Genomic DNA, 222,755 nt, shown 5'->3' with positions numbered 1-222,755 from the left:
CAGTTAATATAGCCGTTAAATTCCTACTGACAGTATTAACTTGGACAGAGTGATTAACATAGTTACTGCACAATTAGGCTCAATATAATACATATGCAAATCCTTCTGCTCTAATTGGTTAGTGCCTTAAGAAATATTTTAAAATATGCATGTTATTCCATAAATTGTTGTGCTTCTACACATAATAGAAGTGCACAGTGTGCGCCCTGCCTCTATCCATCAGTCTAGGGCACACTATTTGCTTGTCTTTTGGGTTCCATCTCTTGGATTTCAGATAGGGACTAAACTTACATGGGGCCTCATTGAATGAGGATTTATGCTATTGATGTGTTGACTGGGGCATTACATGGAAATTCATAAAATAGTCATCAAAGAAAAGAACAAGAAGATTTGAGAAGGCCATGAAAAGAGAAAAAATGTGAAATTTAAAAGATATGATGTTTTTATAAGTAGCATAGATCAAGAGAAAAAAATAGCAGGCAAGGCCTCTGCCTCTATCAGCTTGATAACAGTCCGTGAAATAGTTGTAAATGTCTTAAAATATGATCCATTTGCAGAGTCCTGGTCCTGCTGATCACAAATATAGCAGTGTGATTTCCTTGCTCTAGAGAGGGATCGGGCAGAGTGCACCTATATCCTTGAAAGAAATACAGTTGGACCAATTCAAGGTCTATGCATGTATTAGCAATATGTGTTAATAAATACAGTAATTACCTTTTTTGGGGGGTGTCTCTTTATTTAAGAGTATATATTATAAATTAGGAATGTTTCATTTTTTACCTGTTTTTAAGGTGAGTATCTCAAACCAGAAGGCTCTGCAGATGATAGACTATAAAAAGTCAAGATTAATTTGAGGTGACTATATATAAAAAAGAAGTATTAATGTTTGTAATGGGTATATTGAAGAAGACAAGAAAGAAGATAAGAAATAGAAAAGTATCCAGAGTTTGGAAGAGAAAAAATACAGACTTCAATATCTTGCAGTTCAGAAGCATTGCAATAAAATGTCATTTGTAATATTCACAGAAACTATTTCCAGGACTAAGAGCCTGGAAGTGCTTAGCAGCAGACTAGATGTACAAAGCGGTTTAAGGATTTAAGTAAAATGCTTTTTCCAAGGGGAATGGTAACCTAGAATTGATTATCTTAGTTATTCCTCTTCACTGAATGCAGAGAACTAGCAATCTGTGGAACGGGATTCACAAAAGCAACATGCTCTAAATATCCTTAGCACACTGGAGCCTCAAATGAGAAAAGACAAGGGAGCATCTGCCTGCTGGAATGTATGATAGAGTACCAAGAAGATAAGTGTTGATAAGATTCAGGTTCTGCTCATGCCGAAACATCGAAAGTTTATGCAGTGGGGGACTGAACTTGTGGAAATTCAATGTGACAGGATTAGGCAACAAGTAGGTAGGTGTATGCCAAATGCCTGTTTGGAATTTGGCTTCAGAAGCATCAGTGCATTTTAATCCAGGGCACAAATGATAGTAGAATCCAAGTAGATAAGATGGAGGAAGTATACTTTCAAATGATTTAATTAGAAGAGGAAAATCAAATTTATTGCTCTCATATTTTGGATTTTTCCCAATTATCTTTCCATTTTGCACAAATTCAGTTCTTAATACTGGTATGTTTGTTTTTCAGGAAATAAAAAACCCTGAGGAGAGTGGCTTGTCCCACTCAGTCCACCCTGCGTTTTATAAGCAGCAAGTTCTATACTGACCTCTCTCCCTCTCATCAATATTAGTAATGGATAGTATTTCCAAATGGAAAAGCTGCTGGGCCACAGCAAGTTATCTGGCACTTTTGACTGCGTGCCTACTTATCAAGTCCAGTGCTCCTTCCTCTTAGACAGAAGCATCATGTAACAAACTATTTACAGTTTGTGATTTTCTATCCCTTAAAGGATGTTTTCTTGAAGGAGGAAAAATGTTTTTTTCTCTGCCCAGTAGTTTTCATCTTAGGCTTGTGTTACTTAAATACCATTCTGTACTTAAGTTGCCATTGGGACAAGAAACAAGGATAATGGTTTAACTTTTTTTTTTTATGTGCAGATTGGACAAATTTATTTTATTTTCATATTATACTCCAGTAATAGGACTTAAAGCGAGACAGAATAAAATTTAATTAAAGGACAGTTTGAGAAACATATTTGAATTCAGCTAGGTGAAGAAGTCCCTGAATTTCTCATTAACCTATGGCATGTTCTAGTCAAAATTACTTTGAAAAAAATTGCAGGTATTTCTTTTGCAAGCTGAATTGGGTTAGGTCAGACATACACATAGAGCTATACATAGAAGGGAAATGGAAAACAGCTGCAGTCCCTATCTGTCAAGGCCTTTGAAGAAGTGATGAAGTGATGAAGAAGTGATTCTTGGATCTGAGAAGAACTGGAAGTATCTTCATCAGCCAAGGAGACTGTAGCCTACATTTTATTATATGGGATCATTTCAATGATTATCTTAGCTCAGAACCTTTCGGTAACATTTTACACCCTTGTTGTTCTAAGGGTAAGGCTGCCAAGACTGTTTATGTTGATATACATAACACTGTTCAAATAAGTTTATTGATCCATTTTCCACTTTTGAAGCAAAGCAACTGGCAGCAAAAGCTATCCAATATTCTACTAGGACATTTTCTCCCCAGTGAGACACATATATATAATATAGTTAAATCAAAATATTTTCCTCTAAATGTTCTGCTTTGGATTTCAGTGTACTTGTCTTCCAAGCATTGTCCTTAAGTTACTTTTGTGTGAAACTGGACCAAATATAGGATGGAAATTCCCATCCATTTCTTTTACTTTAGTGTTTTTAATATGACAAGTCAGAAATATTCAACAGAACAAGCTGAACAACAACTATGCTTGATTCCCTACCCAAAGAATTCTTTGTCCACAATATCTTTAAGTGTTCATACTTTTTAATTTAAATAGGATAAAAAGATAAATACTAGAGAAGCATTCACATTTGTGAGCAAGTGGGACATACCTGGATTTGAGTTACATAAAATATAAGTCAGAAGAGCAGAAAAATGACTTTAAAATCTTGGACTATTGAATCATAAGACACACGTGGAGTTTCTCCTCTTCAGCCTTTTCTCTGGCATCAGACGTTTTGTGAGGTTTACACTGATTTTTTTCTGAAGACAAAAAAATAGATGACAAGGAAAAACAGTCATATCGAGGCTTCTTTTATTTAACCTTTATTTAGCACGTACATCAGAACAATAAGAAAAATAAAATATGCAAGCCTTCTTTGTCTTTTTCTCATTATCAAATCTAGTTATTACTGAATTAACATCTGTCTCTCGGGCATTAGTGAATACGTAATGATGCTTAATTTATATTGAGTAATTGTATCAGTGCAGTCACTGCTATGAGCTTGCCTGATATGAAAGAAATGTACTCCATTATTCTGTACAGCTAACTAGGCACTATTTTCTTTCAATTTCCATGAATTTTCTGTGCAGCATTGAAAGTATTGTTCAAGTACACTGCATTGCCTTCATCCGCTTTGACTGTGTCAGAAAAGATGGATAAAGTTAGTTTCACGTTCTTTGCTTGATAAACCTCTTAGCTTTTTCCCTTTGATATTTGCTTAGTTCCCATCAGTAAAGAAGAAAAACATTTAAAAATATTAATAACAGACAAGTTCTTCAGTGCTTCCTTTTCTCAGTTGGCAGTTCTACCAGATTTTCCTTTAGAGATTTTGTTCAGTTGATTTCAATCACAATCAGTTCTCATCCATTTTAGACAATGGCACTGTGCCCACTTTCATGAGGAAGCCAAAATCCTTGTTATTGCTAATAAGAATTGTTGTACAACACCTTCAATAGCTAGAAACAGTCCAAGTTTCCTACTAGATACATTTATGACTGTTTTATAACCATTTTGTTTTCTGTCGGCATTATCCATGGCTTTTTTTTTTTTTTCCCCCTCTGGATTATTATTGATTGCTTAAAAAAAAGAGGAGTTTTATCCTCTTAGCTTTCCTGTTGCTAGGCCAAGCAAGCCAATCTCTTCTAGACATCTCTTCTAACACAGAGTTTTCATTCCCTTTATCATTCTAACGGGCTTCTTCTGCACCTGTTCCTGCAGCTTTGCTTAAATTCACTGTATGTACTATCCTGATATTAAATTTATATTTCTGACTTGATTTTAACATTCACTGAAATTAAAAGGTACACAATATTATCATGGTAGTGTATTTAAGAAGGAAATGTCAGATTCGAGTATGAAAAGAAAAAAAAGTAGTTTATTAAAGAAAAAAGATACTATTTTGAAATGTGAGAATCTGAGGTTCTTATTAAAAGACACAGAGAAGACTTCAACTGACCCATAAAAATTGAATTGGGAAGGAAGAGTGTTGGATGAAGAGGAGGGATAAAGGAGAAAAAAGCAGTTTCTTTCAATCTTCGTCCATCTCCCTCAGTTTTTGCATCAAAGGAAAACAAAATACAGGATTCCTGTAAAAAGCTGGCAGTGTCTTTAACAGACTGGCTGTTCAAACAAAATCTGTTGGCTGAATTCCTTTATCTAAGGCACTCTGTCGTATGAAAAGATGAAAAATGAACCTAAGTTAGACAGCAGTTTCTACAGGAGCATTTTCCTCACAAAAGGGGAACTCAATTTTCGTTTTTGTCTCGCCTTTTAGTGGCAAAAGAAAGAAGAAAGGTGGATGTATGGAGGATGGCTGCGGGGGCAGAAGGTCCAAGAACCACAGCAGCTGATCTGCAGGCATGGGCTGCACTGAAATTCCGGAGTAGATTTCCTACTCTTATTTCAAAGGCCTGGTGGCTGTTATTTCAGGTAATGTCTGTGCCCTCCCTATCCCTCCAAGTACATCTTCAACATACCTGAAAATTCAACTTCCCTCTTATCTGGACAGATTATTTTATATGTTTAACTAAAGTTCACAAAAGCAAAGAAAAAAAAGAAAGAAAAGACTCTCTCTCCTGTTCCTTCATCACACTTTTCATCTTATTTATGTCTTCATACCAGACACTGGTGAATACCCTTTGAAGGGGCGTAGTGAGTGGCAGAAAGGTAGCATAACCAACTAAGCACAAAAGAAGGAAGGCAGGCTCTGTGCCCTGAAGTCTCCCCTATCTGTTAGTAGCCACTCTGGAGTAGATCCCTCTTTCTCATTTTTGTTTCAAAATCACTTTTGAGGTGAAACAGAGAGGACAGAGGAATTTGCATACGATTTAAGTTCAAATTTAAAAGGAAGTATATAAGCACCTGGCAGAAAGAAAGGAAGCTCCACAAATCTGTCAAATTGGCAAAATATATTGTCAAGCAGGTGGTAAATAATAGTGTGATTTTAAAGAAAAGAGTATTATTCCCTTTTTGCCAGTATATTAATTTACAAATTTAAGGTACTCCATTAGAAGGATGTTTGCTTCTAGAAAGCACCTAGGGCCAGAATAAGTAGGACAACTAAGTGAGCATTCAACTGGCACTGCAGAAGTTCAAATCTCAGACCGGGGACTGTAACCTAAGACATAAGTTACTGTAATTTCTATTTTGCTTCTGTCTGCCCTCAAGAATGTTTACAATTAACAGAATCCAAGTTTTCTCCAGGGAAGTTGCGTAGATCTTGGGTATTCTTGTGGCCAAATTAAGGAACCAGTTTAAAGAGGATCTCAGATCGCAGATAAACAACTCCAAAATAGAGATTTATACAAAATCCTGTTAAAGGACATCTGAAATCACAGGGACTTTAAAAGTCCTCAGGCACCAAAAAACCTTGGTATTATATGCTTTGAGAATTATCTTCACCTAGATTCAAAATATCTTTGAGCTCCAGAGTCCTGTCCAAAATGTCTTTGGACTCATTGCATTTGACATATATATTTGAAACAGAACAGATCCTAACAGAGTTATGTTTAACATGGCCACAGCACTTTTACTAAGCAAAAACCTCCACAGCACTGGAGATTTTTTTTTTTTTCTGTCTTCTTCACGTGAAAGCCCTCAAGAATAAGATCTATAAACTCAGTTTCTACTTCAGGCCAAATCTATACATCACATCTCTCAAGAGCATGTTCCCGCACTAGGTTCTGTGTAAAGGTCAGAATGGAAAGATGCAGCACCTGAGTCGACCTATTAAAGTTGCTCTGTTGCACTGTAAGGAATGCAGGATTCCTAGCTGCAGGACTAAAATTATGAATTACACCACCTTATTTATGACAGTGGGTCTGCTGTTAAGAAGCAAGATGCTTCAGACTGGTCACAGCACCAAAACAGCGTGTCTGTGTTCTGGCACCTTGACACCTTGGCTATCTGGAGAGCATGAGCATGATTTGATGTTGTGAATCCCAAAGCATCAAAATCTTCAACTCGCTTTCTGGATCTAGCTTCCTACAGTGCACATCCTTTGGAAAAGTATAGAACTGCAGTTTGCAGTGCAGAATTTTCCCAAAGGGTGGTGATCAGCGGTCCAGAGTCTAGCTGGAGGCCTGTAGCTAGCAGTGTTCCCCAGAGGTCAGTCCTCAGTCCAGTCCTGTTCAATTTATTCATCAATGACCTGGATGAAGGCACAGAGTGCTCCCTCAGCAAGTTTGCTGATGATACCAAACTGGGAGGAGTAGCCGATACCCCAGAGGGCTGCGCTGCCATCCAGAGGGACCTGGACAGACTGGACAACTGGGCAGTGAAAAACCTCATGAAATTCAACGAGACCAAGTGCAAGGTTCTGCACCTGGAGAGGAATAACCCCAGACACCAGGACAGGCTGGGGACCGACCTTCTGGAGAGCAGCTCTGCAGGGAGGGACCTGGGCGTCATGGTGGATGACAAGTTGACCATGAGGCAGCAGTGTGCCCTCGTGGCCAAGAAGGCCAATGGGATCCTGGGGTGCATTAAGAAGAGCGTCTCCAGCAGGTCGAGGGAGGGGATCCTGCCCCTCTACTCAGCCCTGGTGAGGCCACATCTGGAGTATTGTGTCCAGTTCTGGGCTCCACAGCACAAGAGGGATGTGGAGCTTCTGGAGAGAGTCCAGCGCAGGGCTACAAGGATGAACAGGGGCCTGGAACATCTGCCCTATGAGGAGAGGCTGAGGGAGCTGGGCCTGTTCAGCCTGGAGAAGAGAAGGCTGAGAGGGGAGAATCAGTGTCTATAAGTACCTCAAGGGAGGCAGTGAGGAGGATGGTGCTGGCCTCTTTTCAGTGGTGGCCACTGACAGAACTAGAGGAAACAGCCAGAAACTGAAACACCAAAAGTTCCACAGGAACTTAAGGAAAAAATTTCTTACCAGTGAGGGTGACAGAGCACTGGAACAGGCTGCCCAGAGAGGTTGTGGAGTCTCCTTCTCTGGAGATCTTCAAAACCCGCTTGGACGCAGTCCTGTGCCACGTGCTTTAGGTGACCCTGCGTGTGCAGGGGGGTTGGACTAGATGACCTCTAGAGGTCCCTGCCAACCTTAAGCATTCTATGATTCTATGAAAGATGATTTACCTTACTACAAAAGATTCATACAAGGACCTCTGTGTTGCTTACACCCTAATAAGCAGCCTAAGTGTTTTCAAAAGAGATAAATGTTTTCAGTGCAAGATGAGATTCACCCATTTCTCACTAGCTTCCAAGTTTATTTTCAAACACTAAAAATATCATGAAGTCTATCTCCCCTAAGCAAAGCCTTCCTTGTGTTCCATCTCTCTAGTTAATTATTCTCTACAGAAATAGTTAGACTGTCCTCTGAATTGCTCCTCACCTTGCTCGTTTCCTGACTGTAAAAGATAGGTAGAGTGCCAAGACCAGTGTTGGATTAATAGACTGCTAACAGCTAAGCATAGACTCAGAGCTGCACTGTTTTTACATGATGATAGTCAGCAGGAAGCTGTTATTCATGCATATCTTCCATACTAATTACATAATCTGCCTAATATTTCTGAGACTAAAATTCAAACAAAACACTTTGAAGCACACATTCAAATGCTACAGAAGTCAAGCATGCACTTAAGTATTTCACTGAACTAACATAGCCTTGATTTGTTATACTGTGTCACAAAGATCAGTATTTAGTTAAACAGAATTGTTTGAATTGTTTAGTGTTGATAACACAATACTTCAAAGTTACTATTTCAGAGAAACTTGACAGTATTTGAAATAGAACTACGGTTTCTTATAATACGAAATAGATTGTTTAAAGCTATTTTTAAATATTTTTTAAAATAAGTGATTATCCAGGTTCATGCATTTAGCAAGAGACATGCAGTTTCTGTATCTTTTAACTTACCTGATCAGGCTGAGTAACCTGGGAAACCTGGGAAAACATAGGGAAATTTGAAGATACTGTTTGATAAGCTATACCTAATTTCATAAAAATATACATTTAGATGGAGAAGAGAGATGCTGTTAACACTGGCTTTCAGAGAAAGCATCCAAGCAGATTTCACACCATAGATTTCCCATTAGAGGGAGTTGATGAATACTGCAGCAATGGGAAGGATTTGATTGCACTTTTCTCCTTTTCTGCTACTCAACACTGGAGAATCCATGACACAGACAGATCTATGTGAAACTATACATAATTTGTTACTTGTGGAATTCGTTGTTCATATATGAAGTTTTCTGTTTCCTCTACATTTTATATGAATCATGCTATAAAAATGGTATGGTGTAACTTTTTATTATGCCTTTTTTCCTAGCAGAATCAGTGAGAACTGCTTTTAAATTTGAGCAGGTGATGTTAAGGAACCAATTTCTTCTCAGTTTTACCAGCCAAATTAGCAGTCTTCCTTCACTCATTTCCTAGCTGCTTCTCAGGAGTTGGAAAGTGATTTAGAACTTTAACCTAATTTCTTCATTGGAGTAAAATGTATATTATCAATATGGTATGAGGTTTTTTTTTTTCACTTTCCAGTTTGAAACAATAGCAAAATATCCTTAACCAGCTGCTTTTCTAATGAAGTGACCAAGATAACTTAATATTTATGGCAAACTTCTCATTTATATTAATTCACTTGAATATTTTCTATCTAGCGCCAGTGGAGGTAAACAAAAAGTAGAAGAGTATAATTGGTGCTTCTGAAACATTTTGGTCTCTTACATGGGAAAAAAAAGCAGAAGCTCATTTTTAACACTGTGATGAAGATTAAAATTATACAGAAAGATTATCAAATATGAAAACAAAAGACATTTCACAAATAGGTTTGGGACCCCCTTCATCTATGCTTTGTATGAGTTTTTAGTGAATGTAAACCTCTCTTGACAAGCTTCAAACGTAACTCAGTCATGCAGACCTCTTCCTCCTCCAGTCCCAAGAGCAAGCACACTCCTTTGAACTGTCCTATCTGTGACATAGAAACATACATATCTTAAAAGTTGCTATAAACACGGGACATTTCATCGCACATTCATCATCGCTAGAGAAAAGATGGGAATCTTGAACGTATCTTTTTCTATATGGCTGGAACATGTTCTGCTATTACAGTGAAACGCATATGTGCAAGATAAATATGTGATATATTTGCTCAACTGGATGGGAATCCATAGAAGGTTTTTCATTCCAAAATTTTCCTCTGATTTTTTTTCCCTCTGACTCTGTTTTAATAAGTTATATAGAAAAAAAGTTAATTAACATTTTTGCATGCTATCTAGATATAATTTTGGAGGCTCAAGAATTAAATCAGATGAATAAAATGTTTAAATTAAAATTACTGCACCTAGTCTTTATCACATCTATGTGAATTAAAATTGTTATCAGCAAAACAGCAGAAGAAAGCTCCTCAGTAGAAAAGAAGTGACTGCTTACAAACAAATCTCACTTTAAAAATCATATAGCAAAACAGTAATTTCACATACTAGATACAAATCTGTTAAGCTGAGAATATAGATGGTCTTACAGATCCCTTTGGGCAAAATCCTGGATTTAAAATGTAAACTAGCTATCCATTACTATTCTGTCAATTTTTTCACTATCAATTAACTTGAATTCTAGAAATAGCAGTACTGTCAATAATCTACCAGATTAGAAAACCTTTAAGGTTTGGTGATATTCCTTCATGACATTTCAGGTTTAGCAGGAGGTTAATTAGACACAGTTTCAGCACTGCTGTGTTGCCCTAGGGCGTAGAACAACAGGTCAGTTTTTAGCTGCTTAGAAGCTCTGGGAGATACCAGCTTGAGACTTGTGGCAGGTTTGACTTTTGTTTTTTCCCCGCACAATTGGAAAATGTACTGCAGTTTTGTTCCACAGCACGAACCAAGTGAACAAACTTCGTCGGTGATGTGCTGCTTAGGGCCACAGTGGAAACATAGTCTTTACCTCTTTGATGCAATGGCTTTTAGGCACAGTGCAAATTATAACATCCAGATGTCCCTAACCTCCAGAGCTTAGAGTCTCACATTGATGAGGTTCATCTTGTTCATTACAAGCCCGTCACTGCTTTTATACTTGGACAAACACAAAACAGAGAATGAGATATTTTGCTATGGTATTTTCCCATAAAGTACTGAAGATTAGCACTTTATAAAAAAGAGTGAAAGAGATTGCATAAAAATGGAAATCATTAGCTTGCCCATGAAATAATAGCCAAGTATGACATTAGTAAAAAACAATGAGACTGGGGGGAAGTTTATGTGCATAGTAAAGAGGTAGTAACCTCTTTTAGATAGTAAAATTTTGTTTGGGTCCTGTAAGAATTGTGGATATATATATATTTTTTTTTAGGTGATAGAAAAAAAAAAGATTGTTTGTCATAACTGGTCCTAACCATTTAGCTAGTACTTTTGAAGTATGGGTGAAGTAGGTATACTACATATAAGACAGCTGTGGAAAAAGTGTTCGATGTGATATTACTCTGTCAGACTCTGAAATTAAATCTAATCAGGTCTTTGTACCAGTTAAAATTCTATTAGCTCATATTTTATTATGTCAGACCACCTATAGATATTATTTAAGGCATGGAAATAAGGATGGTAAGATGTGAGATGACATCATGGGATAGAGACAGTTCTGACCAGCTGTACAAAGAGATTAGCTATCTTTTAAATAATTTTTCCTTTGGAAGCCTCCTACCTCCTACCTATCAAATATTTATATGGTCCAATTTTGTTTAATTAAAGGAAACAAAGTTTGGAAACAGAATGGCTCTTAAATGATTCTATTTCTCTTTTTTTCGCTTTATTTACAATATTGGCATTGCATAACCTCTTTTTTTTCTTTGTGAGACCCTTTGTGTGGCAGCAGTTTTATTGAAAAAAAAGAAAGATGCCAAGTTGCATGAATTTGAAACACTTCTTATAACCCGTCTTCACTTCTTGAAAGACTTCTCAGTCATAACTGAGAAATATGTGGGATGCAAAATTCAGTTCAGTATAACTATGGTGTCCATGTACCATAGACCATAAAGTAAAGAGCAATATCCACTTCAACAGCCTTAGATACATTAAGAAAAAGTTTTTCCATCCTTGTTCATCCTCTTAGTACAAGATCAAAGCTTTCTGGTTCCCATGGTGGAGCACTGACCAGCTAGAAATGACACGTGGTACTGGTAGCACAGAAACCTCAATTTGGGCGTTACGATTTCGTGCATGTGGAAATTTGCCAGGATGATTGTTGTGGTTACACATAAGAGGATAAAACCAGCAAGACTACAAAGCAGTTTAGGCTCTCTCCTTATTGAATCTCTTTCACAGAAAGGGTGTTCAGTGTTTTAAAAGCAAGATTTTGACACAGCTCGAAATACAGGTGTCCCAAGGTGAAGGTATTTCATCCGAAGGGCCTTGTTTAATCAATCACTGCAGCACCCAGACTTCCCTAGGAGAAGAAGAAACTGCTCTGTGTTGGTGCTAGTCTTTTTGGAGAGGCTTCGGAGGGCTTTCTGCAAAGCATGTGAAGCGTTACCTTCTCTCAGGCATTTGCTTTCCTTTTTAAAAGGAATTTGCTCATTCAGACTGTCCTTACCCAGCCTCCTCTATTCTCTGTCATACCTCTATTACCACATGTATGTAAAAATATGTATTGTTTAAAACATTACAATATAGCAAAACAAATGAGCTATATCCCTGAGTCCTTACTAAATAATGCATATTTGTTCAGGCTGAAAGATTAATTCTTTTTGTTTGGTTCAAAGATACGGAATCAGCTAATACTTTCTAAAATATTTATACAGTTTTTAAAAGAGTTTCATCATTTTATATTCATGGGGGGAAAACCCTACCATTTCTGAATATGATGAATTGCTTAATTATTTTTCATTTACAATATTGAAAGTAGAAACATATAAAAATAGATGCTTAAAAAAAAGTTTACAAAATAATTGTGCAAAAAAGCCCTATGTCTATGTGTTTATTAAATAATTTGCCAATACCAGTTTATAAAAGCTCAGTAATTGGAAATCTCTATTGATTTTTTTAATAAGAAATGCTGTTATGAATAATATTCAGAATCACCTCTGTTGCAGAACTTCCTTCACTGCAGTGAAGTCAGATATATCAGGATAGTGCAAGAGAGTCTGAACAGCCCTGATATTTTTGTGGACCTATTTGTATTCTCTGATTATAGGGGCAGAGTAGAGCAGACATCTGTGCTGTTTCCTCTCTGGCAGTAGACTTTCTCATCATACCAACATTAGGTTAGGGGGAACAACCTAATCAGTGTCAACACAGGCGACAATTTGCTTATCTTTCTAATTCATTATGGCAGATCCCCATTCCTTTCTCAGCATACTACGCAGGACTCTGTGCCGACAGTAAAGAACAGGTCGAATGGTCTTTACTGTCCTTCAGAAATGGGATCACAGCAAGGAGAAGTCTGTGGGTGCCAATCTTCAAAGCCAGTACTGCTCTTGTCACCAATCTGATAGTCACCACAGCCAGAAGTGATTGCTCAAAGAGGAGAGTAAGGAAGATGGAACTGTAGTCACCATTCTTTGGTTTGGAAATGTCATGCTAGCCACATTTCAGACATTGTATGACATTAATACTAATCAGCATATATTAACAGCCAGTCATGTTCACAACTGTTCTAACAGCTGAGTGCCTCTAAGCTAAATTGATTTCATCCCTTAGACACCCATTACCACCTCTCCTTCCCATTTAGATAATGGAACGCAGTTGTTCAGGGATGTTTATGAAATGACATTCATTTGATTGATAAGTGACCTTGACTGAATTAGAATATATGCTTGCTGGAATTGAAAGGATCACCTCCCTTTTCAGTAACAAAGTCAAAAGTTGCAGACCTTCAAAGGCTTAGTGAATTCAGACTTCCACAATAAATGTTTTTTTCCACAAGTGCATTTGAGGGGATTAATTTTTAAATAATGTCTTACACACACATACTGATATTCTAATTGCAAAAAGAGCTGAAGAAATCTGAGAAGGATGATTTGATTTGAAAATAAACCAGAATTAAATTATTTGGTTTTGTAGCGTAATATATTTTGAAAAGCTCCCTTAATCTGGCTCCAATTGAACATTTTTATTAAGACCAAATGAAATATTGAAGCTTCATATATTGTTAATTTTATAGGGCATATAACCTAGGCATGATTAATTAAAAATATTGGAAACTTCTGATATAATGCCAGAAAAAAAACAGTTTATTATAAAAAAAAAGCATTTCTAGAGCTGGATTATGGAAGTTTTTCAATAATAGATTAAACAGAGTAAATTATTAAAATGTCATTTTGTTGAAATCAGAGCATTTTCCTAGTATATCAGCATTGCATCCAAGACTATCTTTTCAGCTCCAAATATTGTGGCAACCCTTACTATTCCTTTCTGCTCTTTACTTCATGAAAAGGATAAATCAGAATTTAGAAGCAAACTACAAATGCTGACTTAAATATTTATGTAACAGTTTAAATAAAAAACTATGTTTGCAGTTTTCAGGGATTCTTGAGTATGCTTGTATTCAGATTATTTGGGGGAAAATACTGAAACCCACTTTCTCTAGAAGGTACTTAGGATGCAAAATGCTCCCGGTGATGACTGACTTGACCAGTCCCAGTCACATACACTTGAAGGCTGGATCTCCGCTCCTTCTCTTTGGGCAGCTGTGGCTGTTTCTGCTTCTGGCAGGGCAGAGGGATGCCTGAGCAGTGGCATTGAGTGTTTACTCCTCTCCGTAGTGTTTGTCCCAGCTGCAGCATTTCCTGATGTCTCTGTGTCAGGGCAGACAGGTGGGCAGATCCCCAGCAGCCCTGGATGTGAAGCGGGATACAAGTGCCTGCAGGCCAGATGTGGTTTGCAGATCACTAGTTGGACCATACTGAGTAGCTGTTCTGGTGTCATTGACTGTTTTGTGGGCCTTCCTGCTAAAGCTATTTTGCTTTTTGACAAATCCTTAAGTATCTGTAAATAAACACTGATATAAAAATTCTGCTATTGCAAAAGCTCCTAGTGCAGGAGCTTTCATGTGTGGTTGGACAGCATTTGCAGGTGGGACTGTGGGAAATCCAACCCAGGACACTCCACAGACCTGGTGACTGCAAGAGGCTAACATAAAATCAAACACATTAATCAAATGATTCTGAACAGACATTGGAATCGAAGTCTTCCCCTTTCCAAGACAGCACCTCCATGACTAAAGCAGTTGTTTCTCCTTTAATTTTTTTAAGTATAAAGCTTAATTTAGACACACATTTTTGGCCCAAATCTGCTGGCAACTGTAGCAAGCTATTTCCATTGTACGAAACAGCTGTTGATACTCAGTCTCATTTAAGCGAGACACAAACGGAGACAAAGGCATTCCAGAGTAGGATCATAGTTATTTGTGTAAGTTAATTTCCCATTTTAGAGGTATGATTTCGCCGTTCCACCACTATGTCTTTTTCTGTATTATTCCTTTTTATCTCTGTTGCTAGTAGCGAACAGCGCAGTTGAGCATGATCCTCGTGATATGCGGATCACTCAAGTGTGTCCTTTTTCAAGATATGCTTTACATTAACCAATGGTCCCATATAGTTTACAGCTCAGCAAACACAGTATATAATAAACTATTAATCCTCTCCTAGTGAGCAATAAGCAATGCTCTGTAATCTGAATCTGCAAAAATAGGCTACTGCCACAAGGGCCTTCATAGCCTGGCGCCTTGAGCTTGGGTCCCATGGAGTGACGCATCCCTGGCAGCACGGTGTCATGGAGGGGTGGTGCTGCAGACGGTGCGAGCACCGGGTGCAGGGGTGCCTCAGCACCATGCTGTAAAAGCACGAGATGCCAGCGCTGTTGGTTAGAAACCAAATGCATCTTATGTTGACAGTATCAAACTTGATAAGCCTGAGATAAAACCGAAGACTTCAATGAAGACTGAGATTTAACCCTGGAAACACACAAGAGAGTGGGGTTTTGAACTGTGGATGATTGATACAACATAGGATAATAAATAAGCAATTGTTCTTGGTCAGTTCTCCCAGTGTTCAGGAAAACGGGAATTAGTATGCACAACCAAAAAATGCAAGGCTGTTTTGAAATAAAACGGAGTAATTAAAAGGCATCATCACTTTTACACCTAATTAAAAGAACTGGTACTTGCCCAAGCATTTGTCTAGCTGCTTTGGTCAAAAGTGCAACAATTATTTGAATGCAATATAAAATAAACATCAGAGTGGATATTACACTGCCTGTAATAATATTTTTACATGTAATCCTTCATTATTTCTCACATTAATCTTGAACTGTCATGGTACAGAAATCACAGATCCTTCTCATTGGGTTTAAGCACAGCCTTCTGTTGAGTTCACAGAATTTTTCACTAAATCTTTAATAACGGATTCTTGCATTGTGATGTTTATGCTCTTGTTATTTTTGATATAGGAATGGACTTTGTAAAGCACTGGCAGAGAAGAGAGAAGGAAAATCTGAATTATAACTCCATATACGAGAATAGAATAAATGTAAAATAGTTTGTTCGCATGTATTATTTGTGGATATTATTCCCATTGACCATAAGGATCCCTGGCTACTTTTTAGTTGCCAGAGGCATACTCCTGTTTCATTATATGTCTGAAAAGTTTAAAAAGGATGAAAGCTTAACTTGTAATTATAAGATGTTTTAAGTTACTAAATGATAACCGAGTACTATTAAATGATTGCCAATACATGATATGAGCATTCAGGATACCCTACTTAGATTTGCTGTGAACTATTCAGATTGGTCGCCCAGATAAATGAATTGGCATCTGTATCTAATCCAACAACAGATGGCATCCTTCTATATTTTAGCCAGCGCTAGTGTTCTATCACACAGTAACAGAGCAAAGCGTCTAAATTAGAGGTATTCCGAGGCAAGAGTGTTAGCGCCCTGAGAAATTAGTCATTTTTTGTCCTGAATGATGTGTGAGATGCGGGTGGAAAAAAAAAAAAAAAGTTGTAAGCTTACAAGTTCAATGTAGGCATGTGAGCCACTGGTATATGGTTGCTATTCTGTGGCCTATGAGAATTTTGCAGTAATGTTTCCTTTTGGAAAGTAAAGTTTTATACTCAGCAGTGATAAGATTCTACACCTGACAGTTATTGCCGCTTTCCTGATTTATTCCGACCTCTGCATTACAGAATCCCTCTCTATCACCACCCTTCATGCTTCCAGCAAATCTGTTTCTGGGGACATTATATTGAGAAAATCAGAGAACTAATCTGACCAAAAAAAAATCCCTGGGAAAAATGGGAGTTTCAGAGTTCAGATCTACCGATCCTTACCTACCGCTCCTTCTCCTGGGTAGCTGTGGGGTTAACGCAGACTAGAGAGAAAACAGTGAGTGGGAATAAGCAGCATGGAAACACATAGTTCACACAGACAGGCATTTTTAATCCTCCCTTGATTAATAAACCAAAAACAAACAAACAAACAAACAAAAACCTTACACCTAGGTTTCTGTAGTGCTGTCTACTTCACAGAATATCTTTTGAAGACAAAATTGCAAACATTTTTTTCTAAGGTTATTTGTACCTGAATTTATTCTCCTCCTAGCTTCGTCACCTGCTTCAAGTTTTCAAAGAAAAAGTAATAAAAGGATGGCTTATGTCATTTTTTGGTGTAATTTTGCTTTCTCAAGTATCGTTTCCTGATTAATTTATTTTAATATTTTCTGTATAAATAAGAGGTGCACCAAAGACCTGTTCATTCAGATCTAAGGTCCTCTAACTCAATGCTCTGTGTGCAACAACAGCTAAAAGCAGATGCTAGTGAAGAGTGTAAATATGATAATGTATTTAAAAGCTCTTGAAGAACAGTGTTAGCTTTATTTTGCCAAACCCATTAAGGCAAAAAAAAAAAAAAAAAAAAAAAAAAAAGTAAACTCCACTGGGTATTCCAAAGTGTTTTATCCCCAGCAGCTGAGAGAAAAAGAATATATACTTTCCGAGACAACAATTGCTCTACATCTGTTTTTTGCTATATTATTCTGTGAAGATGATCAGAATCTTTAAAAGTCCTTTCTACTGCAGGATGATTCACCACAGGATAGTGATAAAAATAAGCAGGAAGAGTGAGTTGGTACCTGGTAAAATCTTTACATGGCTTTTAAAGTGCAAGGGACAATTGATTGACTGTTCTGACTGAGACTGAAGAACTGTTGCTGGTGAAGGATGAAGACAAGAAGGCTTATGGTGCTAATATGACAACAGGGCAGAGTGAAAACAAAGTAAGACTCATAGCTTATAGAAAGGTGGAAAAGTATGCCAGAAAGGAGAACAAATAATGCAGTGAGGATGGTTAATACTATCCTGCACAAGATAGGCCTATTTGACGTGGTGGCATGGTAAAGAAGATTGCATGACTCCATATGAATTAACTCCATATCAGAATTTCATTGTGTATGATAAAAGACCATCATAGAAAGACGTAAATACAAGACTTTGTAAGAGCTATTAAGGAATAATGGAAGACAGAAGAAGAAAAGAAAAGAATTGAGTACTACATGTGTCACATAGGACACATGACTAAGAGATCACATTACTAAAATGATTTACCTATCTTCTTTCCTGCTAAAATAACAATACTCTCAGTTCTATACACCACATCAGTGTTAGCACTGCTCAGCTTTACAAATGCTGCTCAGCAGAGGCCAAATAATTACAGGAGAGGACATATGTGCTCTACAGCCAAACATATTGGAGGACACTGCCTAGCAGACAAAAACTGAATCTGTCATAAAAACAGCATTTGGAACTCAAAATGGGCCAAACTAAGTGTTATTTACAAACATCACAGCCCAAAAAACCTTCAAACCCAGAAAGCATCAGGATATTGACCTGATAGGAAGGACTGCCTAGAACGGGAGGCCACCAGGCAGAGCAGTGCTGAAACTAATGAATTCAACATAGATCATTCTACTTATGACTTATTTTCCCTTTGGACATCTTCCATGATCTGTGAGATCACAAGAGTTAACACCATGCACACTCTGCAAGCAGACAGACCATCACAAACTATTAAAGTAGATGTAGATCTTTCTCTCCATTACGTTCCTCAGATTATAAACAAGCAATAAAATGGAGGATATCATCCAGGCCTTAAACGGGGGTGTAAAGTCCCATCTTGGGCCATTAAAAAATCTCAGGGTTGAGGTTAGGGTTAGGGTTAGGAGAACAAGAAAGACTAGAGGGGTCATTGCTTTGAGTTCACAAAGCAACTGCCAAAGGAAGGGCTGTGCTGCCTGTGAGTGCCTTCTTGTCTGCCCCAGCAGTGGGGGCTTATGCCAGTCCCAGATGGCAGCAAAAAATCTAGGGTTAGGATAAGAGTTAGGAATAGGAAAACGAGAAGGACAAGAAGTGCTGTTGCAGTGGATTTGTGAAGGGGCTGCCAAAGAAAGTGCTGTGCTGCCAACAGACCTGGCCTGTGATCAGCGTTTTGTTTGTGCCAGCAAGAGGACCTTATTCTCATGAGTCTCATGTCCAGAAATCCCAAGATAAGGGTTAGGACTGGGAGAATGAGAAAGCCAAGAGGGACCATTGCAGTGATTCTGCAGAGCAGCTGACAAGGAAAGGGCTGTGCTCTCCAAAATAAATTGGCCTCTAAACACCTTCTTGGGTGCACCATGATGGGGGCGGTGCTTAGTTCCACCAGAGGCTAGAAAAATAAAAAGCCTAGGATTAGGGTTAGGGTTATGGGTAGAAGAAAAAGAAAGACAAGAGCGGCCGTTGCTTTGGGGTTTGCAAAGAGAGCATCAAAGGAAGGGCTGCCAAGAGACCTGGCGTTTGAGTAGTTTCTCATATTCACCAGTAATGGGGCCTTAGTCCCACCAGGGGCCAGAGGAAAATTAGAGGAGGTAGAAGGAGGGTTAGGAAAATGAGAAGGCCAAGAGGTGCTGCTGCAGTGGGTTTGCGAAGGGACTGCCAAAGGTAGGGTTGTGCTTTCAAGCGACCTGATACCTGAGCACATTTTTATCTGTGTCAGCAGATAAGGCAGAGTTACTGAATACCTTCTTTACTCCAGTCTTCACTAAGGTCATACCTCTGAAAGACCAGACTCTGCAGACAAGAGAGGAAGTCTGGAAAAATGACTTGACAAAGGCTTGCCTAGGGGAGGCTTGACAATGGGCAAGGGAGGCTTGCCCTTGCTTGAGTAATATCAGATTAGAGATCACTTAGGCAAACTTGACACCCACAAATCCAGAGGCCCTGATGGGAGGCACCCAAATGTGCTGTGGGAGTTGGCAGATATTAGTGCTAGGGCACTCTTCATCATCTTTGAAAGGTCACAGAGAATACAAGAGGTCTTTGAGGACTGGAAAGGAAGTCACACCAATCTTCAAAAAGGACAAGAAGAACTCAACCAACTACAAGCCTCAACCCTTGGAAAGGTGATGGAAAAACTCATCCTGGATGCCCTTTCTAAGCATGTGGAGGACAAGAAGATGGTCGGCAGTAGTCAGCATGGATTCACCGATCTTAACCAATCTGAAAGCCTTCTATGGTGGAATGACTGGCTAGGTAGATGGGAAAAGAGCAGGGATGTTGCCTACCTCGACTTGAGCAAGACTTTTGACACTGTCTCCCACAGCCTCCTCATAGACAATTCAGGAAGTGTGGGAGGGATAAAAGGATAGTGAAGTGGATTGAGAGCTGGCAGGATGGCAGATCTCAAAGGGTTGTGATCAGTGGTGCAGTGTCTAGTTGGAGCCTTGTAGTTAGCGGTGTCCCCCTGGGATCCGTATTGGGTCCAGTCCTGTTCAGGGTATTCATCAGTGACCTGGATGAAGGGACAGAGCGCACACTCTACAAGTTGGCTGATGATACAAACCTGGGAGGAGTTGCTGTTACACCAGGGGGCTGCACTGCCCTTCTGAGGGACCTGGCGAGGCTGGAGGGATGGGTGGAGAGGAGCCTCATGAAGTTCAACATAGGCAAGTGCACCTGGGGAGCAATAACCAGTACATGTGGGTGGTGACCAACCATACAGCAGCTCTGTCGAGAAGGACATGGGCATCCTGGTGGATGCCAAGTTAATCATAAGCCAGCAATATGCTCCTGTGACCACGAAGGCTATTGGTATCCTGTGGTGCATTAGGAAGAGCATGGGCAACATGGCAAGAAGTGATCTCTCCACCCCAGTCTCGCACCTCAGCCCTGGTGAGGCTGCACCTGGGCACTGTGTCCAGTTCTGGGATCCCCAGTTCAAGAGAGACATAGAAATCCTGGAGAGAGTCCAGTGGGGTTAGCAGGGGACTTGAGCATCCCTGCTGTGTGGAGAGGCTGAGAGAGCTGAGCCTAAAGAAGAGAAGAGAAGGCTGAGAAATCTTATCAGGATGTACAAATATCTCAAGGGAGAGTATCAGAACATGAAGGCAGGTTTGGAATAAAAAGAAAGCTGAGGGAGTGATAGTTGTGGGTCTGTGCAGGGACTGACTGCCAGAGGAAGGGGTATGCTGCCAAGAAGCCTCACCCTAGAACCTTCCAGCAATGGGGAGCTTAGGCGCACTAGTGACCAGAAAAGATTCTAGAGTTAGGGTTAGAAGAACAAAAAAAAAAAAAAAAATGTTGTTTTAGGTTTGCAAAGGAACTGCCAAAGGAAGGGGTGCATTGCTAGAACACCTAGTTTCTTATTGTCTAATTAATGGAGGACCTAGTCCCACTGGGAACCAGAAAACAGTTCCTGTAGTTAGGGTTAGGTTTGGGAAATCAAGAAAGACAAGAGGTGCCATTGCACTGAAGGGACTGCCAAAGGAAGGGTTATAATGCCAAGAAACCTGGCCTCCCAGCACCTTCTTGTCAGTAAGAACAATCATGAAGTTAATCCCATGAGGGGCCAGAAAAAAAATCCTGGTGTTAGGTTTAGGTTAGGATTTTGATCGAGATATCTGACAGGTGCCATTGCAGTGCTCCTGTGGAAGGGATGCCGGGTTAAGGGCTGCGCTGACAAGAGAGCTGGTCTGTGAGCACCTTCCTGTCTGCGAGAACAACGGGAGCCTTGCTCCCCCAGGGGACAGAAACAAAGCCTCGACATAGGGTTAGGTGTAAGTTTGGAGTTAAGTTCAGGAGAACAAGAAGGCTGAGAGGTGCAGGTCTGTGCAGGCACTGCCAAGGGAAGGACTGTGATGCCAGGGCATGTGGCCTGTGAGCGGCTTCTCATTTGTAGCAGAAATGGGGCAACCAACATTTGGAAATAAATCCTGTGGTTAGGCTTAGATTTGGGAAAACAAGAACGCCAAGACAGGAAGTTAAAGCCCTAAACAGGCTTTAGGAGATTAAGTAATCTTTTATATTTGGGATTTCATGGGTTGGTGTGCTGGCTTAAGTGCTGGATTATTTTCTGAAAAGAGATTTGGGCTGCCACATTTTGAGATTTTGAAAATTCACTTACAGTAAATAACCACTGATAAATTCACAGACAGTAACTTCCAACCTCTTTTATTTGTAACAAAGATTAATCAAAGAATGAAAAACTTGAGTAAGATTGTCTTAGAGAGTCAATGATGTGCTAAAAATTATTGGTCTTTTCAATAGTTAATCTTGCTTGGCTTTAGTATCAGAGCCAAAGGAAGTGAGAAGCAGCCAGATGGCCAGAACACAGAATCTTAAAAGAAAAAAAATCAATGTGAGATTGTATAATAGAACAAAGTATTCCTTCTTCATTCGGAGGACCTTTTTAAAGGATGGAAAACTGCCAGACTGGGTCATTTTGCATTACGAATGTTGTAATTTGCAGTAAATGAGAAATTTAGCCACTTTTAATCAGTCAATGTTACCTGATCTTTGGTTTATAAAGCTAATCATCTTTGGTGTATGACTGCACAGTAGTACTAAACAGTACTAAACAGTTTAAAGAAGATCATATTGTCCTGGAACCCCTTTTTCTCCTTAGTGAACTGTCCTGACATCTGACTTTTTCCAAGAGTGCTCTTTCCTTAAGATTTATCACATAAAACAGCAATCTCTGCTCACACCCAGCTGAACATTTTCATATTATCTAACTTAACAAGTCAATCCCATCCACCTAGTACAAGTCCACCTAACAGCCACAATAAAATGTTCAATATTTGAAAGACAGGACTACTGACTTACCTTTCTCTCAGCAGACTGCCTTGTATGTTCATTTTGAGAACTGCAAAGTAATGTGAAACATCTAATAATATGCACTAGTCTCTGCTACAAGAAATACAGAATTAAAATATGTCTAATCTGGTGTAAAGAAAGGCTTCAGGAGCATGGAAGCAATGGAGTACAAAATAAGTATATGCCGTAAAAAGTAATCACGAATTTCAATGTAATCTGTTCTTTAACAGGCAATCACTTAAAGATTGAGGTACTTGCTTCCAGGGATGGGAAAGAAAGTATGATCAGCATTTTCAGTGCTACTGATACAGTGATTTCTTTTTCCTTTCTAGGGTAATGAGTTTGAAATGAAAATGCTTTATTTCTTTTTAAGAGAGGGTTTAGTGGTTCTAATATATTAAACACATTTTACCTCTGTGTATTTGTTCTGACTAATTGCTTAAAAATATTAACTTATACGAATGAGATTTAAAAATCTATCAGTAAACTTTGTAAACATTAAGAAGTTTCCTTCTGACTCCATGGAGAAGTATAAATACTTCCAGTTAGTAGGAATGTTAGTAAGACTATAGTTATTTTAGACTAAAAGTAGCCTCCTACTTTTTTTTTTTCCCCCCCGTAGAGGTACCAGCATTTCTGCAGCCATATGGGGAGCAAGAACAAGGAATTGATGTAACTGAAAACACATCCAGGAAGTAAAGAAACATTTTCACCCAGATTTATCCCTTGCTACTGCTCACTGTGTAGCCACACATACTACTAATGCTTGGACAAGGACTAGTTTGGGAACATTACAGCTCCAGAACTAAAAGCAGATGCCCCAAATTAAATGCCCCAAAATTTTGTTTAACGTGTTGCAATATATTCAGATTGTTTCCCTATCCTATCAGCATCATAAAATTGATACACATTCTGACCCTTCATCAGTATGCTCTCAAGAGTGCCACAATATCTACAGAAGACCTCCTCAAGAGCTTGTTGTTCCCTACTCCCCTCCCCAAAAAGACCTAGTGTAGATGTAGGAGAAGCTTGAATGTTATTGCTAAATCATACAATCAAGTGGCTCCACAAAAAATACTGTTATGACAACTTCTTTGTTTATAATGAAATCAAATCCAGAAAATTCCTATTACCTTACATTTAAAGATTTTAAAGTTGTTTAAGATTATCACAGTGAGTAACATTATTACCATCTTATACACTGGTAAATAAGTTATAGAAGTAGGTGGCTTGTCTTGTGCCTGGAGTACATCCCAATCTACATACTTTTTTTTTTTTTTTCTGTAAGTGAGAGAAAGAATTTGGTTAAAATGGAATATCAATTACAACTAACTCCACAAAATGTCAGATCCACTGCTATTCTAGCTTTAGAGCTCCATAGACTCAGCTCTAATGAGCACCTGCCCAAATCTAACAGAAAATGAGAACAAAACTTGCAGTAAGCTTAACTGTGCATCAGTTTACAGTTCTGAGTGGTAGCATTCATTAGAATACCCACTCCAGGTTCAAAAACAGGTAAATTGCTACCCAGATCTTCACAAGTACATCATGACTGGAAAACAGTAGGAAATCTAGTATGATGAGCTCTAACCAGAAAGGCTGTCAAAGTCACAGCTGATGTCTGTACATCTTCAACCAAAGAGCTGATCCAGTCTCTTCTCTATCCTCTGGTTGCTGGTCTCATCATCTTAGTGTCAATATCTGAACTGAACTTTAATCTAACTGAGCTTTAATCAATTTACTCTCAACCATGTCACCATCTGAAGCAAGTTCTTATTGAGATGCTTGAGCACACTGCGTGTGTAGGATGAGATGCAAACACAAGATGCATGCATGCTCTCTTCCTGGAAATTTTTCTACCCGCATCTTCTCAGAGATTCCTTTAACTGCAACTGCCTGACATGCGCATAGAGCAGGAATATGTCATAAAATCCCATAAAATAGCCTTCAGAGTAGAATAATTACAAATCATTTAATGATTATTCACTTATTTAGTAATAAAAATCTTATTCACTTCTCTAGTAACAAAAAAGGAAACCCAAGACTCTGTGTAAAGCAGATTTTTAAATGATGTCTCAAAATATATTTAATTTATTTTTGGCTTTCTTTCTGCTTTGAAAGATTCTTGCATCCTATTTCATTATTCTAATAGGATTATTGAGTTTAACTACATCCATGCAGAAAGTGATGATAAGACAGAATTACTGTAGCCTAAGGAGGTTTTCAGAAGCATCTTCCACATCTTATTTCTTACTCCATATGGATTGATGTAATCAGCTCCCATCCTCCAGCAAAAGTAAAATCAACAGCCGACTCCAATAAGTAGTAAAAAGGAAATATTTTTGTGTGCTGCTTTTTACCGTATTCTTTAATTTCCTGCCAGGTTTTCCTATACTGTCTTCTTCTAAATGATTTACAGTGTTTTACCATACTGCTATCATTATTTATATGTCCACTGCCACCTGAAAACAGTCAGTTTTTGAAACTGAAATACACCAGGATTACATGGGTGACTGTGATTTCTCAGTAAGTGTTATTTAAGATATCAGTAATAATAAAAAAGTAATGAAAATCTGCAATACCTGGTGGCAACATATACAAAATACCTATCCTAACTCTTAAATTCCTTTCACTAAACATTTTCTTTTCTTCAACATAAAACGAAAGTCTTTATAGTTTCAGTGAATCTCCTCTTTGTTTTTTTCCTTCTACACATTATTCCTAATCTGCTTGCTTCCTTTGCACAAAATTTTAGTTTTCATTTGCTTTCAAAGTTGTATTTTTCCACGAGTTCTGGTGGCTTATATAGTACTGTGACGTAGTCAGAATTGATATCAGTTTTGTTCTTCTTCTAAAATAAATACAATATTCTCCTTCTAAAATAAATGCAATAAATTCTTAAAATATGCTTACATCATGACTTAGTTATCAAACAGGTTTTGAGTGTATTGTCCTATGCAGGAAGGAAAGGCAATTTTGCTATATGATGCTATTATTTTGAATATGTTTAATGTGCTTTCATTATTACTGCCCTACTGCTGTTTTTTACTGGAATTATGATAATGTTTAAGTGCTTCAGCATCCCGTTATACCATTTCTTTAAAGGGAAAAAAACATATGATTTCTGTATCTCATCCTGAAAATCAGTGGAATTAAGCACAGTAATAAAGTTAAGCATGTACATGTTAGACATGGGCAAGGAAAATGATAGATAAAACAATATCTGCTATACCTATTTTGTCCATGGGATAGAAAGTCACAGAATACCCACCTAATTTTCCCAGGCCACAAGAGGAATTCATGGCAGAGCCAGAAGCATTTTTTTCACTATCCTCCACATGTTCCTGTTTTGTAAATTATCACTAGAAGGAATTAGGTTTACACAACATAGAAAGAATAGTATTTTGAATTAGAATTGGTCAACTAGGACTAGAGCAGGTGGATATGTGAACATATACAAACACTTTAAAGTGCAACACTATGATAAAATTGTACTGCAGCATTATTTTGCAAGCCATGTGTTATAATGAAGTTTTCCTGTAAAACCAGAGATTTGATTACAAAGCGTAGAGGTGAGAACAAATTGAATAAAATAGCTAGAACCATGATGAATAAGGAAAAAAGGAGCACCTACAGGAAGCAAAGACTACATTAAGGACTCAAAAAGGAAACAAACCAGTAACACCAAATCTGACAAAGAGCAGAAGCTCATAGTAGCACTTTCTCCTTTAGATTTAGATTAAAACTTAAAATTCTCAAATTTCATAGTGCCTGAGCCATCAGCAAACTCCTTCGAATCCTCTTCATTGTCATTCAATATGACAAGAACTACTCTTCCAGCTCAAGTGACAGATCTGAGCTGTCTGAAGGTTCTGCATGAACAAGCTGACTATCTATATGGTGACAAACAATTCATTGCTTTCATTTGTTTTTTAAAACCAGTAGATCACATGCAAAAATACAGTATAAATCATTACTGGATTTCCTACGCAAACTCAATACTTTTGACTTTGCATTGCAATTCAATTTTTTTTTTGACATTAATTCTTTCTTCACTTTTCTCATTCAATGCCTTTTAAATAGTCTTGCTCCAAGGAAAAATCAGAATTATAGAGAATGAGAGGCTATATAATACTTACATTATCATTGCAGAAGCTGGAACATGTGCAGCAGTGGATAGACCATCCTTTTTAGATGAAAAGAAAGGATGGTCTAAACATTCAGAGAAAGCAAGTGGTGCACTGAATAAGTAAATTATACCCCTCTCTCTAACAGAGATTGCCTGTGTGAGGCTCAATAAATCACTTAGAACTTTTTACAGGTGGTTCCTGTATGTTCCTAATTGTTGCCCTTATGATTTGAAAATATTAAGTACTTACATCTGCAACATAGTCAACAGGAACTGAGCACTGAATATGTACTATGTTATATAATACAAAAAAATCTGAAAAATCAGCTGCTAAACATCTTTAATTGACTGTCAAAAATAGCGAATATTTTCTAATTTATTCTGTCTCCGTTCTCTCTGTCAAATTAGAGTAATAATTCCTCTTCAAAACACAGAAGTACTGTGAAGATAAATTCATTAAGATTTGTAAAGCACTCAGACACTATAGTGATGAGCACCATAGAAAAGCCCATGAGGAAATTAGAAATTCTGTCTTCAGAGCAGAACTTAAAAATGTGGCATGGGACCATGCACTGAACAATAACAAAAGAAACAAAATGATGAACAGTTACTCATTCAGTGAGCATTATCTATGTATTGTGCACAGTAGGAGACAAGAGTCCTAAGGGGGAAAAACAGTATGTGATCAGTTAATTAAAATCAGAATCATGAGAAATACAAGAAAAAGATGGGGACAGAAGAGTATGTGGACAATCAAAACTCTGGTATTTCCAACATTTGAGTACTTGGCTTTAAATACATAGCATGTTTTTTTCAATATACTTTTTTAAGCTTATACAGAGAAATCCAAGAGAGGTCTGTCTACCTTAACTCTTTGCAGTGAGATATGTCAGTCACTATCATTTCCTCTAATGTTCCAGCTGATCCCTTATTCGGAAGATTTGTGGTACTCTCCCACTGACTCTCTAAAGTCAGTTCGGTATCTTTTTTGGAATATGTGGCATTCTTCCAGAGACAATTAAAAGATTTTGAGACCACGATCCATAAAATCAGCTGTTGTTAAGGGAATCCTGGGAAAAGCTAATTGTGTCAATGTAATCCACATTATATGAATGGAATATAAACTCCAACGGCTGAATTATATGAAATACATAAATTCTACCCAAGATTGATCTATGCGAAACTACATTAGAGCTTCATTACATTAAAAACCTCTTAGCTAAACAAGTAAAAGATTATTTATAACATTTATAAGTATAGCATAGAAAAAAAAATCACATTGACAGTTTTGTTTTGCCTTCTAAAAGTTACTTTTCTAATTCTATTTACATTGCTCTGACTTTCTTAAATCTCTGTTGCTGCCTCATCCCTTAGTAAGTCAGTCACCAAATTTTCTAGTATTTTCTTTGTCCTCTAGACAACATCCTCTTGCTTCACAGAAAGTTTTTAAGCAAAAAATGGGCTGATAATACTTCTCATACATTTGGGACTATGTGTCACAGGAAATATATTTCTGCTTTTTTACTAAAAACATCTCTAGAAGGAGGGAGAGCTAAACTCAAGAATTCTGCAAAACAAACATACAGAAAAGCATTTTAATTATTTCTTTCCTGTATCTTTTTGATTTTTTTTTATTTTACTGAAGAGTTTTACAGAATGCTGGCTGTATAAACCTGAAACTCTATTTTCCACATACAGTATTTAACAATGTTAAAATTCTTTAACTTCTTATACTTGTGAAACAAAGAGCATAGTCAAAGGATGTTAAAATTCTGGTGTTTTAAAATATAAGGGTCTTTATGGAATGTATCTTAGTAATGTTAACAATTTTGTAATTTCATATAACAGGTGGATAACGTATTAAGTAGATAAAGTTTATCAGTGGTATCATACTGTAACCCATTTATTTGAGTCTTTTAGGCTTTCTAATATTTAAAATACAGTTGTGGGGAAAAGGAATTTAAGATTTCAGCACAGTAACTATTTAGGGTTCATAAATATCAAGTTATTAATTATAATGAACTAACACTTCTGCAGCTGGCAGATTTTGGTTCCCGGATTTATTGGTCTTCCATCTGCATGCTTTTCCCATGTTGACAGAACTCATGTGAACAAAAAATGGGACTGTAACCTTGGAAGAATAAAATTATATATATTGAAACTCTTTCATATATTACAAGATAAGGGTAAAGTAAGTCTGCCTCACTTTATCAAAGAAACATTCAGTGAAACATACTAGTAGAACAATATTCTTAATTTAGGACAGCATATTACCTTTCATTGAATCACTGAACATCTTTTCATGAGGGAACTCAGAATCAGACAGAATGACACCATCAGTAAACATAAGATGAGCAATATTTGGAAAGCTTGAGAAAAGAGTCTGAGCGGAACCAAATGATCAGCTGTGTGAATGTATCATCCAGGACAAGCACAAACAGATGGGTCTAAGAAGAAACCATGCATACTATTGAGTTTTGAAAGCACGATTACCATATTAGTGTTGAGAGTTCTCCTAAGTTATTTTTATTTCCCTGACAATGGGTTTTAGATTCTAAAGTATTTTAAAATCCTCTGCTTTAAATAAGTGTCAATACTTTAAAGAAATAGACAAAAATTTCAGCCACTGCCAGACGTTTGCCAAGAAGATTCAAGAAGTTGTCATACACAGTAGATGAGCTCCAGCATGCCTGAGTACTTCAGAAATCCCTCTTGGTCAATTAAGCACAACAAAAGGTTTAGTCCTTCTTAGCATAATTTTGTGGCAGCTATTCAGATTTGATTGTTGTCAAAAAAGTTTTTTAACTTTGGGCAAAAGTGAATAGGAGGTTTAAGAAACCTCAGTAGAAACCCTGTTCTTTAGTATATTGTCAACTTCTACAGTCCTTGTAAGTAGTAGACATCTAGTAATACCTGCTATACTTACTGCAACTGTTCTATATATTCTGTATTTGGGAAGCAAAGAACAGAATGTCTAAAAAAAAATTCTATTGATATCTTCAATGTCCTTCTCACTTAGATCTTATGGGGCTGATGGTAGAAATTATCTGTCTTTCAAAAACTTATGATCCAGCTCATCAGCTGAATGTAAAAGCTTCAACGATGAGATTTAAATGTGGGAAGACAGGCTTCAAGACAAAGGAATGGAATACTGGAAATTAAGCTTCTCATCTCAAGCACAGTAATGCAGTATTTGCTACTTTCCTTCACACCATCTTTCATGGATGTATAAGTATAAAGGGATCACATTTTGTTGAAATGTCACTATTTCTAAATAAGGCAATTGATCACATTCCAGATGAGAAATAGATAAATGACCGTATATGAATCAGTTATCAATTCTTGTTTTGTTGCAGTTTTAATCAAGAGCCAATCTTATTACGAGTAAACATTGTATTTTAAATATTAAAATATAACGTAAGTTTATTAGGCCTTGGTGAACTCTTTGGTATCTTAGCCTGCTTTAGAACCAGTGCAGAACTGACATGAAAGAAAGTAACCTCACTTTGTCTTCTACAGTCTACATTACTCAACTAAATAGACAAAGTAGCTTAGCTGGCCTCAGCAGAGGGAGCAAGCATCAAGCAGGCATAAAGACTGTCCCCTCATCTCAAAAGACCCTAATCTAAGGTCAAATGAAACAGACTGGGGAAGCTCAGAGTTTTAAGCACATAACTCTGTTCTCTTGTCTACCAGTTAGTCTGAGCAGTCACTCAAGAAATGCAATGGTGTACAAAAGCAGCATTCAAGTTCTTTCACTCCTTCTTCCCAGATCCACCTCTGTGATTTCATTTTCTCTGCTGTGTATCTTTATTTGCACACTCCTGCAGAATTTTATCTGTATTCCACATTGAGAATGTTTCTCCTAGTTTCTTACTGGGTGTTATTAAATATTTTTGTATGCTTATATGCATCTCTTTCTAAAGGTTTTAATATTTATTTTGTGATTTCAAAGTCTACTGGAGAAAGTAAAAAGTCTGTCTTAAGCCACTAAAATAATGTGTCACAAATATGAATGTAGTATTATATCAACTGGTGGATCATCATGTCTGGCTTTAACATCTAGAATAATCTTTTCCTGTGATTAAGTGGTACTTATGTTCCTTCAGTCCCTAACTTCTTAATCAGCCAGAAAAAAAACATTTCCTGTCATGTGGACATCTGTATAGAGCATCAGAATGAGACAAAAAAGTCATTTAAAATTTGAATCATTAAAGTTATCTGTGTGAGTTGAACAGGAAAACTATATTTTTTGAGGAATCTGTTACCAATGTTCTGGAATCCCTACTCCACACACAATACAAAAAACTTTACTGTTTTTAATAAAGTATCTCAGGAACTTCGTGTAAACAAGCCTTCTATCAAGATACATATAACTGCATTATTTATTCTGAGTCGACATTTTATACATAAAATAAGATGTGGTCTTTTATTGTGCATTTTAGCATACCATATCTAATCTCATTGGGTTTTCTCTTTGAAACCAGACAAATGTTCGCTAAGATAGTAAAAAAAATCAATATATTAGATTTTATTTTAATGAAACCAAAAACTGTACAATTAGGCAATTTAGCTGTAGCAAATCTTTCTTAGAAATTTATTTGAATTGAATTGTTTTGGGATTTTATGCAATAAAGATAGAAAGATATAAATAAATGCTAAAAAAAAAAGCACATAATTTAAGTTTTATGAAGAGTTGAGTCATAGATTATGTGCTTCCTACACAGGATCATCATGATAAAGAAAATGTAGCCAATCACATCCTCTTTCCTGACAGTGCTTCTGCAGAACATTTGCGTGTTCTTATTGTATAGAGTTATGGAGAGTTAGTGGTCAGAAGAAGACCAAATGTCTTCTTCTGTATCAAACTTAGAGATATTTTTCTTCATCTAATTTTCCTTGCTTTTTTAAAGACTTGGACTACCTTGGACACCTTGGGCATGCGTAAAGCAGATTTCCATGGCATTACTGAGGGTCTTCATAAATCAAGATTCAAAGACTGGATTCTTTCTTTATAAAGCAATGACCTTATTAAAAGCCGCAGAAACAAATAAATAAATAAATGACAGATTTTCTAACATGTCCTGGGCATTGATATAAAATGCATAATACATTTTCAAACTATCCAGTAATATAATGATTTCAAAACAGCTTTTGTGCTGCCAGTTCATTCTAAAATATCCTATGTTGTAGATTACTACTGTGAAACGCAATGATACTGCACTTGCTGTTCTAAAATACACCATTCAGAGATGGATAGAAAATTGTTCAGTCAGAACTTCCCTGTGTAAGGTTTTTGTGCAGCAGGTTACAAGCCTGGTATCATTGTAATACCATGAAGGAGAACATACGTAACATGTTTTGCAGCAGAATTTCTTGCTGATATTTTGAATGTCTACAAAGTGTCACAAGATAGTGCATTTCATTCATATGATGATTCTGTGGAACAGCATTCAGATTATATATTAACTGCAGTAGGATGCATTAATTCTAAGAGATCAGCAATAGCATCCACTTAAATTTGCCAGATTGCAGATAGAAGAATTTTCTGACTTTTTTCCTGAAATGTGGGGCAAGAAACACTGTCCAGAAACTCAATCAAAGGAATAAAAATTTTGCAATTGCATCAACATCTCTTAAAAAAAAATAGAAATTGTGAGGCCACACATGGTGTATTGGGTGCAGTTCTGGGCTCCCCAGTACAAGAGGGATGTGGAGCTTCTAGAGAGGGTCCAGTGTAGGGCCACTAAGATGATTAAAGGACTGGAGCTTTTGTCATAGGAGGAAAGACTAAGTGAGCTGGGCCTGTTTAGCCTGGAGAAGATTGAGAGGGGATCCGATCTAATGTACAAATACCTGAGGGGAGAATGTAAAGAAGATGGGGCCAATCTCTTCTTGCTGGTGGCCAGTGACAGGACAAGTGGTAGTGGGTAGAAACTAAAACACAGCAAGTTCCATCTCCATGTGAGGAAGAACCTCTTCACTGTGAAGGTGACAGAGCCCTGGCACAGGCTGCCCAGGGAGGATGTGGAGTCTCCTTCTCTGGAGATCTTCCAAACCCGCCTGGATGCCACCCTGTGCCACGTGCTCTAGGTGTCCCTGCTGGAGCAGAGGGATTGGACTAGATCCTCTCTAGAGGTCCCTTCCGACTCCAACCGTTCTGAGATTCTGTGATTCTGTGATAACAACAGATGAAAAATACTTTTCTTTTAAAAATTCTGTGATTGGCAGCATCTAGAAATCCTCAAGCAATTGGACAGCACTGTTAGTTACAGAAAGACAAAACTAAACTAACAATTTCATAAGAGGTCAAACAAAATCAGTTGGAATTTAGTACAAATATTATGTTTGGAAGAAGTAAAGCAAAAAGTAAAAAAAAAAAAAATCCAATGAATTAGCAAACTAATCAAAAAAACCCCACGTATTTTGATAAGAGCATTCAATCCAAACAATGAATGGAGTGGTATATTCATGATATGTTGGGAGTTGGAAATTTATAGAAGCAAAAAGCAACAGAAGTAGCTCTGTGATATGTTGAACTGTAAGTCTGCAAGAGAAAAACAGAAAATGAATTACAGTAGAAAAATATTCCATCATCATCGACTACAAGTAATTCTCTGGTCTTCATGATTTCATTTTAAAGATTTTTCTTTTATATCAGAATGTAATATCCCTGCTGAAAGCATCTGTGTGAGAAAAAAAAAAGAAAAAGAAAAAAAAAGTTCTTCTCTTCTGGGATAAATGGAATAAAATGAGCATGAAATGAAACAGTTTCAGAGATTTTGTAAATGACATCTTTATCTGATATATTACTGCTCATTTAAAAAATAGAAAGATTAGTTGTTATAGACCTCAATTCTTCAGATAAAACTTCTAGAAACAAATCTAGAAACAAATCCTACTCAGTGTTAAGATGACCTTGGCTAATCTGGTGGGAAAAAGAAGCTCTAAATTTGTTCTAATGAGGTATTTCAAGTGTCGTGACATCCTTCTTAACAGTGCGAGTAAATAGCCACTGTAAAAGGGACTTGGCAAGAACACTTCCGTACTTGAGGCACTGGCTGCAGGAGCAGTCCTTTGGGACTGTGACCCATAAGCCTCGCTAGCAGATGGGGGTGGAGTGGAAACTCTGCTGGCTCAGCTACATCCAGACAAAGCAGCTTATGATCATCTGTCATCTCTATTAATATTATGTGCCTTCAGTAGAGAACATATTAGGGATCCTGAGCATTATACAATTAGTGTAAAAATAATGTTTTACGCAGTGTTTAATATAGGTTAAACATTGGGCAATATAATTTCTGTTACCTGAGTAACACTGACATGCTTATGTTTTTCAGCTGCTGTGGCAGCATCAAGTAATAATACATGGGGTTAAGGACAACGACCTGGGACATACTTAGGGAATCAGTTGTTGGTAAGTGTTTTTTGATGGCTTGCACTAATTACTGCGAGAAGGACTAAGTCCCAGGTCTTTTTAGCACGTACAAATCAGTCCCTCTTTTACAAGAAATATGTGAATGGGAATCCTTCTTTTTCCTGCCCTACAGATTTGAATGTACTCTGAAGTACTGTGGGGGCTATTGTATCTGATGTTACATATGGTGAGAGATTTCATCTATATCAGAAAATGAAATGCTCCAGGGAAATGTTCCTGATAATTAAGGACTACTGGCACTGAATGACTGCAGCTATTCTAGTAGTCAGTCCTTAGGTCTCCAAAGAGGCTGCAAGCAAACTTTCTGTTAGAAGATGGAAAGGTCTTCAAATGGGGCCTTTCAACTCAGTCCCAAGGGTAATTTGGGGCAATACTGGGCTTGTTTCAAAAATATAGGGGAAAGAAATCATTTCAGCAGTTAAACAATATACAGTCACATTCCAGGGCCAGAGAATATTCCTTCAGCATTGTTTAAATTACTAGCATAGGTATAGCCTGAGAGTTTAGTCGCTGTAGGATTCAGGAGCTATAAAAGTAACCTTTGAGACTGATTGCTAGTGAGTTGACCCGCAGATATGGACTGCATTACTATTACTGTGAGTCTGGAGTGGAAGACTGAGTGCGCAGTATTTTTTTACGACATTTTTGTTTCTGGGGGATGATCAGCACTATATATAAATTTAAGAGATTTTATTACTAGGCATTCCAATCTTAAAAGTATTCTAGAAAGTTCTTCGTGATTTATGTAGTCTTAATCATAGATTTATGCCAAAAGTCACGGCTATTACCCAGGCGCTTGCAAAGAAAGGTAGAAAATTTAATGCACAGCTGGAATATGGGACATTTATCCTGCTAAAATAAAAGGGAGATTCTAAGTTAAATGTCATCTAAGATAACTTTCGTCTTCTGCGTCTTTTTTTTTCAATAAAACTGCAGATGGTTTTATGTGAAAATTAAAAGAATGACTACCAATTAAATCAAAAGTAATTTAGGAGGCGAACAGTCAGACTTTGAAAGAAGTCTAGGCTGGTGACCATTTAAATTTTTTATGATCTTATTACCCATTAAATCTACACTCACACTCAGTTTGTTATGGTTACAGTTAGGAAGAACACTTATGAGTCTGATTATTTTTAGCCTAGCTCAACAGATAATATTTTTCAGTTATAGCTGTCTGCCATTTTCTACAAGAAACAGTAGGAAAGAAAAAGAAACAGGAAAACATAAAAATACACTACAAAACTTTGCAGGAATTCTGCAGAAATGTTATGGATTTTCCAAACAGATAATATTTTCAAGATGTTTAGTCATTGTTTCAAATTTTCTGCTTGTTTGTTAATGAAACTTAATATCTATAGAAACTAGACAGCACCTAGTAAATGATGTGGTTCAAGATAAAAGCAACAAAGGATTTATTCACGGATCTCGTAATAACTACATCTCTTATAAATAATCAAGTGAATTTATATTTAGGGATGGACATGACTGCAGCATGCACCAAAGTTATACTGGTTTCCCTGTAGCGCCCTCATGGCCATATACAAATTTGAAACCTATTAAACCCGACTGTTAAATATTTCCATAGAATTTCTAGATCAATCGAATCATGAGAAACATTTCCTTGATGATTTTAAAAAGCTGAAGAAAAAAAAAGACTTAAATTTAACTGCTTTGTATTTCAAGTTGTACACATGATTTCTGTACTTCAGGGAAAAATAGAATTGCAGGGAGGAATTCAGTGCAAATTGTGTGGAATTGCATATGAAGACCTATCTTTAGGACAAGAGGAGATGGCCACAAACTGAAGCACCAAAAGTTCCACAGGAACTTAAGGAAAAATTTCTTGACAGTGAGGGTGACAGAGCACTGGAACAGGCTGCCCAGGGAGGTTGTGGAGTCTCCTTCTCTGGAGATCTTCCAAACCCGCCTTGGACGCAGTCCTGTGCCATGTGCTCTAGGTGACCCTGCGTGTGCAGGGCGGTTGGACTAGAGGATCTCTAGAGGTCCCTTCCAACCTCAGTGATTCTATGATTCTATGATCTTAAACCCACTAATGTTGCAACATCAAGTAATCCATGACAATGAAATATCAAGATCAGGATTCTCAAAGTTGTGACTGAAATACTTGTCTAACACTATGTAAGATTTCCAAAACAAAGGCAGGGACTCTCCAACTCTCCGGTTCTCTCGATCAACATTCATTTATCTTAAACTTTGAACTTTTGAATTGCCCTTTTTTCCTCTACAGTTTTCAGCTTCATTAGCTGGATATATTTCAACTATGTCAACAGATGAATTATGAATATACAAATTAAAGATTATATAACAATGTTACACTTAACTTGCTGTGATAATGCAATATAAGACAGATTCTCTGCCATATAATGGGTTGAGGCCCATCATATATGGTTAATGAGAATAAATCCAATAAATAATTGCATCTTTTAACACAATATAGGCTCTAAATGCATACTTAATCCTTAGAAACCTGAAGTCTCTGTGGCTGCAGGTCTTCAACAATTCCGTTTTCAATATGGTTTAGATACTGACTGTATCGATCTGGCACAGGCCCTAAAATAATGTCTTTCAGTAAGCTTGAGTGACTCAACAGAAATTCAGGTAAATAGGCATTTCTTCTGCCTAATTATCCTGAGTATTTTCAATTTATAGGAACCTTTGCCATCAGTTGCAGGACAAAGGGAAAATAATGCCCAACTATCCTGATTGCCTTATGTCACAAAATGACGGGATTTGTAGATTAAGGGAGAGAGGTGGGTGTCATTTACCTCAACTTTAGCAGGAGTTTGAACATAGTCTCCTGCAATATTCATGTATGCAGGTTAGAATGTTGAGCTGGACAACTAGTGGGGTGAAAAAATGGTTGAGTGACCAAGCTCAGAGTGTAGCGGTTAATGGGTCATGCTCTACCTGGAAGTTTATGACAAGTGGAGTACTTGGGTAGGAAGATGAGGAAGGAGAGAGGAGAGAAGAAAAGGAGAGGGTTGGACTTCAGGAAGATCTAATAGCAGCTTTCCAGCCTCTGAAAGGAGGTAATGGATAAGATGGAGTCAGGCTGAGTCAGGCTCAGCAGGGTATGGCGAGAGGGCAACAGACAATGGATATAAGTTGAGATGCAGACTACATATAAGGAAAAACTCCCAGTCAAGTGGAAGAAAAGGTTGCTCAAAGTTGATATGTTTCAGGACTTGTCTGGACACACCCCCATGCAACCTGCTCTTAACTCAATGCACTATCAATCTCCTGAGGTTTCATCCAACCTGAATTATTCAGTTATGTAATGACAGATATCTGTATTAAAAAATACCTCAACTTCAGTTCACAGAATTATAGAATCATAGAATGCTTAAGGTTGGAATGGACCTCTAGAGGTCATCTAGTCCAACCGCCCTGCACACGCAGGGTCACCTAGAGCACGTGGCACAGGACTGTGTCCAAGAAGGTTTGGAAGATCTCCAGAGAAGGAGACTCCACAACCTCTCTGGGCAGCCTGTTCCAGTGCTCTGTCACCCTCACTGTCAAGAATTTTTTCCTTAAGTTCCTGTGGAACATTTGATGCTTCAGTTTGTGGCCACTACCTCTCGTTCTGTCAGTGGCCACCGGTGAAAAGAGGCCAGCACCATCCTCCTCACTGCCTCCCTTGAGGTACTTATAGACACTGATTCTCCCCTCTCAGCCTTCTCTTCTCCAGGCTGAACAGGCCCAGCTCTATCAGCCTCTCCTCACAGGGCAGATGTTCCAGGCCCCTGATCATCCTTGTAGCCCTGCGCTGGACTCTCTCCAGCAGCTCCACATCCCTCTTGTACTGTGGGGCCCAGAACTGGACACAATACTCCAGATGTGGCCTCACCAGGGCTGAGTAGAGGGGCAGAATCACCTCCCTCAACCTGCTGGAGACGCTCTTCTTAATGGACCCCAGGATCCCATTGGCCTTCCTGACCACGAGGGCACACTGCTGCCTCATGGTCAACTTGTCATCCACCATGACACCCAGGTCTTTCTCGGCAGAGCTGCTCTCCAGAAGGTCGGTCCCCAGCCTGTACTGGTGTCTGGGGTTATTCCTCCCCAGGTGCAGGACCTTGCACTTGGCCTTGTTGAATTGCATGAGGTTTTTTACCGCCCAGTTGTCCAGTCTGTCCAGGTCCCTCTGGATGGCAGCGCAGCCCTCTGGGGTATCAGCTACTCCTCCCAGTTTGGTATCATCAGCAAACTTGCTGAGGGAGCACTCTGTGCCTTCATCCAGGTCACTGATAAATAAATTGAACAGGACTGGACCAAGGACTGACCCCTGGGGGACACCGCTAGCTACAGGCCTCCAACTAGACTCTGCACCGCTGATCACCACTCTCTGAGCTCTGCCATCCAGCCAGTTCCTAATCCACCTCACTGTGCACTCACCTATCCCACACTTCCGGAGCTTGCCCAGGAGGATGTTGTGAGGGACGGTGTCAAAAGCCTTGGTGAAGTTGAGATAGACGACATCCACTGCTTTCCCCTCATCCAGCCAGCTGGTCAAGTCAGTTAAAAAAGATATAGCAAGCATGAACCCCTACTTCTTTCTCTAGCAATATCCAAGTGTTCATTATATAGCTGGACAACTGGTTGCATTACTGCAATAATGGGAGACCCAGATCAGTTTTCCTGTCATTTTCACTCCCTAGACCACTTACCCTGATCAATGTTATGGAAGAATTGCTTGAAAGGGGGAACTTAGAGAAAGACTAGAGAAAGACTAGGGCCTAGCAGAAGTTTTGGCATTACAGAGGCTTGCTTGGGAAGATACACAGTTGCCACTTTCAGGATTGTTGGTACACAGGGACTCAGCTCCTCCACGGTTCCCTGGGCAGCACAGCCTACCCTCCCTGCAGCTGCAAAGGGGAGTAACGGAGGATGGAGCGGGGTGAGGGCACCGCGGCCAAACTCTGTTGCACTCCCTGTGCTGGGCCGCACAGCAGCTGCCCGATGGGAGGCATATGGGAAGATGCCTGGTGCTGAGCCAGCAAGGGTGGCAAATCACTCCCTTTTCATGAACTTTGCTTGAACTTTGCTCATTATAATGCCAAAACACACCTCCATCCCAAAAGGTACCCACCTCCGAGGTACGACCACCCCTCACTGAGCATGCGCTCTAGATTTTCGGTTGACTGTACCTTTAAATGAAAGCGAGAAACTTTTTCATCAGTCTATAACAATATTAAGTATGACTCTAGTCACTCAAGCTCCGCCTCAATGTAAAGAAAAGTATGAAAGGTGAACTAAGGAGGAAAAGGAGGAGGAGGAGGGAAGAATTCATTGTAATTCCTGAGTCAGTCGATGGGTTCATCCTCCTTTCCTTCCCTCTGGCTGGGATGCTGCCTGAGGAGACTCGAGACTGAGACACCTCCCCCATTTTCTGAGGTGAGTGATGATTGCACATTTGTATATCAGGGCTAGCTAAAACCCCCATGCTGTAGTAGAGAACTTCCTGTACTGACAAGTGAAATGAAACCTGCTTTGTAAATGTTGCACTTGAATAAATCATACTGTTTGTGAACTCGACTACTTGTCTGGGGGGAGGCGATTGGACCTACAGTTGACAGACTGTTGGTGAATGCAATACTGCCAGAGTTGGGCTTATAGTTGATCACACTATCTGGGAACTCGATTTGCTCCTAGGAAGGCGATCGGACCAATGGACGACAGATGGTTTGTGAATCCAGTACTGCCAAGAGTCATGTGTAGGGCTAACAGTGTTTGATATCTCTTTTCCCCCGTCCTTGCCCCCGCCACAGCTTTCAAACTGCAACAAATGGACCTTTTTTTTTTTAAAAAAAATGTCTTGAAGGCACTCTCCATCGCTCCTTTGATGCTCGAAAACAACAACAAAAACACTCTTTTGGCCCACAGAGAGATGGATGTAGTTGAGTAAGCCTATGTTTGTCAAGGACCATTATCAAACGGAGAAAGGCCTGTACCTGTCTGCAAAATGGACAGCACGGGAAGTAAACTGCAGGGTTTATGAATATTTTTAACTACAATTAGAGACCTATACCTCTGGCGGCTGGATTGTAAACTTCTGTTTAACATTTCCTGGAGTTCCTATCTCCACTTTGCTTGAGCATGCCTTCTTGGCAACTTGGTGTCCAGGCCTGAAGGCACCAGCTGACCTCCCTGTCCCAGCCCACAACCCTGGGTCTACCCAGCCCCAGGACCCCATTTCAGCCTGTTCAGGGCCACCAGTCTGTGACCTGCAAGGCCACAGTGGTGCTGAGCTCCAGCCCCACCATGGCCTTCCTGGCCCCCCTGACCTTTGAGACCCAATCCCAACACATGGGTGACTCTCCAGCCTGGCCTTGGTCCATGCCCAAGCCCACAGCGGAGCCCAATGGCTGGGACTGGCGCTACCCTAGGCTGCCCTGCTCTCTTGGGGGCCGCAGGACCGGGATGGTGGCCAGGCTCGGTCCTGATGTCATCGGGAGCCGCTGTCCGTACTGTCCTCTGGGGAGCTGCTGGCCTCATGGTGCTCTGGCACCTGGCTACTGTGTTTTGCAGGGACTATCTCTCCTTGTTCATTTACTGTGATGATTAAATATACAGGGGCCTAACTTGGTACTCTGGTTTCAGTCTGAGAAGCAGTCATTTAGAATTTAAACATGGTGACAAACAGCTGTGTTGTTCGTAGCTCTCCTCATTGTTATAGCTAAGGTCCAAGATAATAATGCTGTCCTGTCTTGTACTAAGAGAGAATAATAATGTGAGACTTTGGTGCTTGCAAATGTTTACCTGGATGACCGATACAGAAAATGACAATCAAATTCTTGGATTACATTGAAGCTCCACTTGCATTCTTCAGCAATAAATAAGTAACTTCTCCATAGTGTAACAAGAACTATTGTTACTGGTTCAGTCTTCTTATTTAGGCATGCCTTGCATTCACACATTGTATAAAAAGAGACAAAGATGAAACAAACAGAATGTGCCTTTAAACATGCTAGCCTGATTATCTAAAAGAACCATAATAAAGTATAGGTGTATATAAAGGTGAATCATAATCAAGTATATCAATCACAGAATTTCCATTTAGGCTAAGTACAAACATTGTTCCAGATAGTTAATATAAGATAGCCAAGCAATTTCTGTAATTTCATATTTAAGAGTAGATGAAGAATGCTGATAAATGACAGGCATTTTATTCTGTGTACATACATTAAAAATTTTAGTACATTTTCTATTAAAATTATATCAACATAATCCAAAAAAAAAAAAAACACAGAAAAAAGCCCACATATTTTACAAGAAACCCTGTTTGCAATTGTATGCAATAGGAACAGAAATAGAGATGGGTTGATATTTATAAAACATAGCAAATAAGATTTTTGATAAACATTTCTTTTGAAATATCTTTTGATGGTTTTCTTGTTTAAATAATGAAGTAGAAGTAACTCAGAAGCTTGCCTTATCCTTTGGATTCTAGAGGGCACAATTGATTTACTATAGCTGATTAGACAAGGGCAAAAAGAAAAAGCTACTCACTAATCAGTTTGTCACAGCTTCCCTTGCAGGTGTTCAAAGCAGAAGGGTGGATATCTGCCTCTTTCTTATTGGGACCTATTACTGCAAGCTGTGGAATTCGTGGACATGATCCCACTCCATTCATGTCAAAACACAGTTTCAATCTACAGGGATCAGTATCTTATAGGAAAAGCTTCCCACTGTGTGCCAAGTGATCACTGCTGCATCAGACTCTTGTTCATAGATCGCATTGCCACTTTCACTGTGATTCACTGACTTAAAAGACTCGTGAAAAAAAATATATGCTTGTCTGTGTATGTGTGTGAGTACTCACTTCTCCTTAAAACATTGTGCAGACCTGTCAGGGCCTAGGTAACCTGCATAAAAGCTGTACATCCTGCTGTATAATCATTGAATGTCCTATGACACCATTATGTTAGGTACCCCAGGAAGCACCACCTTAACTTTCAGGGTTACGAGCTAATCATCTTCTTATAATTTCTCCAATAACATGCAATAGTAGCAGAGTTTGCATTAGAGTCTGAGATACCTATGGAGTCCCTCTCTTTCTCTCTTTTTTTTTTTCTTAATTCATTTTCTGAAGGAGTTGATTTGTTAATGTACATTTATATTTATTTACAGAACTCTGATTAGCTGGCTTTACTATGCAGCCATTTGTGAGCTGCTGTAGAGTTGGAAGACTTTGGGGAAAGACTGTGGGAGCAAAGAAGCTCTGTCTGGCAAGTAGCTCTTCATACCTAGTTATTTTTGCTGTGCTGTGTAACATTCAAAAGATAATTTTAGTTGTGAGATATACACCATGTTTTTGGAAGACTAACAACTGGCAAAGCATCTCAGGGGATTGAGGCCCCAAAATCAAAAGCAGTTTCCGATGTGAAGGAATTCCATTTTACAGACCTTCTACGACAAGTTCCTGTGTTTCTCTGTAAAAACTTCTAAGTAAACAAAGATAAAAATGTCATTTTTGCCTTGGGAGCTCCACAGTGTTGTCTCTTCATAAGTTTTACAGTTCTGTGGTTTGAAAAGACATGATGTCCCTCCATATTCTCTGACTAATAAGAACTGAAAAGAAAAGAAAAAAAAAAACAAGAAAACCAAACCAAAACAAAAAAAACAAACAAATTGCCAGAGTAGACAGTTCTCTGAAAAGCATAGGATTTTAATAAGATGTTTCTGGCCTCTGTAATATTTTCACTCTTTCGTTGATTTGTATCAAAAGAGGAAAGTAAAAACTTTAAAGTATGGGACATTTCCTAAGCAGGGAACTCTAAACTAAGCAAAGTATTCATAGTCTTTATACTGAAATTATTATTGATATCAAAGGTTAATATAAAAGTGAAGAAATATTTTATTCCAAAGGCCAAATATGTGCAACTTAGAGAGAGATTTAGAGAAATAAAGTTTTATATCTATTGCCGTGTTAACTCTAAGAGAGACCTCCCTGTAACATTTGCCTATGAAGACTTGAAATCACTTATCCAGACATTTCAATGTGAATACTAGCTTATACAAACACTTCATCTTCTAGGCCTTTGCCTAAAGGAAGACCATCCAAGAAATTTATAATATTTATACACAACCCCTTCTGTTTCCTATTTTCTTTCTCATGGACTGTTAAGGTAAGTAAGTAAGATATAGAGCTTTTCCTGAAGAATTGTCTCCTGCTCCTGCCTTTATTTTAGAAATACTAATGCCCTTCACAAAAGCACGTATAATTATAACCATAACCAGTCCAGATGGACTAGATAATTAACTTGTTCTGTGAGTAATGCTGCTGTCTCATGGTGAGGGCTCAACTTCTAGATCACAGATTACTAAGTGCTACTCTAAACATATTATTTGTTTACAGGTTTTTATTTACACTTACAAATTTATTCACAGCATAATCCTGCAAACAAGGGTGTCAAGACAACCCAGGGCAGCAGCAGCATACGGCAGCAGGAGAGAAAAATATGTGCACTGGGGCAGAGAGACACGAATACCTTAAACTGCTGCTTGGATAAAGGTAGTGGGTATGATGACTTGGGTGTGTAGGTTTTTTTATACACTGGCACTCTACTTCATACAAGTGTAGTTATAGTGATGGCCATGCTTTATTTAAGCACATGAACTAGTTTAGTTTGTGCATTACACTTATCTCCACCTCAGAGTAGATAAGGCCATCACCAAATACGCTGAAAAAGGAGAACCCAGGTTTGGAAAGTCACTGTGACTCCACCAAAGAGATAACCTCTGGTTGCTTTTGAAAAACTGAGGTCTTTGGTGTCTTAAGGTATTGCCATGCTCATCTCTTTTACCTGCTTGCTCAATTCTTAGCCTTATCTTGCTAAGTTGTACTGGGCCAACCATTTGTGGGGCTGACAGGGAGACAACCCTCTGTTAACCAGACAGGGAGACTACATGTCATCTAAAAAAAAACCCTAGCAAGACATATATAAAAATTATGTATGTAGAATATATTTAAAATTAACCACAGCAAGACTATTTTTAAGATAAGATCTTTTCCTTTATCTATTTCACAGACCAACTGTGTAAACACTTGTGCTGGAAAGCATGAAGGAACAGCACACTGAAGAGGGGGAGATAACTGAGAGATAGTGGACATAGTACCAGGTAGAGGCAATAATACTGAATTAAGGTATAACCAAGGACTTCATATCGTGACGCTCCCATCTGAGAGAGAGCATCAACAAAACTTTGGAGTGCTTTTGAACAGACAGATGAACATCACACGATCTTGCAGTTAGAAAATTAATTTGCCCCAACTGTGCTGAACAGTTTTAAGGTGGTTTCTTTGCTGTGTGAATCATATACATTCACATCTTACTCTGTCTCGCTAACTAAACAGCAAGACAGCAATGCCCTGTTTCTCAAGGACAGACTAACAGCTGAGATTCTTACTCCTCTATGTTTTAGTGTAATAGCTCGCTCTTCAAACAACACTAGGGGGGAACCTGAAACACACTTTCACAGTAGACTGCTCGAATTTTAGTAGTCAGGACCAGAATATTAAGGATTAGAAATTTTGCTCCAAAGACCTAGAAATGGGAAACTCAAAACCAAACAGGTCATCCTGGAATGCATCCTTTCATGCATGGGGTAAAACTGATGCTTGTCATGCTACGAACCAGAGCCCAGTGTTTGTAATAAGCTTCATAACTGATTTCAAATTGATGTAAGTGCTTAGGAATATATCTGTGGGGCTGCTGAAAACCTCTGTCCTCCTCATTATCACTAGCTGATGTAGTGCATTATTTAACTCCCACACTTAGATTACAGTTGTGTCTGTTCATGAAACTGAGCAACATATCCATGATTATCTTTTAGGTTGCAGTTTATGACTCTAATTGGTGATAAAAGCAGTAAATTTGCCAGGAATTTAAATCTCAGGAAGACAGAGATTTTAATGTTTACGTTTAAATATGCTTGAGTAACTGCTTCCAGTTATTACTGGTTCCTCCATTACGTATTTGTTTTCTGTTCTGGTGTTAGCATACATTGCTAGCTCCTTTTAAGAATGAAACCATACTTTCAATTTCTTTCATAAGATTCCTTGCATCTGTTGAGTTTCCCTTTGTGACTCTGTGATTAAAGAGAACTTACTGGCTCATTTTCTTTTTCTGGTGTTGATATGGCTAAGTTTCCAAGTGTGGATTCTCTCCAGAAAATTCTGTGGTGAATTCCAGCCTTACCTGTGAATGATAAATAAATTGTGCATGTGTGTTCACACATGTCTACAAGCATATGTGTATGGATGTATACATGTGTAAATATATAGGTGTTACACACATATAAATCTATGTATACATGTATATTCATACGGAAGAACTGACTAATATATTTCCCACTGCTAACAATACCATCTTATATTTAGCACCCATGCTTCAGAGAGGAAGTTATTCAAAGTAATGTAGATAAGAAATGGTAATCATTAGTAGGTATAAAGATTTGGGAATGCACAGCTGCACTGTTGCTTCTGGTAGGGAAAACCCTGTCAGGATGTTCTGAGGAAATCTCCAGGCACCTTAAACACAAAATGGGTAGGTTTAAATAGGACAGCATAGACTTGAAAAGGGCTTGAAATGAGCGATAGTTAGAACGTGGTGTTGTCATAGCAACAGAGATTGAATTCAAAATACGAAGAACAAAATGGGGATGGGAGAAAAAAAGATCAAAACCAGAAAATATCCAATAATCAGGAAAATCTGTGAAAAGAATATGAAAATTAGATTTCAAGATCAATGATGTAAATTACTTAAACACACTTATTCTGCATGTTATTTGCATTTATTTAACATTTTTTATACAGAAATTTGAAAATGTTTTATAAATATTAATAATCTTCTCTTTTTGACATCAATCAAAGAAAATATTAGCACTACCTTTTATAGCCAGAGGTACCATGGCATGAGGAGCTTTGCTTAAGTACAGTGGGATTTCTCTGGCAGAGGTGAAATGAAAAGCTTGTCTGTTTGCTGTACACTGTGTATGTCTTTCTTAATTTATTGCTTTAGCATGCCTGGTTTTACTCTCTAGATATATAATAAAAGAATAAGATTAATTTTCTTATGTATTAATATGCATTATATTTATATAATATATGTATTTATACCTATCATATGTATTAATAATAGTAGTAATGGTATTCTCTATCTGTCACAAAAGTTCTACTGGTTTTATACATGGTTTATGTAGTTATTTAAGCCTTTTTACTGTTTTGCTTTGTAATAACAACGTTTTTTTTAGCAATAGAAGACATGGTGGAAGAGGAAAGAATGGATAAAACAGTAAAATATATGTTTTTTCTGAGACATGCAATAGTTTAGAAATGTATTATTTATTCATGCCAGCTCACCAAGGAACTGCAGCAAGTTTAATTCAGCAAAAGAAGAACTGATATAGCATTACTGGAGATCAAGGAGTCTTGCTCTTGGCCAAAAGTCTGAGATTATTTGGGAAATTATCTGTCCAATCCAATAGGATACATGTTTGAGCACAGCTGAAACATGACTGAATGAGGGGTCTGTCTGTATCTACATTTCTATAAAACCCTGTCATTGATAATTTCTTACACTAAGTTCAGTATTTGCATCCAAATGAAGACTTTAATTCCAAACCAACATTGTAGAAAAGTAACTAATGTCATAACATTTTAGAAAACACTTTCTACTGAAAAGTAAAAATAGCTTTTAGTTACTTTGCTCTCTTGTATATTTGTTGTTTAAAAACTGCCTTCTAATTTATGTCCCTATCTTACAATAAAGTCGATATCATAAAATATGACAGAAAGCTTAGAGATTCTTTGATAAGTAGTCAGCTTACTATAGGAGAATGTACGAAAAGAAGCTTTATATATATATAAGCATGTGTATATTCTATATATATATATACATATAAAAACAGAGCCTCTTTATATATGTACACACACCATATATAAAAATAAATAATGTATTATATAATAATATACAACACATAAAATGCATTTAAATAATATATAATGTAAATTATATATAATTTAATATTTATATATCTATATATTCAATAAATATATTTATATTTATTTCCATATGGGTTTATAAGCCCATAAGCCCATAAATAGATAAGTCCATAAACAGAAAAAAATAATTTCCATAAAATATTGTGGAAGGAAAAAAAGCACAAATTAAATGCCTTAAACTGACCAGACAAGTTCACACAGGATAGTTTCACTAATGTTTTTAAATGTAGTGGGCAGATGACAAATTCAAGAGCAAGGGGTCTTGGTTTGGAAAAGTTTGTGCTGGTCCTATGTGGTTTCTTAGACCCCATCCCAAACACCAGCTATTGTCCAGTGCTTGAGACAGGACAAGTCTGTTTCAGTGGATCTTATGGTCCTCAAGTATGAAATGCATTGCAAAAGCAGACCCTATTACTACTTCTTAATTAAATTGAATTAATTTCCTTAAAATGAAATATGTTAAAAACAGAATACAGAATATTCATGCAATGTGTTCCCAAACTTTTAAGTCAGTGCCATGATAACAACCCAGCTTTTTGCTGTCTTTAATATATGTTCCTGATGCTAAATCCCCTGAGTAACAAGACATCAAAGATTTTTTTTTTTTAAATCTGCCCCTAAGGTGGAATATTCATGAGCTTTTTTATTAGGCTTTGACATATTTTCTATCCTTGTGTTTCTTTTAACTTCCCACCTTCCCATGATCAAATACTAAATAGCAGGAAAGCTATACAAACATGAGATACATTGTATCTCACTTGTTGTTACCTAAGTCTTCCTCACTAGTTATTAAAGTCTGAATCAAATCTTCTGTTTCCATTCTCCAGTAACTTTTGAAGGGGGTAACATCTGCTTGTAAATCCTTGGTGCTAAAAAGAAAATACAAAATGCTTCTAGGAACTTTTGGAAATGTCAAATGTGATTAAAGAAGTTGTAAAGATCAATTACCTTTAGTAAAAACCAAGTAGTGCATTCAGTTTCAGCAGTGATAGACTCTAGGAGAATTTTTCATTGCACAAATAACATTTTAATATATATTCAGCACTATTTTTCACACATTTTTTTTCACCAAGAGGTTTTGTGGCTGTTTGTCCATATGAATCTGGCCCAGTGACTGCAGGAAGCATGCCAGCCTTTTGAATTTTCATCGTGTGTGGCTATTAAGCGGACAATCACCCTCTGGCATAATGGCAGGTGCTGGAAATTTTGAATTTTGTCTCTGGAAAGAAGCCATTCAGCAGTGGCTGCTGAGGTAGACATGCAGCTACAGATCCATCCCCACCCGTTGGCGCCTTGGCGCTGGCAGCTGCTGTCCTCTGAGTGGCTTTAGGAGTTTCTGCCACTTGCAATGTCTGGCACATGTGGTGCGTTTTGCGGTGCTGGGCCATTTGAAGGATTTTATGTGGCTTAGAAGGTCCAGGGAGGATGGTCTATCAGGATACAGAAGATCGCAAGCCAATTTTATTTTACTGGGAAATGAAGTTTTCCGTTCACAATCTCCCTGTGATTTTAGTCACTGTACCAGTGCTCAAGATATACCACTTATGATGCTTATTTTATTTGGTAAACAAGATGAGTTAAGCATTAATCTTTCCCAAGCTGCTGTAATACACTTGTATTGCACAGCTGGACTCTCATCAGGACCAGCTGCTGAGCATAAAAGAAAACAGGCTGTGATTGCCCAGTAGATAAAATATATGGTGCAAGGGAGGAGGGAAAGATACTCTTAAGCATCACTTTAAAGCTAAAAAGGGTTGAGAAAACAGCATTGGGAAGGGAAGGCACCGGGGTTTTATTACACCTTTTTAAAAGGTGACTTTTATGTGTGTGTTTGGCGGGGAACACACTGTATACTCCTCCTTGGGCAGGTCTGGTACCCCCTCCTGCCAGAGGCGCTGGACCGCCTCTAGAGCGGCCGCGCCGGGGTAACCGCGACCCCTCAGGGCCAACGGCCTCCCCACGCCCAACGGCCGCGCCAACGGCCGCGCCCCCACGCGCCAAGGGGGCGGTACCGCCCCGCCCTGCCCCACCCCTGCCAATCGCGCCGCGACCTCGGCGCCGCGGGGGCGGGCGCAGCGCCGCCTGGCCCCACGCTCACTGGCTGTGGGGCGCGGCGCGTCACGAAGGGGCGGGGCGCGCCCGCATTGGCTGGCGGGCGGGAGGGCGGCTGGAGCCGATTGGCCGCCGCGGCGCACGTGACGCTGGCGGGGCCGTGACGCCCGCCGTGGCGAGGGGCTCGCCTTGTCAGGTAGGTGGGTGCCGCGCGCGCCGCCGCCGCCGTGTCCTCGCGTCCCCGCGTCCCGCTGGCGCCGCCGCGCCCGGGCCGCTGCCCGCGAGCCTCCTCGCTCCGCGCCCTGCGCCCCGCGGCGAGGCGGCCGCGGCGGGCGGGTAGGCCCCGCGCGGCGCTCGTCCTGCGCCGGGGCGGCGCGCAGCCGGCGCCGCCAGGGCGGCCGCAGCAGCCGGTGGCCTGCGGAGGCGGCGCGGGGAGCGGCCGCGGCTCGGGGCTTACCCGGCAGCTCCGCCCTGGCGAGGGAGGTAGCGCGGCTAGAGCCGGTCCCCGCCCCCGGGGCTGCCGCGGGCGCGGGGTCGGGGCGGGCCCCGCGCGGGACGTCCGGGCGCGGCGGCCCCGCCGGCCTCTCTGTTTATCGTTTGAATCCGGGCACCAGTAAATACGCCGTGCCTGTGCGCTGCTCGGTGTCTAAGGGTGTGGGCTGCGCGTGCATGTGTGTGCAGAGGCATTAAAGATCCCTTTCCATATTGGGCTATGTAGTAGATTTGTTTGTACGTGCACAAACATTCCCTCCTGCGCAAGACACGTCCTGTGCCCCGTGCACATCTGGGTTTTGGTTATCCTCTGAAACGAGGCAAGCTGTTGCCATTTCCTCTAGGTAGGACCAGAAATAAGGACTGGTACCTCTGAAGTACTTGACATAAGTTTCTCCACTTGGTAGCAAACTTGCACAAAGTGACCCACATGTTCTCTGGGTATGTATCCTAATGCAGGTCCTTCTAGTAACTAGCAATGTAAAGAAAATCTTGGCAACATCTGGAACTTTGTGATTTGAGACCAAAGAAATTTAGTGAATATTCTTCTATCCTTAATACTGTGCATACTGAGCCACTTAAAATGAAGGCATATTTTCCAGAAAAGATGACTGATACACTTTGCCAGTTGTTGGAACACTCAAGGAGGTGGAAAATTCATACTTCTGAGGTGCTTGCAATCAAATCAAACAGCAGCTAGTGGATATCATAGGTTGGTTTGCCATAATGACTCTTTTTAGTAAGATGAATACATGTTGTATGTTTTTCCTCTTGTAAATTTGTTCTTAACTTATTCTAGCAGTTTATCAGTATTATTATGCATTTGGAGTAGGCTTTTATGGGATGTTAGCTCCCAAAGAGTTGAGCTTTAGGAATACTTCCCTGAAGTAAAAGATCAAGCCTTATATGTACACGCTCTCTTTTTCATTGTGCAAAAGCTGTGTTAATTATCACCAAGATCCTTTCCTGCATTTCTACAGCTATAATTTCTTGTAACAGTTGAATCATTCAAAGGAAGATGGTTCTTCAGTTGATACTTCACTTCTCAATGTATAAAATGATCATAAAAAGCGCTTTAATGAGACACTTCAAAGTAGAGAAAGACTGAGGAAGGGGTGGGAGGATTTGAAAGCAGGATGATATAAAGGTAAATTAGAACAGGTCTCCTGTAAGAGAGGGAAGAAGTAATATTTGCTTCACTGGGATAAGGAGCTTTAATATGGATAGCAAGAGTAAGCTGCTGAGGTATACTTAATTAACGTAGGATTTACTGTTTTTGTGCTTAAAAATGTTCTGCATCCAGCGCTTTATAGACCACAGAGGAGGGGCGTTCTGCTAAATTGAAGCAAGTTTATCCCAGACCGTTGCCTGGGCAGGTTTAGGTAGCGGTGCGTGTTTCACCCATGTTGAGAGGCTCCTTCCGCATGCGCGTTGCCGTGTCCGCGGCTGCCCCCGCGGGATGCGCCGGGGCTGGGAGCCGCTGTGGGAGGAAGGTGTGCTCTCTGCTTGGTGCGTGCAGGCAGGGGAAGCTGGCAGCGGGCCGGAGCTGCTCCTGCGGGGAGATGGGCTGAGCTGCATGAGGTCATCGCCGCGCAGGGAGGAGAGCCCAGTGTGTGGGAAGTGGGTCTAGGAAGGGAAAGGGGATTCTTTGCGCTGGGAGGGGGAGGAGGGGCAGTAGGAAGGAGTAGAGCTGAGGTTCATTCCAGCAGAAAGTCAGAAAGTAAACTGCATATGTGCTTTTATCTGGCAATTAAAAAAAAAAAGTTCCCCTTAATACTTCTGTAATTACAGTGCTGATGTTTTTGCATTGTGAAAAATGGATTCAGAAGACTTAAGCTGGGAGGGTTATTAGGCAGGAAAAGTAGACTTGGGATTTGCTGAGTGTTTGACACTCTATTAAGGAGTAAAAGTATTTAACATAATATGTATGTAAATATGCTGCAAGTTTCTGCTGTATAACATTTACATTAGGTCACCTTAGCATTTCTGCAGAAAGTGTTATTTTGGAAACTTTGTTAATAAGAAAAGGAATTCTTAACTTTGAGAGAAGATAGTTAACTTTTGCTTTAAAAGCTAAATGTGTGTGCACTGTATAGAAAGTTTTGGAAGTAATGCTTAGAAATCAGTAAGGGTGCTTCTGTTTTTTTATTATTACTTGAATCATATCATGTTTGAAATCATATTGGAGAGGCCAACTACAAAACAATTTTAAATTTGTAGAGATTTAAATGTGAATTTCAGATTTGCTGTAAATGCAGCGTATCTGAAGTAGCAAGAATTTTTTTCAGTCTTTTGCATCTTTGATGATGATAAAATATATTCCCAGTAAATTAAGACTTAAGGTTGTTACTTACCTGAGTGCTGGAATTGTGCTTTATAAGGTCATGGTTCTACTTTGGGTCTCCGATCACCACGTGGGCTGCGGTCACCAGTTTCCTTTGCGTTGCCAGGGAACTATTTAACTGCAGACCTTTTCTAACTCACTTTCTCGCACTTGGTCTTGTTACTAATCTTCTCATTGCCTCCTCACATGTACCAGTGATACAGTGGTGCATGGGCACAACTCTTCATACCTATACCTTGTGATTCAAGGTTGTCAGCATTCCCGGTGCCTGAAATATATTAATCGCTCTTGCTATATCTTGTTTGCATTATTGACTTGAGTCTTGAGCAGCAAAGATCTTTATTAGGCTTGCTGATAGGATTGCTCTTCCTTTCTGTTTTGAGGAGAGTTACTTCTTGAATGAGGTCTTGCTTTTGTTTTTCTGTTTGGGTAAATGTGCAGTAATAGCTGTAGTAGTCTGCTCTGAAATATTTTCATGACACATTTCTGCATTGAGATTATACCATGAGACTTAAAACATTGAAGGAAAAGAAAAAAAAAAAAAAAAGGCCTGTACAATCAAGCCTTTTGAGGTAGTTTATGACAGTGCTTGCACAATAACACAGTCCACCGGTCCACAATCATAAATGCTAATAATGAAAATAATTTAAAAGAATAATAAATATTTATGTTGTATGCTACACATTTTTCTGGGAGGTATTCAAATTTTGATCTTAATACAGTGCTCTCATAAACTCTGTTGCTTTCATCATTCAATGGTGAAAGCCTGAATGCTTCCCAGCATTTTTTTCCCCATTACAGATCATTTATATTAATATGAGGAGCTAAAACAATAAGAAATTATGTATCAAAATAAATCACCATGAAGACCTAATGAAAAAACAAGTACCCTTTAAGAAGTGACCGACTGTGAAAAGTTTGTGACTTGTTTGATACTGTGCAAGAACTCTTCTGCATAAGCAGAGATAAATTCCAAAATAGTATTGAACAGCATTGATTATGAGGTCTTTGTTCCCCAAAATTGTCTGCTTAGCAACTAGAAGACAAACAATTATAGCAATGAGTGTGATGAATTCTGAAGATGAGCCCTGTTGAATCATCCCAGAGTTCTCCATCCTCTAATAAATGAGTCAGGCGTTTATTGAGAAAAGTAGTATGGAAGTAATTACATGATCACGTCATGTGTATTCCATAGAGTGAGTAGAATTTAACGTTTTGTCCTCAGTTTGTGAATCTTTTAATTTCACTGTTTAATCTGCCAGCTTTGTTGTTATTATTTTTTTCCCCATCTCTATATATGGTGAACTTTTTCTTTAGAAAAACTGGAAAGTCTTATTCTGTATGTTAACAGTATGACTGTGTGTATTATAGTGCTTGCTGCTTCAACAAAGATTGGCAGTAACAAGTTACTTTTTTTCTGAAACCCACCTGTGAGGTGGGACGTAGATTTTTATGGGTATCGTATGCTGTCAATTTGTCTGTTAAAATACAGCTTTTGTGCATTATCCAAAAGTTTTTTTCGCTCTCTCTTTCTCTCTCTCTTTCTCTCTCTCCTCTTTCTCTCTCTCCTCTTTCTCTCTCTCCTCTTTCTCTCTCTCCTCTTTCTCTCTCTCCTCTTTCTCTCTCTCCTCTTTCTCTCTCTCCTCTTTCTCTCTCTCCTCTTTCTCTCTCTCCTCTTTCTCTCTCTCCTCTTTCTCTCTCTCCTCTTTCTCTCTCTCCTCTTTCTCTCTCTCCTCTTTCTCTCTCTCCTCTTTCTCTCTCTCCTCTTTCTCTCTCTCCTCTTTCTCTCTCTCCTCTTTCTCTCTCTCCTCTTTCTCTCTCTCCTCTTTCTCTCTCTCCTCTTTCTCTCTCTCCTCTTTCTCTCTCTCCTCTTTCTCTCTCTCCTCTTTCTCTCTCTCCTCTTTCTCTCTCTCCTCTTTCTCTCTCTCCTCTTTCTCTCTCTCCTCTTTCTCTCTCTCCTCTTTCTCTCTCTCCTCTTTCTCTCTCTCCTCTTTCTCTCTCTCCTCTTTCTCTCTCTCCTCTTTCTCTCTCTCCTCTTTCTCTCTCTCCTCTTTCTCTCTCTCCTCTTTCTCTCTCTCCTCTTTCTCTCTCTCCTCTTTCTCTCTCTCCTCTTTCTCTCTCTCCTCTTTCTCTCTCTCCTCTTTCTCTCTCTCCTCTTTCTCTCTCTCCTCTTTCTCTCTCTCCTCTTTCTCTCTCTCCTCTTTCTCTCTCTCCTCTTTCTCTCTCTCCTCTTTCTCTCTCTCCTCTTTCTCTCTCTCCTCTTTCTCTCTCTCCTCTTTCTCTCTCTCCTCTTTCTCTCTCTCCTCTTTCTCTCTCTCCTCTTTCTCTCTCTCCTCTTTCTCTCTCTCCTCTTTCTCTCTCTCCTCTTTCTCTCTCTCCTCTTTCTCTCTCTCCTCTTTCTCTCTCTCCTCTTTCTCTCTCTCCTCTTTCTCTCTCTCCTCTTTCTCTCTCTCCTCTTTCTCTCTCTCCTCTTTCTCTCTCTCCTCTTTCTCTCTCTCCTCTTTCTCTCTCTCCTCTTTCTCTCTCTCCTCTTTCTCTCTCTCCTCTTTCTCTCTCTCCTCTTTCTCTCTCTCCTCTTTCTCTCTCTCCTCTTTCTCTCTCTCCTCTTTCTCTCTCTCCTCTTTCTCTCTCTCCTCTTTCTCTCTCTCCTCTTTCTCTCTCTCCTCTTTCTCTCTCTCCTCTTTCTCTCTCTCCTCTTTCTCTCTCTCCTCTTTCTCTCTCTCCTCTTTCTCTCTCTCCTCTTTCTCTCTCTCCTCTTTCTCTCTCTCCTCTTTCTCTCTCTCCTCTTTCTCTCTCTCCTCTTTCTCTCTCTCCTCTTTCTCTCTCTCCTCTTTCTCTCTCTCCTCTTTCTCTCTCTCCTCTTTCTCTCTCTCCTCTTTCTCTCTCTCCTCTTTCTCTCTCTCCTCTTTCTCTCTCTCCTCTTTCTCTCTCTCCTCTTTCTCTCTCTCCTCTTTCTCTCTCTCCTCTTTCTCTCTCTCCTCTTTCTCTCTCTCCTCTTTCTCTCTCTCCTCTTTCTCTCTCTCCTCTTTCTCTCTCTCCTCTTTCTCTCTCTCCTCTTTCTCTCTCTCCTCTTTCTCTCTCTCCTCTTTCTCTCTCTCCTCTTTCTCTCTCTCCTCTTTCTCTCTCTCCTCTTTCTCTCTCTCCTCTTTCTCTCTCTCCTCTTTCTCTCTCTCCTCTTTCTCTCTCTCCTCTTTCTCTCTCTCCTCTTTCTCTCTCTCCTCTTTCTCTCTCTCCTCTTTCTCTCTCTCCTCTTTCTCTCTCTCCTCTTTCTCTCTCTCCTCTTTCTCTCTCTCCTCTTTCTCTCTCTCCTCTTTCTCTCTCTCCTCTTTCTCTCTCTCCTCTTTCTCTCTCTCCTCTTTCTCTCTCTCCTCTTTCTCTCTCTCTTTTTCTTTTCTTTGTTAGTGTTTCAGTTTTCCTTCAGATAGCACTTCACTTCCAAGCAGTGGTTTCTGTATATAAATGTATGATGGTATCCTGCAGTTTTAGTATCCCAGAGAAGTCTCAAGAGTTCCAGATACGGGGTGTGGTGAAATTAAGTGGCCAAGTTTTAAAGTGTGACAGCTTGAACAATGATAGCAAGCACTGTGAATACATAGCAGCATTTAAAAATATTTGTTCTATCCCTTCAGCAAGATGTTGTGAGAAATAGTTTCTCACAGTAGACAATTTTAAGGAAAACCATACAACTTTGTATCACTCTTCGTGCATTGTTTTATTTTGAAATTCTACTGATTAAAAGATATGAAGCATGAAAGCAGAGAAACATAAACTCGTTAGTTGTTGGTGTGTGTTGTTTGTACATTGAATGGCATGTTTTGTCCAAGCAGATTTTTTTTCCTTCATTTCTGTAGGACATTTCCTCCTTTCCATACCAGTTCAGGAGATAATGAGCTTCAGTTCACCAAATAAATAGAAGTGTCTGTTTTTGGGGAAGAAAGTTAACTGCGAAGTGCACAATTGCAAAAGCTTCAGGATCCATCCCACCTATTATATGGAGACATACTGCCACAGATCAGTATTCTGTGCAGGACAATCCTTGTGGAGCATAGAGCTTCGTGTTTCCATGTGGCTTGCCTTGCATACTGTGTGTATCATGTTGGTAAGACATTATCCTGGTAGGCTATGACTCAGTGATCCCTTGTGTTTTAGTAATTTGAGCTTAAAACATCACTAAAATCCTCCTGGTCAGATTTGGAGAGCCTGAAGGTGGTCTAGTGTTTGACAGTGTGGATGTGATCAGTTGGCTTTCAGAGGGTGCGAGCTGGGCAGTGTCTTGAAGTAAGAGCATCTTCATCAGTTGTTCTGGAATGTTTGCAGTGTGGTCCACAATACAGATTTAGCCATTTAAAAGCAGAAATACCTGCTTAGTAGATGTCTCTTAATACTTGTTTTTTAAAACTGGAAGACTTTTTTTCTCCCTACATTCTTTTTTTTCAAATTAAGTGGTGATTTTAGGGTTAAAGATGCAATTACTCATATTCCCTTCAAGTGTCTCAGGGTACAGTAAAGCAAGAATTCCCAGAGGAGTTTAAATAACTCTTGCCTACAATACAAACATTCTTATCATTCAAAAACATTTTTTTCCCAAGAGTATCTATGAATGGTGTTATGTCTTAAAGAACATTGGTCCCATAAATAAAAAGTTAGCTGTTTGCATCGTTTCTGGGAAGAATACCTTTGATATGATGCTGAATGAAGTACTTTAATAGAAAAAATAATATTGCCTGTTGTGATCCAGTTAAATTGCGCTCAATCTTACATATGTAAATAAGCTTCTCTGTGAAGAATTCATTCTCTCATTTTCATTTGAACACCACTTTAACAGAACTAATTGAATCTAAAAAGAGGGGTAGGTTTTCTCAAGTATCTTGAAAAGTCACTAGTGTATTAAAATCTGTTGTGCACCTGATTTTACTTTTTTTAATTTTTATTTTTTTGAGAAGGTGCAAGTCCTGTTTCTCTTTTGCTGGCACTCCTCGCGTTAGGCGGAAATAACTATATCCCATTTAAAATAAAGTAATCACAATTAATATATCTTTTAGGTTGAGGAGCATGCTGAGGACAAGTCTTCAGCTCAGGAAAGACAAACATGAACTTCAGGCAACACCAAAATCACATTATATATTTCCTGCAGTGGACCACTTTGGAACATCAGCTAATAGGGAGGGGTCAGGATTCTTCCTTACAGGGAAACAGTCACTAGTTTTCTGCGTAGACCTACAATGTGATAGAATTACATTAAATATGACATAGTGATGTTAAGGAAGTAAGTGACCTCAGGAAGACTGAATGAACCATGAGTTAGCTGAGCAGAGAATTTAATGAACTAGAAGGAGGTAATTAGTTTAGTGAAGGAAGAAAGAAAAAGCAGCAATCTGATTGCTCTCTGAGTTTCTTTTTAGAGTGACAAATACTTGGATCTACACTCTGTTCTTTTTCTCTTAAAGGGACCAATATGATCTTATATTATATAGGAATGGCTGGTTTTTTAATCCAATTTGAAGTAAAGTCTGGCTGATGTTGGGTCATTAGAAAATTGAAAATGCTTCCAGCCCTTTCAAAGTATTTAACACATCGTGTGGATTGCTGGTGCTCTATAGCTGTTCTTAAACCTCAAAATTCAATACAGAGATTCTGGAAGAACCTTCTTGTAGTATTCAGATTTTTCCCGGTTGAAACAGACTGAATCTGAACTGTAAGGAAGGGTCTTCCATTCTGCTGTCTCATGATAAAACCTCCTTAAAACAGGCTCAGTATTGTTACCTCTTCTATCTTCCCCTGAAAGAGGTTCTTCCCTGGACAGGTCTCTGGACTAAGAGTTTCAGTTCAGGAGTTTTGTTGTTGTTATCACTTTTTTGTTTGTTTTTGTTTGTTTGGGGTGTGTGTGTGCAATGTTTGGAGACTTACACTGTGTTCATTCTCTTTTGCAATTATTTTTTACTCAAAAAAAATGGAAATCAAGATGTTAAATATTATTTTCAGATTTTCCTTTTCAGATAAGGAGACTGCCCTTACAGAGCTAGAGAAGTCATCATCTATTTGAATGACAGAAATAAGCAAAGGAATGTTAATTACATGTGAGCTAAATCTTCAGTGGGCAGTTTTTAATTTCAGTGCTGATTCTTGTCTCCACTTTTCCTAGAAATATCTGTTTTGTATATGTCCCTATGCATCTAAGGCAACAAAGTTACTGAAAGGCATAAACCTTTAGCTATTTTTTGTTGTTATTTGATTAGAAGTTTTTTTTTAACTGATGTATAAGGTACATTTTAAAATGAGCTTAATTTCCCTCACCTCAGCACCATTACTCTGGCCTAAAAATTACTATGTTTTAATGACTTTGTGGAAGTTGGGCTCTGTGTTGTACTTTTTCCTGATTGCCTTGTTAAGCTCTGAAAAAAAATAATGTATTGTATTTACCACTCTCCATTCATCTTTGCTTAGGTCACCTTAACTGTAAGTTTGTACTGAATTAGTAGAGAGGCAATTTCAGCCTTGGACCTTTAACACTTCTGCTGAATGGTGTCTGCTCTGGTGAATCCTCATTATTCAACTGATACTTCTATGTGCTCTGCTGGTACTTCAACTTGAGCTATATATATATCCCCTGTATAATCAGAATGAGGTTGCCTTTTCTTACTTTTTTTTTTTTTTTTGATGTTCATTATCGACCATGGTTACATTGAGGTAACAAGCTGTCTGTTAAGTGTTAAATTTTACCACATTCAAGCCCAGAAATCAACATCAGGAATTTTGTTTTAATTATTTCATTGCTTTCTTACAGGTAGCTGTAAGATTGCCAGCAGAGGTTCCTTATATTTTCTTTTAGCTAATATACCCTAGTAGTTGCGGTAGTATGAGAAAGAGTTTGTATTACCAAGAAGTCTGTTTTTTTAATTTGATGACTTCTATGCAGATGAAAATACACACATGTCTATAGAAAGTCAGTTGTAGTTGGACTGATTCTAAATGGAAGTTAGCCTTGTGTTTTGTTTTTAAATTGGCGGGCAAAAACTGTCTTTTCTTGTGGTCGGAAAGATAACAGAAAGTGTTGTGATTTCCTTCTCCAGGCAGCAGAAGATGTAGTTGCCTGAATTTGTTTGAATCAGTAATTTGTCTTAATAAATGGAGTTTTCAGATTAACCGCATGCAGTTCTTTGACAACTGCTTAAAATCTTCAGGTGTTGTTGGTAATATGCCTTCCACTTTAATGAGTCCCACTAGAATCAGAAACGTGGGGAGGAGGGTTCTGGTCTGGTGGTCTTCTGCTGTTTCTGCCTGGTCTGTATTTGTGGTGGGAGGACTAGAACCAAATTTGACATCATATTTCGTTCTCGTTTGTAATTTTGTGGTGGTCTTACATAATTTAATATTGTGTTTCTTTTTGGGGGGGCAGGGGAGGAAAGGGGGGAACTTAACATAAAAATTTGTGTAGCTGCTGTTAAAAATGTGGAGAATTTTGTGATCTCTTTAGTCTGATGCATTTTTCTTTCCGTCTCTTTTTGCATCTGCTTGTGTCCTGCTGTTGCCTTGCAATAACTGAATATAATCATTACTTTTTCTTTGCTTTTTTTGGTAATGGAGAAGTAGAGGTTTTGTATTTTTATTAGGCAGCACTTAGTTTCTAGCATGTCACTAAGTAACCAGAAAGGAATACTAAGTAATCATTGAATGTAAACTAAAACTAACCCTTAATGCTTTGTTTTAAATAATGGAATTCTGCAAAATAGTTGTTTTCTTTACTCGCACTGAGTCTCTCTTTAATGTGCTTAATTTCTTAAAAGGCATGACTAAACAAATATATGATGCCTCAGCTAAAGATTTAAACAGGAACAAGATTGTTTGTGAACACAGGTGTGATTTATGCAGATTAGCTGGTAGCTACAAGCAGTATGCAAAACTTTTATAACTATATATATATATAAATAAAGTTTCAGGTTCATTTAATAGTTTGCTTCACAAAATTTGCATTCCAGAGTTGCAGTTTGAGTTTAAAGTGCCTCAGTGTTTTTAACTATCTGACCTCTTACTATTCAAAGTACTGGAGTAAGCAGAGGATTAGTAAAGAAATTTCAGTGTCTTGGTCACTTTCCCAGCTTACTTGTTTCCTTACTGTCTTTTGAAAATACTGTTATCGACATTGCCCTTTCCTTGTGATATCTTTTGGTCTCCTCTGCTTCTCCTTTCCTTATTAACTGACTTCTTTTTCATTTCATCATTGGCAAAGTTCCTACTTTCACAAACAAACAAATTTATCTAATTTTCCAGGTTTTCCAGGTTTAAGAACCTTAAGAAACAAAGAATTTTAAGAAACGATTATCTTGAGCTCCATATAGAGGTTTTGGATAGACAAAATTAATTCTTGCCTCTAAATTGTGTGTTTAAAGTGATAACATAATATTGCTTGTAATCATTTGGCAAATCTTTACTTTTCCTATTTATTTACAATGTTTTGTTTTGTTTTATCTTCTGGTAATCTGAAAATGCAAAATTTATTTCTTTTATCAGTGTGATTGCAAAATGTAAGTAAAAATATGATCCTTTTGCTGTACAACTTTTACTTATACAAGTAAAAATCGTATTTCATCTGTTTTTCTCTCATAGATTTCCTCAAAAATAAAAGTATATATTGGAAAGTGAAAGTCAGAAGAAGCACCTTCGGGTGTAAAGAAAAATCTACTAAGGATCATTTTTTAGAGAAAAGCTTTTAAGGTATGTGAGCTGTGTTTTGCAGGAAAGCTTTCCTGAAAATAAGCTGCTTATTTTCCCTTAGGTAAACTAATATTTCAGACACATTTTGAAGTGATCAGGACACCTTTAGATTTTCACTTCGCATGTTTATTTATGGCAATATCTTTATGGAAGCATTAAGTAAGTGAAGGCTGGCTTTTCATATGATTAGTGTCAAATGCTTATATAGACAATAATTGGAATAAATGATTATTTGAAAAAAATGGTAAGTAATGTATATTTTATGTTTCATGGCCTTTCTTGTATGTTCCAGGAGAGGATCATTTAGGTTTCATATTTTAAATCATTCGTATTTCAATCATTTAATGTTCTAATTCTTATTTGGGCTATAGGAGGAGGGCTAAGAATGATTTCTTGTTTTAGCGAAATATAATCAGTGTAAAAACCTCAGTCTTTAAATTGGGTGTAGATGTGAGAAGTGCTTTCTTCAGAGTTGTTGCTGGATTCCAGGAAGATGGCCAATAGTGCAATATTGATTCTGTTTGTTTCAGTGATGAAGTGACTGTCACTGAAGCTACATATGCCACAGTGCCATACTGACAAAACTGAACACTGCGTAGTTTTGAGTCTTACTCCTGGTGATAATGATTGAGATCACTTAGAGACCGTATTTGGTAATTTAAATTCTGAACTGTTCAAGGAATTGTGACTTTTTCACAGTATATTATTAAATATATATTGGTCATGTAGTACTTTTCACATAATTAGGTTATTTTGGAAGTGATTCAAAAAAAAATGTATGTCCTACTTTCTTATAATTGGCTGTGGGATGTATTCTGGCTGTTAACCCAATATTGATGTCTGGTTTACATGTCCAGTACATTTATATTTTTATTACGTCTTATTTCAAAATAAAGATTAAACTAGCTGAAACTTGCCTTGGAGAGCGGGGGAGGTGCCTGAGGACTGGAAGAAACCAGTGTCACTCCAGTCTTCAAAAAGGCAAGGGGGAGGAGCCGGGAAGCTACAGGCTGGTCAACCTCACCACCATCCCTGGAAAGGTGATGGAGCAGCTCATCCTGGAGACCATCTCTAGCTATGTCAAGGAAAAGAAGGTGATCATGAGTAGTCAGCACGGATTCACCAAGGGGAAGTTGTGTCTGATGAACCTGATAGCCTTCTATGATGAGGAGACCGACTGGATAGACGATGGGAGAGCCATGGATGTTGTCTACCTTGACTTCAGCGAGGCTTTTGACACAGTCTCCTGTAACATTCCCATAGGAAAGATCCAGAAGCGTGGACTGGTTGAGTGGATAGTGAAGTGGATTGAGGATTGAGTGCCAGAGGGTGGTGATAAATGGGGTCGAGTCTTGTTGGAGGCCTGTGGCCAGTGGTGTCCCCCAGGGGTCAGTACTGGACCTGGTGCTCTTCAACTTGTTCATCAATGATCTGGACGAGGGCACAGAGGGCACCCTCAGCAAGTTTGCAGATGACACCAAACTAGGAGGAGTGGCCGACACTCCTGAGGGCTGCGCTGCCATTCACAGGGACCTGGACAGGTTGGAGAGCTGGGCAGAGAGGAACCTCAAGAGATTCAACAAGGACAAGTGAAGGGTCCTGCACCTGGACAGGAATAACCCCAGGCACCAGGACAGATCAGGGGTTGACCTGCTGGAAAGCAACTGCGTGGAGAGGGATTTGGGAGTCCTGGTTGAGAAGAAGTTAACCATGAGTCAGCAATGTGCCCTCATGGCCAAGAAGGCCAATGGGATCCTGGCCTGCATCAGGAGGAGCGTTGCCAGCAGGTGGAGGGAGGGGATCCTGCCCCTCTGCTCAGCTCTGGTGAGGCCGCACCTGGAGTATTGGGGGCAGTTCTGGGCTCCCTAGGACAAGAGGGATGTGGAGCTTCTAGAGAGGGTCCAGTGCAGCGACCAAGATGATTAAGGGACTGGAGCATTTATCGTGGGAGGAAAGACTAAGCGAGCTGGGCCTGTTTATCCTGGAGAAGAGAAGACTGAGAGGAGATCTGATCAACATGTTCAAGTACCTGAGAGGTGACTGTAGGGAGGACGGGGCCAGGCTCTTCTCTGTGGTGGCCGGTGACAGGACAAGGGGTAGTGGGTGTAAGCTGAAACACAGGAAGTTCCACCTCCATGTGAGGAAGAACTTCTTTCCTGTTAGGGTGACAGAGCCTTGGAACAGGCTGCCCAGAGAGGCTGTGGAGTCTCCTCTGGAGATCTTCCAAACCTGCCTGGATGTCACCCTGTGCCCCGTGCTCTGGGTGTCCCTGCTGGAGCAGGGAGGGTTGGACTAGATGATCTCTAGAGGTCCCTTCCAATCTCAACCATTCTGTGGTTCTGTCATATTGGGAAGACCTTATGCAGGAAAGCTTGCCTGTGTCATGACTGTTTTTCATTTTCTGATAATCAATTTTGTTTTTCATAATCAACTTGTAGGTTCTGATTTGCAGAAATTTTGGTGGTAACTGAAGCCAGTTCCATCTTTGGCCTAAATGTTTAATATGCTAAAAGTGCTAGGCACTCTGAAAAGTCAGTCTTTAAGCCTTGCAAATTAGGCATCCAGTATTAGTGGTACAGTGCTGACGTTAATTTGTGCCTCTTGGTTCTCTGTATAGTATTAGTATTAGTCTTGCTTCATGTAATGAGCTGTTAGGTGAGTGCCTTACAAACACTAATAGATTTGTCTTCCTAACTGAAGCACCAGCTAAATGCCTATGAGGAAATTCGTCCTTATGTGTTCAACACAACTCAGGCTTGGCTGGAGCATGGGGATGGTGAACAAGCATGGGGCAGGTCTGTGCTGTGGTCTAGGCTCATAGAAGTTTATGCCACATAATTTGAAGATGATTAGTATAGGAACAGGTTTTTGATGAATACATAGAAAATGGGTGTTAGGCCACAGTACAAAAGCTATGCAAGTCTGTAGAAATTACCCGTGTGTGGGCTGACCTGTTTTGTGGTGTGGTTACAGGTTTATTGGAATGAGGCAGGTGTTTTAAGGCAAGCTCATATATGTGTCTTTGACCTTGACCTGAGGTTGTGCTATTGTATTTCATAAGGTTTCAATATTTATTCTGTATTTATCTGGTCATCAAACATCCATTTTGTGCAATGAGACTAGGCTGCCTTGGGTGAAAATAGTATGAAATTAAGAACTCAGTCATGATCTGAGCGGACAATAACATAAGATCGATTGGGGAATCTGATTTGAGTTCTTTTCTCATATTCAGTGTAGTTTTAGTAGTAAGGAATCAACTAGTCTTACTGCAGTTATTGATTTCCCAGGCAGACCCTGAGTGTCTTATAGCTGATGGCTTACAAGAGCAATAAACACAGGAATCACTGGGGTCACTGGGAGTGAAGCAAAGCAGCTGGGGTTCTTGTCTGGAGATGCTGTTACCTGTATTTTTTTGTTTTGATTAAATAAATGGTTTGGTCACATTTGTTCTATGGGCTTCCACGTCTTCCCTCATAACTCTACTTCATAGAGTTAGGAAGATACTGTTACAATGCTACACTACAGATAGGCAGCTAAGGACACAAACTGAGATTAAGCTGTCAATCCAAAGCAGCATGTAGGACTAATACCTTAGTAAGTCCTAGACTGCTGTTCTAGCCAACGTGCTGACCTTCCTTTCAATTTGGGCACAGAGGGTATATGTGCAGGTTTGCTCAATCTGATGGTTGTGTTACTTACAGAGCTTAGACATTCATAGGTGTTCTTTGCAACACATCAGATTTTCCTTTCTAAATGTTTCTCATGAATCTTGCTCTACTTTCAGATGTGGTAAAGAGGCCATCTTGTCACCTGCACAGTATATAGTGCCTTAAAAAATGGGGTTTGGAAGTGACCTGAAGTATTCTCATGATGCTTTATTAAAACTGCAAGATTGGGAACTACGCCTGCTCGAAACAGTGAAGAAATTTATGGCCATGCGAGTAAAAAGTGATAAAGAGTATGCCTCCACTTTACAGAATCTTTGTAATCAAGTAGATAAAGAGAGTACTTGCCAACTGGATTATATCAGCAATGTGTCCAAGGTAAGAAGAAAATACTCTCAATTTGGAATATCCTTAGAAATCAATACTATTTGTTTTTTTAGTAAATAGCAAAGTACAGTTACTTTTATATTTTAAAATGAGCTACTGAAATGTGTCATAAAATACAACACATAATCATGTGGCAAAGCATCCAGGAGAGAAAAATTTCTTGTCTACTTTATTTAAAGGGAAATGGTAACTAGCCCAGTTCAAAATAGTTTGTGTATTGGATTCCTGTTGGTTCAGCTTCTTGAAACTTACTGTTGACAATACTTAAGATGAGCTCCTTTTATTTAGTCCCTCAGGGAAATATGCAGAAGTCAGGGTCCGTTCTAACTTTCAGAGTAATAAAATATCAAAAATTCCCAACTTCGGTATTTTAGGTTTCTTGGTTGAGCCAGCTGTGTTTTTTTTTTTTTTTTAAACAGTCAAGTAAGAACTATTGTTTATGTTATATACAATTTTTAACAGAAATAGAAAGTTTCCAGGAAACCAGGACAGAGCTTAGCATTCCGACTCGTATTCACACTACAGTCTGTGTTGTGAAAACAAAACATTAATTCAGGGTATTTCTCATAATTGTAAATTGTTTAAGCATAGTTTTATATCCAGTGTAAAATCACTGGTTAAGAAGGTAAGGCTGTTCTTCCCCCAAGTTATTAATCATTACATTTACATCCAAACTATAGCAAAGGTAATGATGAAGAAAGCTTCCCTGTTTGACTTGTTGGTTAGTTTCTCTCCAGACTCAGGTTCCCTGCTGACTAAAGAAAACAATTCAGTTCTAATGTATCACTCAATTCATGTCGCTCTTGCTGTAGCAGTGGTTATAAACCGCTTCAATCTGACATTATTCCCGACCTCCTACTTTGCAGGACAACACACTTTTTTGGTAAGGTTAACTTTTAGATAGAGCAGTTTTTTTTTTTTTTCCCCTCACACATCTTGGGCTTATGGAGTTGCTGCTTGAGTGCCAGCCATAGATTAGGAGCAGGAACACATCTGGGCCTTTAGCAGCTGTCTAGCTCTACACTGGGTTGAAGTGGCAGTGCGTATGAACTGAAAGCTGCGTTATAACAGCTAACCCGTTTCCTGTGCCCCAGACATTGCACCATGCAGTGTTTAGCCCTGCCACCAGTAATTCTTCCCTTTTGACTGGACATACTGTTTTTCTTCACTGCTTTCTGTGGTTCGATGGTGTATTTGGAATTTCAACCAGTTACGTTTCTCTTAAAGAATTTGGTATAGGTCTTGTTAGCTAAGTTGTTACAATTTTGGTAAACTGAGATGCAAACATTTTCATTAGTGTAGGAATGGCAAAACTCAAAGTATTTTAAAGCTTTCTACAGCGCATCTGCTATACTTTTAGATCCCAAAGTTTAGAATAGATTTATTGATGATATAGTTAATAATTCTTGCCAGTGCTGTACCCATAGAATTGCTCTTTTATACTAGGTGTCCTGCAGTTCTTTTAGGCAGTGTAACTGAATATGGGTAAGAGCTAGAACAATTAAGGAAAATAAGCATGAGAGTATCTACATTGCAGCCCTTACCTTTGAAGCAGCCAAACTGGTCTAACACAGTTTATGTTAGTGTTGTGGTCATCTGTGTTGTGCGAGCAAATGAAGAAACATGAGGATGTGCCTTCAGCCTTTTTCTTCTCAGGCTGCAGAGGGGTATCCATGTCACGTCTTAAAATCTTGTTTTGGACATGGGTTTTGTTTGGGCAAAGCTATTATTTCAGGAGTTGCTTTGCTCCTTTGCTAATTTCATTTTAAGCTGGTGACATTTTTCTCTCAAACCCCACCTCTGAGCTATGTACATCTTTACATAACAGCAAAAGTATTCAGATGCTACTGGCAAGTCTTTTATATGGCTGGCCCTGAAATTTTATCGTTAAACATGTGTAGCAATTCATTGTTATCTTACTGATTTTGGCAGTTAAATTATCTGACTTATTGTGCATGTCATTCTAATTTACTTTGCTATTTCATGATACCTTTTCTCTTATTCTGGCATAGCATTTTACAGAACCAAAATATGACCAGATATTTTGGGCATAAATCTTACGTCTGTTATTTAAAACACAGTGCACGTGTGTGTGTGTGTGTGTGTGTATATATATACATATATATATATATATAGTGTGTTATATATGACCAGAAAATAAATATAAGAGAGTATCCTTAATCTTTAATGCATTTATTTTCTTAAGTATACTCCAAGAGTGAACACTGAGAGAGATGGTGTTTGAGGAAATGTGTCGTATTTTTTTAATGAATAAGCAGTAAACTTACTGTGAGGCACAGGGCAGTGACCAGTTATGTCAGAAAAGCAGAATTTAAAGTGCTTCCCATAAGCATTATTTTGTACTAGTATGTCTAAAAAAAATACAGTGAAAACAAACAATATTTTATTCCATTGCTTTTGATATATTGTTTTTTTTTTCTGTGAAAGGAAATTCTTTGCCTTTTCTTCAGTCTGCCACCACCCAGCTGCTTTTCTATACCCTGTGTAAATCTCACTTTTTGAACATTTTCCCAGATTTTATAGCTTTTCATTTTAACTTTTGATATTTTAAAATGAAAGTACATACAAAACACTGAAATCATTTTTAATCAATGTTTTTTAAGTGTAGAAAGGGAGATGCCAGAAATGGTGAACACACTTTTCTTTCTTTCTTTTTTTCCTTTTTTTTTTTTTTAATGTAAAGGTGATTTCCTGCAAACTACAAGAATTATCTGGCTTCACTTTGTAAATTGTAAACTAAGTATTTCATTAGAATATCTGTTTTGTCAAAGAATGCTTTTGGTGTGGTTTTCAGGGTTGACTTAATCAATATTTACCTTGCCAGTATAAATCAGTCTGAAGTGAAATGGAGAACTCTTACAATCTCACTTCTGTGAGCTCTGTCATGAACCCATCTCCAACCGCAAGACCAGCTTCTGCAACAGAGGTGTTTGACATTGTTTTTCTCATGTACGACTTTGCAATATGTGGTCTGATGTGGTCTGGAAAGTGTTCTGTAATGGAGAGATTAAATGTTTTTCAGAAATAGCCAGGAAGCTTCAGGGTATAACCTTTCAGAAGGTCACTTTTCAAGCAATCTAAGATAGCTCTGTGACAATCCATGGACCATTTATGAACTAAAAGAAGTGTTAATGATAGTTTCGTAGGTATGCAAGAATTAACTCTCTTTTACTTCATTCTGTAAAATCTAAACCAACTTTTATCATAGTAATGTAGTGATGGAAATATGTATGTAAGTTTAAAATGAGATATAAAAAGACCCCAAACCTACAAAACAAATGGGATTTCTCAGGTTTGATGATTTAAGGTGGATTTCTATCTTGAGTAAGGGCAAGATTATGAAAATCAGTGTACTAGCTACCTTCCCTAACTGATAAATTGTATTGCAAATAGTCATTCTGAATTTCCAGACATAGTATGGCAGTCTGATAGTGGATTATCTCTTAAGGAATCCAATAATTTCCCTGTCAACCAAATGTGACAGGATTCTGCAGGGTATCAGATACTTTTATTTGATCCGAACTTTAATTTCAGGTCTATATCTGTTGTACATTGGAAATCTCTGTTCACACTGCAGTTCACTCCTCAGGCAAGGTTCAAAGCCAGAATATATTTTGCTGTCCTGAAAAGTGACTGACAGAATGGCCAGGATGTTAATAAAACCAGGTATAGAAAGCGCAGTTACTGTGACAGCTGAGTTACTGCTTTTGTCTTTTAGCCTATTGGCTCCTTATGCTTTGCCAGTGGTGGCTTGAAGACTTATGTTGTCAGAGTAGCTGACAAATGGTATCCCTTTAAACAACAAAAATTCAAATGAATATTATTATCAAAAGTGTAAATAAGCCGTGATTGGGAAAAGGAACAAAGAGCACAGGGATATTATTGTTAAAGGTACTGAGAACGTAATCTACACAGATGTAATTTATACAGATTTCAAGGGTGTTCAGCTGTACAGGAACAATGCAGAAATATCACCATACTATATTATATTTTTGTTTCTGATACATTTTTGTGAATAAGTTCAAGGGATGATTTTGCTGTGTAATAGGTAAAACTTTATCTTAGATGATCTCAGTTGAATTCAGGTAAATGTATTATATTTTTTTAAACAGTGATGAATTTTCCGCACTCTTTCTGTTCATCATTTGGTTATTTGTAAGCCAGAATAAGTAACTGTTGTTCTGTACCCTCTCTCTTTTGTTGTTGTTGTGGTTGTTTTTGTGTGTGTGTGTGTGTGTGTTTGTTTTCCAGTCTTGGTTGCTCATGGTACAGCAAACAGAACAATTGAGCAAAATAATGAAGACGCATGCAGAGGATCTTAATTCTGGTCCTTTGCATAGGCTTACAATGATGATCAAAGATAAGCAACAAGTGAAGAAGAGTTATGTTGGTGTTCATCAACAAATCGAAGCAGAGATGTACAAGGTATTTATTCAGCTGTGCTTTATACATTTATTATAGTTTTGCATGTTTACAAAGTAATATATTTAGGGTGGTGCTTTTTAGTTCTTCTGCCTCTGCCTGTGTTTTTGCTGTGACCAGGTGGTGATTTGTGGTGTGTTGATTTTGTCTAGTTTTAATTTTAGTTATTTTCTTCACATTTCCTTCCCTGCTACCTGACAAGGTAGAGAGGCAAAACTTTTCTCTGTGTGAATTTGTTTGGACAGATAACACTGGAAATGCTCCTGTTCTAGTAGAGGATGATTCCATGTGACACTTCTGTATTCCGTGCCTCCCGTTTTTCTCATGCCCCTCTAGGCATGCTTGTGGCTATATCTTTGAAAACTTTTCTTAATGAGTGCTCTTGACAGTCCAGGCTGTTTTGGGTGGGGTTAGGATTCTGGTCTCTATTCTAAAATATAAATCAAGTGAAAATCCAATATTAAGTTTGCAGATGGAGCTCTTCAGGGCCTTTTCTGTTATTTCCCGAGCTAGTGGTGGAATTGAAAATGATGTCAGTTGTCCTGCTGATACTGAGTGCTGTGTCTAGGGAATGAAGCTGACAGAATTCAGTTTCATTTAGGTGCTCTGGAAGAAGGTTGGCTGCAGCTGTCAAAAATAAGGTTGGTAGTCTGAAAGCTTTACTGAGAGAAGGAAAGCAGTGTTTCTTCTTTATTTCAGTAGCATAGCTGGTGTTAAGGGGGAAAATGTAATTTGATTCAACAGTAACAGCTCAGAACTATAAGACAAATATTGATGACTAACTCTTGCTCAGATTAGGAGGAGAACATTAGACCAGTACTAAATATATTAAGTTAAACACTATGTAGTAGAACTGCTAACATAATCTGCTGGAATCTTGGCCTCTTCCCCCAGATTTTGACTGGAGAGTGCATCCTTTCTAGTGCCTGGTCAGTAGGTTGCCTTATCTGATAAAATTTCCAGTCCCAAATGATCATCTACAGCTACTCAAAGATTGGTGGATCTGGATACATTCAAGACAGGAGAAGGAGAGAAAATGGTGGCATAAGTTAGAAATAGTGAAGATTAAATCTATAGAAAACAAGAGAAATGAATTTAAAAAAAAACAAGCAGGAAAGTAGCAGAAACAGGACTGATGGGAATTGAGTCATGTTTTTGAAAGAAACTGTTTGAAACACTTTCTCTGCTAATCAGTTATTTCCAGTAAATTGTCATTTTTTTACATGACCATTCCAATAAAATATAATGCATATGAAACATTCCCCAGATGTCTCATTGCGTGCCATATTGATTTTAATTAATCACAGCCATATGGCCATGCAAAATATTTTGTTCCGCCTCTAATAAATCAGTGTAATTTTTTTTTCCTTTCCTGTTTTTTCTAAGAAGCTCTTGAATAGCATTTTGATTAGTTTTGTTGTATTCCCTCATTGCTAGCTGCCTCTGTTCAGAGGCTTTGTGTCACTGGAGCACAGAACGATCACAGAAATACACAATTCTTTTCATGTTATGTTGTATTTTGACTGCTTTTGTTATATGCAGTAGCAAAACATTACTTTCCAGGGCCTTATTTAAAACTTGAAAAGATGAGTATCTTTGTGGTTCATAATCGTAAGGATTCTCTGGCAGAAACTGTATTTTTTTTTTTTTTTGCAGCAAAATGCATGTATATGATCATTTTTTTTATTCTAGAGAACTCGTGGCTGATGAATCATCTGATAAAACTCTCCAGTACAATAAGCTACCATGCTTTTGACACAGATGTATAGTAAAACCTGTATTCTCAGGTTTATTCCCGTTCCCATTCAGATTTCAGAAGTTTTTTCTCATTAAAAAGGGGTGGAATGTGAACAACAGTCTTGCATGTCAAGTTGGATTTCCTTTGTAATACCAAAAGATTGTCCAAAGAGCATTCTTTTACTTTTTTTTTTCTGTAGATTCTTCTCTTTTCTACAGATTCAGTGAGCTGAGCATTTCCATTTAAGCTCCTACTTCTATGATTTTCTGTTGCGAATGTGCAATACCTTTGCTCAAGCTTTTAAGTTTTTTTAATCTGTATTCCAATTCTTAGGCACTGTAGAGGTCGAAGTTGTTATGGGAGTTTCTTAGAAATTTAATGATCTGTGAACATTTATTTCTGCACAGTGCTCTAGTTTCCTCAAGTGGTGAGGATGGGAGATAATTTTTCTTTATGAAAAATGACATGTGGAGCTCCCTCCGTTGGATCCTTCAGTGCTGTGTTCCACAGCTGTTTTTATTTTTCTTCTTTCTTTTCAGGAATTAAAGTTTTATGACAGGTAGACTGGCCCATACACATATGCTATTTTTATATTATTCGTATTTGTAGATTGTTTGAAGTGTTAAATCTAAAAATTCTTTTTCTTTAGACTCTAAAAGACTTCCTTCTAGTGTTCAGCAGTTTTTCATCTGCACTGATTTAATATCTCTTTGTCCTTTCTTATTGAAATGCAGTGGTGTTTAAGATAAGCTGAATTTTCTAAACATATTTGTCATTATACTGTACTGCTCTAAAGCAAATGAGGATCTGTGTTCCATGTCATTTATTTATTGATTTTGCTTTTGTTACAGCATGTAACAACCTCTTAAGATAATTTCAAGTCAGTGAAAAAAGATAACATGCTTCTTATGGAAAACAAATCTGGTAGTTTTCTTTCACTAATGCTGGGATATTTTTAAATGTTGAAGACAAGTATTTTTAATATGCTTTATGTTTTTGCCTTCTTAAAGGTCACAAAGACAGAACTGGAGAAACTAAAATCTAGCTATAGGCAACTAATAAAAGAAGTAAATTCTGCCAAAGAAAAATATAAAGAAGCTGTGGCTAAAGGTATGACTAACTTGTGTAAATATTATCTATTTATAAATGCCCTTTTAAAATGTTTCCAGTGGAATAAGATAATGTTTTTATTTTAAGCAACTCAATTGATTATAACATGAAAAAAAGATAATAAACTACTTTAAGTAAGGTGGGCTAATTGTTGTCATGTGTACTTGGTGGTACTGTTCCATAAAATAAATGATAGCCCTGCTTTTGAGATAAATGGAGCCTTCTTCTTTAAGCTTTTCAATGATTCTTTTAGTGGATGCATTTGAAATGTAAAGTTACTTAAATCAACTATAAAAATGTAAGCAGGTTAAAATACAGATGAGACAGTTGCAGCAGCAGCCTGATTGCATCCTGTGGTCTTCTATGGTTGTTACTGTGCCGTTCCTACGCTTCCACCACCAGCGTTGCAGTGACATCAACATCACTTCTTGGCACTTAGTGGGAAAAGGGGAAAAGAATTAATTTATTAGTTTTTAAAGGAATGAAGAGTTCCATTTTGATTCCTATTGAATTGTACTAGGTAAAGGAGAGCATTTGTTCTTTCAGCTCTTGAAATAGCATGTTAAAATTCGTTACATGTTACTCTTTTTAAACTTGAAAGAAAATGAGGTTAGTGAAAGTGTGTAAATAAAATTCCAAGATCCATATTTACTTTCTGTATAACTGCCTGAAATAATACTTATTGTCCTCAGTTCTGTCATAACATAATTCACAAGTGCAGAACAGTAGCTATCAATGCTGAGAGAAAGATTATTTTCCTTCCAAATTTGTCTAAAATTCGGGGTGATAACTGGCAAGTGAAGGCAAAAAAAAAAAAAAAAACCAGTGTGGAATGAGGAAAGCACAATTTAGCTTCAGGTTTTGACTTGCTATCTGTTCAATTAAAAGTGTAAAGACATGCCAGTTCTTAATTTCATGTAATCCTCTTCCTCTTTTTTATGTGTTGCTTTAATTTCCAAATTAATCCCCAACTAGCTACTTAACAGGGGAACATATGGTGCCTAATATGAAAAATCTAACAGCATGTTGTGATCTCAGCTGTTCTTTTCATCTTTCTTCCTGTTTTAGCTCTGATGCTTGTTCTGCATTCCTCATGCACCAAACTTTCCCATTGAAATCAAAGAGCATTTTGGCTGTTCAGAAACTAATGTTTTTATGTGATTCAGATAATTGTATTAACATTTGTTTAGATAGATAACAAACAAAAGCTATTTTTAAGGTACTTCTATGGTTTTCCTTTCCTTTCTCTCTTTTCTGCTTATTATTCTATCTGTTTTCTGTTATTATCGTTGATACTTAGTTTTACTTTTCCTAACATCCTGTTGTAAATCTCTGTTAACAAACTGTCACTCTGCAGGTATTCTCCAAAGAACTGCAGAATTAAAAGTCCTGTGCTTCCACCAGCACCATCCGCAAAAGGCCTGTTATTGTTCACAAATTCTAGGGTAGTTACAATGGTTTAAGTGACCACACTGCAGTTGTATATCAACTGCAGGTTACCTGAGCTGCTGTAATTTTATTTTATTTTGCACAGGGTCGTGGTATTTGCACAGAGTGAAATTGTCAAACTGGTTTGTGAGGTATGAGAGTTGGAAGTATTTCAATTTTAATGCTTCTTTGTTCCAGACATTAGTTGAGTAACTAGTGCTTATTCAAACTCTGTGCTGTTAAGAGATGTACTTTTCTTAATATGTAAACCTCTCTTCATGATTTCAAGAACTGTTGAAAACAAGGAAGGAACAACGTCTGTCAGAATGGTAGAAGAACTTAACTTAGTATTGAAAATAAACTGAAAAACATTTTGTTAAACAAACAAACAGAAAAGAACCACAAAAAGAGAAGGGCATTTTTGGACATCACCTCTTAAAAATGTTTTAAAAGAGCACAGAAGAAAGACTTAATTGTTAGAGTAAACTTTTTGTTGCAGATAAGAATTCTTAAAACAGGATAACTCTGTGTTGCTAAAGAGATGTTTGAAGACTCAAAGAAGTACTAACATCTAGGGCTAAATAAACTGGGGACCAGTTTGCTACCTGTTGTCAGCTGCTCTTTAGTAGCCTAATATTACTTGCTTTTGTATTCAGAATGATGTATTTCTTGGAAAACTGAAACACCTGTCTTATTGTTTTTGATTTCTGGTATTTGGTAAAATTTTCATCTTATCTGTTCCTGTTTATTCAGTGAATTGTACCAATGAAGAGCAGTGCTAGCATAAATATTTAACATTCCATGGTATTTGGTAGACTTCTATTTTTTTGTGATGTTGTCTCGTTTTTCCCATCCATAATACTGGATAGTGTGCTATGAGAAATTGAGTCTTTTGGTCACCTACGTAAACACGTAGGATGATTAAGGTGTATTTATGTGATATATCATTAGACTTTTAACCTACAGCAGAAGTAATATCCCTGGATTTGAGTGGCTGATACTGAAGCTTTTAAAGGTCATCTTAACTTCAAAGCACAACTTGCATTGGCTTCATATTAGCTGAGAGCATCTAGCACTTTTGCAAGTCAGATTCCAAAAGACCTCTCAGAAATGAGGCCTGTCCTGTGCAAGAAGTGTTTTACAAAAACTTGGTTTGAATGGCTTGTTATTTAGTTCTAAGGCTATTAATGGAGATTGAATGGCAATTGGGGTAGAATTCACTTCTCCCAAGTATTGTTCAACTTGAGACTGCTGGTTTTCCTTTAATTTCCTTTTCCATGTAGGTCTAGTTTCTTCTCTAGCCAGCCCAGTTCCACTCTTTTTAAAATACTGCTCTTAACAGACTCCTTTTTATTTATGGCAAACTGAGTATCTATTACAGTGTCTGGCCCTATCTGTTTGGAGCAGAAGGGGACAACCGCTGCATAGAAAATTCTACTTGGTTTTCTGCCCTTGGGCTAGATAGAGTGTGCTCATTTACTGGTAAATTTGTGCTGTGTCTGTACAAGCTGGTCAATGTGAAATGCTGTGCAAGTGACACAAAGGAACAATTCTGATATTTTGCAAGTGTAATGATTTGTAATTCTTATGAAATTTGGCATTTTTTCCTTTTTTTCCTCTTTGTGTATGTATGTGTGTAAAACAGTAAAGCCATCTTCTGCTGAGAGGATGAATTTGCTAGAGCTGCTCACCTAAGAGGTGCAAGCATTTCTTTAATTTTGGAAAATGTGTTTTCCTGTTTCTGAATGGCTGAGCTGTTAAAACTAAAATTATACTCTGAGCTAAACACCTACCTTAGAGGATATTGACTGAAAAGGATAAAGACTGGTAAAGTTATAAATAGTTGAAAGTGTTCCCCAGTAGTAGGTTGTTCTTGCATATTTTCTTGCAAGAAGTTGCCTTGTCAGGAAAGCTTTGATTAGCACTTTCCACTAGGTATCAGGACAGTCACTTAGTGGCATCATGTTGATACCTTAGTGTGGAGTTACTCCCAAAGTGTTGCTGAAAACACTAAAAGGGCCTGTGAAGAAAGTATGAAGACTAAGCGGTGAGTAATAATACTTGACAGTTAACAATTCTTGCTTGATGTAGGGCAGCTGTTGGAGGTTTTCCACAGGAGAGTCATTTCAGTAAGGAAAAGGAGTGTTTTATGAGGGGCGGAGGCATAGGAAATTGTTGTTGTGTGCTCTGTGTAGGTAGTTAGGAAATGATAAGGAAAAAAGGGGCATCTTACACAAACCTAGATGCAGCTGGTAGTGGACTTGGAAGGAGATGTGGCGATGCTTGTGGCATGGGGAATGAATCACTGCTTTATCATGGCTGTGGGGATATGACCACTGTTGGGAGCAGAGGGGAGCCTTCACAGACTGAGGCTGCAGCAGCTTTGTTGTGGGAGGGTTTGTGCCCTTGGGGGTTTGAGGAAGATGAGAGCAAACGTGATGGTGGCTCTGGAGGACTGGGGGAAACCTTTCACCGGCGCTGCTTCTGCTGCGCTCTGTCAGGAAGCAGCGAGACAGCTGAGCTGCAGCGTAAGTCTTGGCTGCGATTTGCTTATGAGGCCAGACTGCGCTGTTGCGACCCCGCTCTGTGCGGGCTGTCGTGACGGGATGCGAGCAGCTTTGTTGCCCTGGACCTTGGGCTGGTTGGCCATGCCTTGCTGTTCTCTTTGGGCCAGGGATTAATGTGGAATAACAAAAGCGGCCTGGCTGACTGTGCTGTGAGCATGGAGCCCCGCAGTGTCTTGTGGTCTGCTTGGTGTCACTCAGTGGAATGATAGGCAATTTTTTGCCTTTTTCGGTCTTGAGGAAAAGAGGAAAGTGGGGGAAAAAAAGCAGTGGTTACAGAAAGCAAGCTAGATGAGGGTGAAGTCAGCAAGCTGATCCAGTGCCTTTCTAATGAGACATCAGTAACTGGGAATATGAACAGATTAATTCTAATAGTCTATTCTGGTTTCAAACCATGAGAGTTGGAAGGCTGTGTAAGTAGTACCTACTGGAACTGTGCGCCATGTTCCTTTGCAGAATTGGAACAGTAGTGCATGCTAGATTCATCTTGAGCTACATATAAGAGAAATACTGGCCTTAGATAGCCTTTGCATAGTGGATGGCCCTTTGAAATGCTTTGATTGTGCGATATTGAAAAAAATGTGTAAACTTCTTCCAGAGCAAGCAAAATGACAGTGTGTGAGCCTGCAGCGCTGTGCTGACATCTTGGGGTTGAGTTAACAAGGAATATTGAACGTGACATGTTGACTTACGCTGCTGTAGGGAAGAAGCATCACTTGGACGTTTTGTGGAGTGAGTTTGTGACCAGCTTAGACATACTGTTTACACTCCACACTGACATGCAGCCTTGGATTTGCTCTCAGTCCTCACGGGCAGGAATTTAATAGGAATGTTTATTTGCTGCTTTAATATGTTTGTATTAATAAGATCCACTTTTATTTTTGTTACTTTGTTTATTTTAACTGCTGATGCCTGCTAACCAGATGAGAGTTAGCTCAGTAAAGTTAACTCAGAAGTTTAGATCTTCACTATACTGTAAACTTGAAGTCTTGTAAACTTGAAACTTTGTAAATATATACAAATTTTTTCCCATTAGAAAACAATTTGTCGCTTGTCATCACGAATCTGTTAGATGAGCTCCAAGGAAGAACTTTATCGTCTTCTTAGAAATGCACTGAGTGAAGGTGTGAGTGTGAGACTTTCTTGTTTGGAAGAAGCACATTCATGTTAATCTCTTGCAAGAAAAAAAGGGAAAGAAAAAAGACCTTGGAAATTAAAATCCAATATATGAATTTATTTTCTTGGTTTTTGTGAATTTAGTTTTCTGAAACCCAGGTAAATTAAGAGTACTGCACTTGCATCTCTTTATTCACTAATTCATGTTGGTCAATAAATTTTAGAGTTTGCTTCTTAAGACAGAACTAATAACCAAAATCATCTTAGTTTAACTGAAGTAGTTTGCATAAAAAGTGCTTTGTAGATTAGTATGAATATATTAGCATTAAGTCTCTTCTGGCCTTACTGATGTCATTCACATATATAGAGAATATATTCATTAGAATAATGCAAACAAATAGTATAAGACAGCATTATTTTCTAGACTCGATGAAATAATCTTTTGGTAAAATGTATGTTACCAGAATCAAATAAATAAGGAAGTGACTATATAGGAGATTTGTTATTGATAAACAGTGTAGAGACAGCAAAATAAATAAATAAATAACAGATGTCACCTTTTTATGAGAAGTACTGAAAAAAATGTATCTGAAAAGATATACGCAGGTCTGGGAAATTATTTGAAAAACTGCTTTCTTAAAGTCAAACTACTTATGTATACATGTGTGCTTTCACGCAGCTCTATAGTTCAGTGTGGTAGAAAATAAAAGACTCTAAAGAAAACCGTGGAAAAACATAAGCTTCTTTTTGAAACATCAGCATACTTTCAAGATTTGTGTTTTTTGTCAAAGGAGCATGGTTACTCCATTAACAAAAAAAAAAAAAAAAAAAGCAAGCCTTGTTGGCCTACTGATACTATTTTCAATTTTTAACTTTCCTGAAATCAAATGCTGTGATGGCCTGGAAAGGTTTTAATAGGAGAAAAACTGGCACCAGACTCTTTGGTCTTTCCTGAGAACTAAGAACAACTATCCTAATTGATAGGAAGAATCTTGAACAGTCATTTAAACTAAAAATACTGATTACCTATATGAGACAGGTGATGATAAAATGGTAATGGATGAGATGGGCTAAAAAAGCACATATAACAATTTATTTTGTGCTTCTGTTCCATGGTCCAAAGTGTAAAAGGAAAAGAGAAAAGGTTGTGAGGGTTTTTCCTTGCAAGCTGTGACAGCTTGCAGAACTTGCAAGTGCAGTTTTGTCTGTCATGCTCTGCAGTGTGCTGTAGGATAGAAATAACAGGATTTAGTTGAAATGGTCTGAATATAGATCTAACATGAGGAATATCATGAAAGTAATTTGAGGAATATGAAGGAGACTGCAAGGTGAGACAAAGGTATGATCAACTAGCGATCAACCTGAAATCATGGCAAGTTTCAGAAAAGCTGTTCGTTGACACTGGAGGCAATGGGCACTTAAAACTTCGGAGTAACCTAAAGGAGGAGTTTCAGAGATGAACACAGAAAAAGCTAGGGTTTTTTTTTTGAGGATGTTGTAAGAGCAGTATTCCTGAATGAATCCTATTTTCCCCTCCATCTGTGCTGCCACTGGAAGGGGTTAACCAGGAGACGATAAGATGGGGCTGCTGAAGAGCGTCTAGAAGTGGAGGGGAAGCCTGTGTCCCGGCACGGGGAGCCAGTCGCTCCCTGGACCTGGACCTCTGCCCTGCCCTGTCCAACCTCGGGACCCTGGCACTGACCCCAGCCCGGGAGCGCTGCCCGGCCTGGGCCTTGTCTGCCCCCATCGCCATGGCAGCGCGGCTGCCCCATGGCCTCGGCCTCGGCGTGCGCAGCCGGGCCCTCGAGTGCTCCAAGGGGCTGGGCTGCCGAGCTGGGCTGGGGTAGCAGCCGTGCGCTGGTTCTCATTGCCTGTGGTTGCCAAACCCACGCGTGCTCAGTCTTACTTGCCCTTCGCACGAGCGCCCACAGTCGGTGCAGCGTGGTGCGGGCACAGCGTAGGTCTATCTGCCTGCCTGTGGTCTGGTCAGGCATCTGCATTAGTTATTTTAATTCATTATGAATTGCTGGGGTCCTTCAGTTTTTACTTCTAATGTCTTTACAGAGCTCTCCCTTTCAGCCTCCATGTCTTTTAGTAGTTATAGGTCTTTTGTGCCCCGTCTTGAGCATAATCTTTATATATACACACATATACACACCCAGAAATGACTCTCAGTTGCTGCTTTCCATTCAACATCTTTTGTTATTTTTCCAGTCCTTAAGAAATTCAGGAGATAGTAATATTCCCTTTGTTCTGGCTGTTGTTCCTCATTTACAGAATGCTTTGTCCCCCATATTGTATGAGTTCTTATAGTCATATATTAGTGAGGACCAACAGAGCTCTTGTGAAAGTGACCCTACAAAGAAACATGTCTTCATGTGTGTAACCACTTTTCATTATATGACTAAGAATTAAATTTAAAATTGATTAATTTCTAGGTTAGTTTCTCTATCAAAGGAACTTGCTAAGTTTAGCAAGAACATTTATATATTTGCTTAGGGCACTGCCAACTGAAAAGTCGGTAGAGGTAGTTCTTTGCTGTGACTGGTTCACTTAAATGCTTTGCTGTTTGAGAAACAAGGTATTTGCTACTTCCAGTTAGACAAAAATACTCTGTATTCTGGAAGCATCTATTTTTGATCCTGTGATATTCTGTCTTCTTTCTTCAACATCATAACAGCTAAATGTTGTGTGGTCAACTTGTGCTGTTCTAACATCTCCGCTTCCCCACCTCTATTTTTACCTTTACTCAGATTTTTTCTGTTATCTTGCTTCTGGCATTTCTTGAATTAGAGAGGCTTGTTTTTTTTTTTTTTTTTTGACATAAAGTCAATGTCTGCTAGGTTTCCATGAGATTGTTAATCAGAGTTTATTTATGTGCACAGACTTATTCCCCACTCCTCTTATGAACATATAGGCTTTCAAGGTCTTGAGATGGTCCTTCTGTCTTTCATTTGGTATGTTGTAGCATTTTTCATATTAGCTATGTCTTTGCCTTCTTTTGAACCTGTATTGGAGTCACTGTCAAAAATTGTGCTTGTGTCATAAAAGGATTTTCTCTTTTGTCAGATGGACGTTATCTTCATTAGTGTTTTTTTTATGGGACAGTGTTCTCTGCCCAGTGAAGTAAAAGGTGCTCTCTCAATGCCAGCAGCTATAAATTCTGAAAGTGAATTAATCTGTGGTGTGCTTGGTCTTTATGTCGTCTCCACTGCCTCCTCTCTGAACACTTACTTTCACTGTTGAATGACATAAGGTTGTACCTGTCAGTACTGTTAAATCTCCCATGGTGTGAGACAGGAGGTGGTCCTTGGAATATTGTAGCATTGGACTCCAGACAGACATTCTCCAGGTTTTATGAAAACTTGTGGGAAAATATACTATGGACTTTTCACTTTCTTTTTGTATCCATGTGCTGTTGCAGCAAATTTATAACTATTAATTGAAGACCTGTAAATGAATTCAGCTCATTTGGAATTTCCCATTACAGAAACAAGAGATACGAGCCCCTATCATTACTTTAACCTTCCTTATAAGGAAGCTGAATTGGGCATTTAAACAGTTATACCTTAAAGTTTTTTCTACAACCACCAGTATTGGAATGGGATTCTTGTCCAACACAGATTACTGGAGCTTTACAGTGAATTACAGTATCAGAATTTCATTATTGGATTAAATCATTATTATCATTTATAATGCAAATTCGAACCAGTCACAGTTGTTGTTAAATTTTTTTGCAGTCAATAATAGGTAAAGATTTAATGATAGGCATCTAAAGGGAATTAACATTGTTGATCAAACAAAAAAAGTTGAGAGGGAGTGTGGGTCTGGTGTCAAGGAACAGAGGCTAAACCTCACAGCTAATAGCCATTTTATTGGGTTACCACCTCATATTTATAAGCAAACAAGGCGGTACCGGTGTCTTACACGTGCCCCGATAGCCAGTCCAGCCTCGTCCGAGGCTTGCATAACTTGAGATATCCAATCACAGAAAAAGACAGCTTTAACTTGTTCTTGTGTTTACGCAGCAAGCTGCATCTGGCTTAGTTGGTTCTTCTTTTTGCCCAATTGGTACCTTTTGCCCTTTCCTCTACATCTCCCCCTTTTTTGTTTTATTCCCCAAATCATTTTTTTTATCTATATCCTATCCAGGATGCAAACTGGGGTTGGTCTCTGATCCTCCCTTCCTCTGATCCCTTTTCAGTGCATAAGACTGTATAATCATGCCCTTTCATTAGCCCCTTAGTAAAGCTTCCCAGTAAGTTCGCATTTGTCTCTGCTGTTAGCCAGCATATCTTGTCCAATCACGTTCGCAAGGTCACCCAGATGTTCCCAGCTACTGCTCTTGGTGGGATGTCTTTGGCTGCTCCAATGCACATGAGGAACATGATGCTAAGGCTGGTCAGACCCATCTTGCCAGGATCCAATGTGGTCAAGGATGACGTGCTCAGATCCCCTCCTGTGGATAGGTCCCATAGCACAACCCCCAAACCATCCCACACTTCCACCCTAAGGGCTGTATTTTCATTAAATGAGTTACAATTTCAACAGTCTGACCGAGTGCCCTTCTTGGACTTCCCTGGCACGACCTGCCTTGTGCAAAATATGCCGCAGTGCACTGATCTGCAGTGCACGTTCCTGTTCCTTTGTCATAGTATTGCCCATGATTATTCCCAGCGGCCAGGCTCAAATGTCTTTCTCACCTGAAAACACCCTAGAGCTTCAGTATTCAGTGATCGCTTATCGTGACTGTTCCTTCCCCTCTGTTCCGCTGGTGTTGGCCCACTGGTTACGAAATCACTTCGTCTCTGTCAGGCCCCTGTTCTGGGCACCATTTGTCCAACGTCAAGGAAAAGAGGCTAAAAGCTCATGGCCAATGGCAATTTTATTGGGTTACAACCTCATATTTATAAGAAAACAAGGCGGTACATGTGTCTTGCATGCGCTCCAGTAGCCAATCTAGCCTCATCTGAGGCTTGCATACGTGAGATATCCAATCACAGAAAAAGTCAGCTTTAACTTGGTCTTGTGTCTAGTCAGCAAGCCGCATCCGGCTTGAGCTGAGTTCAGTTGGTTCTTGTTTTTGCCAGTTGGTACCGTTTGCCCTTTTGCCCTTTCCCCTACAGGAAAGGAAAAGAAAATCAACCTTAAGTGTGGAAATCAACTTTAAGGTTGGAAGGGACCTCTAGAAGTTATTTGGTCCAACCCCCCTGCACACGCAGGGTCGCCTAAATCGTGGAAGTTAGGAAAACATGAAACTACTTACTGTCGTTTTCTTGTTTATCTGAAATGTATATTAAATGTTTGTCTGTTTTTGCAATGCTTATTTTGTGGAAGTTGGTTTCTTCAAGGTGCTTGCACTGTAGTTAAATGCTTATTAAAAACAAACAAAAAAAAACAAGAGAACATTATTAGCTGAAGTTGTCAGTTTCAAAGTCTCCACCTTCTGCTCTTTTTTTTCTAGGTAAATATTAGGCAATAGGAGGTTAATAAAATTTTAGAATAGCCACTTGGCTTTTTAATAGAAAATACCTTACAGAAACTTATTGGATAGCTATGTTGTACTGTATGGTGTAAAAACTTCAGAGAGTTTTTATTAAAAATTGAAATATTCAACTTCCTAGGATGGTTTAACAAGTATGCCAGCTTTTTCTTTCCAAATGTCAAACTTGCATAATTGAATTTTGCAAGCTTCATAATACTGTTTATGGCATGACATATTGTATACACAGTCTGTTTCTATAAACATTAAACAGATTTGTCAACAACTGATGGCAGTAGAATTATAATTAGATCTATTTATGAAATTCATTATACAGATAAAGAAAATTGGATGTTTTCCTCTATGTTAATTGACATGTGGAACAACGGTGCATGCTGCCTCGCTGCATTCTGCTGTTTTAAAAAACAAATTACAATATGGAAATAATTCTGTAGCTATGTTTCTTGTATTAATTATAGGACCAGAGCCTGTATTTAAAAGTTGAGTGTGTTATGATACCTTGATTTATTCTGAAATTAGTTGAGTGTTCTGCTTAGGAATAATGGATGGCAGCGGAATTTAATCTTCAAGGCAGATAGGAAAATGACGTCATTTAGCCATTTATGAAAGAGATATAATATTGATAGTCTGTAGTATTGTAGTTGTAATGATTTTTAAGGTAAATGTTAAGCTTAGCTTAACTGTTTGAAGCTGTTTGTTCTGGTTCATAGATCAGAAACCTCTACTGATGATGTACTGTTCAGTTTAGGGATGTTTGCTGATTTGTGGTAAACTGGAAGGAAATGTAGTTAAAATATAGAATCACAGACTGGTTGGAAGGGACCGCTAGAGATCATCTAATCCAACACCCCCTGCACACGCAGGGACACCTAGAGCAGGGGACACAGGGCGGCATCCAGGCGAGTTTGGAAGATCTCCAGAGAAGGAGACTCCACAGCCTCTCTGGGCAGCCTGTTCCAGGGCTCTATCACCCCCACAAAAGAGAAATATGGAGATGCACACACAAATTATAGGTTTTAAGCCTTCAAACTGAATGTGATGTTCAGAATTAATTTTAGGTAGTATATGTGAGGCCATGCTGGAAAACTACTTTGAGACGCGGTAGCCAAATAATAAAAATGAAGAAACAATCCAGCATTTCTCTGTCTGCTGTCACTTGTCCTCCTCTCCCTGTTTCCAAAGAAGTGCTCCGCGCTGGGCTTCTCCCAAGGCCCAGGGACAGGCCACACAAAACACTTTTTTGCTGTCTTCTGCTCTGTTTGTCATCCTCTCCTGTTTAATCCAGCCCCTACAGTGTAGCTACTCCCTGGACTGTTCTTCTCCATTCAGTCATCTTCCATTAACTCCTTGTCTTCCTCTGCTTTCCCTTCTTCGGGATGACTGCATAGTGCACAAGTACTAGTTTGCAAATGAAATGTCATTGCCCTACATTTCTTTTGGCATATTGTTCATGAACATGTTCAGTGGTTTGCATACTCTCATTTTTGGGGCGGGGGGAAACTCATCTCTGCATGAAGATATCATGAAGAAATACATGAAAGATAAAAGAAAGATACAAGATGATATCCTTTTTTTTTATTTTCCTCCCCCCCGCCAAGAGCTTAGGTATCTAGATGGAAAATAGGTCTTCAGTGACAGTTCTTGCTGCATAAGAGAAATGTTTTCATATAGTTAAATTATAATATGACAAATGTGTTCCACCTACAAAACTGACCTAGTAATTAGAATGTTTTCAACTAAATGAAAGGCAAAATATTCCTTTAAAATAATTTTCTTAGTGTATGGTAAGGACATAATTGACAGTGGTCAGTAGCAAATGTCTAGGGAATGTAGGAGAATGGACAAGCAGATAGTATTTTGTCTCAATTTATCTACATTTGATACGTAGGGAATTCCTAATTTGGAAGTGCTATTTTGGATCTTAATAGTCCTTCCAAGACTTTTCTTGCGTGCATTTGTGGCCTTGCTGTTAAACTATAGAAATTTTTCATGTTCCTTGGACAAAGCATACAGTTTAATAACAATACTAGGTGAAGTAGTATGTCCTTTCATTTGTTTTGAACAAAATACTACTTTCATATGATGCCTTCCAGCTGCTATATTGAAAGAGGTCAGGCACATCTGTGCACAGGCCATCTTCTCGTGTTTCTGCTCCGTGTTTTCTCTTCCAGCTTCAAGTATTCTCATCATCTTGTTGCTTCTTGAGCAGATTGCATTTTGTGCCTTTCTGATGCTTGATGCTCTTTCTCTAAGCCTTTATTATTTCAAATATGACCCTCTTGATATGAAAGAATTACATGACACTCTATGTAGGTTTACTCAAAGGCAAAGTAATGCTGTCTGCATCTTTCCTAAGAACACATCTGCTGACTATGGAGCTTACATTTCCATCTAACTACCTATGCTAACCTCAAGATCTTGTTCCTGAGACCATTAAGAAAGCTTAAAACAGGTTATTCATCTTGGATAGTTCTTTCCGGTATGTATCTCTTTACAAATATTTATATTTATTATTGTTTACTGTTTCATTATATAATCACTACATTTCATAGTCCTTTTCTTTGCATTTTGCATAGTCCTGTTCTTTGCACTCAGCTCTCATTTTCACTTTCTTCAGTGAACATCTTAATCACCTCACTTTTTTCTCATGTCTCTTCTAAAGTGTTCAAAAGAGCATGTCAGAGCTAACATAGATAAAATAAGGAGTCCTGCATAGACCAGCATATTTTGGCATTCAGGAAAATGAATGAAAACAGGAAAATGCATAAAACAAAACTGCTGAGGTTGGCAGGAACTGCTGGAGTTCATCTAATCCAACCTTCCTGCTCAGTCAGGATCATTTGAGAGCAGATTGCACAGAATCATGTCAAGTTTTCAATGTCTTTAGGCTCTACAACGTCTCTGGGCAGCCTGTGTCAGTGTTTGACTATCCTCAAAATGTTTTTTTTTAAGCTCAGGTGGAACTTCCTGTGCTGCAAGAACTTCCTGTTTTGCCTCTTGTCCTGTCACTGGGCACCTCTGAGAAGAGTCTGGCCCCATCCTCTTTGCACCTTCCTTTCAGATGTATAAACATAAGGCTCCCCCAAGCCTTATCTTCTTCAGGTTAAAGGTTTTCAAACAATAGAGAAAACCTATGCAGAAGATTATGAGGGTGAAAGAATTTGAAGAGCCAACTATTGAGCCAATTTTGGATGTTTTTTAAAAATGTAAGATGTAGAAAGCCAACAAGGAAACTAGTAGACTTTCTTGATGAGAAAGGTATAAGGCGGTAGTTGGGGATGATTAAGCCAAGGCAGTACAACTCAGTGAATTCTTTGCACCAGCCTTTGGTACTGAAGATTTTTGGGAGTCTGCCATACCTAAGGGATTCTTTGTCACAGGGAATCCGAAGGATTAGCTTAGTCTGAGGAAAATATATGCAGATACACCCAGATGCTATGTGTTTGTGTGTATGTGCGTGTATATGTATATAAAAAACAAATGTGGCGTATATATGCCATTGTACCACAGACATAGGTTTATAAGTTAGGTGGCCTTCATCTAGGATTTTGGAAGAAGCTCAAATACCAAACTGCTGAACTGCTGCCTTGGCATACCTACTACTGCCAGACCCCTGCTGGATTGCCAGGGGGCTAGAACTGATGCTGGGAACTACCAGCAGATGATTCCAACTTCCGTTCTTGATAGTATTTTAAGGTCTGCAGTAAATAAGATGGCATGAATAAGCACAGTCTATTAGAAAAGAGTCAACATGGCCTTTGTAAAGACATTTCCTATTTTCATGGAGCTCTAAGATGTCAATAAGCGTGTGCTTCCAGTGAACAAAGTGTGTTCTGTTTTCAAAGAGTCCTTCATAAGATTCTTTACAGAAGGCTGCTAGAGCAAAAACAAACAAACAAAAAAACACCTTGCCATAGGATGGGAGGAAAGGCCCTTACAACTAGAAAGATGTTTAAAAGTTAGGAAGGCCTAATCATCATTTTTTATAATGGGACAGACTCAATAACCAATGGAGTTATTGCTTGGTCTTTTTCTTACTCAACATTTTCACCAGTAGCCTAGTGGGAGAGTTGATGACTCATGGAGAGTGATGAGAGTTGAATTCGGAACTATTAATTACCCAATCTTGTGGCACAAGAACTAGGTGGCACTGGCTGAAACCATCAGGAGAATGTTTTCAAACAGATGAAAGGAAAGTGCAGTATACAGCAGGCGGAGTTACTGGTGCTTGCTACCAGAGCAAGTTGTAGGGGCAGAGAAGTATCAACACTACCAAAAATGGCTTAGAAATATTCAGGGAAAAATTCATGGCTCGGGGAATAAACTGAACCATTTGTAAGGGTTATAGCTTATAGCAATCCTTATCCAGTACAACAGTTGATGAGAAAATGGGCCAAAAGTATAATTTTGTCCACAAATGTCCAAATATCACTTTGTCCACTTCTAGAAGGGAATTCTGCTATCACTATTGGAGACAGAATAATGGTCTGGATATATCATGGCTCTGACCTAGTAGGACATTTAATTTCTTCATAAAAATTTGCTTGTATGGTTTGTGGCAAATAATAGATTAGCATTTGCAGTAGTTATTTGTTTGAGGGTATCTTTTATAACTCTTTGTGGTTATGTTGTGTTTATAACTATAGATGATACTTTTCATGTGCATTACAATAAAAGAATTCTCACCTTTTTGTTCAGAGAAAATACAGCATTTTTTTTTCTTGCTTAATCTTGAATAAGAACACCAAGATAGCTGGTCTTACAAATGGAGTAAGAATTATGAAAATTTGTTTTTTTTCTGAGATATAGCTGGAAAGGACTATTGAAGAAGCTGTGAAAACCAAATCTGTTAGATGTATGTAATCTACAAATATTGATGTGTTTACCGTATGTATTTTTACTTTCTCTCTCAGGAAGGGAGACCGAAAAAGCCAAAGATCGGTGTGATAAAGCTACTATGAAGCTTCATGTGTTGCATAATCAATATGTATTGGCACTGAAAGGTGCACAGTTGCATCAGCACCAATACTATGACACGACACTTCCGCTGTTACTTGATTCATTACAGAAGATGCAAGAAGAAATGATTAAAGCCCTGTATGTGATATTTTCTTACATTTTTCTGGTTTGTACGTTGTATAAATTCCAATTAATTTATTGTTGTTAGAAAACAGTAAACTGTGATTAATTTGCATATAAAAGGGTAATGGAAAAGCTGTTTCGATCTTTCCAGTAACAACAGTTGTCCATAAAAAGTCTATTCAGGTAAACACAGCTAGTTGTATTAAGCGGTTCATTGCAGTGAGAGCCTGTCTTTACGTGGAAGTTCAAAAATTCAGTGTCTGCAGTGTTTATAATTTTGCTCATGCTTTATCCTTTTCATTTGGGATACTATGGACAGGTTAATTGTTTATCCAGTAGCTTCACTGACAAATACTCTTGAAAGCTATCTGGGAAAGAGGATCAGATTGATTCATGGTTCCCATGTGTGTGTGCGAGTAACAAGATCATAGCAATCTAATTTCATCATAAGATATGCTGTCTTAAAAATACAATTTCCTTTTTCCGAAAAATCATTCTGCATATCACTAATGAAGATGTTCCAAGTGCTGATCTCAGAGAACTGTAAATGAGGACTTTATGTTCCCTCTTCTGATTCTTTACCCCATGCTGCTTCCTTCTCTTTTCTGAAGAGCAAGAGCAGATTTATGAGACTGTTCTGTAGGTATTTCTCTAGGTTATTCTGAGCACCGTGAGTTGAAAGTATTGCTTTTAAGTGACATGCTTAAAGCCAGGTATAGGTCTTAAAGAGGTGAAGCACTCTTCTGTAACTCCTTTCCTGGAATCTATGTCCATCTTCATTTTAGCTCATAAGGAGTAAGAGAGAGCTAGGGGTTTCATGCTCTATCTGCTTAGGTGGCAACATAATTGTCTTAGGAATTATCGTATTACTCTCTTTGATTTTGACAAATCAGAGATAGAGATGAAATATTTGCACAATCTTTTTATCCTAACCTTGTATGTAAAATTATGGTAAGAGATTCCAGTTATATTTTTGTACTTTGTCATTTCACTTTGGTTCAAAAATGAATTAAATATTGAACTAGAAACAGCAAAAAATATTTCTTGCCACTTAAGTACATAGTTATAGGGATCAAAATTTATAGGATAATTACTGCTATGTTCTATCTTTGGGCTTAGTTCCACAAAAATAGGTGGTGATTTCGCGTGTATGGGTAATCCAAAGTCTTGCAGATTAAAATTATTAATATCAATTTTGGTTTGGTGGCAATTGACAAAGCTGCTCTTGTTCTTAGATCTGTTGTTGTTGTAGCTGACACCACTCTTGTCTCTTTCCTCAGTTTGAACTGCTTTTGAAATCTTTTTCAAACTTATTCACACTTAAGGCAAGATTGAAAAGTCAGGAACAGTATTGAAAAAATCCAAACAAGTAATTTTTTGTGCTGTGAACCTAACTTGGTCTTATTCAGGAAAAGTCTAATAATATGCATATATATATATAAATTATATATATTCTTTTATTTTTTCCTATTCACCTTTCTCTGGATCAGCCGTAATTCATCACTATTTAAAAAAAGATCCCCATTCTTCAGAACTTAACAAGTCAACAAATATGTCGTGAAGAAAAACGAAATACAAAATAATTATGAGGGTTCATTTACGGAAAGCTAAAAGTTAAGGAAATAGGATGGTATTCTGGGGAAGTAATCACTGAATGACAGTAAATTAACAGCAGAATATCACTTATTTTTCCTGTACTGTTCCCTAATCATTTCTGCCCACTGCTGGGGACAGAACATTGTTTGGGACTAGATGTCACGTGAACTTCTTGCTTGATTTTGATGCTTCTTGTAAATAAATAAAGATTTGTGACTGATGTGCATTCTTCTTCTTATGACTAAATCATAAAAATTAAGATATGAAAGAGCACAGCCAAAACAATAGAGATAAACAGATCTTACAGGAAATGTATGCTAACTATTCTCTGATTCATCTTACCGTATGTCAGAGTATATTTATTTTATCAGTCAAGGAAACATGAAAGATGTTAGTGTAAGTGACAGCTAGTGAGTTAAGTCTTCTGGTTGTGGAAGAAAATGTGTCATCAATGATCTGTTTTCATTCCTTTTCCCTGGAGTTTTAATTCAGCTATGTTATATGTGGATGCAGTAAAATTAGTAGAAGCAGCACAATCATAAGAGATTTCTCCACTCATGACCTATCTGTAAAGAAGAGGGCACAACTGATCTGTTATTTATTCAAGTAATATATGATCTTATATTTTTAGGTATTTTTTTTTAAACAGTTGAAACATAAGTTTGTAGAAACAGCAAGTTGAAAGCTCAAAGCATCTTCAATGCCGTCTGCAGAGTCACGTCATATATAATGGATATATTTTTTTCCCCTCTAGGAAAGGGATCTTGGATGAGTATAGCCAAATCACTAGCCTCGTAACAGAAGAGATTGTGAACGTCCATAAGGAGATCCAGACCTCTGTTGAACAGATAGACCCTAACTCCGAATATAGTGACTTCATAGAAACTCACAGGTATTCTTCAATTTTGATGTGTGTGTTTGTATTTCCTCTTGGGAAATGCTTGCTAAAATGCAACCCTGCTAAGGCGGCCAAAGTTGAATCTGTGCGTTTGGTTTCTTTAAAATTGTTATTTGTAAAGCTTTTTCCTATTTTGAAAAGCTCTTCCACCTGATATTCAACTAAATTTCTGAACATGCAGATTTTTAACCTTGCAGTCTCTTTGACGGTCTCTTGAAAGACAAAATTCTAATTATGCTATTGCATGAGGAATCATAATTTTCGTACTGGTAGCCTACTATATGTGATAACTCAGATGCAGTGTGAGCTAAGTTACTGTGATTTTGGATGTCTTTTACATACTGGGCTAAGCTAAATTTCCATGCTAAATGCTTTTTCTTATCTAAATTGTAAATTGGTTAAAGTGAACTCCAGGTATCACTGTGTTAACTACAGTTATTGCTGAGTAAGCAGTGCCTGAAGCAGAAGAGAATATGCTGCTTATGCAAGAAAGTTTTTTATTTATAAATAAATTTGCTATTTATTGAACTGATATTTCATATTGGAATATGAGTTAATAGTCTAAGACTTCTTACATTATCTCTTGCTGTTAGTATGCAAGTTTCCACAATTGTGGCAAATTTCCACAAGCAGATATACACGTAGTTTGGCAAAGAATGGACCCCTGCAAATAGATTACTTGTTCTAGGTAGTAAATGTTAATTTTGCAAATGTAACTTTTATTTACCAAATTAGGTCATCAGAAATTGTTGAACAAGAAATAGAGTTTGATACATCTTTGCTAGAAGAAAATGAAAATCTTCAAGCTAATGAGATCATGTGGAATAATCTAACAGCAGAAAGTTTACAAGTCACGTAAGTCTGTCTTCACAAATCTTTCATGGTTTGGAAATACTGTCATACATTATGACATATATTATGAGGTTCACTCAGTTCATCCCATACTCAAGTCGTTAGTCTGTTGCAAATGTCCAGTTTATGAAATAATGTTTTCAGGCTGTAGACAAAAATACACTATTTTTCCTTTGCATTAAATATTTCCTTTATTTCTTTCTGCCCCAGCGCCCAGTTTGCCTGATCTTTCAATCCAGTCTCCCCTCCTCACCAGTTAATTTATACAATGCCCCAAATGCATCATGAATTCTCCTTAGAAACTTACTCTTCTTCTCAAATGTGTTTCCACACTCAGTACTCTAGAAAAAAAAAATACTGAAAGCTATTGTAAGCTCAGTGTTGTACACTGAGTACACTGTGCATTCAGTGATTTAAATTGTCCCCCACTATATGTTCATATTTTTATTTTTCATTTTTTATTAAAAAAATCTTGTTAATTGTTATAACTTTTAAAGTGTATCAATTTACTAATATAAATTTACTTCATATATTTCATCACACTTTTGGCTACTCTGGGTGATAAACTCCCTCTTGACATATTTTGTTAATCTGTCCTGTGATTCTTTTTTATTAATTCCCCCAACCATATCATTATTCAGTTGTTATTGGGAAACAAATCTGCTGACATTTACTACCTTTATGTCATAATTTCTTGTTACCTTGTCAGATTCACCTTTTGCCATGAAAAGGTCTGGGAGAGTCACTGGTTAGACTGCAAGTATTAAATTATATGCATTTTTAATATTGATTATAAAATGATAAATTCAGAATTTTATTAGTAAAATTTATTTTCCATCTATAATGCATTTTTATCCATTTTTATTTATTTTATCCCTTTTCTATAAAAAGCATAACTCATACAAACAAAAAATCATTGTTTTTTTTTATTTCCTTTGAGCTTTTGTTTGTCATCTTAATCAGACTGTGACCTGTGTTTCATTCAGGTTTTTTCATAAAACAATTTTTTCATAAAATGTCAGCGTGGAGCACAATACAAACAAGGCATTTCAAATGTGAAGATGCATTTGTCTTCTCTAAATTCTATTCTCTGTTTCCTGAATACTGTGGAGATTCTCTGGATTTTGTTCATTCCCTTTCATTTCTTGTGCTCTCTCCCTGTCTTTTAAACATGCTTCTGTTTGTTATATGTTCTGTATCATTACTAAATTGACCTTAGTTCCTGCATAAATCGTGTGTAATGTAGCACGTACAGAGACAAACAAACAAACAAAATCCCTTTTAAAATGCCTTATAGTTCTTTATTTTATAACAATGTACCTTTCATAGATCAAAAAAAAACTTGTTTTGCTCATCGTCAATGTCCTTGTATTTTGAAATAAATCAATAACATCTCTAGGCACAGCTGAGCTGCTGCTTTTTCTAATAAAAGATTTTGATTAAGTGAGTACTTGTGTTTGTCCAGATATGTAAATATTTACAAAGACACATTTTTAATGCAAATTTCAATGTATCAAAGCTTGTATTCATGCAATTTATTATTTTCATACATCTGAGAAAGAAATACTGTGGTATTATTTGTGGAAGGGGAATCAAAGCTCTTCTAATTGCTGCTGACTCCAAGAAATCTGCTTGCTGATGTAGATTATAGTAAGACCTCTGAGTGAAAAAGCTTAGGTGTAAGGTCAGAGCAAAGTCTAGTATTTCTTTCTGACATTAGTCAATGGGAAAAGCTGAGGGAAGAGAACAGAAAAAGATGTGCATGCAGTTTTATTTCCTCAGAATATGTTCTCAGCTCCTGTATTTTTTTTAACGTTTGTTTCTAATAAAAAGTAATATTTGTTTCTAAATAGCTTTAGCTATATATTTTTCTTATGTGCATTTGTCCAGTCATTTTTATATGTGTAAGCAGCTACAATCCACAATATTGTAGGTCAAAGATTTCCAAGATTAACTACATGTTATGTGGAATCATCTATTGTAGCCTCAAGATCTCATTTCTGAGTGGCATTTACCAGCTTAGAGCTATTTGATGCATAAGTTATAGATTATTCTCCCCACAACCACATATATTATAATATACAAGTTAATCTTTACTTTGAATTTACCATTGCTAAAGATGGGGGATTTTAAAAAGGGTGTTAATTCTAGAGAAGGATATACGGATCATTCATATGAGTTCAGGCAACACTTTTTAGTATGAGGTGAGCACTACTTTAATATTTTCAGATAAAATATATAATAATTACTGATTATTATCTGATATTTATCTAATGTTTATGGCAATATGGGGTAAGTCATATACTTTCTGGTGAATTAGCAATATGTTAGGATGATATTAATCTATATAATATGCATTCTAGAGAGAGTTTTATTGATAGGGTATTCAGGCATGTGGTTCATGGATGTATGCACAATCAAGTATGGGTACTCTAATAAGAAAAGTTAATAACGTAGCAGTGGGTACAAAAATGCTGTTAAGGAGCAGTGTTTTCAAATATGTGCAGCTGATTCCACTGAATTCTGAAATGTATTTATCACAGGTTAAAAACGGTAATAGAAGAGCTGATACAGACACAGCAGACACTTTTGAGCAAAGAGGAGCTTGTGCTGGAATTAGAGAAGAAAATAGAAGAATCTTCTAAAACTTGTGAAAAGAAGTCAGAGTAAGTATATCAAAATAAAATAATTGGAGCGAAAATTGTCTGTAATGCAATTCCTAAGACTTAAATATGAAATAACCTCCACTAATCTTTTACTTTAGCGAGAATTTTTATCAATACCAAAAAAAAGTTAGCTTCCTATTTCTTACATAACCTTTCCCAGCTCCAGATCTTAAATAATTGGAGAGTTAAGCAGCTTCCTTAATTTAATTGTTGTACAGAAGAGCCAGACCTTTCAATAGCATTGTAACTTAAGCTTGGCAGAGCAGAGCAGAATGTCTCTTCAAATTGGTTTCCAGTTCCATAAAAACAGTGGAACTCCTGATAATTGGGCTATAAGAGAGAAATAAGAGCCAAGAACAGTCTTTTTAGGTGGGGAGGGGGGTCTGCTCTGTGACCACTTGCAAGGCTCTCCTTGCCCCCACACTTCCCACATCTTGTCAAGCACTGTAGTATTGCTGAAGAATACAACCTTGAGTAGGATATGCCACAACTGTTGTTTGGGAAAGGAACACCTTGGGTTTTTTACAAGATTTTATTTATAGGATAATAGTTTGAAGACTCTTGATGGGGGACTGAAGGTGTGAAATCTCTTTCACAAAAAGATTAATCGATTTTGAAATGCTGAGCATTTTTGTTATTTTAAGTCAATGATGTGAAAGACGAATGTTCAGGTGAGATACTAGTAAACTCAGACTACATTCTGTGTGGTGATTGGCTGTGTTATATCCAAATATAAACTTACACAAATGAAAATGAGAGTTTAGAGTAGTTAAATGTGGCTTTTGCTCTGGTTTTTGAGTAACACTGGGGGTAGTAAAGGAAACGTGAAAATGCTATTGCAATGTCTCCAGTTTAAAAATGGTGAAATGTTTTACCAGAAGACTTGTCTGGGTGAGATTGCTGTTTGAATATAGGTTCCAGTTCTCATAGATGTTCAAAAATAAGACGTAGTTGAGGCAAAAAAACATAAAAATGTGTAGAAAACAGGAAAGTATTTTTTAGCCCCTTGTATACTTGAATTTGCTGAGTTGATAGAGAATATTGAAACGTACCTTGAGAGCAGTCCAGAAATACTTGCACAGTACACGACCTTTCAGTCCAGAAGACAAAGACAACAGACGCATCTAATTTGAAGCCAGACAAATTTACACATGGATTGCAGTGGATTACTCATCATCGAAAATAATAACCTAAAAGCTTTTCTTTTCTATTTCTTCTTACTCAAAGTTGGTTAGCTTAGGGAACCTAGTGGTAATAAATTCAATCAAACTAGATGAAGAGAATAGGTCTTTCCGTATTTATCACAGCGCTATTTTTGTAGCATGTTGGAAAGAAAGGGAATGAATGAATAGGTGTCTGCTTTAATGATTTTGTAGCATTGAGAATTTTCTAATATTTGTCTTATGCGTATGCTTTTGAAGTAACTTGGGTGAAGACTTTTCACATTCTTTCTGTCAAAAACTTAATAAAATTTCCTATGTAAACTGGATGGATCATGTGCAAATAAGCAAGTTCCATTATTGAATATGCTTTCTTTTGCATAGCTTTCATTAATCAATGTATTTTGAACTATGTGTGTTCTAAGTTTTGTTGTTTTTCTCTGCAGTATGGTACTTTTGCTGAGCCAAAAGCAAGCACTGGAAGAACTCAAGCAAACAGTGCAGCAATTAAGATGCTCTGAGGCAAAATTTGCAGCACAAAAAGAACTACTGGAGCAAAAGGTTCAAGAGAATGATGGGAAGGAGCCACCACCTGTAGTGAATTATGAAGAAGATGCCAGATCAGTCACTTCTATGGTAAGCTTTATATTTGTTTTACTAGACTGTGAAATCTTGCTGTTGTATTTTAGAACTGGAGTCAGAGGCCTAAATTGTTCATGTGCGTGATGACTGAAGTGAGGACACTTTACTTGAAATCTGTAGAATTTTTCTTGTTTGGATAAAACTGTTAAATTTGATCACTTGTACATTTGGTAGAATTTGCTTGGTCTGCTGTACCCTTCATACTCAGACTCTCATTAGGTGACTTTTTAAAAGAAAAGTATAAATTCTTAACTAGATTTAGTAAGTACATCAACTGTGAGAGACTATTGCTAATCACACTGGCAATTTTGAGGGAGTGCATTCACAGTTCTAGATAGAAAACCAGAAGTAAAATCTGTTGGAATCACAGCACGCAAGTAACTGAGAAATGAATTTAACACAGCGTTAGCACTGTTCAAGTAATATTTGCAAACACTGATTTCTGTGCAATTTATTTTTAAAGTATTTGCACTTTCTTGACATTCAGAATTAACTTTATGTATTATTTGATTGGATACTAATTTAAGTGCTTTACATTTCTAATACCATGTGTAACTTCCTTTCCCAACTGTATATGTTTACTAGACAGTATATGTTTACTAAAGGAATCCTTTAGTATCCTTTAGTAATCCTTTAGTATCCTTTAGTAATCCTTTATGTTTACTAAAGGAATCCTTTAATTTTAAACATATGGGCAGTAGTGTTTGCTTTTATGGATTAGTTTTCACATATATGAGATGTTAGTGACTTGTTTGCCTTGGACATTTAGCGTGCTTTTGGTCCATAGAACAAGGCAGCTGCACAGTAATACGCTAAGGAAATGGTTACATGTGAGAGAAGTGTTTCTTCCCTTTTTTTATTTGTGGAATCAAGCGCTATTTCCACCCCCCCCCCCCCACTATATTAAAAAAAAAAAAATAAGCAGATGAACTATTTATATACACATCATGTCAATTTATATAACAGACTTATGCTTTTTTTGGTAAAATACCTTAGGTTATGCAGATGTACCATGATAGTAATGGAGTATTGTTGGTGCTGGTGCTCATCCTGCTGGATAACAGCTCCGTGCAGGGAGGGATTTGGGAGTCCTGGCTGACAATAGGTTAACCATGAGTCAGCAATGTGCCCTCGTGACCAAGAAGGCCCATGGGACCCTGGCCTGCATCAGGAGGAGCGTTGCCAGCAGATTGAGGGAGGGGATCCTGCCCTTCTTCTCCACCTGGAGTATTGGGTGCACTTCTGGGCTCCCCAGTACAAGAGGGATATGTGCACAATATGTGCAAGTACCTGAGGGGTGAATGTAGGGAGGATGGGGCCAAACTCTTCTCTGTGGCGGCCAGTGACAGGATGAGGGGTAACAGGTACAAGTTGAAACACAGAAGTTCCACCTCCATATGAGAAAAACTACTTTCCTGTGAGGGTGACAGAGCCCTGGAACAGGCTGCCCAGAGAGGTTGTGGAGTCTCTTTCTCGGGAGATCTTCCAAAACCGCCTGGATGCCACCCTGTGCCCCGTGCTCTGGGTGTCCCTGCTGGAGCAGGGGGGTTGGACTAGGTGATCTCTAGAGGTCCCTTCCAACCTCAACCATGTGATCCTGGCATTCTCTCTAAGTTAATAATTCTGCAAGTTTATTATTTCTTTAGGTGTAAATACATTCATATCTTTATCTAAAGCTATGTAATCTAAGAAGCTTGAATATAGCTATTTATTATTCTTCAAAAAGTAAACAGTTGTTTTGCAGTTCTCTTTCTTAAGAATGTCAAAACTATATTGGCTTGTGTTGTGAATGTACGTACTTACTTGCCTGGGAAGTAGATTCCACATTCTGTCACAAGTCAAAGCTTATTTTGTTACTAAGAAGATGATATACAAAAAAGCTTTATGAAGCTGCATGTCTGTTTGTTGGAAGTATTTTTATGACATCATAAAAATGCAGCCAATTTGTTAGAGAAATAATTTGCAAATTGTTTTGTTTTCCATCTGTTACACTAGGTAACAGTGCCATAGGGTGCTAACAACGAACAGAGTTTTGAAGTGCTGCTTGAGGTGTTTTCATAGACAGATTATGTTACCTTAGTGCCTCTATTAACTGTAGGAAGACTTGTATTTTATTAGTGTGCCTTCAATATGATGTTGGTTTCTTCAGTATGTATTATTTTTTACAGAATGCTGGTTGTGTTTTGATGCTCATGTAAACATTATAAGGAAAAAACGAAATTGCTGGAAGGTTCTGTTTTGTTCATCATGATGGTGTAATAAGAAATAGAAAAAAAATCTATTTTGGCTAATTGTGAACTGCAGTAGTATCTAAGAATTTCCATATGTAGAAAAGTAAAATATTTTCTTACTTCTAATGTTTATAGCATTATAACTCATCAAGATAAAGATAATTTTAGTGCTAAAAGTGCCACAAGTTTAAAATAGTTCCTCTGAGCCCTTAGCATAATTATGCAATTACATTGTGTACTATGTGAGCAGAAAAATAAGATCAAACTTTCATTCTATTCTACTTACATGAAAGTTAGGAGATTGTTATTAGAAATAGTTGGAAAATTCTAGTGAAATGATATCTTTTTGCCAAAACTCTGTAGTACCCAAATTGTTATATATCATGTTACTTTGAAATTAACCAGTAACTGCAAACTTGTGTTAGGTTTTTACTAGTTAGATATATAGTTTTATGTTTGTGTACTGCATGGCTGCAGCCCACCACAATTAAAACAAATCACCACTACCACCAAACCCCTTCTTGAGGTCTAATTATCTGATTAAAAACATCAAGAAAATTTTCAATTTGCAGTGACAGCATATCATTTGCTTTAATCAAGTATATGAGACTTTAAAAGATGGTGGATTGCATTTTATAGTAAGACTTAAATTACATAATCTGTACTACCTTGCGTACTGTTACAGAATAGGAAATCTCACAGGAGCTGTGATAGCCTGGTAGTAGATTAAATATAGAATAGCAATTTATTTTGTTTAGCAATTATATGATTAAATCTCTATGCCACTTTGATATGACATCTTCTTTTTTTCTTGTATAATAAAAACAAGGACTAGATTTTTAAAAAAAGAAAAGAAAGGAATATGTGAAACTTTAAAACTTATATCTTTAAACATATGTGTTTGCTTTTTCCAAAAATATTTAGCAATCTTTTAAACAGAGTACAACACCTCAGGATACGTGAGTGGTGGGATTAAACTATTTAGGTCCTTTTAGAAAGCTTGTGGTTTTCTCAGCATAGGCATGGTTCATAGTCTCATTTTGTGTATTGCAGCATATACTGGAAGCACTGAGTATTTGTATGGAGGATGTGTAATACTGGAAAAAATTGTCAGCAGGTGGAGCTCAGTGCCAGAAGACCAGTTATGACTGAAAAATGAAAGTTGTTGTTACTACGTGTGTTCAAATAGGGCTCAAGAGAGACAGAAATGTGGAGAGAAAAAAAAATGCTCTCGTTTTTCTAACATCTCAGTTATCTAAAGTGTTTTGCCTTTTTTTTTTTTTTTCCCAAATGTTAAAACACAGCCGTAATATAGGAAGACTGTAATGCATATCTTTCAACAGAGTGTAAGCCAACAAGAGCTTTATAACTAAACTGCTTACGGGGCAAGCCCTACAAATGCACTGTTCTTTCTCTATACTAAAGGATGTTCAGTCCAGCTTGGGTGTCAGGATGGCAGGTACACATGAGTTGGTCCATAATATATCTAGGGCTATGAACTATCCTATGAAAGGTAAATATGTCAGAAGGAACATATGACCTTACTGACCTTGTGATAAAGCTGGTCAAACAGATCTGAACTTCCATTCTTCTGGAATGAAATGTTATTCTTAGAAATGTATACTGTGGAGTAACAGAAATAAATGTTAGTACGAGACTTCATATTTCTCAGCTCGTGTTTTGTCTGTAGTAGCTGAAGTAACCAAAGTTTTGTTGGCAGGCTAGTATCTATTTATATAAGTATATATATATAAATGTGTGTGTATATATATAAATGCATATACACACACACACATACAAAGTTTGATGAAATCTGCACTTCTAAATGGTTTTAATATTTGTCATTCTCTTTTGAAGGCTTCAGAGAACATAGCTTGAGTATAAACAAAGTTGCTGTAAAAAGGGTCAGATAAGTCAATTTTTGGTGAAGATCATTTATGGTAAATAAGCAAAAAAAATGGTTATGGAATAAAATTATGAAATGCATAAAACAGTGCTAAACGGTTAGATTAATTATTTAAATTATTCTAATTTTATTTTTTATTTTGCTCCTCTGTATTCCCAATTCTGCTTTCTGGAATCCATGAATCAAGGCTCCTCTAGTAGTATGATTAACAAGCCAGTACTCCTATGGCCATTTTTCTCTTAGCCTCCTCTACAAATTTGTCTTTAAGCCAAATATTTTTATATTTCTTGCTGAAATCATAATTGGCACATTTAACAAAACTGCACATTTTTCAAGTCAGTTGCACAGATATTAAAAGCAAGAGCTGACTAAGATGCTTCATTAGTTGCATATTAGATGATGCACCACACGGCCCTTAAAAACATATTCCTTTGAGACACACCTGTGCTTTTGGGGGTATCGTATTCCCACACTGTTTCTGACTGTGTGCAGTCTACGTGGCCAAAGAGATGCAGGGAGAGAGTCGCACTAACAGTGTGCGTAACGATAGTGATAGAAATTGTTCTTTTTTTTAATTTTTATTTTTTCTCCTTACTGACTCAGAAATATTGAGATGTTTTTGCACTTTGTAATGTGTTGCCAAACATCTCTCTTGCTTGTTGGTGGTTGTAAGTAATTCATTACTAATTTGTGTCTCATGGAATTTATATAAAATAATCTTCTTTAAGAGCACATAATCAGAAAAGGTACGGGAACCATTTACATTTATTTGATTTATGTTTATAAAATTTATAAAACTTATTTCTGCTAATTCAAGATTGTAATGTTCCTTGTCAGTAGAAACAGGACCAAAATCTATGTGCCTTTGTATCCTAACCCTTTCTATAATTTTTTTGTCAGCAGGAGAAACACTGCCAGTGCAGTCATGTTGTAGAAATTTTACCTATTTAATTCACAAAAGACATGGAAATAAACAGTTGTGTTTGTTGGATTCCTGGACAGCTGAAGTTCAACTAAGTGATCTTTCTTTGGGCTGCTTTCCAAGCTTGCTGGCTGGAATCTCTGTTTCTGGTTCACTGCCAGAACTTAACATTGAACAAAAATGCTCAAAATGTCAGATGCTTGTAGCAAGTGTTAAGAATGATCTCTTTCCCTCTCCATTGAAGTGGGAGTATGTTCTAGCTTTTGTTTTTTTCGCTTCCTAAATCTTGTTTGCCTGCTGGAGGTATATCAGAGGAAGAATAATCCACACAGAGATACTGAAGTAAGAGAGAGATAAATTCAATCATGTTTTACCCCAAATGGATATTACTGACTGGTCCAAAACGTGCAAGAGAACAGATCTGTAAATAGATCAATGGAGCCTTCAAGTTTCTCTCCAGTGAATGTGCCTGGCAGTTTCTGAAGTAAGATTATTCTGACAATAGGCTTCTGGCAGACTAACGCTCAGATTCTGTGTGTTTCTTAATGTCAGCGTACCATCAGGAAAAATGTCGAGCAGTGCTCCAGTCTGTCTTGGGGAAAGGGCAAATTAGAAGTGAGAACAAGCCTTGACAGTTTGGGAAGGTGCTTGGTTCAGAGTAAGCAGAGCTTGCAGAATACTTTGAGTACAGATTAGTATACCCTCTCAGCAAAAAGGGGAGTGTACGTTCTTGAGAAAGTGCAGATTTGTGAGAGAGTGCCAAAAATATTTTGAGAGCTTTCGAGATTCCTTAGGGAAGAAGCCTTTGTCATGCCAATGTTGCAGGATTGTATGCTCGCTCAAGAATCGTTACTTTGGTCAATATCTTCCCTGGACATTGGAAAAGCTTCGCTCACAAGCTTTCCTTTGAGGAGAAATCACACTGATCTCCAGCAGATGTTTCTCTGTGTGTTGGGAGCAAGGTAGTAATTTTCTGCCAGAATCATCATCAGTGACTTCTTTTTTTTTTAATAGTAATGGGACTAAATTATGATGATGATGTACTTTTTATAGTCTTTAGGTAACACGGAAACAATGTAGAGGCTGTCTGTTATGTCATCTTTTTTCACTTTTTATTTTTGAATTGGTTGCTTGAAAGCTCTTTCTTAGATCAGTGATGTTTCTGAAAGTCCTAAAATCTACTACATAATATTTCTTTGAATTACGATTATTGCTTTAATCTAGTGCCACAGGCAACTTTGTGACATATTTGAAGGGTATTATCTTGCAGTTTGTTCCATGGCTTCTGCTTTTTTCAGACATTTTTCTACAAAATTAGAAAACAGATTGATGATCTCATCCACATTTCAAAGTGCACTGTTAAGATACGGGTCAGATTGTTTTGTTTTCATTTTTATTTTCATTTTTACATTTTAATATTAATGACCTTTAATGGAGGTGAGGAAGGAAATAGTGTGTTTCAATAGTATGGCTTTTTTTGCCTCAATGTCATCATGGAACGCAAAAAATGAAATGTTGCTGGTCAAGATGGGATGCAGTTGCTTGAACATAAACATTAGTGCCATTTTTAGAATGCCTGAGGTATCCTGGCAGATCTCAAGCTGTGACTCAGTCTGCCAGCCCCCATGTAAATGTCTTGGATATCTGAAATCATGCAAAATGTTGGATACTGATATTTGGACAGATCAGTTCTGCGCTCCTACAGTCACTTATTTTCAGATTTCAAGCTGAAATAATCTTTAATGATAGGGAAAGTGGACTACTATGTGAAGTGAGATAGTCATTGTAATGCAGTCAAAAATTTGGGGGATTACTTATTTCAATTTCTTTTAGGAAAATACAGAAACAGGCCCCAAAGAAGCATATATTTCATTTGACTACTGTCATAGAATAATGTAAGAAAAACATATTGTAAGAAAGGCATAATTTGTGTTAAGATAATAGTAACTAAGATACTCAATCTGAAAAAAAAAAAAGCATCACAATCAAGAGGCATGGAAAAATGTCATTCTTGAAGAGTGATTAAAGTGTATGAATTTGGGGCAGCAGTATAACTCTCATGAATTTCTTTTGTTTTTAGTTCAATTATATTTCCTAATTATAAGACTGTGCAGCCGAAAACAGCTTTTTTTTTTTTTTTTTTGAAAGTGACTATAGGCTTTTTTTCTGAAAGTAAATTTTTTTAACCTATTTTATTCAGCGTCTTAAATGAAAATGGCAAAGGATTTCACCAAAAAAGGCAAAGAAAGAAAAAAAGGAAAAAACAAAAAACAAAAAACACAGCAACAACTGAACAAGGAGAGAAACCAGAAATCCTCTTAAGGATAGAACAGCCAAGAAAGCACCAAATGACTCAGTTTTCCTTTGCCAATTACTGCCTTTTACAAAAGAAATTTGCTAAAAAGTGGTATGCTCTCTTGCAGAATGTATTATGCTTTTCTCAGATGAATAGAAAATAGAGGAGGTTGTTCTGGTGTAAAAGTTTAAATTGAACATCTGTGAGACACTGAATTTAGGTTATCTGTTTACCAGACGCTCCTCATGGTCCTGTGGTTTCTAATCAGCACTTACATGAGCAAGTCGAATTCTTCAGTCAAATCATTTCTACCCCGTTAACCCATTTAGGAGTTAATAAAAGCAGGTATTTCATCCTGCATCTTCCTAATCTTTCACAGGTTAGGAAAGCTGCCTTATTTATTTCAAGAACTGTGATATGCATGCATCCAATTACTGGGAAGACTTCTTCCCAGTTTTCTTCCGTGAGTTTAGCAGGTGTCTGGGACCTCTGCAGTCCCCGTGCTTGGTACCAGAGCGCACGGAGGAGGAGCACGGCCCAAGCTGCCGCCCGGGAGCCGCCCGGGCCAGCGGCTCCGCGGAGCTGAGAGCCAGGCCAAGGGCAGTGCCTGGGCTTCTCCGGGGGCCAGGGCCAAGCTGCAAAATGCAAGGCAGGGCTGCAGGTGGGGGCGCCTACTGCGTAGCCGGGGCCAGGATTAGATGCCCAATGGAGCGGGCAAGGAAGGGCTGGGGCTCCTGCGAGGCTGCTGGAGCCCCTGCAGCCTGATGGTGCCCTCAGCGGCTGGCACTGATGTGCTGATAGATTCGTGCTTACCAAGTGAAACCGTTGCATTAACTTTTTGCTCTGAGGGTTAGGTGAGAGATAGGATGAGAAAATGGAATTAACATGGTAATTTCAAGATGTAGGTACTGTTTTACAGGCTGTCAGGGTTAGCAGATTTCTTAGAGAGAGAATATTTCCTTGAGACTGTGGCTTTGCCTTCTTCAATATGTGTTGCCACAGTGATTTATCAGGTGCTAAATCAAAGCACTGGTAGGATATTAAAGAAGAGTACAAGGCGTATGATATTGATTGAGAATTTAAAGAATTGGAAACTATATTTACAAATGCCTGGTTCTAATATGCCTCAGAGTTACTTGGTTTATTCCTAAATGTTGCGTTCAGGTACTAAGATAAATTCAGTTCAATATTTATGTTTAAATATAATGTAAAATTTTCTCATTCCCTTTTTAAATTATGTACTTGTTTTGGTAAACTGCTAGAATGCAAGTCTTTGCAGTGTCTAAGGTAACTAAAATTATCTCTGAAAGCATGTATTTCATGTTCATTTAGTGTCTCTGACTGATAAAAAAAAAATAAACAAAGGACAGTAGGTAGGAGAGAGCCAAATAAAAACTTAAACAGATTTTGATTATGGGAGCCTCAAAATAGATATTTGGCAGTCTTCAGAATTTCTGCATCATGGTATCTTGAAATTTTTGTTGTTCTTTTTTTGCTAGCAGCTAATATGGTTGAACTTGTTAATTATTATGCTGAATTCATTCCAGGTGAACAAAGAATGTCACAATATAGGGGAAGCTGATTTAAAGTATGTATGACTGAGCAGGCATTACATTGAGCTGACTGATAACATTCAATTACAACAGGTCATGAATTCTATATTTTTAAGTGATGGAAGATTTGCTCAGAGAGATCAACTTGGCAAGAAGAAAAAGGCAAGCTTTGAGGTACACAAGCCCTTCTTTAGTCTGAAACAGATGCACCAATCCTCAAGGAAATAAAAAGTTCAGAACTGTTGGTACAAGCTTAATTCGCCTATGTTAACTAGGTCAATGTAAAATTAATTGTTATTGCAGCATGAAGAGAAGAAGTTGTTAACTCTGTGCGGGGGGAATGGCTATTTTTTCACATGAAATCTGTGGGTGGGAGTTGTGAACATCTTGTACCTCATAGTGTCTTCTTACAGTGTAATTGTTGAATAATTGTTAGTGCAGTTTCTGGGCAATGGTAGTACATAACAGCTGAATTATCTGTGGAGGTGTGATCTGTCTTCAAGTGATTTTTCGTATGTGGGAATACAGTGACTTTCTCAGAAATACGGCAGCCTTCCTTTTAAGGGAACCATGCTGCTCTTAGTTCACTAATGCATGCACGTGTTATGAGATTTCTGTTCAGCTGTGTATCAGAGGTTTGTTGATGCATTTCATGTGCTCGCTACTTTTGGTTGAACTATTCAGTCTGTGGGACTTCTGTATATTGCTTGAAAGTTGCCATTTATCGTAGATGGGTGGTGGTGTCTAGAAGCTGATCCTTGGCATTGAAATGTATCAGGAATAGCATGGTAATGGAGTGGTGCCTTTTCAATTTTGGTGAAAATTAACAAGGAAATAAAGCTTTTCAACAAAGATAGTTAATGTATCATTCTGGGCATATTGCAGGCTTTGGGATGTATGCGTTTTCTTCAACATACTCCTAAAGAGACGGGAACACTGAATCATGCCTAGCTACAGCCTTGTGTGCCCATAATCTGGAGAAAGTATTGATTCTTTAAGGGATTAGTGAGCTGAGGAAGTCTCTTCTGCCATGGAGAGGACTGTTTTCTGATTTGACAAGAAGCTTGAGGATGTTTCATGGGAATTACTGATGAACTTTCAGAAGGGATGTCCTGGCTGGATACCGTGGGCCTTCTGCTTTTAGTGATTAAGGAATGAAGAAGTATTTCTTTTCTTAATCAAAGAGAACAACATGTCTTTTTAGAATCTACAGAAGGGTTACCTGATTTATTCTTGCTCACTGTGCTAGGTACAACATGTGAATTCTACTTTAGATAGGACTTAAATCTGTTGTGCTCTGGTAGCATTACTAAGACTTGCAAAAGAAGTCTTTTTTTCTTGATGTCTGTATTTTGAGAAAAGTCTGGTTTTGTTTATGACATGAAGCTGTATGAAGTGAGTTCATCTGTGAGTAGTAACCTAAGCTTTTACTCAGTAGATTTGGATCATCATCTAAATAGATAATTGGGTAATACTGATAACATTATTGATAATTTATTTAAAAAATAGTATTTATTTATTATGTGTGCATTATGAACAAAAATGTAATAGTTATGCTAGTATATGTTATTTATAGAAAGCTTAATTTTAAGTTGTCATCCTGCAAAGATGCCTCATTTAAGTCTAGCACAAATATCTGCTGCAAGTGTATGTTATAGCTTCCACAAAGTTGCTGTATCATATTATCTATTTAATATACAGGCTTATTTGTGCTAATACCAGTAAAATGGTGTAGGGATCTGTGAATGCCAAAAACAAATACCAAATTCTGACTATACTGTCTGTCAAAGAAGAATAGTGGAGCAGATTTTAATTTAAACATATAGCAAAATCTTAAACATATAGCAAAATCTTTAACTTTGTCTCACTGTGAAAGTGTCAGTTTTATCCTTTAATAAAACTAATGTTATATTAATAAACTTACAGACACTATCCCTGTGGTAAGTGCACATAGTTGGTGGCCAGGGAGAGACTGGATTCTTCCAGACTTCTAGGGAAGCCAACACAGCCATGGGCACTGGGATGATAACCTCCCTAAGTTCACTTTAACTTCTGCTGAAGCTGAGTTGTAGGTTTCTGTGCAGAGTCTGGGAGCCTCAAAATCTTGCCTTGACTAAGTTGGGATTTCTAGTTCTTGGTGTCCTTGGCAGTAGATATGGCCACTTGTGAATTTCAAGGTCATGCAATACAGAGAGGATGCTTTTTGTGTGTTTGCTGCTGGTCCCTAGTCCAGTTGCATCTCTTGATCCTTCAAGATACATTTGCTTCAATGTCTAATCGCCTTTAAGGGATCAGACTTCCTGGGGTTTAAATTACTAATTGGTAGGTTTGACCAGTAGATTTGTCTGCAACACTTCGGTAGCAAGCATTGCTCTGTGAATCTGTAACTAAGGAGCAACTAGATCCAAACAACAGGTCTTTTAATATCATTTTAATGAGATCCGGAAAGGCTGTCATTCATTCTCTTACTGATTAATGGATTCTAATTAAAGTGATTGACCTGTATACTAAGCATACTTATTAGCAGCACTTTATATTCAGTTCATGCTCTGCTTCTAAATACTGTGTGTGGATATCTTTTGGGCTGCATAACCCTCTGACACAGTGCTCTGCCTTTGTGGCTGAAGCATGCAGCACAAACTGCTTGTTCCTAATGCTTTAGTTTTTCACTTTATACACAAATAAAGCATCATATGAAGTTGCTTCAGTTGTCTGTCCCTTCCTTCTCTTCTGGATGCAAAATACCTAAGAGGGGAGATGCAGGATGCTTTTGGAAGGAACGTTTGCTTGAATTAAGGACAGGTGAAGCTCTGTTTAAAAAAATGCCTAGGAAGGAAAAAACAAACTGTCATTTTCATCATCCCATTACCTGGTGCACAATTTCAGACTTTTTCATCTTCAAAAATCCTTGTCTTAAATATAACTTATTGTTGTGTTTATACCAGGTACCACAGAATCCCAGAATGGTTGAGGTTGGCAGGGACCTCTAGAGATCATCTAGTCCAACCCCCCTGCTCCAGCAGGGACACTTAGAGCCCGAGGCACAGGGTGACATCCAGGCGGGTTTGGAAGATCTCCAGAGGAGACTCCACAACCCCTTCTCCAGGCTAAGCCTCTTCTCGAGGCTTGCTTAGTCTTTCCTCCCACGATAAATGCTCCAGTCCCTTAATCATCTTTGTTGCTCTATGCTGGACCCTCTTTAGAAGCTCCACGTCCCTCTTGTCCTAGGGAGCCCAGAACTGCCCCCAATACTCCAGGTGTGGCCTCATCAGAGCTGAGCAGAGGGGCAGGATCCCCTCCCTCCACCTGCTGGCAACGCTCCTCCTGATGCAGGCCAGGATCCCATTGGCCTTCTTGGCCATGAGGGCACATTGGATTCCAAATCCCTCTCTGCGGAACTGCTTTTCAGTAGGCAACCACTAATCTGTCCTGGTGCCTGGGGTTATTCCTGTCCAGGTGCAGGACCCTGCACTTGTCCTTGTTGAACCTCATGAGGTTTCTCTCTGTCCAACTCTCCATCCTGTCCAGGTCCCTGTGAATGGCAGCGCAGCCCTCAGGAGTGTCGGCCACTCCTCCCAGTTTGGTGTCACCTGCAAACTTGCTGAGGGTGCCCTCTGTGCCCTCGTCCAGATCATTGATGAACAAGTTGAAGAGCACCAGGCCCAGTGCTGACCCCTGGGGACACCACTGGCCACAGGCCTCCAACTAGACTCGGTCCCATTTATCAAAACCCTAAGGTGTATATGTATATACTCTAAGGTATATATATTGCAACAGGCAGGTCTATATGTATCGTACCTGAGTTCACTGTGAAGTGCATTGTATTCACAGTCTTGGTTCTTCAGTTGCCTGGACTGCAGTCCCATTTCTTATGCCAGACTTAGGCTAGAGATTTTTCAGCTCTGCTGGTTCTTGTTGGCTTGTATAGCTTGCTTTCACATTTTTTCTTCTGTTGCCCTATTTTTATCATTCTCTTGACCATACTTGAGCAGAGTTGACTCTTACCTATATTAATTATTTCAGTGTTTGTAATGAAGGTCTATTAACCCCTAAGTAACTCATCTTTTGAAGAGTTAGAATTTGACTTTATAAAAATTAAACTATTTTATATCAGTTGTTTAAAATTTTACCATTCAACTGAGAAACTGCAGATTGAGATAATACTTACAGAATACTGTCCTTTATCTACCTTCATGTTTCTTGTGAAAAGAGTGTGAAAACTGGAGAACATGCCACTACTTTCCTACCGTAACATTTTTCCTGCGCAGAGAAAAATTATTACCTGATATTTTATCATGATTTACTCAAATACAGATAAAATTTGCCAAATGTCACTATTGCAGTGCATCATCTGCATGTATTTAACACAAATCCATTTTTCTATTACATCATCAATATTTCTTTACTGTTTTCTTTTTAACTTCAAAGAGAGGTGACAAGATCAAATATATGTAATTCTAACAATTCTGAATAGGGTTTTAAATTGAAAACTTTGTATCTTCAAATGATAGCTGTGTTGTTGATCTTGATTGCAATTCTAGGACAGAAGTTCTAGTGTTACTGCATCTCTCTTCCTATACTGCATCTTGCACTGCACTATTACATATTGAAAAATATTTCAGCTATGTGTATACAGTAATAAACTACAAAGGAAAACTAGCCTTTTTGCATCAAAAAACTCGTAAGGACTGTAGAGTTTAAGTGATTTGTAGATGCACGTGTACTTCCAACTAATAAAGCATGTGCATTCATAGCTGCCTGACAAACTATAATGTTCAGATGATGAAAGCGTAAAACTTCCTCACAGTTGGTTTGCTTTGCATGTTTTATGATCTCTTAACATTTTCTCTAATATATTTCAAGTTTTATGATGCTTTTAAATTTATGATTATAAATTTGAAATTTCAAGTCACATTCATGAAATCGCACTGATTGCTCATTCTCAGGTTATTTAGCATGCAATTAAAATGTAGGATTTACTTTTAACTCCCAAACCATAAACTCCTTCTAGTTTCCAGGCTAAAGATTATATCTGGCTCTGGAATCCCCAGAGCCATGGGAAAATGTTTGGGGACAGGGAGAGTATTAGCAGAAGTATAATTTCTGCTGCATTTGCATTCTTTTATCTAGTATCCACTGTTGTATTCACATTGCTTTCATCACTTCTTGCTTGGAAGAGTGGCAGCAATTCTTTCACTCCTTTTGGCTTGCTTTCTCAAGCAGCAACTCAAGCAAGACTCTGTCCTGGGTAGAGGACAACTTTGTCCAATAGCTGGTTCCTCATCTTGTTGTCCTGAACGGTGAGCTGTAACGGGGGGATGCAGATTTTCTTGGTTTTGTGATGATTAGGTATGGCAGTGCAACTAGGAGCTTGAAGCAGGTGTTGCGCGTGACCTGCTGGAAGCTGCAGTCCCCTGCAAGACGCTTTGAACTCTATCTTGGTACTGGCATTGCCTCCATGCTTTCTTCAGCATGGAGGGTATGCTGATTTCTCTTAGCTACAGGAGGTGCTACTTAGGGAAAAAAAAAAAAAAAAGGTTTTATTTCAGCTGGAGACAAGATATTGAGCTAGAGGAATGATGTCGAAGCATGTCTGTTTAAATGTTTTTCTGTTATAAACTGATGTATTGCCACAAGAGCATAAAAAGAGAGGCCTGTCTTCCAGGATTCCTTGTTGTGACAGGGTAATAGTAAGCAAAGAGGAGAAGGATTGTGTTTTAGCCAGGTATTCTCCCTTTCACTCTGGTATGCTCTGTATAGAATGGAATTTGATTATTTTTACTGAGTTAAAGCTAGTAAATGATAGCATAATTTGTATATTGAATTAATAAGAATATAACTGATTATTAACAGTGCTGTTGAAATCAGTAGGACAGTTCATACCTACACATTTAGATAACCACTTGTGTTTTTGAAGGACCTATTTTTCTTTCTACCTGCTGCAGTTTCATGGGGTTCTGGATTAAGACTTTTTTTTAATACACTCATTCTAAATTCTGTAAATGTAATTTGCATCTAAGTTTGCAGAAGTCTGGATTGGTTTGTTAAATTGGCTCTATTGAAATTGATTCACTTTTATTTGGGTTTTATTATGCTTCAAGAGACCTGGGTGGAGATATGCCAGAGGTTAGTCACACAGAGATACTTGCATTCAGCAAATCAAGAATTCCTTAATTCAAGGAGGTGCTCTAGCTGCCGTCCAGATTATTTTTGTCTATCTCCTTTTTTCTTCTACAAAAAGAGTTTTGTACTGCAAGGGACAGGTTTACAGTGCTTCAGCTTAGGTAATGTACATTGAATCTCTATCTTTCCTAGAGCGCAGCTGATGTTATTGATATAAGTAGATGAAATATAAATCTCATCTTTAAAACGTCTATTTGGTATATAAGAACATATGCCATGTCTCTGAAAACATTTTTTGCCACAAGAAGAGGTACTTCTTTTCTTCCTTAAAGACCATTAATGTGTATTTTTGTGTTGGAAATGATTTACTAATCACTTCAAAGATGAAGGTGACATTTTGCTGGCATTTCATACGTAGCTTAAAAAAATTAGCCTGTTGATACTCTAATTAAAAACAGAAAATATAATGCAGTCTCTCTACAGCATCACTCTACATTCTGTCCTGGGGGTAGTCATTCAAAAAGAAGGTTAAAAGTCAGATCCTAGTACTGATGTTCTTTCTTGTAAATTTGGGTTTACCTAGGCAGTGTTTGCTAAAGCCTGAGACTTAGCTAAAAACTGCTAAGTTTTCAGGATTTTTTTGCGGAATGCTGTACCACAAAAAGACATTTCCTAGCCAGTATTTCACCTCCAAGATTCTGCTGTGGTTTGCATGGTAGTCATGATTAATATTTTTATAAATGACTGTCCTGCTCACTTTTTTGTTGTTGCTATCGTATTACCAGGAAAATGTATTTATGAGAAAAATAAATAATTTCTTCATCTTACTGGTAAAAAATGCTTGACTTGCTCTGAGTTATATGTTTTACTAATAGTCTTCTCTCTTTGATTATGCTAACATCATAACATGTTTCTGCAAAACCAGAAGTACTGAAGTTTGTACGTGGTGTGGGAACTTATCAATTTTATGTATACAGTTATTAGCTCTGAATTACTACTAAATAATGAGGTCTCAATGTTCCTAAAAAATGGCAGGGCACTTTTTAACTAAAACACTGATCAAATCAAAAACTCATGAAAACTAAAAAACACACTAGAAATTATCAAGAAAGCACAGAGAAGATAGGAGAAAACATTATGTCATTGCATAAATCTATGTGCACCTGTTTCCCAAATATGATAGGCTTGCAAAATGATTTAAACCGGAAGGTCTTGGAGCCCATCTGTTCCAGGTCCTTGTTAAAAGCAAAGCCAACTTTGATATTAGATTCAGTTTCACACGGTGTTGTTGCAGTTGAATTCTGAGCACCTCCAAGGTCATTGAACCTTGATGCTCCCTCATTGTGAAATGTTTTTCCAATAGTTAACCGGAATTTTCCATGATGCAGTTGTCTTTTGGTGCTTATACTTTTGCTGTGTGCCGTCTAGAAGAGTATAGTTCCATGTGGCTACCTATGTTTTGAGCACACTTAATTTCAGGATAGATAAAGAAGAACTGAGAAAGTCAGAAGAATGTGCAGATATGTGGAGGAGCTTCTGTAATGACTAAATAGATTGGGCTTTTCAGACTTGAAAAAGCTGTCTGAGTGGCATGTGATAAAGGTCTGTGCAATCTGGGATGACACAAAGAAAATGAATAGGGAATAATGATTGTTCACTGTCGCTTCTGTAACAAGAAGTAGGGGCTATCAGATGACCATAGTCGGCAGCTGGTTGAAAACAAGAAAACAAATGTGCTCTTCAAAGACATGTAATTAAGTTGTGCAATTGCTTGCTGTAGCAGTAGATAATAATAATTTATATGGATTCGGAAAGCAGCTGAATGACTTTATGGGATGAAAATTCATCAAGATTATTATTATATATAAAAACATCACATGTAGTTTAGTAAGTCCTTGCACTACAAGTCCTTAGAGGCCAAAGGAGTGTTCTGCAGGATTATCATTGTCTGTCAGGATATTGCATAGATGTTTTTGGTCTGAGCCAGTATTACCTCTTTTCAAGTTTCATGCCAGCACATCTTGTCTTTCAAGCTGCAATTTCACACTGCAATTCTACCTTCTAGGTGGAGCATTAATTTACATCCCATGCAAGATATGTAAATGCCAATTATGCATCATTTCTGATGGTTGTATTCAAAATAAGAAAGCAAGAACTTACTCAGAAATGTGTATTCATTGGGTATTTGAGATACTTCTAATTAGCTTTATTCTAGTTTTAATTATGTTATGGTGCAGCTTCATGGCTCTGCAGATTGCTGCCCCAATTCTAGATATCAACAATAAGAAAGCAGAAATACATGTGATTATTCCTTGGAAGCTGCTGCTGTGGTAGATGACTGCTCAGCTTGGATAAATGACTCATAATCATCCAAAAGCTGGTTCCATGTATGGATGCAATAATAATAACTTCATAGTAATTCATAATGCTTCGTATGTTGCTTGTATGTGTGATCTTTCTGAGATACTCAATTCTGTCACTGATGAAAAGGAAACCCAACCCTTGAGTTAGAGATAATTCTTTCGAAATCAGAGAGTACATTTCAGGAACAAAAATCAGATATATTCTGCTGTGTATGTTCTTAATTGTCTTAAGCTTTTTACCTCTCCTTTAGTCCTTTACTAAGCATTAGTATATGTTAATACCTTTAAAAGAGACATATGACTAAGATATTATGGTTAGTATATCCATTCATCAATAGGCAGGCCAGGGTTACTGTCGTATTCCAAGCTCATTATTTACTTTGGTGGTCTCTTCCAAACAACTTTCATCCCCTCTGCTGAAGTGACTAATGCAGAGGATTATTTCTGGAAAACTTTCTGTTTCTCCAAAGCTTCTTTGAAAAGAAGCTCTGATTTTTCTGTGGAAAATCACAGAACTTCCTTCTCATTCCAGATGTTTTTAAGCCTTCTAAGGACAAAAATCTTCCCTATTCTCCCCATTATCTGATTCTGAAGCCATTATAAAATGGATGATATTTTGACAGCTTTTTCATCAGAAGAATCTGCAAACCAGAACTGGTGCTAGCATCACTGTACATAAAGGAAAACGTCTTGGGTATTAATTGCTTTGGCAGAGACTGTCTAATTTGTCTTTTCTCATCTTCAAATTTGTTGAATGTATAACTTGCAATAATTGCCAAGATTTTCTACTTTCTAGTTTTTATTCCTGCAGCTTCTGCAGTTGGGTTTGTAACTCCTGCACTTTACTGAAAGCATTTTCATCAAAATCTGTGATGACCAGTTTCCTAGCTGTGTCTCAGAACTAGTATTTTCACACTCACCTTTTAGATGTCACTGATCTTCCCTCTGATTGTGTTCTTCCTATTGAAATCTTTTCCTCTTGATTTTAATGTGTCTTTGTGTTCTGTTGAAGGACCCTCCTCATGTTTTTTTTTCTGAATTTATTGTGGAAATTCTCTGATTTTACTTGCAAGTATACGTTCAACTACTGGACCCATGCTGATGGTCCATAGCACAACCATCACGCAGAGCTTCCTTTGAATAGAGTAATATTGAAGTATTGACCTATCTACATCATTCATATGTGCCTGCCTGGGTAGTAGTATTGTCTTTGTTTTGTTTTATAAGCAGAACAGAATATAGACTGCGTGATCCTCTGTTGCTGTTGTTGCCAAACTCAGTGAAAATGGATTTCCTGCAGCATCTTTAAAGCGGTCTACAATGACAATAAATTTCAGGAAGAAATCACCCGTGCTGCTCTTCAGGTCTATTTGAATTGCCTTGTTGCTAATCTTCTAGCGTTTGATTACTAAAAAAGGCTGCTGTTTGCCTGACCCTCAGAAGTATTAACTTTATCTTTGTTGTCTCTTCAGTTTCTTACTTCCTTGCTTCTCTGAAGAACAAAGGGGTATTCTTTTTGTTTGTTTTTTTGTTTGTTAGTTTTAATAGGCAGCCTCTTCTCTGGATTTATGTGGCTAAAGAGGTACATTGTGGAGTTCACCTTGCAAAATACCATTGTAAATATGATTCTTATGGTCTGTCATTTTGATTATGTCACACTTCTGAGTGTAGTTTATTTTTTTCATGCACTACAAGACCTGGAGAACTGTGACTTTGCCCAGCAAAAAAGCCAGTATATCTGGAAAAGGGAAGGTTGTTTTTTTTCTGTCCGTATGATAAGGGACCCTAGCAATTATAGTGGGAAGTATGTGGTCTATGTTGGGTGTCTGTCAAAATGAAGAGTACTTCATATTCCACAAAACAGCCCAAACTGACCAGGTAAAATACAGAAGCTCCACTTTCTTTACCTCGTGTATAAAGATAGACTTCAGCAAAATAATCCTCAAGCAAAATAGGGAGTGCTTTACTGGCATTTTTCAGATGTCCTGAATCTTGGACTTATTTGTGATTTATTGTGCTTCATTTTTTCTCTCTGTATCTATCCAGAAGAGAAAAAAAAACAAGCAAGAGTAATGAAGTGGTGTGTCATCTGTTTAAGATTGCTGGGGTAATACTTCAGAATATCTAGAAAGCAAAAAAGAAAACCAAAATGAGAAGCATAGCGGAGATTTGCACAATTGGGAATACAGTTTCAGAATTTCTTTCTTCTCAGTGGTAGAATGATAACACTCTTGCTTGTGTAATCAGTTGCTTTGGAAAATATGACTGAGCACTCTGATGGTTACAGTAGTTGCTGTCAATCAGTTACTCAATAAATTAGTAATTTATGGTAATAAACAGCTTCTCTTTATCGTTTGGAAATAAAAGTAACAACGTCTTGCTTTTTGCCATGTGTACCCATCCAATGGGTGGAAAATTTTGACCTAGTCTAAAGTCCCAGCTGTTGAGGAGACTCTTTTTAATTCTTGTTTTAATCTTTCTAGAGGGTGATTAGAATTATCGCTACTCCTAAAAATGAAATATTAATCAATGTATTTTTCATAATTTCTTGCATGACTCACTGTCATGTCACAGGTACATTTTAAACACTGTGCATGAAATAGCTTTAAAATGTTTTCTAGTGATAGTATATATTTTCCCTATATCTAACTTCTTAATGGTAAGCTATAATTTATTCTCTAGTAATTCAAACTTTGCATAAAATATTACAGACCTTGAATTAGTTTTCATTTTAATGAAATTGGTGTAGTATAAAATAAAGTAAGTGACAAATCATGATGCCATCTTGCTAATACCTCTGAAAGTAATTCATTTAAACTAGAATGAAACTAAATCAGTTAATATATGGTAGAAGCCGCATTTTGTATTCTGTGAAGAAAAGCTGCATTGCCAATCATAATGAAATTTGCTTCACGAGCACTGTAATTAATGAACCTTGGTTTCCTACAGATTTTTATCCTTTGTCAACACTGCAGTCGATACTGCATTGCTGATGCAGAACTCCCAACTCTCTTCCAGTTTCTTTCACAGGTTTGTGGATCTAATAGTAGTGTGTGGTGTGCTCGCTTCTGAAGCTCCGGTGCTGCCTGCCTAGCCAGGGTGGTTGTGCTGCTCGGTCAGGTGGCTCATGTTCGCTGGAGTGGGGAATGTGTGGAATTATAATTAATTTTTCATTGTGGGAACACTGTTGTCTTGCTTCAGAAATCTTATGCTAATATTCCTCTCATGATCTGTGCTAAATTTTGATGAAATCGTCTGGAAGATAACTGGAAGACAACACTAGCACGCATTTTGTTTTTCTTTGGAAAGCAGACTGAAAAAAACCACTGACTTAACTAATACAACAGTGCAAATAACAAAATTTAGATGTGCTCTTTTGGGTTGTGTTCTTATATTCACTCAGGGAATGATTTATACCTAATATGCATAGGAAAATCTCATAGTCTTGATGTATATACTGTTCAGAACTTTCAGTGAAAATGGATTTCCTGAAGAATCTTTAAGGTGGTCTACAATGACAATAAAATACAGGAAGATATCAATGATGCCACTCTTCAAGTCTTTTTGAAATGTCTTAAAAATGCTTAACAAATGTGAAGAATCTCAGTACAGGCTACAGTTGTGCATATCATATGTTTGATAATGCTTGCTGTGGAAATAAAATATTAGTCTTCATTATAAGATACAAATTATTTTGAATATTTTGGAGGGAACATGCTATAAAAATACTGCCAAGGGCTTGTGAATATATTACATGGTGAACAGAGCCAGGTTATTGTTTAGATCTGTATTTTAATACTTATTCTGTTTAAGGAGACAATAAGACTATCTCATTCCATGATCCCTATCACAAAATGGTGGTGAGGTCCAGATTGTGCATCTTAGTGGTATTCAGATGAGCTCTGAATTAGGCAGTTCCTCTATGTTTTTTCTTCTTCTATTGCAATCAAACAAGAAACAGTTTCTGTTAGAGACTTCCAAGCCTCACAAGCATGCAGCTAAAATTTGGCAAAGTGGCCCCTCATTATTAATGTTCTTTTTAAGTAGCCAATTTAATCCATCAGTATTTGAAAAAATCAAAGTCAACTTGCCAATGAACTAGGGACAGTGTGCTATGTTATCAGAAAGTTTGCTAACAAGCAAAATTACTTGATTCTGGTGAATAAAGGAATTATTATGGATAATGGGCACATGATTAACGGGTGTTAATTTTGGTAACCAATAACTATCTAACAGCCTTTTAACTATTTTGATGTGAAATTTTCTTATTCTCTTCTAATTCCATACCGATTATGGAATGTTGTAGAAATTTGGTGCTAGATACAAACATTTATTTTAATTATTTATCCTGCATCCTGCCTATGCAATGTTATATTCTGTAGACATAATGTATGTCTACAGTATGGTATTTATGTGGGCATAGTAGATTTTGTTGCTCTTTCAGAATTCCTGGAATAAGCCGAAATAGCATTTAAGACATTATTTATTTCTTCAGCCAGGAAAGAATATTCAGAATTTTGAAGCAATCTTTTTTTCTTCTTTACTTCTATCTTCAGATAGAAGTATTCTGGCTCTGTTTTCACTTTCTGCCTTTCAGTTAGCATAAATTAGCATAATCCCACAACATTTAAATTACCAGTGATCAGAAGTAAATCTATATTGATCTGTATTACTCTGTTTTACTGGAGATACTACTTTTTCTCCTAGGATAAGAAGGACAAAGTCTCAAGGTTTGACACTATTCGTCACTCTATAGCTGGCATTATAAGATCTCCAAAATCCATGCTGGGTTCATCATCGGTAAGTAGTATCAGCAATGTGGTGTTCTACTATCATCTTGTGTTTTTACACCTGAAGTAGATTTTTATTTTCTGAAATACCACACATTTCAGTCTACACAGAAAAAGTTAGGCTAAAGTGATATTATAAAAAATACTATTCTGAGTTTCAGTGGACATAATATTGTGACATAATTATTTGTCAGAAAAAATTTCATTTACTGCAGTTAAAAGAAAAAGAATTTGTATATTCTTTGCAGCTTCCAGATGTGCTTTTAAGGATATTGTTTTCTGTGAGTTAGGCTTTCTACTAATGCTATATATTATTCATATCTATACTAGATCAGATGGTCAGGCATGTTTTACCCACATTGCAGTAATCCTTATATTTACTATAGAGTCACCAGCATAAGTACATTTTTTTATTACTATTTTTATTGCCATAAGAATTGATATTATTTAAGTCATGAATGATTATACATCTAGCTTCTATTCCCAGTGAAGTCACTAAGTATCTCTTACTACTAATTGGCTCTTGTTCAGGTTCCCCAGTGGATGGAGAATTTTAATTGTAGTCCAAGTATGAAAAACAGCTTATAAAACGAAATGACAAAAAGAAAAAAATGTGTTTTGCATGACTTTCATTTACAAATTAGTTCTCAAGTATAGGCTTGAAATAGTAAAATATTCGCTTACATGCTGAGGGAGTTCACCAAGTTTTATTTACATATCTCCTCACCAAAAAAAAAAGGTGTTTTTTTGAAGTTTAAAAGGTGACTGTACCAGCCCCATGTAAAGAGCAATCCAAAGTTTATTTAATTTTATTTTTTTAAATGTCTTTTGATTTATGGTCTTGTAACCTGAAATATTGGTTTAAAATAGCATTTTTGAGAAAATTTCACTGTTGCACCTGTTACTGTTAAATTGTGGCCTGTGTATTCTAGGTCTATAATATCTAAGGTTGTATGGGAGAGATTAGTTACATGAATCTACAGACGTACACTGCATTATATAATATATATATATATATATATATGACAATTATAATGAAAAAGAAAGAGAATAATAAATATGGTAATAAGAGGAAAATTAGGACAGGAGTACTTTCTTATGAGAATTGTGTAAGTACTTAAAATGCTATAAGAAGAGCCCTGCTTAAATATTAAAACATCCCTACAAGTCTGTATCACTAGTAAGTCTACTGTAGTTTGCGTAAACTTGGGTTTAAGTATTTGGTAGGTAGGATTAAAGAGGCTTTGGAGTATGTTTGAGAGAAATGAGAGAATGAGATTGAGTTTTCTGAGGGAAAAGAAACAAGTGTAGTTTAGATTACATGCATTATTTCAATGAGCTTTGAAGTCATTATGTGTACACCAGGCTGGGGTGTGTGTTGTGATTTAGAAATTTGTTAGAAAAGGCTGCCGTGCATTTTAGAATAAAATTTCTTTCATGAATTAGCACTTTGCTGTTAAAGTGGTTAGCTGTTCATCTTTCTCCTGCTTGCAATTACTTAACTGTGCAGATTGCTAACTTCTTAAGTTGGTACTTAAAATGTATCATCTATCAACAAATACACTGATTATGGAAGGTGCATTATAAAATAATAGTAATACACATAAAACAATTTGTTAGTTCTTTTAAACAGAGCAATACAAAAGAGAATCTAAAAAGAAGAGTAGAAGAAGGACCAGTACCAATTCTCTGATAGAATATAGTCTACACAAAAACGTAATTTCAGTATTCTGGTTTCATATAATACATTTTAAACATAGTGAATCTTTAATGTGCAACCATATCTTGGGTTAAATGTGTTATTGTTGTAAAACAGTATTCCATAATAAATTGGTGATGGATTTTTAATTAAAATTTTATGTAATTGGGAAAAAAATATTGTCATTGGAAAAGTATAGAAACCCTTGCTTTCTCAAGCAATCAGGAGATGAGCAAAGATCTAGTCATCTGTTACTTATGTATTATCACTTAAATGATTTACAGTTTCTTAGAAAGTAGAAGGCAGGGTAATAAAAGAGTACAGTTATGAAGAAAATAGAGAGGTGGAAGAGAAGGAGACCACAGCAGTGTAATCCACCAAAGTTGGTAGATTTTGTGAGACAACATACAGATTAGCTGTTTGTGCTAGCAAGAGACATAAGTTTAATGGGCTGAGACAAAAAAAAAAAAAAAAAAAAGAAAAGGCACATTGTTCATGTAACTTGGACACTGCCTAAAAACTTTCTGAACTTTGCATCACTTCCTGAACTGCATAAGAAGTCTGAATGAATTGCATCTTGAATGCCAAGTTTTGTGCTTCAGATAAAATTAGTCTATTTGTTTTTCTAGTGAGGGATTTCAGTTTGTCACAGACATCTGCTACAGTTAGTAGGATAATTAGAGACATAATTTCTTTTGTCTTAAGTATATATGTTTTTTACATTTAATGAGAATGATCTTAATACACAGTGATGCTCTCTCTAAATATGAGAGATTTTTTCCAGTACATTGCTTTTCTATTATAATTTTTAAGTCTGTGTATTTTAATTTTATAGGCTTGTTTTCAAATGGAATACTCATATTTTTTCATAATAATTTTCTTTGAAGGTAGTTTAGGTTTTACACAGTCTGTGAGCATGTGCAAATAGATTTATCAGTTTTCACTAAGGCTAGTGTCAGGGATGAGAGGTAATTCTGCAGAGAGATGTCTCAAAATATCAGTGAATGTATTACTCTCTAATCTATATTTGTGCCCCTATTTGCATGGGGAGGAAAAAAATGTCTGTAAAATCCTTGATTTGTTTGAAGATGGAAAATAAAAACAAGTACAGAAAATCTGAGTTCAGAAGCTGTGTGAAAATAAAATATTAAGCAGTTATTAACATATAATATATTAGTTATTAACATACATTTTTCACAAATATTATCTTCTCATTATATTTCTTACAATGAGAATTATATTAATTTTAATTATATATTATCATATTATATATAATACATATAATTATATATTACTATATATGCTGTATATAAAAATATACATACATAAGATATATGATATGTATATAATATATAATTATATATGCATAATTATATATTATTATATTGTTAATTCTAATTAATTTTGTGTTATAATGAAAGCTTATATTTCTTAAGCTCAATATATATATTTATATATATACACAATTTCTTTTCATCTTTTTGCATGCAAGCTTTAAATGCTGCTGTTGGTTTGTGTGTAAATTATCAATGTCCGTATAAAAATGGGTAAGAAATCTTCTCATCCCAAAATTGAAACTGTAAAATATTGAGACCTAGAATGTAAATTTGTTCCAGTATCTTACTGATATTAAATAGCTTACTGTTCCATAAACTTGCTAAGAAATCAATGGAAACAGTAAACTAAATTTTGTGCTGTTCCTTTTTTTTTTCCCCCATCTTCTTTAAAGACTAACCCTTCTTATATTGAAACCGTTTAAATCTCACTATAAAATACAGTAGAAATATTGGTGTGAAGCGTAAAATTGAATTGAAATCAATAGTAAAATGATTATGATCTTGAATTTATACTGCTCTTTCTGGGCTTGTAGTCTGGGTGGCTGTACAGAAGAAAAATAGAGGCATAGGAATGTGTTCATAAAGAGAAAAAAAGCCCTACAATTTCAATAGCGTACAAAGAAATAATCCATTACGGATTGTTTCGTTAGAGAAAAGTAAAGGGATTTCTAAGTGCATTATGATTAACCCATAAAAAGGTAATATTAAGTAGGAGGCAGTTGACAGAGATTTCAGTTATATTTTTCTTTTAAAGAAATAAATATTTATTTAAGCAAATATGAAAGAATGGGAAAGACTGATGTTAGTGTCATACAGAACACCATAGAGATTTATAAAATGCTCTCTCGTTTTCTCTAACTATTTTTGTGTCATAAAGGCTTTTAAGATTTTTTTTTTCAGGGATGTGATCATGATCTAGACAGTGATTCAGACCTGACCTAGTTTAGCAGGTGCTATTGTCTGATGGCTGCCTCTTTTGAAAGCTATAAAATGAGTTGCATGGTCTTTTTTAACTTTCATATGAAGGTTGCGAACTAGTTTATTGACATTGATCTGTTGTTTTATTCTTAGAATTGTTTTCCTTGGATTAGAAATGTGTTTGTGGAAAAGGTTTTGCTATTCTGAACCTCCCCAAAATTTCTTGTCTATGTAGGTCTGGGTCTGGGCTTCCTGTTCAAACTCTACACATGTTACAGTACATGTTAAGTAATATTTTAGAACTGATTATTTTGAATGGCGTATGACCTGGATAAAGGCTTCTTAGTCTATACAAGTAAATCTAAAGCATTCACTTGAACAAAATGTAGTATTTTCAAAAGTGTTTTGTTGAAGTTAGTTAGTTTAAAAATTTAAATAGCATTCTTTTAGGTTAAATAACCTTTGTTTATTAGTAGTATACCCAATTATTGCTGTTTATCAAGTTTTTAGTGTAAAGATGAACTCAAAAATGTATTGTTATGGTAACATTCTTATTCTATATCTTTTCCAAGTTCTTTGATGTAATATCAACCACTGAAAAACCATTGGCAGAGCAAGATTGGTATCATGGTGCAATTCCAAGAATAGAAGCCCAGGAGCTGTTAAAACAGCAAGGAGACTTCTTGGTGCGAGAGAGCCACGGGAAACCTGGTGAATATGTCCTTTCTGTGTTTTCAGATGGACAACGGAGGCACTTTATCATACAATATGCTGATGTACGTCTCTGATATAGTATTAAATATTCAGTTCAATGCTAGGAAGTATATTATTTCAGCTAAACAATCTAAGATCTACATAATTTACTTTGACATTTGGATTTAGCCTTTATAAGAAATATGAAAGCTGTAGGGATATATTTTAATCAGTGCTGAAATCAGGGGAAAAGGTCATTTTAGGAATAAAAGATAAATAGGAAGATAAATATGAGATTATTCTACTACTTTTATTCTTTGCAGAAAAGCCAAAATGTTTCTGGAAGTGTTTCCCAAACCAGAACTTCTTACTGCTATCTTATTTATGTATATTTATTTTTTAAACCTATTTTTATACTTGGTGCTTATTAGGCTTCTTTTAATTCATATTAATTTCCACTGAATCTTCCTCAAAAATTAAAACATTCATCAATAATTTTTGATGTTTTCTATATAGTCAGGACTTGGGATTCCCTAGGGACTCCCTTGGGAGTCCCTAGGATTGTTGAGCTGCATGTATTCATTTTTAGGTTTTCTGGATGTTGTTTTGTTCAACGGAACATAAATACTGGTGAATATGCATTCATATGCACTTTTCTTTGCTTTTCCAAATTTCAGATTCAAATACAACAGTGGGCGTAACATTGTTAGAAATGCCTCTAACTGTTTAGAAAGTTGCAATAAAATCTGCCAAACTTCAGTCAAAGTATACAGACTAATGCACAAATTTCCCACCCTAACTGTGCTTACAGTAAGGGGAATTTTCTAAATTCCCAGATGATTCAGCATACCATATTGTTAATGTGTAGCTACATTTCATTTTAATGAGGGGTAGTGATATTGTTCCAATTTTGTGAATTTGGGAGGTTTCTATAAGATCAATGAATATGGACACTTGTCCAGATGTTTTTGTTTATTTTTCACTTGGAGTTTTACTCCAGCAATTAACTACGACCTGAAGTCAACATTTATCATAGCTTGATATTTATGACCTTAATGTATCAGAGTGTTGAATGGGCAATAGAAGCAATAAAACTACCCATGGCTAGATACAGACATTCTTAAAAAATGGTTGGTGATCTCATCCTCACACAGTAGAATTAAATGCATGCTATGTGCTTTGTATGGTTGACATCATTTTGTGCAGACGTCACATTTCAGCATGGTTCTTTTTTAAATATTTCTATTAGACTAACCTGTTAATGCATTTTAGTATGCATTTTTCCATGAAACATTTTTAAAGAGTCATAAAAACTCTTTATTCCTGTAATTTCATTGCTTTTTTTTTTTTCATAAAAAAATAATCTGAAATGTAAGACTGATGCTGTTTAATATTGCCTAGCTTGGACAGTCCAAACATCATCAGGTCACTAGAACTGTCAGCTTATTCATTTAAGAAAGAAAGAAACCTTATTAACCTGGAAAAGGAGTTAGTAAGTGGTAGGACTTTTGTGGCCAGATGGCAAGATGGGCTGAATCAATGAACCTTCCAGTAGGAAAGTTTGCTACAAGTAAAGTGTAGGAACTTGTTTTTCACACAGTGATTTCCAAAGTGTGGAATCTGCCTTCCATAAATGGCCAGATTACTCTCTTTTATCACTGACAAGTTCCATCTCTATTTGCAAGAATTTTCTTCTAAATCAAAGATTGCAGAGTGGAAGTATGACATGTACTTTTTTAACAGGAGTCCTTTAATTGCATAAGTATTGAATGGGATAAATTCTGTGGTTTTTCTAAGTGCTTCGCTCTGTAGTATTTGTGCAATTAAATTTTTCCATTCTTCAGCTTTAAGCATCAAATTTTGCTGCTATCACTCAAAGGTAATCTGTTTTTCACTACTGTTATTGGTGGATTGCTATTTTTGAGGAGCTGCTTGTTCAGTAATCTTAATCACAGCAGGAGGTCATTTAAAGGGGATGCAGCTGAGTATCACTGGCCAGGCAAAGCCGAGTTAGTAGTGAAAGAGGTTAGGGAGATGAAGGCCAAAAAGAACTCAGATTAAGAAAGCACTTTTACAATAGATAGCCAATAGGAAGATAAAAATAGGTGACATGACCAAGCTTCCATTGCTAAGAGTGTTAGCACATTACAGGAAGCTGATGCCTGTAGCTCTAATGAAGAGAAATGTGGTATGATGCGTTATATTTTTTTGTTCGTTTTTAAAAAGGCATATGCCAGTGATGGTTCTTGTTGCCCAACTGAGTATGAACCTGAATAGTTAAAACTGAAATATTTAGAGAGCCTGCAATGTTGTTATGATGTTGAATTAGATGTCTAAGATTAAATATATTGCTAAAAAGCATAGAAATGGGGGGAAAGAGGCATTTTATGTTTTCAACTTCTCTGTATGTTATGAGTGAGTTGCTCTTGTTTTCAGGCTCTGTACCACAGTAGACTTCCCTGGCATACATGGCTGATAAAGGCCAGTCATGGGTCTTGTATTCATATCAGGAATTTGCTATTTTTTTCAAATTCTAAGTACAGTAAGATCTGATGAAGTATTACTTGTTTGTTAGAATGTTTGTTGTTTTATGTTATTTTTAGTTTTATATGCTTTGGAAGAAAACACTTATAAAAATGTAGATGTATTTTTTTTTCTATTTCATAATAATTTACTCACAGATTTTCTCACCTTTTGAATTGCAAGAGCCTTTTTTATTTTTAAGTGTTTAAATCAATAGTTATTTTATTGTGTTGCCTTAAGTGAGAGATTCCATGTGTTGTGAAATATTACCTTTCTGATGACCATTCTATTTAATTCACTAAAAACTTTATTATTTTGATTAATACAAATATTTAATTCTATAAATATAAACTTTTCATTTGGTCATTAGTGATTAGTGATGAAGCTAAGCATGAAAGTGCAGCTTCTTCTTTGAATTTTTACTTGTGCAGAAATAATTATTTCATTTTATCTCCATACAGAATCAGTATCGTTTTGAAGGAACTGGCTTTCCAACTATTCCTCAGCTCATAGACCATCACTACACAACAAAGCAAGTCATTACAAAGAAATCTGGTGTTGTTCTACTGAATCCTGTGGTTAAGGTAATGCACACATTCTAATTATTCTATTAAGCTGAAAGTATTTTCAGGTTTGTATTATTATGTAAAATATGTTCCCTTTGATTCCAAATGAAAATATTAAGTATATTGTAGAATGTGTGTATATGCTATTAGGTCAACAGATTTTTTGCTCTACCCCTGTCACCTGTGCCAAGTCAGTGTTCTATTTTTCTGATTTCAGAAGAGAAATAAAATAGAGCTATTCTCCTGGCTTATTAATTTGAGTTAGTTTTAGTATTAACTAAAAGCAAATTTTAGTACTATGGGTGGTATTAGTTGACTCTTTTCTTGTAACTATCTGTTAATTGCTTGCAATTGTAGTGATGCAGTACTTTGTTCACGTTTTCCCAAGTGCTATCCATGCATTAAATTCCATTGTACTGGCTCTGTGTTTGGTGATACGATTTCCTTTGTGCTGATGTGCTGTGTTTACATTCAAGAATAATTCCATTTGGGTTCCTGAATTTTTCAACTTTCATCCTAATAGGATGCATGATGGCTACATGATGGTGTACCCTACTGGTACTGGCAACAGAGTGCTACCAAGAGTGCTAGTTGGCAGGAAATGTTGTTTTATACATGCGTATCACATACATTGTATGCTTTCAAAAATGAGATCTAAGCTACTCACATTTTGTGTAAAGTTTAAAAATATATATATATATAAAATGCACCTAAAGTGCTTCAAGACCAACATCCTGAACCTAAGTAGTAAGACAGTAGTGAAAAGTATGTTAGTTAAAAACAATTAAACAATTTAATTGTTTTAAATCAATTATTTAGAGTTCTTTTAACTGTGTTAGAGCTTCTCAACAATTTTTATGTACCATGTGCCATTTGTTCTCCCATATGATCAAAATCAGTTACAGAAAATAATGCTTTAAAATTAAAAAAAAAATAGTGCTTTGAGCTTTCCTTTTTAATTTTCATGGTTTTCATATGGGGAATTGGAAACATTTTAAGCATACTTATTTTTAGCAATGACATATGTACTGACACCTAGAGTCGATGGTATTTTATGCGTTGTACTCTGTTATCTCAGTGTGTTTTTGATCATTTTCTTAAAATTCATTTGACATCTGTAAAGACTCCTTTTTCTCTCACTGTTGTAGCTGCAAAGCAGTCTTTGACGTTTTGAGCAATCTTTAATCTTTTTATGCAAATTGGTCTCCCTGTAATAACTTATTTAGAAAGTGAAAGTTGTGTATGACAAAGAACATCAGAGAAAAGAATTATGCTATGTAGTTTGCTTCTACTTTTCATTCTTTCTGCAATCATTTATTTTCCTTTACCGTAATAGCAAAATTAGTGTTCACCTTCTGTGACGTTGTCCTTGAAAGGAACAGTCTTAATTGTGCCACAAAAGGCTTGTCCCACATCCCATTTCATGTAGACCAAATCTGCCTGCTTGGAATTTTAATGATAGAGAAATAATAGAATTTAAATTAGAAAAGCCAAGGTCATTAAAAAGATATCTGCAAGTGATTTTTTTGTAATGGAAAAGCTTCTCATTTATATTTATTTATTATCTTTGAGAAAAAATGCATCAGTTTATTACTGATGGAATGACTGGTATGTAAAAGGCCTTAGAATAACCTCACTGCATCCCCAAGGTCTTTATTAATGGAAAAAAAACCTATTCTAAACATACAAAATATATTTTTACTTTCTAGAACATTTGACCTTATATTGTGGAGTTTCTTAAATTTCATGAAATATCTTTCATACAGTTAGAAATCTATGTTAAGTTGTGGATATAGTTTAATTTAATGAGAGAAATTAAAATCATTAAGGAAATCAAACATTTTTGTTTGGATATATCTGTGTTAACAGTTTAGTTCAGATCAGAAATAAGCTTTTGAGGAGAATCTCCTGACTGTCGCAGATTAGAGTATGTTTCCATCACTGAGCGGTCTCAAAGCATGCAAAATTTGGCCGTTTTCAGCTGAAACAAGACAAGTGCTAGTGGGAGTTCAATCATCAGATACTGCCCCACCCCCCTACATGTATCAGTTCTTCGGCACCAACTGCTTCGCTCCACAGACGTCCTGATGCTTCACTAGTTGCTACTGCAAATATAACTGTTGTTTCCTCTATAGCAAATTAAAGTTCTGAGGTTATGAATTTCTGAAGCTGTATGTCGCTAGTAGCTTTCATTTACAAGAACTGATTCACAAAAGATTCACAAAAGAATCGTATGAAATGAGTTCAAACATTTTCTATAGAAGCGAAAGTGATATAGAAATGGAAAGAATGTTGATTAACCTGAGCAGAAGTGTTAAAAAAATAAATCTGCATGATTTTATAGTAATTTAAATATTGATGAATAAAAGTCTGCAAATGACATGAGAATTCCATCCAGATCTGACAATCAGCTGCAAGATAGGATATATTAATGAGTTATACCTGTGGAAAAAAAAATGAAGATGTAGAAATTTAAGTGAGAAGATGAAAGTAGACAGATTCTTTTCAGTAAAACACAGTCAAAGTTCTGACATGACCTGATTTTTTTTCAGTCTCTGAACCATTTTGAGTTGCATTTTGTATTTAGGATTCATCCTAATTTAACTTTCAGGTCAGCTTTTGAAGATTTAAAGCATATGCAATTTATCTGCTCCGTTTCTCAGCCTGTTGGAGTATTACAAAACGTGTAATCCTGATTTTTGTCTCTTTTTGATGCAGTTTGATTTTTCAGGTATTTTGTTTTGTTTCATTTTATTTTTTAAAAACAAGCTGAAATCCAGTGTTGCAGACAACATAGGATCTCATGGTGCAGGTAGCACACCTTTATCCGAGTTGTGTCTTGCTGGGCCAACAAGGGTGAACTGGAGGAATTCAAGGATGTGCTGTGAACAACTGTTGTCAGAATTTTGCCTAGGGTAGGTTTGTAGCATCTGAAGTAGTATGGTACCCACTCACGTGAAAAGCCTCACAGAAATGCTGAGGAGGACCGGTTGGTCATAGTCAGTATAAGCAGATTTTTGACCCCAAATTGTAATTCTTATGGCCATGATAAGTCCAATGTGTATGCTTTTGAATGTTAAAATGCATCTTTAATTTTCTTTAAGGAAATAAAATACATGATGAGAGGTGAGAAATTATATTACTTAAAGATAAGCTGACAGGAAATGGCCGTATTCATATGATTTGAATGCAGCTATCTTTTGCCACTCATTTACCGTTCAGTATCATTATGGTCATGCAGCAGACATATGCAAAGGAAATCAGCAGTATTAATTAATACTAGGATAGAAAAAATTAGGCAAGACTTGAACATTCATATGAGCAAGGAGAGAGCCACCTGGCTGTTTGGGCTGTAAACTGTACAAAAGGAGTCATTTTGAGCAAAGCAGAAAATAACAAATTACATTTAGATGTGTTTGAACATTTTTTTACAAAAACAACCTGAAAGTGGAAAAAAATAAGTTTATGAAGGAAGAAATGGAAGATAGAAATTTTTACTTGAAAAATAAGTATGTGGTCAAAAGGAAAAAATATTAATTGGATAATTTTGGAGTAAGAGTTTGTTTTTTGGGGTAAAACTACCTGTGAGAACAAACTACTTCAATCAAAGCATGCTTCAGCAAGGAGCCTTTTGGATCTACCAGATTTTATAAATAATGTTCCTTTCTTCTAGTTGTTCTAATTGCTTCTAATTGTTCTTGTTTTTTGATTTTACCAGTGCAGTCTGTGTGACTTAAGTAAAACTAATACTTCCATAGACTGGCTGACAAATACAAGAAATCACTGAAATGCAGGATCTGAGGTTCAACAAGCGCAACATATCTTAAGATTAAGAATTTCAGTGTGTGCTTTTAGATATCTCTGCAGAGCTGGAATTCTACAGTAGAAGTTACTGTGAAGTAACTTTTAATAGGTAGTATACAGTCCCTGAAAAACTTGAGCTCCACTAGTTGCAATGGAGTAAGATCTTAAAAAAGGTATGCTGGTGATGTGAAGGTGATATGAAGAAGAACTAGGGGGAGTGACCTCTCTTGGCTATCAGTGATGTAGAATTCAGAACTATTGTAGATTTTAAAGCAAATGATGAGGCTAGTGATCACTTATTTTCTGGAGTGGTACTGCAACAGAATTCCATAAAGGTACAAATTTTAAAAGTTTTCTTTTTTTCCTTCTCTTTCTTTACAGAAGTTGTCTTTGTTCATGTTTAAGCACTTGAAATATGTGGGCTGTCCAGAACATATTGTGCAAAATAATTATTTTGGGATAGAGAAGGGAAGTTATTCCATACAATTTGAAAGCAACATTTTATTGGAGGCTCAGAGGGTTGGCCAGGAAATGTTTTGCCTTCTGATCATGAAGACATTAATATGAACAGGTTCTTTCTATGGAACAGCTGAAGATAAGCAACATAAACTTTTTACTTTTGTTTTCCTGTTGCCAGTGTGACCAGAAGATACCAAGGAAAAAATTAATCTAACACAGTATTGTTAGCAAAGGCTGTAGTAAAGAAGGAAGTTCTGATTTGTTTTCCCGTACATTACAGAATCACAGAATGATTAAGGTTGGAAGGGACCTCTAGAGATCATCTAGTCCAACGTGCCTGCACAAGCAGGGACACCTAGAGCACATGGTACAGGATTGCATTCAGGCAGGTTTTGAAGATCTCCAGAGAAGGAGACTCTACAGCCTCTCTGGGCAACCTCTTCCAGTGCTCTGGCACCCTCAAGAAGTCAAGAAGTTCTTCCTCAAATTCAGGTGGAACTTCTTCTGTTCCAGTTCATGGACTTCCTATCACTGTCCACCAGTGAAAAGAGCTTGACCCTGTTCTCTGATACCCTCCCTCCAGATATTTATGTACATATTGGTAAGATCATCTCTTAGCCTTCTCCAAGCTGAACAGGCCCAGCTATCTCAGCTTCTCCTAATAGGATGCAACATCCAGTCCCCTAATCATCTTTGAAGCCTTCCACTGGCCTGCAGGAGCTCCATGTCTGTCTTATACTGGGGAGCCCAGAACTGGACACAGTACTCCAGATGAGGCCTCACCAGGGCTGAGTAAAAGGGGAGATCGCTCCTCTCAGCCTGTTGTCTGCACTCCTCCAATTGCCAGCCATGGATCCCATTCACCTTCTTGGCTATAAGGGCACTTTGCTGTCTCATGGTCAACTTGTCTGCCAGGATGCCCAGATTCAGCTAAGAGCAGACTTGCTCTTCAGCTGGCCAAGCCCTAACCTGCCATGGTACATGGGGTTATTTCTCCCTAGGTGCCAGACTCTGCACTTGCCTATGTTGAACTTCATAAGGCTCCTCTCCAGCCATCTCTAGAGCCTCTTCAGGTCCCTTAGAAGGGCAGTGCAGCCCCCTGGTGTAACAGCAACTCCTCCCAGGTTTGTATCATCAGCCAACTTGTAGAGTGTGCTCTCTGTCCCTTCATCCAGGTCACTGATGAATAACCTGAACAGGACTGGACCCAATACGGATCCCAGGGGGACACCGCTAACTACAAGGCTCCAACTAGACACACTGCACCACTGATCACAATGCTTTGAGATCTGCCATCCTGCCAGTTCTCAGTTCACCTCACTATCTTTTTATCCCTCCCACACTTCCTGAACTTGTCTATGAGGAGGCTGTGGGAGACAGTGTCAAAAGCCTTGCTCAGGTCAAGGTAGAAAACATCCATACTCTCCTTGTCTGCTAGTCACTCATTCCATCATAGAAGGCTTTCAGATTGGTTAAGCATGATTTCCCCCTGGTGAATCCATGCTGACTACTGCTGACCACCTTCTTGTCCTCCACATGCTTAGAAAGGGCATCTGGAATGAGTTTTTCCATTCCCTTTCCAAGCGTTGAGGTAAGGCTGACTGGCTTGTAGTTGCCTGGATTCTTTCTTGTCCTTTTTGAAGATTGGCGTGACTGACTCTTTCCAGTCCTCAAAGACCTCTCGTATTCTCTGTGACCTTTCAAAGATGATGAAGAGCGGCCTAGCACTAATACCTGGCAGCTCCCACAGCACACTTGGGTGCATCCCATCAAGGCCTCTGGATTTGTGGGTGTCAAGTTTGCCTAAGTGATCTCTAACCTGATATTCCTCAAGCAAGGACACATCTTTCCTTCTCCAGACTTCCTTCCTTGTCTGCAGGGTCTGGGCTTCCAGAGGCGTGGCCGTAGTGAAGACTGAAGCAAAGAAGGCATACGTTCAGTAACTGCCTTTTCTGTGTCCTTTGGAACCAGGGCCTCAGCCCGTTCAGAATTGGGCCTCCGTTTTCCCTATTCTTCCTTTTGCTACTGATATATTTGACGAAACACTTGTGTTATCCTTGACATTTCTTGACAGGTTAATTCCAAGCGTTTCTTAGCCTTCTTTACTGCATGCCTGTATGCCCTGACAACATCCCTATATTCCTAGGAAGGGGCCTGCCCAGTGTTTTTTCAAGCAATCTTTCTTTCTTTCTTTCTATATATTTACTTTGCTGATATATTGTTGGCTTTGTCTTTATATTGGACGTTACTATAGGTACTTAAACTTATTAAAAGAAAAAGTCTTGTTAACTTTTACAGTTTTCTGATGCAGATTTATTATGTGGAATTTATTTTTTTGTTTGTTTTGTTCTTGTTCCGGAATAATCCAGAATGTTATTTGATACAAGTTTTATTAACAAGTAAATATTTATATTGTGATAACTTACCATATGTCTAATACAAAAATGTGCCAGATGCATTAGCAATGTGTCATTGTTATGTTTCTACTTGGGTAAAGGACGGTATTAAATAGTTGTTTTCTCTGTAATGAAAGCTATTAAAATATGTTTTTCTATATATGTATATACTAAATTATTGCTTAGAGTGACATCATTAAAAATTGGAGAATTTTGGTATTAAATGCTTTTACTTGTATAAATGTGTTTATAGATTAGTTTATGTGGGATTGCAGGATCTCATATGTTTAACATGATTGCTCCTTTGGTATTCCAGAATTTTACACCAGTGTATCTCCACAGAAGCATGCGAGATTTATATTGGTATATAGTGAAACTCTAGATAACTGCAGTTACACGGCTTGCAGGATAAAAATGATGAATGCAAATTTCTCCAGCAAATCCAGTATCCATATCAATAACAGAAGTGTTACTTGAAGTATGTTTCCTGTCAGGAAGATCATCCTGACAGATCCTAAAGTGCTTTGGAGCCAAAATGTGCTCTTGTGAAGTGTTCCTCCTGTAGGAGGGTTGCATGTTCTTCTGGGAATTCTCGTCTAAATCCTTTACAAGAAACTTACATGAAGGTGATGAAATCACAGCAAACTCTTGCTGGGTAAGAGAGAACTGTAGAACTGTTTTTTCTGTAGGTGCAAACTTTGGTGTACTTGCCCCTTTTATGGGGTCATTGACTAGGGTATACTACTCCTTTTGGCTTGCTTTAACTTCTCTGGGTATAAGATGTCTTCCATATTTACATATGTGGCAGAAAAATCTCAGAAATATTTAGTTTTCAGTGTGTTGTTTGATTTTTTTTGTGTGTGTGTGTGTGTTGTCCATGTATAGCAGGGCAGTAGACTTTTTTTTTGAAGAATGGTGAAGAATCTTAGTAGTAACCATGTAAGATTTAATATACAGAACACCAAGAATGAACATTTTTAATGCTTACTAATAAAATGAGTATTATGGCAAGCAAAATATATTTAGGAGTATACAAATTGCCTCTGAAGAAGGCGTGTTTTTTCTGTAAGCCTCATTTATGTCCATTTCTTGGATCCATAATGGGCAGTCTAATGTTAACCATTTAGGTCATATAGATGTAGTTATTAAGTGTGCAAATAAGTCAAGTTGAATTTGTCTGTCAAACTGAAGAAGTGATTTCTGTTATTACCAATTCCACAATTAGGGCAAGGAATGTCCTTGGGTGACTTCACAATGAAAAGAATTAATTCTGTATTGACTTGTCACAGCAGTAATAATGTATTCATTTCAATAGTCCATTTAATTTGCGGCTTTATTTTTCAAGAGGAATTTAAAAGTAGATTAGCTAGTCTCTATGTATGTGTTCTATCTTTTTTTTTTATTATGAAAAGCCAAGTGTGTCATATGAGTTGAAATGCTGATTTTGCAATAAAATAGTAGAAGTTAAGCTCTAGGATACTAGTTACGTGTTAACCTGTGAAGTACATGTATTACACTTCAGCATAAAGGAGGTTGTTTTTGATAGAAAGGCCGTTGGAATTGGGTTCCTACTTTACCATTTGCTTAAATAGAGCAAAGTTAGAGAAGCCTCATCAAAATAAAGTATTTTTTTCTTTGTAATACCAGATTGAAAACATACGCCACTATATAGTTGAATATTTCCTGCTATTGATTTTTTTTTTCTTTCTACCTTTTTTCTTCACACAGAAAATGTGTGTGTACACAAAAAGGAAAAAATGAAGTTATTCGGAATTCTTGATGAAGTTAGTGGGAGCCACATGATAAACATTCTATTATGATGTCTGGAAGTGTCTGGTTTTGATTAGCATTCAGCAATTGTTTCTAAAAATAAAAAGTATTTGGCTTTCTTTAAAGCAAGAAGATTGTTCATGCGTCTTGGAGATATTTGGAGTAAGGAAATCTTTAGTATACCGAGCACAGTGATGTTTGTTTGACAAGAGAGAATAACCAAGTTAAAAGGAGAAGAAAAATAACAGTCTTGATTTGACTGTGTTATTAATAAACACAGAGGTTAGTCTCGCTCCGTATCCTGCATCCTGAAGGTGACTGAAATGTATGCCCAGTGAAGCGTATAATTATGGGAGTTGGATATGCACCACGATTTCCTTGGCCACGGGAGTTTACAATCATCCAAGGCTCAGGGCTCTCCTGGCCTGGGAAATCCTTGTCTGTATTTAGAAGCTTTCTGCAGATTTTGTTTCCACAAATGAACGAAGTGAAAAGAGGTGATTACTTTTGAGCTTGAATGTTTTATGGAACAACCAGCAGGGTAATATGTCACTTAACTGTGCCTCTAAAATAACCAAACTAAGCTCAATAGGATAAATGGCCAATAAAGTTATTTTGCCCTTATCTCACTGTGTTCATGTATTAAATGAAAAAGTATGAATAATACATGTGTTTGCTTATTTTCGGCCCTTTTATTGAAAAGTAGTTGAGGAACACAGAAGTGGACCAGCGTAAATAGTTAATTGGCATTTGTATTCTAGAAAAAGATACAAAAGATACCATAAATTCAACAAACAATAGATTCCCATAGACCATACGGGAAAGTTTTGTCAAGCTAAGTTCAGTTATACACATTTGCTGAACAGAGCATTCAGAAGAACGTGTTTGAGTGTATAATAATGGAAAATGTTAATATTTAACAGTGCCACTTGGTGGGTCTGTACCAGTTCTCTTTGTGTCCTTTATTAGCTGGCTTTTTTCTGCTGTCAAATGTTTCCCAGTCCTTTTGTTATCTTGAGTAAAAATTAATGGTATGTTAGAAGCCTGCAATATCTTGTTAAAGAACAATGCAGAAGCATCCGATGCAAGAAATTAATGCAAAGCTTCATGTAAACTATTGATATTTCCATAATGTTGCATGACTTGTGATATAAAGCCATCATCTGTCTGACTCGGAGTGCTGGCAGTTTACTGATACACCAAAAGAGAATATGAGTTTAGGCTGAAGGTTCATATTGCAGCTGAGTCAAAAATGAGCAGCTTGCTGCTCGCAAAGTATCCAGGGGAGTTCTTGTTCCCTTTTTCTTTCTAGTCTACTTTGCCTTTCTTCGAGTCCTTTTCCGTCACGTATTAAGCTAGTTCAACTGTTTATTTTGAGTTTTGCCCGGTTAATTCTTTTCCATTTTAGTGATCTTAACATTTGGTCTGAAGATCATGAAAACCAATGCAAGATGACTATGTGTGGCTGAGAAGAGGTAGGATGCTCACTCTCACCCTTTTGAGTTCAAAAAAATTGCCACAAGTTGTGATGTGAAATTGTCACTCCTTGGCATTATTGCCTACCAAACACTACTATTTTTAAATTATTTTTGGAAGGAGTGTTCGTTATATAAGGGAATATATTTGCAGGGAGTATAGCTTATCATGTGGATGTTGCAAAAACAGCAAGTTAAATGTTTTGTGTCAGGGAAGAGAAGCCATCGAAGAGGAAATATGCCAATAGTTTGAAGTTAAGTCAAGATGAGACCAAATGTGACCACCGAGTAGCTCATGTACTTAAAAGAGCATCTCTTGGTCACTTTAACACAAATCTGTGGTCTCCCAAGCCAAGCTGTACATGCCTGTTCATGTACTCTCCATATCTTGTGGGCTGATGGTGGCCAGAAGGTAGAAGCAATTGTGTTTGTATGAAAATATTTTAGACTGTTTAAACAACTTGAGATTTTGATTTTTTGTTTGTTTGTTTTACTTTTATAAATAATGTTATTGAGCTTTTGCTTTTCTCTCTTTAAATCATACTAGCTGAATAAATATAAATCTATGCCTATTCACAAAGTTTTATTTTGCTTTGAATGTACAGATACTGGAGCTTTTTGAATGGCATATCTAATAAAGGATATGTTGTTTATTTGAATCGTTAAACAAAAATATGCAGCATACTTCAGTTGTTATATTTGGCATAACTCTTTTTAGTTTCAGCAGGAAAAAGAGATTGGACTTGAAGAACTTCTTTACTGTGAGGGTGACAGAGCACTGCAACAGGTTGCCAAGAGAGGTTGTGGAGTCTCCTTCTCTGGAGATCTTCAAAACTTGCTTGGATGCAGTCCTGTGCCACGTGCCCTAGGTGTCCCTGCTGGAGCAGGGGGGTTGGACTAGACGATCTCTAGAGGTCCCTTCCAACCTCAACCACTCTGTGATTCTGTGATTCTGTTTAGAAGCTGAAATTACTATATTTATTAGAAAGCAATGAGTGAGAAAATACACAATGAGGGGTCAGAGGACCTTTGTTAGAAATTATAAATTTCTGTGATGTTTCCAAAATACAAGGATCAACTCCAACTTTATTCTTCTTTTCTTGTTTTTAAGGATTTTGCATCCCATATCTATTTCTTAGGTGGAGAACCATCATTATTATTTTGATACGGTGTTTATTCTTGGTCATTTTTTCCCCCCACTATATTTGAGAAGAGTTCTGTCTCTTTTCAGAGTTTTTCTAGTCTTTGGACTAAAATGAGAGAATATTATCTTACTGAAATACTACATGTCCTTCCAAAAAGGTGAAGAAAATTGGTTTTGTATGTTGACTTTTGCAGTCGTTTCATTTATCGATCTTAGAGAAAGAATGCCCCCAGAAGAGCTGTGCTGTTAATCTGAGGTCACTGCTGCAGTTTATATGCTGCATTGTAGCTTTACAAATATCAATTGTATCCCCCTAAGGGACTTATGGTCATGTACCATGCGATTTCATATAGGAAGAAGGTTGAAGTTCATAGGGTTTTCTGCAGTCGACAAGTTGGACAAAATAGGCTTACCTACTTGGAAATGAACTGTCTGCGCTATTATTCTCTTTTATGTCTCACATTAAGTTTCATCAGTGAATTATAAGTTGACTTAATTCAGTGCTGATAATAATGCAGAACGGCTTCTACAACAGTTTTTACAGCTCATGAATTCTGAAACAGTTTTAAAGAAGTTGTCAGTGGGTTTTTTTTAAAATCCTCTCATAAAACACACTTGTTATGAAAAATATTTTCCACTAGCTACCTTTATTTCTGTACTTAATCTAAAGGACTTGAAATACATAGTTTATGATTCATGAAATTCATATGCACTTTAGATGTACTGGCATAGATGGCGTCAAAAATAGAGCTTCTGTAACAAGATCATTTCTCATTTCTACCAAGACAGACCATTATCAACAGGTACACAACCATTATTCAGCCTCATTTTTTTTCTCTGCTTCAGCAAATTTTGAAAAATGATATTTGGATACCCACTCTTGATGAAAAATGATCTGTGATGGTGATTCTGTTAGCCATAAAAAGGAATTTCACTCTAATTATCTTTAATACTGAAAATGAAAGATTGACTTTCCTTTCATGTCATTGTGCAAAAATTGCTCTTAGCTGCAATAATTTGTACAGTTGATATTTTCTATTTCAGAGGGAGAAAGGAAAGCAAATACTACTTCTCAAATTGTTTTTCTAAACACATTTTATCCGGCTTACAGCATGAAGAAGCAAATGAGTACAATGTGTGAACATTTACTATACCTGAGATGCTGTCAGTAAGGTTTATACCTCTAATTCACGCTTTTGGTTTTTTTAAGCAGCGTTAATGAAAAAGTAATTGCAGAGGGTGAGATTTAGGCTTTTGATAAATGCTGTATGCTGAGTTAAAATAGATTCTTAGGTTTGCAAGTCTCGTCTTTTCATTTCTTCTACTGCCTTTTTTTTTTTTACTGTGTTTTGAGTCATTGTGTTTTGAAATTTTTATTCCAGTTGATGCCTCATTTCTTTGTAAGTCCACTCAAGTTGCCCCATTTTTATAAGTCTTTATCCTTTTGTGTTTTGGTTAAGTCCACTCATAAGGTGAAAAGCACAATTTCCTATGGATCCTGCCCTTATTGGTATGAGGATGTTTTGCAGTGTGGTTTTTATGTGATCTGAACTATGGGGTAATAATTTTACAGAAATGTGAGCCAAATTAATAGCAGCAATGATGAAATAGAAGTATTTTATTTATGCATACTAGAGTAGAGCATGATTAGGATTTTCTCCTTTCAGTAGACTTTTTACACATCTTGCTTTAGATAAGAACCAAGTTTCTGTCTGATGATGCTCTGAAAAATGAGTACACATGACACTTTTTTCTCTCTCCTACTAAAAAAATACTAAGATGTAAAAAACTTGGCATTTAACTGTAGGCTCATGAATTCAAAATTTAATTCCCCAAATGTCTGTTTTTAAAATGCTTAGTACTTAATTGCCTCACTGCTGGCTGTTAATTTGAGAAAGTACCACGTTAGACTTCTTTATGATTGAAATTGCTACTGAAATTAAAGAAAAATAATGCTAGGGGAATCTGAACACTTAAGTATTCATTCTGGGTTATGTTTCCAATTTTACTGAGAGCTGCTATAATTTACTGCAACTAATTTGTAAACCTCCTTCCTGGCAATATAATGTCTGATATCTTCATGTTTTCTGCTACAGGCAGCAGGAAAGCTGCACCTCCAACTTTGCCTTACATGTTTGGAAGAAATTGAGATTAAAGGGGATAAAATTTTGGTCTTTCAGAGACAATGAAGTGGGGGGGGGGGAAGAGAGATTGCTTTTTTTAACAGATACTATAAGCCATTCTTATTTTATACTCAGTGGCCTACACACAAATCTAATTGCATTTCTACCAAAGAAATGAACAATATGTGATTCATTTTTGCTCATTCAAGGCAAGGATCCTGACCATGATCTCTGTCCAGAGACTTTTTGAATTCAGAATGTTTTGTTTTACAAATTAAAAAAATAGCATTCTGGTTCCTTTGAGGTATTCTTTTTGATGGTTAAAGAATTTTTTTGAATAAAAAGTAGATATTCCCCAAGTTGCAGTTAACTCTTGAAATAATCTTCTCACTGAAAATACTTATATTTGAAACCAAATCAGGCTTCCTGGATAACCTCAGAAAGTCTGGAAATATACTTGCTTGTAAAAATGTTGGTTATGTAAACCTTCAGAATAATATATAGAGAGACTGTTACCTGGTCAACAGGCACCTAGGAAGGATAACTGTATCAAGACTGACCATAGTCCTCCACTGTGTGTATTGCCAAGTTGTCAATCTGTTTCTCAGTTTCTGTACTAATAATATCTTCAAAGATTGAATGTAATAATAAGTCTCCAAACACATAGACTAATACACAGTATACAATGGTTAAGGTCGGAAGTGACCTCTGGAGGAGATCATTTGGTCCAACTGCCCGACTCAGGCAGGTACACCTACAGCACAACTCTCAGGACCCCCTGTCCAAATGGTTTTTGGATATCTCCAAGGAAGGAAACTCCACAGCTTTCCTCGGCAGCCTCATCCAGTGCTCTGTTATCCTCACAAGTTTTCCCTTATGTTCAGACAGATCTTCCTGTGTTTCAGTTAGTGCCCATTTGCTCTGTCACTGGGCAGGGCCTGATCTACTGATACCTTCCTTTCAGATATTTACACACGTTGTTAAAATCATGGTTCTGTCCTCTCTCCTTTAACCTGAAGACTCCTGACTTTTTGAGCCTTTCCTCATAGGAAAGATGCTCCCATCTGTTAATCATCTTAGTAGCTCTTTGCTGGACTTGCTCCAGTAGATCTCTCTCTTCAGTAGGGGACCCCCAACTGGAGAACTAGACACAGTACTCCAGAGGTAGCCTTAGCAGGGCTGAGTAGAGGGGGAAATAACCTCGCTCACCCTGATGGTGTTGCTCTTCCTGATGCACCTGCAGATACCACTGGCCTTCTGGCTTTCAAGGGCACATTGCTGACTCATGGCCAGCTTGGTGTCCACCAGCATGCCCATGTCCTTCTCCTCAGAGCTGTTCTTCAGCAGGACAGCCCCTAACATGTACTGATACATGGGGTTATTGCTCCCTAGGTACAGGGCTCTGGTACATTTCCTGGTTGAACTTCATGAGCTTACTCTCTTCCCATCTTTCCAACTTGTTGAGGCCTCTCCAAGGGGCGGCACAGCCCTGCAGTGTACCAGCCACTCCTGCCAGGTGCTGAGAGTGTTCTCTCCCTCTATCCAGATCCCCAGTTTGCTTCTTACATGTAACTAGTAAATAGCTAGCTTTATGTCAAGTCTCTGAGAGCGCTCCTTGGTGATGATGGTTTGGCTTCCAGGGCAGAGGACCATTATGGACCAGTGCAGTTGGTGTGCTGTGGATGAGACTTTCAGCAGTGCTACAGTTCCTCTTGAGCTGGACCCAGATACAAATCAGCAGTCTGACGTCCTAGCCTTACTAATCCCTGTCAGATCACCATGCCCCTGCTCAGCCGTCACAGAGGTGTGGCTGACACAGATTGCTCTCAATGGGCATAACCTTGAGCTCTTGCCTTGGTCCAGCCCTGCAGCAGTGCCCAGGCCTAGGTCTGGCCTTGGCTGCCATGCCCTCTTGCAGGACAATGAGATAGGCCTAGGATGCAAGGCCCTGCCTTGCCACTACTGGAGACTGGCACTTGCTGCAACCAGCCCCTGAGGAGACACCTGCCATGTGGCACAGGGAGATGACACTTGGGTTGCCTTAGCAATAACATGGAAGCAAGTAGGGCTCACACCATTAAGCAAAATATGTGGGAGAAGGTGGCTTCAAAATGCAGTAGCGTCTTCTGCAGCTAGGCCCGTGCTACACGGGCCAAGGAACAAGAGACACCATTGCCTGCTTCCAAGCCATCATGTGCTAACCAGCATCTTGCTCATCTCTCACTTCCTCTCCAGCAGTGTACATGTTGAAGCAGTTCCTTTCTGTCGCTTAGATATCTTCTCATTTCACTGGTGTTCTTGAAGAACATCTCAAAATTCTGTTTTGTCCAAAAAGCCCCTTCTATCTATTTAAGAGTTGTCTCCCAAAAGATAGCAAAGCTCTACCTGAGCTATGTGTATTAGTATGCTAGACTATCGAATACAGTATTCATGTATTCATTCAATTTTGGCTTCTTTCATATTTGTCTTGAGAATAAAATAGCTGAGGATTTTGATTGCTAAAAGACAGGGTAGGATGTGATAAAGTCTCTGGTTTTCTGAAGTAATCCCTTTTGGCAATAAGATATATTATCCAATTGCAAGCAGGGGTGTCCAGGTGTTAATTTCTGCAATTAGATTTGTGTAAAGTGCTTTCACCTTTTGTGATCCAAAATTAAGAGTGGCGAAGTCCGAACAAGGACTAGATAAGGAAATGTGTGTTGTGGTATTGCCAGAAAAGGGCTACAGACTTCTTATGTGGGAGAAACAGTAGTGACATTAGTAGTCTCAAGAGTTTTGGCCCTCTCTTTCCTTCTGATTAAGTTATAATTAGATAAGTGAAGTACTAAATTTTCTGTGTTTGTGTTAGAAGCAACTCTGTCAAGTGAGAATTTTAAGGATTCAGACCAATGGTCATTATGTTGTCTACCTGCACGTATCTGCATAAAAAAATGTATTTCTCATTTTTGTGTAACTTCCGTATCCTTCTTTTGTATCTTTTTGCATATGCAATTCATTTATGGAGTGACAGTAGTCAACAAACAGAGAAATACTTTTTTCTTTACATTCTGTTTATAATCAGAAACAAATGCATGTTGAAATTATGACGTTTGTGATCAGACAGATAAAAAGACACACCTTTGTTTCTAGGTATTGTTTAACTTATTCTAATGTCAAACAAATTCTCAAATAGTTCTGAGTATAACCAAAACTGTCTTTTAAAATTTTAGACAGTAAACAAACCCCAAAACACATTACATAGTCCGTATATTTTGAAGCTACCACACTGATATGCATCCATTTCTTGTGTGCTTAACTAATGTTTTATTAGCAGTTCAGTTATGCAGAAGTACTGGTTGTTGACGATTCAATGCAATTTGAACAGGGTATTAATAAAGCAACATACTTTCAGTAAAAACATGGATATATTGTCCTTGTTACTGTTCACCTTCTGGACCTGCTTCTATTATAGTTTATTAATTAAAATAATCAATTGAACCAGAGATGCTTTGTTTTGAAACAAGGTATTTAAATGAATATTTAACACATTGCAAATTAGAAAAAGGGATTTCTTTATTTTCTAATGCCAGAATTTTACACTTTTTTGAGGTAAGTGACATTTTCTCTTTGATAGTTTTTCACTGCATTGGTGGGGGTCAGAAGAGTGCACAGGAATGAAATCCTTCTGTAATTTCCATACCAAAGATACTAAGTAGAATTTTAATGCATTTTAATTTTCTAGCCTTTTCCAATTTAATGTTTTTCTTTAATATTTTTATTTAAAATATTTTCATCTTTATTTAAAGTAGTGCTATAGGACAGAGAGACTATCTACAGTTTGAAGGTTGAGTTCACAGATGGACTTAGGGACCAAGGGTCGATGTGTTTTGCTACTGCCATAAGCCCTGAACTGGGTTTCCATCTTCTCTTCCCAGTGCATGAATAGTCACATATCTTAGGAGGAAATTACAGGTTTAGCCAGTGCAAAGGTTTATACACTTTTTCTGTGTAGAATTTACAGTGCTAAACCTGTTCTGGAATGGCTATTTTTTTTTTCTCCAGAGGAGAAATAGATTATATTAGTGAGTGTGCTTTTGGTTTGTTTTGAATTTGCTTTAATCTAGAAGCTCAGTGATAACCCTTGCAAAAGTGAAGGCTATATTAAGGAGGAAGAGGATTGCATTTTGATATATTCCTATTGAAAAAATGCTGGGTTTAGTCTTAAAGGTTTTCACAAAAGCAGAGGGAGAGAGAAGATGAGAGGGAAGAACAGCGAAGAATAGCTGATACAGAATAGTTCAAGGGGAGGGGAGTTACATAGGAGAGAGAAGTAAAAAAGTCCTGGTACAATTTCTGTTCTGTTGATTGTGTTACGCTGTGTGTCTTCTGTTGATCTCTCATGTCTGTCAAATTTTCCTGCTGTTAAAATCAGCTATGAATGCACAAAAGTTAGAGACTAAATGAACGATGAAAAGCACAGTCTGAAGGAGTATGAGATATTAAGGATTGCATCATTTTCTTTAGCTGTCTGCTTTTGAGGTTCATGCAGATGGTGCCTGGTGAGTATTAAAAGAGCAGTTTTGAAGATATTCCAACTAGAAACAGAATTGTTTGAGTGTCTTCTGGAACAGCAGCTGCCTTCTCTGCATTCTGTTGGTTCAGCCAGCTAGCTACTTGAGTGACATATGTGGCGAGTCTCTTTGAGACATAGTGTGTACACATACACAAGTAATTAAATATATCCGTTCATAGAGCAAATCACTTATAAATAGGCAACTGTGATGTACCATTTAAATCAGTATTCGTGTACTGATAGCTTATGCAACTGATTTTATGTAGTTGGCACAATTCACATATAGTTATTAATATTTTCCCTAAGCCAAAAAGAACCATAGTAACAAAACTTAGTAAACACAGAATAATCCTTTGATTGTGAAAAATCTCGCTGAACCAATATTCTGGATCAAATGAATAGGTTATACTCATTTAAGTCATTTATTGTAGATTACTTAAATGTTTTCATAAAAAGAAGAATACAGGTAGTGGTTAATGTGCTAATATAGCAAAAACTAATCTTTTGCTAGTTCATTTGTTTGCAGTTGATAGTGCCATTTTGTTTAATTATTCCTCTGAAGGTTTATGCATCAGATGTGTTCTTCATAAACAAGCCTTTGAAATGTCATGTTGTCAATATTTTCAAAAAGTCATTCACTGAAGTGTTGGATCTTGGGAATTAGGAAGTAAAAAGAAAATCCATTAACTTTCTAATTCTGAACTTTTTACTTTTACAGAATTTATTTCATTCAATGTAAAAAAAAAATATTTCTAAGTAGTCATTTTTAATTTGTTTTCCTTAGAATTTTTTCTTTACAAAAGGTAAGTGGATAGTGGATTGCAGCTATTGAGACTTTCCTTGGAAGCCCTCCCCAGGGAGGAGGGAATAGCTGTGCATCCATGAATGGATCCCATCACATAGGCATAGTGGTGTGGTAGAAGAATTTATGTGATGGAGCCTGACCAAGTGGCATTTAGCAAGTTTGGGAGAATAACTATAGGCACTCAGAGGGTCTCCAGAAGATGCACTAAGCATTGCTCATAGAAGCAATCATCTTTGTGATTCTGTGGCCTTAAACATAGGAAAGAAGTCCTAGAAATGGCTGTAAAAATAACTTTTACCCTTCTTTCCTGTCCTGATTTAATTCACCTAAAAATGTGGAAGAAGATAATGAGTAGCTACTTTCCTAGCAAAGTGTACCATGCAGCAAATTTCTTCTGTACAGCTCCCAATTTTGAAATGGGTTTCTACTTTCAAAAAGGAAAAGTCAGTCAGTATAAGGCTTCACTTTCCTGATGAGTTGATAGCAGAAGTTTCCGGGTATGTAGCCCAAAAGAAGTAGTGTGATTCAGTTCAGGATGGATAATATTCTGCCAAAGACTGAGCTCCTCTCAGCTGAAGGGATAGAAGAACATCCAGTGTTTTTTTTTTGTTTGTTTGTTTTTTGAAAAAAAAAATACATGTCACTTTCCAGCTTCTCTTAGGTGGTGTCAAGTGTTTCAAAAAGTGTTTGGTCAGGATTCGTGCTAACTAGCACTTGATACATGTTTCCTAGGGTTCAAGGTGGGGTTTCTTTTCCCTTTAAGGGTTGCTTTCCTAGAAAATCTATGTATCACTTGTTTGTTATCTCTCATTCACATCTACATCTTTTTGGGGGAAATTCTTCACCATTTTCTTTGAATTTTAAAATTCATGGGTTAAAGGCAGTGATTATGGTTTTCATGCCTATTGCTAGGATTTAGTTTTTTTATCAGAAGTAATTTTATGTAATATCTGGTGGCAGAAAGATAGTATAGCTTGACCTGACATGTTAGTTATAGACAGATTGTTCCCGTAACAAGAGAGATAATGCCCTGCATTAAGGTTTAATTACATACAAAAGAGTTTTCTCTATCTTAGAGAAGTAGAGACAAAGGCATTTTTTTCATATATGGGCTTGATAATTACAGAAAAAAAAGATGGTTTTTAAAGTGTAATTGAAATAATGGTGGAATTGTCCTGATGGAGTTTAGTCAGATGTGTAATTGGTCAGCACAAAATGTATTTGAATAAGACTATGTAGTTAAATTGAAAAGTGAAATTTCCATTTTCTTGTAAAAGGTTTTATTTTTGTGGACATAACTGTTGAAAGCCTGTGTTGTACATTAAAATTCCTAGCATTTTGGCTAATAGCAAATTCTTGAGTTTAAGTTCAGTATGAGTTCTCCAGGATGTCTTGATGTGCAACAAAATGATTTTTATGTTAATTTTTTTAGTATACCAGGACATAACCCTAGGTCAAAAATGCACTTGATAGCACCATACATTTCTCTGAAAAATAACTAAATAAAGCTAATGTAGACATTTGCTGAAGATCTCGTTGCCATTCTTGAATGTGGAAGGCCATCACAATACAGCACAGTTTCTTCAATGCAGTGAATGAGGTTGTTAAGTAGTAGTTCATACTCTTTTGCTACTGGGAATCAGAAGTGTGTTCTTATCAGCTACTTAGATATCTGCAAACAGTACAATAACTGTCTCTGCACACACTGCACAACATGCAAGTTTACTATTTGTGGAAGAGTAAATAATATATTATTGTATTAGATCAGCTCATGCACTGAATGCTCCACTCTGTATTTTGAGTTGCTTCATTTGGGGAAAAAAATCTTACAAGTATGAGGCTTAGCTCTCAGATTTACTTTGCATAGGACGTATAAGGGTATAAAATGTTGAATTTCCGTTGAGATTTTATGAAATTTTTCTTCATGGTGCAGGCTACCTAGTTTGTGTTGAAGTTGGAATTTCACAGGCAATACAGAGGTTTTCTTAGTAGAGCATGTTATGAGTCATTGAATTTAAGGTGAGGAGGTGTAAATAGTGGCTAGCTTCTTGTCTCTGTTATGGAAAACAGGAGAATTGCCTAAGTAATGACATAGGATTGTAGGCTACACTACTGATTTTGAATTATCTGTAGAGTGGAGCACTGTATCCACATATAATTTTGTACAGTACTAAAATCTGCCTGTGGAATACGAGTGACAAGATTGAAATTCTTCTTTATATCTTCTATTTTAATAATTTCTTATATTTTACAATTATATAGAGATTATTCTGGCACAAAGACCTTTTTTATCGTGGGAAATTCTGCATGCTTTCTTTCAAGATCTTTTTGAAATGATAGAATTATTAGAACTTTTTATAAAATGTCTCCATTATAATAATAATAGAATATGGATTGCAATGTGGATGTTTCTCCTTCAAAACTGCTTTTCTCGGTCTCCTTCTTTGGCATTCAGGAGAAAAAAAAAAAGTCAGTCTGTGAGGAAGAATGACTGCCAGGTCAGACAGATTTAAGTTAGGCCACACGCCTTACAAAAGCAATTTGGAAAAATTAGTGAATTCCAGTTTTTCCTTTTGTGTATGGTTCAAATGTTTTGATAGCCCCTAGTAGATTTCTTTAAAAACAGTCTTCTGTAGAACTTTTAAGGATAATAGATATTCTGTCTGCCTTTTTCTAGTGTGATCTCTACTGATTCTTTTATTTCAACTAAAGTGTTCATACACTACACTTACTTGGAAGCGTGCTCAGCATATAGAGTAGAATACTACCTACCTGCTGTAGCTGAAAATATATTTGCACATCATTTCTGTTACAAATACTTGTATTTTTATAAACTTAAGTTACTATTTAAAAAGCAATAGCAACTAGATAATACTCAGTGAATGTTGGAAGTTGTCAAATCTGGAGTAGTACTAAAATCTGGGGTCATTATTTTCTAGTCGAGTTTTGAGGCAATGTTTTCTTCTTGCATTATGAATTTTTATTTTTGAGATCTGTTGAAATGCGTACTTCTTAGACCACTCTACTATTACCTAATCCGTATTAACTGCTTTCTAATTTTATTATTTAAATTTTTCTCTTTCCAGTAGAACTTTATCATTGCAAAGGGTTACAACAACTCTGATTTAAAAAAAAAAAAAAGTAAAATGCAGAGAAGGAAGTGAAATGAATGTTTATATATTTATATATTTAAATAAATTTCTTATAATTAATACAATATTATCTTAATTTACAATCATTTTTGAGAGATGTGGCAAATTAATATATGTTACAGCTCTTTGAAGAAATATAGAGTGACTTTTTCTGATTTATAGAGGAAAGACTTCCCACTTACCAATAGCGAGCTTATATATACATGATTGAGAATGATAGAGGTGGTAAGAAAGTTTACTTGAGTATAGAGATTCTTCTCTTATCTCATGACTTTCAGTGAATGGTTTAAGTCCAGTTCTCAAATGAACTATTTTGGAGTTAAGCACAGTAAATTGTTTCACATTTTTTCCTACTCTCCTTTACCTACAGCTTTATAAATCATAACAGACATAAATGAGTCAGTGTTCCACTTACAAACAGGGAAAGACACAACTTTTTGCTCTATTCAATATACAGGTTATTAGCTATCTGAGACAAGTAAAGCAAAAGTGAAATTTAAAAGCTCCACAGCTAAAATCGATTTGGAATTCAGACGAAAATTGTTCTTTCATGCTTTCTGCTTTCTGCTTTCTACCAGCAGAGAACAGAGAAAGACTTGGAAGGTAAATATTATAATTTTGTGTGGAAAGTGTATGATGAGGGAGTTCAAAGAGTGAGAAATACAGATTTTGAAGACTGGTTTGACAGGGACAGGATGTGGAAGAGCTTGTAAAGAAAAATACAAGGCACACACTGTTCATTGAGAATCTGAGTTCTTGAAGACCAAGTCTGAAAGCTTTCTCCTCCTGTTTATCTTTCTCTTGGACAGAGAAAGACGAAGTCTTAAAAAAATTCTAGGCTAATTGATTGTGACATTATGATATAATTTATTTTTCATGCTCAATCCTAAAAATTATTATTAAGTTCTCTCTTTTACTTAGCAAATATCTAGCAGGCATGCATATTACCTTGTTAGACATGTAAGATCCTGCAAGCTTGAGAAACTACTCTAATTTGTCATTCCTAAGTTAGTGGCCTTATGGTGCACCAAAATAAAAATCAAAGGGTTAAAATACGTGCATGCATTTTGATATAGTAAATGTAGCTCTTTAGAGCTGCATCCGCAAAAGCCTTTCAGTTGCATTCAGCCTGATACCTTAATGCTGTAAAGCTATTAGCATTAGTGAGTGAAATTTTGACCTATGATAAAACGCATATATGCATAATATGTTGCTTTTTGATGTAGCGATTTTCTGTGAGAGAACCCTGGCATACTGTAGTTCACTTGGAAAGCAGACACCGTTTACAGGGTTACAAAGACTGTGAGTGACCTTAGAAGTACAGCAGATAGCTGTTAGTTTTAATATCTATGTGGAACAGTTTAATAAATGCATTAGCAGAAATGAGGATGAATCAATACTTTGTGCAGCATAGTCTTAAATATAATTGACATTTATAAAGAACGCCATGAGAAAAAGCACTTTGATAAATGTCATAATATGTGCTAAGAATGTTTGTGAATTAAATGCTGTAACAAACTCTTTCCTTTTCCAGTTTTTCAGTTGCAGAATTTGTTTTAATATGTTAAGGTCTTTGTATCTGGTAAATAAAGTGGTGGTAAAAATTCTCCAAATGTTGTTTTGGTCCTGAAAGCAAATAGAACAATATGATACAGGCCATTAGGAATACTTTTGAAAATTGTTGTTTCTTAAATTAAATGTTTCAGTCTATCCCACTATGTTTGTAAAAGTGAAATCTCTTGTATTTTACTTTGTGCTGGTACAAGAATGTTTAATAGCAGATGCTTTTAAACTACAACTGATGTATTGATTTTTGATGGCCACATAAAGATATTGTGTCTTATTTTAACTCCCAGAATAAAAATGAGGGCTTTCTTTAAAAACTTGGTTAAAAAACACATTCAGTTGTAAAAGTATTCACTCTGACTTTATTTGTATTTATTTGTTGACTTTAACAGTCAGTAGAAGATAACCATAATGCTTAATTGAAGGTAAAAGGGTGTAGGAAGCAGGTAACTTTAAAACATTGTAATTCTAATAAATTCCCTAAACTTTTCATTAACGTTCTTTAATTTCTGTTAATTAACAAAACCTTATGCTATGGAATAGACAATAATAGGTAGTAAAATTACTAGGAGAGGACTTGGTACACATTGCAACAACACAACACGTATTCCATAACACTGTATTCACTCTGTACATTTTTCTCATAATGTTCTAGCTTTAATCTGGGACTGTGCCCCCTAGATATTAATAGCGTGTTGTGATTTGGTTTTGTTTAGGTGCTGAAATTGATGCATTCTCAATATCTGTGGGCCCAAGTCCTCTATAAATGATATTGTTATATCAGGTATACTACAAAGCCAAATGTTTGATTTGGTTTTCTGTGAGTTTAAGGTGGTTAAAATGATTTGTTGAATTGGTAGGACACTTGTTCCTTTTTTTTATTTTCTGTATCGTTAGTAATATAAAATGCTTCAAATATAATTAGGATGCTGGCAGTAACATGATGGATGGTAGCAGTGTCTGCGAGGTTGTTAGCAGTTCAGATGCTAACAGACTATTAAAAATGAAAAATAATACATGTTTTTTTCATCATATGGTGTAGACTTTAATTATCCATCAATAACATTTTGTCTAAGTATCCATTTAAAATCTCCATATAGCAGGAAGCTTCAAGAATATTTGTAGTGTTGATCATCAGCACTGATGAATACTCTAATTGTCATTTGTTATGTTACCTTTTTCGGTAGTTTACAATAATATATCGAACTACCACAAAAGATTTTACTACCACAAAAGATGTCTAATTCATGTTTAGAAAAGAGGGTTCCTTTTTCAATACACGAAGAAGTGAAATGGTTTTTGGATCTAGCAGTACCTAGTTGTGTGTTCTAAAATGGAAGTATCTGGTTTTGATTTAGTGATATTGGCAAGAACTTTTGGGAGCTTTTATGAAAAGTAAATACTATGAAAAGTACATACCGTCTTCTGCAGATGCATGCTCTTATGTTGCAGACAGTCTTCTGATAGAAATTTGCCGTATAGTATATGTTAATATCATACTGTGTAGCAAGATTTCTAAAATCTGTCTTATTGGCTGTTGTATTCATGGTTGTTGTACTTCATGGTATGCTGTTTACTAAGTGAGCTGAATAAGATGATCCTTTAGGTCCTTTTCCACTGCCTGGAATGTGTGGTAAATGGTGGAGACACTGACTCAGTATGAAAATTCTTCTTTTCTTTTGTAGGATAAGAAATGGGTCCTAAATCATGAAGATGTCACACTGGGGGAATTACTGGGCAAAGTAAGTAAGCAAGAGAACCAAATAACTTTTAATTAAGCATATGTTAGTCATGAAGTCTGTACATTTTCAATTTTCCTTGTCTTTTAAATTACTCTGGTATGCAATTTTAATACCAGTTCTTTTACTTCAGTGCAACCATAGCATTGTGTTTTAAGTAAATGTAAATCACACTTACAGGTAATTGATATAATATGTTTTACTGCTGAAAGTGTTAACCGTAGCATGCATATTTTTCTCATTTGGAAGGCCTAAAGGCTAACCTGAAAGCTAGCTAGGTTTCTGAAAAGCACTAGGTGCCCATTCTACTTTGCTGAATTTTACAAAGGAAAAAAATATTGGTGCAGAATAATGAGTTTCACATAAAGGGTGATTTAATAAAGGATGGTAATAGGATGATTTAACCAACACTTGTTAAAACAAATGTTCATTGCTTCTGTATGACTTACTGAATAAAGGGTATCTTCACAGTAGGTACACCACACAAGTTACATGTATCAAATTAGTTCTTTGATATCTTCATATGAAATGTGGGCCTCATATCAAAAATTCTGCCCGGTGGCGGTAAATCTGTAAAATATTTCTACTCAGTTAATTATTACCTTGTTACTCTGCTGAAATTTAAGCAGTTTTGCACCTATCAATGAAGCTAGGGCAAATGCTCCGTTAGATACCATTTAGGACTAAATACTGTCTGACAAATCTGTTTCCTGGGATAAATACCTCTTTGTTTAAGAGGTCGACAAGAAATATAAAGTGTCTATAGACAGAATTACATCTACATAAAATGCTGTACAGGTGCAGTGGCAGTTTTACATTCTTAACAGAAACTTCTCAAAAGGAGAAAAATAAAGATGATTCCAGCATAAAAAAAAAATGATTCAGACATCAAACGGTTTGTCTTACAGAAAAGAAATATGAATTAGCTTTGATGAGTAAAGGCAGTTAAAATTATTTTATGATTTTTTTTTTTTTGGTGCAAAACATTTTTTACCCTCAATAAAGACAAGTAGGTGCTTAGAAGAAATTATGAAAGGAAACCTAGTTAAGAGTTATTTAAAAAATAATGAATTGAATAACAAGTTTCTTTGTCCTTTTATGCCTCTGTCTCTAATAAACTATATTCAAACTAGAAAAAATAAGAATAACTGGATGATCAAAGGTGTGGGATAGTTTACATGTGAGAAAATGTTAAATAAACTGCTACCATTCATCCTGGAGATGAGAAATATGAAGGATGATAAAATCTTGAGTGGCCTGCAAAAGGTGAATAGCAAAATCATTGAATGATTGATGCAGAAGATGATGCAGACTTTAATAAGGGGAAGATTTTTTTCCAGCTTGGAAATGAATGGTCCATTTAGTCTCTTCTCTGTTTGTTAATACTCTGCAAAATGAAAGTTACATAAAATAAATGTTATATTGAAGATCATGTATAAAATGGCAATGCAGTATTCTGTATCAAGAAAACATTTTTAATACTTCATATGGTTTTAAGTAGATTCTGCTTTTCTGTTAAGTACTTCTAAACAGAAACTTAGATTAAAGAATATTCAGCTGCTTACTTATGAGCATCTAGTGCTATTTTGGCTAACAGAGATAGCATCCTAAATTTTAAAAATACTGTTTTAGAAATGTCTGGGGTTGACTGCTGTAGATCATATGTTCTGTTTGCTAGCTCTGTTGCTCAGTAATCCTAGGATATACAAAATACCCCTGGAGACCTACATTTAGGAACCTGAATTTCTTCCTTTGAAAATAATAGCATTACTATTTTTTCATCTATGGGGGTTTATTTTCATCCTTTGCAATCTTCCTTCCTTTGGCACTAAAGCATTCAAGTGCATGATATAAGAAAAATTTGTCACTGAGGAAAGAAAAGAAGACATTTCCAAGAAGTTTTTTCCTGGCACTAGCACGTGGGAGGGAAACTCATGGAAATATATGTGACATAACTAAAAAAAAAAAAATCAATTTTTAGTTTTATTTATATCCCAGTATTTTTTTTTAATCTCATAATACACTTCTTCATGGTCTGTCTTAATTCATTTTCATTCTATTCCTGAGTAGCAAGTACATATGGTTATATGTTGTATTCTGCTAATTATTTCAGTCAAGTTGTATGAAAATTGAAAAAATACATAACTTACACTGAAAAGAAAAATCTGCAAAATCTGGTCATTAGAAGGACTGCATTCTAAATTCATGTCCAAAGGTGAAAGTCCGAATACTTGTCTTTATAGAACAGTGCCAAACAGCTTAGTTTATAAAAAGTATGATGTGGGCTTCATGCTCAATCATTTGGGGGAAAAAAAGCACATTTTTTTCAGTTCTTTTCATTTACAGTCAGAATTAAGGCTGAATTATTATTTTTCATAGTTTACTTTTTTCCTTCTTTTTATGTGTAAGAATATTTATGTGATTTTAAAATATTTTATCCTAGTTTCACAGATCGTGTTTTTGCATCTTACAAACATAGTTGAGAGCCATGGTTGAAGTACAACAGCTGGAAAACAAAAGAGAAAGTAAATAACAATAAGAAAGAAAATGCTACTTGCAGTATCTATTGGCTTTAGAAGTTACTAAGATGTTAAGATGTTTTACAAAACATCGTAATTACACAATTTGTTCTTTTCCCTCTTCCTAGCAAAGTCAAATTGGAATTCATATGTAATATTCACAGGGTAGAATATGCAATTGATTAGTTGTATTGGGGCAAAGATATTGGAAGAAGACTTGGTACGGCTTCCTAAAAGCACTGTAAAATGCTGTACCTATTTAGATGCTTTCTAAGATCAGATGTCTGCAGTATTTTTCTGGATGTTTGTGAAAGCTTTGTTTAATTTAATTAGAATTCTTTTTTTTTTCTCCTGATTTCAGGGTAATTTTGGTGAGGTATATAAAGGAACATTGAAGGATAAGACTCCTGTTGCTGTAAAAACTTGTAAAGAAGACCTTCCTCAGGAACTGAAAATAAAATTTCTGTCAGAAGCCAGGTATGTTCTCTAAAATTAATTAAGATATATATTTATTTTAAGTTGTTTTTTTTTCAAGGCTTATTTCTGAATGGATTTGCAAAAACTGACCCTTACAAAATTATGAAGAAGGAATTGTTAAACTTTCCTTTTCCCTTCTTCTCTCTGGCACAATACATACTTCAGATATTTCCCCGGTAGCTAAAAGTAGACATTTTTTAACTAGTGAATGTAGCGGCATCTGCACCTGTGTAAACCACCTCTATAGCAATGCAGGTTGTGCCTATAAAAACTTATTTCTCTTACTGTGATTGCTTCTGTTTAGAACTTGTGCCATAAGGCTTGGGATACGGAGACATTGTTGATTTGAATGTGATTATATCAGTCATAAAACCTGCGCTCTCACATGCATGACTAACAGATCTGGGTAACTTATAGTATGCATCCCATTGTTAAATTTCTCTTTGGAAGAAGAATTCACTTTAGAAGACTGATTTTTTGCTGTTTCAGACAGCATATGATTGCATAATGTGTTTTTCAAATGTCAGTCATGCTACATTATGCTATGTATTTTGAATATGGGCTGATCGTATGTGTATACAAATGAATACATTATTTTGCATATATATAATATACATTATTTAAATTATCTTGCTCTCTTCTTCTAATGGAACATGCTATATTTTCATTTTTACCAAAAAGAGTATGATCAATATGGAGAAGTATAAGAAATTATATGAAGAACTAATATCAGCCATTATAGCTTTGATATGATTTTTAAGTTGGCTACTGCAGGTATATTTCTAATAAAATGCATTATTTCTCACTAAGTAAGTAGGTACCAAGTAGGCTACTGTTTTACTCTTTTCATAGGAAAAAAAGCTTAAGTTAGTAAATAATATATATGTGTGTGTGTATATATATATATATATAAAGTCTCTCTAGAATTCTTTCTAGACCTTCATTTCACTCATAAATCAGAGTCTGCTGTTTTAGGCTGCAAATGTTCTTATTAAAGCATTGTGCAAGAACATGGACAGTGTTTTTGTTTAGTATTCCCGAGTTAAAATTGCTGTCTTTATTTGGTTTTAAAACCTATTGTATTAATTATGTGGATTAAAATTGGAATGAGTATGATTTGAACAGCACATGGGTTTTTTTTTGACATAACTCTGCTGCAGGTTTACCACTGAACAGCTATTTAATTGCAAGGATTCTTGAGAAATGCCAAACCTGTCAAGCAGGGGATTTTTTCTGTTTTGTTTTTTTTTGTTTTGTTTTGTTTTTAGGTATGCAAATGGTAGGATTACAGTCAAAATAATGTAGTGCTCGATCTTGATTTATAAATGAGTTGATATGCCCTCAGTTTCAAAAGAATGATGATTTGTCTCTTACTCGGTGTTTTAACGATAGCATTATTTGCATGTTCAATTAAAACTACATTAAGGGTTTAAGATATTTTCATATGACACTTAATTGGTTTGTACAGTGACATTTGTTAATATAATCAAATGTATATTTTGCAGAATACTCAAACAATATGATCATCCTAATATTGTAAAACTTATAGGAGTTTGCACACAACGGCAACCTATTTATATTGTTATGGAACTTGTTCCAGGTAATTTTTTTTTTCTTTTTCACAGCATAAGTTAATATGTAGTGTTTTGTTCATGTAAGGGTATTGTTTCCTTATTGCTTTTATTTCCATTCTAATGACTGATCTCAAAATTCACCCATAGTGCAAATCTTTGTTTCTACCAGTTTAGGAATGGAGTGATCTATTCAAATCTATTCTAAGTTTTTCTGTAGCTATCCAAAACAACAAAATTTACTAAAAAGTATCTCTGCTCCGTCTTCATTTCTTTTCTGAAGTATTAGGTAAAGTACATGATACTTTATTTAAAAATTGGGTTACGTTGTGAATGCTATCATGCTTGTGTTTAAGGAAGCTACATACTGGAGGAGTGTTTCAGTACTAATGATTCAAATTTGGATTACCTTTGGTCACCACATGCTCTAGGCGCATATGCAGGGGGGTTGGACTAGATGATCTCTAGAGGTCCCTTCCAACCTTAAGGATTCTGTGATTCTATGACATAAATAGTAATTTATAGGTTTCTATTTTTATACATAGTTTTGCCTTTATGAGAATGTATTCTTCAGCAAAACTGTTCAGTTTATCAGTTATTCTTGATTTCTTTTTGGAATATGGGGTTCATATTATATCCCAAAAGTTGCAAGGTTTCAGGTCGTTGGAATGTTATCAGCTTTGGGGAAATTTTGTTGCTCTGTTGATTCTATCAGCAGCTGGAAATATGCGGTTTTGGTAGCCTATAGTGTTGCTTGATATGCATAAGCATACTTGTTTTATATATCGCTTATTTTGTCTTCTGAATTATACTGTAAGCTGTATTGCAAGCCATTTCTCTCATGAAGACTTTGTAAATACTGTTTATAATTCTTGGGTACTGGTTTTAGTACAAGTTCACTGATTGAATCATTGACCTGCCTTTATTGAATTGTTTTATTTAAATTGTTTTATCATATTTGCCCATGTGATTAACTTTATGAAAATGGAGACTTAAAAGCATTGTCTTGAGACAGGCATACTTGGTAATCAACTTCTCCAGACCTCTCTGCTGATATATATAAATCCCCATCTTCTAACACTTTTATCATTCTGATTCAGGGCTTTCAGAGGCAGGAAAAGCTGTAGGAACAGACTACTAATACAATTATAGAAGGAATTAGGGAAAGTCTTTCACCAATTCCCATGCCAAAGCCATCCAAAAATTCTTCTCTGGGCTGGCTTTGCATTTGCAAGAATCGTGTTAATTCTAATCCTATTTTGTTGGGTTGTAAGTCCTCTGGCTAGCTGCCATGCTTGCATGCCCTCAATAGCTTTGTACTACATTCAAGCCATCACACTTTTTCAGGCTCTTTTGGGAGTAAAAGCTTGGCCAGCATTCCACAAGCCTGACCAAGTCAACTAGAAGAGATAAGGATGTCAACTCTGAAGAAGTACATGGAGAAGAGAAAGACAAAACACTAAGTTAGTTCAGAAAAGTAATAACTCTGATTTTATTAGTTTTCCATAATAGAAAGTTGGATGAGATTATCTAAAATAATAATTATTAGTACTTTGACCTGGTCCTTAATGCTGCCGTTTGAAGAAAATAATATTTGTGGACTTGCTAACTTGCACTCGTGTCGACGCGGGGGTCTCGAACACCACGGACACGATCAATGTGATCAAGCAGTGCCAGTTTATTCAGGGTTCCAATTGCGCTTATATGCAGGGCTTCCCCGAACACACGAACGCTTCTTTGCAATGGTTGGTTAGGACCCCGTGTCCACGTGTCTGGCTATACAGTGTGACAGGCTAACCAGCAGTGTCCACGCACCCTTACGTTTAACGACCGTCCCCCTCTACCTGTTTGTCTCAACTCTTTGACTCCTTATCTGACTCTCAGCCGAATTCCTTATCCCTTAGCGGTCCTTCTGCCCTTTCACCTAGACCTGGCTTGCTCACAGCATGACCACTGGCCTTCAGAAATCCCACACACTCGCCTATCAACTTTCTCAGCATATTTTTTTTGAAGGTGTTTAAGCAGTGTTCTTTAATAATAATGAAAAATTGAATATTTTAGATGATAATTGTGTTCTGTAAGTGTACAGATGTGAAAATGCATGATTCATAAAACTGTATAGCAGTTTTTAATCTGAAAAAAGGATTAGAAACAGCTCCATAAAATGTGGAATCCCCTTGCACATTTTTTTTGTCTTGTTTAATTTTTGTGTTTTTTCTGCTTTGATTTTCCCTCCCCAAAATGCCTGTCTACTGTTAGGTGCTTACGGTGTCTATTAAGATTACTTTGATGTGGGTTTCAGTTTTTCAGAAGTGGCTAAACCTGCTTTTCAATTCAGATTCATATTTCATTTCGGAGTTTTACTTTGCTTAGATGTTAAAAATTCCTTTGGAAACTTAGCACTTCATGTAGAGAGGTCATTCGGTCATTATTCTCTCTGAAGAGCAAGGTCTGGTGGTTTTTTGTTGTCAAACATAAGTGGAATTGAGGCCTGGGCATCTGGATAAATTCATCATTTAAAACAGCACAGAGAGGTGGCAAGTGTGTGCTTCAACATCTGTGCATCCCTTCTTAGGCACAAAAACATTCCAGATAGATGTTGCTAATGAGTTAGAGTAGTAAAGCGATTGTCAAAGATGATAATCTTTTATGGGCAGATCCTTTAATTTTTGTGTTTACAAAACATAACAAGTAACATGCTTCCTAAAGAAAGTTAGCATAAAAGTGAGTAACCAAAAAAACTAGGTAAGGTAGCAGAGCGTGCTGCAGCTTTTTAACCAAAGTGAAGAAAGAAATCAGGAATTATATACGTTAATGAAAGGAAATCATTGGCTTACATTTCAGTTTCCTTCAAGGTTGCTGATGGTAATTTTGAAATAACTTCGCATATCCTGCCAAATCACAGCAGATTAATAGAGAAAGGCTGTGTTATCTTTTTCCCTGCCCATCATCTATCAAAAGATGAATGAAATATCTTAATCCTGTTTGTGTGTCTGTGTGTATTAAAACTTCTCTTTACTCTGCGTGGGAAAATGGATTCCATCACTCCTCTCTTGGCAGGACTGTGAGAAACAGGGCTCATCTCCTCTCCTTTCTGCCTTGCTCTGTGGGTCTTTCTACACAAAGTGCTGCAAATGAAATTTTACGCACTAAATCAAAAACATGGGTAAGATTCTTAATTTTTTTAAAAAGTAAGCAGCAGATTATTACTGTAGCAAATTCACAGAGTCCCATAAACTGATTAAAAATAATTTCTTCTGAGGACTAAGAGATCATAACAAATACTTTAATAAGAGATATGTTATGATTGTCTAATCAAATATGCCCATTGGCAGGCAAGGTAAATGTGTAAACAAATATGCCCATTGGCAGACAAGATAAACATGTAAACATCTTACATTAAACAAAAACAGCAACCTGTATCCAGCAATACATGAGACCAAGCAATATGTTTTAATATAGAAAAAAAAAACAATTGGAATATTTTAATAGATATGTTATTCTGTTTTCTAGGTAAGCAGCTGGCACCCTTCCCCAAGTTAGGAGGACAAATAATTTTTTCTTTGAATAGAGATTATTTTGTGAGCTCTTTCTTATTTCTTCTGACACACATACCACAAATAAATATTTCAGTAGGTGATAATATTTACCTACTAACAAGAAATCCTTGGCCAGTGTCCTGCAGAGCATTAATTTGGGAGGTATGTGCTCCCTCTTTAGGAAATTAGTTATTTATTACATCATTTGAACTGCTTTCTAACAACTATTTATCTAATTGATAAAAATATTTAATTAAAATACTACGTGTCACTTACCAACAGATCCTAAGACATACGTAGCAGCAACACTGTCCTTACTGAATATTGGGAGTGATTAGATGTGACATAAAACAGATATTCTGGACTTTAAAATGAGAATTAAAATATAATATTTAAGGGATTTCAAAAACAAATCATTCTCCCTGTCTCCCCCCAAACCTCCAAAATTGCCAAGATAACCATTAAGTTCTTTGTCCTTTATCACAGCAACTTTTTGTATGTTTGTATGTTGAGATGTATAAAAAAAATTTATTGAGTTATGCTAGATAACTGCTGTGTAAAAGCAGTATAGCAAGGTGTAAATGGTTTTAAAATGTTGATTTGTGATTGTATAATGGCTAAATTAATAACCTTTAAAGCACTGTTACAAATAATTAATTTTATTATGCCTTACCTAAATAACTTTGGAATATTACCTGGAAAGAATGAGTACCAACATCCTTTAAAAGCCCCAAATCGAAATTGCTGTGTGGTTCTGAATATGTTTCCTGACTATTTGACTTAAGTAAACTAACTTAAATTTTACAATAATATAGACTTTTTAATATGAATTTTTATTTGACTAAGGAAACGCTATTGGGAAATATTGTTTGTACTGCACCATTTGAATGAAGATTTTCTCATAGCCATTTCTTCTTCCTGCCCAGTAGTTCTGTCTCTTTGCTGTTGACAGCTTTAATTATCAGTTTGAAAACAGTTTGAAGACTGTGACAAGGCAAAAAGTTTGCGGGGAAAACCGATGTATTTTGTGCCCATTGTTTCTCACTCCCTGTGTGTTTCTGGTGTAAATTTGGGTGTTTTCATTGTGTGCTTAACTGCTCACATTTTGCTGTTTTCCTATTGCTAGCTCCAACCTTTGGCATAGCCATTAGGATTCTTTTAATTAAGGATAGGCCTGGACAGTGTGTATGGCCATGCCAGCAAATCTTCCACACACATATGCTAAGTGGAAGTGCTGACTTCTGGATTATACAGGTGATGAATCAGTGAATCTCACCTCTGAGCATGTACCAGGGCGTCTGGAGCCAGAGAGCACTTGCTGTGGGATGCAGCTTGACGTGATTTTGCAGAGTTTTCTCTGCCCAGGAAGTCATAGCACTCTTGTTTGGTGGTCGTTAGCTGTGATCATTAGCATAGCATACGCACATGAAGTGGGATGCATCCAGCGGAGGAGTGCAATTCCAATGCAGGCTATTATTCAAGTAGTGAACTTGTGAGCTTGGCTGTATGACACTTCACACACTTCAACTCGCAGCAAAGCCATGGGAGAATACAGTGTGTGAGGTCTGTGCAGACTGATGCTGATCCCAGAGAGACTGCTAAACAGATGGGGGAAAAAATATTTTGATTGCCAGTTTCTTCCCCTAAGTGTCCACTGACCATGAGTAGATTTCAAATGCTGTATTAAACTAAAACTAACCCCATGCCAAACAAGACATATTGTGTTTTACAGCAAAATGAAATAAATCTTACTGTAAGAGTAGGATCATGCAGTGAATTTTAAATCCTGCGTTCAAGGAGTGGAAATGATACAGATCAGCTGCAGTAAAAGCAGAATGCAGCTCACCAGTTAGCATATACTGACCAAATTTTCATACCTTTCAAAAATTCTCATGTTCAGACTAGACTATTGGAACCTGTTAGTATTGTGGAAAAATGTGGTTGCTGTAAGGTTTCCTTTTTTCTGTGATAGTCTTCTTTTTTTCTTACCATCCCATAAAGGAAGATAAGCTGGTCTGATAAGGTTTCTTGCAAAGATGGTATCTGAGAGATTTTTCTGGTATTTTTCTAATCTAAAAAATATGAATTCTTTGTGATTATACAGTTTGATACAGTAACCTTTAGTAATCTACTGTAATGTGTTCTATATCTGTGTAATATGTTCTTTCTAGTTTATCCCCAAAAGATAAGAGGTTAAAGTGAATTGAATGTTACTAATGATTGGAGGGGGAGGGGAGAGGGAAGAAATCCCAGGGGAATCTGTATGTTGCAGTTTGCCAAATGCTTCAAGTTAGAAGAGGCTTGACTTGATTTGCAAAATAATTTGTTAAAGGTGGGATATTAGTCTTAAAATTGTTCCTTGAGCATATTTGACACCCTGTGAATGTACTCGGTACTTTTCTGGGCAAGAATGTAAATACATGTAAATAAGCCTCTGTCAGGGATGGCTTTCAAATAGGAAGATGTTTTTTAAGACATGATTTATCCTGCTTTTTAAGGAAGCACATAATTTCTCTCTGAGGCTACATCAATTGGAAAACAAATGGGCATTTTACTCATATTTTCCAGGTCACTGTATTCATTATTCCCTCTCCAAACCACCCCACCCACCGTTTTTTTGTGTGTTATTGCACATGGTTAGTCTTAAAGCTGTAGAAAGGGAAGGAAAAGAAGAAGGTGGAGTACCCTTCTGCCACATCTTGTCTTAATAGACACTGTTGCTTTGAGAAAGTGGTACTCAAAAACAGGCAAAATGTGGTTTCTTTGTTGAGTCCTAATTTAGTTTCCTCTAGCATGCATATGTATATATATATATGTAAAATGAAACAACCTCTAATAACTAGATTTTGGTTCCTTACCAGATCCTTACCCTGTGCAGTTTTGAATAGTTTTGAGGTATTTACTGTATTCTCTCAATTATCTAGTCTGAGTATGTGGTTTTTGTTTTGTTTTGTTTTTTTAAATTCTGGAGTTTTCCCTCTGCTATTAAGTGCATTATGAACTTTATTCCAGAAAACTAGCATTTCCTTTGCAGCTGTGGAGTTTTCTGTTTGATAATAGATGCATGCTCTCCGAAGAACACGCTCCCCTACCCTCCCGCTCAACTGGATACTAGTTCCTAGTATTCCTAGTTTTATTTAGGCCAATGATGACATACATTGGAATAGATTTGCTGAAGACTTGCAGCTGCAAACAGGTAGAGGTTGTGCTTGTACATATAAAGGGCTATGATAACAACACGTAATGTTGGCATAGGAAGGTTGGCTGAATTTATCCCCGAATTCAGGTTTCAGCTCTTCCTGTTCAGCTTACGTCTAGGCATATTAACTAGCTTTCAAGGTGGAATTGAGCAAGGTCATCACATCCATCTTTGCAGCTGGATAACGTAACCTGTTGTGGTTTGGACCGAATCATTTAGGATGCAAATTGTCTATGCTGTTGATGCAGAAACGTTTCAGAGGTGACAGGTTTTATTAGCTCAGGTGCAGCATTGCATGAATGAAGCTCTGCTGGTTCCCAGACACATTCAGAAACAGCAGAGCTATCCTTCCAGTGCCTGTAACAGAATCTCATAAAACCTGAATTCCTAAAACAGAGTCTTCTGGGACTACCTCTGACCCTGTTCATGATCTTCTGTCTGCAGCTGGCTTTGGTCCAGCTTGCCCAACTCAATTCAGCTCTTACTCCCTTTTAATTTGTTTCTACCCCTCTGCATCCTGCCAAACTTCTGTCTCTGCCCTCTTCGATCCTGCTGAGCCTGTCACCCCCAACTCTGAATTAGGCAGCTCTCCATGGCTATGTCCCACTTCACCCTCTCCTCCTCAGCCCTCTCGTAGCCTCCCCGACATCCCAACTCTTCTTCTTCCCCTTTTCTTAGTATTATAAATTCATGCATGACTGTCTTCCATGTGTTTGCCGCAAGGTTTGCACCTGTGAGAACATTAAAAAAGGGGAAACAGATTCCTCTGCTGGGCAATAGATGACGATGATGACGATTAAATAGCTTCTCTCTGATGGAACAAATACAACCCCTTCCTAGAGAGTCTTTTTGTTGTAATAATTGGGATTAGAGTTTGATTTTGACTTTTTCAAATATTTCAGGCTTTGCTGGTACTATGTTTTACAAAAAGGCTGCACAAAAATAAATTTTTATTTCATCCATCAACAGATAGACAAAACAAATGGATAGTGTTCAGAGGTGAAATGAAAGCAACCAAACAGAAAGAAAACAGCAAGTGTTTTGATAGCTGCAAGCATTTCTGTGTGCAGTGTTGTTTGCTTTGTTTGTAGACAGTCGTTCATCTTACTACTTTTTGCTTTACCTAAAACAACTGCTAAGTGAAAATATCTATTATTTTTAATGTGTCTGCATTTAGAGAGGACCGTTGTTTTTCTTTAGGTGAAAAGAAATCTTCTACATGTGTGTGATGTTTTACATGGATCATTGTTACTTTCTTGCCCAGAATCTCTTTCAAGGATACCGATTTTTTTTAATGTAGTCCAATTTGGTAGGAATTAGTGTGACAAATCTCAGTGGAAGGCTTCATGAACGGGGAAGGTGATTTTCGTTTTAGTTAATTTCTTAGGTAAGTTGTATCTCTCCACTCATACTCCTATGTCCTCATTGCCCCAGTACCAAGGTGCAGCACCCTGTTGTCTCAGCAGAATTATTTTGTGCAACCTGGAGGAGAAATGGTGCTGACTATTGCATTCCCACTGTGACTTATTGGCTCCTCTTGACTGGTGGTGACACCCCAGATTTTAGAGAGACCTTTGGGAATCAGTGGTGGTTGTGGCCTGATCATTGGCGAAAGAATATGGCTTACTTGACCCACCATAAATCTAAGACAAGGTTGCTGATCCTTGCCAATTTTTTACTCATTTTGAGTATATTATGGCAACAGTCTGTCTTCCTGCTGTAATAGTAGAAAGAGAATTGGGCCATATTAGTAGCTGAAAAACCTGTGGTTTGTGTACAGTTTCCATTACTACCTACGTAAAACAAAATAGTTGTTACATACATGTGTTTAATTACTTGGAAACTAAAGTTCTATTTTGAGTGAGAAGAAGAAAACTGGTTTTGAGGAAAGTTAAAATTCAGCATTTCAAAATACTTATTTTTTAATAGTGTTTGTGAAATAGCTGCTTATTTGTTTTTTAAAAAGTGTTTACCAGAATTACTGCAGATGCAATTTTAATATTTAAAATCAATAGCTTTAAGTAGTTTTGTTCAGATGTGTTCAGTTGGGATGCAGTTGGGATATGGGATTGCAGTACTAGGCAACAAATTAAACAAGTGGATTTGGAGAGGCAAAAGACTGAATCCTCACATTTATATGTACCTCCGAGTGCCAATGCAAAATATTTTAATATTATTATCATATTAATATTTATAAATCATGGAGCTCAAACAATTTGGTAACAAGTGGGATGCTATCTTAAAGCACCAGCAGAGGAGAGCACTGAAGTACGTTCTTATAGTCAAATCATACATGCGCTCAATCAGATATTAGCATAGTGAAATATTTTTTAAACTGGTGTACCATATTTCATTGCATTTTTATGTATTTTGGCTTCTCATAGGTCATAGGTATGGTTTCTCTCTTGGAAAACAGTAGTTTGCTTGTCGCACTATTGCTACATTGCTAAGAATATGACAAAGTATAGTATATGCTAAAGTATAGTATATGCTAATAGTATAAAGTATAGCCACCACTATTTTTACTCTCTTGAAATTTTTGTATATAATAAGAAATATTTCACTTTCACAGTGAGATACATTAAAGACTGTTTTGAATGTATCCAGTTTCAACAAGCTGCTCTGAATGAAGCTTCCTGCATCAGTCCTGCGCATTGTCACCTACTTAATAAAATTATTCTGTGGTATTAGGCAGCACTCCAGTCTTTTTGTAAATCTGAAATTGATAGTTGATTTATGCTTGGTAGTGATGTAATTATGGGCTGTTATTTCTGTAGCACTTAGAGCTGTTGGGACAGAACTCATTTTCTGGTGATGTTGCATGCCTTCGACTGGAATAACTGGCAGATATAGGATACTGTGGAAATATTTCTTTGCATGATGAAGTCTTACAGTTTTCTTGCGGTTGTTTCATAGTCAGTCTAATTGCTCTGCTTATTTCGTTTTTATCAACAGCTTTTATGTTGGAGATTATGTTCTGACACTATATACTGCAAATAGCAAATTGCTCCCTTTTATATTAAAACTAGTTTTAAGAAGCACGTAAAGATATCATGTAGCTGGAGTTGCATACTGAAGGGTTTAGAGTGAAATCTTCTTAGCTCAGCTTTGATGCTATTCATGTGCATGGTTTCTTGATAGCTTGAATTCTGGCTGCAGTAGATTTTAATAGTCAAAATTTACTAGCAGTGTAATTCTGTTAGCTAAAGGACAGATAGCTAAGCCCACATTTGTGTCATAATGAGGACAATCAAATTTAACCTGAAATGGTATAATATACCTTGTACAGAATATTTTTTAAAAATCACTTTGTTTCCTTATCTTTTTTTTCCCTTTTGCAATGCAGCTAACAGTGCTCTCACATCAAGGTGCCAGACAGTGTTTGAAATACATTTCCATGACCTCTACTCAATGACAGATATCAGAAGATAGAACTATGTGCAAAAACTTTCCATATCATGACTCTGAGAGAGACTAGGGTAATTTTATTATGTTTAGGTAATATATGATAAAATACACTGTATATAGCTTTAGGCTTTTAGGCCAAATATTGCATGCCAAAATCTGAAGACAGATTGGCAAGTCTCAATTACCTCCTGAAGTTATGTTTGTATTTGGAAGTTACAGGCTTATACAAAACCAGCTGGACACATTCTGATATGTGAAACTGAGTTTTCCATCCTGTTCAGAAATGAACTGTTAATAATTAGGATCCTAATCTGATTGTCTAAGCATATTAAAAAGAAGTCACCGATTTTTCTCATTTGCAACAATTTATGAAACCACGAACACTGGTGGTGGAAACCACGAAACTTACAAGGCACTATTGATGAAATATCAAAAACAACATTCTCATCTGGAGGTGTGAATGACACTTCTCAGAATTATGCAGTTAAGAGAAAAACTGTTTTGTTGCCTAAGCTCAGGTACATGACAATTATTTTGTACAATCTAGGAACCGTTGGATTCGGAAGTGGTTTATGGGGGTTGGTATATCTGTAGGTCATGAAGGCTCACATAATCTGAAGGGGCTAAGCAATTATAGCTAAATCATTATAGTGATTCTTTGTTATGATATGATAGAAATTGTGATTTGTAAAGCACAGACAGTGATTTGTAAATCACAAAGACTAAAAATCAACACTTGCATTATATTCACATTATACTTGTCTGTTTTTTTTTTTCTCCTGAGATTGCTGTTTTAATGTCTAGTTACTACTAAATTTTCTCTGTTACCATAGATTATCTCTTACATACTCATAGCTGCTTTTTTCACCTCAAAGGAGGTGACTAACAATTCATTTACCTGTAAGTCAGCTTTGGATTTGCTTAAGTGATAGCTGTCAGTGGTGGTAGCTAGCTGTTGGCTAGTGACTGCATCTCCTTGTGAAACAGGACCTGTTCCAGATTGGCGTCAGCGTCTCGGGCCTCCCGCCGCTCAGTTTTCCGTGGGTGGGTTATGCAGAAACCCTGCTGTGTGTGTGCCAGCCCGCGGCAGCACCGCGCTGCTCACTGCTCTGCCCTGGCTGCCATCCTTGCGCTTTCAGAGTGCGCTGGCAGCCCGAGTCTAAACGCTTCAGTCTGGGTCTGTGCGCTTCATAAGCAATGCTTTGTTCCTCCTGAGAGCTGAAAATTGACTGTATGCACTTTAAATAGACGGCATTTAGCTGTTATGTTAAGAATTGCCAGAAATTTGTCACTAAAGAAAGCCTGTGTTAGATAAGCTTATTCATCTGTTCTAGTCCCATCTGCTTGAACAAGTTAATTGGAAGTCTGGGTAGTAACAAAATACAGTGGCTTCCAATCTTTCTGTAGTATTTCTGTGCTTGCAAAAAGGAAACAAACAAAATGGAAACTGTTTTTTTTTTTTTTTTTATCTCGAGATTAATCAGGTGTTTATTTTCTCTGGATTTTTCTGAATGAACCACTTGTTAAGCCGTAATCTCCAGATCCTTGGTACTAAGAAAAAAAAAATGTCCTAGGCAAAATAACTACATAAGAGTGCAGCATGTGGCAATTAAGATGCTAATCCCTCTTATATTTACTCCAGCTTAATATTTGAAGGGCTTCAGAAGTTGAGTTTTATAATAGGAGGCTTTTTGCTTTCCTAAGAAGGTTTTAGCTAAAAATTTTAATGTGTAATGTCTTTTTACCTTGCTAAGAAAAATAGTAATAAAATTGTGTCACAATGTGTTCATGTGAGAAAGTAAAGCTACAGTCAACTCAGTGCAAAGTGGAAAAAAGAAAGGCTGCATCAATGACTGTCTATAAATTAAAAAGGAATGTAGCTATATCTATAAATGTCTATAAATTAGCTACTTGAAAAGCTACACAATGATCTTTTGATATTGTCTACAACAATTACATTTTTTTTAGAAATGGCATTTATTAAAACAATATCAATCAGAACATATTGCATAGTTTATATAAACCTATATTTTTCTTTTTCCAAAATCACTTTTTCTGAAACTTTTTTTTTTTTTTTTTTTGGCAAAAACAAATTCCCTTTTGGGAATCCTTCATGATGCTTGCTGCTTCTTCTAAGACAAAAGGCAGCACTCTAGTTCTTCCAACACTGAAAACTGTAAAGTGACAATACCACTTGCTTACAAAGATATATACGAGATAGGAAATAACTAACTGCCTCAATTGTAGCATCAAATAGGTAGTTAACTGTAGTTGGAAAGTGAAACACTTTGTAAACTTTCAGAAGGCTTTGGGCTTGGGTTTGAGACATATCACTGCAGTGGTCATTTACAAATCAATTACTTCAGTGTACCTGAACCTACAAATAGAAATTAATTATTTTATTCACAGTTTTAATAGACCTTTGCTGCAACTACTCCGTGATTAAAGAACTGTGTGTATCACAAAGTATTAAAATTGATTGTTTTGCTTATCAGTTTCATTATAAATGTACATTTAATGCTTATTGCGAAGATTTTTTGATGTAACGAAAACACAGATTTGTTTAACTGCATTTATGTTTTGGGCAATTTTCACTCCTAGACAACTAGTATTTCAGTGAGCCTTCAGAAAACACATCCTGGTGAGAGGCTTTCTTTTATTTTTCTTTGGCTAACCACTGACTGATGGGATGAGGGGAACAGCTGATGGCTTAACACATTTCTTCAGTCTTGTGTCCTTAATGAGAGATAAATGTGAGTATTGTATCTGTCATGTCTCATTGTCCATCTGTCTGTTTCTCTAGGAGGAGATTTCCTGTCCTTTCTAAGAAAGAAAAAAGATGATCTAAAAACTAAACAGTTAGTGAAATTTTCATTAGATGCTGCTTCTGGTATGGCATATCTGGAATCTAAAAACTGTATACATAGGTAAGTAATGTTTTAGTTTCTTTTGTTTTTTTTTCTTTTTTTTTCCCCAGTATTGTAATTCTGATACCTTGAAATGCCAGCAGGTTAAATGTATGCCCGTGTTTAGTATCATCCCTACTATTTAAAAACTACCTTTTTTCCCTCCACATTTTCTTTTTTTTTAATGAGATCATCCCTAACTTCTAATCTACTCTGTTCAATTGGGCAAAAAAAAAGTACTCATTTCCAGAAAAATTATAAACAAGCTTTTGTTTATGATAGCAATGACTTCCAGCTTGCTTTGTAGAACATTTGTCACTAAACTCTGGGCCATTTAGCTTGCATAATCAGCCTACTTCTTATGTAGCACAATGCTAATGAAACCTGTTACTAGCAACCTAAATGGCATTTCTTTTTTTTTTTTAATTCAAAAATGAATTATTCTGCTTGTTTCAAGTCAAGAAGCATTACATTTAAACACATCTTTCAAATCAGAATAAGTTCAAAAGCTATTTATAAAGTATTACAGTATTAATGTACAATTTTATATACACAACTTTTTTGTGTGTTTGCGTTGAAGAAACTTGAATAAAGTAGTTTTCAAAACTTAATAAATTATTCCGAAACACAAATTAATTGAAAAACTTTTCCCAGATCATTATATATAAGTAGTAGTGAAACAAACAAACAGAAAGGTACCACTTATTAAATATAACAGTAGAATATTCCACATGGAAAATCCCAAAAAAGTACTGTAAGCCACAAGGGGAGAAAGAGTGTTGAAATCCAAGCATTCTACTACGTGGAATGTATTTCAGCCTGGTTCTGTTTTGTGGCGTATAAATCAAAGCTATGAATAGCATTTCACTATCCTTATTAATGCTGTAGTATTTTATTACTTCTCTAGCTATTAGGTCAATGTTAGATTAGAAGTGCCTGTTATGATCTCATAAGCTTAGGATTATAAAGGGGAAAAGAAATAACTAAATAAAAACCTGTGTGTGAACCTGTACTGTATAATTCGTTATCTGGTAACTATGATTACTGAAAGAGAACACTGTATTTATTCATTAAATGATAATGTGACATATGAAAAACATAAACTGTTTTGCAAACAAATATTATTTTTGTAGAAGTGCTATTCCTTTCCCCTTTGAAACTTTGGAAAAAGCATTTCCTTGATCATCTATCTTAATTAGGATTACAGACGAGACTAAGGCCTCAGTTGGTTTTTGAGAGAGACACTGGCAGTTAACAGTGAATAGGAACAGGAATATTAATGCTGCTTTTAAGGCTCATGTACACTCACTGCATCGAGTACTTTCTTTCAAATAACTTTGTTATATCTGTAGTGGTTTGTGCATATACTGTATTATGATTGTAATAAGGCAACTTATGATAATGGATAATATCCCTCTTCAGTCTTTTTTTTCCTCCAAATTATATTTTAGTGAGGTTTTGTTATTGTTGCTTTTTTCTTAAGAATACATTTCAGAGAGAATGTCTTGTGTAGCACTGTTTTATTGGATGAGGGTTTCGTTGTAAGTGTAGAATGTCAAATTAAAATATGGGTCCAAAGGGAGGGAATGGAACAGTGATTGAATCTCTTATTTTGGTGCTGCCATTGATCTGGAAATGCATACAGCTGGAGTTGCACATGCTGGGATGTGCATGAGGGAAAACTTACAGAATCCTTAGAAAAAAACTTTATCATTATCATAGATTATTACAGAAGGTATAACAGAGATTAACCGCTTTCTTTGAAGGCATAAAAGTGTTCAGAAAACATAAATGCAAGCATGTAGTCAAATAAGAACTTCAGGAACACTGCTTGCTTTTATGAAATGTACAGGTTAAAAAAAATTGTGGTAGACATTTTCAGTATTACTTCAACAATGTTATTTTCTGAGATCCTGAAGATTTTTCAGACCTTATGGTTGGATATGATGCATCTGTATTAAATTTATGATCTGGATGTGATTTGTCAGCAACAAAAATTTTTAATCAGGAGAGCAAACAGCCAAATTTAGTGATTTCACTAATAATAATGCAGTCCCTACATAATTACTGTTTTTGACAAACCGAGGTTAGCTGTCAAACGTCCACTTTAGAAAAGTTACTCATCACATTTTAGAATGTGTTTTACTGAGTGCTGAATTGCATGATGTAAGGATTCTTGCACCAAGAAATGTTCCAGGTCGGTTCCCAGGTTGAAACAGGGGGTTTCCACGCCTGCCCAGAATTTCGGGGCGCCCTGGGGCAGCTGGAGATGGGGTAGTGTAGAAATGTGTCCAGGCCTGCCACGCCGCCACAGAAGCGCCACGCATGTGCTACCTGCTGGGTGCTTTGAGCCTGCTGCATACTATCAAGCGCAACAAGCGCTATTCTGCAAGTGTGTTAATTGAAGAGCAACAGGCTGTCAGGGAAAAGTCAAGCTGTGTGGTGGTAAGCGAGGTCGTGGGTGTCTAAAACCCGCAGTCTCCCTCCTCACCAGAGCACTGTAGGGTACCTATGTGACCACTGAGTCTGGCAAGCAGTATGAGAGCTCTCACTGCCTATTTTTTGGTCAGGTAAGACCTGGTCTTGGATATGTTTATGTTTAACACTTCGTCTTAGTAAGAAGAATTAACATTGTGGGGAAAAAAATGAGAATTTTTTTTGAAAGAACAAGAAATTCTTGTTCAGAAAAATTGTCAACCAGTTGTGGTTCTTTGAGAACAAAAAGAGGTAAGAGATTTAACTAGAGGCAAAATGGACTGAGAGGTTCCCTTCCTGCCCTTTTTTCCCTTCTTTCAAACTGTTCAAAAGGCTTTGATTACTACTTTGGATTTAAAAAGGATTTTAAATAATATATAATTAAAAATGGCTTCTGCTGTGTAGGTTGCAAAAACAGGAAAATTATTCTGCTTCCATGCTGTGCTTTTTGGTCAGTATTCTCTTTGTTGTTTCTAAGGTCTATTCAGAACCCTTGTGTGGTTTCTTGTTTGTTTGTTTTTTTGTAACTTAGGTGACTTATTTAGTAGTATGTACCTTTGACTTGCTGAAAATGTGAAACTAAAGGCTACTCAGCAGCATACTGTAACGATTTTTAATGTCACTGTTCAGTTATAGCCGGGGTAGCTATACTTAGCCCTTTTATATTTTATTTTAACGTTATTTTTAAATTTTGAGTGACTTTTTAAAATTGCCTGTTGAATCACATTTTGCTTAGTCTTTCAATGGTCGCACCAGCTGATCTGCTCTTTATTTTGTCGTGATTCATGTGTGCTGTGGTGTTTCAGTGGGTGCAGGTATAAGGAGGCTCGATGCACAGGAGTGAGCATTTCATCAGCTTTTTGGTCTTTGCCAGATCCTGGGGATCATTCTGGGGAGCTTTTTGCTCTCTCTTTGTTCCGGTTAAGGAGTAGAAATGAGTAGGCTGAAATGAAAAAGCCACATGAATAGATGTTACTAAAAGGAGGAAAAAAAAAAAGTAACTGAACAAATACAGAAGTATGTAATTATTTCATCTCTATTTAATTAAATTGAGTTTGAAGAATTGTTTCTTGCATTTCCTTTTTACCATACGCTATTGTTTAATTAGCGTTTGTTCCATTTTTCTGTTGATTAGAAACACAAGGTTAGCATGGAAATGTGATCATCTCAATTGGTTTGATAAAAAATTATGACTGATCTTCTTTTCCAATGTCTGATTGCCTGTGTTGCATTTGTACATAATTTGTTTTTAGTTTCCAAACAAATTTTGTGGTAATACAAGAGAAAAGTTGCAGCTATGTGTCTCAAATAATTTAAATACATATATATATTTCCCCTCTTCATACCCACCATCTTCTTATAATGAAATTAATTGAAATTATAATTAAAAAAATCTGTATTGATAAAAGCAGTTAGTTTTTGAATTCTCTCTTCATTCTCTTCTCCATAGTGATGACTGTGGAGAAAGGCAGAATTCATTCTGCGGAATGAATTTGCCTTTCTATCAAATAGATAGACTCATTAAGGTTTATTGTGCAAGCAGTAATTTCTTATAAAATGGTATCCACTCCTATATAATTCATAAAATTCCCTGAGGAAGTATGAAGGACTTTATAAAAGAAAGCATTAGTGGAAGAAATACTAAATTTATGATGTTATTTGTACTTCTTTTGAAAGATATTATGCAAGCCTAAGTTGTAGATCTTAAGAAGATTTATTAGTCTTTTCTATCCAGATACTGTATACAATAATTGTCATTATCAACTTTTTATGATTCATTCAGAACCACATGTGTAAAATTAAATGACAGTGCAAAATTCCATTTCAGTACCTTTTCTCACAGAGAGAAAATACTTAATTATTATTGAATCAAAATTCTGTACTGTCTGTGGTTAAGAAGTTGGCCGTGCTTCAGCAAATAAGTGTTTTGGAGAACTGTTATCAATGGTATGGTTGAAATGGTACATAAATACAAGAAATAATCATAATTTATTCATAAACTTTTCTTGTAAGGTGTCATCTCTGTTGTATAAAATGTTTCAAAGCATAATAATTTCACAGTGTGAACACTAAAAATAATTTCTAATGTATTTAAAGTTAAAATCACAAATGTGAACTTTGAAAGACCCGCTACTTTTTATTGGCCGTCTACTTAATACAGGCATGTTGTTTTTTAAAAGAAAAAAAATGAGGGACGCGGAGGGAAGGGACAGTGCCCTGAGAAATTTGTTCCCTGTCATGAAGTTTGACGAACGCGTGCTGCCGGTCCTGGGAAGTGGCTTGCAGCAAGCGTGCGGACAGGCTGTGCAAGCGCTCCGTCCCCCGCCAGCTCTCCCGGCCGCCGCCGCGGTGCCGGGACTGCGGCCGCTGCAGCACGACGCGGTGTGGAGCGCGGGGCCGCGGCGCGGAGCGCGGGGCACGGCACCCTGCCGAATGCTGCACCGCCTCGTCCTCCCTGCTGCTGCTCTCCCGAGGCGTTGAGCGTCTGCGGCCTGTCTCTGTGCCCCGACAGTGCCGTGCCGGTATTAACGTACGTCCGTTCTGCGTGAGAATCTGACTTCATCAGTGGCTAAGGAAACTACGTTTGAGACCTCACGTTTATTTTAAGCTGAGCCAGATAATGCAAATGTGAGTGCTTTGCAGTGATCCAGGATATTGATTCTGGAAGTTTTCAGACACAGGGTGTGTTTTGCAATGTGATAGTTCCAACCCTGGAATGACTAGCACAATTAGTTAGGAGGAAAGAGGCAGGGGAACCTTCTGCTTCATTCTGCTTGCAATACCACAGTAGATTGGAGGATCATATTTTAGGTTTCTTTTTTTAAAAAACAGATACAGTATCTTACCAGGAATTACTAATTTTAAGCAGATAATTTTAAATGATGCCGTCGATAAACCGTATTGCTTAAAGAACTGCTCAGTAGACCCACATTTCCTTAGGAACACTCCTTTTAGTGATTGTGTCTCTAATGGCAAAATTTATCTTTTTAATAATATTGAGTTCCAGTTTGATCATTTCCTCACTATTTCAGCTACTAAATTAGATAACTCCTACTTTTTCATTGTCATTTTAATCCTTTTGTGGAAAATTTGTCACCTTCTCACTCAGGCTTATTTTCTTCGTATAATGTGTTTTGTACAAAGAGCATGAAGAGCCAAACAATTTCCTGTGTGCTATCTGAAGCATTTTAACTTGCAGCATAACAGTGGTGTGCTGCAATCTGTGTGTAAACCAAAGAATGTGTGCTGAATTAACATCTTCGTTGAATGTTCAAGCAGTGTATTGTGACATAAATCTCTAGAAATGCACTATGTGTGATCTATTGATTATATAATTCAGGAAAATTTAAATATTTTTGCAGTTTAGCATTAAACTTCACATTTCATTTTCATAATTTATTGTATATAACTAAGTTAACTAGCTTAAATGCAGGAAGATAATTATTGGCTAAAGCCACTCTTGTAGTTTGCTTGCTTTCTGTGTAAGGCAGTCTGTACTACTCACAATACTCCATCCTTTTTCACAGCTTCCTCTCCCCACAGTCAGTTTCACAGGAAAATTCAATGATTCCCTGTAGTAACATAAAAGTAAGACTTTAAGAGGAAAAAGACTTTGCAGCAAGTATTTTCTAGGTGGAGGCTGAAGACCTATTTTTTATTTAAGAAATAATGGTATTAGATGTGTAATACATTGAAAAACCTGGTCTATCCCACTCTCTGTTTACTTGTCAATGTTTACATCATAAGCATCCTTTGATTATCACCCTGCTAAACTAATTTACTGCTGCTGCAGAAATAGTTCAGAAAGCTTATGACTAGTGTAATGGATGCATAAGTTTGAATGATTAAAACATGTTATAAGAAATGTCTGAATGCATTTTAATTTACTCTCTGCATTTCTCTCTGTGCAATTTTCTGTTATTTTACACAGATTTTTCTGAATTAAGCTCAGTGCTGCAGTCCTTTTACCAGAGATGTCAGTAATTGCAGTGTGTAGGAAATATATATTTTTGTGAGTTTTTGTTCTTATATCAATAATCAGTAGACTCTATATCTCATTATATTAAATTAATATGTGCAGCATGTTAGAAGGTTTTTTTGATTATGGCTTTTTGCTGTTACATAAGTAAAAGACTGAGTTAATAAATATGGTTATGTGGAATATGGCCATATTAAATTGATATTTGTCATATTAATGATAAAGCTCAAAGTTCTGTTATCTTCTTTTAGAAAACCACATTTTGCTCTTCAGCTGATGCTTGAGCTTGAGGTAAATAGGACAAATTCTCTTTGTCATTGGGAATTTACAGCAATTGTATTTACCATTTGTTACTCTTGTTAAATATTAAATTACCAAGTCATCTGTTGATAAAACTGCAAAGCAAAGTTGTTGTTTAACTGTGGCCACTTTGAGACTAACAAGAGTAATGAATAGTTCTTAGAGGTCAGTTTAGTGTAGAGCATTAAATTCCACTGTTTCTTGGTTTGGAACAGCAAACTGAAGTTTCTACTTAAAAATTAGTACAGGGAAATAAATTTTATCTTTCTGTGATTTCCTCTTCTTTCTAAAAGGCAATTATAAAGCTTCATCTTATTTAATTGAAATTTCCACTAGGTTTCATCGTATATCTAGTTAGTAATGCAAGCAATGTTATTACCTGATTGGCATCAGGTTATCCAATGATAGCTCTTTATACTAGTGTTTTAAAGTGTCTATTAAATGAAAGATTTTGACGAGGTTGATATTTTCACTCTACGATAAACTTTCCCTGTTGTTGATGGTGTTTGAATGTCATTCTTCATACTCTCCATAAAATGGTGAAAACAACCCAATTACTTTTGACCTCTGTGATTTTAGCATGTTGCTTTTCCTACAATTGTGATTTGAAATGCCACAAAGAGATAAATTTAGACATAATATTGCAAAATTACTATGTAGGGTTTTTTTATATATCAATGTCAATATTGACAACAAAATATTGTAATAAGAAATCTGCAGTCATAGAATAAACCAATAACTAGTAATGAGAGGGGTGCTAAAAAGCCTACTATTTTTAGTATACACTTGTGTGTGTGCTTGTACCCTCCATTCTTCAGTTGGTCATTCCACTGGAAATTAACTTATTGATTCTAATCAAATGTGACCCTGTGTGTTTTTAAGGAACTATTTCGTGTATTCATATAAAACTTTCATGTAACTTGAAACCTTGATTTTACTCTGGGGACTCAGTGGTTGCGCAGGAAACTAATACCAGCACCCTGGTGAACAAAATCCTTTGTGTGTGGATGACAGCAGACCAAGGTTCCCACTCAGACTGCTCCTGTCGGCCAACCCCAACTGTTATGTGTCAAAGATTTCCTTAGATTTAAGGCACTGTCATGGCCATTAGTGTTTTTTAGCCTCTCTGCTATGTCTGTTTCACTGTTAATCAGTGAAAGCATAATACATTGTTTGCAATGGCGGAAATGGAAGTGATGCTGACTAAAATTGTACTGGATAGAAGTTATTGTTCCTTAGCTGGGAACACTCTTTTGTCAATTTTTAAAATGTTTGCACTGAAATGAATGTTCTTCCAGAAGTAATCTCTTCAGGTCAAAGTAGCTAAATTTTTACAATAACAAGAAAAAGAAGCTTATTTTCTTGTGAAAGCTTCTGGTACTAACCCTGCTTTTGATCTTTTTGAACCATTCACAACTTGGGTTTTCACTTCTGCTACTTCATGGGGAAAATACCAGACCAAATTTTATCTAGTGTAAAACACTGTAAAATACTTCATTTTTTTTTCTTAAAGGATAACTCAGTACTCAAAATGAAAATAATAAAATTGAATTAAGAACACAAGTATTAGCATAGTATCTACATTTGTTTGTAAGTTAATATTTTGTAATATGAACTAACTTAAAATAATTATATCTAAATAATCTGTTTTCTTTTGCTAAATGAGTGAAGAATACTCTTCATCCAAGGATGAAAGATATGACTAAGAATCATTAAGACATAAACTATCAGAGGGAGCTGTAAGAGATTTTCAGATGGGAAGTGGTGCTATCTCCCCAGGTTATCCATCCACTCATTTGTAGGGGTGTGCTAAGCTGAGCAGGGAGATGGGTTCCTGGGCAGACAGGATGATTTATTGCTGCTCCCTCTGGGATCAGAAAGGAGGACATGAGAAATCCTTGCTAATGAGCATACGTGGTTTACAAATGAAACTAAATCTAATGAACTGTAACTTCACCTCGCACTGGTGATTAATGCACATCTGCTGATTGGTTCTCCCAAATCAAGTTAATGGACAAGTTGCCTGTAGGTGCTGCTGCAAGTAAAAGGCAAGACTGGAAGTTTAGGCTGGAGTAGTGAGGAAGTCTATCTTGGCCATGGTAAGGATTTAGCAGTCTTAAAGCTGGTTTCAGTAGTGTTGATAAGTGCAGTATCAGAACTAAAATAATTAGTTACTATAAAATAAACACAATTTTGAAGATAAAACTGTCAGTTATATTGACAGGTTTGTAACACAATACTATGATACTGTGTTCAAAGTAATGACATTTTAGAAGAAAGTAAACAATTTTTAGGAGGAAAATTTTACAAGAAAATAAACCTAAAACCTCATAAGTTCTGGTACTTTCCAGTGGTTCAGAACTCTTTCTGACTTTTCTTGTTATCATGTCTATTTTCCCTGTGCTTCCAGGTTTAACTGCATAGTTGAAAATATGATTTGAATGTATCAGGAAGTGTGATGTTATATGTTCTTGCTGCAGCATAGCTAAAGCAAATGTTTTAGTAGCAAACTGGCATTTCTGGTCTTATATGTTTGAGTGGTTCAGTAGGTGCTGAAAATATCAGGAAGTTGTCTGTTTTTTCTGCCATGCTGAACTTCTGTTAGGATGCTAGAGTTCAGCAGAGGGTCCACTGCAGAGAGTTCAAAAGGATCTGTGTTCAGAAAGCAGCATGATACTGTAGTACAAGTGCTTCTAGTGAATATAGGTGTGATCTGTACCTCTAGAAGAGTTTGTTATTGTTGTTGAATTTTTTTATTATTAGTAGTACAATGGCCATTCTTGTGGCATGCTCAAATCAAAAACTAGTCCTTGCACTGGAAAACCTGAACTTCTGTAGACTTCACACAGCGGTGAGGAGTGAAGTTAAACATCAAAATTTCTTACAGAAAGGGTAAGCATATAGTAAGAGATTAGAAGAAAGTCTTATGTTACAAACACGATTCATAAGACATTTCAAAGGAGATTTTTTTTTCTTATTTTTTTTTATCTTTGTATAACTAAGTTAATTTATCTTTTTCTCGTGAGATCTTCCTGATACAGAAGATTCCCACTAAAAAAAATTAGTAAGCTTTGCTAAAAATAAGACAAAATGGATTGAAAGAAGCATCAGCAAGTTTTCATAGGCTACTACATTCTTTTTACAAGGTGTAACATTGGGAGTGTTTGATATGGTATTATGTTTCAGTTGTTTTTGTTAACAGCAGTACTACTTTCTTCCTTATAAGTAGAAGGAATTTGCAAGTACTATTCAGGCAATTTCATATAAGTATCACCTTTTTTTAGAAATAATAAATCCACTCACTGCATGAAAGCAAGAAGCTCTCCCTAATTAAAAAATGAAAAATAAAAAATGGGAGTGTAGGCCATGGGAACTAATATAAAAATAAAATACACTAATGCTTGAGAAAGCTACTGTGGTGATCAGTAAAATCTTACAGCTTTCCTACGTGATGTAAATAATACTGTGTACTCTCATAGCCCTATTGCAATGGAGAGTAGTGGAGTAAAAGTAATTATCTTCTATGGTGAATGTCAAAAGTTTAGTGACATCTACTGTTTAGATAAATAACAACCTGAAGGTCATAGAATGTGAGTTTCTGTTGTATTCCACAAGAACAATAAAAACATGTACTCTGGAATGATTGCTGTACGACACTTTATCCCAAAGCAACTACAGAAGAGAAAATATTAATCTTCTGATGTACCTGAAACACAGTAAGGATGCCAGAATTATGTAGGCTATTTAGATATTTCTACCTCAGATCTTCATTTTGATTCTACAGGATTCATTTTTAACAGATCCCTGTTATCTTAGCTTTTGTCATTTTCAACAGGGATTTTAGTTTTTGTGTGTTTAGCATTGCTATTTTTAAGAGGCAGAACATAAAATTACATTTTGTTCTTAGAACTGTTCCTGCAGATTTGCACAGACTGGTTTCTTTCAGCATGAAAAGACATACTTTGCAAATTATTTTGAAATTCCATGATTTCTTCTGGCAAGAAAAATGTGTCCTAATATTCAACAATTTAAACATTTACTTACTCTTTCCGAAATAACTCCTGTAGCCACTTTGTCATCAAGTCCACTTCTATTTCTTAAACAGTGCTTCTGAGCAGACTAAAAAGTCTGGAGAACATTGTAGCTTTAATAATAATAATTGGGAGGAAATGGTTAGCTGTGAATCTAAAGGTACCAAGATGTATCTTAAAAAAAAAAAAAAAAAAAGGCGGGGGGGGAGTCATTATTCAACTGAGGGTCCTAACCTCCCACTGAAACTGAATATAAAGGAAAGACTCAGGCTTTTTACAACCAGATATGTTTCATTCCATGAAAGAGAAGTGAATTAATTGCTTTTAACACTGACTAATCTGGTCATATTTAAAACAAAATGGTAGTTTGCTTGTCGTCTTTGTAACAAGAATTTTAAATTGTAGTGAAAATGAACTCATTCTGCAGATCAAAGTCTAATTGCAGAAGACATAGCAAAATTGGTGTTGTGTGAATCTGTAAGTGTTGCTAGGAAAGGAACTGACTATTGCAGTGAAATGTAATGCAGTTCAGTATTTTAGTGGTTTCCTAATACTCTTTCTTCCGAAGTCTGAAGATGAGTGTACCCATTTGTTTCAGACAGGAAACTCCTTCAGTTTTAATTGAAAATTCTCAGGCTCTGTGTCAGTGATAATGAATGATAAATTTTCATTTTGCTTTTTTGAGGAAAATAAGTACATTTCCTTTTTCTAATTTTACACATTTGCACTTTAGCAGTTAGTATGCATTATTTTATATGCATACTAAGTTTTGTTGCTTCGACAAAAATTTCTTCACTATTTTTGCAGAGAATGCCAGTGATTGAACTTATTGTCAAGTAGATGGTCTCTGTACCAGCGGATTTTTGACAAAAGTACCTTATAGCTTTTCATTGTACTAGTTTGATCACTGAAGTGTTACATTTGGTATAACTATGCAGCTGTGTGGAAAACGGAAGAAGACTGTAAAGTGGTTTTAGTGTGCTTCATTCGTCTGAAAAACACTTAAAGCATATATTATTTCTACATAGTCATAGCTGGTGTATAGCTCTACATATCATATAACTAAGGAAATACATTCCTTCAATTATTGTTCATCTTGGAACATCAAGACATTTTTTCTCATAAACCAAAGAGAAACTTTGGTAAGGTTATGTATCTTCAGCTCAGGTCAAAGATAGCTGCAGTTACCATAGATGCTACTTATAAGATTCTGAACAAATCTGAGCAAATGCATCTTCAGAAATTGAGTTCTCTTGGATCCTAAGGAGTCCTAAAGGAGTTCTTTCATATAATATAATGAAACAATAAGCTCAGATATGTTGGATTTTTTTTTTTCACTTTTGTCATTTCACTGTAGTTTTCAGCCTCCTTCTATCCTCTCTGGCAGAATTACAGCATGAGGACATTTTTATGAAACTTTTTTTTTTTTTAATTTCTGTGAGTATTGATTGAAAGGGAAACTCGCTCTTAGTCAAAGGATATTACAAAATCCCCTATGCAAGACTTCATCGGTGAAAAAAGCCTTATTGACATGTTAACTGATTGGAAAGATTGAGAGATCATGAAGGTTCATGGTGCTGCAAGAATTGTTGAATCAATGTTACAGTATTTTATTGTTCACAGATTTGGGCAGGGTCACTCAAGCCTGACAGAGAAAGATCGGAAACCCTTACGTGGCAAAGCTGGATGTCAGATACTTCATCAAATTTCATGAGTTCTGGGAAGTACAAATAAAGCAGTGAAATAAGAGCCACGTCCCAGTTTCAAGAAACTATGTAGGGAGTAAGAGGGCAGATTAAGCAAATATACTTCATTTGAAAGGTTTGCAGCTTTTAGAGTAACTTTTGGACAGGATTTTTGAGATCAGTGTGCTGAGTTAATATATAAACTCTTAAACAGGGAGTTTTTAAACTATGCTGCTATGACGATCACTTCTTAATAGACTAGCTGGCGACAAACATCTCCATTCCCGTTGAGTAATGAGCAAACTGACTGTCCTTTTTATCTTAGCTGACATGGAGCTTCCTGACTCCTCTTTCCCTGGCCAGCCCACCGCTTCCTTGCCACTATTTCTAGTGCAGATCAGCCTCTCCCACATCAGCCTTGGGAGGGCCTGGATGGATTCAGCAACTCGACTCCCTCCTCATTTTCCTTTATCGGGACGACCTCCCATTTACATACACAGTAATTTTCATAGTGACTAAAGTAACTGCTTCTGTGAAAATTTATTAGTATCTAAGGGTTTCACATCTTTCTAGCTTGAATTAATCAGGGATTATCCTGTGCCTGAACAGAAATTGTGAGTTTTATAAACACAGATGGCAAAACTGACAACCATCAGGATGACAGGCTCTCTCATGCTGTTGCTTTCTGATTTTGGTTGAATTCAAGGGTGAAATAATATTACAATGATCACATAGTTACTTTTTGTGATTGTTTATTAATGTGTTTTACTTTACTGATGTTTAACTTCTCTGCATATATCTTTTTTTTTAATTAAACTGGGCTTTCAGTAAATTGAAATTATATATTGGTAAATAAATAACTTTATTATCACAGGAAAGTACAGTAAGCGTAAAAAGAGAGACTTATTCTCTTTAGGTAAAATATAGAGAGTCTGAGGGTGCTCTTAGAAAAAATTTAAAGTAATGGAAGTTGTTTTTATGTCAAATATACTTTTCATCATTAAACATATGGTGGTTGTTTTTTGTTTTTAAGCAGGAATTAGCCACTATGTTAATGTGCTCCAGCTTCCTTTTGAGGCGTCTTTTATAACAACTAATTTAGTGTCTGGTAATCTTTTTGATTTGACAGTGAGCCAGAATTTTTCTAAATTACAGTCTCAGTCAATTCTTCAATCCATGTAGTTCATCTCTACTGGTGCTTTGACCCTTTGCTGAAGATGTCCAACATGAGACTGGAACATAGGCCCGGTCACGGTGATGTAATTCGGAAATGAGGAGGCACAGAAATCCTGCAAGTAGTGGTGGTGGGGCACAGAGGTGCTGCTGCTGTGTGCGTGGGGTCAGGGCAAAGAAGAGAAGGTGCTCCCTAGAGAAAGCCTGCAGTGGTGTCTGTCTGATAGCTCTGCTTCAGGCAGTTCAGGACTTGTCTGGAATGCAAGACTAGACCAGATCTAAGCATGAGTAATGCGTGCTGCATTACTCATCTTGTCTCTCGCTGCATATAATGGGAATCTGAGGAGCCATAGCACCGGCTACTGCAGTCTGGTTGTCTGATTCTCATGCACTGGATTATCTCCTCATGCAGATTTAACATGCTGGAAACTTCCTGGAAAATTCAGATCACTTCAGCTATGTTACTAGTTGCAGCTACTGTCATATATTGGAAAAAAAAGGAAAAGAAAAATGCAAGTATTGTTCAGTTATTTCCCCTAAGATTCAGGTTTATATACAAAACTTTCCTTTCACCAATCAATTGTATATTTCTTATATATCCCCACATCCATATTCAAGACAAAATCATTTCCTCTCTAAAATATCGTGCTACTCATATCCTCATTTACAAAGATAGCATGAAGAGTTGCAGTTGGTATCCATGCTCTAGATATAAACACATGAAAGAAAGATTTTATCTATCTGAAGGTCACCAGAGATACACTGAGCAGAATACTACTTGAAGCACTAGATACTGATGTTATAAAGTGAGAAATAAAGTGGTAATTTAGAAAAATTCATATTCATAGCTGAATAATAAAAATTCAAAGAAGTAAAAGTACTTGTTTTCAATTACCCAGTAAATGCGACAAACTGTGTTGTGATTAAGAAAGGAAAAATAGTCTGATTAAAGGGCAATCCAATTGGAAAAAATTTGAAAATGGAAACTGAAAATTCTTTCACTTATTTGTATTTGTGTGGGTATTTATATCCATATAAACTTGTGTATATAAAGCAAACTTGAGACAAGTTATATAACACTGGCATTTAGACTTGAATGTCTTTCTCTTACGATACTAGTTGTCATGGTAGCTTTTCACAAATACTAACTATGTGTTATCAAAATAATTTGATACTTGTATTCTCTACAGGGAAAAAAGGGAATTTAATTTGTCCTGTCACCAGGTAATTGCTGTGTTTTTCCAAATCCTCTTTTCTAGCTGCTGCGTTGTGTCAGTTCATTTCCAGCACATGCTTACAGAAGGTATTTATCTCAAGAAATTATATCTTGTTTCTAGTAACACTTAATGAAGTACTTTTTCCTTTGCTGATAGGATAGGAAGTTTTACCTCACACCTTCAACTTCATTAGCTGTTTCATTATGTTGCAACCTCATCGTTTTCATACTTTTTCTTAGTGAATTGGACACTGGTTTCTACCTTGGGATTTGCTTTTATCTTTCAGTCCTACGACTACATCTAAGCAGTCTACTGTGTTTGATCTGCATTTCCAAATGGCATTTGCAGAACTTTAGTCCCACAGAATTTATGTCTGTATTGCAATGACTAATTCCATGCATCTTAAATTACAGCAGCTATAATAATGTTTCTATATATAAAATATTACATGTATTCAAGTTTAACCTTTCTCAGAGAAGAGAGATCCAGAAAAGCGAGCAAACCTATTCAGTGATTTTAAAAATGCAAACAAGTCTAGAGGGTAAAATTAAAAAGTAGAAGCAAGCACAAGAAACCCATCTTCAAATCTCTTGAGACTACATGGTTGCTGCATTGAGGAAAGGGTTTAGACATCAGTAGTAGCTGAAAGTGGTGGCAGGCCTTGCATCTGGAAAAGAAGAAAAAAAAAGTGGAATTACAGGTTTTAAATACTAGGGAAAGGGGAGGGGAGGGGTTTTCTGTAGCAAAATGAATCTATAAGAAAAGGCAAGTGCCTCATGTAAGTATATAAAACTGTACAGTCAACTGAACTCTCTAAATTTATCATTTATCAATTTATCATAAAAGCCAAATTTTACCTGGAGAGAAAAAAAAAGAAAAGCATTTTAAGTGCCATTTTCTATCTTGTTGTATGCAATAGTCCCAAATGGATCTCTAGCCTCTAGTAAACTTGTTATTTAAAAACTTGAATTTTAGTGTGTGAAATCTGTTTCGTTTGTTTGTTTGTTTGCTGTGTGTGATGAGATTCCATAAATGGCATGGAGTTCCAGGCAGCAAAGTTGCAACATCAGCTCACTCTTTTGAATGGAGAGAATGGATTTGGGCAGAGATGCCATAGATACAGACTTTGATGGAAATAATACCAACAGTGTAGGAATGATTAAAAAAAAATCCAATTTTGTAGGTTCAAAATGTCATAATAAATTCATCTATACCAATTTCTGTACATTGTTTTAATCATAAATAAACATATAGAGAAAATATATCTATATTTTGCTGTATGCTGCTGGCAGCTCATATACTAGGTAGGAAAATTAGAACCTGAGGCTTTTATGAGATGACGAGTGTGTGTGCATAGGACTAATTAAAAAGGTCATACAGTGTAAAATGAACAAATAATGCTGATTCAGAAAGCAAGTGCTTCTTGGGGTCGTTCCTGCTTTTACTGTTAGCTTGTTTTTGCTACTAGTGTAATCATACTTGAGAGTGTGGAAACACCAAAATGCTTACTTTCAATTCATAAAACATTGTGTTAGCTTATTTAGTCCATCTCTTTGAAACTGAACATTGTTTTCTGCACCTATTTTATGTTTTATGGTTTTGTTAAGTAAGTGCATTAAGAAAAGGGAATTTCTCTATTTTCCTAGGCAGCCTTCTCACAATCTAGTAGATAATCAAGTTTTGTTTTTCCATGCTCAATTTCACTCCATTACTTCTATTTATACATAGTCCCATCAGATCCATAATTATTTTGTTTCTATTTTGGATTTCTTTTTTTTTTTTTTCATTTTTTTTTTATTTCAGCATGATTGATGTGAAGTATTTGCATTTCACTGAATATCTGTATTTGGGTATACTTGTTCACAACTTCTGTTTTACAGGTTACATCTTTTTTTATTTCCGACACACATTTCTCCTCCTTTCATTCTTTTTCTTTAATTTTTTACCCTTACTGGTGTTTGCAGCAGTTCCTAATTTGATATCATCTGGAGATTTAATTAAATTGCTATTTAACTTTTCCTCCAGATCATTAGTGAAGCCGCTAAATGAAAACAGGCACCTTACACTTCAGTACATTATCATTTATTAAAATACTTTCTGTCATCTTTCAGACAGTTTTCAAATATATGACAGTTCACAAAATGATGCAGGAAGTTTAAGAGTTTAGCAAATGTTTAGCTTAACTTTGGGTAATCTGTTGAACTACCTTTGCCTACAGCAAGTGCTGTGTTAGATCGTTCAGGATCCTGTGCATCTACAGTGCAGTTTTGGAATGTTATTTTTGTGTAAATACTACGTAATATCAGCCAGATACAACAAATTCATAGTTCTGTAATAGGTATCTGGTAGTTGATGATACTCGTCTTTAAATTGCAAGTAAGAATGGGTTTTCTGCACCTCTGACAAGCATTTGAGTCCCCAGAGGTCAGGAAAGCGTTGCAAATCCACAGGCAACCAGCACAAGTGGGAATGCTTCAGAGGAGACAGGTAACATCAGAGACAGGGTGGCTTTGCCTTAAAATTGTGAAGGCTGGGTATTCCAGGTGAAGGAGAGCCTTTTAGCAGATGATTTAATGAAATTGTTTCACCTATGAAATTGGAAAAAAAAGATGGAGACTTCACTGGGTGAAAATCTTACAGTACTAATAACTCTTTAAACTCTTTAAATAACCGTTGACGCCTATGCTACAAAAACAATTGAATGTAAGCAAGTATGCTCAAAATTTACATTTACCTCAGAATATACCTTATTGTAGTTGTGTACCTGCTCATTAGTAACTGAACATTTTTCAGTCTATAAAAACATATAGTCCTGGTTCGAACGCCATACTTCATCAGAAATGACTGTACAAGGTTCCTATCTTGTTTCAAGTAGGTGTATGTGAAAGCACTTGCAATAATCAGCTACTGTAGATGAAATTTGAATTTTTTTGCACAAAAGTTCATCAAGATCTTTGTTATTAATGTGGCTGTATAGTTCAGCACAGCTGTCACTTCTTCAGAAAAAAAAATAGCAATAGGAAAGGACGTAGCATGAAAGTGTGTGGTGAGGTCACTGCACATAGCGGTTTCCTTTCACCACGCAGCACACAAAGCAGTTTGCTTTGTCCTGGTGAAACAAATGCATCCCATTCTGCACTTCTGCATGGGATGCTGTGACCTTCCATCATCCAGTTTTGTGATATCACAATCCACCACATGCTTAGCAAAGCACTTACATAAAGAAAGAAAATCAAGCAAAACAGTAAGAAATTCACCTCTTCAGCGGGTGGGGATAATAATACATGTATTGTCAGGGTCCAATACTCTCTGACCAATTCTTTTAGGTATTTAATATGTGGAGAATGCAATGGTTAATATAAAAGTGAATATAATAGTACTTTGAGGATATTTGATGTTACATTTAGCGGAGTGGTGGAGCAATATAATGAAATTAAAATACAAGGGTATACATTTAACAAAATACAGCAACTGCAATATACAGTTCAGTCACAATGCCAGTGTGATTGCCATTACCAATCACTAGAAAGGAGTATGTGAGTTGAAGCCAGCTCAGGCTGTCCTCTCTCCAAAATTTATTTGTTGTTTGTTCGGGATTTATACTCTCTTTTGGGCTGAGCCGCATGCGCACTTACCTCATGCTGGTCTGGCTCATCTCAGGTAGACTTTCTCATTCTTTTGATAAACTCGGGAAGAAGCAAGTAATGGCTATGGCTGCATATCTAAAGCAAAGGACCCTCCAGTCCATTCTGTGCTGAGATAGTCAGTTCTCTGCACTCTGTGCAGCAGGAGTTGCATGCTGCACTGTTCCTGTGGGGCACCTCACCCTCTTCGCCTTCTCCCATCACAGGGGTTATTGCTTGATCACCCATGTGTATTAGAATTTTGAATTAAGAACACAATGATGCTCAACTCTGTGTGTTTATGTCCTTAGACACTTTTCAAGTTTTTCAAATTTTAATACTTTCTTTTAGAGTGTCCAATGACCATATATCGTAGTTCTGTTGTTTTCTAGAATATGACGTTTATGACTGTTTACCAACTGATTTCTAGTCAGGCCAAGTTATAGTGCTTTTAAAAATGTCTAAGCCTGTTGATAGTTTTAATTTTCTTCTGCTTTCTTTGACCTGTATTGCATGCAAATTAAATCTTTTGGTTAATATTGTCTTAGTAACCCTAGTTCACAAGGATAGTTCACGAAGGTGCAATGTTTCATTTCGTGTGATGGCAATCTCACTATCATGAAAGTGAGAGTGAACAGTGCAATGTGGACCTTTATTGGAGTACAGGACAATGTTTTAGTCTTACAGGTGGAGAAAATAGAGGTTCTGTGTGGAAGTGTGATTTAACTTGTTCATTCACAGAAATTTTAACTGTTGAAAAACTTTAGATATAGCCTTTTAGATATAAGCCTAGTTTTCATGCTTGTGTTCAGTTACTGAAGACAGTCATTCTGAATATTTTTGTTTGTTTTGAACACTTTTTTGGTTGTTTTGGGGAAAAGAAAATCTTCAAGTCTTTCATCTGAAAATATCAAAATACTTTACAGGAGTAACTGATCCCTGTAAGCTGATCCTTTACAAGGATAACAGGGATCTGAGGTGAGGAAATTACTTACTTTATAGGTGGAAAACAAAACAGTGTTCAACAATATGGACAATAAGCAGAAGAACTTAGACCGTTCAAAAATCGCTGCTGCATCTAGCTTGGTTTGGCTCTAGTGTCATCTGTGAAAATGAGGATGGATATGAATTACGTGAGGAACTGAGACAAATGATTAGCATTACAGTTAATATTTTTCCATTATTATTCATTATGTCATAACTAGAATAATAAGAAGCAAGAAGTATAAACTATGAGACCAGCATAGATCATTAAAATTACCTGCTTTTGATTCTCTAGTATTTAGTTATCTAGTGTCCAGTTATCTATTACTATTTAGTAGTTAGGAATCTATCTACTAGAATTTAGTTAGTATTTAGTAATCTGTTATTAGACACTATTTTATATGTTCTTCACTCAGGAAAAAAAAAAGGCAGCATACGCTTAACACGAAGCTTTTGAAATAAATGTATTTTTATTTTATTAGACAACCAGCATTGGAATTTATCTAAAGTGGCTGAAAGAGTTGATATATTTGTAGACCACAAAAAAACCCAACAATTTTCATTTGTAGACTTGCCACCCTTTCTGTGATTGATTAATGCAGTATTTTGAATTAAATGTGCAAATAAAGTGTTCTGATCTTGTTCAGATTACTTGTGTTTTTCAGCTGAGTATGCTTCTTCAGTGAGACAGTCTGTCCTGGGGATTTTGTAACGTGAGGTTGTCTCTTTTTTTAAATAAATGGAATCTCATTCAAATACTGGTTGTTATTTGCTATGCAGTTCTTTCCAGGGCATTCTCAAATAAAAATTTGAGGTTTAACTCCTCACTGACATACCTTAGACTGGACAGTAGCAGCTCCAGCACAAAGAAATAGTCTCCACTACCTCTTCAATTTGCTGTTGGATTTTTAGCAGAAGTCATTAGAGCCGTCTGCTGTAGTGTCAGCAGTCCAATCTATATTAACAATATGCAACTCTTTGTGTTTGATAGAAGCTTTAGAATGGTGCATAAAAATGAGATTTCTGTTTTACATTTTAGTTTTACCTCTTTAGTAATTGGGCTAAGGGGCTTTTCCTTTTGTTTTTAATGTACTTATGAGCATCTATAAGCACGGCATCTAAAAGTAAAAATCAAAGCTTTTCTTTTACTAATGAACTTGATCTGTAAACTGCTTAGTATAATTTGTACTGTATAATAACTTATACAAGTACAAATACTTGTATAATGAGTATTTGCTGCTTTTGTGTGTTAGTGATAATATTGATTTTATGGAATTACTGCAGCAAATAGTAAATGCTATATGAAAAGAAGGGCAATGCCCCATACAGAGATAGGCAGCTAGTTCCATGCAGTTGTATCTTTGCTTCTTTAGGATGTTTACTTTAGGGAAAGTTAAGGAGAAGGCAGAGAAAGCAAACTATGTGTGACGAGTTATTACAAATATTTGTATAACTAGGATAGTTGTCGGTAATATTGACTCTTCACACGGTTTGTTCTATTCATCAGCTATATATATTTGGAAGTTCCTTTTGATTTTACTCAGTGATGTCGTGCCAGTTTTCTCTTGAACCCCATTGTGTTTCACACAGAAGGATAAGTTGCAAGGGTCTTCCCATAAGCCCTGTGACAGTTAAACCAATATTACTTTTAGGCTTTCTGCTTCTTGGTCATGCCACATGTAATAAAATATGCTTCTGCCTGAAGCTCTATGAGAGAGAAGAGAGCAAGAAATTTCACATTCTTCCTTATGTGAAGAAGGGAGGAATGTTTTTGTTTCTTAGTCCATGCAGCAGAACATCCTCCAGACCAAACGGAGCTGACAGGAGAGATATGCAGGAGACAGCAACTAAATCTTGAGGGATAGGCTAGTCCATACCAAAGGGATGGGAGAGGGAATGAGATAGTATGCAGATTTTAGGGAGTATACAGGGATATTCTGCTGTGAAATACTGACAGATTCTTTTTATCAGTAGCCAGTAGAACTTTATATTGATATATAAGGATGTTTTCAAAATGATATTAGAATCCTGCCAACTGGGATAAAATTAAAGCTGTTATTTGTTTAAAGCAAAGGAGGTGGTGTTTTTGAAACCCTTTTATCAAATGCTAGCTACCAGTTCTCTAATGAATCACAGTGGCCAAAATGTACTTTTGGCCAGTTTTCTTGTATCGAAACTTAAAAGTACCAAGATCCTCTATAAGAAAATATATCAATAGCATCAGTGTATTGCTAGATCAGAAGACAGAGATGAGAAGAAGCAGTAAATGAACTGTTTGGAAAACACTGAAAAATCAAGTAACATGCTCAAAGTAAAAAAGAAAATCATGAGAAAGATATAAATGTCAGTGTAATGTCTTTTTTTAGTTTGTTAACATATAAGTAGGGAAAAATCTGGACAATTCAACAGGAAATGCTGAGAATACGATACAGAGTTAAAATCACAGGGGAATTACTAACAAGAAACCTGACCTGCACAGCATCTGTAAGCAGCTTGAGCAATTAACATAATAAATGTTAAAAGAACAGACAATCTGGAGAAATTCCAAGTAAGAAAATAGGGAGAAAAGAAAAACCTGGAAAATTCACTTACCACAAGATGTAGTTACAACATGTGAATTGGTTGATGCTGGAAAACCACTTCACCCTCAATAGCAGGGGGCTATTAAATTTACACAGTAACAAAATTTTAGGTTGAGTTTTGGCATGATTTTAAAGGGCACTGGATTTGTTCAATGTTCCTGGTTCAAAATCCTGAAGCAGAAAACTAAGTGCACTAAGGGGAAATTCAAAAGCCAATTAAAAACTCTATGACTAAAATTAACGGAAAAGAGAAAGAAATGTTCGGACGTAAAATGTTTTCCAAATAAGCAGGAGAAAAAGTAAACTTGATGCATGAGAAAAGAAGAGTAAATCTGTTCAAATCAGAAGTGAACATAGCAAGTCCTCAATAGACTTTATTAACAGAAATGACAGATTAAAAATAATCTGTATTATTATATATTTAGAAGGGTGGATGCTTTACCTGAAAGCAAAAACAATACTTAAGATTAATGACCTGGACTACTATATTTGATATACTAATTGTATCTTTATTAGTAAATTGTGTTGTCTCTTGTCTTGCAATGCGTCCTCTTCTATCTCAGTGTTAACAGCTGTGCACTCACTATTTCTTAAATCTGTATTGATACTCCGTGATGAAAGATGGTGATAAAAGTTCTCATGTGTCTGCTAGACAGGTAACTGAGACAAAAAGAAAGAGGAAACAACTTGCCCATAAATATGGATGGTGGACCTGACTGTTGTGTCTACCTGCAGGAGAGGCAGGTTGTTACCTGGTCCCTGGCACTCCTGGTGCTTGCGTGGAGGGTGGCAGCTGGAAAAGCACAGCTCAGTGACCTGCTGCCAGCTCGTAAAGTAGCTGTAAAACACAGTTTCCTGGAGCAGAAATATTGTGTGCCTTTGGTCTTCCAAAGGACTTTGTGCTGATTCATGTGCTCCCAGAAAATAGTGTGATAATGTTAATCAGCTTTCTCAAATACTGGTTTTATTTCCATGGAATACATTTGAAGAATTTCTGGTAATGATAAAACCTGCCTCATTTAGATTACTCTGAAAGAAATAGAGAACTAGCGCAAATGTTAGATGAACTGTGCATAATCATTACATATAAGGGTCATGCTACATACTTTCTAGCATATTTTCCTTTATCAAATTGACTAGATTTGAGGAATAAATCTGTGACAGCTCAGTATGTATTTCCTTCTTAATTAGAACATTTTTAAATACTAGATAGGCTGAGGTCCATGATTTTAATTGGCTCTATAAATTTTCTTTCACAATCTACCTCTTATGACTTTTTCAATTCCCTGTGTGCACCTGGCATAACATCCAGACTGTACTGAGCAGTTGAAAATGTTTAAAATGTTACTAATTTAATATGGTTGAAACTTCAGGGTTGAATTCCAGAAAACTCCTTGGTAACACATTTTACAAACGTGGGTATAAGTGATGACATTTTGCTTTTGCTGGACAATACAACAAGTTAATGTAAAACTACATACTTTAATGTACTATTTTAAATATTTGCATATTTTTTCAGCTGGAAACTCTGATTTCAGACTTGTTTTTCTCAACCTCTTTCACAGTTAGAGGAACATACTTCTTCGATATGCATTAAATCCAATATCTTAATCTGTAAATTTACTTCTGTGACCTCAATGGGCAATAAAGCCAGAGTAAATTGTTGCCTTGCATCTGCTTATTTCAGTAGATGCTTATTTTATGTATTTAGTATGTACAAACATTTCCTACATTTTCACATAGTTGCTTTTAATGGTAAATTCAGCTATGATAGAAAAAATTTAGGAAGCTGCTTCAGACTTGCCTTCACATTTTAAATGGCTTTTAGTAATTTTGAATCTATAAAAATATGGGTGCTTATTTCTTGTTTTTACTTAGAGACCTGGCTGCAAGAAACTGTTTGGTCGGTGAAAGCAACATTTTGAAAATAAGTGATTTTGGAATGTCTCGTCAGGAAGATGATGGAGTATATTCATCTTCAGGCTTAAAGCAGATTCCTATCAAATGGACTGCTCCAGAAGCTCTCAACTATGGTAAGAATAGTCCTTTATCTTCTTGTCAAAAAACTATACAATGTAAGATGCAGGGAATTACACCGGGAACAGTACTGGAGCATATATTCTTTTTTGTGTCCTGCTCAGAACAACAAATGTTTAAAAAAACTTGAATAAGGCTGAAATACTAAACTGTATAAAGTACTATTTTCTCTTCAAACAGAACAAAGCAGCAACATCAAACCTGTTACTGATTTAACAATAAAATAATGCTTTAGTTAGGCTGCTGACCCACTGTAGTTGACTACCTAGTCAGTCACCAAAATCATAATCATTAGCAAGATGAATAGCAAGTTCTGCATACTTGTGGCAGTAATCTAGTATTTTTTTTTAAAGGGTAAAAAAAAATATTCTAGAACATTCAATTAGAGAAACCATGGCATGACAGAAAAATAAGGTCACTGATTTTTTTTAAACAGCAGCTGTTCTTAACTTGTGTTTTTCTATATTGCTCTTCTATTGTCCTGGAGGTGTGAGGGGAAAGTTCTGTTATTTTAGATTTAAGGAATTGGTCCGCACAATGTGAGTAGTGGCTTCCGAACAAAAATAGAAGCTTCCAGATTTTGCTTTTTAGTTGGTAGGTGAAACCTAAGAAATACAGTAAAGTAAGGTGTGAAGAAGGAACATAGAAGGAGCATGAATGTCATGTATTGAATACAGTTATCTCAAGCAACTCTTCATTTCTTAAAAAAGTGTTTACATCTTTGTTTTAATTTTCTTTAAATATTCCTCCCAACCTTAAATGCTTTTATTTAGAGCCATATGAAAATCATAGCATTTGACTTATGTTTAGTAGAAAAAAAGGCTTATGTTCATTAGCACTTCTGCAGCAGTTAATGCCATAATGCAATAATGCAAACGCTTCCTTTGGAAAGCTAGTAATAAATGCATCTCGAGTGACTGACCTGATATTACTCTAAGAGCTACTAATGTTGATAATATTCACATTCATATATTTTGTATGTGTTATTTTTATATATATATATATATATATATTTGATATATAATGATATATAATCCACTTTTCAACACCATATGAAGCCCAATGGAAACTGGCTTTTGTGACACCATTTTTTTTATTTATTTTGACTTTAGCTTTTTCGAATGTCTTTACAGGAGAGGGAACATTTTATTCGGTGTTTCCTAAGATGCATCCATACTCAGCCAGCTTTTAAGTGACCTTTTGCAGTGTTTAGAAAATAACCTGAAATATTTGTTAATGTGTTTAGCAGTTTAATATTTAGCTTTAACTATGTTTTGCAAGGTTTCCTGGTTATTTTTGATGGAGTATTCTGTTTTCACTACCTTGAAAAGAACAAGTAAAAATAACTGGTTTGCATTTTACCATCGTAATTATACAGTCATAAGTAATTTGTGTGGGTAAGGTTCAAAGTAGTTAAGGATACTAGAATGAGACAGATTTAAATTGCAGCATTTTAAAATCAGATGACAACCACTGTATATATCAGTTCTTAATAGCAAAATTTAAGTGTTATGGGAAAGTTAGTGATGGAGTCATTTGGCTATTACATGAATGATACAGTCTGTAAAGTCAAGGTTCCTTATTAAATCACTTTTGGATTTACTTCGTATAACAAATTAATAGCAGTATTCACACAAAAAAAAAGACAAAATATAGGTTGAGAATTACAGGAAACAGATTAAAACAAATGGTTATGGAGTTGTGTATGAAGTCAGGAATAAAACCCTGATGCTATCTGAGTTTATGGAAAACTTACACTGTAGTTCAATTCATAGTGTCCAATGCCACTTCATTGCAGTATTTTTCTTTGGAGCTATATTTGGAGCTTTGGAAGTGATTCCAATCACTCCCAGCAAATGAAGAAACTATTTTAAAAGCACCTCCTTAAATTGCATACTTATGCTAAGGTATGGGGTAGTTTTGTTTCCTCTTCTCTTTATACTAAAATACACATTTTTCAATGCATATGTTTTTCTAGTACTTTTTTTCAATTCTTTGTAGCATTAGTAAATTATTGTATTTATTTATGAAAGACCGTGCCCTTTTTTGCCTAGATATTATCATCCTGGGAAATATAATTGACTGAGCAGAACTTGTTCTTTCTTTTAAACAAAACTAATCACTTCATCTTGTATCTACTGAATAACTTTAATGAAAAATGTTAATTTACTGGATACTAAATTCTGAAGAGTTGATGTATAGACAAGAAAACTAATCTTACTGCACACGGCATAGTGAATGTCAGTAATTACTGTCTGCTAGGCATGAAAGTTAATGCAGCACAGCTGGAAATTGTATTTAGTTTAAGAGCAAACTGAACTTTCTGACGTCAGAACAGTTGTCATAGTAGCAAATGTCACAAACCTACATGTATTATTCTTTTCTCTATCCTAAGTGAAGAATACTGGTCTTTCAGTCGTTAGCTGAGAATCTGTCACAAGCAAGAGGATTATAGGGCCATTCTGGAAATGCAGGAGAAGGAGGGGCAAGTAACAGAAGCTGGCCAGTTGGTTTGTTTAATGCTCTGTGTTGAACAAACAACACATGTGAAAGAACATATGTTTATTGAAAGAACATGTACAAACACTTAAAGAATATAACAGAATGTAACAAGAAATACAACTGTGAAAAATGCTAAAAGAAATGTAGAAAATGGATTTTTAAGGTAATATTTTCACAGCCTCTGCTGCAAAAGACAACAAGCTGTCACTTCCAGATACAGTGTGCTTAATGTGAATCCAGTCGGAGATAATAGGAGTATGTCCTGCCAAGAGCTGTCCTTTCATCCTAGTAAGAGACTTTTGTTCTGCAATGAGTTTTGGAAATCAGTTATCTTCATTCTGCCATCAACCAGAAACATATCTGGATAACAGAACCATTAGACCAGGTTTTTTGTTTAAACTGATTGGTCCTGTCACTTCAAGGTACAAGTTAAACAGCAGTTGAAGCAGCTATAAAACTACCATTTTATTTTCAGAGTGTAGCTTCTCAGGATAAGATGCTGTCTTTGAAATTAACTCCATTGCTTTTGGCTGCTCTGAGAACACTAATTGCCCAGCTATATTGAGTAACTGGAAAAGGTGTTTTTTTTTAAAAAAAAGGCTCTTCAAAATTGCAGTAGCAACTGTAAACTAGAAAGCAAAAAAAAAGTTGACTTTTTTGTCCTTTTATATTAGAACAAAAATATTTTTGGACATCACCGTCAAAGAAATTCTTGTCTTGCATGGAAAATAACCAACTTGGTGAGATACTAAGCCATGTACCACTTTTCGTAACAAGTCTGTGTGCAAATTGCAGAACTGTGTAACCTTATTTTATTCCAAAGTATTAAGTTAATCTAGGTTTGTCATTTGAAATATAGGAGACTCTAATATCCAAAGAACGTTCATTAGGAGCTACAGCTTTCTTTTCTTTAAAGCCTGACAAAATAATACCTCTTCAAAAAAATTGTGTCCATAATTATCTAAAACATGAATTACTCTAAGAAAAAGATCTGTAAGTCAAATCTTTGTTTCTCTGTCTTTTCCTTAGGGAGATACACATCTGAGAGTGATGTGTGGAGCTTTGGCATCCTTTTGTGGGAGACCTTCAGTCTAGGAGTGTGCCCGTACCCTGGAATGACCAACCAACAAGCACGAGAACAAGTGGAAAAAGGTACCTATTTGCAGGAAGCAAAACAGATGCTGTACAGATCCATAGGAATGTATGTTGGTACATACAGTATAAAAATAACAAAGTAATAATATAAAGTTTATCTAGCAGCTTCAGCAAAAATGTTAGACTATTACTAGGTCTTGCTTTCTGGAAGGAGTAATGTGGTTTGTTCATTACTGGTTTTCCGAGTACACAAAAAGAAGGGGACAGAAACAAAACTTTTATGGGTAGTTACATTCTCATACTCAGAAAATAAATCTAAGCATGATGCTGCCCTTAGAGATGAGACAAGTATATGGGGAATTTATCATAGCTAACTTAAATGTTGTTGGTAGCTGAGCTTAGATTAGTCAGCTCAAATTGAAGACTTTGTTCTTATTAGAGGCATGGAGAATTTACACTCAAGTTTCTTTTTTATGCAGTGATCTTGAACTTTCCCAATTTCTTTTTAGATTTGTTAATATGTATAATTTTTCAACACTAAACATTTTTCCCTTTACCAGGATATCGAATGTCAGCACCACAAAAGTGTCCAGAAGAAATATATAAAATAATGCAGAGGTGCTGGGACTACAAACCTGAAAACCGGCCAAAATTCAGTGAGATCCAGAAAGAGCTATCTTCGGTCAAAAAGAAAGTGACATAGTGATAAATTAGTGAGAAACTCAATCTGCGGGACTTTATTTTCCAGTGAAGTAATTTTTTCCCCACAAACACTATGCGTTTATACGACATTACTTGCAATATTCTTCTAGGGTTACTTTAAAATTAACTGTTTTTTATATGCAAGTGTATCACCTTGAATGAAGTCTACACCTGCATTAAAGACATATTCTGCCAAATGCTATGTATTCAGTCACAGTAATATTGTCATTTAGGATACATGTAAATAGAAAAGCACATACTATAGAATTAAGGAACTGTGGCTTCTATCTATTTTACAGCAAGTAACTGTTAGTGACATTTTTCAGAGGTTTTCTATTTCATAATGTGTTCTTGTTCTGTCCCAGCTATCAGTGTCAATGGCACTCTGACTGTGTCATACATGATGGCCTTAAAAATGAAAACAGATTTTAACAAGTATTTTTTCTTGAAACTCTTGTATGTTTTAAATTCTTTCTGCAACTGAACAGTATTTTTAAATGATACTTGCTTTTAAGCAGTTAAGATTCTGGGTGCATGATTTGAAGTTAAGATTTCAGATACAAATGTATTTACTAAACAGTGAAATCTAGAATTTTCTCTTGTAGAAAACGGATTTACATCTGCATTTCTTACCATATTACAGTAAATACTTCTGACTTTGGATATGATTTATTTAAACTACTGCCTTTTTTTTTCCTGTGAAGCCACCAGAATTCAGTAATTTGTCTCCTTTGCAATGACCTCTGTTTATTTAAGAAACAAAAAAGCCAAAATCAAGTGTGACTCCACGTACATTGTTAGAAAATGCTGCAAATCACCTGCCCTCCAAAGAATTAGTAAAAGCAGTTGGTGCACACATGTAGAAAAAGCCAACAACAAGGAGGTTTGCTAATGTTCGCAGCATGTAGTAGATAACTGATTATACAATGTGAATTGTTGATTTCCTTTTGATGCTGTTTTTCTTTTCCTTCAGTTTATTATGGTTCTCAGTATGCAGCTGGAGTCTGTAGAAGTATAGGCAAGCCAAAATGCATTCCATGCATTGTGTCCAAAGAAAAGCTTACTTCTCTATAGCATATGAAAATTGTTCACAAAACCAAAATAAGAAAGTATGTCTTAAGCCTCTGGCCGGCTGAACAAGGCAGAATAAAAACATTAACCTTTTAACTTTCCTAAATCGTTACAATCAGATTTCAAAACACTAGGGAGAAGAGAGCTATAAATGCCACCAGGAAGGAAAAAGCTTGTACAGAATTAACATTTCTCCAGACAGAATAAAGACTCAGCAGTCAGAAGAGGAAAGGCACGATTTGTTAGTGTGGCTCATGGTCTTGTTTGCAATGGGGAGTATTTTCTAGGGCCCTGCACAGAGACAGGAACAAGTTACAGAGTTACTCTGGTCTGAGTTCCAGAGTTAAGGTGCTTAAACTTTCTCTAGGAGTTAGCTAAAAGTTATCAGGTCAAGGGAAGTCAGTTGCTGCTCGTGCAAGTATGAAACAGGAAACTGAAAGTAAAGCAGCATCTGCAGCATTTCTTAGCCCTATTTCACTGGGAAAGGGGAACTGCGATGTAGCAAAGTATGTGACTACTTTGCATTTCACCTACTGTTAAAGTGACTTTTCTATTGTCCACAGCATTGTTGCTCTTTAAAGTATGTTTGTGGTAGTGAGGGGTAATGTTTAAGGGCTATATGTGACCAAAATATGTGTAGTCTAGAAGAGTTTGTCTGTTATATTGAGGTTAGTGTCCAAATAAAGCAGCAAATAAACATGCTGGAGCACATCACCTTCATTTGAGGTGGAACTGTTCACAGCCAAGTACAGGGAATAGTGAACGCTTCTTGCCTTCTAAGTGGATTTTTTTTTTTTTTTTTTTGGAGCTAAGGAAGGAAATACATAGACATGAAAGCCTAGCACTTGAAAATTTTAGTGGCATAAATTTAGATTTCCTTTTAAGCATGTTGGACATACCTTCTACGGTACTTAGTAGCCCAAAGATAAGTTTCAGAGAGCAATGGGAAACTTTTTGTCAGATTGTATGCTTTTAAATATTGCACAAAACTTGTGCCTTAGTATGGTAACATAAATGCAAGTGTACTAAGATTCAAGGAACATGCAACAACATTTTGAAAAATCCAACTTCCAAATCCAAGAACCATCCAACTACCAGTCCTTATCTATGCACCACTAAAGTCTGTAAGGACAACAGTGTCTTCTCATGTCAACGTTCTTTGAAGAATCATTATTCTTTTTGTATGATAAGAGATTATTTATGTTAGCAAAAAGATACTGTTTATTTGTCTTAAATTATCTGGACATCCTGACTTTCACATACAGATAAAAACTGTACTAATGTTTTACTCTGAAATAGTTAATGTCTGTCATTCATATATTACATCTACTTAAAATGAAAGGCTTTTAAAACATGGGGTATCTAGAGCAACAGTAAAATATTATTATTATTCCTGAAGTACGCATCAGTTTAGTTCAAAAATAACAGCTCCCTGGGAGGTGACCAGACTAGGTTTATAGGTATAGTAAATTTAAACACAGGTACAAGTCTCCCAGAATATTTAACTTATTTTCTGATTGATTTGGCAGTCCAGGTGGCATAACTTGCTTGTCATGTCTCAGCAGTAATTACTGTAATTATACACTTTAGGAAGTGGAATCTATGCCAAGTATACCTATAGATACGCGTTTTTAAGTTTTGTAAACATAACGCAGGGAAGTTCACAAAGAAAACTGCCATATGATGAAATGTAAAAGCTATACATGCTATTCAGGAATCAGAGCTGCCATATCACCTCTTGTGGACTTTTTAATGACAGTGCAGGACTTTGTTCAAACCTGGAAACTGGTTTTGGCCTGTTTAATCTGTATTTTGTGTATTCTAAGGCAGTTGCAAAGAAAGTAGACTAGGTCTCTTTTGCAAGGTCAGTGTTTCAAGTAGATTCTTGCATCAGTGTTGTACCAGCCAGGGGAAATCCAAAGGACTGCAAAAGTCTTTAGGCTGTTAAATGACTCTGAGCACTGGAAGGGTCAGTTAGGAACGCCAAGAGATTATCTGTTAATTTCATCTTTTTCAAGAAATTTACTGTTTAAGGAAACATTAGTTTATTCCTACTTTTTTTTTGGCACATGTCTGACTGCCTTTTATGCTTGCTCAGATGTTACAGCACATCTCTAAAAATTCCTCCAAAATTACGGTTTCATTATGCCCTCTCTATTGTGAAGTCATTGTCAAAAAAAAAAAAAAAAAAAAAAAAAAAGAAAAGTTTCCTGTCCGAAACTGAAAGCTTTGAAACTGTCCTCCCTGCCCAAGAAAATTTTCTGAGATGCCTTGTTGCAAAAACACTGACAACAGTGACTAATTGCAAGGCTTGTTTCCAGTATTCTTAGTGTCACATCCTCTAAATGGCAGTGCAGTTTGCAACTATGCAGCATTTGGAGAGAAGTTAACATCTAAATAATGTCATCATATATGATGTTCAAGAGGAGCAGTTACGAAAATAAGTGGTTGTGATAAGTACTGATAACTTAATATAAAAATAAAAGAAAAGGGACAAGGCTAAATGTTTTTAGGCACATTTTTATAACAAAAGATAAAATACTTTGCTATTAAAATAAGAGTTAACTAATTAATTATTTTTCCTGAAGCACAGGAGGACATGTGGTAATGCTGGAAGCATTCTTGCTAGGGAAATCAAAATACTACAGAAGGAAGAATACCTCCTCTACCAAGGTGTATTTTCAAAAATTTTATTCACGCAGTAATTCACTTTCAACACTATAGGGATTTAATTAGTAATTAGAAGCAGCAGTGGAAGTCAACTGTTCCTTAGCTTCAAAATGACCATCACAAAGATTGAGCTAGTGAATTTGGAACATAGGCACTATTAAGAGTTGTACTTTTCATCTGCAAAGTGGCTGTAATAAATATGGAGTCCTTAAATCCTCCACTGTACAAGAAAAATAGGCCAACATCAGAAACCTGTCAAGTCTCTGTAAGAGTAATAAAAGAATACTATTTCTGATTTAGAGGTCACTTTCTTATTCTGGGAGTGCCCCACCATAGGTTTTCTTCCTAAAAGCCAAGGAAAAGTTTTAAAAGCTGAAAATTGCAAGTGAAAGCAAGGATCCTTTCTTACATCATATTTTGAACTGTGTCTTTTTCAAAGCTGGGGAGGCATTTGTGCTTTCCAGCTGTACACACTTTTCAGCACTGCATATTAATGGGTTATTAGCACCCAGCTTCACTTTCAGACCAAGGAAGAGAAGAGCCTTTCAAAAGACAGTAAGTTCTGACTAATAACTCTTACAATTCTTTGAAATCCCGAGTTCAGGAATTGCATTCATTATGTTTATTGTACTAGACATCGTATAGTGATATTAGTTACATTACTAATTGTTGGCTTTTTGAGAGCAATACAGGTTAGTGCTAAATATTAGATGATTCTCAGTCACTGCGCAGCACCAAACTTGTTAATCCTCCAGAAAACATTTCTTTCCGTGAAAAAGTAATCCATGTTTTTGACAGCACTGTTATCAGTGCGAGGCCTCTTCTGCTTTGCTGTTTTTTACATCTCATAACTAGCCTATTCTGTTCCTGTGTGGTTCCCTGATCAGATTTTATTCCCATTTGCTCGGTAGTTACCCACATAGTATTTTCTCTTTCACTCGTTATCCAGAGCAGAAAAGAACACAAGTCATGGGTTGACAAACAGAGGTCTCAATCCTCAGCTAAAAGCTGCTTTCCTGTTTACAGAGGATATCTGGAATGGCTCATAAGCTAAACAGATTCTATTACAAAAGACAACAACCCTGAGCCACCCCCGCCACACAAAAAAGACTCTAGCAGTTTCTGAGAGTGGGGGAAAAGGAAATGGGTTAAGGGCACAGAAAACAGATAACAAATGTGGAGGGGGCAAATAAATAAGGAGATTTAGTGCAAAAAGATCCCTCAGTGCAAGCATGCCTTCCATCCTCACTGGCATTTTATCCCCTATTAAGGCTACATTGTGCAATTTGAGAGTAATGAAATTTTATTGTCATTTTTAAGAATTATCAGAACATGAACTCTATTTTCTCCTGTTCTTCTCTGTATTTCTACTAACAATGCACAACTTTGATGCATACATCAAAGTAAGATAAGTCTTTAAACCAACATACCTTTGCAGAAAATTCACATTCTTTTTATCTACATAAGAAGGAATCAACAGTTCTGTAAGTTTCATTCATCTCACCATGATAATGTTAAATCTGTCAATTCAGAGTCACACTAGGGGTTTTGGTCAGGCTTCAGGAAATTCTTAATATTTTTAGGTGTTCTTCTGCAGAAATATGTATTGAGTGGATTGGGGATGGAGGTGGAGTTATTAACATAGGAGTAGAAGCTACATATTGTAGCTTAAAATCAACAGCTAATTCAAAAAAATGCACAATTTGATTCTAGAAACCAAGGTTTTTCTTTTTTTTTTTGGCTATAAGCTAGATAAGCAAGAGTGATTTTTGTATTTCCACCTAACTATTCATCTGATAATATGGGGATGCTCAGAGAAATATATTTACTGTTCTCTCTAAGGGAATGCTGTCTCTGCCAGTATGCAGAAGTTAGTTACTCTAATGCTCCTGTGACATTCTTGTACATAAAATTCTAACTGAATGTCCAAGTCTCGCATTTGCTTGTTGCTTCTGAGTTTGTTTGTTTTCAAGTTGTGTTTTAGAACAGCAGCTATTTTAGAACACCATTTTTTTTTAGGTATCATTTAAGAAGGACTTAAATTTGAATTTTTATAGGGATGCAGTGGGGATGTGAAGGACTAGACAGAGTGGTGGCTAGACCCTTTGTTATTTTGGAGCTCCCTCAGATTGTAATTATGAAGGAGTGATTCACTTGTAGATCTCAGATTATCTTGACTTCTCTAAACTGGAAACCATTGGCCATACTTGCAAAAAACGAGTAAAACTTCAATACAATTGACTCAGATCATAGAGTGAAACTAGTATCAACTTGCTTTGTGTTAATATATAAGTATGAATAAGTATGTTAATATATAAGTATATCTGTGTCAGTAGGTTAATCTAGGATACTTAATGTTAAAAAAGGGCTTGAAAAAAGTGTGCCTAAATTGCCACTATTTGGAGATGCTTAATTGTAGAACTAAAAAGTGATCGATTACCCATTCACTGAATTTCAGCTACATAGCTAATATGGCACATGCTTCTTCACTGATACTTCATCAGTTTAAGGCAATTATGCTTTTTAAAAGAAAATCAGATCAGTCAACAATCAATTCAAGATTATTAACATCAAGGCCAGTAGTTTCCAACACTAAAAAGCAAGAGATCTACACCATTGTCATTATAATGCCAGCTCAGTCATTTTAGTCCTTGTCAACAAATATTAAATGTAGTAGTAACATAAAGTCCTTGGATTACTGCTGCTAGTTTTCTGTGGTCTTGTGCTTCAATTAGAAAGTAATGGTTATGCCCTTTAAGGAGGGCTGCAGTAGCTGCCAATGTCTCCAACCCTTCGCATCTTCCAGGTATCACTGTACTCTGATGGCTGCTCTTACCTTGTATGCTACCCTTGCACATGCTTCAAGGAAGTTACCTTTGTAAGACTAATTTCTGATTCATCCTTGTTTTTTTGTGACTGCAAAATATCTTATTGATGTTTATATCTTTATACTGATGGCAATGTGTTTATATGAAAACTGAAGTAATTGCAAAGTCAAAATGAGGCACATAGTTGAGCACCCAAAATACATCGTGAGTGGAGCACAGTGTAAAAGACACCATGGCCAACACTGTTCCCCAGTGCCTGCTTTAACCCTGCACACACACACCACGTGCACCCCCTGTTCTGAGACGTGAAAAGGCAAGCAAGGTGCTAAGTCAGTAACGTCTGCAGGCACCTCATCGTTCAATAGGCAATGAAGTTGGTATAGCTTAACAAATTTTAAAATACCAATGTTTCAAATAAACCTTTTATATGTTTTGAACAGCAGTATTCCTTGCACAAACTCCTTCTGCAATGGAAATGTTTATAGTTGACTTCAGTTCTACAGAAAGGTGGAGTTGTAGCTTCATTCCAGTCCGGTTTATCAGTGAAACTACTCGATTCGAGTAGCCGGTTGAGGTGCTTTTAGCCACTCTGACTTTAGGCACAGATGTAGCAAGGATGCCACAGAAGTGTCTTGCACGCTGTGTGCCACCTTTTTATAACATGCTTATGCTTGCTGCAACATGACCAATAAATCTGCTGGAGACTGGAAGTTTGCTCTGTCCACAGAGAGGCGAATTGCATATAACACCACATGTAAGTTGTAGGGTTTAAGGAGAGATGGTGGCAACGTTTTTTTCTCTGTCACCGTGCATAAATGACAGGAGATAAATGGTGGGGACTCTGCATTAGCTTCCTTCCCTCCAGCTTTTGCTCGGTTGTGCCGCAGGTTCAGACTCTTCACAGACCGACCAGCAAGAACACATCTGTGCCCACTGTTAATTTTATCATTACCTGTTACTGACAAATAAATTTATTTTTTCCACTGAGCTTCCGACACAGTTTTTACTAAAATGCTAAAGACTTGGAGTAGGAAGAACTCAGGATCTAGACTCATCACGCAGCAGACAGCCAGATTCCTGCTAAGAAAGCTTGAGGACTGAAAACCAAAGCTCAGCAGGTTTCATTCCCTTCTATTAAAAAGGGCTGCGTAGTTGTGCGCGTATTGAAAGAAATCCAGAGATGAAGCTTGAACTAACAGTTGCAGGGCTGCTGTGTTTCCAGCTACAAAATTTTCCTTCATGTAACTGTGGGTAGTGGGAGGAAGAAGGGGGATGTTGACACGAGGGGGAAGGTTGGTTCACTGGCTCACTAGCAAACACTTTGACTCGTCTAGCCTGAAGGAGGGCATGGATAGAGTTTGCAAACATGTTTAAATTTATTTTCCAGTTTGTGCCAAAGTATGTGCACCAGCAAGTTTAGTATCAGGTAAAGCACCTTTTATACTCTTTGTTTTTTTAAAAAATAATATATTTGTGAAACAAATCAGTAAAATGTAACACTGGAAATGGGTGCTACTTCCCAAAAGTACACATGTAAAAAAAAAAAAACAAAATGACATTTGTGAATTTATCTGGCTTTTAAGCAATTCTGAAATTGTAACTATGTAATACAGTTGTCAGTTGTCTGTCCTTTATAATTTTAAATAGATCTGCATTTTAACTTTTATTTATTTGCCATTTTTTTATATACTTTAAAGTTTCACTATTGAACGTAAGCTAACTTTTTATTTTCCTAGGCTGTTACAAAACCAAATTTCAGTATTCTTGTAAACTGCAGACCATTTTTGAATAGCCCTTTGTCTTCTCTGTTGGACCAGTTACCACTAATGAGTCTGTAGTACCCTTTTTACTGTAATCTTCCAATAAATGTAAAATGTTTGTATCAAGGTGTCTTAATTTGATTTGATGTTTAGAGGACATATTTATTTACTCGCTTTGGTAGTCAAATGAAAGATCATCTCTAATAACACTGCCCTTGGAATATTCTGTATTTCACAAAGAAACAAAAAAAAATGTGTTGTAGGTTTCTGGAGTTAGCACTCTCTCAGGTCCCTGCTCGTGGTCATGTGTCACTTGTGGCTACCTTTTGTAATTCGCAAGAAATCTAAAGAGAGAATAACCCTCTGGGGACAAAGGAAAGGACTTGTCAGGACAGATTCAGAAATCGGGGGTTGGAACCTTGCAAAGTTGGGGACTTGGCACTACGTGTGTCCTTTCTTCAAGCTACGGCAGTGTTCAGAAGCCAAGCGCTGGGGAAGAAACACACCATCTGCCCCCTGGTCAGCAGAATAAAATCCTCCCCGTTTCTACAGTTATTTCCGCTTAATGTGAAGGCAGTAACCTAATGATATATCTAGCCTTTATACTGTTTCTTTTATACGTGACATAACCTATTTATATGTCTTACTAAGAAAAAGAAATCTTACTACTTAATTTCAAATACCATTTGGGTCTTAAAAGAGTTCGTTTAAAAGCACCTAATGCTTTTCTTAGAGTGAAACCTCTTTGAGTGTAAACCCAAAACTAATCCTCTGGATTTACCAGTGTGTGTTGAAACAGAAGACTCTGTAGCATGGGATTAAGTGTATCCCTCATAAATTTCTTCAGACATACTAAATTATTTGCAAGGAAAAAAAAAAAAGAAGAAGAAGAAGAAGTTCCTGCAAATACATCTGCGATGTGATGAATCTAAATAATAAAAACTTCTTGTCTGAAAAACCCTGAGCTGCATAAGGTATTCAGATCTTCTGATTCGAAGCCTTAGAGCACTTAATCAGGCATGAGGTAAAAAAAGCAGAGGAGCCTTGAAAGTGATCTGCCTTTTGCTCAATCCTACACTTTGGTACTGCTCACAAGGAGACTGCAGGGACTTCTGCATTTAAAAGATCAAACTCCTAAGGCTTCCAAGAAGATCCCGAAGGATGTTAGACATCTAAGTACTACTTTAAATAGCAAATCCCAAAATTTCAGAATTTTGGTATGTCCAATATAACCACATCCTCCCCTAAAAAAACGAAGAGCCTGCAGTGACAAAGCAATAAAGGTGTTCCTGCACGTTACCACAATACCAACGATACCAACATCTCAGTAAAACCTCTCTCAACATTTCATTTCAAATAAGGCCTTCATCCTAGGACTTTTTCCAGCTTACCTGGCTTGCAAACATCAGCCCCACACATACTGGCCGTTTGACAAAATTCCACATACAGGACACGTCAGTACAATGTGGTTTATGGTTAGGTTGGGAGAAAGCAAAAGCCTGGTGGTGCTGCTGCCACGGCTCCGGAATGGGGCTACTGAGGAAATGGCTCTGCTATCATGAGACCTTCCTGTGAGGAGCTTCTCGTCCATGACAGCCTCCATCCCAGCACCAGCCCAAAAAGTGGGTTAGGGTGCTGGCAGTATTGCTTACATCCATCGAGTTTTATTCACTTATCCAAAAATCTAGGTTAGATCTTCTTCTTTGCAAGTGACAGGAACACATCCCTCTCCTTTAGATTGAAAGAATATATGTGATAAGATGTTTCAAAACTCAGGTACCAAACCTTTCTCCAACTCGTGTAGCAATATTGCTTTCCTTTCATGAGAAAGAGATTTTGATGGCACTCGCACCCAGAAGGACTCATGGCTGAGGACCTGCAGTTTAAGTATCATCCTGCTGTAACCTCTGCATCAGGAATTTGGTGCAGGAGCAATGGTTTTTTAGAGGAGTAGATATCTCCTGTCCTATATGTGCATTTTACTGGATCACCTGGTGGCTCACTCGGATTGTCAGTTTACACAGACCTTGTTTCTGGGTCCATAACGTTCTACTATCCCTGTGCTCGTGGCACTGAGAAGCTTGACTCAGGCCAAAGACCACAGAGTGCTCAAAAATTCAGTTTTACCTAGTTATTGCACATTCTGGGGAATGGATGAATGGGGGTATAATACCATGAATATTGAGAATTACATTTGAGTATTGCAAGGATTATAAGATTATGAGGAGGCAAAAAAAAAAAAAAAAAAAAAAAAAAAAAAAAAAAAGGTCTGTGTGGACGCATTGTCCCCATTGCCCACATTCACAGAGGCCACAGAATCACAGAGTGGCTGAGGTTGGAAGGGACGTCTAGAGATCAGCTAGTCCAGGGACACCTAGAGCACAGGGCACAGGGCGGCATCCAGGCGGGTTTGGAAGATCTCCAGACAAGGAGACTCCACAACCTCTCTGGGCAGCCTGTTCCAGGGCTCTGTCACCCTCACAGGAAGGAAGTTCTTCCTCGCATGGAGATGGAACTTCCTGTGTTTCAACTTGCACCCGTTACCCCTTGTTCTGTCACTGGCCACCACCAGCGAGAAGAGTTTGGCCCCATGCCACCTTGCAGACGGATTTATATTCTCCGTTAAATCATGTCCTACAGTAAGAATTGTCAGTAATACAATCTGAATTGGAACTGCACGCTTTTCACCTCAAACGACATCATGGTACACTTAACCGCAGAAAGAAATGCAAGTCAGTGTCATGTGTAGACTGCCCAGAACATGCATCCCACAGCTCTCTGGTACAGTTTCATCAGTAGCCATCCCTTCCTCCATCCCTCTCAGCTCTCTGTCACGCTGGAAGCAGTGCTGCTGCTAAAGAATCTGCAGAAAAACCTCGGAACGAAAGCAGGAGCACCGCAACAAGAATGCAAAATGATCAGAATGACTGCAAGCTGCTGGAGATGGGTTACTGGAAAAATAGAGCAAAATCTCCTAACACTCCACAAACAGAGGCAAAACAAAGGAAAACTAACTAGCTTGAATTTTCAGAAGAACAGGCTGATATTTGACCATACTGTAATGGAAAGAAGCCTGCATCTTGGTCACACATTTTAGGCCCATTATATATTAGTGCTTTGACAGTTTAGGCAAACATGAGATTGCATTAACTGCGTCTGAAGTATATTGAAATATTTCTCTACCTCTTTCAGAAGATTGCTTTGCTAACTGTAAATCACAAAAGAGAGGTCACAGGAAAGGACAAGGAGTGTGATCCAACTCCTTAAACCTAGTCTGTGCAAGCAGTAGCTGTGAAAACCTGTCCTGTAAACAATAGTACAGAACAGTCAAAGCCATCGTGAAGCGAGAGCAATGTGCATATTGAGACTTTTCATTCAAATTTGATTCCTAAAGGATCTTGCTCATACAATGTCACACCCAACCCAAGGCCAAAAATCCTTTCCAGTAAATGTGATATAGAGCTAGAAAAAATAGTAATAAAAAACAAATAAGAATAAAAATAATAAAGAAACAAGCAGCTATAGCACATAGCAGAAGCCAGTTTGCTGCCACATAGCCTCATTTCCAAACCCTGCTGGGACAGAGTCCCTCAAGGCAGAAGTTTGGGCCTGCCTGCAGAAGTGTGGCTGAAAATAAGACCCTTACAAACCAAGTGCCAGCGCCAAGCCCTGGTGATTATCTGCAAACTGGCTACCTCTCCTCAGAAGCCCAGTTTCAATGCTCAGTCCTGGCGCAGACTGAAGCAGAGTCTAGGATCCTGGTGGGCAGCAGCAGTGAAGCTCCAAAGTGACAGCAGGAGCCTTTCCTGCCTCTCCGGTCTTGCTTCCTTCCACAGTTTCTCGGAGGAAGACGACACGCAGCAAGGTCGAGGTTGAGAGGGATCTCTGGAGATCCGCCAGGAAGCGCATGGTTCAGGGTCATGTCCCGTGGTTTGTGGGTATCTCCAAGGATGGGGGCTGCAGGGCAGCTCACAGACTGCGGGTTGCAGCTGAGCGGGTGAGGGACTCGGGGTCACGGGCCAGGCCGCGCTGGCAGCGCCCCGGCTCCGCGGGGGCCGTTTGCAAGGGGAACGTGTTCTCCCCTCCATCTCCTTCCTGCCTTCCGCTGGGTTGATACTGTGCTCTGGCTGAAGCAAGAGAATCTGAGAACCAATGTTTTGTTACTTAAACTAAGCAGCTGAATTTCACAGGGATTTTTATTTATTTCGAAGTGGCTTACTTATCTGTACTCTTTTGCAATAAAGAGAGCCCTCACTCACTTCCCTAAAACTTTCCAGAGCAACCAGAATTTGACAAATATCAAGAATCAGAACACAGGCAGTCTTTCTTTTTACCCTAGTTATTATAATATTCTTCAGCCATAGGGATATCAAAGTCTCTGGAGGCGGTGGATGCAATTTAGATGCTCCCTAGAGATGGCTTTAGAGCATGTGTAATCAATTTTATAAATGAGCAGCTGGCCTGCACAGCAAGATGCACTCTGCAATTCACCAAGATGAATAATGAATTGCATATACTCTACTTTAAGAACAAGATTGGCATTCATCTTAGAAACCGTTCTGAATAAGTCTCATTACTTTTGCACATTAAAGAGAAGCTAGCGCCTGTCTGCTACTTAACATAGTCAACTTCCAGTGGAGGGTTTTTTCAAAGCAGTGCCCATGCTCCAGGCGTGAACAAAGAGGTCCTCGTTCACCAGGCTTAGCCTCGGAGCATCGGGCTCAGAGGCAGCGTGTGCAGTCGGAGGTTGTCCGGGCCCTAGGGAGCCTTCAGTGGTGACATCTGTGAGCAGGTCAGAGGCCCAAGTTCTGTCTTCCACTTGCTCAACAAATTGAAATTCTCAGCAAGACAAGACGTATTTATTTTCGTGTTGAACAAAGCATTTCACTACAGGACAAGAAAAACAAATTCCAATGCCACTTCTATTTCTCTTAAACTTAGTGATCTCTGTGATCCAGGACAGAAGTTTGCTCAGGCCTAAGGGCATTTTGTTGACTTTTCACTGGCCTTTCAGTCTATAATGCAATTCCTTAGGTCTCTGCACAGAAATGATTTGTGACTCATATTCCCATTGAGAATAACCCATCCATTATGTTGCCTACAAAGAAACGTCCTCAGTGACAGGCCTTTTGGTATCAGAAAGGCTACAGTAATGCGTCAAGCGGGCAAACATGTCATACCTACATTTCTTGTGGCTCCTTGCAAGCGAAAGAAAGCAAGCAGAGAAGAAAGGAAGAAAACATGGAAAATAGGGAACAGAGCACTTCTTTTGAACATGCATATTCACACCCAGCAGCAAGTTTTCGTCTGAAGACACAGCATCTGAACAAATCTCACTTGAGCTACGCTTGTCCCTCCCCTGTGAAATGTCCTTCCCTCACCAAATACTATTTAGGTTTTCTCACCTGAGATGCGTAACTGAGTCTCATAATATTTTACTGATACTTTTATATCTGAATCTCTCACTACCAGACTTACTTAGAAGACAAGGAGAAAGGAAGGAAATAAAAGCAGCACCATTGCTTAGCACTGGCATAAGAAGTGTGTGGTTTTTGGTTTGTATGATAGCACTGCTTTCATACATGAGACAGGTTTGGCAACAGTGGCATAGGCCATGTTGGCTATATGCAGCAGCAGCATAAGCTAGGAGAAAAAAAAGTACCTGTAGGAGCATCTTGGAACAATGTAGGCTCAGTCTCAGGGTGTGCTGCAGGAATTCAGCAGTACCCAAGCCTTGGGATGCAGCTGAAGGCCAGCTGTGTCCCTGCCCTTCTTCATGAGTGCAGCAAAACACAGATAACCCTCTCTGCACAGGATTTAGTTCACAGCCACATCCTGGCACTCCAAGTGTCTCTGATGTTAAAGACATGTAAAATTAAAGGCAGTACACAATAGTTCTGTTGGATCAGTATTACTAGCATTATGACTACTCTCTCTTTTTGCTACATGGAAAGTAAAAAAATCAATAGAGACATTTGTGTGTAAACAACAGAAATCCAAATAGAGATCTTGACACCTAGATCTATTTCTAGAGCCCAGGCCATAGATTGCAATATTGTGTGGAAAAAAACTTTTTTTTTTCAGATTTCCCCAGAAGCCATATAGTAACTTATTAACTAGACTTTGCCAAAACCTGGAAAGACCCTTCAGGGAAATAGTTCTTTATCCTACTGACATACCTACTGCAGTAACATCAAGCAAGCATGGCAGATGTCATCGCTGTAGTCCACAAACCAGTAATTATAGCTGAAATCCTGCCTACCAGCAGGCAGCTGTCCCAAATGAGCTGGTCAAATACAGATAAAAGCTCCTGCATTTTTAGCTCTGAGAACCCCTTCTCTTCCTCTTGCTACCCTGGGTAGAAAGCCACAGTGCAGCCTAATACAGAGTTTTGCTTCAGAACAGAGCCAGAGATCAGCTCCATATATCCAGTGTTTAGAGTTCACTGCCTCGTTGTACTGAAAGTACCCAAAAAGAAAAAGGATTAGAAAGGCCCTTTGCATCAGTGAAGGGCAGAGGCTGCCTTGCATTATCACAAACCTGGCTTCCCACAGCCGGCCACCAACTGAATTGCCCTAATCTATCTGAGCTTTTTCTTACCGCTTTCACTTTCCCAGTGTATTTGCTCTGTGCAGCTTGCTCTGGCTCCTTGAAACAGTAACCTCTTCATTATTCACCCTGGCAGTCTTGTGCTCTCCGATAGCTATTTTTTCATAGCTGGTGTTCCGGGGAAAAAAGAAAAAGAAAAAGAAAAAAAAGCCATGAAGTACTTTTTATTTCTGAATTTCTAAACAAGCTCATTCCAGGCCTGCAAGTAATCAGTCTTAAAATCCATTTTTAAAAAGGCATTTTAGACATGAATCTATTTGTTGCTAAAATATAAGTATCTTTCTTCATTTTTTGTGCAAAAAATAAGACCAACTATAAAATTAAGTCAGCATGTATTAACCATGTTTTACCAAAGATTATTCCACTATTCAATGTCAGTCTTCAAACTGAGGGTATACGCCAGAGAACATAATTTTTGTAGATATAAAATAAGTCGGTAGAGTTCTTGCTACTACAGTCATGAAAGATATATTTGAAAGACTGCATTTTAACCATGCTGCCCAAGGGACTTCTTACAGTTGGTTTGTGGGCAAACTTTATTCAACTGGGCATTTTTCTGCTATCCGTTCTGCTATGCACAGAATGAAAGCAGATGGAGTCAGGACAAGGAATCCAGTTATCACTTTTCCTTCCTTCCCCTCCTCTTGCAACCCTTTTCCTCTCATCCCATTCAGGTTGATTGATCCAGTTATTGATCACTCATGGTAGGTAACAAAACCGATACTTTGTACTGCTATCTGTGACGGTAACTGCTGGAATTGAAAACAGCAGCAATTAAGTTTCATGAGGCTAAGGTTGGTTATTGCCACAGTGGAGCCTTCGAGTTAAACCTTTCTGAGCATCTGTCAGAAAACACCGCAGACAACATCGCTGCTGGGGACAGCAAGCCTGAAATACCAGTAGGGAGAAGTTGCTTATCTAAAAACCCCCAAGCGCTCATGTTTCACATTCTCACCTTTCTGGGTGCACCTGAAGTCACCCCCTTTGGAGACGTCCAAAGTCTTGCCAGATTAGAAAACGACACAATTGCATGCAATTCTGTTTCCATTTTACAGAGATTATTACACTTCTGCAGTAAGTACTTAAACTCATTCATGATAGTTGACTGCCCATGGTCAGACAGCAAGCTTGGCAATAGCAGGAAAGAAACTGCTTTCTGATCTTTATTCCCCTTCTGCGAAAGCTCAGCAAGTTTCCTAAATTAGTCTTTTTTTGAACAGAGAACTACTTTGGAAGTATGAATATCTGATATTTCATCCTGCTTCCATAAATTCAGCCAATCTCTTGTTTTGAGTGTTTAAATTGCCTCTTTTTTGTTTGTTTGTTTTAGGATTGTATTAACTATATGATTACTGAGCAGACAGTACTATTCAGATCTTCCAATGTAACACTGTCTATGCCACTTCACCAAAATGCAGGCATCACTTCTCACACAGAGGTTTCAATTCAATCTCCAAGTTTGTTTACTTCACACAAAATTTGTTTTCACTCTCTGCTATAGTGCTCGTGTTCTGTGACAGTTTATTATTTGTTTGAGAGAAATCCCACTCACACTGCTGTCATCTTGCTCCTTGTCCATTTTTTTAAAAAGGCATAGAGCAAATTATTTAATAGAGGTGAACAAAAGGCTACAGAGCTTCTTTATTACCCACCTGTCCAAATTCTAACATTCTGAATCACTTAGATGACTGGGTCATGGTTCATGGACATGGAACATGGGTGGAGAAAAATGGGCACCAATAGGAAGTTGAAAAATATTATTTACCTTACAGATTCCTGCCTTAAATGCTATATATGAACATTGGTTTTCCCAGGGGTATCTAAAACTGCAATGAAATTGGAGCAACAGTGCACACAAAATCCACACTACAGATGGCAGATCCTTGACTCTGGTTTGCACTTGGGCAGTCTGGCCCAGAGACCTTCTCACCCCTTCCCGCTATTGGAATGTCCCTCAGAAGCTCAGAGGTGCTGACAGGGACCTTCAGCAAGATAGCAAGGACGTGAAGGGTGATACCATCTTGCAAAGCAGGTTTGCATGGCACTAGCTCTTACAGGAGTAAAATCAGCTAGCACAAAGCCATGACGGATGAGAGAAATGAGTCTGTAACCAGCCTGCCCCAAGACCTTCATTGCCTTCATCATTCTCCATCTCACAGTCCTCACCCGTTAATAAGCTTTGCAGGCACAGATTTTGCAGATGACCACCTATAGCCATGGGGCCACCAGAGAGCAGTGAAACATTTACAAACAAGAAACCTTAAACAGAAAGTAGTTTTAAGTGCCCTCAGTGCCTTTCTTTTGTTTGTTTTAATTTCATATTCACAAAGATGAAAGTTTAACCTGAGGACTATGGAAGGTACTTCATTTGAATTTCTTATTCAACTCAAATTCAGAGATGAATTAAAAGAAATGAGAGAGGAGAGATATAGCCACAAGTCTGTTGCTGCTTCTACATCACCAACAACCCTGTATGAATTAGTTTGAACAGGCAGTTTTCTGTCCCAGCTAACATTCATTCTGAAATTTTACAATTTCAAGATGCATCTCTTCCACAAAATGCTGTTATAGTTTATTTTTTAGGTAGTGCAGATTTTCTCTTCAAAATTTGCCCTTCTTCTCTCTAACAAAAAAAAAAAAGTAACATCAACAAATTAAAAAGGTTGAGGAAAAGTCAATGTATGTGACATGTTCTAGAAAAGCTAGTTTGATAAAATAAATACCATTAGCAGAGTGCTAACCAGGCTGTTTCTCATCCGAGATACCAGAAGCTAAGGTGTCTTACCTAGGACACTGCACTGTATACCATTAGCGCTACAGAAGCAGCCCCATCCAGCAACTCCTTTAGGGCTCATTTAGACTTGACCCTGTTTTAAATCAAATAGAGATGTTTTGCATCCATTACACGGAGAACAAAAAATCAGTTATGTAGCCTCTCTCAAACAAGTTCCTAAAACCACATCAAGAATGAATTTAAGCTCTGGGATAAATCTAATTGCAACACTATCGGGGTGTGAGCGCAGCCCTCCAAAGGGGCTGATCCCTATTTACTAGAGCCTTCTGCTCATGTTATACAAAGTTTTCCAATGCTTCTGAATTTATCTGATGCTGCTCTAGGCCAAATACTCATCCTGCTGCTATGAGTCATGGAGAACACAGGCTACTTGGGTTTCAATGCTGTCTATTCTGCATTGAGGACTATACTTCATTATGGTGCTTTTCTGAGGCTGACAGACTTCTGATGAGGAAGGTGCTCTGGTGTGATAGTCACTGCCAACTTCAATCACAAGGACGGATGGAGCAGATGATATGCTCAAAACATGAGCTGTTCCTACAGTAGGATAATGTTTTTGTAACTGCACAAGGACAATGCCAGCAAGCCCTGCAAGATCAGCTAACAGGAGAATCAGGATTTTATTTTGCTTAAATTGTGGGATTTCTACTGCCACATTTAGTGGATTCAATGTCAGGAATCCTCCAGTCATGATTACTGGCCTTGCAAACCCTAAAGCAGATGGTCATGGAAACTTAGAACTGAAACTTAGAATCCCCACCAAACTCCATCTGTAAGACATTCAAACCTTGTATTTCTCATTGCTGCAAGAGCAAAATTACACACTGAGCCTACCCATTTCTCCTGGGTTGTCCCTTGTTCTTGCTGGATTTGGCTTTGCTCTGGGAAAGATCTGAGGCATGACTCTTCCTCCTCCCATTCACGTGGACACAAACTCAGCAGCAAAACACACCAGCAAGCTCAGCTCAGACACCTTCCTCTAAGCCTTCTTATCCTGACCAAGTCATCTCCTCATCTGAGTATAACACTAATAAAAACGTGCCTTTTACTGACGGTACGTATAGAGAAAATTGGCCACCAATATATTTTACAGGCTTGAATCCCCAGCTATAAAGCAACATGAACATTGAAATAACTTGCAAGATAGATACCTGTTAGATGTTTTCAGAAACACAGGAATTCCTCATCCCTTTTCTTTGCCTCCCCCCATTTCACCTGGGTGACCACAGAGATTTATTTGTCTAGCTAACTACATCATGCTGATCCGTACACCTTAAAGCAAGAATTAAAGAAATGCCAGGGACCAGCTTTGGCACAGACCCTTTCTGGCTCTTTAGTTCATTTGCCACTGCCCCACAATTCTCCATGCATCTCTTGGTACGCACTACTAATGGTACCATAGTCTCATCTCCTTTTAAATAGGAACCTTTCTTCCAATATGCGCTATGCTTAGGCAGGTATCGAAAAGGCAAAACTTTCCATTTCAATCAATCAGGGGGAAAAAAAAAAAGTTACCAATATAATTTGAAAGCAGTACCTTGCACAACAATATTTTGCCTCAGCCCTTAGGATCTCACACAGTCAAAATGAAGAAACAGATTTACAGTACCAAGACTCAAGAGCCTCCATGGAGAAAACAGTATTAAAACACAAAACAATGTGTAAAACACAGTAACTGTGTTCCCTTTAATCTCTTTTCTTATCCAGTGATTACATATTAAGATTTTTTCTGTATTTTTAGAAGCCACTTATAGAGTTTAGTGCATTCATATTAAAATTGTCATGTTCTTATATTCATCGTTGCAAGTCTTGCAAAATTAAGATCATCGACACCATTGTAAAATGCACCTCTGCTCTACAGTCAAATCTAAACACGTACTATAGCAATCCCCTCCAGCAATATATTATTGTATGCAAAGTTTTGCTATTTAGAAGGACATACCACTCTTGAAAATTTGTCATGAAAACATCACAAAGAATAAAAATTGAAAGCCTTCCAGACTCTGGATATGGTTTCCCTCTACAATATACACAAAACATTACTTTGGCTCATTAACTGATCAAGATCTGTCTTAAAAGACAGTAACATTTGTGCACATAGCTTTCATCCTGGGTATTGGTTTATGAATATGCTGCTCTGATTGATTGCAATAAATTTCCTATCTGTTACAATATCGTGATTTATTCTTGAGCTAGTTTTGTATTTCAGTATTTGTATGTAGTTTTGTGTTGTATGAGATGTCTCTGCCAAAGGAAGGGCTGTGCTGCCAGGAGTCTGGCCTCTGGGAAGCTTATCATCTGACCAAGCGATAGGGTCTAGGTCCCACCAGGCTTTGGAAAACATCCCCGTGTTGAGGTTGGAGCTAGGATTAGGGCTGGGAAATTGAGCAAGTCAAGAGGTACCACTGCTGTTGGTATGTGCGCCACCAGAAAAAAATCTGTGATGCCAAGAGACCTGGTCTCCAAGCACCTTCCTGTCTGATGCAGGGGTCCACCATGGGCTTAGGTCCACCAGGGGCTGGAAAAAATAACCTGTGGGTAGGGATAGGATTAGGGTTAGGGTTAGATTTAGGCTGAGGGTTAGAGTTAGTATTAGGATTAAAGTTATGGTTACGTTTATAGTTAGAGTATGGTATGGAGTTAAGGTTAGAGTAAGAGTTAGGGTTAGAATTAGGGTTAGAGTTAGGGTCAGGGCTAGAATTAGAGCTAGGGTTAGGGTTAGAGTTAGGTTTAGACTTAAGGTTAGAGTTAGGGTTAGAGTTAAGGTATGGTTATGGTTAGAGTAAGATTTAGGATTATAGTAAGGGTTAGAGTTAGGTATAGGATAAAAGTTAGGGTAAGAGAGTTAGAGTTTGGGTTAGAGTTAAGGTTAGGCTTAGGGTTAATATTGGAGTTCAAGTCAGGGTTAGGGTTAGTGTTAAGGTTAGAGTTAGGCTTACAGTCAGGTTTAGAATTTGGGTTAGGGTGAGAGTTAGGGTTCCAGTTAGAGTTATGATAGGGTTTGAGTTTGGGTTCGAGTTTGGGTTAGCATTAGGTTTAAAGCTGGAATAAAAGTCAGAGTTATGGTTAGAGTCAGGGTTAGTGTTAGCCTTAAAGTTAGGTTTAGGGATTAGGTTAGGATTAGGTTTAGGTTTAGGATTAAAGTTAAGGTGATGCTTAGGTTTAAGGTAAAAGTTAGGTTTACCTTTAGGTTACAGTTATGTTTAGAGTTAGGATTAGGTTTAGAATTATGATTAGGGTTAGAGTTTGGTTTAGGGTTAGATGTAGGGTTATTTTTAAGGATAGGTTTAGAGTTACATTTAGGCTTATTTTTAGAGTTAGGGTTAGAGTAAGGGGTAGGGTTCAAGTTAGCGCTAGGTTTCGAGTAAGAATTAGGGTTACAGTCAGCATTATGGTGAGGATTTGGTTTAGGCTTATAGTTAGCATTATGGGTGATTTGGGTTAGAGTTAGGTTTAGAGTTAAAGTGAGGGTTATAATTAGGGGTAGAAATAAGGCTAGACTTAGGGTTAGAATTTGGATTACAGTTATAGTTAGGATTAGGGTTAGAGTTATTGCTAGCATAAAATTTAGCATTGGCATTAAGATTAGCATTAGGGTTAGGGTTTCAGTTAGGATTAGAATTACAGTTTGCATCAAGGTTAGGGTTTTAGTTCGGGTTAGGTTATGGTTCAAGTTAGAGTTAGGGTTAGATGTAGGATTAGAGTTAGAGTTAGGGTGTGGTTAGCATTAGACTAAGGTTTAGGGTTAGAGCAAGGGTTAGGGTTAGAGTTAGGATTGGGATTAGAGTCCCTGTTAGAGTTAGGGTTAGGTTTAGAGTTAAGGTTCAGCTTAGGTTTGGGGCTAAGGTTCAGTTCAGTTGTTAGGTTTGAGGTTAGCATTAGGGTTAGCATTGTGGTAGCTGTTAGAAGTAGGGTTAGGATTAGATTTAAAGTCAGGGTTAGAGTTAACTTTAGGTTCAGATTTATTTTTATTTTTAGGCCTAAGTTTAGGGTTAGTGTTAGAGGAAATGTTAGAGTCTGTATTAGGGTTAAAAATATAATTAGGGTTAGAGATATGGTGAGCATTTGGGTTAAGTTTAGGGTTAGAGTTACGTTAGAGTTACGGTTATAGTCAGGGTAAGAATTAAGGTCACACTTGGGAAAGATTTTGGGTTAGAGTTAAGGTTAGGCTTATAGTTGTATTTAGTGTTGTAATCTGGGTAGAGTTTCAGTTAGGGTTAGGGTTAAGGTTAGGATAAGAGTTAGGTTTAGATGTACAGTTAGAGTTAGATTTAGGGTTTGCGTTAGAATTAACTTTAGAGTTAGGGTTAGTGTTAATTTTAGAGTTAGAGTTAGAGGCAGATCTGGAGTTCAGTTTTGGGTTATGATTAAGTTTAGGTTAAGAGTTAGCGTTAGGACTATGACTAGAGTTAGGTTTAGAGTTAGATATAGGTTTAGATTTTGTGTTAATGTTATTATTGGACTTAGGGGATTGGTTTATGTTACAGTAACAGAGTTTAAATTAGGGTTAGAATTAGCTTTAGAGCTAGGGTTAGAGTTACAGTTAGGTTTAGGGCTAGGAGTTAGATTAATTGTTAGGATTAGAATTCTGGTTGAAGTTAGTCTTGGAGTTAGGGCTCAGATTAAGGTTGGGGTTAGAGTTTTGAATTAGGGTCCCAGTTTGGATTAGGTTTAGACTAAGGTTTAGAGTTAGAGTCAAGGTTACGGTCAGCATCAGGATTAGGATTAGAGTTAGGGTTAGAGTTTGGTTTAGGGTTAGGGTTATTGTTAGGTTTAGAGTTAGATTAGTTTTTGAGGCAGGATTAGGGTTAGATGTAGGGTTATTTTTAGGTTTAGGGTTAGAGCTAGGATTAAGGTTAAGATTAAGTTTAAAGTAAGGGTTAGAGTCAGTGTTAGGGTTATAGCCAGGTTTTGAGCTTCTGTTTGTTTACATATTTAGAGTTAGATTCAGGAATAGAGTCAGGTTTAGGGTTTGAGTTAGGATTAAGGGTAAGTCTAGGGTTAAAATTATGGTTAAGGTTACATTTCTGGTTAGGAGTGGAGTTATGTTTAGGATTACGGTTAGAGTTAGAATTAGGGTTTGTGTGTGTGTTAGAGCGTTAGTGTCAGCGTTAGAGTTAAGTTTATGTTTAAAATTACTGTTAGAGTTAGTTTGAGTTAGAGGTAGGGTTAGAGTAATAGTCAGAGTTAGTTTTAGGGTTGAGGCCATGGTTAGGGTAAGAATTAGGGTTAGAATTTTGGTTAGAGTTAGGTTTGGGGTCAGGGTTAGTGTTAAGTTTAGGGTTAGAGTTAGATTTGAAGTTGGAGTCAGAGTTAGAGTTAGGGTGAGGTTTAGAGTGTTAGGGTTAGAATTGGGATTAGATTTAGGTTTAGGGTTAGGGTTAGAGTAAAGGTTAGAATCAAGTTTAGAGTTAGAGTTAGTGGCAAGGTTAGAGTCTGGTTTACGGTCAGTGTTAGGTTTAATATTAGAGTTAGGGTTAGGGATCCAGTTAGGAGCCCTAATTCCAGTTTTGGAATTAGGGTTGGAGATAGTGTAAGGATTAGAATTATGTTTAGAGTTGGAGTCAGGGCCAGAGTTACAGAGTCAATGTTACATTTAGGGTTAGGATGAGGTTTAGGGTGAGAGTCAGTGTTAAAGTTATGTTTAGGAGTTATAGTTAGGATTAGAGTTATAGTTAGGGTTAGGGTTAAATTTAGTGTTATTTTTATGGTTAGGATTAGGGTGAGGGTTATAGCTAGGGTTAGAGTTATGGTTTGCTTGGGTTCAGGGTTAGGTATATTTTTAGCGTTAGGGTTAGAATTGGGGTTAGAGTTAGGATTTGAGTCAAGATTAGAGATAGGATGAGGGATAAGGTTATAGTTAGAGGCAGGGCTAGAGTCCCGGTTAGCAATAGCTGTTTTTCAGGTATGGATTACTGTTAGAATTATGTCTATGGTTAGAGTTCTTTTAGGTTTAGAGTTAGAATTATTTTTGAGGTTAGATTTAGCATTAGAGTTATGGTTAGGGTTAGAGTTAGTTTAGAGTCAAGTTTAGGGTTAAGGTTAGGGTTAGGGTGAGAGTTTGAGTTTGAGTTTGAGTTAAAGTTTGGGTTCAGGTTTGTGTTAGTATTAGGTTTAGAGGGGTTAGAGTCAGTGGTAGGGTAAGTGTTAGAGTTAGAATCAGTGTTTTGGTAAATGTTAGAGTTAGAGGTAGTGTTAGATTCAGGGTTAGGGTTACAGTTAGAGTTAGAGTCTGGGTTACAGTCAGGGTAAGTTTTAGAGTTAGATTTAAATTTAAAGTTAGGATTAGAGTTAGGGATTGGGTTAGAGTTCGGTTTAGGTTTAGAGTTACATTTAGAGTTAGGGTAAAGGTTAGAGTTAGGGTTAGAGTTAGGATTAGTTTTAGGGTTACATTTATGTTTAGAGTTAGAGTTTGGATTCAGGTTAGAGTTAGTGTTGGTTTTAAGGTTAGAATTAGTTTCAGTGTTATGGTTAGGGTTAACTTTAGAGCTAGATTTAGAATTAGCACTGGATTTAGACTTAGAATTAGGGTTGATGTTATGGCTAGATTCAGGGTTCAAATTAGGGTTAGTTTTACATTTAGGGTTAGAGCTAATGTCAAGGTTAGCATTAGAGTTTGGTTTAGAGTTAAGGTTAGCATTAGCTTTATCATTCAAGTCATGGTTAGGGCTGGGGGTTAGGGTTAGATTTCAGATACGAGCTGGGGTTGGATAAAGGAGAGCACTTTGGGGTACCACTGCAATTACGATGTGAAACCACTGCCAAAGTATGGGCTGTGTTGCAGCAACAGGATTTGTTCCAATGTAATTAAAAAGTTAATTATTATTAGCTAGCTTCCAGAGAACAGTATTTACATACTAGATAAAGCTCTCACATAGGTAATATATTTTTTCAATATGCACATTGCACATTCTGTAGGAATATATTTCTTTAATATCTTGAACATCTGTTCCCTGTATATTATGGCAGTCTATAAAATCAGAATGCAAGTGGCAAGGAGGATAGAGTCTGGCCCTCATCTACTTTTCCTTAATAATAAAACCAAAGTATAATTTCCTGTATACTAAAGTGAACTTCCTCATTTCCCCTTCAACAGTTTGCCAAAATACAGATGAGGAAACAACTAAAAGCATCTTTTTGGCTGTCTTTTTCATTGCCATATCCAGCCTTTTCTTTTTTATACCACATACTTTTTTAAAAACAAAATATTATATAAAACATACTTCATGTGACAAGACATTAAAGTGAGAGATCTTACACATATTTAGAAGTTAGTTTTTCAGGAATACTGTAACAGAATTCCTGAAGCTGCAGAACAAGGAGGTTATTGCTTCCTGACAGCAAACATTGCCCAATAGGAAAACTGGCGCAGTAACTTCCAAATACAGAGAAAAACATACCTCTTTCTAGACACATTTATTTCTTATCAAGCTTCCTTCCTCCTTCTGTTTATGCTTCTTAACATGTACATGTTATAAAGCAGGACTAAACCTTCACTATCTATCCTTCACCTTACTAGTCTACAGACCAGTGCCAAGACACTGCTGTTCCAGTTTAGTAGCATTTTACATACAGGTATATACTTACACAAACTGTAAAGCAAGAACACTGAAAAACAGGCTCAGCAGCCTCTCCTCATTGCATACAAATTACAGAAGCATGGAATTGTATTATGCCATATATGGCAATATGCCCACTTGGTAACATCCACCATCTAGATTTGGAAAAAATTGTGAAACACAAAAGACTGGAGATTTGCTACAAGTATATGCAGCACTTGAAAGGTAGTGACACAAACGAAACCTCCCCTGATCTCTAGCAGCACTTTAGCTTTAGCTGAAGTTCTTCTTTACCAGCTATACCTAAATGGCTTTCAGAAACATCATGACCTTCTGACTTCCAGGAAATCTGTTACAGAAGTGGAGCACTGGTTTTCGTTTGATTTTTGCTGTAACATGCAAGAGGCAATATAACAACTGAAATGAACATAGAGAGTAAAAGAAAAGGGGGAAAAAAAATAGTTTCTTGCATTGCAACATACAAATAAGTTGCCCCTAAGGCAGTACATCATCTCTTCATCTCTTCATTCAGCTTCTACTCAGTCCATACTTATGTCCACAAGTGACAATCAACTTCTTTTACTTAGAAAAGTTTCAACTTAGAAAAAGGTGAAAGCATTGAAGTGTTTGGAGTATAATGCCAGATAGTTTGTATAATGGGTAACCACATCAAGTGAGCATCATGCAGGCACACAAGAAAGGAATAAAACAACAGGAAAGGAAATAAAATAGGAACTTGCAGTAACTGCCATTTTTGCCTGCAAATATATGCCAGACTGTTATCACTGAAGTGAATAAGACCTCTCTGGCATAGATAGGCGCATATGTGTACATGCACACACACATAGACACATTTGTTTTAGTAGGTCAAGGCACTGAACTCTGTAAAGTCAGAATTCCAGGTTCTAAACTAAACTAAAAGTTTAAAATCACAGAATAGCAACAGGACATAAAATTGCATATTTACTTCTGAAGCACGCAGTACTTTGTTAGTCACTGCTGAACTGAACATCCCCATTGAGAGTGTAAGTTACAAGGGTGTCATTCAATTCTCAACAGAGGTA

General features: G+C 37.0%; 1 protein-coding gene across 2 annotated transcripts; it reads left to right on the top strand.

The window, feature by feature from the left end:
- The first annotated feature begins 60,624 nt into the window (after positions 1-60,624).
- Positions 60,625-196,597, top strand: FER (FER tyrosine kinase). 2 transcript variants are annotated; one of them, XM_010224213.2, is made up of 19 exons: positions 60,625-60,641; positions 64,426-64,684; positions 68,966-69,139; positions 71,885-71,984; positions 87,509-87,692; positions 90,028-90,165; positions 90,907-91,026; positions 93,567-93,689; positions 95,296-95,485; positions 117,593-117,685; positions 122,202-122,405; positions 125,307-125,429; positions 150,343-150,399; positions 153,277-153,392; positions 154,898-154,992; positions 167,913-168,036; positions 191,943-192,097; positions 195,633-195,755; positions 196,259-196,597. In XM_010224213.2, the coding sequence occupies exons 2-19, from the start codon at positions 64,478-64,480 to the stop codon at positions 196,399-196,401; spliced, it is 2,469 nt and encodes an 822-aa protein (XP_010222515.2). In that variant the 5' UTR covers positions 60,625-60,641; positions 64,426-64,477; the 3' UTR covers positions 196,402-196,597. The 2 variants fall into 2 exon arrangements, with proteins under 2 accessions (XP_010222515.2, XP_088387498.1); XM_088531372.1 differs by lacking the exon at positions 60,625-60,641 and having other exon boundaries at positions 64,338-64,684.
- Positions 196,598-222,755: the final 26,158 nt, after the last annotated feature.

Source organism: Tinamus guttatus, unplaced genomic scaffold, assembly GCF_059628265.1.
Source record: "Tinamus guttatus ecotype Peru unplaced genomic scaffold, ASM5962826v1 Tinamus_guttatus_pri_ptg000411l, whole genome shotgun sequence".
Taxonomy (NCBI): domain Eukaryota; kingdom Metazoa; phylum Chordata; class Aves; order Tinamiformes; family Tinamidae; genus Tinamus; species Tinamus guttatus.
The sequence above is the reverse complement of the archived record's forward strand: the minus strand, read 5'-3'. Positions and strand labels throughout refer to the sequence as shown.

What these genes read in the sequence shown, in the direction of transcription:
- FER (XM_010224213.2), top strand. Translation starts at nt 64,478, where the DNA reads ATGGGGTTTGGAAGTGACCTGAAGTATTCTCATGATGCTTTATTAAAA. An exon ending in CCATGCTGGGTTCATCATCG is followed by an intron (nt 117,686 to 122,201) that starts GTAAGTAGTATC and finishes ATCTTTTCCAAG; the next exon opens with TTCTTTGATGTAATATCAAC. An exon ending in TACTGAATCCTGTGGTTAAG is followed by an intron (nt 125,430 to 150,342) that starts GTAATGCACACA and finishes TTTCTTTTGTAG; the next exon opens with GATAAGAAATGGGTCCTAAA.